The sequence below is a fragment of the Homalodisca vitripennis genome, chromosome 7 (assembly GCF_021130785.1).
Source record: "Homalodisca vitripennis isolate AUS2020 chromosome 7, UT_GWSS_2.1, whole genome shotgun sequence".
Lineage (NCBI taxonomy): Eukaryota > Metazoa > Arthropoda > Insecta > Hemiptera > Cicadellidae > Homalodisca > Homalodisca vitripennis.
Window position 1 is genome coordinate 134542842 of NC_060213.1, and position 288358 is coordinate 134831199.

The following is a 288358-nucleotide window of genomic DNA, read 5'->3' on the forward strand; positions in this document are numbered from 1 at the left end:
TTTAGAGGAACACCTGATGATGGAATTCTTCTTGCAAGTCAATCATGCAACAATAACGTATTTTCACCATGTTTTTCGTGGTTTCTTCTTGTTCAGGTTTTGGTATAAATTCCTGACATATTTATCTGACTATTTGTAAATAACTCATAGGTGTGTAATTTTAAATTTCAATTTGAATAACAAATGTTTAAATTTGTGAGTATTTTAAGACACTTGTTCAAATCCATGTCTAATTTATTCAAATAAACGGTGCAAAAAGGGGAAAAGTTCCCATTGAATTGCAGTAAACTATTTGTCCTGATGATTTTTCATTCACCAACACATGGCAAAATAATGTTATTTTAAATTTAACTTATTTGAATTGAATTAATTTAGTCCAATAATTTATTACTGTGAATTACATGTACCAACCTAGTTTTTATTTATAGATTTCCATCACCTTAATTACCTCAGAAAATGAAGATTTGACTTAAATTGACTCATAGTTGCTGGATATGTTCCTTTATTGAAATAAGAACTGTTTCACATATCTGTATAAACCGTTGCTCACTAAAAGCTCGAAATTATTGTACAGTATATTTAAATATTTATGTTACGAAATATACAGTAAATAGAAATAATCGAATATTAAAATTATATTTTTTAGATAACTATTCATACTAATAGTAGGGTTTATTACACATAATATATACCATATGTTTTTTTCTTTCTCTTCCTGCTTTTATAGGTCTTAAGTAATAAAATTGCAGTAAATGGCAGTAAAAGATCTAAGAGATTAAACTTGGAGTTACTTGAAGGTCAATAAAAAATTTGAATTAGTTTTGTAACAAATATATATATATATATATATATATATATTATTATTATATTATATATATTAATATATTATATATTATATATATAATAATATATATATATAATATAATATATAATTAAATATATATATATATATATTGAATTTTATATATAAAAAATATATATACTTTTTTGTTAGATTGTACATTCTAAGAAACAAAAATTCATTATTCCCAAATTTGCACGGTATTACATTGTTTTTAAAATAATATACCATAGAAATTTCATTTATGCAATTGTTAATATTTGTTTGTTTATGTTTTATTTAATTAAATTTTTATGTTTAGTTTGGAACTGTTGAATGCCATTCTTTATAGATTGTTAACTGAAATTAGTTAACAATATTTTGTTAATTATTAATGTTGTTTTGCATTACTTGGGTTCCCTTCATATGTTTCGACCAAGTTGAAATGATAGAGAAACTTCAGCTCTGTTGTAATTATAAAATATGGTTGTTTCGATTTCCATTTGAATTGTTAATTAAGGATATTTTGTCTTCATTACTATCAATTAAAGTGATCATTCATATAAAATACTCATTTATAGCTTTAAATTATAAAGGCAGCTAACATAAAAGATTTTAAATTATGTATTTTTGTTTTTTAAGTTAAAACAAGTTTCATTGTTAGGTGTGTGTAGAATGTCAAATTAGTTTTGTACGTTCTCGTGTTTTTGTTTTTGCATGTTTTATATTTTAATATTATTATTTGTTTTAAAGCGTTATACAAAAAATGTACTTTATCGCTGTTACTAAAAATATATTCTCAAATATGGCTGTGTAAATAGTTATATAAATTTAGTGTTTATGGTTCACACTCAAGCATTTGTGTGGTTTGTGAAATAAAGTATTTTTCCATAAAGATTGTTTTCTAATTTGTCATCCATATTGGTTTGTGATTTTCGAGAGCAGCCTGAACCAAAAATTAATAGTCCTATGACATTTTGAGATTGTGTTACCATACGCTGTTGACCACCAGCTGTTTTCGCTATCACGCAGGCACGGCCATTTACTGCTGTTTGATTTATACATTGTCTGCAAAACAAAATAACGAAAACATAGGTTTGTTTATGGCAACAGCTTATGTTGTTTTTTTATTGCAGTAGATGCGGAGACGGATCAGCAGTCTTCTAAACATGTAAAACTGGCAACAATGATGGGTGCAGGGGTAGAGGGGGGATTCAGATGCGTCAGCCACCCTCGGATTGTTTTCATGCAGGCTGTATGTTAATGTATTATTTCAAATTAGAAAAATCCATGTTTTGTGGTCTTTGAGAAAAGATTAGAAAGCAGACACCTCTGTAAATGTTTATGTGGGATCTGCCACATAATTTGTTTACTTATTTAGGATAAGATCATGCGGTTTGAAAAGTTTGTGGGAATGATGTGATTACCTAAGGTGGAGTGGTTCAGTGTGCTTTAGGTTTAAAAATAGCTGAACTAATAATGTGAATGACCAACAAAGTGGATGGACAAGCATTGTGACTGATTTAATTGTCTCTAAAGTCTAAAAGATAAAAGAAGACTGCCAATTCACAATAACAGAACTCTACTTAAGTTTTCCTCAAATAGTTACTTAGTTTCCTAAAATGTCAATTGTTACATAAAAGGTAGGTTACTACAAATGTTATGCATGATGGGTACTGAAAATCTTAACAGAAACCCATAAAAATCAAGGTAAGGCGGCTTCTTTGACTGTTTTGGACACTTACAAAAAAGATGGTGACTCGCTGCTGGATCGAATCATTACAGGAGACGAGACTTAGGGTAAAACACGTGAATTGCAAAACCAAATTACAGTCTATGCAGTAGGGGCACACATGACGACATGTAACTGCAGGAGGGTGTGATTACGTAGTTAAAGTCTCAAGCGGCTGAAGTTTATAACATTGAAATTTTGAAACTAATTCACCGCTATGATGTGTCTAAATTTGTATGGTGACTATTTTGAAAAATAGTATTTTAGTATCACTTTCAAGTGTATATAATAAAAGTTTTTCTTGTACTTTGTTTTTATCAAAATGAAATCTACTTTCTGGATAACCCTCGTAGTTACATTTTATCAAGTAGTTAAAAAACCGGCATGAAGATTAAAACTGTTTATCAAAGGTTTTCTTTACAAATAATACTTCATGAACTTGTTAAGTAAAGTTTTGTTCCAAGCAAATTTCAAAACAAAATTCCTGATTTAAAAACTTAACAAAAACATAACTGCATTAATTTATTTCGTTTTTAAAACTTAGATAGAAGATGAGTAAACTCCTACAGATGTGAGACTGTTTGTAACGGTTTATTATATATTACCGTTGTGATCCTGAATGGATTACCTTATTACAATTTCAGTTTGACATAGTCCCCATTAAGTTGGACTGGCAGTTCACTGTTGTGAACTTCACTGTTGTGAACTTCACTGTTGTGAACTTCACTGTTGTCACATCACATCTCCAGTGGACTTCAATTCACATCTTCCCTTCAACTCTGTTCGGATTAAGTTCAAACAATACCATGATAACTAACTGTGGCGCTAACGTTCGCTCGGCATGACACTTCATTAAGAGAAAGAGTAGTTGAAAGCTTGCAGATATCATGGAAGGAGACCAAACATGTGCATGTGGTGGTCGTGGTGCAGCCCTAGTGTCGGCCTTCAGAACTAAATGAACTAATGTCCCAGATCACAGTACACCTCGTCCGTATCAAAAATGTTCTCCTTTGTAACTAATGCTATCAAAGCCCAAATATGACCTTTTCTGTTATTCTAACAAACTACTATATGTAAAGGGTAGAAAAAGCAAGAAATGAAATGATTGAAATATTTATTATTACGAGTGACATTTAGACGACAACTTTACATAAACTATAACTTACAATACATAACCTTAATGCGAATACTGTTAAATACCTAGCCTACGAACACATTAAAAATAAGTATACGAATGTTCGTGCAAGATGGCCAATTTTAGGTGCCTCTTACCTACTATATATATATTTATACTGTACATAACCTACGGCTTGTATAAAATTTAGTAGGAACTTTGGTTGCGCGGAGAGAAAGTTAATTCTCTGTGTTTTTATATACACACACTACATACATACATTGATATAGGTAGTTTTATGTACACAACATTTAAACAAGTAGTGGCGTTGATCAATTTAACTAAATATATATTATTTACAAATAAACAGTTCTTAAAGAGAATAAACATATACTTGTAACAGTGACTATTGTAACAGATACTAACATTGGTAATAATTACTCTTTAACGTAACATCGTAGAAAATATCACCTGAAACTGAATACTAGAATGGAACAACTGTAAAAGAAGATTTGTTAAAGTGGTGTACCCAGAAATCACTTTTGGGGGTAGTTCTTGGGGATAAAGGCGGTACCAGGAATATGGTATATTATATCTCAAAAGTACAGAGGAGACACAAGTGCTAGGTACACCACTATTTTATTAGTATAGAGAAGTTAATAATAAATATTAATTGAAGGACCTGTTAGAAGTACAAGTAAGCGTAGAGATTAATGAAATAATTTAAACAATAAAATAATTTAACCATGTAATTAATAAATAAACTGAAACTATATACAACGACCTGTCTTTGGTTCCATAATAAATAAAATGTAAGTAAAGAAAACATATAAAAAGAACTACCTATAGTAATAACAAACAAAACATAACTTTTAACAGTAAAGGGAACAAAACCTTTCTAAATTTAAATAGTTTATTCCTATGGTATATGAAAACTTTTGGGAAACATACTATGATTACAATAACTGACATTTTACATTCATAAAGTAATTCTGCACACTGTTTTTGTTCTCTAGCTATATGTATTTTGTTCCCTTTGCCGTTCATTCATCAGCAACTTTATTGAATTTCTAAAAACTGTTCATCAAGAAAACATTTGCTAGCAATACTTTATTATCAGATAACCTATGTCAATTATGAAACAGAGGTTTATGTGGCTAAATACTGAGTAACACACATATTCACAGAGACAACCCAAGGTCGAGAGCGTGGCAGAGTTCGGAAAACAAACTGACTGTCCTACAGAATATCGTGTTTGCGACAAAGACACTGGGAGCAAAGTTTGACTTGCGTAATCACGGTCCTAGCGTATCACTCACACAGTAACTTACGCTATTTATAAAAAAATGTAGTCGATTATCACAAAATATTATATCACAAAGCTTCGAGGAGAAGTCTATAAGTATTTCTGAAATTTGCGCTTGTTGAGATTCTGGTTAAAGATTTCATGTGGATAGTTTTGTTGTGTTCTTCTACGGTGAGAAACTCAAAAGAAAAACATCGTTCTGTTGATAAACCAATTCCCAATACAGTTTTAAAACAAAACTGAGGTTATAAAACTTAAAAAAAACTTAATTAACTGACAAAAAAATAAAATAGTTATCAAAACAATAATAACTCTAACAACGTAATATACAAATGTACACTAAATGAATAATGACTTTAAAATCAAACAAGAACGTGAGACGAAATTCACTGAATTGTCACTGAACCGGAGACAAGAAGGGGATGCCGAGAACACCGTCTAGTCGAACTCCCAGAGGAAGGGGGACGCGGCGGTGTTGGTTGGTGGCTAAGTGGTCAGGTGATTGGCACCACCGAGGTGGGGAGGTGTGCACGACTTGGACATCATCCGGACAGTGTTTTTGAGTGCTTGGCGCTTGTTACAGAACCAGATGCGGATCACCTCCCGCTCGTAGCCCAACTGGTGCGCCAGCGTCGTTATCTCTGTCCCTGAGAACAACATCGTATTGGTTAGCATATTAATTTAGTTCTTTTAGAAAAATACACCCGATAAATAAATGTTTACAGGCGAGAGATTCCATGTGGTCCTTGGTTCGAAGATGCACATTAGCCTACTGGCCATGTGGTGTGGAGGGGGAAGTCTGTGGGCCAGCCCCCCACTGCCACTGCTCCCCTTCCTTGCCAGCCGTTGTTTCCCCCTCGCGCAACTAGGAGAATACATGGAATCTACATATAACGTAGCTATGGTTGAATTTTGAATTGAATTTTGAGTTTAGCTCCATTTCACCTTCCTTTTATTGCATTGTCTGGTATCTGATATTGTCTCAGACTTGACTCCTGGAATCTGGAGTCATGTTCGTCTGAAGGGATCCAAAGAAGGTCTTAGACAGTGTCAGATACCAGATGCTGCAATAAAAGGGTGAACTGGAGCTAAACTCAAAACTCAATTGAATCAACCCTTCCTACCATAGCTATGTTATGTGTAGATAATTTGTTTTTTCCATTGCGCTGAGAGATCGTGCATCACATCATAGTGCACTCACTTGTGTACCTGATGATTCTGAGACTACCACTTCACGTATTTATTGGTGTCTCTGATGTCGAAACGATTACATGTTTAGTTTTGAGCTTCTTCGTTGTCGACTTTCTTTGGATCCCTTCAGACGACATAACTCCAGATTCCAGGAGTCAAGTCTGAGACAATATCAGATACCAGATGCTGCAATAAAAGGAAGGTGAACTGGAGCTAAACTCTAAAAACTGAGTGATAAAATCATATTATAATCCACCTAGCTTGTTCTTTGGTATAGCTGTGAGAAATTCACAATAAGGACTTAACAACTAAAAATATTTGTACAAATATGAGAAAACAATTACTAGAGATGTTTTACCTGAGGGATGAGTGTTGCGCTCAAAATGAGCGTTGAGCAGTTCTAGGGCCTGGGGAGTGAATGAGGTTCTTCTTTTCCTTTTCTTGGAGGGTTCCACACCAATGAATTCTGTCAAGTGGTTCTGACCACTCTTGTACCTGTAAACCATTATAATGTTATAAATCGTTAAGATTAAGTTTTTTTTAACTATACAAGGGTTTTCCTGAATATAACCATATTTTTTGCGTTTTGAAATAGTGGAGATAATGGTGACATCTTTGCATACTTCAGCTTTAATTGGATTCTAGTTGTCGTGTTAGAATGTAGTACTAGTTATTAAAAAGAAAATGTTATTATTGAGAGCTTCCCCAACTGTGATTTACACACTTTTAAGGGTTTTAATGGCTAACTAATTTAAAGAAAAACATCTGCATGTAGTGTAGTCCGTCCCAATTTTGCACAAATTGTACTAAATAACTATTATTGAAAAATAAGTACTGAAATCATTTAAATGTTGCCACATATTCAGAATTTGCAAACAAAGTGTCTAATGGACTCTTCAGTTGTTAGCAAATACGTAGCCAGGAAATGTTTGGGGGATCCAGAGAATTGATATTTTCCCGTAGTGGACAGAGAGTAAGACCCCATTTTGTTCCTTAAAAAGTTCTTGACCCGTTTCTATGTTGAGAACGATCTTTCAGCAGTACATGTCAGTAATACTGAATTATTTAAATAATTATAATTGTCTACTAAAAAAGTAGTTGATAATTCGGGGGGGGGGGGGGGGAGTCTGGACCCTTTGGACCTCCTCTCTGGCTATGTCCATGGTTGTTAGTTTTTTGACTAGTTAAATGAGAATATCTGAGAGCATTGTCAAGGCTATGAGACATTTTTTTATTAAGTAGGCACAAAAAGGTTTGCTTTTTGTAAGTTGTGTATGTAATACTGTACTCCAAAATCATACCATGATGATTTTGAAAGCTAGAGATCGGGGTGGGAGCTGTCTTCTAGGACACTAGTGTAACCATCATGGGCATATATAAGGAGGGACTCCGAAGGCTCCAGGTCCCTTCCTCAAATTTTGAAGATACAAACATTAAAATTTCATCCAATAGTTTGTGTTAAACTGGAACAGAATTATGAGGTCTTAAAGCTCAAAAATTTCTTGGGGAAAGATTTCCAAGCCCGTAATTTTGGAGGGTTTTTATACTTCCTAAACTCACTTCCATGTTAGCATTCCCCAAAATAACTTTTTAGATACATCACTGTATTCAAACTAATATGTCTATAGTAAACCATGGTTTACCATTGCGAAAATACATATATTAATATTGGTAATCACATAGACATGTTCCTTTATATTAATACAATCAAATTTTGTCTTTTTTATAATCTAACATATTATGTTACTCTGACCATCTCTCATTGATTTTCTGTCATAAATTATTTTAGTTATAGCAAAATATAATACTGAATAAAAAGAATTATGCATGTGTAAAATTTAATGGAAATGAAACCTTATTATGAAAACAAATGTCATTTTCTATTCGATGATGGTGCAATTCTTGAGTACGTGAAGTACCTTTTATAAACGTTTTGTTCAATTAAAAAATATTTTATGGTATCATTAATTCTTTCCCTATTTTTTAACGTAACAATAAAGTAAGAAGTTTATCTTTTAATACAAACCTCCAATAATGCTATTACAAGAGAGGTATATAAACTTCAAACATTTAATTATAATTTACAAACAGGTAGGAACATAAAGACAAAATATGTCTGGTACCTGTATAATTTTGAAAGAACAGTTGGTGGATATTTTTAGTTAACTGTTCTTTGTTGATTTCATTAAGTCCGCTGTGGACTGTAGTAGGACTATGGGCATAAACAGCATTATAATGATGATTCAATAAAAGAGACTTGCTAAATACAAATTCGCACTGAAGGAATAGAACCACAATTCTAAAATGAAGATAAATTTAAAACTGAAGAACCGATTCCAATCCATGTATCCAAAACAACAAAGAAAACTGGGAATTACTTAAAAACAGGTCTTTCCCATTCAGTATAATGGTGGTGTGTGTAGTCCGTAAGTGAAAAAGTTGAGTGGAAATCTCCATCACCAAGGTCAATTGCTTGTACAGTGCCTATCATTGAGAACAATGGCTGATTGATCTGACGTAACTGGAAAGATTGTGGAGAAATCCCAAATATTTGGAACAATTTGACTATATGCTTTCCCACATTGAAAACAAGTGACCACCACTGTTGAGAAAATTGACTGGAATCCCTCTCTCATTCATTAAAAACAATTTGTTGTAGTCTTCATTAAGAACAATTTTGTATTTGCCATCACTGAATATAAGTGACTTTGTATTTCACAATAACGAAGATCAATGGTCGTCTAGTATCCATAACTGAGTGAACAAAAATTTGTTTTAAATTCCCTACTGTTAAAACACAACTGATTTCCCCCAAGAGAACTTGATCAGTTGTTTTCTGTGTAAAATGGTAGGCCTCATGGTATACTTCCAAGAAGCGCAAAAGGCTTTGAGGCTTAAGTGCATGGCAATAGGCTGCTCCCTAAAAGAATAAGGAATGATTTTTAAAAAGCTTCAATATCAAGTGTTAGAAAGGCAAGACCAGTTTTTGATGATACTCAATGGAGATTCTGTGAGCTAGTCATAGAAGTATGATGGAAATACTGAACAAATCGGTTCGAAAAGGCTTCTTTATTTAATCAACTGAAGTAATATGGATGGAAGAGTCGTCATGAAAGAGTGAAAGTGTACTTTCATAAGGCGAGAATTGTGAATTGTGAACTTCAAGCTGACAACTGTTTACCAAATTTAAAGTGATCTAGAACCTGATCTAATCCAAACCATGAAAAGGCTTGTTCAAAGAGTGGATTCAACGGGAGAAATAGGATGTTGTAGAAGGTTTGAGCAAGCTGCAGTTGCATGAGAACGTCAGCAAAAGTCTCGCATTAAAAACTGATAGATTTATTTTAAATAAAGAAATAATCTTCTGGTAAGACTTTGATGTAAGAAAACTTGTGGCTTTTAGATATAACCAAAACAGTTTTCTTAAGTGATGGACATGCCTTCTTCTTTTGTTCCATGAAATTGATGTGACAGGTGCAATTTAAATCATTCTATATGAAAATATATTGTTTCAGTTTAGATTCCTTTTGTCCTCCTCCCACTGGTACGTTTCAGAATACCAACTTAGCCTAGAACACTGAACACTGAGCGTATGAGCACTAGCTGGCTGACACAGGACATTTATATGTTTACTAGTAATTTTGGAAACTCACATATCAGGTAGGCCCCTAGGTGCGTCAGAATCTACAGGCATTGGCTGAGGGTACTGCGCTCTGAAACATTATGAAACCCTCGTCACCACCAAAACAAAGACTTGCCGACACCAACCTCCACCATTTGGGAAAACACAAGAAGGTCCTCTACGTTCTTTTAAGGAAGAGTACAGTTACGGTTATTTGTTAAAATAAAATGTATATTTCAACCCTAGTTGACTATTTTCCCTAAAAGAGTGTATTTGTGGGGTTGAAATCTGCAGTTGAAAGATTTTGGTTTAGTTTGTTCTCAGATCACTTAAATTTTGTATAATTTTCTGTAGCATAGGCTTGTAAATGGAGTCATAAAAGAAATGAAAAAAAGTTTAATGAGCAACCTCTAATAAATGTATTGTAATTTTCATGAAGCGCGTAAAAGTGGGGTAAATATTCCAAATGTCATGAAAACAGTGTTTAGAACTCAAATATCTGTTAGAGCAAAGCATATGCTTCAAAAACAAAAATATCTCATTGAGAAATGCTCATTTACAATAAAAGTATCACATTTTCGAATCTCTTTCTCTAAATGAAAAGTATTGTATTTTTCTCAAAAGGAGAACTATTGTTTCCTTCTTTAAAGAATTCTAAATTATATATTCTATTCTTCAGCTTTTTTTAAACAAATGTGTTTAAAAGTGTTTAATAATAAACAATACTTTGTATAGATCTACAGAATGTGTTTAATAAAACATTAACAAAATTTCATTACTGAAAGTTACTGTATTTTATTGACAATTTGTAACGTAAGTTTTAGATACGTTGAATTATTATCATTTCTAGCGTGTTAAAATATTTAGGTAGATTAGAAAATTCATTTTCTAATAAATAGTTTTTTCATCTTGATATTAAATAATTAAATGTCACTTTCATTTATCAATGTTTCAGACAAATGAAGTGAACAGTGTTATAGAATAATCCCAATAGGGTATTGTTAGAAATATGTTCAAAATTGTTAGTAACTTCTGTTTGATTGTAAATTATTCTATTGAAAAAGTTATGGCTTCAAATATGGGCAGCGAAAGAAATATTAATATATAACGATAAAAGAAAATCTCTCTACAGTACTGGGTCATACAAACTTTACATTCAGTAGCCTTATTAATTTACCCCATAATTAAATTACCTGTGCACATATGGTATATAAGGTATTATTAAGAGCACTAAGGAAGGATAAAAGTATTTTCCATCATAACTATGACGATTGTTTCAATATGAAAAATCCCTTTGCTAATTTTTTTTACAAAGTTTGTGTATGTGTGGTTTGAGTTTGTTTTCATTCATTAACAATCCTAAAAGGTTTATACTTTACACAGATACAATGTTATTATATTAAAAATAATCTTTATATTTTTCGTGATTGACATGTTCCCGATGTTGTAGTGTTTACGATGAACAAATTTCTACTCAGTTGTTCACTATAGTATTGCACCATCACCAACGAAAAAGCTACAAAAATTAAAATTCGCAGAAAAAACGTAATACATTTTAAAATGTCTAAGCTGCGACAGAAGATAGTTTGAAAAGCAAGTCAACTTTTACAAACAAAATTATTGACTAACATGCACTACATTTATTGGAATAAATTCTAAACTTTGGTTATTGTCAGTTGAAATACGAATGCTTTGTATTCTTGGTGGAATAAATAGCAGTAACTGACAGTATGTATGCTTGTAAAATGGACTTTCTATGCATTTAAGACTGTCAGCATAGCTAAATGATGTAAAATGCTATTCCTCGGATGGCAGATTTGGTTGCCTGACGTTGCAGATTCAATTCCTAATTCTGACATTGGGGTTTTCATGTTCTGATCATTTATGACAAGGTTTGTGGTAAAGTAAGTAGTAACAGTTCATGTAAGATGGTATACGGTCGTGCATCTGAAATTTTACTTTTAAAATAGAGCTATAAGTTAAGTTCTCAGAACATTAACTTAAGTTTTAGTGCTTCAAAGGTAACTGTTAAAAATACAATTGTCTGTTAATACTAATGGTTTAATTTTATGTACTATAGATTTTCCCATAGCAGTTTTTTTTATACTGAGTGTAATTGTAATGTGGGTCACAAGAATCCTTTATAAACATTAATTTTTACGTGAAATAAGGATTTATTGGGTACAAAAGTTGTAATTTTTATATGATATTCTGTCCACATGGTCACTATTACAGATTAAAATTTGAGTTTACCCACAATAATTTTCAATCTTTTTATTAATTTTTAGAGAGAAGTTTTGGAAGGAAGCATTTTTGCCATTGTGGTTAAACAGTGTTTTTAATTATGAAATTTAATTAAAACCATTTGGTACAGCAATATTTAGAAAACTTGTTTGTAGGTTAAAATGTCAGGGTAAACAAATTCAGACATTCATAAATTACAAATACAACTAATTTGGTAAAATACGGTCCACTTCTATAATCATAGCCAACCAATACTTATATGCAGTCTTACATATATGTATGCAAAAACCTACTTCTTTTACTAGGGTGGTTCCAAATCTAATACGTTCACCGATATTGGAATTTGATTTTTTATGGCACCACAATAATTTTTCGTATGGTATGTACTAGCAGAAAGTAAAAAATAACATTTTACTGCCACCAATACAAATTAAAAAAGTATATCCAAAAGCCAAAACAAACAAGACAAACCTTTCTTCAGCTTCTTTCATCCACCTCTCAAGAACAGGCTTAATTTTTTGTGCACTTTTGGGCGTGATGTCCAGCTTCTCAAACCTACAATTTTAAAGAAAGTAATTAGTGCTTCAAGTAAGAATAGATAAATAATTTTACTGTGATCTTGTTTTAAATATAAAATGGTCAGTATGTTTTACGTTCACCAATTGCAAAATATATTTACAATAACAGTTTAGAAAATGAGGAAATTAATACTCTTGAAGAATTAAATTGTACTAATGTAATAATTATGATTAAAATTGTATGTGGTAAAACCTGTAGTATTATCAAATAAAAAATATATTAATAACTTTTATTTACATTAAGGCAAGGTTTATGCCACAGTTAAATAAAATATTCACTAAAATCTGAATGAAATTAAAACAATAATTTTGCTTAGTATTATAATTTTTAATAAATAGCTAAGATTTTGACACTATATTTTTAAAAATTATATAAAATCATAAGACATATAAAAATTGAGAACTACTCATATAACGTTTTTTAAATATTATAACAACTAATAACAATTTTACTAATGGCAACAATACTAAAATAAAAACAGAATAATAGCAACAAGCCACAATGCCCTGGCTCACTAAACGAAGTAAAAAACAACGGAAAACAAGATCAATTAGTTTTTATAGTAATTGAATCAACGTTTCAAATATCAACTATACCTGGCTCAAATTGAGCTAAAAACATACATTGAATTGTTTAGCGCCAGAGCACTGTGCTTTGTCCTAAAACTTAACATAAAATAAGAATAACATAAAAAAGTAAAATAAAGCTTGGGTGAAACAGAGTGATGTATCGAAATATTGGCTTTTTTATTCACAGGAAAATTTGAATAGTATATTACACAGAAATCTCTACATCTGAAATATTCTAACAATCTACAGACAGATTCACTAGTAAATGACAATGTAATAAAAAAATAACAAACGTAAAAACGTTTATATGAGAGCTAACATGTGAATGAATTTCTTATAAATAAAAATTATAAAAATACATTAAACTGTGGCCAACAATGTTTTTCAAACAAAAGAGTACTTAACCGCATTCTATAAATGTCTGTGTTAGTTTTAATTATAACAGTAATTTATTAAAAATGTCCATTTTTCCAATTAGCTTGTTAGAAAACTAAACTAAAAATGAGTAGTAAATTGAAAACTATCCAATTTAGAGTATCATTCGTTGGTTAATGAACCATTATCTTGAAGTAACTCTATTTCCATTTCACCCAAGCCGAGAAATAAAGGTAAACGTAAAATAAAATAAGATTATTGAAGGTAACGTAATGTAAGGTTGCTAGACGTACATATAGTGTTGTTGGGAGGCAAGTTGGGCCGCGCAATACATCTGAGTGGCCAGGGCACTGGGAATAAAACCAACCGTTAATAGAGAAACACAATACGCACAATACATCTGCACACGAGTGACCGACACAAAACAAAACCCAATCGTCTGACTTTTCACAAAGCCGCTGAATAGACTCTTGTAATACAATTGGAAAAGGCAGTTGTTACAGGTGCTTGACGGTTACGAATGTTACCCAAGAAAATTAAATCACACTGCGGTAAAATAAAATATTGAAAACTGTAAGCGCTCTTTAATATTTCAGATATATTAAAAGACGTTTTGTTATTTAACACTAAACGAAGTTGTACTTCTAAGTGAGTGTTTCTTTTACACAAAAAAGTAATAAAACACAATATAGACAGTTTTGTTTTGTCTCAATCACTCTTTTATGATAATACAATTAAAAAGCTACATAAATTGTTAATACTATGATTATTTGTATATTCCAATGATTTGTTTTTTTGCTAGCAATCGTAGTTAACTTTTAAAAAACAATGATTCTACTAACGATTTATTAATTTCACAATTTTAAATAAAAATGTTTTGGATGGTAGTTTCTATATGTATAAAGTGTACTTTAGTTTTCCGACACAATTTAAAAAAAATACATCAAATTTTCAAATACACGTACGACTGTAGGAAACAACAAAAATTGATTTTTTTAGACTAAAAAAGTTGTCATTACAAACATTTTACATCAACGAAAACTAATTTAAATTTATTAGACACAGAAGTGACATGTTTATAAATCAAGATATCAACGCTTTGGTAGAAGTTAAAGCTGTTTAGTTCAAACAATTTTTACACTATGAATATTTTGAGTTATGTATGAGATTTCCACAAGGGTACCTGCAGATGGCACTCTGGCTGTAGGCAGGGCCCTCTGTGATGCTGAGAGCTTGTCCCACCTGCGTCTGGGTCAAGCCAAGGCTGAGTCGCCGCAGTTTGAAAGCCTTTGCAAACTCCTTTATCTCGTCCAGGTTGATACCATCCACCATGTTGCAGTTGCTCTGGCTGATTGTTGGTTGGTCTGAAACACCACGGAATGTTCAAAATTGAGAACGAGACTTATGACTCTTATTTGCTGCACGTAGCCCTCCGACTGCCATTCAATGAATATCCATTGTTCCTTAATATAGTAACACATAGCTTCGTGCCTTAAACAGAGTTTCTTTCCTTAAACGGAGTTTCGTCCCTTAAACGGAGTTTCGTTCCTTAAACGGGGTTTCGTTCCTTAAATGGAGTTCCATTCCTTAAACGGAGTTTTATAGCCACTGTTTTGGCCTGCAGGCACGTCCACTTACTTAATTTCATTTTTTATAATACATAAAGAATCTAGTATCGACGTGATTCATATACCATTGGAAAGATAAAGTTGCCTAACACAGCACTAACTTTTTTTATTGTTCTATGACAGCTGTGTAATTTCAAAATGACGTTGCTAGCAGAAAAAATAGTTTCACCCTTTTTTGTTTTTGTAAATGTTTTATAGTTTTATACAAAATATTACTATACCTATGTATGTACAAAACTATACAACATTTATGACCTTTAGGTTATTATAAAATTTTACAAAATCCCAAAACATTATTAGAATAACTGTTTTTATTTGGTAACTATCACTTTTTTAGAAATGTATTATAACAATTTTGGTTTCTACTGACTATAAAAAGTAAAATACTAAATTTTTCTTACAATATTTATTATTACAGTGTTCTATTGTTTATTGTAAATGAAATGGTACCAAATATAGTTATGTTACAATTTATAACAATTTATAAACATTTTTACAAATTTATGTGTTTTTTTATTTCAAAATCCACGCTTCTTGTACTATAAGTTTTTGCGCTAAAACTAATTTATCTACCCAAAGACTCATACAAAACTAAATATTTTCTGAAACTAGACTAAATTTGTGACCTTTAGGCTATCTTGGAATTTGAAGTTTATACATCTAACTATATTTTACAAGCACACTCCTCCCCCTTTTTTACATGCAAAAACAAAAAATTTCCCCACTCAAGATAAAAAACTCAAATAAAAATATTTAACCTATTTACTTATTGTATTACACTGTACATTGTGAACAAAATGATACCAAATACAGTTAGGTTTGCAGCAAAAAACCATTTTTTACAGATTTTAGAAAGAAAGCTTTGTAAGCTTGAAACTGGGGAAAACAAATTGGCGTTTAAGGAAAATACTAAGGGCAGTTGGAGGGTTAAAGCATTTAATGAGAGCTGGAGCTGTAACGATTTCGTAAATTTTTTGTTTATATCGTCCAAAAAATAAACAATTTGGAAAAATATTGTTTTCACTAACATTTAGTTATATTTAAAGAATTTTCCAATTGCTCCAAGAGTCTTCAATGGATGACTTGATAGGATAACAGGTTTTTGGATATTTCCCTTAGTTAATGTTACTTGAAAGATTTGTAAATTTTTAAACATTACCCCTTCAGCATTGTAAAATATTTAGATAGTATAATTGTACATAAATTAGTTAAAACTCAGTTGATTCCAAATTTCTCAGTTTGAAACCATAAATCAGAAAACTGGAAAATGTAATTAAATATATATCAATGTAATTTCAGAAATGTACATAGTATGAATAAAATCATTGAAAATGTATTGGTGGTTTATATACCTTAATTAAAAAAATAATTAATTTTAGTATTTTTATTTATTTATTCTTAAGCACAACTTTATGACAAAAGACTAAACCACATTAAAAATCAAATGAAAATAAATATTAAAAAAGGAAACAACAATTTTAAAATCTGGGATATACCTTACAAGAGAGAATAATTCATCATAAAATTATAAATTATATTATTAAGGAATATACATTCATTAAATTTTTCAAATGACAATTTGTGTTTGTTAAACTATACAATAGAAAAATAAATTTAAATACACACAATAAATAAAATTAAAGAATCAGTAATTTAAACGTATAGCAATAGTAATTACATTATGGAGTAAGATATTTTTCTTTTAATATTCTAAATATAACCATTTTTAAAGAATGTTTAAAAATGTCAAATTGAATATCCAATTTGAAGTGTAAAAAACTTGTTCAATTCATTACTTGTAAACGAATTACTGAATGTAAAAGAATCAAAAATAATTATGCACCAGTTCTTATTAACTCATTTTTAAACATTAAAAAACTCCTTGGTTGATTAATAAATTATAAATAAATCAAATAACTCATTAACAACGTAAATGATTGTTACAAACAAAATTGTTTACACTCTATCAAATTTTAAAAACCCAGAAGCAGATATAATTTTTTGTATATCCTGAATACGAATTTCCATAACTTTGGATGTACAGATGTACAGATGAGGTGCTGTATGAGCCCATGGAGAGAACAGTGGGAAGGAACGAGATATCACAAGTAGTTCCTGGAAGTGCGGAGGGTGAACGTAAAGAGTACGGCAGACGCATCCACCGCCACCACTTAATTAGTATAATACAATAGTGAACGAGCGAGAGCGGCAGGCGCGGGCGCAGGGCTTTGTTGACCAGCCTCTTGTCTCTATGGTGGTCCTAATTAGCCCTTTACATGGCCAGGCCAAGCCCACAGTTGTGGCTAGCCTCGATACTTCAAATAAATAGAACACACTTCACTCCTGCAGCGCGTATTATGCTCGGATGTCATTTAAAAATGTTGCATTGCTTGTGAAAGGCCATCCTCCTGACTCTGGAGGAGTATTATGTTTACTAATACATTTCGGGTGGTTATTCTATTTTGCTGCGCATTTCAAAGGACGTTGTGGCAGTTTATTACGAATTCGAACGTAACAGATCTTATACCTTGATTAAAGTTATTGATATATTTATATGTAAGGAAGAGCTTTAAATATAATCTGCTGTTAATATAGCAAAATTATTTTTTGTAGACACTTTACAAAAAGAATAATCATATTAAATTTATGATTATAGTAAAGAAATTTATTGGAAAACATATAGTTTACAGATGTAACGAGTAAACAGTTTGTAATGCTTGCTTACTTAAACCTTACTGTCCACTTTATTTCATATAAGCATAGAAAAAAACCAAAATACTGTACTATGTATAAAATAAATATTTTTAAAACTGAACCTAGACAAACTACACATATTTTGCTATTTCTGCATGATTTACAACTGAATTTTTGGCAATGTGCAAACGATAATTATTATATGAAACCTTTCACCCTACGTTATACATTATTGAACCACATCAGTTTTATCATTCAAGTAGATACTCGTTATCAAAATTTAAAAATCAGCAAACGCGTTCTTGTACATAAAACCTGTTTTCTAACATTTCAAGTTCTTGGGTAATTGGGTATTTATCCTTCACACATTGAGATTTTCAATCAAACCCATTAAGAAGGATGCTGCAACAATAAACGAGCAACGAATTTTACAGTAATTTTATGACTTATTACATACAACGGTAAGGTGTAAACGTGATTATTCAACCTAAACTAATCTTACAACAAATATTTCTTGGCCATATGCAAAGAGAATTATGTTAAAGTAATATAGTTTAGAAATAAAAACATAAACAGTGTGTGGTTAAGAATGTATGAAACTGTAATGATCTACTGCAGTTAAAAAAAAGGCAAACAGTCCATAAAAAAATTTGGTCTCACTAACTAAAAAAAATACAGAAACAGTTAATCATTTTGTCCAAATCTTCCAAAATAGCACACTACAAAGAGTTCATTTTAAAGCAGAACAAGACTTACTTGGTGAGTCGTCAAGGAGATCAAGACCAGGGCTGTGCTGCATGTTGTTGTTGTTGTGGGGGTAAGCGGTGGGGGGCGGGGGCTTGTTGGCGGAAGTGGTGGTGATCGTGAGATCAGAGTTGTTGGCAGCCAACCGGTTGATGGTGTTGAGGGGCGAGGATGAGGCAGAGGAGGAGGTCACTGCTCCGTTTGACATCATCCCGTTGCTGCCGACGTGAGGCGGTGACTTTTCTGCATTCTGGTCAAACAGAAAAATATCAACCTTACTTTCGGAATTGGAATTAATAATGAGATGCAATTTAAAACAAGTAAATATGTTAAACTTAATATGTTTTACTAAACAAATTATTTTTACAAAAATGTTGTTGGTTACTTCTACTTTTGAATAGAAAAGAAATAAAAAGTAAAAAGTAAAGAATGTCTTATTTTACCAGGCGAAGTTAGGGCTAAGAAGCCCTCTCTAACACTTAACCTGGGTTCAAGTAACAATTTCTTGAAAAGAAATGGTTTATTTACAAATAACATGACGAAGAACTAAATTATAAAAGCAAGGCTTCTTAACTACAAAATAAAAAAGAATTCAGGATTCACTAATTTTATGCACAATTTGAGGCAATGTTACATACATAATCAATTAATCAAATCTGGTACAACACAATAAAATGCATAATTATAAATTGTATTAGTGACTAATATATATATATATATATATATATATATATATATATATATATATATATATATATATTAAAATCCTAAAATAAAATAAATTACAAAACATAAAAACACATTTAAAAATAATGAGTGATAAAATAAATATAGTGGAATTTAGGAATTTATATACATATATATATATATATATATATATATATATATATATATATATATATATATATATATATATATATATATATATATATATATATATATGTGTGTGTGTGTGTGTAAATTCCACTATATTTACTTTATCACTCATTATTTTTAAATGTGTTTTTATGTTTTGTAATTTATTTTATTTTAAGATAAGAATAGCTAAATCTAGCATTATTAAATTTTAATAAGAATAAAATTATAACCTGTAACCGTACTTTTAGAATTTAATGTTTAATTTGTGCATATATATGTATACATACTGGATCACTGTTTGTGTGATTAATAGTGATTATTTATCAATGAATTATTAATTATGTTTATACATTTTTCCAGGATAAGGATATTTTCAGTTCTATTGAAGAGTCACCTGTTCATTGTAGATCTTATCTACTATAATGTAATTTTATTTACAGAAGACACTGATCTATCTACTACTAATGCTGCAGATAAGATGATGGCTTTAAACCAGCTCGATATTTCATTGTCCCTACATATATTAAATCATCCTGGGTGTGGGAAACACAATATAAAGCGAATAGAAAGAATTAACACTTACAGAAGAATACTGGTTGTGGTTGTGATGTTGGAGAGGAGATTTCTGACTGTGGTTACTTTGGTGGGTTGCACTGTGTTGTTGCTGTTGTTGCTGCTGCTGCTGTTGTTGTTGTTGCTGCTGCTGCTGCTGTTGTTGCTGCTGTTGGAGGGCATTGATCAACTGTTGTTGCTGTTGCTGGTGACCGTTGCTTAACAGCTGATGAGGTAGATGATTGTTCAGTCCTGGAGCTCCCATGTTTGGGCTTGTACATGGCACTGTAATTAGAATATTTCAAATTTTATGTAACAAATGGATTTTAAGTGATGAATTCTAATCCAAAACGAAACTTTATAATTAAATTTTGGATAAAAACAATTAAAAACGTATTTAGAATCCAAAGTTTTATATATTTTGTGGTGGTTTTCAATGTGTAAGTTTTTAAAACCTTAGTGACAATTTGTGATGGAACACAAACTTGAAATCTGGGCACCAGAGATTTTATTTAGCAGTGGCTTCATAACTACTTTGAACAATGTTGCCAACTGTTTGAAAGTAAACAAAAAAGAATATTAGTCCATATTGAAAAATCTGAGCCACTTTGTCTAACGTAGGAGTGCCTCAAGGATCTGTTCTTGGCCCAATATTTTATCTATGGACCAAACTAATGTATTATTCCAGTTGACTTAATTTCTCTAATGGCAATTTTTAAATAATGGTACATTTTCCTCATTGTATTTGTATCTCTCATACAAACCTTAAGACAAATCTTAAGTAATTCTACCATTCCTCTTCACTATCAAAGGTGAATCAAAAGCCTTCAAAAATCATGAATTGTTTAACATCTTCGTAATGATTACACAAGATTTGCTGAAAGGCAACAGGATATTATTAATTTTCAAGTATTACGTTTCAAAATCCAAAATCCATTACTATACTCTTGAACAACACTAATCGTAAAAGTTAACTAATGTTTATGAATTTCTTGAGGATGAAGTGAGGCTTACGGTGTTGAAATATGTTATTATTCAATTATGTAAATATTAATGAAGGGCATTCATTATTTATTGCGTAATACAAACTTCATTCAAATAACATCTCTGTAATTTTGTTTGTGGCGTAAATAGACGGAACTGGTTGGAGATCCTGATTCCCTAGCAAAATCTCTAGTCAACCTTGGTACTTTGAAACTCTAGAAAGTATTTATTAGGAATGACTCACATAGTTGCAAAACATTTTGCATGATTAAATGCATGGTTCTGTCTCCCTCGTCAATCCCCTTAGTTACACCACTGCACACATAGGTCTAATATTAAATATTTGGAACTATTGGGTGTTAACAAACCGATCTGTGTTTTAGTTTTTCCTTGGAGCAACATCAATGGAAAAATTCTGTTGGTAAATTTGGGAAAGGCTAAATATAAAAAATACAGGTTCTGACATTTTAATTTAATTCTGACATTTTAAAAATGATTTATTTTGTACATATCCATTCACACATTAAATTTGGTATCTCATTATATGGATCCACATCAATACAAAATTTAGATTCAATTTTAGTGATACAAAAAAGCAATTCGTGTTATTTTAAAACTTCAATGCAATGAAACTGTGAAGGATCACTTTCCTCAACTGTGTATCATGACGGTTTACAGTTCATATATATGAAACTATAATGTCAGTGATGAATTGTGCTTATAGCTTCGGCAAAAGTGGTGAAAACCACAGTTATAATACGAGAAATAGAAATAACATGGCAGTAGCTCAACATAACTTACATTTTTTCCATAAAAACCAATATACATAGGAGCTATACTTTTTAAGTTACTGCCAAGCAATACAAAATTAATAGAAAATGATAAATTATTTTAAAATAAACTTAAAAGCTACCTGCTATTGTATTTCTTTTCTGAATTTTATACAATTCACAATAGTTTTTACTATCGTTAAAATTATACTGTATTAGATTTAGTTAGATACTAATGTAAAGCATATTTAGTAAACTTAACCGTTTACTTTCTCAATCATGTGACAACATTCATGTAAACCATTTGTAACACTTTCTCAATCATGTGCCGCCATTCATGCACACCATGTGTAACACTTTCTCAATCATGTGACGCCATTCATGACATCACGTGTAACACTTTCTCAATCATGTGACGCCATTCATGTACACCATGTGTAACACTTTCTCAATCATGTGACGCCACTCATGTACACAATGTGTAACACTTTCTCAATCATGTGACGCCATTCATGCACACCACGTGTAACACTTTCTCAATCGTGTGACGCCATTCATGTACACAATGTGTAACACTTTCTCAATCATGTGACGCCATTCATGTACACAATGTGTAACACTTTCTCAATCATGTGACGCCATTCATGCACACCACGTGTAACACTTTCTCAATCATGTGACGCCATTCATGTACACAATGTGTAACACTTTCTCAATCATGTGACACCATTCATGTACATAATGTGTAACACTTTCTCAATCATGTGACGCCATTCATGTACACAATGTGTAACACTTTCTCAATCATATGACACCATTCATGTACACCATGTGTAACACTTTCTCAATCATGTGACGCCATTCATGTACACAATGTGTAACACTTTCTCAATCATGTGACGCCATTAATGCACACCATGTGTAACAACTGAATAAGGATTTTTCTGATTCTGAATTACTTTGAAACTCACCAAATCATCTTCTAATGGGGTAAAACCTGACACTGTGTAGTTCTAGTAATCATCTTACTCATCTACGGAAGTACCAACTCACCAGTGTTGTGGGTGGGGGCCAGCAGATGGTGGGGCTGTGCCATGGTCTGCAGATTGGCCAGAGTGGTAGTGATAACCTGGCCGTTACTCAGAGCCAAGTTCACCATCTGGTTGCTGGTCACATGGTTGACAGGGATGGTCAGTATCGTCTGGGTCGCTATGCCTGTATACACAAATACGCTACTGTTACCTAAGGCCAGGACCATATTCAGCTATGGCGGGCCCCGACATGTCCCGCCACCGTCTGTCGACTCAGTTTGGTGAGCTCCGGCACAGGCCCTGGTACAATTGTCAGAAAAAACTGGTCTGAGTACAAGCCTGCCTAAGGCAGTAACTTGGAGTCTCATTCTACATGTCTCATTTCAATTGGGTAGATTAAAACATTCAATAAAGTAAAAAGTTCTAACAAGTTTTTTACCATCCATGGTTGTTTTATATTATTCTTTGCTGACAGACATTTTTATATTTTAACTGAATACAATTAATTTTAATAAGTGTTGGATCATTTTAGATGGATGTTCAAATCACAAGAAACCTTAGACCCTTTACTCCCTTAGTGTTATGAATGTACTTCACTTGTTTATCAGTATCATTTGTACTTGTACAATGTTGCCCATTATTTCTTTTTCTGTATTTCTGTTTTAACTGTTTTTGTAATTTTCGTTATAGTTTATGTGTTGTTATACATTTTACCGTTATTTAGTTGTTAAGTAGTTATTAGGCATATACCATTTGATGCGAGTTATTCTGAAAAACAGTTATGTACTGAGAAACGCTAACGAAATAAAGGCATTTTTATTGATTTACATATTACTGCCAATTGGCACCATGAGATATTTTACAGTTATTAAAAAAAGTGCAAAGTTTTTTTCCACTATTTGGTCTCAATATCTGCACCCATCCTTACAATAGGGACTAGAAACCGAAACAGAAAGGTGATTAGAATTACAAACAAATTTAGTCACATAGACATAGAATTTAGGCATATCATAAAAAGGTGCATAAAATCTAAAATAAACAATTAAAAAAAATTACTATATGGATAAGGAATTATTAAACGTGTATCTGCATTTGGTGAATTCTGCCTTCAAGAGAATCCATTTAAATCTGTTTTCAGGGAAGCTCCTATAAAACTACTGATAATATATTTCAGTATTTAATTATGTACTTTGTTTTTTCACGTGTAATCGTAAGTATCCTGTTTTTAATTCTTTTCAGTTTTTCATTATACTATTTACAAAAAGGAAATTATGTCAATATTATATAAGAAATAATGCGTATTAAGGTTCTGTAAAAGTAAAAATTTTATGATTGGAGACATTTAAATTCGATATAGTCTATTTTATTTTGTTTGGTAAACTCAGTAAGCAGAAAACTGGATAAATATTCATGCCAGGCACCCATTGGATATATTAGCAAACATTATTTCTATGTTAAGTATTACTAATGGTAAGCAATTGAATATATATTACATGTTACTGTTTCTACTTATTTACTTCTTATAACTATGTAATCACTCTATTTACTTGTTAAGAAAAATCATTGGATCAATTAAATGGTAAATTCAAATAGTCCTATACTATAATTAATTATTAATTGAATGCTCTTTTACTGTAGATGAAATGTGTATACTATTAATTACACTATGTAGGGTTAAAATTGGGTACACAACGAGGTTAAATTGATTTTTATAGTGTCAAAAATCAAAACGATGATGTATCCACTTTTACTTATGAAAGCACTATACAAAAATTCAATTAGTCACCATGAGCACAACAAAGTTTAGATTTTCAACATAAAAAAAAATACAAACAAAACAAACTCTAAAAACTCATTTCATATTCAACAAATCTAGGGACTTTATTAAGCAGGGTTAGCAAATAAATTACAGCCACTGCAATCTAATATAATTTCGGATATTTTTAATTACATTTGGAAATTAGAATCATAACTCAAACAAAGCGAAGGGGAAAACAAAGTGCAAAACTTTCCGAAGGAGTCGGGGACATCTCGGAATTATAACACTCTTAGGGAAATGCTGTTTGTTCGTTTAGTTCGGGATGACGGCGTTTCAATTAATTAATAAAAGTACAATTAGAAAGTCAGAAGTGGAAGATGTTGAATTGTAAATGGCGGTGATTGGTAACAGTGTAGCTAGAAGTAGCGGGACTCACTATATATACATGAACACGGCGCTGTAATCTTATTAAATTTACATATTAATCAACGGATTTTAATTATATCCCCTCCCGTGTACTTGGAGCTGAGCTGGCGTCATCATTTACATTAATCCAATAATTGCATGGAGGTTTTCAGGCTAATTAGCAATTCCAATGAGCTCCACTCCGAGTGTAGGTCTTATTGCCGCTTGTTACATGTGCTGCAGGAGCGGAGAAGGGTTACGCCACCCTTTCACCCTCCCTTCGCACCCTCCCACAACCCCCCATCCCACCCCCGGCACACTTTTTGTAGCGTCAAGTCAGTCGGTTAATGTTCTTACAACGGATTGTCAACTCCTCGCTGGATCTGATTCGTCTCGTTCGGTAAGAACGGTTCTACGCGGACAAGAAGGAGTTCAACTTCCTCTGATAACTTGATCACGTGGCTGTTTACCGTTTGGAGCCTCCTCACTTGCAAACGTCTTAGTAAAAAATTGATTGGGGAATTAAGCGAGTAATGAGTTTGTGAATTAAACACTTTTCAGTACAATTTCCGGCACTAAAAGACCGTTGCACGTTCTGATTTAAAGTTTTTGGTCTTTAAAGTGATTTTTCCTACATATTAAAAAATGTAAAAAACACAAATAAAAATAATTTTAAAGCTCACAGAGCAATAATTCTCACATTTTTTGGTAATTGAAAAAAAGTTGGAGCATTTAAATAAAACTCATATACTTATACATAAAAATATTTACAGTAATCAGGAAACTTAAAAGGAAATGGTGTGATTTCTATAATAAGTTTGGCAAAGCATTTCATTCTATCTTTAACTTGTTTTCTGCCAACAAATATCATTTTAACTGAACAAAATTGCTCAGCAATAATAATTAAACTACTAAGAAATTAACCTTACTTAATGCCTAATAGAGGAAATAATTTAAAGATTTACGTTTTAGTAATTGAATAGTTGTATTTTATTTTAATATTAATAACATTAAAAGGTTAGAATTTTTAAGCAGACGCATCAGGATTAAGGTTTCTACGAGGTTTTTTGTATTTAATTTATTTTACCTAATCATGAGCTTTAAAATAATTATTTTTAAACTTTCATCTCAGTCTTTTTGAAATGTATGAGCCATTATTGGCTAATTGGCAGAGAAAGTGTGAGAGTTGGGCCAGGAGCAGATGAATTGGTAACACCTTGTTATCAGCTGTATCTACTGAACCAATCAGACTGATATATCATCAGATAAGGGTTCTAATCTAAATATTTATGTTTCTCTCCTACTTAAAAAAAGTGGAAGAGTTTCTTATTAGGCTGGAACTTAACTTCACCACCCTAAAGAGAAGTAGGACTTTTCCTATACTACACATTATCTTAAATTATTAAGGCAGATCTGTATTAATATTATAAGTAATGGAGTACACTAAATAACAGAACTGTTATGAACATTATGTCTTAGAGTTACAGTTTTTTGTTTTTATTGTTATTTTGTTATATATCTATATTTATGTTCCGCATGTGTTGATGTAGATCCTGCTCTGTTCACAAATAAACTCAAAAACTTAACTATAATATGTGTAAGTTACTATATAAAAGAAACTCTCAAATAATAATTTGATACAGCCTATAGAAAGACATACAAAATTGTTTAAATAAAAAAAATGCAGTTATGCTTACGCTTGTTAAGTTAAAATTACTCTCTTGATTAGATGTCTATAGAAAACAATGTAAAACAGAGTAATTTTCTAAACACAAATCTATAACAACCAGGTTAGTTATTTAAATTTATTCAACCAGTATGGAAATTAAAAATATAACTAAAGACATTGTGATTAGGGTTTTGTATAAATAAGTTTATCAATTTGTAGAACACGAAATTTCAAATTGTATTGGGCAGCAAATAAATTATATAGAGCTCTTATTTTAGTATCAAAAATAGCAACTAAAACCCTTTAAAAAGGTTTTAGTCTATTTTTTATACTAATATAAAGATAAACCTGTAATGTGGAGTTGATAACATGAGAGCTCTTATGATAAGTAAGGGCTTGAAAAAGTATTAAATTCTACCCAAAATGAATACAGATGAATCTGACTATCAACCTTTTCGGCACAAAAGACTTAGAAAACAAATACAAAAATTGATGGCAATAAGATTTAAGATTAATGTAAAAAAACCCATAACTATTGACCATTCGTGAAATTAAGTATTGGAAATTGTAGTAAAAATGTGTTTTTTGAGGAAATTGTCACATTTGGAGTCTGCATTGTGCATCAAAGCGGAATTGTAATGCTCTTGCAGATGCTCACCCTGAGATGTAGGGATGAGCAGTTGGGCTCCTTGGATACCCTGCACCAGCTGACCGGAGGCAAGGATAAACTGAGGCATTGCAGCTGGCTGAGGGGCTGCCAACAGTTGGGGGGGCTGTGGCGGACTGCTCACCATCCCCGCCATGGACAGAGGCCCTGGAAAGGTCATGGTAGTTATTAGTTTTTGCGCTAACTGTATTAATTTACGAGCGTACTGTACTGGTGGCAATCTTGATTTTTAACTCCATAAGAACAATGTTTAACCTCAAACACTGGGTTAGTTGTGGGAATATAGTAGATGTCTCATTTTAAAGATATGTTTAATATGATCAATACACTTTTCAGTTTTTTTAAAACATTAAAACATTTTTTCATGTTATCATTTAAACAATCAAAAGTATACACTTTATGAGAAAAACTTAAAAGCTTTTCGATGCGTATTAATTATATCTTTAAAAAGAGACATCTCTCATAATTGTATAACTAAAAAATAAGGGTGTAAAAGAGTTTTAAGTTATCATTTTTCATATGGTGTAAAACAAAAAGTCGTTTCACTAAAGTTAGCTCGTAATTAATTAGAGTTTATAAAGACAAACAAAGTTATCAAACTGGCAACTGAAGGGTGATATGATAAAGAAAGCAGATAAGAAAAAGGAATAAATTGCAAAAATCAGGCAAGACTTAAAAACTATCTATTCCATTTGTAATGTCATGGAACATAATATGTTAGAAACAGAGTCTATTTATTCCAAAGATCACAATGAGGCAAAGTGTGAACACGTTAGGGTAATTTCTATTTTTAAGATTGTAAACACTACAATGAGTGAGCTTTCAGACAAAGGATTGTTGATTATGCAGCTCTGTCACACCATTCTATCCAAAGGCCTGTGACAATGACACACGTCACGTTACGTCTAACGTCAGTAACTGGTCACAACGTTCTCGCCAACTCAACGCTTCTAAAGTAATTTTTTCTACTGTCGGCCATTTATGAGTTGGAAACAAGTAAAATTAACTGGGGATTATTTCACACCATGGATGTATATAAGGAGGTCTCAGGGTCTTTCTCAACACACCCCCCCCCCCGAAATTTTGAAAGACAATTTTAATTGCACCCAGTAGAAACAAACTTGTTTCAAGCTAGAAAACATTTACGTTCTTAAAGCTCAAAAATTTCCCTGGGAAAGATTTCTAGGTCCTTATCTTTGGAGAATATTTTATACTTTCAAAACCACCCAGTGAGCCCAGCTATCCTGAAATAGTTTTCTTTGTAGCTACTGGACCTTTAAAAGTTTGTAAAATAAAATGTACCCACATATGGTGGTGAGTGTTATAAAATTATGCAATAAGGAGTAGACTACGATTTAGAAATGTGTTGATGAAACTCTTCATAAATTACAATAATTATACTACAGGTTTATTACATATTCACTTTTGTCCTTGCTTATCTTTTACATCGTCACCAAAGTGTCTAATCATGGCGAGATTTTTGATACAAAATTTTAACAATAAAATAATAAAAAACAGATCCCAATCAGTCACAGCATCAGTCACTATCAGACAATGACAGTCTTACTGACAAGCAACATCAATCATATTACACCCAAACTGTACATTTTCAATCAGTATCATTTAAACAGTACAGGTACACTGAGTGATGGTGAAAAATCATCAGTAACAACATCAGTATCATTTAGCAAAATACTAAATGTAATAAACAAAATTGCAATATTCTCATGCAAACCTTTACTAAATGGCTGTTATTGCAGTTACATTATAAAAAATTGTAATTGTAAAAACTGATTGTTAGTGACCTTAAAAAAGATTCTTGATTTATTGAGTGCTAAATGAAGGACAAACTAAGGTTTTTTTGCACTCATACAAGTTTTTGCTCATATTTATGCAACTCATATTGCTTTGTTTGGTTACCAATGAAGCATTAATCACATTTTAACTATCCCACTGGAAACATTAAACATTAACCAATAAGGTTTGCCAGATTTTATGATTCTCAAGATATAAACTATTTCATGTTATTGTTGCCAACTATAGATCTAGATAATAATGTAGATTTTGTTTCATATTTTGAAAACAATACAATATAACAATGTTATAACTCTTCATTTGGAATTAACAATATGTATATGTTAACTTATACGTAACAAAATGCAAGTTTACGTTTATACTTAAATTGAATTTTAATCATAGCATAATCATCAGACCCTTGTTGATGATGTTGCTGGTAACAAAAACAATATCTATAATCATTACCAAACAAGACTCAAAGGCTGAAAAATAATTAGAAAAATGTATAATTAAAAACTGCTGAATTTATAAATAATTATTTTAGAAATGCTGTACACAAAATTGGTTTAGTGTAAATTGCATTATGCTCTGAATTGCTTTTAAATTAAATATGACATTTCCAAAGTGTTGTAGTTCATTTGAGTGAAAAATCAGATAAAAACAGCAAATTAAATATTTTATCTATTATCGTTTGACAAAAAATCACCGATTTTAATTAATTGCAACAAAGATAAAATCTGAACATTTTTCCAAAGCGGAAGAACAAAGTATTTTGTTTGTATCGTGTATAATTAAACAAAACACAATTCATTTTGTCAATGAAAAAAGGCTTGTTTAAGTGTTAAAACATGATTAGCCGCTTTTTTTATCACCATTTGTATAATTTTACAAAACCAGCTTCCCTTCTGAAGATATTTGTTTATTACATCCAGTAATTATTGCAATTAATGCGACCGCTGCTTTGAAGAGGACATCAAAGTAAAAATAATAGAAGTGGGGGCTGTTGGAAAAACTGTTTGTCATTGAGCCCTAAAAATAACCGTTCCAGAATATAATAACAAACCATAATAATATTAAACAGAAAATTGTCTTGGTTCAGAAACAACAATAACAAAAAATGCTTTAACCTAGATACTAGTAACTGCAATTTGGCTGACATTTTAGAAAGTTAAATGAAGCTATTAATTTATTCTTGATTTAAGCATTTTCTAACAATAAAATAGAAACAGAAATCTACTTGTATCTATTCAACTACTTATTCTTTAACTACTTCTTTACTTTATTCCACCCTCCGCCCCATGAATATCGTAAAAGAACATATTGTGAGTTTGTGGAAATTATAAAATCAGCTTTTAGTGAATTAGGATTATATAGGTAAAATAAGGGATATTCTAAAAAAAAGCACTTGCTTACAGATGTAATACATAAGTATCAGTCATAACAAACACAACAGAACAAATTTATCATTTGATATAAATATAAGTAACCGGATACCTTTTTAATTTTTGTAAATTATAATTTATGTATACTTTTCTCAAAAAAAGGACTAAAATATTAAAAAAAAAAAAAACTGAACAAATAGTCTTAATCAAATTTTTATTATTTACAACCAATTAGATTATGACATAATGTAATATCTGAGTAGCTTTAGAAACATTATTTCAATACTGCTATTAAAATAATAAACTTTAATATTAGGTTAAATGCAAAAATTAAAACTGTGATAAAAATCATACAGATTTGGTTAGAAACTATTCATTTTGATTAAAATTGGCACCTCAATCTAACATAAAATTATATTCAAGAGCCTCTTTACACCTCAACGTTTATTGGCTGAGCATTAGTGAAGCCTGTCACTCGAAGGGCTGGAAATGTTTATTTCTGTCTGCCTCTCTGTCTATCTATCTTTCGGTCCACACGATACCTGGAAACCCTATAGACTTGAAATTTTAGTGAGATTTAATTTCTATATAAACAGCATCGCGTTCCATATTGGTGAATGTCACTTCATGGAATTTTGCTAAGCTTATGCAGATATTTTTACATTTATCTTACGGACAACTATGACGGCCATGATGGTCGTATAGGTGACATAATAACTCATATACCCTAATGATTGAAATTCAGTTTGCAACAACGAAGCCTGTTAAGCGATACATGGTATGGCATTCTCCACCTTGTTAAATTTAATATTAACAAAATACTATTAAGCCCAGATTATTATATACGTGTTACATTAAATTTAAATAATCTTATGTACAATTTCGAAATGATCTGAACAAATAATAAAATGAAGGAAAAGACAAAGCATATTAAGATAAGGTAGAAGAAACAAAGTGACAAAGTGATATCAGAATTTTAAAGGTATACAAATAAAAAGATAAAAACATATGAGTCACTACTGTACCTAAACTGTATAAAATAACATCAAGATGGAAAATGAAAACTCAAGAAAGTATTTTGCAGCGATTCAGCTGGCTGTCAGCAAGGACTTAATTGGCACATTAAGAAGTAATTATTATAAATACCTGACTACTTTGTCGGAGTTGCACAATCGGTGTACTCATAACAACATGTAAAACCCAGAGTGGAATAAGTCGACCTTGGGATCTAGTGTTCATGGAAACCTCTGCCAATCATTTAACAGGACTATTACTGTGGTAATTAATTATGCTAAGCTGACATCATGGCCGACTGCTTTCCGTTCAGTAAAAATGTGAAGAAAATAAAAAGCAAAATGTTTGGATTAATTTTATAAAACAAATGACCGAACTTGATTAGTGAAACATTGCAATACCATCTTGCAAAATACACGGTTGAGTTGTTTTTCAACTCAGTTTTTGCTACTTAGTTCATGTGCCCATGGTTTTTGGAAAAATGTTGAAGTTATCATGAGGCACTTTAGGTTTAGGCCCTACTTTATTGGAAAAATTACATCCCCTACAAAATTATGTTAAGATTGTGATAATATGTAAATAAATGAATCATAACATGTTTCTACACTATCTACCCAGCATTATATTATAAATCGTATGAAAATATGTCACAACTTTATTTCTTCAATTAATAGACATTTTTTGCCTTTTCCAGACTACAGAAATGTGAACATTGTCTAGGTTGGAAATTTATAGTAACCACGGTTTTATTTAGTAATTTAACAAAGTTACAATGTCATTTTTAAAGAATTTTTATACAGATGAGGTTTATAACACCTTCAAGCAATTACAGGTTTGCGAAAAGCAACAGTTATTCAATAAAACTCATACTAAAAACCTAGTTTTACAGATCACAAAAACAAAAAAATCATATAGAATAAATAATATTTGGAATGAATAATTTTTAAAAATTAAAAGAATATGAACTGATTTTTTGATGGTGTTAGTCTGAAATGCAAAATATCTTCATAGTTTGAAAGTAACAATGGTCTGTAATAAGGTTTCAATTGCATTTTATCCAATATTAAAATTTAATTGTGCATTTTTAAGGATATCTATATGCAGTTTGTGTCACATTACTGAATATTTAATGAACTATAAAAATTAATTGTAATCAAAATATTTTATGCAATTTATATATAACTATATGTTAATAGACAAAACACGTTTTTTAGATAATCACTACAAAAAGTTATTCAGAAAAAGAAAAGTCTGCATTTTACTGATATCTCTTTCTACTAATTTCACTAACAAACTAAATTTGATATTTAATAAATGAGATTTATTAGTTTGATCAAAGGAGATATTTCTGTATACATTAAAACACAAGTATAAATAAAAATTTCCCTATAACCTCCCTTTTTACTTAAAAGCTCCCAAAAACAGTTTTTTTTCTGAAAATAAAATGTTTACTTTTATACCACTAAATAAAATGAAACTTGTTTAAATCTTTTTAATTTACCAAAAATCTTTACAGACAGTACATCTGAAATCAGTGAAGAGTTTTGTTGGTTGAAAACCATTTGTACGATACTTTCATAATAAAGAGAAATTAACATAAAAATGTGACAAACTAGTGTTCACTTAAAAACTCCAAACAAGAACACCTTTTCCATGGAAGTTCAACATGGGATTTACATCCTTTTCTGTAAAACCACTCATTCATTTACTATCTCAAACAATCGAATAAGATTAATTGCGGATTTCGAGGGAGAAACCGACCTATAGTGACTACCGTAATCGAGTGGTTACAAAAGTTGAAACTTCGCTGGATGTGACGCAGTGTCAACACCCATCTCAGCCGGGCGACGACGGAAAATTAAACAATATCGGAGCACAAAAGTGACAGACAGCCACCAAAGGAGAAGAGCCCGGGGGAGGGGTGGCGAGGGGAGGGGGAGAAGAGGTGACATGTGATAGAATGACAGTGACGTGTTGTCCTGTGACAAGGACCTCAGGACAACAGGACACGACAGGACAGGACATAATCAGCTGCCCTTTATTCACCTGATAATCAACCCATCACAAACCACCGTGCGGAGATGACAAACTCATCATACAACAGGTGTTAAATTCTTTTATCGTAACTTTTCCAATGGCAGTTAAGTGACATTTTGACAAGTTAGTTATCGTTTAGCACTTTAAAAAATTAAAAGTACAGTAGGAACATAGATAGAAAGCTGAGTTCTAATTGCTCCAAAGTTTATTGAACGTTTCCACTGAATAGTATTTTATACTTCAGTATTTGAAACTAAAATGTTTTAAAAACTAAAATATTTTAATAGAAACCGCTTCAGAAAGATGTATATTATACTGTACCTAAGGATAATAATTTGAAAATAATTACAAATGTGCTTAACACTAGTTTATAAAACTAAATTAAACTACAGCTTTTAGATTATAAAACCGTTTTAATTGTTTAATGTATTTTTACCCTAATTTGATCTTACTATAGAATTTAAATTTTGTGATCCTTAATCTTTTCAATTAGCTAGGGATTCTTTCAACCTTGCAAGAAAGATTCCATTATATTCCTTTTCAAGACTGATAATGATAAAAGTAGAACAAACTCGACATACTAGTATATGATTTTAGTTTTTGATGTAATGTAAATTGTGTGGATGTTGAGCTTAGCTCTAGTTCACTAACTGTTTAGTACAGACTCTCAAATCTGATGCTGTCACAGACTTGACTCCTGGAAGAGCGAACTTGAGGCTGCACTAAACGAAATGTGAACTGGAGCTAAACTCAACATTCACATTGAATCCCACCATAATAGCTACACTATGTAATGAAAGTTGTTGGCATTCACTTCTTGTAAATTATTTTTATACCAAAATGTATGATTTGTTCCATAGGCTTGTGATAGACGGTTTAGAAGAATTTAAATACGCATTGTTTGGATTGAATTGAACCTGATTGAAATCATCTCTAATTGTTCTTGGTGCTTCTTTTAATAAGGTTATAGATAAAAACTCTACCTGTGCACTTCACACTCAGTTGGTTAAGCTATGCTCGTACTTGGATGGGCTAACTAACTCTTTCATGGGTTACACTACGGTTCCCTCTAAAGCAATTCCAGTGGTACCAACCTGTGGCATTGATGCTAAGGTTGAGAGGTGTGTTAATGAGCTGAGAGGCAGCCATAGGTGGCACAGCAGGCTGTGATGTTGGCAAACCTGCTAAGTTCTGCAAGTTGTGCAGGTTTACCATCCCAGACACTGTAACAGCCAGAGGTATTCTCGTTCAATGTAGCTGACATGACTACGAAGCTTTATAATATTTAAAGATGTTTCAGTCAGAATCTAGCAGGAAATGAAGTTATTCAAGAACTAAACGTAAGAATTGTCAAAAAAGGTATGCTTTATGAAGTCTACTAGAAAAGACCACTAGACTCACATGATCCGTTGAGATGCAGAGGTTTGGTCTCTGGATGAGGCAAAGGCAGGTTGTTGTTGTTGGTGCTGTGCTGGGGACTGCTGTTGTCCTGACTGTTGTCGTGTTGTATCCTGTTGTTGGTCATCATGTTCTCATTCATGGGCACTCCCATGGCTTGGTTGCCTGGGGATGGCACACTACTTGAACAGGAGTCCTCTTCACTCTCCTGCAAACATAACGTAAATTTAGACTTGGTATAATGCCATTTTATGGATTTATGATGAAACAATATGATAAATGTAGTGACATTTCAAAATTACCAATACACATGTAGTTCTTCCTTTCCAATTACTATAGTTTTCAGTTTGGAAGGTTTACATTTTTTTACGTGCCCGGGTTTACATTACTCCATCCTTTACATTCTAGAGAATAGATTTTAAATTCTTTCCACAGTATCTGTGTATAAAACTCGGTTGTTCCATCGTTCTTTCGGGTCGTGTCTTAAACATAGTGGTGCACTCAATTACGCAACTGATGAGACAATGAGAACACGCCTTCTAGATCTACATCTAGAATACACTGGAATCTAGATTACACTGGACTTCTGCTGGTCAAAACAGCCAGAGCTCTTTAGTAGCCTATGCGTCTCTGGGTCGAAACGTTGAAACACAAAACAACTACAAAGTCATCGTGTTGTAGGTTTTGTAGGTGTCGTGGCAAGTTCAAAGTAGTGTTGCCAAACTACTCTACTATCTCGTTCTTGCCGGATCTCTTTAGACGGACGAGGACTCCAGATTCCAGGAGCCAAGTCTCTGACAGTGTCAGATCACGAGATACTGCACTATGCGGAAAGTCAAATGGAACGCCGGAATTCCGATCTGAGTTAAGATTCAGTGCAGGTTGAAATCCTGTCTGTGACCGCAGTACTTTTAATCAGTACAGTCGACCTTTTACCGTATCAACTTATCCTCCATCAGTGTTTCATGAGGACGATAAAATAAGGCTTAAAAGAAGATTGGAGTCTCTCTTGTCAAATAGATGTACACATCTCTAGATAGTATACGAAGAAGTAGATGAAGACAGAGGACCGGATGCTGAAATTTAATGTTTTTGACCCGTTTTAAAACTTCATTGAGTACAGAAACTCTCTATTATTCCTTGAGCTAGAAAACTAAAGATGTGCCATCTGACAAGTTTGCCACTGAAATGTCTAGAGCTGTCGATACCTTTTGGCTCAGGGACCGGAATCAATGGGAGGGCTGAGTTGGGCCAAGTTTGCGAGACCCGAACTGGTAAGATTCTGTAGAAGAGAAGAAGAGGGAGGTGATGGCGGCGCGGGGGGGGGCGAGATCCGGCGGAAGACAAACGGCAGACGGCTTAAGTCCGGATTATCCCGTATGTACCCTGACAAGATTACGGGCTCACACTTGTACACGGCCAAATTGAATAGACTCGATGGATTGTGTTTAAATGCATGTCTATTAACTCTTGCACCGACAAACCTTATTTATATGTAAATGAACCCCATCCCCGATATTACCGACCCTCCCCCGTGTCTTCCAGCACAGCTCAATAAAGCAATTATACCGACAATGTTCGCTGATTGGATACCTTCGCCGGAAGTCGATTGGAAACCTTTCTTTTCCGCCACGTTATATGTCTGCGGCCTCCGTCGCGTCGTCTGGTAGATTCTTATCGGTCGTGCCATCGCCCGTAGTCTTTTCGCGCACATTTCTCTTTGTCTCAAGCTAAACATGTTGAGCCTGGACTGGATCCAAATACGGGGAATGTCAAAAGTGTATCTTTAGAGAACTTGAAATATCACAACACCACTCCTGGCAAACTACAACCCCTGAGATAATACGATAAAAAAGACACAGACTGCACAGATAAGATAAGCAGCTGATAATGAGAGATAACTCTGCCCACCTGCCAGTAGTTGTTAACTGTCTTTATGCCTTAACCGGTCTTTCTATAACTCGAGTGGTGAAGAGATCAAATCGGCCACAATGGTAAAGTAATGGACGCCACTAGTGCTTACTTCGCCAGTAATTGCATACTTGTAAGGGCGCGTGGAAGTAAATGCTATTTCAAAATATTGCACACAAATAATACGGATTGTGAAAAATAGTGAATACATGTTGTACGTCGAGTTTGGAAATAGTTCATACCGAGAATAACAGGTTAGAAATTGTACAGCTTGAATTTAGTACGAGTAAACCTAGCGTAAAAATAAAACACTTTGGAAGGTTACTATTTACGTCACATTACATTTTTACAGTAATATCGTGCAATAAGTTAGACCAAAATGAGATATACAGTAGTAATAAAACATATAAGGAAGTAATATAAACATGAAATGTAACCTAATCAGTTTTAAAGTTGTGAGTGTTTTTTAATAGCCTATTAATAAATAAACATAAACGGACAGGTATGTTTCAACTGAATGCTTTAGAGTATATTTATCTACCTATCGTCTATCATTTTACCTAGTGTATTTTAACCAATTTAAAATATTCCGAAATTTTGTATGTATTTTGTATACTTTAGACTTTAGAAGAATGATTACTAAGTGTAGGAATAGTTTTGAGCTGTTGACTTTAAAGAAATTAATAGATTATTTAACTAATATAACGCATTAATTTATTTCCAAAACTAGTTCAACAAATTCTAGTTTTGAAAGATGTACTTGTTTATCTATATACGTGCTTGAAATATATACTTAGAATAACTATTTTTGTGATTTAAGAAAAACATTGCCAAAATGTCTACGTTATCTCGTTTAATCACTGTCACTTAAAAAAAATATTATTCCTGACTTAAGGGGCACCATGTATATTTATAAAAAATTCTGACATATTAGCTATTTTTAAACTATTACAGCTGATTAAATTTGAATAAAAATTATACGATTTACGCATATTTCCGTAAAAGAAGCGAAATCGCGTTTTAAAACCCATACGTGACGTGGCATATCCCATCTCTCCCCTGTTTATTTGAGGAGTAAAACTGAAGTGAATAATCGATTGTCGATCTGTACGTGTGCGTGTGTGCGCACAGGCAAGAAAATAAACAAGATGGCCGCATTTTTAATTAATACCCGCGCTCAGGCAGAGGACGCTTTTTGTGACGTCGCATTTATTAACTTAGATCCGTCGATGACGATCAAACAGCTCTGATTAATTTCTCTCCATCTCTGCTGTCCGACTGTCCGTCCGTGTGTGTGCTGGGCAAGATTACCCCGTCTCTGATAAGAAAAATCAAATTGGATTTCTGAATTGATGAGTCGCCCCTGACACCTTTCCGCGATAAGGTCGTTTTGAATAATAGTAATTAAAAGGGGTTTCAATGTCTTTTTCCACCCCGAAGCGGACGCTCTTTATGTGCGTTTTACTGCGAAAACTGTTTTACGTTGCTACTCAATCAGAGTGATAGGCTAAAATCTCCGTTATCCGAATTTAAAACAAGTGGAATATAAAAAAATTCTTACGCTTAGAACCGATTCGGTTGATCCGGATATTCGGTTAATCGGAGTTCGGTTAATCGAGACTGAAAATAGTAACTTCACTAAGGTAAACTAGCAACGATTCCATAAATTCTAGAAAATGAACAAATCTTCAGACCTAAACAGGTTTTTTGTGATCGGTGTTATTCGGAAAAACTAAAATTCGGTTAATCCGGAATAATATGAAAACCAAGCTTTAAACGTTTGCAATTCCGTAATACTGCAGTGGAAGCAAGTTTTTTTTTCAACAAGTGGAATATAAAAAAAAATCGTACGCTTACAATCGATTCGGTTGACCCTGATATACGGTTAATCGGGGTTCGGTTAATCGAGATTAAAAATAGTAACCTCACTAAGGTAAAGTCTCAACGCTTCCAAAACGTCTAGAAAATAAACAAATTTTTATAAAATTCTTATAATTGGAGTACAATCTTCTAAGACAACACTATAATAAAGTAATTTAACGTATTTAATTTGTTTTTTCTTCTAGGCAAGCTATCGTTTGTATAACAGATTTCCTATCAATAATTAGCAATCCAGAATAATAAAATCGAGAACAAATTAATAAACTTTATAGGACAGTGTTGAAGGGTAAAAACAAGACTGACGTAAAACTTTCTGTTTTAATTACCGTGTATAAATTTAATAATTTTTATCAATCACGTCATAAAGCGTAACAATAAGAACACTGAAACCACGAGGCATGCTGTAGCAGAGGGCGTTTTTCATTATTTAAGTTCGTTTATTCGAAACGAGCGGTCAGCTGGAAAACGAAAAGGCAACACAAAAGTAATGCACAGTAATAGAATATGTCACGGGTGGAGAGAACCGAAAGGGGTATGTTGAAGAGGAGGAGAAATAGGAAGTATCAGAGACAAATAAATATTGTCACGGTAAACGCATACAGGAGTGGGAAGGGTGATGTAATGGCACGGAGGGGAGGTACTTCCGTAGCAATTGGACCATGGCGGTATGATTCCAGAGAGCGGTTCCAGGAGCACATAAACGAGTCCTGCATTTCAATGGCGACGCTGATAAAAAGGAAAAAGCAGGCTAATAAAAGCGCCGTGAGAGCGTGGAAACTATCCGCAGCGCACGGGGACGATGTTATTGTATCCAAACAAAGTGAAGGGGCGACCACGGCCGATCCGCATACCTGTTCGTTCTGTTTTCCCAATTGACAAAAGAGCGAAATTAGTGTTCGTTTCTTGTGTGACAATAAACAAACATTCGGCGACCGGCGTCCGTCAAAGAAACTCAATTAAAATAAAAATTGGGAAGCGTAATCAAAGCACAAAAGCACAAACAACGGCGAATCAGCGGTGGCTGTGGCCCTGGGAATAAAAATATTTATCTGAGCGGCCGCTGTAAAAAACAATGGCAGCCATTCGGCAAACAGACCGATGCGATGGGTTCATTAGTAGATTACGGCGGGCAAGATAGGGGTGGAACGGCACGGCGGCCAAGATAAAAACTGCGCCGATAATGTGCCTTCCATCCCCGCGAAGCAATAACCGCCCGGCACCTGTGTGCTGCGGACATCCGCCATCCGCTCGCAGGCGCAACTAACCATAATGTGGCGGCCCAACGATGCGTCGCGACGCGAAATTAAAGTCACATGCACGCTGTCCCTACTTCTGTGTATTCAGTGGTCCAAAGTTGCTGAAAATACATTTTTTTAAATTTCGGTCAATATATGCTTTTCTTTTGTAAATCATTTATAAACGTCTTAATAAATAATACACCAATATGTACACAAACCACGTAACTTCCTCAAAAGGTTGTACATGTGTATTATTCTTACAACTAAAAGTTCGTTCATACTTCTCATAGAAAGCACAGTTACAATTTTACGTAGGTAGGTATTATTTTCTTTACAAGAGACAATTTACTCTCTAATAATTTTTAATTTCTTACACGTGTTCTTCGTCAGGTGTCATCTTGGATGACGGTGGCATCTCGGATGTTGAAAGACTTTTTGTAAAAATTAGAAATTATTAGAGAATTGTGTGTGTTTTTCAAAGAAAATAATTTTTCCAATAATAATAACTCCTCCTTCAATGGAGTTAGCTATTGCTTAATTAAGTACACCAGGTACTTTGTAGTATCCGGATGACGTCAAATACTGTACGTGTTTGTGCCGCGTCCGGAATCTGCGCGGACGCGGTGGAGACAACCGGATGGCGATGCTGCTATCAGCGTAGTGTACCCGGCCTACTCCTCTCGTTCTAATTTTGGCCGGACGGGAACACGGTCTAATGAATGACTTCTACTACTGTACGTGTATTGTGCCGAGTCCGGAATCTGCGCGGACGCGGCGGGGACAACCGGACGGCGATGCTGCTATCAGCGTAGTGTACCCGGCCTACTCCTCTTGTTCTAATTTTGGCCGGACGGGAACACGGTCTAATGAATGACCTCAACTATTGTAATTAACGCTAATAACTTTTTAATAGAGAAACCCCCGCCGCTCCTAATGAGCGACATAATTAAAAACTAAATTGGATATACGTAATTAGCTGCTGCCGAAGCCTCAAAAAATCCGATAAAGCGTTAACGACCGGCTCCGTTCTGCGTTGGGCCGTTTTACGCCTTCGAACTTGTCTTACAAGCGATCCGTTTATTTTGTTGCTCGCGATGTTCGGAATTTATTTTATCCACCATCAAGAAAACCTGCAAGACTGTTTCTGACCGCAGGTGCTCCATCGTAAATTAAGTCTTCTAGATGGAGGATGATGGTCAGTTGAGTACTGTTAACGAACGAGTCATAAAATACAAGATGGAAATGAGCAGGACCACAATAAAATAGCTCCGTCTTCGTCGACCGTTTTAATAACGATAATAACCCAAAAAGGTCAGGAAGATGTTAAACACACAACTTGACGTTGTTGTGTCAAAAAGATTAGAATTTCCACCTTGATGTAGTCAAACATATTGAGTACAAAGCCCCTCACAAAATAATGTTATCTTGCCCTAATTAGAAATGTGAGTGCTTAGTTGTTTTTTCCGTACATTGAGTTGAAAATATGCAGCAGACATTTTTTGAAGTGGGAAAATAAGAGTTGATAGTTACAGTTGCGATTTAAAAAGCCTGTGTGAGAGGAGCTTTGCTAAATATACCACGAACTTCAAGATCAAGAACGCACGGATATGGGATGATTACAAGCAGCTCCTATCTTGGAAGCTCATCATCTTCCATCTAACCAAGATTACAAGCCTTGTGAGAGGAAATTTGCTAAATATACCACGAACTTCACGATGAAGAACGCCCAGATGTGGGATGATTACAAGCAGCTCCTATCCTTGGAAGTTTCATCATCTTCCATCTAACCAAGATTACAAGCCTTGTGAGAGGAGTTTTGCTAAATATACCACGAACTTCAAGATGAAGAACGCCCAGATGTGGGATGGATTACAAGCAGCTCCAATCCTGGAAGTTTATCATCTTCCATCTAATCAAGATTACAAGTCTGTGTGAGATGATTACAAGCAGCTCCTAGCCTGGAAGCTCACCATCTTCCATCTAATCACGATTACAAGCCTGTGTGAGAGGAGCTTTCATAACTATACAATGAACTTCACTATCAAGAACGCCCGGATATGGGATGATTACAAGCAGCTCCTATCCTGGAAGCTCATCATCTTCCATCTAATCAAGATTACAAGCCTGTGTAAGAGGAGCTTTGCTTACTATTCCACGAACTTCACGATCAAAAACGCCCAGATTCCACGCCAAGTCATATGATTATTATCCTCAACACTTTACTTCTGAGAAAGAAAGACTTGTTTTTGCAAACACTCAGGAACAGAAGAAACAGTGAGTCACTACACGTTTTCGCGAAGGACATCACCTCTGCCGCTCCTGTACATTCTGGCGGGTGGCCTAGATGTTGCCATCAGAGGATGATTCACCACACCAGACCTATCTTTGTAATGGCAGACGAAACACTGAAAGCCGCTTGTATGTGATCAGAAATACGGTAATTATTAATAGAAGAAAACTGTGTTTGTGATATCTCGTACAATTAGGTTATACCTTAACACATTTTAAACATCTTTTCCTTGTTTGAAGTTTGTTTTTGACGATGGAAGGATTGTGAAGGAAACAGGGTTTCTCCGGAAATTTGCTATCGTTCAGTGATACAACAAATCAGTAACACTACGTTTCGAGATCTACAATCTGATCTGTTCTTCAGGTCAATAACTAACCTAACACATAATTACAAACTAGGCAAAAATAAACAAATCATACCAGAGCGTTGTGACAGGCGTAAGTCAGATATCACAACCACCATGTTGTGTGTCAACTTCACTAACTCTAAAAAATGCACTTACTAAAAAACTAAACACAACACTAATTAAATCATAATGTAGTTTGTAATTATTTGTTAGGTTAGTTGTTTATCTGAAGAAGAGATCAGATTGCAGATCTCGAAACGTAGTGTTAGTGATATTTTGTGTGACTGCACGATGGCAAATATTCAGAAAATTCCTGTTTCCTTAAACGTCTTGACAAAACGTTGACTAAAGTTAACAGAAATAACCATTGATGGTTACAATTTGTAAATGCATTCTATTTGACCTATTTTCCAAACCTGTAGGAGATATAAATGTTTTAACGAACAAGCGAAAACAAACAAGCGCGGAGCCTCGTCTGGGACGGAGAAGCGAAGTGGGGCAGTAGTTCGCCAGACAACCGCATGGGGCGCTGCTGCCTGTCGTGTCGCGGACAAATAACAGCTGATTTATAACTTGCGCCTTATTAACACATGATAACGCCGTCAGAGTGGGCGAGGGCGACCCGGCGCGACCGCCTGGACTATGCCTCTGGCACCGAACCGAGTCTGCGCATTAATGGACCGCGCTAATTTACTGCGCACCTATCCCCCTCCCCCACCCACACTTCCACTATCATCTGGAAATCCACTTTTTAAGTAATTATCGTGTAATTCTCCCCTCAATTACTTGATTATGTGATTCCCCTGCTTTATGAATTTTAATGGGATTCGATACTTTATGAGCGTGAATTCCAGTGGCTCCTGTAGCCTTCAAACATCTATTAGACTGAAAATAAAAATACATCGCTATATTTTTTTAATAAAAAATGAGAATGTATAAAATATTTGATTTATTTTTGTATTAGACGTTTTTATTTATTCCTAAACATTAAGAGTAAAATAGGGTAACGTGAAATATTTTAATTTTAATTTGTTGTAACAAAAAGCTTTAGTGAATCAATAAACTTAGGAAACCTCTTTCATAAATTGATTTACAATATTATGTACTATTATCTGAAATATATTTGGGAGGGAGGAGGGGTATATACGAATACCAATCACGATAATACAGTTTGAACGAATAAAATGTTTTATGGCTCGATTTAAAAATTATTTACTTGTAGGAATATAGCAATTTACTAATTTGTGTTGTTTCCAATGGCGTGAAAAATATTTTTTTAAATGATTGAACTTCTTAGCAGTTTTCAAGAATAAAGTAACAAATGTAAAAATAAGTTAAGAAATATGTTTAATGCAAAAAAATAAAAAACTTCAATTGGATAAAAATATAAGTATTTTGTGTCAGTTTACTCAGAAAAAATAAAAATAGGCTTGATAAATTTTGAAAATTTTAAAATTTTTTATGTTCCTGTTATCTTGACAAATCAAGAAAGGAATGAGCGATTTTTTCATTTTATTTGGTATAAAAAACGATTTCGTACAGCGTTCAATAGATCCGAGTCTCTCAAAACTAATATCGTAATTAATCTGCGATTTAAAAAATGTTCTGATTGGTAATCAGACACTCATACTTACAATCGTGTGGTTTTCAATGATTATCTAATAATCAGATATAAGCTGGTTGTAGACCTCAACACGACCTCAACTCCTCCGTACTCTCAGCTGGAAACCTCCAGTTTTAATTACTGTTAAAACTTTGAATATTTGTAAACAAAATAATATCATTTAACATGAATGTTTATAAAAATAATTTCTCCATGGCGTAAACATGTACACTAAGAGAGCCCCCAAAAACCAGTTCACTTGAAAACCTCACTTGCCATAATTTTAATACTACTTATTTGAGTAAGTGTATAGTATTGGATTTTTTCGGACATTTGCCATCGTTCAGCGACATAAAAAGTCAGTACCACTACGTTTCGAGATCTGAAATCTGATTTCTTCATCAGGTAAATAACTAACCTAACACATAATTACGAACTAGGTTAAGATAAACAAATCATACCAGAGCGTTGTTACACACATGTCAGGAATCCAATCCACCATGTCGTGTGTCAACTTCACTAACTCTAAAACACGCACTTAATAAAACACTAAGCAAACACTAATCATTAAAACTGAACTACAGAATACAGGTCACAATAGGTCTGCATTCGCCGACCAACCAACTACAACTTGTGTGTTTTAGAGTTAGTGAAGTCGACATACAACATGGGGTTGTAATTCTTGACATAGGCGTGTCACAATGATTTCGTATGGTTTATTTTATCCTACGTGTTAGGTTAATTATTTGCCTGAAGAAGAGATCAGATTGCAGATCTCGAAACGTAGTGTTGCTGGTATTTTGAATCACTAAACGATGGCAAATGTCCGGAAAAATCCCGTTCCCTTCACAATCCTTCCATCGTCAAAAACAAATTTCAACCAAAGAATTATATAAAATTTCCAATTATGTTTGGTTAGAATAAGATTCAATTTTTTATTTCAACTATTTCGGTTTGCATTTGCCTTCTTTAACGTAACAATAAGCTGGCCTTAATTGTACCTTGAAACCCGATGCTAGATCGGGTGATCGCCTCCTACTGGCTGACTGACTTGGCGTGACGTATGATCGTTTTAGAACCGCATCTGCTAGACGTTCCTCCAATGTCGTCCACATTATGACCTCAAAAAAGTGCGGAAACCTTTGTCCCCTTTGTAAAATCCGTTAAGAGTGTGCGTTATCGGTATTGTGCTCGATATGCCAGTCCGGGAGCGGTCTCATTTTCTCTCATCGAGCTGTATGGGTATTTCGAAACCTCCTTGTTCCTTTTTAGATGTTTACACCCGTTAGGTCGGAGTTGTTCTACAGATTGAATCCTTTCAATCACGTACCTCGCACCCCCTCTCCCAATGCCAGTGACTTGTGTGAGGTGATAGCAGTGTCACCAACTGCCCTACCCATGGATTCCGAGTCAACCACATGGGCGCCGACGGAGGATAAGGTAAAAAAGGTCGTAATTATTAAAGTAACAATAAACTTCCAATTAAACTAAAGAAAAGATACTTTATTTTACCAGGCGAAGTTAGGACTAAGAAGCCCTTTCTAACACTTAACCTGGGGAACAACGGCTAAAAGGTGACTTCCAAAACCACCAATGGCCGGGCAGGCGGGCTGCTTGCAAGGACAGGATCGCTCAGCGGTCACTCATCCAAGCAGCAGCCACGCTCGACGTTGCTTGATCTGGTTATCTTAACGTTTTACCCGCTACACTGCGCCATTGGATTGCACCAACCAGCCGGCCTGACCAGACGCGAGAACGACGTTGTGAATTAGTATTGCTCCTTATAAAATCTCTCTGTTAACTGTTAATATGCTGCTCAACCATATCAATGTGAGTTTAAAATATCGTACACCACATGTTTCAGTAAGTATGTAAGAGTAATGGCACTATTACATACTTTGATTATTAGAACAGCGAATGCCCTAGTGGACTTTTATACGACCTATTATTATTACTATACTTATTTTTTCAAAAGGCAATAAATGCCTAATTCTGTTACACCTTGTGCGACGTATAGGAACAAAATATCATAAAACCAGTTGCCCTTCAAATATATAAGTATTTGAGTAAGTAAGTATGTTGAGATAAAATAAAGTTATGCGCTACTATGGAATGAAGGAACCGTATATTATGCGACGACGGTACAGTACAGGCGCAGTTATCACAGTGTTGTGTGTCCAATATTATATTTATCGATAACTACTGCAGAAGTCTCTTTGTTGAGTCATCAGAAATTTATTGTCGTACGTTAGTCAGACCTGACAATTGAGTCATTATTCGACTTAGGAGTATGTCTGTATTGGTAGGCTATAGTTCATTTTCTGTGTTGTTTGTTCGGCTGAAATAATACAGTGGTGTAGCAAAAGTAACTACTGCTATTGATGTTGTCATTGTACAAAGAAACAACAAATGCTGCTTTCAGCCTATAGTCAAATCTAGGAATCGTGTATAAACGCAGGTGTCTCAGCAAAACACCTTAGATCGTATTAGTTACACAGAAGATAAATCATCCATACGACTGTGGTGTGCTGAGGTCCAGGGGATTATTTCAGTTAGTTCTGAAGTCCACCGATAGGGCTGCGCCACGCATCTTTGATTGTTACCGTTCAAATAATTGCTAGTTGACTTTTCACTCCACAGATGGCAGTCCTAGCGCTCACTATTGCTGTGCCTCAATTTATAGCATTGGATGAGTTATCTTTTGTGTAACTAATACAATTAAAAACAATACATAATACTGATCCTCATGGCCGAAAACAACAATGAAATCATTTAAAAAACACTATAAATTTTGATTTTGCACAGTATGTAAATAAAAATATATTCAAGTAAGGTAGACTACTATTTTTATAAATAGAAAACTAGATCGCACTTTTCGCAATTCCCAATTAGTTTGTCTCGCTTAAATGTGATAACTCAATAATTTCCCCTAATTAAGGACTTTCAAAATGTCAAGATGTCATCCATAGAGTACATAACCTTAATTTCAAACATACACAGTACCTTCTCTCACTCTGTGTCAAAAACCACGTGATAATTCAAGACGATAATTAGTTATAGAAGGAGATGATGATTGATACTGTAACTTTACACAAAATAATTTATTTTGTCAATATGGCTGCATTACACTATGCCGTTCAACTTGTAAAGGCACATGAACCTCACTCGCTGTACCCTGATAACGATGGATGCATCAAAAGATGACTTATAAGATGATCTTATAAAGTAAAAACTTTTGAAAATACTATTCAAATACGATGCATGGCTCAAGGAATGCTACTATGCCTTGGCACATGAACCTCACACTCGAAAATATTACACTGATGCATCATACGATGTCACTTTACCTTGGCACATAAACGTCTAATTCGAATATACTGCCCTGATACGATGGATGCATCACACGATACCACTTGAAAATATTACGACACGATTTACTTTGGCACAAGACCCTCTCACGCAAAAATATCACCCTGATAACGATAGATGCATCAAACGTTCCCTATGGAAGTACGAATATCATACGATGCCAATATCTAGGCACGTGAACGTTTATCGCGAAAATACTACCCGTTTACGATGAACGCGTCACACGATACAAGTTAACCTCACAATGCGAATGGCCGCACACGAAGTGGCGCAGAATCGCCCGGACTGAGAGTCCACCGAGGATGTAGTGCTAATTATAGAAATCTCGACACACTAACAGTCGGTGCTCCCAATTAAAATACTTGATTAATATGTAAATGTAACAAGACTAGATAGGGCCAGCCACCTCTCCGCCCATGCGATGTGCGTCACCTACTGGTAAGATGGTAATACGGGTAATCGTAGTGGTTTTAAGGCCTCCTCACTACTGAATTCTCGGACATACCCTGTCACATTTACATATCACATAGATGCATTATCATTCAACTACAAACATGCTGATGGACATCAAATTCAGTTGTGCAAATAGACGAGATGTTGTATCTGAGGGTGAAATGATTAAGTGAAAACAGCTTGGGAATCCAGTTTCTCAGTAATATTGTAAGAATCTAAGTGTACAATGTCACTTTGTGTTAATTGCCGTATAATACAATTAAATTTCGTATTAGTTGTTTTATTCACGTAGATAGAACAATAACGGGTTAACCCTTTACTTAGCATGCATCCATTTAGATACATCATTCTGACTTTGCCTACTCTGAGCAATATCACACTCACTACAAAGTAAAGTAAAGTAAATACGTCTTATTTTACTATGCGAAGTTAGGGCTCTTAAGTTACCCCTCTCTAACACTTAGCTTGGGGAACAACGGCTTAAAGGTGACTTCCGAACCACCACCAATAGCCAAAAGTAGCAGCCACGTGATTTAACCAGAAGAATATAGCATATACCGATTCTGGATCGTTCTTTGAGAGCAAGCTAGTGATTTTACTCCACAAAAACACTTCAAACACTTTCACGCCCTTATTTTTAATCGTAGATTAGAATTATGGAAGATGCGCCATTTTAAACACATCTTTCATACGTGTCCAAACGCTTTTTAGTTTTATTTGATGTTTTAATTTGCCAATCAGAAAAATATAAAACTTTTTCCAGTTCAAAAGTTGAATAATCATTTCCATAATTCAACTACAAAAATAAAAGCTGTAAAGTCTTTTTGAGTTTAACATTGTTTTTACTGGAGTGAATCGCAAGCTAATTTCACTATACCCGGCACTTAATACAGTACTGTACGGAAGGACTAATCAAGGTACCCACATAAAATTGTATCTGTGTTGGGGATAAATGTTAATAAAAGCAAACCTTACATTGTTTAATACATTACCGACAACTCCAAGACTGCACTAAATTAAAAGTAAAGATATATTATTTTACCAGGCGAAGTTAGGGCTGAGAAGCCCTCTCTAACACTTAACCTGGGGATCAACGCTTAAAGGTGACTTCCGAACCACCAACAATGGCCGGGCAGGCGGGCTGCTTGCAAGGACAGGATCGCTCAGCGGTCACTTATCAAAGCAGCAGCCGCGTTCGACGTTGCTTGATCCGGTTATCTTGCGATAAACGTTGTACCCACTACACTACGCCATTAGATACTCAGATTAGATAATTATGAACGTATTTGTTTTGCAAATCTAACGAAGATTGAATAGTTTAAAAAAAAAACAGTCAAAATTTTAATAAACAATAATTTCACCTGAAACAAAGTGAAATTCATATGTAGCTTTCGCCAATAATGATGCTAGGGTCTTCGAAAAGTCACCGAGTGAAATCTTGCAATCGGCGCGGCGCGGGGACAGTCTCAGGTCTGCTCTCTCGGAGGTCTGGCCGTTCACAAATTAAAACCTCCCTTGTCGAATTCCATTAAATGAACAGCACAATTTCCAAATTAGTATGCTCGCGGCGCGGCGGCCCATATTTATCGATACGGGATTAAATTTAACGTTTAATTACCGCTAATGAATAAACTTAACGGTCGATTATCGTGAAAGAAGCATTTTCGATTAGCCTCCGTGCATTAGCATTCATCCACGCACCTATTCGCCATAATTGGCCCATTTGGTTTATTGCATTTATTCCGACGATTCGTCACATTTTAATTTAGATTTAGTTTTGTCATTTGTGCGAGTACTCGGCAGTGTTCACTCTCGGTTTTCTAAATGTAATTAGGTTTACTTTATCTATACAGCATTCGGTAATTATGACGGTGTGTGATATCTCATTTAGATTAATTGCAGATCACTACAAAGCGCGGTTTCAACGATGTTGATTTCTTCGATTATGGTAATAATCGAGACTATGCTTTTTGAAAACACGACTAGACCTGAAGTAGAGCCCTTGTTCCTTCCAATAGATTCTTAATAAAGATTTGCCGAAGGTTAAAGTAACGAATAATAGTGGTGCTGACCAATATTTTTTGTCAATGCCTCGTAAAATGCACTAAAAAAACGAAAATCAGTTTGATCAAAATGGTTTCAAAATTTGACAAATGCTGAGAAATATAAAATTCTTAAGGCAAATATAGATAGAACGCACAAACATTAAATATTCGTCAGCAATGGTGAAATTTTACATAATTTTAAGACCTCAAGAGCCAGCTGTATTGATGGCCTTCTTGTTTTTTTGCCTCATAAGAAACTCATGCACATTTTATGACCATTTTTAGTCGTTCGATTATGGGGTATATCTCATTGTAAGGATAACCTCATAGGATTTCAAACGCCTTTTTTTAGTTTCTTCGATATTTTTATTGGCTATTCAGAAATAAATCTCAAATTGTTTGGATATTCTTAAAGCACTAACTTTACAAGACAACTAGGCATGCCATATATAGCCAAAGACTGGATCTCCACGGTTTGGATTCAATATAACAATTTGCTTACCATGGGTTTGTCACATCTAGGAGTAAAATTCGATGATACTGTGACACTGACTGCTCATACTGAAGAATTGTGTAAGAAACTAAGTAGAACACTTTTTCACAATAAGAAGAACAAAAGCTATTAGAACCAACAAAACCGCCAAGATTGCCTATCATGCCATGTTTGAAAGCCACCTTAGACATAGAATCCTTTTGTGGGAACCACATCAGTCATAAATCTTGAACGTGTTCTAATTCTGCAAAAACTGGCTCTGAGAATTATGGCTGGTTTAAAACCCCGGAAAAGTTGCCAAACAACTTTTAAAGAATGAAAGATACTGACAGTAATAAGTTTATAAATTCAAGAAACTATCCTAAATACGGTAGGAAGACACTTACAGCGTAATGGAGATATGCACCACTACAACACCAGGCATGGCAACAACGTCACTTTACCAAATCACTCCAGGACCTTTTGTGATAAGAAACCTTCGTACATGGGGGCTAAATGTTACAACAGACTTCCTGATGAAATCAAGAGTGTGGAGGCTAGAATTTTAAGAATAAACTGCATCATTGACTGTCTGAGACATTTTTATAATTTAAATGAATTTTTCAATCGGAGTGATATTTTTGACAGTGTAACTTTCTTTACTACTAAAAGTTGTTATTGTACTGTATTGTGATATATTGTAAACTTTTGACACCACTTCAATTCTTGATGATTTTGAATTATAGTTAAGCTCTCTCTCTTTGAAACTACGCTTGTTTCAGTCATCCTTCGTGTACAAAAACCTTTTGCCCATACCGGGATTCGAACCCGGCCCCCCTGGGTGACAGACTGTAACGCTAACCACTCAGCTACTAGGGACGAGTGACTGGAGCGCTTATTTTGCTGGATAGCCGACGCGAGGAAGTTTACACGGTAAATAGTTTTCCTCCGAAGCCGAGTTGTCAAAATGCTCCTTCCTTTCAGCCAGCGGAGGAGGGTGGCTGCTGGAACATTAACCCCGAAGCGAGCTGTGCACACCGCACCACATGTAACCCGGTAACTCTCATTGGACTTGCTAATAGCCAAACCTTGGCGCAATTATTGGATTAATGGAAATGACGTAGCGGGCTTGTAATTAAAATGCCTTGATTAATATGGTAATGTAATAAGATTACACCTACTTACACCTCCGCCGCCTGACGAGGTGATTAGGGGAGACGCCGGAGCGCCCCGCTCTCACTCCTCTGCGTGATTGATGTAGTCTTGATGGTTTGTTGACGGCTCATATTCTTTCTAGGTTTCATGAATCATTCCGTCCTCGTTGGCAACCACTATTTACCGAGGCGCAGTACAAGGTCATGTCACTGTTGTGTTTTGATGGAATACATTTTCAAATTGCGTTCAGTGATGAAATTGCGTTTATGATCACTTTTGTTCCTTTGAAAATTTAAAAAAAATGATGTCGTAGCACTTGTATTAGGTAAATGTAGAAGCAAACCGATTCTTGTATACCGTTCTTGAAAAGCAATAGATAATTTCAGACGTTGTTCTATAGGAACTTCTCATATTTTCTGGTGTAAACGAAATAAAATTTTGGATATTTTGAGGACTATTTGAATCAAGAGTGTAACTAAATTATTGTGATTGAGTTCACTGTTCACTGACCTCTTGGATGACATTGATATTCTTGAATATGTGTAGTTTATGGTTGTTTAGCAAAGACACGAATCATAGCAAAAAACTGAATCACCACGGTTTGGTCTCTGTGTTGTGTAATCAGGGACCAAAAAGTGTTAAGAAAAATTAACAAACTACGCCTCATCGTCATGCTTAGTTCGTATTTGCTTCGAAATACGTAATTTATTGATTTGTCTGCATCAAAGTAGTCAATTATGCATTATACCACGAGAATCAAATAATTATGTGCAAAAGTAAACAACACAGATATAATTGAACTCCAATCCGTAATTAGAGTCCAAGTTACCTCCAAAGAGCTACCTCCAAAGATAAGAACATACTACAAGCTCCAAAATTTGAGCTGAGACTAAAAAAAGAGTAAGGAATAACGACAATGCCCTACATTTTATGTCTTTTAGAACTTTTAAGTAGACCAGCTCATTTAAAAACAATGGAAATGACAACGTTGCATGCGATCCTACTCCAAGGCGTGTCTCTATAAACAGTGTAATTTTCTGTCTGCCGTCGCTATTTATATAGACATTCATCCTTATTTCATAACAGGAAGGTTACTTGAACTCGAGTGCCAGTTATTATCTCTGTTTTTATCTTTTGGATATTGAGCCGGATGGTTCTAGTTTACAAATGAAAAAGTTATCGAAGCCGGATTCTTGGAGCTACAAAAACTTATGGAACCCACTCTTGATAATGCCAAAAGTATCGAATTCGCGTTCTTGGAAATACACAACTAAAGAGTAAGCGGTATTGATTTAAAAAAACCATTGAATCCACTGTTTTGCTAATACCACAACTATCGAATTCCCGTCCTTGGAAATACACAATTATAAAGTATGCGTTTTTAGAAATACAAAGACCCTATCGAATTCACTCTTTTGCTAATTCCACAACTATTAAATTCGCGTTCTTGGAAACTATCAAATCCTCGTTCTTGGAAGTACACAATCATAGAGTACGCGGTTTTGTAAATACAAAACCCCTATCAAATTCATTCTCTTGGGAATGCCAAAAATATCGAATTCGCGTTCTTGGAAACTATCAAATCCTCGTTCTTGGAAGTACACAATCATAGAGTACGCGGTTTTGTAAATACAAAACCCCTATCAAATTCATTCTCTTGGGAATGCCAAAAATATCGAATTCGCGTTCTTGGAAACTATCAAATCCTCGTTCTTGGAAGTACACAATCATAGAGTACGCGGTTTTGTAAATACAAAACTCCTATCAAATTCATTCTCTTGGGAATGCCAGAAATATCGAATTCGCGTTCTTGGAAACTACCATATCCTCGTTTTTGGAAATACAGAACACATATCGAATTCAGTCTTTTGGAAATCCTAAAACAATAGAATTTCCGTTCTTGGAAATACACGACTATATAGTACGCGTTTTGAGAAATATACAGCATATATCAAATTCACTCTTTTGGGAATGCCAAAACTATCGTATTTTCGTTCTTGGAAACTATTAAAAACGCGTTCTTGGATAAACAAGAAATCTATAGAATCCATGTTCTTGAAATGCAATAAATACCGAGTCAACGCCCTTGGAAATGTAAAACCTATCAAATACCAGGAGAACAATGGACTCTGCAAACAAGTCGAAGATGTGAGAAGACTCGATATAAAATAGCGCGAGCAATTAAGCGAGTTGGAAAGTCAGTTTCGTGGCCAAATAGCCGCTAGGTTCACGCGCTTGACTTCTACCTGGCTGCTGTCCAGAACTCATGTTTTAGCTGTTGAACAAGTCAGCAACAAGGTTGCGATCTACCAGACCAACTTGTAAACGATGACGGATCGTCTGAGATTCCTGCACGAGCACTGTGGCGTTCTTGGGAATTTGTCAAGGGTAATTCCTCATTGCTGCTACCAAGATTTTGCTACTGTACTTAACTCAATAGCCGATAAACATTATAAATGAAACATACAGGCACAAATGTCTTTCAGCGGGTTGGCTTTTAAACAGCAGAAATGGCTAAACATTATTTTGTAAAAAGGAGAAGCCGATCCCCTTTTGTTCCTTATGGATCTGCTCGTCCTCATGGGCCACTGGCCTGTGCGAGGATCTTAACAAACAGAATAAAGGGTGAATCGATACAGTAAAAGATCGTTGGTAATGATAAAAAGTGCAAAGGTCCCAGACAGGATTTGAACCTGCGCTATCTCTAACTCAGATTCAAAGTCAACATCTTGGACCGCTCGGCCATTGGCACTCCCAAACAAACAATTTCAATATTGGCCAATTTGGAATAGTTTTACTCTAAATGAAGGTAATAATTTGAGGTAATTCATCTTTCATAAACAGTAGTAACTTGCGATGGACCTAATCAATTGGACGTCTGAAAGGAACCAGTCAAAATCATAAAAGGTTTTTAAAACCTCAAATGGGTTTATTTAGGACGCTAAGATCTACATATTGCTGTTCCAAAAGTAAATGTTTCCCAACTTACTTTTCCTTTTCTAGTTCTTCCTTTTCTGGTGTCGGTTCTTGGCTCTTTGAAACCCCGTCATTTATTTTATTTGAACCCAAAACTCACAACTAGTTATTTTGTATGGTCTTGTCAAACGTGTTACTCACAGTAAAAATTACTTTAATTAGTGTTGAAAAACGTTGTATTGCACAAGTTTCTCAAATTTTCAATTCATTACTGTCCGTATGTCACAATGAATCAGAGTAAAATTTTAAACATATTACCTTTCAAGAGGGGGGGGAGGAGGGGGGCACGTAAATTCTGCTTGTTACAGTAAATTAAAAAATCTAACAGTACACATGTAAATACACATAGCGTACACATGTAAAATGACGTAAACATAATGTAGACTCAATCGTGTCAGGACAGAAGTAGATGTACAAGAATTTAACTTTATATTTGTAATTTCATATTGTCAAAATTGATGTCAAAGTTTTTTGTTGTCAGAGAGAAGAGTGAAGAACAACTAAACGAATCGACTCTTATGTTTGATTCCTCAGTGTCTTCTACCACATCCACATACCGGAAAGCACTTGAGAGGTATGTACGTATCTGTAAGTGACCAGTCGTTGGGGGGGGGGTGGGGGGCGCCTCTGTGCTAATTGATTTCTAAATTGATACTTTTGAAACGCACCATAACTAATGTACGGGCTGGGCAGGGCACCGGCATCTCGGCTGCGCGCGATGCCAAAAACGTTTTGCAACCTTCCAAGGCCTACCGCTTTTACAATATTAATCAGCGTCATTATGGTTTCATTTAAATATCCGCCGTGACGTGCTAATGTATACTTAACACTTGGGGTTACGCAAGGCGGCGGTCACCTGGCCAGCTCGCCCGTAATAGGCGGAGCGAGAAATTCATTTGGAAATTACAGGCATGAATCATTCCTGCTTGCTTTTCCGTAATGGACTAAAATCGATCTCCGCGCGGCTCTACGATAGCGTTTCTTTCCATGACGTAATTTTATTGTGAAGTAGAAACAACTAGAAACTAATTGCGCTATTAAATATTGTGATATATTTTGATAACGAGTTGTACATTAATTAACATCTCTTGACAAGACGAAGCAGTTGAATATTATTTGATATTTCAATTTTGAATGATTCATATCATATTATTTTCAAGAGGTGATTAAGACTCTACCTCTTAGAGAGAGCCTTCTGCACTCTACTTTTGGTTCAGTAATACAAAAATCTAAAATTGTTCACTTAATTTGTAATAGTTTTATAATCTTTATTATACTGTATTATTTTATTGATACGACTTGCAACCACAAATGTAATGTTCATATGGTATCAATAAATTTGGAAGAGCAACATTTTTGGGTCCACTGAAAAACGTTTTGTGTGCAGATACAAGAAAGTTTTGCTTCAAAAAGAACTTAGTAGCTAACACGATTAACCATTAAGAGCTACAATTAGACGTAAGAGCCAAACTGTATTGTATACGCACACCATCTACTTTTTCGTAATCGAAGGACAATTTCCCAAACGATGGGAATCGTTCTTCGCCCATGATGGTTTTGGTGTGTATCAAATGTGGGAGTATAAAAAAAGTAGGCTACAATAAGTGTTTGTAGCTTAACATGCTTAACCGTCCAACACGTAAATAAAAGTAAATGAGCTTCAGCTAATATATTCCGACTGACTTAGCTAAGAATGGCTACTTTGAGTTTTGGTATCTCGTTAGCCGACAGTGAAATAGCTTATTATTTGTACTTTAATGAAGCTTATCCATCAAATCTGAGATAAGTCTCACATAGGTTCGAAAGAAGGATGCCACCAAAAATAATACGTACGTTAAGGGAGCCAAGGGTCAAAAGCCCCTGACTTAAAAATGACATTTCTCGAGACAAAAAAATATAAAGTTTATATTGGTTATAGTCTTTCTTATCGAAAAAGGAGAATTATTTTATATCTCCCATATGCGTAATGTAAAACTCACATCCTTATATTTAATAGTTTTTTTAGACCTAATACCTAGATGATCCTAAATTAACCTTCGAAAATGATGCAAGTTTTCCTTTTTTCCAGTTATCTTGAGGGATGTTACTAAAAGTATAAACATTTACTCAATGCAAAATCAACTGCTCTAACTTAATTAATATCTTCATTTAATATTTCATTCAGGGGGAAAATCCCCTCCCTCCCCTAGAATTTCTAATTAATTATACGGAAACAAGAAAAAAGATACTTGCAAATTCTCTTTTCTGAATTTTGGTTTCATAATTCCCCAAATGCTTTTATAAAAATTACATCTTAAAATCCAAAGAGTAATTCTATACGGGAAGTATACAATTGTGCATTTTTATATAAGGTAAGTCTGCGCTACTGTGTTATTGCCCAATCCCAGTTCAGTACCTCCGAAGGTTAGTTACCTCAGACGGAGATTCTCCAAACTAGTGTAGAGCCACAATTATCTCGCTGATGAGTCTAATCTCTTCTGTTAATCCTCCGTAATGGCGGCATTGTTATAATAACAATAATTGTCCAATTAAGGTAATCAATTAATTAGAGCAATGATTAAACAGCTGTGCTCCCATGACTGCCGAATAAACAAGTAAGACGCGGCGAGGACTCAAGAACGCGTCAAATATTCTGGGTTTTTACTTAATTCGTGGAAAATTTACTCGCCTTTGATCTGAAGGCAAATGTTCTTGTTGTTTCTTTAGACATTGCGTATCCTTTTGCTAGAGAGGCTTTGTAGGGTCTAGTAGTCCTCCGTTGATTTCAAACGTGGAAGTCGACTATAATTAACTATTAAGAGGGTCAGTATTTAAGGCACCGTATATTTTCCAATTGCCTCCTTTTTCTATTTATGATGGTTGCTCTTTAATGTTATAGGTTGCGAAAAATGATAGAATTTAGTCGATCAAGAAATGTTTGCTCAGAGTTGTTGTGGGGATAACCCAAAAAAATTGTATGGGCCTTCACATCCCTTTTGTTGCCTGAGCGTTAGTGAAGCCTATTACTGGAAAGACTGTAAATATTTCATTTATGTCAGTCTGTCTATATCTCAATTTGTTCTTGAGCTAGGCAGCGGTAAACAGAGACGCAGGGAACAGAAGAATTTTGCCTTGGAACCCTTAAAATGTACATTTCATCTCTATAACTCAATTCAGCCTAGATACCACCCCGAGGTATAGGCTTTGTTAAAGCTCAGCCAAATCCCGTAGAGGAACATGCACAAACATCGAACACTAATATTGTAAATTATATAAAACAACCCATGCAAAGGAAGTTTGAAGTACCCGTAGAATGTAACGAAAGTCTAACCAATGACCCACACATGCCTAAATATCGCACGTTTAACTATGATAACTATCAATGTTATGTAGTTGTATACGTCTGTTTACAAAATTACTCTATGGTTTCTGTTGCCACCACGGTTACCTCCAAGACCAATTAAAACATATTCGCCAACGCTCAGCCAAATACTGTGGAGTGACATGCACCATCATTGAACTCGATGTTCCCTCATATTCAAATGAAGCTTCATGTACAATTTAGAATCTATAGGCCAGTCCGTTCTCGAAATATCGTGCGGACAGACAGACATAAATGAACTTTTTCTAGCAAAAATTCCGTGTAAACAAGTTAGAACGTAGCTGCCTAAAAGAACGTGTGAAGATTTCCACAATTTCTGGTAAAGTCTTACGGACAATACTCTTCACCATGCAGAAGTACTGAGTGTTTAGTGAGTTAATCAAACAATCGAGTCTAGAGTCCAGTATCTAAATTTTGTAATTGAAAAACTAAATTATGTAAACGTAAAATCTAAATTACTTTATGTTTTAAATTACATATCTGAAATGTAATTGATCATTTAGTCTTTAAATATATTTTCGTTTTGATTAATGCCCTAAAAAATTGCAGCAGCTGCTGAAATTGTAGAGGAGTTATATGTATTTGCAAGTGCCATTGAAAGGATAACAGGATTTCGGACATTTGCCAATGTTATAGGTTATAAAAGGTATATCGTAACGTTTCGAAGATTGGAATCTATCCTCTTCGTCAGGTAAGGGAGCTATTAATATATACCTATAACACAACACTTCGAGGATTGGAATCTATCCAGTTTGTTAGGTGGACAAGGTATTAATACTTACCTATTAATAGTATGTATTAATACCTCCCCCACCTGACGAATAGGAAAGATTCCGGTCTTCAAAACGTTACGATATACCTTTTATAACCTATAACGTTGGCAAATGTCCGAAATCCTGTTATCCTTTCAAATCTTTCATCGTCAATAACACACTTTGAACAAAAAAGTGACATAGCCTACGCTACCGTAGTGTGTTGATCGCTTACAAATATCCAGAGATAGGTGGAGCATTAAGGAGAACTTCCGGAGGCAGAAACATTTATCCGCAACCAGTAACTGCTAGCTAAAGTCTGTGCTAGCTAGGTAAACTCTATACTTGTCAGCACGTAATGAGTGTGCAGTCCTCGAGTAAGAGGCTTCGCTAACGCTCAGCCGATAAGGTGGTATATCGAGAATAAAATGAGCAACAGGCTTGAAATTTTCATTTAATTTAATTTCAAAAAGGTTTTATTTCACAATATTAAAAAAAATTACAACATTGATACAAAACAAAAACACCAAACAATATAAAACCATTGATCAAGAAATATTTACGAAATAAAAATAACTAAATAATAATATAATCTTCAAATAAACTAAATGTAAACTTGACAATAAAAAAGAACTACAACAAAAACAAAACTCAATAATTATGAAATAAAATGGAACATCCAATTGGCAAAAGCCCGATGAAGGATGCAAATCATACTAAACTAAATAATAAAAGAAAACTCAAAGAAGGATCGAACCGCTACATAAATAATATATTAATCCATACAAAATCTATAAAACAAGTCATGGATTTAAAATTAAAAAAGATTATTAGGAATAACGATAAAAGGTAATAAAAACGAACTAAAATATTCATATTGTTCATTATTTTATTCAACAATTCTCATAAAGCACTCACAATTATCCAACAAAAATAGAAACATTTTTAAACTTTTAAAAAGCGATTTAATGGTGCTAAATGATCTACTTTAACGGAAATAAGATTAAACGATTTTTTAGAGCATTAAAATTTTAAAAAAATGTTTGAAAACAGTTAGATTAGGCTTTGGATTTTGCATTGGGTTGGATTTTGCAAGAAACTGTTCCACGACACGTGGTCTGCGCATTCTTACTTTCTTTTAAAGAAGAATTTAATATTAGCCTTTTCAAGAAATAAATTCGCATACAAGTAGAGTAAGAGGTTATAATAGTAACAGTCACATATTGTGTATTGTTAGCGGACGAAACGATGTAACACAAAACAAATTAGGTTTTGTTGCTAATGTTGTGGCAGCAGTGTGCGGTTAGCGTCAAGTAGGGGCGAGGTTGGCACGCATGTTCCTATATTGAGTATTACGATTTAAACAGAGATACAAATATTTCGGAGTAATTTTGTGTAACACGTGATCATTTAAATTGTGTTCACCTAACGAAATATGGCAATTTGAAAATTGTAATTATCAATAATACATTATTAATTAAGAAAGATTATTGCGTTGATGATTTCATTTCAGAACGTCCAGTTATTGTTTAAAACTCAAATTATGAACCATTCTAACAAAAAAATGTACATTAGTAAAGAAGATGAGAATAAACCAATTCCATGGAAACGATAGTTATCATTTAACTACAAACGATACACTGTTGTAATATAGCTGACATGCTATAACAATAACCATTCTGCTTTGTAGGATATTCTAGGATATATAAATACTTTCCAACCACGTTTCTGCTTTTCAATAATGCAATAACTTATCAATAACAATTGAAGGAATATGCAATACGTATAAATAACACATTTCTATAAGTACCTTGCTGATATGCACGTATATTGCTCACTGATATATCTGTCACTGGAAAGATAAAAATAATAATTAGTTGTACATGGTTTGGTTACAAGTGTTTGGTAAACCTGGTAACATTTATTTTTCATTTTCAATGATACGAATGATACAAAGCTATTAAAGAAATTTTAATAGTTTTCTCACGACTATATGTCTGTATTTAATTCATAGATATATAAAGTGTGAGTTAAAGGTACGGATACAATCTGCTTAGTTCTTGATGGATAAAGACGGAGGATTGGAACTCTGGACTTTTTCTAGGAAATAGAAGTGAACTTTTTAGTCACTTTTACAACTTTGCCCATTTCCCCAAAATGGTATTTTGGAGGGACGGCTCAAACATTTTAAATGTAAAGACTCATTAAGTGACATTTTATTTGAAAGGTCTTGACAAAAGAAGAAAAACAATGGAAACTAGAGCTTTCTATCTCAACCCATTACAAAATTGCACCTTGTGTTGTGTCCAAACACAGGGATTTGGATCTTAACAGTCTTGACATTTTTTCAAAGCCGCTTTTCACTGGAGGGATTAATATGGATGTTACGTGGCGTAAGGACTCAATTTTAGTCTCAACATATCCCTGAATTTGACCCCTAAGTAGCTGGATTATAGAACTCGCCTCAGATTAGTCATTTAACCTTAGGGAGTCATTCATTAACAGCACAGTTAGGTTTGGGATTCGAACTAGTCAGACATTGGTCTGAAGGATGAATCCTGAATTTCCTTCCCAATTCCAGATTGTATGGTTGCATCTATAGCTACCGAGAACAACAAGGAACGCAACCAAGCTATGGAGAATGCACTATGGACAGGCATAATCGCAGCAAATCCACAAATAACCACTTTCCCTTTCTGTAACCAAGGTTAAAAAGGAAACAAGTCGGGAAGTTATACAAATGGTTATTTGTACCTGGCAGGCATCTACTGTTTGAATTTCATATCAAATTTAACGACACTAATTTTCTTAATTAGAGCAATGGCAGCGCAGGCAATTATACAATACGTAAGACGGAATAATTAGCTTAATTAATTAATTGGTGGGTTGAACAGTGGCGTGTTACATCTTTACGACCATATTCTTTGACACTGTTGATTTCCAAACAGGAAAAGCCTCAGAGGCTTAATTCTGGTACTTGTTCATGTTAAAAATCTATAATGTAACCTGATGTCACGTCTTAACATTGTGACTTACGCAAAGTTGTTCTGGCATTTAACTTGGATCTAGTTGATTTGGGCTGGAAGAATAATTTTGTTTGCTTTAGCTGAAAAATATTGATACCCGAAGTAGAATGATTGATTCGTTGTAGGGGCAAAATATAGGAAGCGTAAGCATTATTTTCCAATGCGACATCCAAAACAGTCTTAGCTAAGTGTGGGGTTGCCGGGAACTTGGAAATAAACGTTGACTGCCCATGGAGAAAAATGATATTTCTTGTTCCGATAGGCAAAACATTTATCTTGCAACCTTATGCATATTTACTCTTATTGATAACAAATGTTTAGTACAGTAAACTGAACTTGTACTTAATTCACATTGTTTTTTCCAATGTGGTAAAAACTCTTTTGTAAAGGATGTCCTGATAATTTGAAATACAGTCTTACTTCAAGAAAGATAGGGCATTCCCTTAACCCACATCCATACAACGATGACATACAAGCAGTTTATTTAGTTAAGATTAAATAGAATAACAGAAAACCTCTGCACTATAAGCTGCCAGTACATATTTTAATTAAAAACATTAACCTCCAAATTAACCTATTTTGACAATCGCCTCTAAGAATTTACGTTACTTCTTTACTTCCACAATAATTGTCAAAACCAATAACTTACTCATTGGGGAATGTTACCAAATATACTTTAAAACATTAGCAAACATTGTAACACCATTGGTGGTTTGGATTAAAACCGAAGAAAAATAATACTTGGAATAAAGTAATAAAATGAAAGATAAATACACTAATATAATCATTTTAAAGATAAATTGTGTTAAATATGTTTTACGCAAGAGCAAAACCGAACCATATGAAAATTCGATAGCGTCACTGATAAACTAATACCTAGCTTTTCGGCACGTTACTTATTTTAAGACGAAATAGAAAGTAGTTCACCTTTGGTTTCATTTCTTATTTAGTAAATAAATAAAATTTTATTTAGAGTACTTAGTTATATAGTTGTAGTTAGTTATTTTCTTTTAGTTTCATCGATTACTTTGGTGAAAACCTTATCTTATCTTAACACCGAAAATTCCCATTTCAAAAACATAAATTCACGACGGGGGATTTTTTTTATCAACACAAGTTATTTAAACTCTAATATTTGATAAATGTACTTAGCAGTTGGTATGATGGTGAAAAAGGTGACATATTTCGATGTTCTTTACAATTTATTTCTAGTTTTCCCTTTACTAATCACTGAAAAGAATGAAGGAGTTGTTAAGTATAATAACAATCTAAAACAAGGAAAGGTATGAATCACAAAAAAGTTAACCTCAAACTTTAAACAATACAGTATTTAAAAACTGTACATTATTCTCACTATAATACAGGCGAAGTACAACAAACACACGGCGAAGACTTGGTGTCTGCTTTGAGGTTATGTCCAGCATCAAACATAACCTCAAAATAAACGAATATAATGGGCGCGGCATTTCGACCACATGCTAAAGTGACAAGATCAAGAAGGCGCTGCGTCTCCTGTCAGCTGATTTATGCACACATTGAGAAATGGGTGGGGGGAGGGGTGCAAGCTGAGAAGCCCAACGACACACTGTTCCAGTTTTAACTGATTTTAATTCCTCGTACATCTGCCCCGCCACATTTTCTTTGTTTAATTATCTCATTAGCCGCTTTAATGTTGATAAACGAGGCTTCATAATTCAACACACGCACGCTGGAAGCCTCGTTTAATGGCAATAATTTTAACAAAATAAGGGCAGATAGAGTTATTAAACTTGTATATTACACTCTGCCATCGTTTTTTGCATTATAAAGGGTTTTTATTGTATGGTGTTTCAAATCACAATTGCAAACCTTATACGCCAATCTACTATATTCGTATTTAAGTATGTACTTTATAAGAATTAAATTTATGCTACCATAAAATTAAATATATAGGTATCGTATGCTCAGGTGATAAAAAACGATGAATTTATAAGGTCATATAATGAGTTATAAAATTTAATAGGGGAAGTGAACTTGGCTGTCTTGATAAAAATTATTATTATTAGTTGCAGTACTTCGTTTCATATAAAATAACAATTTTATAATTTCTACGTTATCTCACTGAATTTAATTATTTCTTTTACTAGTTTGCTACCTTAATCCCCAAAAAAATATACTTAACGATTAATTAATAAGTCAAGTGAATCATAATTTAAGCTGAAAATGAGTTTGTAAAAGGATAATTTATTAAAAACAACTACAACACAAAATTAACAAAAATAAAACTATCATTGTTTTTATTTTGTACCATGTATTAAGTGTTTTATTTCAGTTGTAACACTTTTGGAGGCTTAATTACTAATATAAAGCATAAAAATACAATACTAAAAATATTTCAACGAATATTTCTTGTGTCTGAGAAAAGGAAATTGAACGTGAAGGACATCACTACTTAAAATAATATAATACTGAATATTATACACACTTTTCATATATGTCTCACGTATATTGTGTTCACGTATAGTCTGATTTTAAAACATTTATAAATATGCTTTATGGCATTTCAGTTTACAATTCATAAGAAAATAAGATGCTTAGTTAAAAATAGCCTAATTATTATTCTAAATATACAAGAGAAAAACGCATACAAAGTTTCAAGCTTTAAAATCTAAATCTTTGACTGCATATGTTTTGTATGTATGTAGGCTTTTAGATCACTTGCACATAACATTTAAAATTTCCTCATTTATTAAGAAATACTTAGTGGGAAAACAAACACATTTAAGTTTCAAAATTTAAATTTTCGTGGATAATTTTTTTAAAATTGATTAGTAAGTCAGGAAATGTACAGAATTCTAAATAAATGTGATACGTGGTTAAAGCCAAAGGTGTCTAAAAAATCTCGCGGAATTAAAATTTGAACTTTACCACGGTGAAGTTCTTGATTCCCGTTCAACCTAGCCCAGAGTTTTAATCAGACTCTATACACGTTACGTAGTGGGCGATAACATGAATGTGTTCGACAGAGGGAGAGATGGGTGGGTGCTCTGTAATGCGTTAATCTTAGGCAGTCGACATGACATAAGTCAACCTCTATGCCCACAGAGACCTCCGATATTGTGACTTACGCACGCACACCCTCACTTGCAAGTTTATTCTTGCAAGTACCACATGTTCGTGCAATCATACTGTCATGGCGCTGTTTGTGTCATCTGGCTTCGTGGCGACACGACAAGCGGAGTCGTCTCTCTTGGCAAATCGTCGTTCAGATTAACGACTCGACCATTGTTCCTTCCTCTAAACGACCTTTGGGATAAACGGCTAAACAGCTGGAAACCGCTAAGAGGTTTGCCATGCACTGACCAAACAACGGATTATTACGTTTGCGACCATCCGTCATCTGCAGAAGAGAAATGGATGCTATTTACATGATAAACCTTACATTGGCGGTCGCTGTGTACAACTTGTTTCCAGCACTCTTTAATTACATTTTGGAATCGGCACACGAAGAAAAGTTCTACCCAAAATGTTTCTATGTTAGGAAGGGTTGATTCAATTTGAATGTTGAATATTGCTCCAGTTCACCCTCCTTTTATTCAAACGCTGTCTCAGACCTGACTCCTGGAATCTGGAGTCGTTCGTCTGAAGAGATCCAAAGAGAGTCGGCGACGAGCTCACAACAAACCTTAGCATGGTTTCGACAACAGATGCGCCTATAAATAGGCAGTGTCATTGTCTCATCAGGTACACAATTGAGGCATGAGGAGCTTCTACAACAGACTGTAAAACGTCAAGTGACAATGCTTAGTTTGTAGCCGATTTGGTCGTCCAGATTTGGGGCGGTATTTTACGCTGCCTGTTTCCTGGAAAAGTTGGATTGTTTTTTAACTCCTGATTAGATACAGGGTTTTGATTGGGATCTAATCCGGTCTCCGTAACCTCGCATCATCAGGATCATAATAGCTCTTGTTCACTTAAACACTCCATTTCAACATAAAGTATCACAAAAACACGTCTTAACTTTGTGAATTCCAACCAGAAACTGAACACGATACTGGACTTCCTCAAAACTGATAAGATAAGATAGGCTTGCCCTGCAGCAGGTAATAACTGTAAAACAGGTTTGAGACTGTAAGGAAAGTGGTTGTCTATTGGAGTTATTTATCTTCTGAATGTGGATGTTCATATTTTGCCTCAATTAATTTTGAGATACCGGGTTGAGATAGAAAGCTCTAGTTTCCACTGTTCTTCCTTTATCAAGACCTTTCAAATGGTCAATTAACAGGTCTGTACATTAAAATATTTTGAGCCCCCCCCCCAAAGCTCATTTTGGGAATTGGGCAAAGTTGTAATAAGTTCACTTCTATTTCCTAGAAAGGTGTTCCGAGTTCCATTCCTCCATCTTTATCCATAACAACTAAACCGAGTGTATCCATACTTTTAACTCACACTGAATGTATAGTTCATAATATCATACCAAATAAGTTCCCATAATTAATAGACTATGGATAGTTAGTAATTTACTATTTGTAATATTGTTTCGTTGCTTGATAAATATTTATAAAATTACAATAGAACATTTACTACAAATTGTGAAATAATAATTATTCGCATTCAGATTCTGGTGAGCAAATCAACGTGTAGTGAAAAGGACCTTGACTTTTAGCCCATAAGAACAATGTTAAACTTCAAAACCTTTAAGCCATTATTTTTGGTCGTTATGGTCTTATTTACAAGATATGATCCACGCGATGTTTTATTTATTTGATAGAGAGTTTTTAAACAACGAAGCGAAATATTTACGGTTAAAGTTTGACATTTTTATATGCATAACTAATAACAGTATCGAAATATTACAAAAATTGTTTGGATGTATATTAAGTATGTCTTTAAAATGAGACACCTCCCATACGTCTACTTCAAAATAATAGAGTAACAAGTTCTTGTGGAACTAAAATCAAGATGGCCGCTAGCACAGTTAGAACCGATAAACATTAAACTAATCGGGAAAGAAGTACGGTGAGACAAACTAATTTAGTTTGATCTCTGTTCCAAAGCAAAACTCGCCTTTCACAAATTTCTGAACACCTAAACAAATGTTTACTTAAACGTTTAGACAAGCTGGGCCTGATATATAAAATATAAAATTAAAACAAACTTTTAATTCACACACGGTAAATCGTGGCTATCAGGAAACAGAATGTTGTAATTTCGCAGGAATCTCCTCAAATTGTTATCCAACAATTAATCTGCGTAACAAACTTATAACAATACAAGTTAAAGCTGTAGTCTAATGTAACACGAGGGCGTGTAGTGTATTGTAGCAGCGATGTTAATCTTATAACGTCAGCACATCTGGCTTAAATCTTCCTCATCATGCCTTTTTACAACGTGCGCTCGGATTATCGAATTATAATGTCCGTTTTTAATTAAAACTAAGATTTAACTGCAGGGTTTCCACAATATTAAACTCTAATATGTTATCCGAATCCCCGTTCGGGCTGCATTCTTATGAATTTGCCGTTTGGTTGAATTGTAATTTTCATTTTTTTTTTTTTTTTTTTTTTTTTTTTTTTGTAAAGGAGAGGCCGATCCCCTTTTAAGCCTTATTCTGTCCGCCCTCATGGGCCACCGGCCTGTGCGAGGATCTTATCAAACAGAATAAGGGGGAGAGTCGATACAGTACAAGGCCGATAGTACTGATAAAAAGTGCAATGGTCACAGACAGGATTTGAACCTGCGTTATCTCTAACTCAGACCCAAGTCCAACGACTTAGACCGCTCGGCCATCGGCACTCCCTGAATTATTTCGTGATTAAGTCATGAGTAGATTTCATAGAAATCCAATTGAAATTACTCTCATGACCGAATGTCCACTTTTCACCTCCAGAATCCAAAACCACCGTAAGCCAAAAAGTACGTTTTTATGTATACACAGGGCGTTCCGTTAGAGGGTGTGTTGTGGTAGTATATTCTGACCCAGATGCAGTACTTACCTATCTCTATTAATAAACCATGCATTCTCTTGTTAATTGTCTTGTATTTTTAATATTTAGGTTGTTAAAGTATTTTGAATTTTATTATTGTTATTTAAGTTTTTTGAAACCCCTAGTTTCATTGCTAATCGTTAAGTATTATTGTAAATTATTATCTATTTAAATTAATTTTCAATATATATTGTTGACAATATGTCGATAGAATCTTGCACTTTAGGTAATATTCTTTTGACTAGCACATATATATTGTTAAATTTACTAATTGTGTTGCTTTCTTTATAGTTTACTTTCTTTTATCAAATCCTTATTATTGTTATTATTTAATCTATCTAAGCATGCTTCTTTGTTATTTAAGTTATGATTTTCTAAGTATTAGTGTTCAATTGAACAACTTATTACTTGTTAAGTACAATATTATTACTAAGTTTGTCTAATGCAATGGCTTTGCCATTGAGTCTTAAATTAATAAATAGAGGTCGACAAAACTTCAAAAAAATGGGTAGTAAACACAAAAAGGGTATTAATACATTGTCTGTCTTAAAATTTAAAGATATCGGTTGTCCAATAGTTTGGAAAAAGAATGGTTATATTTCAGTTAATGAACCATCGTACAGAATGACTAAAAAGTATTTTTTTAAATCAGGTCATTCACAACAATATTTATTCTTACGTAGCATTTAATAACTCGTAAGGTTTCAAGATAACGGCTGTACACAGCTTTTTTAGATACAAATAAAGTACAGTAAAGGATGTCTTATTTTACCAGGCGAAGTTAGGGCTAAGAAATCCTCTCTAACACTTGACCTGGGAACCAATGGCTTAAAGGTGACTTCCGAACCACCAACAACGGCTGGGCAGGCGGACTGCTACGATACACATACATATTGATAATATTGAATCAATACTCGAAAATATGTTTACAATTATAATTTCGCATCGATTCCACCATACGGAGTCCACGTTTTCAGAAACAACTTAATGAACTCCTAGAGATCTTTTAAGATTTCAAGGATATAACGCTTCCATTATATTAACGCATATGAAACATTGAAGTCGTTATAAGTTACACGTTGTACCAATTAATCTTTCAAACTAATAATAAATCTTCGGTTTTATATTTTGAGGTGACAGCGATTTCTTACGATTGTGCGTAAGGACATATTTTTTTGGAGTAGAAGTTCACGAAGAATTCCTCATACCTGGGATAGTATTTCCACGACAGTTAAAAAAAATAAATGACCGATTCTCAACCTTTTCCAGAGGGTAGTCTGCTTCGTTATTATTTCCGATGTTTGAAAAGTCGTACCGCCTATTTGTACAACTTTCAGTCACAAACAGAAATATTTGCTTCGAAAAACATCGCTGCGTTGTTTCTAATATTACCTCGCCCCGACCTCGTAGCTTTCAGCGAGACGTAAAAATTCAGCTTATTTTAAAGCTCTGCCTCGCTTTCCCTGCGGTGCCCCGCGATCGCCATTCGGACAGATGGGCTGGTTAACGGGATGCAAATTCGAGCACCGTATGGTCTCTCATCAATTGTGGGGGGGGGGGGTAGGTGGGGGAGGCAATCTTCTCTTTAATTATAAAAATCCCCGACCCCTACCACACTTGCATGTGGCTGCCTCATTTTTAATGGCAAAAGCAAAACTAATTATGATAATTCCATCTAGACATCGCTTAGTATTATAAAGTAGGTCCCCTCCCCCCCCCTCGCCGGGCGCTGACTCATTATATCTACCCTCTCACTCGCACATCTAATCAACGGTTTTACCCCCTTCCCCCACCACCCACCACCCTACAGCCGCCCTCTCGCCCTCTCTGTCCAGTCCAATCTACACCTAAATGTTTTCCTTTTATCGAGTAGGTCTTGATACACCATTGCCAACTGCCCTAAACAAATTTCCCCTCGCCCTCGACATTGTTGCCAATTCTACCCCACTTTACACGCCGTGCCCTCGTTTGACACTGCCACTCCAGTTTTCGCACCGTCGTTTATTTCTTTCCCGTCTTGTTCGGGAACCTTCCTTTCTCCTGAGTGTTTATAGGCGATCTGTTTTGCGACTGCGAGTTGATAAGGATCAATCGAGTTATGTTTCAAGATGGAATCGATTTAAAACGTTTACTGGTTCATTAATTTGTGAACGTGTTTTTAGTTATTAAAGAATATAATATATCATCCTAACTATTTTGTAGAGCATGGGCTTTAATTGTAAATATTTAGGCCCAAAATGCCACACCATGTTATACCTGTAATTTCTTCAAAATATAAAATCAAGACGCTGGCGAAAACGGAAGTAAATATAACTCTGTATTCGTAAATAATCAACCCACCAACTTTACGAGGTCCACCAATTGTGATGTGGGGGAGAAATTGAAAATTTCCACTTGCACCAGAATCAGTCTTCACTTCAGTCTAAATCTACATATTGTGTGTTTAACAAAAACCTGTGCCTAACATTTGTTAACACTGTTTTACAGAAAATTCAAAACAGCACTCACTTCTTCTTGTTCGTTCTGAGATTATAAAAAAATCTGAGATTGATCAAACAGGACTGATGGTAAGTACTGAGGAAATATTACTGATTGTGGCTGACATGTAGACTGTAATTATGCTGAGATTCTAGGATCTGGTCAGAAGAAGTTTGTCTAAACCCAGTGGGACTAAAAAATTTAATTTTCATTTTTACTAAAACTAAATAAAAGATATGGGTCGATAGTTTTACAAAATGTATTATCTCCTTCGAAATGAACGTTGGTTTCAAACATATCCAGAGTTCATCAAAGAGAGCACATGACAGGAAAAGATTTATTACAGACCAAGACCGCTTGAAGATCCATATGGAGATATTATTAATTACCGTTGTACTATTCTCGAAGACGTATTTTGACCGGAATGGGAAGAAATGGACAATATTTATACTAATATGGTGATGGACGAAAACATCAAATACCGTAAAGTTTAATGCTATTTGTGCAAAAACTTGTATGAATAACAAAGGAGTATGAAATAAATAAAAACACCGACTACATAAACGTAACAACAAACTTCCGGTACTTACGTAACAGACTGGGGTCAGCTCCAGACAGTGCTTCTCGGGCTCGGGGACCTAAAAAAAAACAAAAATTAATTTGAAACAAACCCGAAATCCATTATTTGTACTATTCAAGATGCAAATATCAAGTTCTTAAACATATAACCAATGGTAAAACTGATACCACCATTTGAGCACTAAAACAGATTAAGAACAAACACCCAAAATAAATACCAGTAAGAACAGAATTTTGTGTGTATGTCTTTTAATCAAAAGTAAGGAAGTTGTAGACATCATTGTTAGAAAATATTTTTACTCTCTGTTCGTATTGAAAGATTGTATAGTTGGAAAGTGAAGAAACAGATTTTGTTAAACCCTGATGGATATACGAGGTTTAATCTGTCAATAAATTCATTACAGTTTTTATCATATCTAATGCAAGGCCAGATACAACTTAAAGGTAAAAGTCTATTATAATATTTGTTTTTCAATATCATTACAAGAGCTACACTCTTATAAAAATGTGAAATGTTCAACTTCTTCTAAAAATTTGGGTTAAGAGTACAAAAAACTAAAACTATAGTAAAAAGCCTGAGTAGTTTGGTTATGTTTTCAGATGAAATCTTTTAAGCCTACAAATTTAAAGTGTACAAGATAACATTAAATTTTACTCAACATTTATTAAAAATCATACAAAACCAAGAAACACTTATGACACTAATTAGTATTTTATTATAAAATTATTAGAAAACGATATATACATGAAACCATTAAATTTGTTCTATTCTTTAGCATATCTGATAGATTACACAATATCGCTTTATTTAAATAGAAACTTAATGTTTTAGTACATTATACCAATAGAAAATAACAGAAATTCTACTTTAAAATTTTAAAAATAATTTACTTTAAAATTTAGATTATGTTGATGTCCATACAGGTATTTAAACCTAGATTTATTTTTAAATAAATATTTTTTAATTACTTGTAATCTTTTTGGTGATGCAAGCTTACCCTAACTCATTCAACGTTTTTCCGTATGCTTAATCCCAAAAGCTTGTTTTCTTTTTTTAAATTATCTTGCGGTAGTTTTTTTACAAGTCTTCCAGTTTTTACCCCGTCAAAATAAGCTAACACAATTATTTCTTAGAGATATTCACTTCGACCTAACTGCACGGAGTTATAGACAACATAGACACAAGCTTAGTATGACCTCACAAGCCTAGGAAGTTTACAAGACTATATCCTTAATAATTTTATTTCAATCCCACCGTTTAATTGCTTACAACTCTAGAACGTACTCAAACAAATTATAAACTTACTATTCGTTTTAAAAATGTTGAACAAAAATAAAGACAATGTGAGGAAACACAACTAGGAGCAGGAAGGAGGGAAAGTCTAGAGTAAGACAGAGGGTGGTGTGGAGTGTCTTTGATCAGCGGCGATCGTAATTGATTTGCAGGAGATCCACAGACACGCACTGCCCGCCTTGTACTGAGTCTTGTATTAAGTGTGGAATGAGGAGGGGAGAGACAGTAGAGTGTATACTGGTAGCAGGAAGGAGAGACAGTCCAGAGTAAGACATAGGGTGGTGTGGAGTGTCTTTGATCAGCGGCGATCGTAATTGATTCGAAGGAGATCCACAGACACGCACTGCCCGCCTTGTACTGAGTCTTGTATTAAGTGTGGAATGAGGGAGGGGAGAGACAGTAGAGTGTATACTGGTAGCAGGAAGGAGAGACAGTCCAGAGTAAGACATAGGGTGGTGTGGAGTGTCTTTGATCAGCGGCGATCGTAATTGATTCGAAGGAGATCCACAGACACGCACTGCCCGCCTTGTACTGAGTCTTGTATTAAGTGTGGAATGAGGGAGGGGAGAGACAGTAGAGTGTATACTGGTAGCAGGAAGGAGAGACAGTCCAGAGTAAGACATAGGGTGGTGTGGAGTGTCTTTGATCAGCGGCGATCGTAATTGATTTGCAGGAGATCCACAGACACGCACTGCCCGCCTTGTACTGAGTCTTGTATTAAGTGTGGAATGAGGGAGGGGAGAGACAGTAGAGTGTATACTGGTAGCAGGAAGGAGAGACAGTCCAGAGTAAGACATAGGGTGGTGTGGAGTGTCTTTGATCAGCGGCGATCGTAATTGATTTGCAGGAGATCCACAGACACGCACTGCCCGCCTTGTACTGAGTCTTGTATTAAGTGTGGAATGAGGAGGGGAGAGACAGTAGAGTGTATACTGGTAGCAGGAAGGAGAGACAGTCCAGAGTAAGACATAGGGTGGTGTGGAGTGTCTTTGATCAGCGGCGATCGTAATTGATTCGAAGGAGATCCACAGACACGCACTCCCCGCCTGGTACTGAGTCTTGTATTAAGTGTGGATTGAGGGAGGGGAGAGACAGTAGAGTGTATAGTGGTAGCAGGAAGGAGAGAAAGTCTAGAGTAAGACAGAGGGTGGTGTGGAGTGTCTTTGATCAGCGGCTATCGTAATTGATTTGCAGGAGATCCACGCACTACCGTTCTTGAACTTAATTGACCTCGATGTGATATTGTGGGATGGACAAATGTATTGATGCTACACACAATTAAGTAAAAGTTTTGTTAAAAAAATAGTTTTGATATGAATATATTGCCCTTATTAAAACGTATTTTTTCTCGAAAATGAACCTAGTTTTATAAGTGTTTAAAATGAACTTTCAAGATATTGTACTTTAAGCGCAGTGTAACGGGTACAACGGTTATCGCAAGATAACCGGATAAAGCAACGTCAAGCGTGGCTGCTGCTTGGATGAGTGACCGCTGAGTGACCGCTGAGCGATCCTGTCCTTGCAAGCAGCCCGCCTGCCCGGCCGTTGGTGGTGGTTCTGAAGTCACCTTTAAGCCGTTGGTCCCCAGGTTAAGTGTTAGAGAGAACTTATTGGCCCCAACTTCACCTGGTAAAATAAAGTATCTTTTCTTTACTTTAATTGGAGGTTTATTGTTACTTTAATAATTACGACTGAGGGGGTTGTCTTTCATTTGGCAGTGCAAAGATTTCATGAATGCATGGCTCTAAAAAATTCTTCGTGATCCCGCAGAAATACCCCACAGTTGACACCATGTGCCCCAGAGACTCGCAAACGACCGCTCGGCGCATTTTAGCACACACGGCCCAAAAATGACGGCCGGCTATTCACATGTGCGCGACATTTAAACCCGACCGGCGGACAAAACCCGGTAGTGAGCCAACAGGCAAAAAATCAATTTCCGAAGCGGAAACGAATCTTTGTCGTATCAGTGACAGTAACAAATAATTGATAAAGCGCGGAATCAAAGCACAGCTGAAAATGACAAGTGCAGGTTTGTGATTCGCATTCAAGTTAAAACAATAGCGTTCAGATGTAATGAAAAAATCCGCTCGGCGCGGCGTAGAGAGCCCGATGCCTCTGTCCAATCACGGAAATCTCATTTATTCCCTCCGATTGATCCGTAACAATGGCCAGGACTTCGCAATCCGGATTAAAATCCGCATTGCCAAACAAAAAAACATACATTTCCCTATTATATTTCGTGATTTTTTCCCCTCCGCTTCCTCGTAAAAAACTGGCGGAGCGGGCCGCCCCCGCCGCCACCCCTCCGCCCCACCCCCGACCGACATATCGGAGAAACAATGCGAAATGAATTATTCAACGTGGAGTGTTCGATTTTTAAATCGCGTTCGGGGGTTTTATACAAAAATAATTAATTATTCGAGGGCTCTCCGGTCGTACACTCGATGGCCGAGCATGCTCGGAACAAAAGACTGGTCTACTGTGTGCGCATTTATAATTAAAGTTAGGCCGGCAAGGGTTGCCTAATGAAGGGGAGGGGGAGGGGGCGGCTAATCAGATTGGGCGCATATGACGTAGGAAAATTAAAGCGTGCGTGCGTGAGCCGATGCGTTTTTACGCGTCGATCAGGAATATAATTATTGCTGCTTAATAGGGCCCGTAATTAAAGTCGTAATTATTTTCCTAGTAGTTTTCCGAAGTTGATCGCGCACAATTCCCCAACGAGGGGAGAATTTACATGATAATGAAGGCGCGTCCGTCTGTCCGACCATCCGTCTGTTGACCTCTATACGGACTTTATGAGGTAAATTAAATTTATTTATGTAAATCGGAACCGTCAATGTTTTTTTTATTTGTTATTACCTAAACACATCACATAGAAAATAAGTTCCTTTCCAATAAAAAAATAATTAAACAAGCATTTGTATTTGTCGTAGTAAATACAATTTAAAAATTTCAATGCCCATACGAGAACAATAATAATTTATAAAAAATAATTAATTTTGTACTTTTTATAAGTTGTAAACATAGGATAGTACAAATTTTATGGATTAACGTTTTACATCCGTTTAATAATATGTACCATATAAACTAGAGACATATGATACGGCGCCTAGGCGTAACACAGTCGTAACATTACTAACGCCTAAATTAAAACGAGGTTTACTTGCAGCATGCGAAGGCGTTAAATTATGCCCTGACACCGCCATATTTATCAACATTATGCTCCTAATGAAGTAATTAAAGAAAGAAAATCTGCCGGCGCAGGCGGTGCAGATGTACGGCGAATTAAAATCAGCTGGCGCTGTCGCCAAGCTTCTCGACTTGCTCCCAGAGTGCGTGTAAATCAGCTGACTGCCATCGCCTCCTTGATTTTGTCGTCGCGGACGTCTGATCACAGCGGCGATATGTATAAACGTGTCTGTTTTTTTTTCGTTCCGGTGTTGTTTATTTTAATTAACCTTCTCTGCCCGTTAGTATATTGTTATATGATGAGTGAATTGAAGTTAATAATTTAGAATGGAATATAAAATAATTGTACTATCGCCAAGGAATAAACTAATTGTAAATAAATTAAAAAATAAAATGAAGTCAGGAATGACCGTTACTAGCTTGATCCAGCGTGTCGTTTTAAATAAATATCGTATTAAACTCGTAATTTTACCCATTGTTGGACTTTTAAAGGCTACTGTGCTACTGCTAAATAAGTTGCAAATGTAGTGGATTACAGCTGTTATGTGACCTTGACGATATATCGGTCTTAAGGTCCGGTAAACGATAAAACGTTAAACAATTTGTACCCTAAGATGTAAATTGGCGATAGCGCCTTAAGTTCCCTTTACAATTGAAACTACGTATTTAGTATGAAAAATACTGTACCGGTAACTAAATTATACTATATGTGCGTTAGTAGAGACAGAGTATTCGCAGGATTAATTTAATTTTCAAATATTTATACCATTCGCTAATGAATCATAACCATTAATAAAAATGGATATAATGGATGGGAGTGCCGATGGCAGAGCGGTCCAAGACGAGAAACTTTGGGTCTGAGTGAGAGATATCGCAGTTTCAAGTCCTGTTTGTGACCTTTTTTATCAGTACATCGATCTTGTACTGTATCGACTCTCTCCCTTATCCTGTTTGATAAGATCCTCGCACAGGCCAGTGGCCCATGAGGACGAGCAGGATAAGGATTAAAAGAGGATCGGCCTCTCCGTAAAAAAATCATTACCGTAAATTTAACACGAATTGCATCGCGTTTTTTCAGTACCTTTTCCTTATCCATATTTCTTGATGTTTTATCTTTTAAAGAGTTTAATCAGAGATTCCTCAAAACCTAATTTGCCCCCAAGGTCACGCATAAATTGTAACTCCGTTCGCCATGTTTCTAACAGTGGCACAAAACACCCTTGTAAAAATCCAACAACGCGCACAATTACGAGTCCAATGCGAGAAATATTGAAACCGACACGCGGGATGGCGGTTTAAAAACGGGCGGTGTCGACTCGGCGGCGGGGTAAGCGCCCCCATATCATCAACACAGGTAATTAACGGGATCATGGCAAAAAATATCGGCGCCTGATAGAGAACAGGTATCAACAATAACGGCCTCTGACGGCGCGCTCACAAGTAATCGTCCAGAGTGCTGATAACGGACCATTGTACAGATCTCAATGCTCGTAAAAAACGGACACCGGGAATCGGCCTGTTTACGCTGGAACCGGCCCAGTAAAAACCTGCCTTTGCTCCGGGATTTGGCGATCGGAGCTCTGTTAATGGGCGAGTGCTGAAAAATGACCACCATAACGTGAACAGAGATTTTTGAAATGATCCGATCACGCGAAGCGACCGGACAAAAGTACAACAGATCGTTTTAAGTAGCGTTCACAGAGTAGATCGTTCGCAATTTTAATTTTTTAGAATAGTTGTTACGCAGGCAGCTTGTGTTTGCGATTGCTTCCTTTAAACGGCAAAATATTTTATTTTTCATATTAGAAAGTACAATTACGGAGAGTCCAACTGCTGTATATACACAATTACCCAACACAAAATAGTTCTGTCCAATTTGTCTCACATAGCTTTTTCTATTTCCAACCTCAGAATTGGTCTAGTCTTCTCCTAGCTTCTAGCATGAAAATTTAAGTCCAAAACACGTCATCACTTTTAATTCTGTGAAATTTCTTTCACTGTAAGAAAGTTTCATAGGTACAAAACTTCAGGACTCCTAAAGTGTTTGAAATTCGTGCCTAAATGACGTTGTTCCAAATATAAACAGAATCAGAACCAGAAAATGTTTATTTATTTGTAATCACACGTTACAATAAGAGTAAAGAGCCGCATGGGAAGAATCCTGTGCGTGATTCTGAGTTCTATTAAAACATTGAGCTCTTCCTACGTAATACATAAGGAAACAAAGAAAAAAATCATAGCACTGAAAAATAAAATAAATTTAGAAATATACGTACAATATTGGTTTATATAAATAAGTATATACTAGTACTGCTACAGAATAGTTGTAACCACAATTAACTACATCAACTGCCGTAATTGATAGCACTACAGAAATACTCACAAAAAATACACATTTTTACGTTTTAACAGCCTTTAAAAAATGTTGGAAAATATTTTCGGTCTTTACAATTTTTTCACACATCGTGGCTAAACTATGCTTTGCATTAGTATTGGACTTGTTGAAACCACTCGTACACGAATTATCGATCATTGCAGTTCGATTACAGCAGTTCACCTCGAACTCGCCAGCAAAGCCGCGGTGAACGATCCGCGGGTGAAAGTCGCTGATAAAAGGCGACCAATAAATTCGAACAAACTTCGGAATCAAAAAGGACAACTCGGCTGCGGGAACAAAGGGCGTTTCTACGCGGCACCCTTTCGGAAATAGGCTATAATTAAGAAGCGGAGGGAATAGTCTCCCTAGCGCCCACATTAAGGGTAGTATTGTTCTTATTGTGCGGTAATGAGACCCCCCACCCCCCACGGGGCCCACAATGCATTTCATTATGTGATGACGTCAGAGGGGCGGGGGAGGGGAGGGGGTGAATAGGTCCTTCAGTGTTCCCGGCCTTACGAAGCATTGTGTTCACTGCCGAGATCCAATAACCCGTAGTTAATATTCGAGGACACTCCTGGAAATTAGGAAAACTTCCATGATTTTACACCCGTACGGGCTCATTTTATTGGAATACGTTATTCGTCGAGGGTCTCGCATTTAATTTGTTTCCGCGACGGAAATACTTGTAATTTATTTGGAATTACCGGTAATTAATGTGCGTCAGGTATTCCGTCTGGCGAATGGAAACCCACACCCGAGCTCGTGATGTGATTTCAACTCTTCTCGGCTGATTGCAATGCGGAGAATTTTATTTTGAGTTATTTTACAATATATATGGAAGATTAACACGGCAAATATAAGTTATAAAGGCAAATGGCCATACACAATACTGGGGATTTGGAAAGTAACAGATAACATACAGTGTTCTTAAGCAATTAAAAGTACTTGGCCTTAAATTTAATAGGCTTAGAAGAAAAAAACTACGAGTGTTATTTTATTTTGTCGTATAACTACAACGATTAAATAATTACGAAACATATTCCTTTCATGAGTTGCATAAAAATGCAATGTAAAATTTGTATAGTTTTGAGTGTAGGAAGACATATACAAAGCACTAAATAATTAAAAGAATTCAATCTAATGAAGTTTTTGAAGATAAGCTATCTCTTTTAAGCCTTATTCTGTCCGCCCCCCTGGGCCACTGGCCTGTGCGAGAATCTTATCATACAGAATAAGGGAGAGAGTCGATACAGTACAAGGTCGATGGTACTGATAGAAAGTCCTAAGGTCACAGACAGGATTTAAACCTGCGCTATCTCCAACTCAGATCCAAAGTCCGACATCTTAGGGTAAGAATTAAATTGGTTGATGTTTTATAGTATGCCGGACCTTAAGACCGATTTATCTTTAAGGTCACATAACAGTTCTTAATAAAATAAGTATGTAATAATATACATGTCGTATCGTCTTCTGTGTATTTTAATCCATAAGTAAACACATGTTCGATAGTTTCGCGTCGTGGTTTATCTACGTATTCGTACTCTCAGACCGCTCGGCCATCGGCCGATATCGTCTTCAATTCAGGAGACGTTAATCTATCCTATATTACTACTCAAAGTAGTGTTTTTCTAAATTCTAAATAGGGCGTAACTGTCTTACTTTTACCCATGAAGAGCGTGTGTACTCATCATAATAAAAACAATAGCTTAACTTTCTTCACGGACTCAGTAGTAAATTGAATGATACTGCACTGTTAATGTGGAACAAAAGTGTATCAATGTCATCTTGATTTGGTGACAGGCTTAATTTAAAACGAAAAACCATGATGGGTTTGTAGATAACAAGTATATCTGGAATGATTTTTAATGTAGAACCAAACATTAAATAAGTATAAGCATGTTTTATTGCATATTAACAACTACATGTTATCACAACAGTTAAAGTGAACGGAAGGCTAAGATTTTCCATCCCTTTACTGCATCAAAATCTTATTCATACAACTGTCACATTCATCCCAATTCTCATTCATTCAGAATCTTTCCCACTTTTGTTCCAGTGTCAGTTAGGCAATCATGCGGCCTCCTAAACTCATGAACTCGTCTAAACTGTAGAATGGTTCTGAAATCGAAGCGGTTATCAGACGAGTTTTAAATGCCTTAGGCATTACAGCATATTTTATAGGATTTGGCAGTTGGTTGACAAAATGAACTCCTGCCTGAGAAGTCTGTACAACGTTCTCTGTACAACTGTAAAGTTAGTCTTTGAACAAATATTGTAATTGTGGCAAAACAGAATTGTAACAAGTGTGTGTATTGTGGGCGGAAAGTAACACTGTCCCTCTCCAACAAATTGCCCTTCCTTATGAGTCAACAGAGTGTCTTTCCTCCTTAGGACGAGAATAAATAAAAAAGTACATATCAAATATACAGTTTTTGCGCAGCTAAAAATATAATTTATTTGACCAATAAATAACTCAGAATTGTTAGTCTTGGAATATACCTGCGCTCATTAAAAATATTCAGACTTTCTGTGACAGAAAACGTTTAGAAATGTAAATCTCTATATATTTAAAATCTAAGTTTAATTAAACTTAAATTAGGTAATTTCTACATATAATTACTCATATACTGACAAAAATTTCAAATTAATATAACAGTACCAGTTCAAGAAGTTGGAAAGAACTATTTACTTAATTAAACAATCTTAGTTTGTAAACAACCCTAAGTTCACTAACTGATTTCAATCACACTCACAGAAAATGTAATCAACTTCTGTTTGCTAATTACCAATTAACGACCTGCAGTATGTATGTTTATTCTATGTAAGCATAAAACGAACTAATTTATACATATTAGGAGTTTCCATTATAATTTATGCTAAAGTTTTGAATTTTGGGGGGTTTCAAATTTACTCAAATATCTGATACTGTTATCAGAAAACTCTCCACTGTTATCTGGTGTCTCTACAGAAACACCTCTTAAAACAACTTTCTATAATGTACTGCGTTTATTAAACCTTGAGTTAAGGAGCAATGTCAACCCCCAAAACATCGTTTTTTTTTAAGGAGAAGCCGATCCCCTTTAAGCCTTATTCTGCCCGTCCTCATGGACCACTGGCCTGTGCGAGAATCTTATCAAACAGAAACCTTAACCTATGGGGGGGGGGGGTCTTTAAGACCTTATTATTTATTGATCGTAGAATCATATAGATACAGGCAAGGTAGAGACAACTACCGAACTGGGAGACACAGAACGGCGGTTTTAGAACACCTCTCCTCGTAAGCAGGTGTTAATTTCATTAGCAGACTACGAAGTTTAATAAAAAATTCCCTAACGCCCAAGGCATTCAAAACGCGCCTTAAACACCTTTTGGCGTCACAAGCATTTCAAAATGCAAGGGAGTTTTGGCATTCGACTGGGAGATCACCTAATTAGACGACTGATTTCGCTGTTTAAAGTGTTTTTTTTTTTTTTTTTTTTTTTTTTTTTTTATAAAAAGGAGAGGCCTTATTCTGTCCGTCCTCATGGGCCACTGGCCTGTGTGAGGATATTATCGAACAGAATAAGGGGGTAGTCGATACAGTACGAGGTTTATTGTACTGAACAACCAACCATCATCACATTGATGTGATTTTGTGTGTCTTTCATTGTGTTTGGGTTACATTGGCGAAGAATGAAAAACTGGGGCGTGACTGTAAAACTGTATGTGTGAATGAGGATTTTGACCAACACAACATCAAAGTTTGTGTTTTTTTGTTGTTTGTTATTTTTTGATTTTGAATGCAAGAAATTGTAGATCAAAATCAATGACGTTTGCTACACAACGTACAATAAAATTGATTTGATTTTAAAGGAAAAAGGATTTTCCGGACATTTTCAATCGTGTAGTGATACAAAAAAACAGTAAAACTATCTTGGGCCAAAACAGTTTAATGCTCTAACAGACTACACAAAAACTAGTGAAACCCTTTCAATATTTAAGAAAAGACTAAATAATTATTATCTCATGAACAGAGTATGTTATACCTTGGACTTTTCAATAGACATGTTAAGTGATTTTTTTTGGGATCTGATTAAATTTGAAAAGCCATGTATAAATAATATTATATGTCATGTAGTTTGTATAAATTATATACGTACATGACAATGTACCATGCGTTGTATGGTTAACGAAAATTAAAAAGAATTGATTTGATTTCAAGATCTGCAATCTGATCTCTTTTTCAGGTGATTTGATTGGATTAGATTAAGCTTTTTAGTGCATACTTTTTGAATATTCAAGCAAAAATGTTAGGATTATATCTGAATAATCAATACAGATATCTAAAAAAACTGATAATCGATTGGATGGGTATTAATTGTATTTTTAAATGAGACATCTTGCATATGTGTGCTACTAAAAGTTCGACAAATAAAGCTAAATTCAAGATAGCTGCCAGTTCATAGATTTTCGAAACGAAAAATAACTCCCCTAAATGTACGATAATTCACTCAAAGTAATGCCTTATAATGGCTAGTTGATGCTTGATATTTGAATACCGGTTAACGCGGGTGTCTCATTATAAGGTTTCTGAACTTAGTGACTGTTAAAAAAAATAATAAAAAACAACGTTTTAGACAGCTTCAAAAACATGCGTCCCGTGATGGTTACGGACAATCCTAATAGTTCATATTCAACGAATTAAAAAAAAAAAACACTGTTGCGTTATTAAGTGAAATACATTAACAAAGGCAGACCTATTGTTGATCGTCCACTGACGGTTTGAGCAATGATGGAGTGTAAGGGGTAAGGGTGGTGGTGGGGGGGGTGCAAACCCCAGAGACAGTCTAATGCGCGGGGAATCTAATAAATCAAACTTAATATTCGCCGGTAACCTGTCAAAAAAAAGCAGAAAAACATGGGGACGTCCATCGCGCAATTTATTTGATTGACCGGGCGGGCCCGGCCCTTAATTAAATAACATCGATTTTTAAATTGGACTTTGTAAAAATTCCTAGTTTTACATAATTGAGGTGACAGCGGTGGCCGTTATTTTTCGCTTTTTTCAATCAATCTGCCGCGACGTGCATTATTAATGGAGCTAATGCGAGCGGTAATGTATGCGGCTATTAAATATTAATGGGTAAACAACAGCGGCATAAAGGCTTTTCGGTACAGTAGGGCACCATGGTGCGAGAAGGGCGTCCGTAGGTCAAAGGCCACAAGATGAAGGAGGTGCGTTTGCCGTCTTGAGGAAATTGATGAGAAGGCTGTAATAAAAAGGTGATGTCCTATTCAAATTTTTAGGATTCATAATGTTAAGTGTATGCACTCTGTAATAGGCTGGTATAATGTTAATAGAGAGAGTAAAAGTATACATTGTTATAATTCCAAGAAGAATTATGTGGATTTAAAAAAGAAAATTTTAGGTGATTTCATAAACGGTTGTATATGAACATGATATGTGTTTAAAGTATGCATGTTACTTATAGCTTCCAGAAGTGATTTTTGTTTTCTAAACGATATATTACTTAAGTAAATACAATTTTTAATTACATGTAATTTAAGAAAATTATTTTTTTATTAAAACACATCAATAGTACATCAAGTTAACGGTTTAATTACACAGTAGGTTTAACAAAGTTGCAGAATCAATTCTTAAGATTGTTGGTGATACTTTACATGGGCAATACTACTATAATAGACGATCCTAAACGTTCTTAGGGGGAGAGGGAACGGTTCAAGAATGACTGCAAATTTGTATTGACTTCACCAGGAATCGAACCCGGGACCTTTAGGTTAGAAAGCCGCAACTTAACCCCTTGAATACGGTGAAGGTCAGGAGTAGTACTTGAACCTACCAGAACCTAGGGTGATAAGCGACTCTTTTTCAACAGTTCGGATTAAAGTCTGTACATTAACACTGTAAAAATACTCCTTATGAACTATTTCCGTTAATTCCATCCCGATTTTCAATATTGTAGTGACTGGAGAAATGAGCAGCAAGCGGTGGATCTAAGACGGTTAAAACAGACATACCGTAGGCAAACGATTGTACTGTACTTGCCGTGAACTCCCGCAGAGTGAAATGTTCCAGAGGTCTTAGATAACAAGCGTCTACCATGCAAGGTGTAGGAACAATGCATAAAGCACGTGATAACGACACCAAGCTAGGCTGAGCGGTGATCGCCTTGCATGCCTCATGGGGCAGACTGTGAGGTCTGTTATTGAGTGATCGCCAGCCTGGTGTGTGCGTGCGTGCGTGAGTGCGTAATTACTACTGTACGTACTAACAGCTGTTCGCCCGGTGCCATTGTTGTTCTTGGATGCAACGTTGCCGAGTCTCGCTTCGGGACAGGCGTTCCGCAAAATCTGTTGCTTGGAATTGAGACAAGCGTTTCATGCGTTCATGCAATAGCGAGTTTTTGGATTGTGTGGATTGACCTAAGAGCGAGAAAGGCCCCAGCAATTTCGTAATTTATGCACGGTTTTGCAAGCGAACAACGTTTTTCACCTTTCATGGAGTTCAGTAAAGGGTACGCCCAATTTTGACAAAAATGTTCCAATTTTACAAACTATTTGCACCTTCAGCGTCTTGGATTTTAATGATTGGTCGAAGAGTGAGAAATCTCTACAACAATCTATTTATTGTTCGTCGGTTTAACAACCATTATCAACTATAATAAAATTGATTTTTTGATTGGTCTAAGAGCGAAGAATATCCCAACAATTTCGTGGTTTATGCACGGGTTTGCTAGCGAAAAACTTGTTTAATCTTTCAAGGAGCTCAGTAAAGGGTTCGCCCAATTTTGGCAAAAATACTCCAGTTTTACAGACTATTTACGCCTTCAGCGTCTTGGAATTTTAATGATTGGTCGAAGAGTGAGAAATCTACAAAAATATATTTATTGTTCGTTAGTATAATAACCATTGTGAACTATAGTAAAATTGCAACATTGTTCGCGAATAAGGTTTTTGATCTTTGAAGGAGACAGGAGGCTCTCAATTTTTGGGAAAATCACCTCACTTTCAGTTTCCAAGTGACTATGAGCAGGAAATATAGCAGAAATCCCTTTATTAATTTGCTTGCAAACAAGTTACTTTTTATCCTTCAGGGATCTGGAGAAAAAGCAACAAGGAAAATTCGGTTTCACAAATTATTGCAACTGAAGGGATGTTAAACATTTTATGGCTGAGCAAAGAATGAAACTCTGTTTCTGCCTTTGGTATGTTAAAGATTATCTAATCCAACCCAAAAATGTGAAAATGCTTAAGCCACGGATGGTTTCATAAATAATGTTCAAATTCCACGAAGAACCAGAGCTTTGGAATAAGAAGTATTATAAAATACTCTGATACGATTATAATTTTAATAATCATTTCAGTATTGAATCTACTTCTATATGCCATGCATTGTCTGATCAAAAAGTGAAATATAGACGAAGATATTGATTTGCCACGAATAAACTAGCATTGGTTTCTTCCTTGATTGCAGATCAGGTCGGAAATACCTGAAGCAGTTGCGAAGTAGTTCAGTGCTTGGCCCGCGGATATAATGATAGTTGCACAATATCATAAATAGAATATCACAATATCATGAATAATTTGGACTTGTATTATTACTCGATCACAATTCCTTTTCTACTTATAAATATACCATTTCGAATATCATAGACATCTGTATAAATAAATTCTAATCGATTTAAATCTGCTGCTATCAGAATAATATTATAATTACAGATGAAACTTGATTCAGACGGTAGTGAAGTACTTTCAGTAACGTTACTAAGTAAACGAAGAGAAGGGCATACAATAGTATAAGACATTTTTGTCTAACCATGTCAATTAGCCATCTCCCTTTCATGGGTAATAGCCAAAAAAGCATTAGAATGATGTATCCTCTCCAATGCAATACAAGACTGTGGGTTTAGGACCCATGCAAAACACAAGGCGTGGTCAAGACTTCCTACTAAACCCTCCTAGAACAGCTGTAAGATTTTATAAAAGACTAACAACTGATTCTGGAAAGAAACTATTTCATTCGAGGGTGAATAAAAAAAATCAATATAGCAACAAGAAAATGAAGACATCAATGAAAAATTGGCTCTTGCAAAGAACCACCTAGACAATCCAAGAAGTTACTTGTGGAAAGAACTCAGTCAAGACCAACATCACCTTTGTAAACTTTCATTAATTGACGCTATCTGTAATTTTGAATACCCCCTTCTGAAACCCCAAATAAAATTATGGAGACCACTGCAATCCAATATTTACCTACTTGGACATTTTCTTCGTGATTTTCCTACTTAGCTTTGCAAAATTTGATTTCACAATAGACCATTCTACTACGTATCTAAGGAAGTCTAATGGTCCATCCATAAAACAAATATTGCGAGCTGAGACAAGATTTTGGATGTAAATATTGGAGCTCAGTTCCAGTTCATCTTCGTCTTAGGCTTCGACTGAACTGTTCGTCTCTACAACACTATAGTGTACTGAATTCTACACCAGATGAGACAATGAGTATACCTATTCAGATAGATTACACTATATTTTCTAGTATGATTGTCTTTGATGTCGAAGCGATTGAAGAGTTCAATTTGGATCTATTCAGACGAACATGGCTCCAGATTCCAGGAGTCAAGTCTGCAACAGCGTCCAGATTCCAGAGGCTGCACTAAGAGGAAGATGAACTGGAGCGTCAATTATGACGGTACTCCAAGCTGTGAATCCTTTGGGGTTGTCTCGAAATGGGTTCGCGCTGAACATGAGAGAATGTGGAGGTTGCATCTGGGTATGAGAATTGAGCATAATGGTACTACAGTCGCCTTCCCCCAGGGTGGCATCCGACCTTCTCTCACTAAGTAGATTGATGTCTTCTCGGGTTATAGGTCTGATTACGGGACATGGTCACCTGAGGAAGCATCTTTACACAGTCGGGATCCTTCGAGAGGGTTCACTCTTTAGAATCTGTGATGAGCAGGATGAAACTGCCAAACACTTGCTCATTGATTGTCCTGCAATAGCAAGGGAGCGGTATGCCATCTTTGGTAGTTTGGACAAGGGTGGCGAATTTCCGCAGGAGGACCTGATAGGTTGTTTTCAGCGGTTTCTGGAACTACTGAAATCATAGACTGGTAGGCCTCATGGTGTGCTTCCGGGGTGCGCAAAAGGCCCTTGAGGCTTAAGTGCTTGGCAATAGGCCACCCCATAGAAGAAGAAGAAGGTTAACTGCATTACGTGAAGATTTTGGATCTTCTGGTATCCAGGAACTTTAGTAACCCCAATGTTCCTGCCTTCCCAGGACCAGAGCAATCCATATTCTTATGAGCTGGATGATTTCAATCCAACAATAGTGAATTGCCAACTAAACCGTTATGGTCTCCTAGAGCCATCGGGTGAGTCCAATCTCTAACCTCTATTTGTTGAACCGAGACATCAGCCCGACCTATTTGTCCCTTCCTACCACGTAAGGCACAGCAGCGAATCGGTAATGCTAATCTGCCGGTTTGCGTCACTCACAGCTAATAGATGTCCGCCTCAAATGAGAGTCATTTCCGGTTACGCAAAGCGTAATTTACTCTGTGTAGGAATGGAGTCGGCCGCGGAGTACGAGGATCTGGGGACATCCCGCTCATCACTTGCTTGTTGACGTCGTCGCTTCTAAGATTAACAGAATAAATAATTAAGATTAAAGCGTTTCAAGATTGAATCTAAGAACTTTCAGTAATCATCCATAAATTTTCTCCCACTCCTACCAAATCATCCATTTTAACCTCCTTAGGATTATGGGAGATATTTTATTTTAAATGCATAAGTAATATGCATCCAAAACGTTTTTGTTTTGTTTTTATTTTAACGGGCAAAATTTATTTTATTGATCTTCCTACGATGCAGAAGACATAAATGTTTGACATTTTTCATGTATAATACTACTAAGGGATTTTCATAATTTTGTTGGGGATTTTTGGTATCTTGATTTATTATTTTACATGCATTTTTTATATAAACCCAAAGCTACTACACTCTAAATGTGCCGTTTGTAGATATTTTTTAGAAATATATACAGGTTTGCGTTGAATTCAACTATCAGTGCAAACTCTAGGAAAGTTACCTATAGGTTTTTAATATTTTTCATCCCCATACGATTTGTTAAAAGGCTTATCCCTTCCTCACCCCGTACAGACTACAATCTAATACCTACTATCTAAAACCCGATGGTAGCACCAACTATGTAATTAATTAACATACCCCATGGTAAACTTAACTTCCAAATAATTTTAGCTCCTGAATTTTGAACGGGAAAAAGACACATACACTAAATCAGTTCGAAAAATTTAGAGATATCACACCAACAGACTCGTTTATCTCGTTCACCTAAATTAGTAGCTTCATTTACGCTCAGCCCATAAATATAAGCTATCCAGAAGGTGTTAACAGTAAATAATAATAAAGATAAAACGTAATTAAATAAAACTCTTTCGTGTGTTCTTTCGACCAATTATAACCAGCATAACAATATTGTGTCGAGAAAAAAAACTTGATAGAATACAATTAATTAAATTTAGCATTGGAGATAAATGTTAGCGTACGTAGAGAGGCTCGGGAAATGCGTTCAATTCATAAATTAAGGCTTTGGGGAAAAAAGTCGACGGCAAAAACTAAGACGCGATTCAGCGTCCAAAGGTCGGATTGCGAGCACAAAATAAAACTGTACAGTCGAATGCAATTAGTCGATGACGCCATCGTCTACTTATTGATATTAATTTCCATCGTTGCTCAACGGTTTTTAGATAATGAACGCTAAGTGAAGCAATAATTACTCGCTCTCATTAGAGCTGGCCGTTATCAGTAATCAGTCAACACTGTTGATAACAGCCGGCAACAGACTGTCTGCCCGAGCTGTGCCGGAGTTGCCCGAACTCCCCCGAAGCCAGGAAGCGCGTGAGTCATGTATGCGATGTTTGTAATTAATTATGTATTTCATTGTTTGTTGTTCCCTATCATTTTCCTCATTGAGTGTTACATAAGTTGTACAATGTTCAATGTCAAACAGCGTGCCGGCATATTGATGATTCATTCCAAGTTGTATAGAATGGGGCTTGAATAAAAATGGCATCTTCATAACTTATGAAGTTTGTATTAGACATTTTTTCAAGAGTGTTTCACAATTCGCCTGAATTCTTACCAATTTCCCACTCATTATTACGTGTCCCTTTGTGCGGGAAGTGTCAGAGTTATCACAGAAATGATATGCAGGGACATTTCTTATTATTTGAGCTGCAGGGAATACACCCCTTATAACCTTCAAAAAAGAGCTGTATTTTTAACCACGAAGATATTCTTTTTGACTTAAATTCCAAACCACTGTGTTATAAACATGTAAATCTATTCAAAAACTATAAGAGGGAAATATATCTGGACTTTACTATAATCAAAGTATTTCAAAATATTAACTTTCGTTACGGATATTTCGATGCGGTATATTTATATATTTGGATTATTCTGTAAATAATATATTTTTAATTACCACTTGCCTAAAGGCGTGGTCTTTTTCATAGGAAATGTCTTTGTTACATAATTAATTGAAATAGGGGTTTAAAATACAATATTTACAAGTATTTATTTGGTGAATAATGTCCTTTTTGGTATGGGTGACAACCAATTTTGATCATTTCAATGTGACAAGTTTTCTAGACTCATGAGTAAAATACTATTATATGATCTGCTTGTGAACTAATCTGGATCATTATTTAGAATATTTACTTGTGTAGCTTGAACTGTAGTTTAGCCTTTAAGCACTTTTTGAACAGAAGCTCAGTCTATTGGAATAGACGTCAAGGTGGTACTTTCCTTATTATAACTCGGCATGTGCAAACAATTAATGTCCCAAAACACGCCCCAACTTGTTGAAACAGTTCAAAAATTGAACTTAAAAATATCTCGAATTTTATTGGCCAACTTGGTACGCTATTTCGTTTCAATATGGCGGCTGTTCAGCAACTCGGTTATTTGTGGGTCTAGAGAAAAAATTAAATCTTTACAACATGTCCTTAATTGTTTGCTATCGGGTGATATCGAGTCACGTGACTGACAATTAGTCGTCGGCTGTCAGCCTGGGTACCCAGTTGCACTTGTGGCTGACTCTAAACGACTGACTTCTCTCGCAACTGCCTTCTGAGAAAGGCAAGCAGTGTCTAGAGAGGCTGGCAGTGACAGTACAGTATGGGGATGTGATGGAAGGACGATTATAAACGACTGACATCTCGCCACTGCCTTCTAAGAAAGGCAAGCAGTGTCTAGAGAGGCTGGCAGTGGCAGTACAGTATGGGGATGTGATGGAAGGACGACTTAAAACGACTGATCTCTCGCCACTGCCTTCTGAGACAGACAAGCAGTGTCTAGAGAGGCTGGCAGTGGCAGTACAGTATGGGGCTGTGATGGAAGGACGACTTAAAACGACTGATGTCTCGCCACTGCCTTCTGAGACAGACAAGCAGTGTCTAGAGAGGCTGGCAGTGGCAGTACAGTATGGGGATGTGATGGAAGGACGACTTAAAACGACTGATCTCTCGCCACTGCCTTCTGAGACAGACAAGCAGTGTCTAGAGAGGCTGGCAGTGGCAGTACGGTATGGGGATGTGATGGAAGGACGACTTAAAACGACTGATCTCTCGCCACTGCCTTCTGAGACAGACAAGCAGTGTCTAGAGAGGCTGGCAGTGGCAGTACGGTATGGGGATGTGATGGAAGGACGACTTAAAACGACTGATCTCTCGCCACTGCCTTCTGAGACAGACAAGCAGTGTCTAGAGAGGCTGGCAGTGGCAGTACGGTATGGGGATGTGATGGAAGGACGACTTAAAACGACTGATCTCTCGCCACTGCCTTCTGAGACAGACAAGCAGTGTCTAGAGAGGCTGGCAGTGGCAGTAAGGTAAGGGACTGTGATAAACGGAGATAACGCGTTCCCTTGACCTTGACCTTGACCCCGTTGCGCCCTATTGTGATACTTAGACTACGCAATGTAAATAGACAGTTAAAATAGTTTTTATACATCGATTTATAACTCTCTAAAGGTTGTATTTAAATAATAAAATCGTGTTTTACTGTGTTTGTTTGTTTATTTATTATTTCCACATCTGTCTCTGATAAATATCCAATTATCCGGTATACTCGATAATCCGGCATGCCTCAAGACCTCAACATGCCGGATTAACGGAGGTCAACTGTACATGCATAGGAACATTTGAATCCTCCATCACAGACAAATTCGCCTTATATAAAATAGTGGACAATAAGGTATTTTCTCGATAATCTGAAGACAAAACCGGATTAAGCAACGTCGAGCGTGGCTGCTGCTTGGATGGGTGACCGCTGAGCGATCATGTCCTTGCAAGCAGCCCGCCTGCCCGGCCGTTGGTGGTGGTTCGGAAGTCACCTTTAAGCCGTTGGTCCCCGAGTTAAGTGTTAGAGAGGGCTTCTTAGCCCTAACTTCGCCTGGTAAAATAAAGCCAAATTAATTTACAAGTTTTAACGCAACCGGATGAAAATGGCTATATACTGTGTAGTCGAGGATTTATGTAATGTCCAGATTGTATGTGTTGTAAAATTTACCACATCTACACATACTGCTTACACCTAAGTTAAAGCTAAGGCGACGAATTCGTAAGTTGTATTATTGAGTTACCTCTTGTTATTAGCCCGTAAACCACGATAAACAGTGAGAAAAAGTGTTAAAAATTAAAAATGTGACCTTCATAAAAGGGAAATTCTGTCTTTCACAATTATTTTTACTTAACGGTGTATCAAGTTGATTAAATCTGATTTTCCAAAAATCGTTAGTCTGATATTGAATAACACGACTGTCCGATTTATGTTTTCCACATTCCCGCAATTCTCACTCTACCTTAAGGATTATTTAATATCTCAGCCCTATTATTGATATCTAGCCTAGTCATAAACAGGCAATTAGTGATTACAGTGATTAATTTTATAATGGTAATGCATTAAAGATAAGTAAGACACTGTAAATTTTTATAAGTGGAGTGGAACAATTATGGTAAACAATACTTATGTTGTAAGGCAATTATCATGATAATAAACCTAAAACCTAATATTACAGTAATAACGACTAGTTAAATGAGAATTATAAAGGCTTTAATTAGTTCCAGTATAATTCTTAATACTTTTCCTGTTTGTCAAAAATATTGTGTAATTCATTAACTCCTGATACCTAGTGTTACAAAATCTTTTACTAATTTTTTATAATTTCCAATTGTGTTACTAAAATTCAAATTTCTTCTTTGTGTAATTTATTTACTATTTTCTGTTTCTGAAAGAGTGTACATTCAGTTAAAATGTACTGGTTGCTGTAATGCAAGAAATTATTGATTGTTTCAGCACGTCGAAAAATCAAAACGTAATAATTGTACTGCTTTACCAATTCAATATTAAAAAAACAAAAAATATCACATAGTAAGTGTTCAAACAATGTATTTAAAATTGTCTATTGTACACGAGTTAAACTATAATTATAGGCTACTAGCTTAGTTTTAAAACAGTATGACTGGCGTAACCGAAAACAACCTAACACCAATAAAAAAGTTTTGTATTTCCAGAATACAATTATGTTTTTATAATATAATCTGAAAAATTTCTTATACATTATCAAGTGCATCTTGAAAATACAATAGTCAAACCGCATTGCCTCCCAAATACCTAATGGAGTCAGGGACGTAACTAGTAATTAATTTACCGTGCAAAGGGGCAAGATTATGCCGATGGCCGAGTGGTCTAAGATATCGGACTTTGGGTCTGAGTTAGAGATAACGCAGGTTCAAATCTTGTCTGTGGCCATATCGCTTTTTATCAGTACCATCTACTCTCACTCGCATTCTGTTTGATAATATCCTCGCACAGGCCAGTGGCCCATGAGGACGAGCACAATAAGGGTTAAAAGGATTTAGGACTCTTCTTGAATGAAATAGAAGCCATTTGGTGCATATTTTGTGCTGTAAGAGAGCGTGCAAAATCGCTTGGGTTGGGTGGAGTCCGTATTACTCAAGAGCAACGGCCTTTTGAATAGATTATAAAGGTTCTATTTAGTGTCGATATTCAACATACTGTGCATGCATACGTGAAAATGTAGTGCACTTCCTTCCTATACAAAAATGGAATATACAAATCTACCATGCAAACCCCAAATTGATCACGAATGTAAACTTGTTTACACCAATAACAACGCGCTAAAAGCTTGCTACCTAACTAGAAAATATTTACTATTTACAGCAAGAAACTAAAGGGGTGGGGGGAAGCTCTTCACTAGAGCTGCTAGTTAAAAATGCAGTTCACTTGTTAAACGAGGCCAGCTGTTTCTCGCTCAGGACCTTCAAAGTCTCAGCTCAAGTTTTTGTTACTTCTCATATAGTTGTTTAATAATTGTTTATTAAAGCACTGAAATCTGTCAAGAATAAGTGTATTAACTCTCATTCGAATTCAAATATATTTTCCTTCCATTGAAGAACGTATTTAACACGAGTACGCGAGAAGTAATTTTGAAAATAATGTTTGAAAATATTTTTTTACTGAATGCTGATAATTAGAAGTAGACCCTGTTCTAAAATTCAACCTTGGTTTTTGATTTGGTATTTCAAGTTCCGTGACTATATTTTGGGGTAAATAATTTACGAGATCCATCGGCTCTTCGAGCATTGTCTCGAAACAACTGCATACAGCGTGGACTTCAGTAGTGACAGAGTACAATGGACGAACGACCTCCAAATTCCGCGGGCAAAGTTAGAATTTTCCGGCCGGAAGTCGTTAAACAGTGATGACTCCTGCATTATTGAATCACGCTTGTCCAGTGAGTGGACTGCGCGACCTCGTGCGGGCACCACATTAGTGAGGTCGGACATCACATTAGTGAGGTTGGACATCACATTAGCGAGGATGGACATATCAATAGCGAGGTCCTGCGACACCGGCACGACCGACTTAGAGCTAAAGAAACCTTTACAGGAAGAAAAGCATTACAACTCACAAAGCATAACAGCTTTCATTTAATTTTTATTCACTGCTAAACATAACAGTTTAAGGGAATAACGATACTGCATTAGAAGAAGTAACAAGCAATATTAAGGTGGTGCAATTAATTTGTGGTTGGGATAACATTTTTTGTGTTAAGTTCATATAACTTTTAGACAACTTCCCTAAAAAAAATGTTATCGCTCCACGAACAGTTACATCCTTTTAAATTAGGAACTGGTACGAAATGTGAAATGTTTGTAGTATTTAGATGAATTAATTAAACTTCAGTGTGTGATAATTTTATTCATTTATTAATTAAGTATATTCGATTTTTTTATCTGAAAACAACTAAAAAATAACGTGTTTTAATATTTTTATGCAAAACTTAAATTTGGTATAAATAAAAAAAATGTCACTTCCTACAGTCATTTGCCATGTACACAATGTTACTCCATGTAAAAAAAATAGTTAGTCCTTATCTTGAATAGTGTTTTAACGCCTGAATGTAAGATGTCCCTAGATCATGCTTCACATTCGTACTGCTCCACATTTCGTAATCAAAATGCTTTTATTATTTTCCTGCCTTCAAAAATATTTCTTATTAGGGCCATGATCAAAACTTTCTTTAAATTCGAAATATTGAAACAAAAAATCAATTACCATATTAATAAATTCTTGAATGAATCCGAAAATAAAATTTAATTTGGCATTATAATTTTTAACGTAATTGTAATTTAAGGGATTCATGGTAAAATCAAAATCAAAAACGCATAGTTTTTCTAATTTTTCATTTTTTCGTGGCTCTGGTTTCTGTCCTTTTAAAGTATATTATTTTCTTTGGTCTGAAACTTTTGTTGTTGTCAATTATTATTATAGATGTTTTTGTACAATATGTTTTGTTATTGTAGATTGTCTGATTTAATTATTGTTGTTTATTTTTGAAGCGTTATTGTTTTATATTATTTAATCTTCTGCGATGTACTCAATCCTATTGATATGTTTAGATTAAGATTTTGAGTTTTTGACTTGATTGTTTTGATTGCTACAAATACCACCTATGTACATAGTCTATTGTGGATATTTATGGCCATACTGACCATTCGATAAGTATTTTCCTTATGTAAAAGTGACAAAATTATATAATAAATAAAAAGAATTGGAGCCACCAAATAATAATTGATGAAAAAGATTTGCCTGGAAGTGATAAAGCAGGAGGAGAGCGGAGGAAGATCAGTGTGTGATGAGAACGAGATTAGATAAGAGATAAGATAAGGTCCGAGGTGTGATACATAATGAGCTGTCAGTGATGCCTGCTTTAATAACTTATTCATGGCCTCCTCCACTTCCTCCATCTCATTATCAGCCTCTCAATATCTGGATCTAGCAACAGATATGTTTGGGCAACAATAGGCAGATCAGATCTGTTATCTCTTCTAATCCCATACAACAAAGAAAGTTCAGACATAATTTATGTGTGAGGAGTCACCAGCTTTGTTTGTTTATAAATTATATACTTTATTTACACTGTTCAAAGTGTAACATTTTAATACTGTATAAATTTAAGCTGTGTGCAATATCAAAACGAAAGTTTTGTAAAGCACAGCTTTACACTTGCTTTCTACGACTGGAAACGCAGTTGTCACAGGGAACCCGAAAGGTTGTCTTTCAACTTTAACACAAATGGCAAAAAACCTAGATATAGGTAAAGAAACAATTGTAACAAAGCGTACTACAACGACCCCAATCACAAATCAATGTAGCATGTGAGAATTATTTTAATGGATTATTTAGAAGGCTTAGTAGATACAGATACAAACATTCTATAGTTCGTTCCACGTTTTTCCTTTCCACCAGGAATAGGGTGTATTCCTTTAAGCTAGCTCCAACATTCAGGGGGGAGTAATAGGTATAAGAAAACCACGTTAGCTTGGTTGCGATAAAATACGCGCAAAGCCACCAACCAAGAAGCTGCTAAAACAAGATGATGTCGATATAAGATCAATTTGGGTTTGCAGTTAGTCAATTTATTTAAATAACTGAATTAAAAATTTAAATATTTTTATTGACATTAACTTTTTAATAAGATACAAATTTATTGGCTGAGCGTTATCGAAGCCTATCACCCGAGGGGCTGTAATAATGTCATTTATATCTGTCTACCTGTCTGTCCGAATAATATCTTGTGTACCTACTGTAGAACTTGTTTTAAGCTTAATTAGGATCGAGTTCGATGATGGTGCGTCACTCTATGGCATTTTGGCTGAGCGGTAGCTAACATTTTTACATCGGTCTTACGGGCACCAACGAGAAAATGGGAGAATAAATAAATTTGTACAAAACGAACATATATGCATAGTATTTTAACATAGGAAATATCAGAATCAAATGAGCTAGAGACTTGAAACGTTGCATGAAAACCTCAGCGTAACCTGATACGCGATGAGGCTTACTCCTACTTTGTTAAGCGTAGTGATCTAGAAACAAGTAGATATTTATAAACATTTATCTACAAAGCTATTTTATTAGCGTAGCGCTTACGAAATTTCTTGCGAAGTCACGTGTATTTATAAACGAATTATATTTCTATCATAGCTTCGGCAATGGACAAGTCTCACGATTCAACAGTTGTACCAACCCAAGAAAACGAATCACAAGTGAACCTTCGGAACAAGCTGGGCAACAGAACAACAACGTTTCCTGGGCGGTGGGCGGCCAGCTATAACCGCAATAATACAAAAGTACGGCAGTGATTAAGGTAATTATAATAATAGTCAATAAAGATAATAAGACAAAGCAGTCGTACCAACCTCTAGCCGGCTGCGGCACTAAAACTAAATAGTCGTCCATAAAGCAGCACAAGTAGTCATAATTGATGGAAGGCTCGCTCGAGGTCATTATCATAATTAGCCTCATTATCGTTAATTACTGTCATTATTCCTGCGTCTACTTCTGTAATTGCCCCAATCTGGCGTTCAGAAACATTTGTTACAGTGATTACGATTGTTACTCTTTACTTCGAGTTGCTGTTTTGTTACGGGAAAAACTCTTCCCCTGCTGGGAACTGGCGATAAAGAGCTTCTAAAGTCACCTTTCACTGTTCAATGTAAACCGTCCCATCGTATGAGTGAGTGTTTAGTACATTATGAGGCAATTACGTTTTAGCATTATATAATTGAATGGAGTTATTACAAAGAATACATGGAGGATAATTCTAGAAACGGTTTCTAAGTTGAGAAATTTACACGAGATGTACCTTCAAAGTACCTTAAAAATGTAATAATTTTATTTAATACTCATTCAAAACTACGCGACTATTTTATACGCGTTGTACTACAAGGTTGCCCACGAAATTTCAAGTTCATTTTATTTTCGAGATATTCTACGGACAGTTAAACAGACAGACAATCTTACATAAAACAAGAACAATTTTATTCATCTTGTTATTCTCCCATTGCCATCATGAGTACCCATAAGACCAATGTATAAATATTCGCTAACGCTCAGCCAAACCCTATCGAGTGATATTCACCATCATCGAACCTTATGTTGCCTTTATACAATTATTGAAGGTTAATGCAAATTTTGAACTCTGTAGGTTAGTTTGTTTTTGAGATATCGTACGGACAAACAGACAAACATAATTTTTCCCTCGAGTGATAGGCTTCACTAACGCTCATCCAATGAGGGGATACAGTGTAATTTTCACTCTCTCATTTGTGTTTTACACTTTTATGTTCATATGAGCAATGATAGTCAAATTGTTCTTTATCGCTGAACAACTAAGTTGTTGGTGGCGAGGATTTATTGAAGTCTCCGTTAATAATAACAATAATAATGTAAATAATTATATAATTAAAATTATGTTTTACACTATAACTCTGCTGAAGTAAAGATAATTTAAAGCAACTTTGGGAATTAATACTGAACCAGTGCAAACAGATAACATTTTTCAATCGATTTTGAAAGTACTCAATCACAATGAGAACGATATTTTACCAAAATCGTAAAAAAAGCAAAATAACACTACTTTGTAACAGTAAAAATGTTAAAACTTTTATTTATAATGGACGTTGAAAATAAATTATTAATACAAACTTGTAATGTTATACATTGTATACTATTTTCGAAATCAAAATTATATAAAAAGATTTAATAAATAAGAGTGAAGTATGCGTACAATAACCATGCTAGTAAAGATCTGATGACTAAAAAAGCAAAAACATACCACATTGGAATTTGGGGAGTGGAAAAGTTCCCAGACATTTACCTGCAACAAAACATGATACCGTAAGTGGAATTCTATTCAAAAAAGTTGTAATTGCAAAAGAATAGAATGTAAACGTGCATAAACTATTTCTATTACAATGTAAAAGAGGCTGGTTGAGATTAAATGTTAACAGATCTCACAGATCCCAATGCGCCTCACAGGGCGCGTGCGGGAAAAGTAGTTGAGAGTATCATGTTTACAAGTTTTCAAACATTTTGCAGTCCAACAGCAGTCCATTTCTGTCTACCACCACCATTAATTTTCAACCCAATAGAAAAAAAAGGAAAATTCAATTTCACCAACATAACAATATTTTCAGCTTAATAATTAAAAAAAAACAAAAAAAACAAAAATGGTGAGCACAAAAGTGACAACAATAAAAAAAATTAAGAACTATATGTTTTCCAAATAATAACAATTCTAGAACTATGTCCTAGGAAGGTCTATAACGGTAAATTAACTATGAAAAATACCAATAAAAGTAAAAGTAATAGTAACATTAATATAATAATAATAAGTTTATTATTTTATCCATTTTGAAGCAGAAAAGGCCTTTAACAATAAAATGAACCATAAATAAATAACAATTTAATTAATTAATAAAATATGAAGTGGAAAAGGCCTGTAAAAATAAATAAACTATGAAGAATTATCAATAAAATAATATAACTAAAGCAATGTAACAAATATACATTATAAATTAAAAACAGTACAAATAAAAATGTTAAACTAAAACAATGACATGGTAGATGTCACGTTGATATCGTTAGGTTCGGTACACGTTGAGAGTGCCGTCAAAATATTGCCCGGAGAATGTAATGAGAATGGTAAATTTGGCTTAATTCATCCTCAGTTAACTTGTGGAACCATCCTGTGGGGTTCCTGTACGAAAAAGTAGCTCAAGATGCTGTTTAGACACCAAAAAGCGGTTAGGACCATCGGCAGACAGAAATTTAGAGTTTTTTAAAATACTTTCAGGGAGGCAAACCTGCTTGTACATCACAGAAACAATAATTTTCTGTAATTTTAAATGCTCAACCACACAAGCCTGTGATGTGCATGGCTACACCAGGAGAACAATTTGTACAAGGCAAACGTAGTAGGATCAGAGTAGCGGAAAACTTGCCTTCGAAATGGGTGTCACGTTTCTAAACTACCTCCCTGAAAGCATTAAAAATGAAAATAATGAAAAACATTTTAAGATTCACCTTAGGAACTTCGTGATCCGGGAATGTTTTTACTCCGCGGACGAGTTCGTGGATCACCAGTCACGTGATTAGCTGCAGCCTTGCCCCTGGCTCATTATTTAATTTTGTTGACTTTTACAATGGAACTAATTATGTTTTTACAAGTGCCATTGTCTCATTAAAGTTTGACGGTACAAATTTGTTTGGTTTTTGAGTTGGCTGTGCAATGTGCATTGTGCAATTTACTTGTGGCAATAAATAATTTACTATTATTACTTTCATTTAAAATGCGGATTGTTCAAGTAGGAAAATAAACGCGTCAGTTTTAGCGCTGGAATTTCATATAATTATGCAAGTCGACGACAGTTGCAGCCTTGGACGTGCAATAAAACGCAACAAGATGCAAAGAATGTGGAATTTTCCTGGCGCAACAATGTCACATCTTGTGTAGACTGTAGTCTACATGCGGTCACTACTGCATTGTAGATTGTAGATCAACGCCGTCGTCGCCGACCTTATATATGATTAATAGGATTTAGATCAAATATTGAGTATCATAAAATGTAAATCAAAAGATAATTAGCTGAAAAGTACAACAGTTTAATGTTGCCCGTTGCATGTATTCTTAAGATAAGAATAAAAGTTGCACTTAGAATACATAATTATTTAGTTTAGCGAATGTTGGGAGTGCCGATAGCAGAGTGGTCTAAGACGTTGGAATTTGGGTCTGAGTTAGAGATAGCGCAGGTCAGATCCTGTCTGTGGCCGTTGCACTTTTTATCAGTACCATCGACCTTGTACTGTACTGACTCTCCCCCTTGTTCTGTTTGATAAGATCCTCGCACAGACCAGTGGCCCATGAGGACGGACAGAATAGGGATTAAAAGGGGATCGGCCTCTCCTTTTTTTATTATTGAATTTTTTTAAACCTCCCACTATTTAGTTCACCTTCTGCTCAGTACAGCGTCTAAAATCTGACACTGTCACAGACTTGACTCCTGGAGTACACCACCAGAAGAAGAGACCCAGAAACATCGTCGACGAAGACGTTCAAGACGGACTTAGCATCATTACGACCCCAAGAATACGAGATCGCTATCTGTCTGGTATTCCAACAGCTACACCGTGTGTAATCTTGAAGATTTCACTCGCTACACTGAAATGGAGCTTAAACTCAACATTCGCATTTCATCAACCCTTGCCATCATAGCTACATGTGTATCTAATTTTTTTATTTGATTAGCACTGTGCATTTTTCATCATGCATCGTGTTCCCGCAATCTTTCGCAAACTACAGCCTTACTGCTACGCTATGGCGAAGGGCAATGCCAGTACTTTCTTACACCCTTTCTTTTTCAAAAGTTATTGGTTTCACTCGTTTCTACAACTTATAATTTGCTGCCAGGAAAAAACAAGGTCGAAAATATGCTATTTCGGGCAAACCGTGGCGCGGCGAAGTAACAGGGCGTGTTGCCGACTTCTACACTCTTGTACTGTTTATTTTAAAGTAATTATATTATGTAGCTGTCATTAAGTATACGATGATCTCTGCTTTGGGAATTCGTCATGCTCATTTCTGATAAATGAGTAATATTTTATCGAAGCAAATCCCTTGTTTAAATTAATCCAAACTAAAATATATTATTTTAGTGAACCAATATTAATGTATTGCTTTGAAGCGTATTATATTTGTTCAGGTATTACCAAAATAAACTACAATTAATTTACGTATTGAGTTACCTCCAAGAGCTTTAAAATTCTACAGTCCAGCATGTTTTTCTTTTAGGGATAGCTGGAGAAATATGGATAAAAGCATTTTTCAAATTTGGCCCCAAGACGCTTCTAAGGCCATCCATTAAATTATTACTACAGATTAAAAAAGTTAATATAGCTGTAGTAGATTAATAGGTTCAATACTGTACTCCAATGTTTTATCATTCACCCTTATCCAAACTTCATTGGGGTCAGTATAACGTTATTGTTCATTCAACATGATTTTCTGACAATGAAATGATACAAAATTAAAAATACGAAAAAATAGAAGGTGGAGGGAGCATTTGTTATGGTTGCGCAAAAATGCTCCTATTTCAACCCTAACCCCTGATCGATCGACAATTTTGATTCTAATTCCCATCCACACAGATCCAGCGTGTCTAATACGGCTTCAGATTTAGCCACAACCCTCCCAGGCTGCAGGAGAGCGAAGCGAGCGAGCCAGACGAGTGGGAGTGACTCATCGATGACGTCAGAGCATTAACATAATCACTCAGTCGGAGCATAAAACTTAATTAGATGCATTTTACGATCGTTGTGAAACGAGCCGGCTGTGTATGGTCGGGCGCGCTCACTGTGGACTGAGGACGTAACGTTGGCCTAATAACCGACTGCGAGCGCTGTATGAGGACTCTTGTGGGGACGCTGCGTGATTGTGGGGAATTCTGGGCCTCTCGGGCAGAGTGTAACGTTGTTTGGATTAAAACTAAACTGCGATAATTAGTATCAACATTTTCTCATTAGCCCGTTTATTTGTTTGAGAGTCTACATGTAGATGGATATATCCAAGTTAAACCTCTTAGGTAAATCAACACCTTTAAGACCTTATACGGTCGTAGAATACAAAATATGCCTAATTTTAAAGATACTATTATTACGTATCCTAACACACATGGTTTGGGGTTTTGTGTAAAAAGAACCCTTTGAATGAGAATATTTTTGTAATTCTTTACTGCAATCGCCATTCTTAATATTATTCTTAAATTCACAACTATACTACTTCATAATTATACTCAATTAACAACATTTCACAAGTAGTTGTTAATACTAAAATAATCTTAAGAGTCAACAACGAATTCCACTATCGAGTAAAAGCTGTAATTTTAAATAGTTACTGCCGACCGCCTTGAGGTCGGCCAGGATTTTATAAAAAAACATAGCACCTTGTTATATGATTGAGGCATAACGAAACCTCAATCTTGAGGACGGCGGACGAAGTTGGGTAATATGTCGGGTAAAGCGTTCATGGACCTGTTCTCTTGTGGAAATGTCAACCTTTTCAATATTTAAAAAACATAGAACTAAAAATACAAAATATTTTTGAACAATCAATAAAATTAACGATCAAAAAAGTTTTGTACATATTAATTCTATCCTATAAATGAGACGTCCCCTAGGTAAGTGTAATCTCATAAAAGTAAGGTCGTATAAGTTACTGAGTTTAACACTGCTCTTATAAAAGTAAAATCAAGATGGCACAGTATAGCCGGTGGTAAAAACAATGTTTGTTATCAATTTGTGTTTGTAATTATTTCCAACAATGCCGACTACATTCTGGAGAAATAACAAAATTTGTTTAGTTTCCTAAATTTTCATTTTCGTTGATATTTTGACAATTTTTATACAGAACCTATCTTTTATTAACCTACCCGTGTATTCATCACTTGGATTCACCTCATACAAGTAATTTGGGGGTTTAAATGTTCATTACTATAAAGTATACCACTCAAATTTTTATTGGTATTTTGCGAATTTAAAACTTAGATTAAAAAAGTATTTGAAAATGCCTGAAACCAATTAAACTAAAATGAGACTAAAATAACGTTTGTCTAATATTCGATTCGAGTGGACCATGAACATGTCAGACCATTGTGAATAAACAAGAGAACACCGATGTAGTCACATGTCTAGAGTTTGCGGCGATCAACACAAAAGCGCTTCAACAGACAACCTTGTCTTTGTTAGGTGACCAGCCGGTCTCGGACTTTACGCTCATTATGCGCAGTAACGAAGGGTTGACGGAGTTATGTACCAATCAGAGGGCAGTTAGAGACCATAATCCAAACTGTAACTAAGTCTCCTGCCGACCCGGCGCGGCTGTGATAATGGCAAGAAACTGAAACTGACGCGGGCATGAGTTGGTGATTAAATGTGTCGGGGCAAATTTGACACTGAAGCAAGCGCAAATATAATAAAAGTAACACATACTCGAATACAAAATATCTCATTTTTTCTTTCTAATCCATAATATGGATAACTGTCACAAAATAACTGCTAAAGAGGTAAAGAAATAAACACAACGTAAAGTTAAAAAGGCACAGAACACAGTATTTATTGTAAGCCTATAAAGAGTTTATCTTTTATATATTATTACTATATATAAATTACTATTATTTATTTTATGTCGCGATCGATTTTAAGTGTATCAAGTTGTAAATATGAACAAATTTCGATTCAATTTTTAATAATATTTATTTGTCAATGGCGTAGTGTAGCGGATACAACGGTTATCTTGCGATAACTGGATCAAGCAACGTCGAGCGTGGCTGCTGCTTGGGTGACCGCTGAGCGATGCTGTCCTTGCAAGCAGCCCGCCTGCCCGGCCATTGGTGGTGGTTCGGAAGTAACCTTTAAGCCGTCGCGGCGTCGGTCCCGAGGTTAATTATTAGAGAGGGCTTCTTAGCCCTAACTTCGCCTGGTAAAATAAGACTACTTTACTTCTAATTCATATTTTAAATTTTCAATACCTCCATTTAAACAACAAAAATTTGACTGTGTTCTTATACAGACTTTTGGCTCCTGCACTACTTAAGCACCTTTCATTTGCTATATTTTGAACGGGCAGAATAATTTTGCCAAGTCCAAATTACTAATTAATTTTCCGCGACAATTCTACTTATTTATTACCACATTCCGTATATGTTATAGAATTAACTTTTCTACTGATGTTTTAAGGTTGTGTTTTCTTGAAGTTCTTTTCATTTTTGCGAAAATACACCTTCTCTGTAGGAAATATAACTATCATGAGCTTCACTGTGGAAGGTCTTATGTTGTCTTCTTCAACAGTTCATGCTCTGAACTTCACATCCAATTAAAAGAAAACACCTATAAATAGTCTATAATTTGAATGAAATATATATTTTAGGCTAAGTAAAAATTGTCATCCAAAATATTTTTCAAACGAATTTTTACACATTTTTACGACATTCTCACCTGCGACACCTGCCAAAAGGAAGCCAGTGACGTAGTTCCATTGTCGGCCGCGTAGATCGAGCCAAGAGCCACGGAACCTCCTCTAATTAGTCTCCTCATTACCTAATTACTCTAATCACCTTTCCTTGCATTGCCTTAATTACGCTAATTACTTGCCAGGAATTAATTCCGAGATGATCGCGGGGCTGTGCGAGCAGCAGTGGCGTGGCGGGCCCCCAACTATATTATAAATACGAGCCCAAGTATAATTGACAGTTTACCATGTGCGTGGCAGCGCCCCATATGTTATGTTGTAATTTGGCGGGAGAAAATACACTTACTCACGTCTAGTCGATGTAAGAAGGTGTACTCGCAAATCGCCTTCAAGGGGGGATTTCAGGGATAAATTGAAATGGAAGATCCGGGTGTAAGGCGATTGAGGAACCAACTCTTAAGAGACCAGCATGTGGTTCGCTTGTCATTATATTTGGTGACTAGTCAGCACCATGAACCTCTTTTTTCTGTTAAGTTCCTTATCAGTTCCTTCCTTGCAGCTGTTCTATGGGGTCTAGCACTGTTATAGAACGGTACAGGATAGGTCTAAGTCGGAAACTGACCAATCTTAAAGTTACCGGAAATGCTTCGAATAACTGAATGTCAGTCATTATGATAATTGAATCAACGTAATTATTCGGAAGTTTCATTACTTAATTACAATGATTACTTCAATCGACCTGCGTGTAAAAATAATAATTTTTAGAAAAACTATAACAGTGAAAAAACAAAATAAATATAATATTGCAATCACAATATTGTCCACTATTCCAATATAATGTTGGTTGAATTACAAAAAAATAAACCTATGTAATTATTTCAATACATATGAAAAAGTAATGTTTCGGTCTATTAATTTACATTTCGTTGAATCGTTTTTAAAACAGAAGTACTATCAATACATCTCTGGTAGTGCCGATGGCCTAGCGGTCTAAGACCTCAGACTTTGAATTTGAGTTAGAGATAGGGGTAAAAATACTGGGTAAATGTTCTTACAAAGGTTTTTCTTGGCCGTCACGTTTTTAAGAACTGTTATAACCGTCATATGTATTTTGGCGATGGGCGAGTGGTCTCAGACGTCGGACTTTGGGTCTGAGTTAGAGATAGCGCAGGTTCAAATCCTGTCTGTGACCGTTGCACTTTATATCAGTACATCGACCTTGTACTGTATCGACCCTCCCCCTTATTCTGTTTGATAAGATCCTCGCACAGGCCAGTGGTCCAGGAGGACAGGCAGAATAAGGTTAAATGAGGATCGAAATCTTCTTTTGTAAAAAAGTATAATAAAATAAAAATCGTTGCATCACATCTTATATGGATCACGAGTTTTGAATAGAACCCCGAAAATGCCGAATCTATTCCCTAATAAAAGGAACGATAGAAAATCTACATATTACATAACTTATACCAATAAAAAATAAATGTTGCTGTGTTACATAATAAAATTTCATATGATTGTACTCAGTTTGTTTATGCAGTTTTTTCATCTGCGACTTTCTCGTTGCCTTAATGATTACCAGTTATATTTTTGTTAAATGTAAATATTTTATTTTTACTTTAAATTTTAACCCTTTAATCCCAAAAGCAATAGAGGTCTACCTTGGACCAAGAAGAACCTATGTGCCAAATTCTAAGTCTCTATGATATTTCTATGAAGAGTTATCGATTGGAGGACAGACATACGGATAGTTTTAAAAAGGACCTGTCGAGTCCTTAAAAGTAACATCTGTAACCTTACTCGTCATTTTAGGTAATACGGCAGATACCTTTCAACCATAATAATGTTGCCTGAAGGATTAATTAATAATAGACCATTATTTAGTCAAGTAATAAAACCAATAAAAAGACAGCTAGAGGAGGTCACAGACGGCCAGAAGCAAGCGTGTCAGTAGTTTGTGACGAATGGTATAATTGCTTCTCCTAATGTCCTTAATTAATAATTCCTGCATTTAGACGCTTCCTGTTAATGAGCTTAATTGAAAATGCGTTCCTAATTAATTTAGAACTTCGCTAGCACAATTGGTCATTAAAAAGACTGTCCGGCTCTTAAATAAAATGATGTAATTTCAATAAAGTGCATGTTGTTATATTTAAACAGCTCCAGTTTTTGTCCATATCTTGTTGATGCACTCCCTTCATAAACTATTATGTTCCATCGAAATTTATGAAAGGGGAGGCTTCAAATAACACTGAATATTAATTAGTAGTATCGTCCTCCTACTACAAGATCATTGGTAGCCAATGGGAGGCCAAAAAGCAATTTTGGAAAGTAAAGTAGCAAATTAATTTTTTGAACAAAAGAGTTTTAGTTACTTAAAATACCTTCGTGAAGACTGGAAAATGGAAAAATTTGTTAAAATATTATAGAAATAAGTGTAGACATTTAAATTAGTATTTAGGAGGTATTTTCTAATAAGACCCTGAAAGAAACAGTCGAAGGTGAGATGGTACTAAAAGGAATGGTGTATTATTGTCACAAAATTTTACATTTTATTAATCAATATTTTACAAACACACCGTCATTTATTTAAGTCACACATAAAATAAGTCATGAAAACTATAACAAATGACATTCTCATATTTAGCAGTTTTTTCTAATAGCCAGATAACAAAATTATCCAAAACCTTAAATGCCAATTATTCCTCAAAGATTGATCAAATGTCTTTTTTAATTCTGGAAAGCCAGAGGGTTGTGATTCAGATATATTAAACCCCACACAACTGGAAACCGATTACACCACCTTAAAGATAGACTTACACTAAAACAAAATTAAAAAATTTGGCGGACTTATCTCAAAATATGTGCAGGGATGATTATTTTTTAATTCATTCCAACGTTTGCAGTTGACCTAGTTATTTGCGACATACTTCAATCACAAATTATGAGTCAACAATTAATTTACAATATTATTCTATGATATGAGGTATTATCATTGGGTTCCTTGGTTTAAAACCTCTTCCACAAATGTTCCAACCCAGATCTGGCCTAGCTTATTTACTACAACTTTCCATCACCGGTGAGGAAACATTCACTGCAATCGACCGCCGATAAAATAACCGAGCAACTCCACTGACACGACGAGAAAATGTGAGATAATCAATTAATTGAACGCCCGAGTGAACGGGGCGCGTAGGCTCGTACAGAAGAGTAGACGAGCCGGACTCGATCTTGTCCGGCAATTTACGATAATTAATAGTAAAACCCCGAGTAATCAGCAATAAACGGGACAAAGTGCCTCCTTACTTCGAGGAATGGCCGACCTGCTCACAATACGACAGCGTTCTCTGACTTACGTTATATCACCGTGACACACACAACACGGGCCCAATCATCATTATTTATATAGAGCATGGTCCCGTTGCTTTAGTACCTTTACGTCATAACCGGCGTAGATTTATTGTCCAGCCCTGAGGACCAAAATTGTTCCATGAAATTCGCGCATGGTGCAGGAATGGAACTTGAAATTCCTTGCATATCATGGAAAGACAGTTACTTTATAGGGTGTGGCCGTTAAGGTAACACGACCATACTCGTTGTAATGGAGGTGAAATAGATTTTTTTAAATACGTTGTTTCTAGTTTTTTCAGAATCTGTTTTTGTAAATTACCAACACCACATTGGTTTTCATACAGTTTAAGTGTTGCTGCCATTGATATCTGTTTGTATCTTAATATTAATTCTCCTTTGTTTTAGTAAATTTAGTAACATGAACCGTTCAATTTATTTAACTCTAATGCCAGCAAAACAAGTTTTCAATGCCTACGGTGTGAGTTGCTTATTTGGCTCAAGGTATATTATGTCACAGTACTACACACTACATTACAATATATCCTCTATTTGTAGGTAGGGCACGGGAATTTACTTAAGCAGCTTTTCCAACGAGATTCCACTACAAAATTCCCATTTAGGGTGTGACGGAAACTGATATCGTCGTGAAAGGTTGTGGTGGGAATGAAATAAAAATGTAACTATCGTGGAAATCAGAAATATCAATTGTCTCTTCTAAAACTCACATTCTCTTTACTTCAAAAAATACTCATAGTTTTTGCATTATTATCCAACACAATTTTTGATCTAAGTTGCATCAATTTCAAGAAACAGATCAACAATAACAATTCCAGACGTATTGGTTTCATTTCATTGTGTTATTTAGCTACCAAATTTCTAAAACGGGCAGGGTTTGGGAAGTATTATAGAAGTAAGAAAACGGATGACGAGGATGACGTTGGTATCTTATACTGTTTCAGCATAAACGGTCCTTTCATTTATCATGCTACAGGCCCTAAACGTGGTATGGTTGCATCGGAAGTCCCTAATCGTTCAGTTTCAATGTGGGACTCAAATTCACAAGATCCCGAGCCAGAAAGGTGATAATCTTAAGAGTAGAGTCAAAACTTTTGAGAAACTTATCACTGAAATGATTTCATCCGAATTTTGGCCACGTGTGTATGTTAAAAGTGCTATGTGACAAATATCACAATGCATCCAAACAGAAGTCTTCACTGTAATAAATAAATGTTTAGGTTAGGAAAGAATCAGTCGTACATTGGTCTGCAAATACTATTCTGGATAAAATCCCTGTATATACCCCTATCCTGTAGCCTGAAACGCCTCGTTTTAAATGAGCCGTGCCGTAATTATCATACTTTTTCACCACGCCAATAATGTAAAACTGTCAATTACCCTCCCTACAGCACGAGAAGGGAGGAGTAACGAACAGCTGGTTCTCTGCGGTGTGGCGTGGAGAGACGCCTTGCAATCGCCCTGGAAATAATTTGGAAACGCAATTATAGTAATTAAAATAATGTGAGGAAAAGTTAACTAGATAATCGTGCTTGGTAATTGAAGCGGAGCACAAGCACGACTGTCACGTGACCTAGTGTTATTGAAACATTTAGACAGTTTTAGTGCTTTATTTCCAGGGATAGTCTTTTAAAAGTGATGCAACAAATTTTTCCACGATGGAAAATAAGATGAGGTCTTAGTCCTAAAAGGATCTTTGTGCTGTTTCCGGAGTGATAGGATGTTTAGTGTGGGTACAATTGGGGATAGGGGGCGTCCCCTGTCGAAATCCCAAGAGGAGGTATCTAACTGAAAAGAAAGGAAGGCTAGCTCTGGTCCAGCCTTTCCAGTCAAAGCGGGCAGGGGAAGTCCTATCTTTAATCCTCAAAAGACTGTATCACATAGCTCATCCTCTAAAGTACACTAGATCTATCGACCAGCTCTTTGTACCCCATTGTCTAGAAATTTTCATTTTCCGCTCCCGGTCATCCATTGGGGTTGCCCAGATTTGAGTGACACGCCGATTTTTGCTGTATGCAGCGTAGTCCTACTGGCAGGTATAAACCGCCAGAAGTGAACCTAAATATTTTTAAAATTTAAAACATCTACCCAAACTTACCGTTTCAATTGGATTTGATTAGTTAACGAAACCATTTTAGATTATATCAAGGATGGTTTATCAGGTGTTTACAACTGAATGTATGGTCTAGAGATTACGATCGGTTGTGATCAGCCTCCGAACTTGATACTATCATGCTATTATGAGTTACTATGATGTTACTTTGAGAGACCGAAAAAATTGGGGTTTCTACTGAAAATATTCGCTAATTTGTTAATAATGAGATGTTCAAGTGAAAGATCTTCAGCATATTTTCTCTCCGCCCACTCGAGAGCTCATTTATTGACATTTTTGAAAGTTTATGAAAAGTACTTTTTTTGCATTTTCGACGGTTCAATGATTATTTATCGACATGTGTCAATATCTCTGCCTACTAAAACCTTGTAGAGCTAACCCGTAGAATGTACACTCCCAGAAATGCAATGATACAATAACAGCTGATTGTTCACCATTCCATCTCTGGAGTGTAATCAGCAAGAATGACATTTTATTGCCCTCAATACGCAGTTACTGAGTGATATACCATAAATCATCCCCCACTTACCCGGCGGGTCCGTGGGCAGACGGGTGGGACGGCCGTTCCTCACAGCTAAGACCGCGTTTATTGCTAATTACTTGCCGTTTTGCTATTAATTATCATAAATTACCTCCACAATTCGGACTGCGTCTCGCCCACACCCTCTGGCCAGATATATTTTTGGGTCACCAGTTGATGGGCATGGGGTTGATTGGTTCCGGCGATTACGCTTTAATTAATCACTCACTTTGTTAAATTAAAAACGGTGATGGTATTTAATTACCGACATAATTTAAAACTCGCCTCAACAAGGTTGACCTACAGTCACTATATAGTCCACACTCATTCATGGTCAAGCATGCGCACTACAAAACACCTTTGGCATGTTCTATGTACAAATTTCCAAAACTTCATTTCTAAAAAAAACCAAAATCACATTGCTGGACTCTCATTGTTACACTAACTTTCAATTAATAATTAAATACCATTAAGGGAAGCAATTAGTCAAGGGTTCATCGCTGCAAATGGAATACCTCAGGGTTTCAGTGCGAGCCCACTTTTGTTTCTTAGTCTCCAATGTTATCTATCTATTTCATTGTGAATAGCCAAGCCAAAAAAGAATTAATTTCTAAATAATCTAGTTGCGTTTAAAAGGTGTTTTTAATTATATCATTAACAAAATATTAAACGGAATGGAAATGATTGGATGAAATCATTCCAAAAACAAAACGATTATAAGACAACATTTGGTATTGGCAAATTAGCAATTGCTTCCAGGTAAAAAATAAGATAGGATAAAAAGACTATGGTAAATATTACCCGTAGTGTCCAAAAACATGAAAACTGTGTTTTTATTGCGTCGTTTAACGATTTATGACATTAATATTACCTTTCATATTTCACGTGGTGACTTAGAAATAAAGTTTGAGATATTTTGGCCTCACAAAAAATTATTATATTCAGTTAAACAATAATTTTAACGCACAACTGTCAATAATACATATCTGCTCATGCAGGTGAATTGAATGGGGAAACCATATTTCAAGATTTTAACTGTGTTGACGATGTTGCAACTGGAATACTGAGATTGACCGCGTGAACATTAAAATTAAGTTTCTGCTATTATTGGTTTAGTGTTAACTTCAAAATTAACACACTGGGTGCAATTAACATTTAAAAACGAAGCATGTTAACCTATTTTATAACGTTATTGTAGACATCCAATCTAAGTGGACAATCTCATAAAATAATCATTACTAAGAAGTAGTCGCCCAGAAGTGCGACATTATAAAATGGCGCATTACTTATTCATGGGTTTCAAGTTGAAAAATGGAAAATTCAGCCATAAATAAAGACTAACGGATTAATTCTTACTATGCTAGAAGATAATTGCAGCCCCTTCAATGATTATGAGCAAGTGCAATAAATTATGCTGGAAGGAAAATGTGGTCACAGCTGATCTTATATGGTAATGTGATTAGATTTAAGATGGCGGCCGTGGATCGTTGTAAGTCCGGATTAAAAATTGATTGGGGTTGCATATTCAATTGGAAACAAGAGTCATTAACGACAAGTCTCTGATTATCATAGTAATTATTAATTAAAGAACATTAGGGGAAGCAATTACTACAGGGAGAGTTCATCGTTGCAAGTGGGCTGTCCCTGGGCTTCAGTCTGGGTCCACTTTTGTTTCTTATTGTCCTATGTACGGTTTGATTGCAGACAGCAAGTGAATGCATAAACGGCCTTTATAAATCGTCGTTTGATTGCGCTCTGACTACATTAGCGGTTTTATAATTTTCTTTTGAAAATGATTTACAATTACAACTATAGGTTATGGGCCGCATAACAGAAAAACCTATGCCTTTCCTGTACTGAGGTTTAGAAGTTTTCCATTATCTTGTGCATTATCCCATTGAAGATCTTTGAATTTCTTGCGTCTTTTGACAATAATAAGCATACTATAATTTTAATTCTTCAAAGTCAGTAATATTTTAAAGAACCATAGCTTTAAAATACGTTTTATCTCCTTAAATATTCAATGTAACCTATACAATATTATTATATTACTTCGATGAAATTGTAATTATAGGTTTTGGTGAATCAGACAAGGAGAAGCATCTGATCCACGGTGCACTGGACGCAATTTTCGTGTGTTTGTAGGGACACAATCCCAATCCCCGATTCAATTCAATTATCAACCACCAAAGAAGGTCGAATAACCCTCCAGCTGGCACCCCATTTTTCTCCCAAGTCACCCCAAATAACACCACCGCTATCTCGCAAACAAAGTCCCCGTGCGGACTTGGACGATTTCTTAACAGCTCGAGAAAAACGGAAAGACAAATGTTTATTTACAAATAAAACTAAGCATCAACTTTAAATTTATTATAAGTAAATAACCTTGTTTCCACACTATAAATTGACATTATAATTATTTCCTTCGCAGAAAGATCCAACGTTTGATTTTGGTAAAGATTTATTTAATTTAAAAACAGTTTTCAAAATGATTTCTTTGACGTATACCATCTGTTTGTCAAGGAAAAGACGGTTCCACCAAAATATTAAACGTGTATTTTGTATTAATAACTTTTCAGGTTAGTAATGATAATGATAATGATTTGATATTTTTTATGAAGAGTTCTGCCATATGGAGAACATTTAAGATGAGAAAACACATAGAAAAAGAATTAAATTAACTAATAAAAATATATACATAAATAATGTATGCACATACCTGTAATTTTGCAATTAAAACATCAATTTTATACCTTCAACAGTAGTGTTTAGTCACCATATTTTCACTCGGTAGACAATAAACAACTACAGACCAATATCGTTCATGCCGAATATTTAGAAATAAACTAAAACCATTGTATTCTATCGATAAAACAGATGCAGCCGGTCTCACCTACTTGGCCACATTATAGGAGTGCTGGGGGCCGTTTGATCTTGTACTTGTAACCGACCTTTACGCCGCGATTACATTTTGTCAAGCGGTAATACGATAAATATCCCCAGCACCGGGGCCTCCGTAATCACTATAATCAGTCGTGATTACATGAGCCGGTCGGCTGTAAATCGTACAGACATCTGGACAGACAGGCTCGCTCTGCTTGGAGAGTAGACGGTGCTTGGCGATCTATTATTGAACTACCACTATAGTATTAGCAAATAGGGATTGCGGCTGAGGTTCGAGTAGGAGCCTCGTACACACGCATCCCCAGGCTCACGAGTTGGAGTTCTAGCCTGAGTGTTTGTGGCCGTGAAACTACCTGGGTCCAGTCGCACTCCCTGTTTGCTAGTACTATAGTCACCGTTGTGAGTGTGAGCAAGCATCGCCCTCCTCTTGAAAGTCTGCTGGAACTGATCACCCCGTTACGTGCACCACTGTTTTTGTGAACTTCTTCGTTGGTATGATTCTTTTTGGAACCAGTTCAGAAGTTCTTCGAAGAGTTAGTTCAATTTGATCAATGTACTCTTCTTTTGCAGTAGTTACAAAGTACTGTATTCTTCTTTACCCAGGGCTTGCTGATTGCCTCAAAATTTCAAAGGTTTCCAAGAATTAGCAAACAACGACGGTGAATGTAGATTATCAGATGGGCAAATTTTAACGAATCAAAAACTAATTAAAAGTAGGCAAACATTTAAAAACCTATTTTCCATTTTCAATTGATGAGTTCAGATATTTACCTTGATAAAAATCTGGCTCTGATTGAAATGTTTGATGTATAAATTTGACTTTTTGTCGTGAATTGATTCTCATCTCAAGGGAGTAGGTCTTGAGTTCCTGGGCGTTTATACATTTATTGGTTCCAGTTCCTTGCAGCTACATTACGGAATTTAGTAGAGGAATAGAACATCTACAAGATTCGGATGAGCTGGAAGGGTCCGTAATTATTACACCAAATATAATTAGCTGGATTAAAACGTAAGTATTGTGGGTAGCCGCAGTATCTTTATTAACAGTTTCTTCTCTTTTTCTTCACTTTTGTGTGTTTTTTTATTATGTTATTATATCGTTGGAAATTCAAAAGAAAAACAAGCTTTAAAAATGTGAAAACCGCAACATCAAGCACACATTTGTAAAGAAGGTAACATAACTTTTTAGACATTTGCCACAGTTCAATAAATAAAGAATAAAGAAACACACTAGAAATCAATTTCAACACCTATAATCTGGTATTTTTATCAGTTGGATAATTCACCTAAAACATTACTACTATCCCGGTTAAAATAAATCATTCATATCAAAGCATAAGAGGGTTATTACAATTTCCGTACGACTTCGTGTTGGTTAAGCCAAATTCATTAAAATGTTTTCGCATTTTTTACCAAAATAAAAATTCTCCCACTGTGTCTGAAGCACATATTTAGAAACACACAAATAAACTTTAACTAATTCAGATTTAAAATTTGAATTAGATTAATAACTCTGAGTTTCCAGCAATAAAATTGAGGTTCAAAACGAGATGATGAACCTACTTAAAAACGGAAGTCATAATTTAAATAACCCCGCTCATTAACTCCCCCACCCCCCTCCCTCGACGGGGGTAAGTTATTGGACGGCAGGTAACTCTATTAGGGGATGAATAACTCGAGCCGCCTGGCGGCCAGTTATGCCGGGGGTTCGGACGAGAGCTGAGTAAGATTTACCCCAAGGTTGACTTAGGCTGTGTGTATTGCAAGGCAAACACAGACACATATCATAGCGTCCTCCCGCTCGCTCTCCCACCGATCACTAGAGAAATGCTGGGTCACCAAACAGCTGTGATTCTGGACGAACCTGACCCCGCATTAACACCAATCAGCCAACAGGCTTCTGTTGATCGTTTTTTCCTTCTTTACGACTGCGTTGGGCCGATCGTAATCCTCTGTCTACAGACCTACACAGCGGTTATCGTGAACGTATCGTTATATTTCCCGACCAACGATTGTTGAAATTGAGAAGGGAAAAGTAGTATATTCTGTCATTAGATAACCAAGGAATTTATTTAAAAAAAGTTTTGCAAATTCGCAAATGTAATAATTAAGCTTTGTTTATGTTATTATGTATTAACTATTTCCAATTACATAGAATTGCAAAAATCAATTCATATTAGTAAATAACTAAACAAAAAGATTTTTAAAGAAACTTTTACATTTGTATTAATTGTACCATTTAAAACACCCCCAAGTTTATTCTGGCGTGGCTATTTTATAATATTCCCCATATTGAAACAAAATTATTTTATTATATATGTAAATTAAGCCCTTGCGGGGTGAAAAGCCATAGAAAATCACAACTAAATCGCTAAATGGAACTCTATATTTCCTGTTGCTAAGAAAACATATAGCAGAAGGTCCTTTTTTCGTAACATTATGTAGGTATTCATTACTCTTCAAAGTATAAATGCTATAGTGAAGCGCCCCAAAATAGTCCGATGACATTTGATGCGGTGTTGTCATATCGCTGCTGTGTTTCCTGAGATTAAGAGGTTAGGTTAAGTTAGAATTAGGTTAGGTTGGGCTAGGTTGAGGTTAGATTAGGTTAGGGTTACGACTAAGTTAGGTTGGGACAGGTTAGGTTATAATAGGTTGGGATTAGGTTAGGTTGGGATTAGGTTAGGTTAGGTTAGGGTTAGGGTTGGTGGATCAGTAATTTTTCATGCACGAAAACTGGTACCAGTGTTGGGCACGAGATATAGGGAAGGATTGAGACAAATCAGCTACCTCGCTCGGACTACTTTGGTGCGAGGTACAATAGCTGCCTTTTGGCAAGTACTAACTGATGAAAACACTCTAAAACAGCTATGTGTAGTTTAACTTAAGTCCCCTACTTTGAAAGATAAAAGGCCATTTTAAATCTTCTCATTCTCCTACTATTCATCTGTTTTTTGTGGAAAGAGTTGTGTAGAGGGTTCAGACCTTTGGAATGCCACGAAATGGTTTACAAGGACATCTTTATACTGCCACGCCTTATGCATCTTTCGTAGGACTTGTGAAGTGGATGAAGATGCAGCACCATTGAACTCTTGTTAACTCGTTTAACTGGTAGCGACCGGTAGTATGCGGAGTTTCGGTTGTCGTCGCCCATCCGTAAATTCCTTTTATTTACCAAATTTACCCTACCACGGAATATAAAACGCATTAATTTTGGACAACGATTGACATTTTACGTATGGAGGACAATATAAAAAAAAATATAAAATGTTTAACAATCAATTGATATAATCGATAATATTACTTATTGACAAAGCGTTATCAAAGTCTATCCCTGATATTTGGAACAATGTATCTTCTGTATGTATGCATATATGTCATCCACACGATATCTCGAGTAATAATGGAGCTAGTCTTGAAATGTTCCATGAAGCCTCATTAGTACACGGGTACATTAAGGTGCATGAGCCTTCATGATATTTGGCTGAGCGTTAGCTATCCATATATCTCGAGAACGAAGTCTACTATAGATTTTAAGTATTGCTAGATGATGTAAATAGAATGACGTGTTCTTTGAACATTAAGTAACATTCTGGAATTTATTCTGGATGGCGTATTTATGAAAGTGTGTATTATAGTGACTACCTTTGACAAAAATCACGGTAGACTACTTTGGCCATCTCAACATTTCATGAGGGCTGTACTTTTAGGATTTTAAGTGGTAGTTTGATTATAAAAAACTTATACGGGATAAAAGGATGAAACCCAGAACTTCGCGAATTACCTAGTAACAATTGGGATTATTTGTAAAGTTTTCTAACTGTGTTGCTCAACTAGAGGATGACAAGAATGGCTTTTGTATGAAAATAAAACGGATCTAACGTGCTGTTGAATCGTTACGTTTTTATCGGCAGGCCAGCTGTGTGGAGTACAGGGGGATGAATCAAGTGGTCCTGGGGTGGGGTGAGGGAAAAGGCGGGGGCGGGAGTGATGGAGGGGAAAGGGGTAAGATTTATCCGAGGGGATTGATCTAGGTTGTGAACAGAACATACAAACAGACACACGCCATTATCGTACCCCTCTCCAGCCCCCTATTCCGACCCCCCCCCGGCCACGTGTCTTCGGTTTGCACTGACCCACTGAAAGTACAACCCTTGCTGACCACGGCGGAACCCTAAAAAATATATTGTAAGTTGTCAATCATTCGTTTGGATTTTCACATCACCCAATAACAATTACAGGCAAAGTGAACAAAGTAGAACAAAATCATTATGAATACAATTACGTTTTAACAGAGTTACATTTCTATGAACAAAAAAAGTAAACCCAACAAAAGCAAAAGACTTCGTAATCTATGAACTGGCTTTTTAACACTAAAGGTGCGTATGTTTTTCTTGCACTCACGAGGTTTCTTGTTCAAAGTTCCTAAACCCGTGAAAGATGGGTCCGTAGTCCCGTCAGAATGGACTAAAAATGCCTTATGCGATATATTGGCGTGGTGCAAAAAACAAATTGCTTATATCGTTACAGAAATCTCAAGAAGACTTTAAATAGCTATTATTATCGTTGTTATGATCAAAATTTAAGATAATAATCATTGATTTCAAGAAATACATAAACCAGAATAAAAATTACAAAAAAATAGACGATCATACAGATCAAGTGCACAGGCAATAAAATAAAAAAAATAGGAAATAAAATAAATTGATATTTTGTTGCACATGAAAAAGTAAAAAATAAAAATGCGCAATCAAGCAAAGCTGGTAACTGGTAATAAATCTTGCGCAACTAGAGTTAGATCTGTCCGGGCGTCGTTAGGAACAAAAGCGGTCCCAGAACTGAGCCTCGAGGCAGACCATTCCATGATAAACGCTTATCTAGTGCTAATGTCCCATTAATTAATAATTACTATGATAATCACATGGGCTCGTTAATGAGTCTTGTCTCCAATTGAATATGCAGCCCCAATCAATTTTTAATCCGGGACAGACAATGATCGAATGGTGGCGGCCATCTTAAATCTAATCACATTAGCATATAAGATAAGCTCTGATCACAATATTTCTGCTGATAATTTATTGCACTTGTTCCGTAATCACGGCCCCTAGATCCGCTCCGCTGGTAATCGATTCTCACTGCAATCGATTCTCGTTGCGATCGATTAACGATGCGCGCGTAATCATCGATATCAGCTCCAACAGTTCAACACAACACGGTGCCTGTGTCTATTGTATTGTTTGTAATACAGAGTTGGTATTCTTGATCAGAAGATACACTCTGTATTTACGGTCTTGTTTATTTTAACACAGCCTTATAAGACTACAAATTACACACGATCTTGGTATTAACAATTCACAAGGAAAAGATTGTTATGGATAAAAAAATCATTCTTTTTAGATCCGAAAAAGAACATATGTAACAGTTTACACTATTGTGGTCAAGAAGTCAAGTCCTAATTACAAAATTCTTGTTAATACGATATTACCTGATATTTTACGATTTGAGTTCAGTTTCCAATGAGTTGAATTAGTGAAGTAATAAACAGTCATGATTTCGGACATTTGCGTTTCGGTATTAATTCGAATTATCAGGGTTAACTGACAATAAAGTTTTGTACATATTTTTGAAAGTTTGCAAATTATTAGAACCTTTATTATTTGGGTTTTATACGTAAACAAAGGCACTTCCTACAGTGTCAAGAAAAGTGTTGCAGCAAATCAATCCCACAAGCATTTAACGATTAGGTTTTACAATTTTAACAAGTCTACGCCCACCAAGCCTGTATTTCTCTTTGACACAGAGTTTACGAGAGTGAATGGTCGCACCAGGTCTTTGGACATGTGTGTGTTAAGCAGGCCCAAAGACTATTTTGTAAGGCATATAGATGTCACGACAGTGAAAATTCCGAATTTTCGAATTGTGAGCAATTAAATATTTACAAATTCTTAAGCGGCCTACGAATTTTAATTTTCTAAATTTCCTTAGCGCTTCTGGTTATCAAAAACTAAATGGCGACTAGTCAAGATGTTGACATCACTATGAGAAAATTTTGTCGTTTTCGGTACAAACCAAGGTTCTTTGTTCGAAGGTTATTTTTAACGGTGGAAGGATTGTGAAGGAAACAGGAATTTTCCGGACATTGCCATCGTTCAGTGAAACAAGAAATCAGTAACACTACATTTCGAGATCTGCAATTTGATCTCTTCTTCAGGTCATATATCGCCTAAGACACTTTTGCTCCGTGTGGTGAACAACGGTTTTCATCATACGGGAAACAAAACTAAAATATGCTATGTGCTATGTGTTTTGCAGTTACTTCTACTGAAACAATAACAAGGTTAGCGTTGAGGTTAGCGCAATGAAAAAACTTGATCACGAGTCTAAACAGCTGTTAATTATTTTCTATGATGTCTAAATGGCAAACTCAAACAAACTAATTTCTATAACACCCTGGACAAAGCGAGAGGACACATTGTACCCGGCCACTATGACCGGAAGTGGCGAGGGTTACCAGCTGTTTTATTAGTTTCACACCATATGCAACCGGAACTGTCTAATTGTTATTTAATTACCTCTCTACTATTATTTTGAGTAATTACCCGACATTCCGGGCGTGGAAAGGTGTCGACTGTCTTTGCCTTGTTCGTAAATAACGCGTACGCTGTTATACAATGTGTGATTTCTTCCTTTCAGTTTTAATCGGGGACGTTATTTCCGCAACTCATCTATGTAACACGTTATAATTTAGATAGTGTAGGAGTGTAGGGACAATTTTCTTTGTTAAGTACACAGCCTTTACTGTGAAATCGATGTAGGAATTTACTTTAAGAAAGAAAGCAATCGCCAGCTGCTGGAGTCAAAAATATAATCTTTTCTGGTCACATTTTTCGTCATACACAACAATTATATCAAGTTCAGACCACACAACAGAGACGTTTAGCCAAAAAATCAATTTTTATGGAGTTGGATAAATCTGGTTTGCCTTCAGCTTGGTTTCCAGTGAACCAAGCTAAAAATTATTGTTTTAGATTTTTAACCCTTTTGATACCCTTTAATTTCGACCTCTTTCAAAATTATTTTGGCTGAAGTTCGATTTATTTCTTGAGGGACATTACTCTACCCGCTTTCACGAAAAAGATTTGTGTCTGGACATTGCTGATTGACCCTCGGCTTCGTGACTGAAAAGCCTCATTTCATAGAGATGGTATACGGTATAGATAAAATACTTAGAAATAAAACACAATAAAAATATAAAATAAAGTAATGTGGCCTAAAACTAGAACTAAAACCTTAAGATTTAAATATGCAATTAAGAGGATAAAAAAAGAAATAATGAACTAAACTACACTTCTTACTATTTGTCGCTATATGATTTACTTCCTCTATGTAAGTTCCTCTTTTTGCCCTTATTCCAATAAGGAAACCTTTACCTGAGAAATACTGTGTACACAATACGAAAGCATCAGTGAAGGCAGCAGTAAATGTTCTCAATGTTAAATCAAATTTAACAGATTTTGCTTTTCACATAAATAAAAGAGTGAAGATCAGTAACATTTTACCAGCTTCATTATATATTATTTGAAACGTGAATGCTTTTTTAAAGTTGAACACTGTTGTTGTTTTATATAACTACTTTTTAGTTTTGTATACAATATCAAGAAATTTTAATCAGACCAGTAAGTAGTTTTCGGTTATTTTATAATTGCAATGTTCATTCTGCCTGTAACCGGTAGAGTCTTCTCTTTTCAGTTTTTTTGAACGACCGTCTGTGTTAAAATGGATTGAGGAGTGCGAAAAGCATTCAAAAACGGTCACAAATACGTTATATAGCTAATAATAATTAAAATAATAAAATCATGTTATACAGCATCATAGAAAGTTGCTAACACTAAGTAACCTATAAGTTAAATAAACAACGTGGTAGCATGTATCGAAAAATATATGACAGGTAGTAACGATTTGATATTTTACTAATCAGAATCTGTATCACCAAAATGAGCAATGGTTACATTTAAGTTCCTTGCTGATTCTTTGAGCACCGTGATTCTGATACGGGACACTGCTACAAGGAAGCTGCCGCCTGCGTCTCGTAAAGACGTTTTATGTTCATACTAAATTAGAACATTCTAGTTCCACCTGTTCTTGATGTACGACTGTCGTGGGAATAGGCTAGGATATCACTGTGTGGACCATCTGGGTTGGTGACTTTAGTTGCGTTTTGGTAGAAAGCGAAAAACGTAAATATATATAAAATTGGTTTTCCTCACAATCTGACTACCAATTGAAATTCATTCTAAAAACTCGATCCGGGCTGAACTAAAAAATCTTGGGCGGCGTTAAATAATTAAGAACCAGAAGAATGAGAACCACAGTCATTTAAGATCGGGAAATCCGGAAACCTTGGACGAGGGAGGATTAGACCCCGTGACCTCCGGAAGGTTGGCCGCAGGGAACTGACCAACAGGGTGGCGACGGTGGGGTGGTGAGGGGCGGGCGGAGAACCGGGGGTGGCATGGGAGCGAGAGAGAGCGCAGATGTGTTTTGGTTATTGAAGGGGATGGAGCGTGTTATTCTTGCCTTACCGGCTTTTATTTAGCTTCCTTACCTTTAAACGGCCCGGTGAAAATAAAACAAATAATTCACGTTATTTTAGAGGCGTTGAAATAACACCATTTGAATTGTACAGTACAATTTCTTCTACCTACACACATTTTATTCAATTTCAAAGTAAAGTTACGATGTACGGATATAACAGTCTAGTCAGATATAAATGTATTGTTACGAACTAGATTTTAAATAATATGTTATTCAGATTTTTTCGAAGTTGGAAAATAATGAATAAGCAGTTGTTTTAAGTGATGGAGAAATAAATATAAAGCAGGGAATGGATATTTAATAATTTCAAACTATAAAATATTTATAAGAAACTAGCTGTTTCCCGCGGCTTCGCAAGCTTTTCGTAAGTTTTGCCCGCGTATGAGCATTTCTGGTTGAAGTAAATTATATTTCCAACCCCGATGTAGATTTTACCTTGATGTCACGATCAAGAAAATATGTCAAAAATGTATTGTACATGCATAATGTATTTTATTACAAAGTGGTCTACCACTCAACCTTTAAGTTCAACCAAAAATTTAGTTTAGACAATTATACATCATAACTTAGCGCCTTCAAATAGTGTTTCACTGTTTAATATACGTATCTATCTCGTAATTGCAGGTTATAATGTGCAGGCGCTTTGAAAACTTTTCTTCATTTTATTCGTTTATATTCACGACATAAGCGAATAATTCAGATAATAACTATCCTATCTTCTAAGTTAGACTAAATTACGGATACATGTGAAATTTGATTGAAATTGGTTCAGTCGTTTTGGAGTTTATTGGCAACATACATCGTGACTCAAGATTTTTATATATATAAGATAGAATTTAAACACTTAATAATAATTTAATTACTCCTAAATTAAGGCCGCAATAATTGTGTAGAAAAGTCTAGTAAGGCCAGATGACATTCCGGACAAAATTAGTGAAAATTGGTTTTGTAATTGACGATCGATCTTAATTGGAAACGATAATTAGAAGGTTCAGTTAATCTTAGAGCTAAAAATGTAACAGGGCACACTAAAGGAGTTGCTATGTATTAGCATCATTTTCGCGAAGAGCCATTGAAATTGACGAATAGGCACTTGAAAGGATTGAGATTTTTTGCCAAATTAATATTTACAATGGTGGAGCCTCTCGGTTACATTTTCTTCAAGGTAGTGGGACCCCGTGCCCCTCCCCTCCCCCTCCCCACCGGAGGTAGAGCGCCGGTAGCTCACGCTGAATAGCATCAAATTGCATGAAATTCTTGATAATTAAAGGGGCACTAATGATTAGGCAGCGAGAGGGCGGGGGGGCAGCGGTGGCCGGCCAGAGACTGATGGTGCCCGAACAAGTCATTACCCGCCCTCCTCACCCTGCCCGCCGCTCCACAACTTCCTACCCCTATTGATCCCACAATGCAACACTCACACCAATGCATTGTTCTGCGAGGAATAGCCATTGGCTGGCTAGACCTTTACTTCATTAGCGGACCACTCTCCCCATTAAGTTTCACTCTGTCTTTACGCTCGCCGGACCTCTCGCTCCAGCCTCCTGTCCGCTCTGACCGTTACATCCTGCAACGTGTTGTGCCTCCTCGGGATATCTTTGCTTTTAAGCAATGGTTTGTCTTAAACATAAAACAGTACGGCAAGAATACGTAAATGAGCCACTTCCCTGATCGATTTTGCACTCTGAACCCCCCCCCCTCCTCCCAATAGATATTATGCGAAGTAACACAAAACCATACCGAACACTTTGTATACTATTATAGATTTGTAGATAATTACAAAACCGAAAACAACTTTTAATTGAAATACATAAAATCTGTTAAGACCGTCCTGGAAAATTAGGAGAGATTCCCAATAATAGCCTAATTTTTTATGAAATGGTTTCATTGACGTCCGAAAAGGTTTTCACACCAAATCCAAACACTACTCGTTATTTCGAGTCTGCACCCCCATTTGGTACTATTTAACTAAAATACCTTGAACTTCGATGATAGGTAGGCTTGCGTATAACACGCTTCTTAAAAGTAAAAAAAATGCAAATTTTTGCAAACTACTTAGCGAAAAATCAACGCAAAAGGATGTAAAAGTAGGAAAAAATATATTGCAGAGTTGGTAAAATCCAGTTTGATAGTTTTTACCAACTTATTTCTACAATGTTTGATTTATCCTATGGAAATTTTAAACTTATATATCTGACGTGGCTACAGTTGACTTATAATATGTGGCTACAGTTCCTTTGACTCAGACAATATCCATACATTTAATCCGTGACGAAGTTTTTTTTTAAACAGTTGTATAAGAATTGAAACTGATCGTTTTAAAATCAGAGGAGATGAAGATGTGCCTTGGGCGATATTTTGCCACAGTGGCCAGCAGACCGCGCGGGAACCCCACACAACCCCAAATCCCCAGATAGCGACCCCAGGTCTGGTCTGGTATGATCTGCAATTAAAAATAGGGAGCGGTAATAGGGTCCTGGTGGTGAAGTGGGGAGGGGAAAAGAGTTCAATTTTTAACTGAAAAAATAATTTACCACACGGAACGTGTTATCTGGAGGAAATATACAAATATAAGTGACAGAAATCCTGTATCAATTGTAATAAAATCACTGTCACAAAAGGACATTGACTTTAGTCAGAGATATTCTTAAAATCCTGTAAATATGTGAAGATGTGGAGAGAAATTACAGTTGAATCACACGGGCGTTTTTTTTCTGGAGGAAAAATCCAAACAAAACTGCCAGAAATCCTGTACCAATGTTGGGTTACACACAAGGACATTTACTTTAGTCTAAAATATTCTTAAAATCTTGGTAAACTGTGCAAAAATACGCTCAAAAAATTACAGTATAGACAAAGGTTATATTTCAATCACAATTTCAAGAAGGGAACCAAATTATAAAATTATTTTTTTTTGATAAAAAACAGAAGGATAAGAAAACTCACATCTCAAATTAAAAATTGTACAGTAATAACAGTACAGTAAAGTATAACACTCTAAAACTGAAGATTAAGTATTAACACTCGCATTTTCTTCTACTAAACATGTTGTGACATTTGTAATACTGTAGTGCAATACACAAAAATTACAAATTAACTGCATATATTACGTGTAATACTCGTGAATCGTTGCAATTCATGGTGCAAACTATTATAAAGACTACAGTTAAAGTCTGCAACTGCAAACACTAGCTAACGCTGGGGGAAGATGTAATATTCTTCAATATTTAACCTAACAATCGGCCGGCAAATAGAACGAAATGTGATAAGTGTAAGAGGAAGTTTAATTGTAAGGGTCACTTCAACTCCCCCTCCCCCTCCATCCCTTCCACTTCTCTCACCCCAGTTTCGCCACCCTCACAACGAAGTTTGTCCGGCCACCTCCCGTTAGCCTGTGTTGCCTATAGCCTGTATTGGGCGCAGTTCTGGTTCAATCAAACGAAAAGGATACTTCTCCTGTTCTCCTGTTCATCTTACAGACTTGTGTCCAGTTTCACACAAATAGTAGGTGTTATTCGACCTACAGGCCTTCAACCAGTCACCTACTGAAGCATTCATTGTTTATAGACTGTACTGTGCAATATAGCTTGTACTGGGCTCAATAAACAATAGAAGAGCGTAGTTCTATTGTTCTCCCGTTCATCTTATAGACTCGTGTCCAGTTTCACACAAATAGTAGGTGTTATTCGACCTACAGGCCTTCAACCAGTCACCTACTGAAGCATTCATTGTTTATAGACTGTACTGTGCAATATAGCTTGTACTGGGCTCAATAAACAATAGAAGAGCGTAGTTCTATTGTTCTCCCGTTCATCTTATAGACTCGTGTCCAGTTTCACACAAATAGTAGGTGTTATTCGACCTACAGGCCTTCAACCAGTCACCTACTGAAGTATTCATTGTTTATAAATTGTGCTGTACAATATAGCTTGTATTGGGCGCAATAAACAATAGAAGAGCGTAGTTCAATTGTTCTCCAGTTCATCTTATAGACTCGTGTCCAGTTTCACACAAATAGTAGGTGTTATTCGACCTACAGGCCTTCAACCAGTCACCTACTGAAGTATTCATTGTTTATAAATTGTGCTGTACAATATAGCTTGTATTGGGCTCAATAAACAATAGAAGAGCGTAGTTCTATTGTTCTCCCGTTCATCTTATAGACTCGTGTCCAGTTTCACACAAATAGTAGGTGTTATTCGACCTACAGGCCTTCAACCAGTCACCTACTGAAGTATTCATTGTTTATAAACTGTACTGTGCAATATAGCTTGTAATGGGCTCAATAAACAATAGAAGAGCGTAGTTCTATTGTTCTCCCGTTCATCTTATAGACTCGTGTCCAGTTTCACACAAATAGTAGGTGTTTATTCGACCTACAGGCCTTCAACCAGTCACCTACTGAAGTATTCATTGTTTATAAATTGTGCTGTACAATATAGCTTGTATTGGGCGCAATAAACAATAGAAGAGCGTAGTTCTATTGTTCTCCCAGTTCATCTTATGGACTCGTATCCAGTTTTACACAAATAGTAAGTTATTTGATCTCCAGGCCTTCAACCAGTCAACTACTAAAGCATTCATTGTTTATAGACTGTACTGTGCAATATAGCTTGTACTGGGCGCAATAAACAATAGAAGAGCGTAGTTCTATTGTTCTGCCGTTCATCTTATTGACTCGGTCGTATACGTGTTATACGACCATTAGGTCTTCAGCTTACTGAAGAACTGATTATTTATAAACTGTGATTGTATTGGGCGTAATAAACAATCGAAATCGTTAATTTTACAGATTTGTGTTCAAATTCTACAAAACTTGTACAACTAGTCTTTCATCTCGTCGTCTTGTGCAGAATTCACTATCATTATGCAAATTGTCCAAACCAATAAAGCATTTATTGACCGGGGGTGGTCACTGTATAGAAGGTACCTGTGAACCCAAAGGTGGCTTTAATAGCTCTACTTTACTTCAAGAAAATAGAAACCATAATGGGTTTGGAATTAGTTAATTTATTTTCTGTCAGTCTATGTTTTTATCTGATATTTAATGATCATCAAATAGTTTCAAAGATTTTGTCAAGTGGAATTATTGACAACATAAAATCTGGAATTAATGTCTTGGAATGTTCCAGGAAGTGGAATTTTAGAGATTAGACAAATATATTTTTTTGATAGGATCAAACGGTGGAGACCATTTGAGCTTCGTGTTCATGTTGGCTGTAAAATACATTACGTTTATGATATTTAAGGATAATTTGGAATAGGAGAACCAGACAACGGGCTCATCTGAAAAACCCATTAGCTGATATACAGGGTGAGTTTTTAAGTCCCTTCCCCCCTATTTATTTTTTAAAAAACCGTATAAGTTAGCAGGTTTAAACTCCGTACATATTCGTTAGACCTAAATATCTTGTTTTTCATGGGTTCATTGACTCTCCACCTCCAATGGGGGACGGTCCACGAGGAGTAAGCCGAGATTCTTAAATGTAAGCATAGGTTTGATATGCACATCAAATTAAAGGTCTCTGTAAGTAGAATACAATGCCGCAAACCGGACCTCAAAAGGTTCATCCTAATAAAAAATTACAGGGGTGTTAAAATGTACAAAATAGTAATGTTGCTATTCTCTGCGTTTTATCGCGCAACTTTTTAAAAGTTCATTTCAAAACAATTTTTCTATTGCTGTTTATTCTTTAAAAGAAACTTTATTTTGTTTTGTTTAATGATTTTAAGGGATTACTGGAAGTCCGAGATCTAGGAGTTAACTAAAGGGTTTAATAAGAAGTCGATCATGTGTTGTGTCGCCTTGTAAGTATTTTATTTAAAGAATTGTTGTCTTACAAAGGTTTTAGACCCATTTATTTTTATTTCAACAGCGATTTCCGGTTCTAATATTGTACGATTCCGATACTAGTAGGTTGTTACTTACCCTTTTATTGTAGTAGATGCTCAAACTGATTGCCTGTTACTTCCTGACAGTAGTATAGTCTGTTAACAAATTCACTCCTTACACGGGTTAGGATTTCTGGTGTTACCTTCCTGCAGGCCTCAGTAATTCTGTTCCGAAGATCTTCCACACATGCGACTGGTGTACAATAAATCACAGACTTCACGTTGTCCCCCACAAAAAAAATCCAGTGGGTTCAAGTCAGGGGACCGTGCCGGCCATTCTATTGCCCCCGCGTCGTCCTATCCACTTCTCACGAAAATGTACATTAAAGGTAACTACGAACATTAACATCGTAGTGTGGAGGAGCACCGTCCTGCTGGTACCTTACTTCTTCTCGATTAAACTCCCCACCATTAGTGCGAATAGTATTTTCTATTAATGGATGAATATTATTTTGGAGCATATGTAAATAAACGTTCTCCATTTAAATTTCCGTCAATAAACAGTGGTCCAATCACGTGGTTACCAAAGAGACCTGACCAAACATTTACTTTCTGGGGGATACTGGGTATGATGTTCTCTGTGAACATGGGGATTAGAGTTATCCCAGTATCGGCAGTTGTGTCTATTCACTAAACCATTTTACGTAAAATGTACTCTCATCACTAAAGCAGATATTATTTACGGTTGTTAGATTTGCTATAATTAGTCTATCCATAGTTTCACAGAACTGCAATCTTCTGTCCGGGTCATCTTCATTTAATGCGTGATGTAGCATAATTTTGTAGGGATGAAATTTGTGCTTCTTCAGGGTAGTTATTGCTTTGCGTTGTGATACCCCGATATTGCCTGCTATTTGTCTCGAAGAGGTTTGAGGATTTTCCACAACTGTACAAAGAACCTCAAAATCAACTTCTTCTGACAAAGGAGGACGGCTTGAACGTTTTGCATCAGTAACGCAGCTACCAGTCTCTCTAAATTTTGTTATTAACTGCCTTAAATAGTTCTGCTAACAGGTCTTTCTGGATGGTTTTCATTAAATCGTCTCATTTTTTCGTGGTAATTATTCCCAGAAGCGCCAAACATAAACACCATAGAACCGGAATCGCTGTTGAAATAAAAATAAATGGGTCTAAAACCTTTGTAAGACAACAATTCTTTAAATAAAAATACTTACAAGGCGACACAGCACATGATCGACTTCTTATTAAACCCTTTAGTTAACTCCTAGATCTCGGACTTCCAGTGATCCCTTAAAATCATTAAACACAACAAAATAAAGTTTCTTTTAAAGAATAAACAGCAATAGAAAAAATTGTTTTGAAATGAACTTTTAAAAAGTTGCGCGATAAAACGCAGAGAATAGCACATTACTATTTTGTACATTTTAACACCCTGTAATTTTCATTAGGAATGAACCTTTTGAGGTCCGGTTTGCGACATTGTATTCTACTTACAGAGACCTTTAATTTGATGTGCATATCAACCTATGCTTACATTTAAGAATCTCGGCTTACTCCTCGTGGACCGTCCCCCATTGGAGGTGGAGAGTCAATGAACCCATGAAAAACAAGAATATTTAGGTCTAACGAATATTTATTTACGGAGTTTAAACCTCCTAACTTATACGGTTTAAAAAAAAGATAGGGGGGAAGGGACTTAAAACTCACCCTGTATAAAAAACAATTAGGAATTTCAGTGGTCTGTGGCACGCTACTACTAAAATCTTAAAATTTGTGCCCAATATGATTGGGCATATGATAAAATGATTGCTACTGTCCGAGCGATGATTTACAAATGTCAAACGGTATAAGCGAATCTAAAACTTTGAAACAGGTTCCAGATGAGTAACAAAAAAGTAGTGTTTCGGAGGCCCACTGTCAATTATGCACTGTGTGAGAAACAATCTAGAAAAAAAAATGCGATCGACAGAAGAATTAAAGGGGTCAATCATCCACGCCATAATTCTGGAGGAGATGGAAATGGAAGGGTAGCCAAAGGGTTACGTACTGAATGGGAAATGTTTAAACTTCAAACTTAGATAGCGCTCAGACTAATTTGAGCATCAGCTGACGAAACAAAATTACCAGAAAGTCACCTTATCAGTTTCCTAATCTCGCTGGCTGACACCGACATAACTACCATACAAGTAACGGATGGTTGGTTAATTGTGACAAAATAAAATATTTAATTTTTGAAAAATTCACGATTAGATATATTTGTCTCTTACTTCCAAGGGCGCAGTGTAGCGGGTACAACGGTTATCGCGAGATAACCGTATCGAGCAACGTCGAACGTGGCTGCTGCTTGGATGGGTGAGGACTGCTGAGCAATCCTGTCCTTGCAAGCAGCCAGCCTGCCCGGCCATTGGTGGTGGTTCGAAAGTCACCTTTAAGCCGTTGGTCCCCAGGTTAAGTGTTAGAGGGCTTTTTATCCCTAAGTTCGCCTGCTAAAATAAGACATCTTTACTTTACATCGACCCCTACCAAAGTTAGCGGGACTGTCAATAAAATCTTTCTTAGAGGAAATTTTTATAAAAAAAAATAGGTTATCAGGTTCTACTCGGACTATAGGTGGACTGTTAGGGCAGGACAATGTACCAACGCACTGTTATTATGGTAATATCGGGGCGAAATCTTAAATGAAGACGTTTACGACAGGAGCGTCGTAGACGCAGCAGGCCGCCGGCGCGGGGGCGCTATTTACGACCCGATACGACGGTCAACGGGAGCTCACTGGGTGCAGGTAATTTACCTTATATGCTAATGTCATTAGCTGGACCGATCGAACCCGGGAATTATGCGCCGATTATTAAAAACAGCCGGCCGGTATTCAATTTGTAAGCGCGCGGCCCCTTATTGTTTATTGTGTTGTCCAATCTATTCGGTGTGCTCGCGGGCTAGCGCCTGATGAAGTCCGTTGTACTGTAATCGAAACGTTGTGGATACAAGGATGATTTGTGGCCGTATTGGACCTCTCTACCGTGATCGGCCCGGGGGCATCCGAAGGAGATAAAAATCTTTTAAAAGGTTGTTTGTTTCTGTCCTACTCGCGTGTAATAATTCTGGTCGGTAACAAACGGTCGTATTTTCCTATTGATGACAAACCACGTGAGGGTCCGAAACACTTTACGGCCGACACGCTGTATATCACATCTCGTCAGGAGATTAAAATTTATACGAAAGTGTTACGCCATAAAACTGTGTTACAATCACTATAACGTCAGTAGTAAATTGATCATTATGTGAAAATGGCAACTGAAAGAGTTCCTAATTGTTGCGGTGTATACAGTGAAACAACTGTTAAGTATGAATGGTATAATTATGTCTTGTTCATTGTAGTAGCAGAAATGCCAAAAGAGTGAGGTAACACATATGGTTAGCTGATCGGTGGCCTGTATTGTTCCTAAAATATTTAAAATGCTGTTCATAACTTGTATAAATGGTGAACCCTTGAGTTGTGGAGACCGCCGATTCAGAATGGGGTGTGGAAGAACCTTTATACTGATTAGGGGAGGGAGACAATATCAAGCAGTACTGCTCCTCTTTCAAAATACCTCACGACTATTTTTTTCTTTATACTTTGAGCAGGGTTTGTAGTTTCGGAGTCATCATTCTCACGAGAGAATCTCAAAAACATTGCCCATTAGTTTCAGTTTGTGACTGTATATTTATGTGTCTATAAGCGTTGTTCACACTTATACTTTGGGCAGTGTTTTTAGTTTTAAAGTCATCATTCTCGTGACAGAATATCTAAAACATTGCCCGAACTACAAAGTTACTCTTTAAAAGACTAATACTAAAATGTTTTAATGTCTTGGATAAGTCTGGCATCATAATTAACAACTAAAAATATTTTATAACATTCTAATTCGGCTATCGTACAGTATTAGTCAAAACGGATCTAATTTTACCAAAATGATGAATAGTTTATATTTAATTCCGTTTTCTGTTTTATTCTACTTTTGCAAGCTTCAACGTGGATGCCTTTCAGAGTCAAATCTGTTGAAAAATATCGTAGAACAAAATTAAAATGTTTGAATGTTTATATACATTTGCAACACGTCTTCTCACTCAGTTTCTATTGCTATCTTAGATATATTCCTAAATAAAGCAAACACAATTTTTCTTGTAGACTTTGTATTACTTCAAAACACATCTAAATACATTTGCAATACAAGTTTTCTCACTCAGTGTCCATAGTTGTCATAGATGAGTCCATAAATGATAGAAACTTTACTTCTAGACATTGTAACCATTTACAGGAATTCTTAAAGCGATTACAACAAACATCTTCTCCCTTAGTTTCTTCACCTATATTGATATATTCCTAAACGAACGAAACCACCTTACTTCAATGTTTGCTATCCTTCACGACATGTCTCAACACGTTAGCGATAAGTATTCTTCATCCTGCACCTGCCACGTTCCTTGAGGGATGAAAGTTATCTGAACTTGTACGGTTCAGCGTGCTTGGACAATACTTTATCCAGAAAATGGCAACGTCTATAAAATTTTGGCATCTTTGATGAAATGGCCACATCGTTTGCAGCAACGCCGTACCGGAGGATCTACCGATCCCTCGGGACCGTAGGGTAATCAGGCCTACAGGACAAAGCAGGTGGGTGGACGTACGCGTCCGGAAGCCCTTCTAATCATTGAACACCTAACGAGGGCCAAATGATAAACTCGGATCCATCAAGGGCTGATGACACGGCAACGGCAACGGCAGCGGGCGAGGCTCGAGTGAAGAGAAGAGCGTCAAGCACATCCCGACAACAATTACGGCGCTAGTATAGGGCATCAATTAGTGTTTAATTATATAGCCGTTAATTAATTAATGGTAAGTTCATCAGAGACTTAATGAGTCGGGCCGGCCAAGTAATTAGAGTCGCTTACAATGTTCTGTGCTCTGCTCAGCTCGCTTTAATTTGATCGTTTCGACTGTCATTACCCCGCCGACATTTAGCTCTTGATCGATACCTTGGTACAGCTTCGACTCCGGCTCGGGCTTCAGCTTTGTTATGTTCGCTAGCGTGATAACGTGATCAACGCATGATCAATTTGCTTGTTACAAAAAGGGGAGCAAATTCAAAACAATCGGGTGCTCTAGGTACGGTTCCGGCTAATGTTTAGTACTCTTCGAGTTTTTGTACCGTAATTATAAGAAAATACTAGCAGTTACCCGCAGCTTTGCATCCAATTTCGCATACGAGCACTACTGGTTCGAGTGAATTATATTCCAACGCCAATGTTGAGTTTGCTTATTTCCACGATCAAAAAGATCTGTGAAAAATTGTATAATTATGGTCATTGTAATTTACTGTGATTTTAGTATCTTTTTGTTCCATTGTTGGTTTTGCCTTATTCACATACACCGGGCTGAGATGCCTACTTCTGTCAACGACAACTAAGATGGGTTTTATAACAGCTTTTAAATTTAAAGCAAAAGTTATATAATAACTTTATCTTCAATGTCTGCATTAAAGTACTGAACAAGCAATGCAAACGTAATATTAGCTAAAATGTATAGTTGAATATATATTTTTTCTAAAATTTTATTTTGTAATTTAGATATTTTCTTACTCTGTGTTCAACAGCGGTTGCAGATAAGGTTGAAGTTTAGCATCATGCTTACTGTATTGTTTTCACACTATAAATGGAAACCAATTGACAATGCTGGTCAATCATATAGTTGTGCTATCATAAAATAATGTTTACATAAAAAAGTTAGTTTCCCGATCAAGAAAATATATATGCATACACAGATCTGAGAAGCCTACTTCTAACAAAAGACAACTAAGATGGGTTTTATAATTGTCTTTAAATAATTAGTAAAATTTTGTAACTTTGTCTTTTATATATAATACTTAATATTTGCTAAAAATATGCAGTTAAGTATATTTTTACTAAAACTTTTAATTTTATCATCCGGATATTTCAAACTCTGTGCTTATACAGCAGTTGCAAAAAAGGTAAAACGGTTGTTACTATTAAAATTACCCTATGCGTTCATACTATAAATCTAAAATAACTGATAATAATAGTTAAATAAATTAAAAATATGGTTTTGCTGTCATAACACAATGTTTACAAAGAACAGTTGATTGGGTGTAACAGAATCTTTAGATTATTATGCCACAACGTTAGATACCAAAATGGGATTTTCGCTACTTTAGGGACCAGTGGGCGTAGCCCGAAGGGATTTTCAACATAAGAATAGGCTATACTCATACCAGGGACCATAAGAGTGTCACTGTAAAGTTACAGTACAATCGGTTCAATAGTTTACGCGTAATCAAAAAAACAAAGAAAGGCACTTTCGCAACAAAGGCATTTATAATATTGTTAAGATCTGGATAGAGTGTTTAGAACCAACTATTGAGAATTCACAATGTGGGGAAAATGTGCACAATATACCACTGTAACATTTACCGACCACTTAACGTTTGTCTATTTTTTCGATACTGACACTATTTACAAAATTTTTATCATGTCTGCTATAGAATACCAAGGGTAGTTACGTCTTGCTAACATATGATATCGAAAAATCCTTTGAGAGGGTCACTTTTTAATGCACAGTGGTTGGATATACATGCACAAAAATGTTAACTAACCATCTGAAAACTACTTTTTATCACCACGCAAACGTGTATGAATTAGTTGAATATCAACAAATTATAAATATATCCATTAATGATGTTTTATACAGAGTGCATGTATCAAGTAAAAATTGTGGAAATGCTTCAAAGGAGGAATGTTTTCTGAAATTTATTGCTCCATTTTAACTATCTGGCTTGTGGATAAATTACTATTACCTGTTAAAATTACGTAAGGGCTTACATTGTGTATATCTATACGATTATAATTCAATATTATACAGAGTTGGAAATTAGCCACTGATAGTACAAGGAAATAGATTGTACCACACTAATTATGGCGCGTAATGAAGGTTATGTGGGACAAAACATTCTTGAAAATTAGTACGTACAGGTGAATAAAGTGCTCGTACACTAAGTGGATTTTAAAAATAATTTTGCACGACGAAACGTCAATTTTGGCCAGTAAAAACGGCCAATTCAACAGATTCACTAGTTACAAATTCGAAGACAACGATATGTAAAGAAAGCACTGCTTCGTTGTTTAAACTTTGTATATCTGGTTTGTTTTTTAAATTGTAGTACAGTATATGATTGTTGGTTGACACTTTTTACAATTTCAGAGTCATTCTCTTTAAGATAAATAATAATATGTTTTATCACTCCATTTTGAGCAATTTTAATTTTGAAAATAAGAAAAATGGCTAATGATAGGAATGTGATTTTTAAACATTGTGAGATGAATTACGACTTTTTGTGGAGTGATTTTTGTTATATACCCTAGTACAACTAATGAAATGTCATTTTTAATTAAATTACATTAAGAATATTACACTTCATCTTTCATAAAAATACTTTTAAAATTTCATACCCCAATATTTATCCGTTTTCCGTATGCAGGATTACAAGATTATTACCATGAACTCCAAATGGCTACGATTCCATGAAATAAAACAATATTTAAAAGGTTTTTTTTTCAGGAAATGCGAATTATAAAGTTGTGGTAAATATATTTTAACTTTTTAACTATTTCAAACTAACACAGATTGTACCACCTTGAAGTTGGGGGAGTTCCGAAATTATCATTGAGCACATTATTTATGAAAAGGTCATAATCTTAGAAACTTCAAATTACATGGAAAATATGGAAGAAATTACTATTTAATATCTCAAGTGTCCACCATTTAAAAGAACTTGATGAGTAATAAAGATCGATTTTGGAAGAAGCTTGTTCTCAAGACTGAACCCTGCGGTAGTCCACACCGCCGTGGCGACACCTCGCGACTCGGCGACCCGATCCTCTTCTTTTCCGATCCCATCAGACCCGGACCTCAGCGCCCAGTTCGACTCTCAAATGAGCGCGTTATTGGTCATAAAAATCAATCGCGGCCGGGGTTTACGAGTTACCACAAATTTTTCTCAAGTGGTCCAATTAGGATGGAGCGTTGCCGTGGCCGGCCCGCCCCCTGCCGCACGGGACTATAAATCCAACACCTCGCCTGTTAATTGTGGTTTATTACGGATCCTCGGTGTATTTATCGCGGCGATAATTACCGGTAATTTATGAAAGAATGTTCCACAACGACTAATGACGGGCAACATGAGCCGGGCGGTCACCGTTGAGCTGCAGCAACTAACCGGACCGCTCTGCGCATGCGCAACCAGCCAGTCGGGGTTATGCGAACTGCTGTTGCAACAAATGTTCCGACAGTCTGACAGTCCTTATACATGTACGAAAATGTCAGAATATGGTTTCAACTTGATGAAATCGCTTTATTGAATCATCAATCCTGTCGTTAAACCCAGATTTTGTACAATAAAGAACCAGGAGACATGCCCAAGTATTTGAATAAGATAAAAAATTAATATTGCATATTTCATACCAGCTTACATATAAGTTGTAGTTTCTGCAGCACCATACTGTAGAACAATGGGATTCCTGTAGTGGCTTATTAAAAATGTCTACCTTTACACGTTCGTCCATTTCAATAAACAACAATGAAAGATAAAACTAAGCAGAACTTATTTGCTATAGCTACTCCAATCACCATCATCGTCACTGTTTTTAAATTAATGCTTTTACATAACTTAAACCTCGGAACCCCCGAGGCCGTGGTTGGGTGGCATTACAAACCTCTCCTCGTTTCATTTCCCCATTTCCTAATGTATGTTTATTGCAGAAATAATAATTACTGCTTTGTAACTATGAAATACGAGTCAGCAGAGGTGTCTACGTAAAAAATGTAAAGTTTCTCTTAAAGTCCGTAACAAAATGCCAATGGCGCAGTGAAGCGGGTACGGCGGTTATCGCAAGATACCGAATCAAGCAACGCAACGTCGAGCGTGGCTGCTGCTTTTATGGGTAACCGCTGAGCGATCCTGTCCTTGCAAGCAGCCCGCCTGCCCGGCCGTTGGTAGTGGTTCAGAAGTCACCTTTAGGCCGTTGATCCCCGGGCTACGTGTTAGAGAGGGCTTCTTAGCCCTTATTGCTGTACGAGTAGTTGATGTTTAAAATTTTAAACTTTTGACCAATCCGTTCACATACTTTTTACAACTGCACGCAAAACATGGTTATTATGAGACCGGTTCTCGTGACGAAAATTGATTCTCTGCAAGATTGGAGTTGGATTGACAATCAATAATGGGAAGGCTGAGAGTAATGTATAAGGTGTAAATTCGTCTTGGGCCATTCAATCACCACACACAGACCGAACCGACTGTCAAGGGCAGGGGGCGTGAAATCAGCCCTTTGCTGGACTGAGGGCGGTCTGGCTCGGACAAACAGTGATCTTCTCCCTCGCCTCTCACAGGGTTTCAGCAGTACTTTAGGAGTGCTTAGGAGAAAATAATAAGACGTTTTTGTTAAGACTACCAGTATAACCATAGCTTAACAGTTTTAATAAGCAGTACAAAATTAATTTAAAATTAATATTATTTCTCTACTATTTTCTCATTGCCATCATAGTTACTTAAGACCAATTTAAAATTAGCTAACGCTCAGCCAAATCCATAGTGACACGCACCATCACTGACCTCAATGTTCTTTATATAGAAATGAAGGTGCATGCAAAATTTCTAGTATGTAGGTCAATTCGTTATCATATTATATGATTTTCCGGACAGACTGAAAACCTGAAATAAAGTGGATGTGAATTGCATTCGTGACACAATTGTTCACAATTGACAATGTTTTATAAAATTAAATATTTTGACCTTAGTATGTAACAGTGCAATAACTGGATTGCCCATAATAGTTTTCTTTTCGGAAATGCAAATTTCAATTATATAACTGAATGGCCCCATATTTTGAGACTGATCTAGATATGACAAGATACGCTTATTTATTCTTTAAGGTAATTTTCAATGACTTATTCATTGTAAGAAACAGTCGTCATGAGACTACATAGAGCACACACACTCATTCTACACAAAATTGAACTTATATTCACTATATAATTGATTGATGTCCTGTCCCTTAAACATCCATTGGTAATGCATTATGAAATGAAAATATCACTCAAAATTCAGCTGAGAGGAGTTTCGTACATACATAAAATCAGGATTTACTGCAAAAATTCAGAGATTTCTAGTAACTGGCAAAACAGAAAGGTTCACGGAGACAACTCTATATAGGGAACACGATGATGAGATCTTAACCTCCACTTGTTGCAACGAAGGGGTTCAAAAAATTGTTTGGATTTTGATAAAAATGTTAAGTAAATTTCTGACCCACGGGTGTAAAAGAGCGGAAGCGTAGGGCATATCACAGTGTTTGTAGAGTACGAAACTACCACTACGTTAAAGGGTTCAGTCCACGGCGCTACCACCCTACCCGCCTGTGTGCCAGTGTTTCACTAATTGAATCGACCCAAGACGATATTTACACCTTACACACGTTGTAGCTGTAACTGTACACCATCTCGGCAACCTCTGTAGACCTCTATCGACTCTGCTTCTTCTCTTCTGGCTATCTCCGTTGTAACTTTGTCAACTGAATTGTCACGTGACACGAGAAACAACTAATTTTATTAGTTGTTGATGATACATTTTGTTAATGTAGATTTGTTGAAAACAAGGAAATTTATTATGGTGTTTACTACAGACCACTTAAAATTAATTTTCAGAACCATGGCTATACGTTAATGAACTAATACACTTTAAAATTAAAAATCTGTTTACAGTCAATAACGAGTTTTGGAAAGTTATTGAGAACACTGTATCTCATATTAATTGAAAATAAATAACTAAGTTATAGAACCGAAGTGCAACTCCCACATCATGTAAATCTGATGTTATCTACGATTCCAGGTATAAAGAAATACTACGAATTAATTTTAAGAAATATAGTACATCCCAGCTCAACCTTGGGTGGTTAAGGAGTATTTGTTTTCCAAATTGGATTTTCGCAGTTGTAAATATTGCCAGGACCAGAACTCTCGTCTTTCGGATTCCACGTAAAAATTGTAGGAGCCTCTCCATTGTTTTTCTTTTCAAATGAGACGCCGATCCTCCGATAAGCCTTATTTGCCTGTCCTCATGGGCCACTGGCGTGTGCGAGGATCTTATCAAACAGAATAGAGGGAGAGTCGATACAGAACAAGGTCGATGATACTGACAAAAGTGCTACGGTCACAGACAGGATTTGAGCCTACGCACAGATCCAAAGCGCAGCGCTTTAGACCACTCGACTATCGGCACTCCCAGTATTTTAGCTTTGCATCAAGACCTTCATTGAAACAATATGAAAATTTAGAAAACTTCTTAGGCGTGCCGTGAAATTAAAGCTCGGTTAAAGAACCACGTAAAACATTGTCCGGTAAATGTACACTTGGATCAACAAAAATCCTACATTTAAATAACAACGGCCTATAATTAATTGCCAAAGCTTGACTGCTGAAGATTACTACTATATGGCCACACCACAGTAAGGCCAACGTTGGAGGGTCAGCGGGAGCAATTTCACGGGCACTGCCTTCCCCCCCTCCCCCCGCCAGCCAACTTGCTTTTTACTTATTGTTAATTGAACACGGTCCGATACAAGTGGTATCTAAACACCTTCTGGCTTGTTTGACCCTTATCCTCCATTGCCGCCGAGTCTTTTACACAACAATCATCTTATTATAAGTCGACGAATAAAGGAAAGGATAATAGGATGTCGGAATTTGCATAGTTATAAGTTACAAAAAATATATCAGTACGCTTCGAGGGTTAAGATCTACCTTCTTCTTTAGGTTTCATAACACCATGAGCGCGGCAATGGATTGGCACTGACAATTTACGTTTTCATCAATAGCATGAAGTCCAAATTGGAAAAACTGGAGAGCAGTCTCTAGACTGCCATCCTTTAGTTTTAGTTCCTGATCAACGAAATTGAACACGATTTTTCGTGCACGTTCCTGTAATCGTGTACTTTACGAATAAAATACTGAAAATTTCATAATATTATTATTATGGGCAACTTTATTGAAAAAGAAAAGTCAAGGTATTTCAAGGCAATTTATAGAAGTTATAGTGGAAATTAAAAGAGCACGTGTACATTAACAGAAAAGGTAAAGAACTGGAACAGCAGCAACTAATGAAGTATGACAGTTGTTGTAAGAAAACAATGACAAAATGGAGAATTATTAAAACAAACACACTGTTGGATTAGACGCTTGTCTCTGTGTTGTGAGACACACGGAGGAAGTAAAGCGTGCTCCAGAAAAGAAAAGGCGGATGAATGAATCGTAGATGAATGTCGTGATGTCGATGTCCAGTTGGCAAAACAGTCGATGTTGATGAAACAAAGGATCAGTACGTTAATAGATTCCGTGGAACAATCCAGGAGACTTACTGAACCGGAAATCGTAAAACTCGAAATAGAAATTTGTTACACAGGGTACAATAAAATATCCGCGAAGTCACCAAGGCTGACACTGACCCAAAGTCAATCAGATTGTATAACTCTTGGATTGGAAGGATAAACTCATGAGGGATTGACATACTTCCGAAAGCTTCTTTAGTTATGAAATAAATCCTGTCACAGATAACTCTTTGAAACCTATCCGAGCGGATGAGGCTCCAGCATTGTTATCCTGTTTTACAAATCCATTATGATGGTTTACGTTTCTAACGATCTTTTAACGACCGTAAATTATGAGGCTGTTGATTGTTTCATGATAGTGTTCCAGTTTTCCTGCAGCCGAAGCTGACCGTAATTGAGTTTACTTTGAACCATTGCAATTACGAAATCGTTGGTCAATGCCAGAAAATCGATAGTCCTATAACTGACATATGTACGTAAAAATTCACAAGTTTTGAAACATCAAGAATTAAAGTCGGACTCTTAAAAAGATCAACGTTTGTGCATCGTCATTTCGAAATCATTGGGCAAATTGAGCAAATCGATAGTCCTCCGATTGACATCTGTACGTCAAATTGCACCAGTTCTTCACCCATTTCAAGAATTATAGTCCGACTTCTTAAAAGATCGAAGTTCGCGAACGGAGTTGGATACAAATCGAAGTTGATTGGCCGGCGGCGACCAGTCATCGCCAGCCGGGAAGAACTTCTATCGTCGTACAAGCTCTATCTGTTTACATAGGAAACTTATCAATTAGTGGACCAGCTAGTGTTTACTGTATTCTCGTTTCTGATACCATATGCGTTTTCAGAACCTTATTTCTTTTTCAACTTGACACAGACTGAATCACAGAATCTATTTGTTCCCCATTAATCGTTTTATGAAACTGTGTCACTAAAAGGATTTTGTGCAAAATATAAAAAGGGAACTGATTTCTGATGTTTGGATATTTTTTTTCGGTTCGGGTTCCTGATTTAACATTGTTAACTTTCACCAGGAACACGTCTATGTATACAAAAGATTATTTCCCTTTGTTCATGTTACACCTTCTCGCGTTAAAGAGAGCATGAGCTGGACGAGTTAATCTGCAATAGTGCTTTTGCTTTTAAATAGAAACCTGTAATAATAATGACATTGACAATAATTTCTCAGTTCCATGGGCAGGCAGGCTATAATAAACTCTCTGGAAGTGTGTGTGCATCACATAACATGATAAAACGTTTCCAAAACGGCTTAAGTGCTGAATATAGATACGATTTTTTCGTGAAGGTGAGAGGGTTTTCGGTCACTTGCCATAGTTCAGTCATACCTAAGAAATGAGAAGACTATGTTTTGGATATGCATTCTGACCTCTTCCTAAAAATCCATATTTTAGACGGAGTGTTCAATGTGGAGCATTTAACCGTTGGAAATTAACCATAAATCGGTTTTTCAATATAAACAGACCTATTTACCGTATAATTCATAGATTTTGAGAAACATTTTGAGCCTTTCCTCGTCTATACATGTTAGGGGCTGTCAAATTGTGTAGTGAGAGTAGTGAAATATTTGGTGAGATACAATCCACGCTGCCATCGCCGGTCGGAGAGGGTGGTCTGTTTGAGGGTCAGTGTGGGCTAATTTCACGGCCACTGCCCGTCGCGCCCCCGGCCACCCCTTCCACGCCCGGCAACTTGCTTTTTACTTATTGTTAATTGAACTGGCCAGCCGAGGTATCGGAAACTACTGCGATGTTACCTCCTCCACGGCCTCCTGCAGCTGCGGGGTGTTCAGTTCCTGTTATTGTGCCACTGTCCACTTCTACAGTCTAGAGATAATTATATCCATGGAAGACTCGTCTCTAGGGGTGGTTTCGAGGTAATCCAGGATTATTTCCCCCAAATTCGCGCATTTCTACTATTACAATGGAACAAAATCCAAATTTTAAAGGACGTTCTCCACTTTGATATCAAAATCATACTTTACGAATACAAAAACCCTTTTTAGTGACCTTAAGGTGACACAATATTATGTTGGTTATAAACCTTTTAAGATGGTAAAATCTATTTTGGGTTTGTAAAATATTTGTTTGTGTTAAATTATTTAAGCTAACTTCACTAGGTACAAAAAAATATGAAAAGTATTTCCTACTCTAGCTCTTTATGAAATTACCAGCACTTCATGTAAGAAAATTAGACAATACGTTAATCGGTCCAAAATAACAACGGCTGAAAATAAAAATGTTTAATTTTTACAATATGTACACAAGTTGTAACTTCAGGGAGTGACATGTTTTTTACAAATAATTTATGACGTAACGAAGTCATATTTTAAAAGGTTAATGTAGATAATTTAAGAAATCGACACGTATTTAAATATTTTGTCTTGCCAAAATCAATACGGTTTACAAATAAAAACAACATGTCAACCCCTGACAATACAACTCACGTATATCCTGTCAAAGTTACACATTGTTATCTTCAGTCGTTTTTATTTGGGGCTGATTATAAAATTGTCTCATTTTCACAATTTAAAGGCCTGTAAATTACTCGACTGAGAGAACATTTCTACTTTTCTATCCATTGAGAATTGATATTTAAGGGCTGTGAATTTAAAATAAAACGTATTATACATGAAAGGAATATCATCATGTTCTAATGGCCATAAAATTTCTGAACGCTTCATTGTAATGTTGTAACCCATTAACGCCTAAATCTTGTGGTTTTGTTGAAATCTAAATATGATATACATCTACAACTGTACTTAAGTCTCCTTGTATCAGATGTATATGTGATTTCAAAAAAAGTTGTCTACCAGTCTTTGAAATACTTTGGCATGCCAAAGGTGAACATAAGGTCAAAAACAGGAAAATGGGGTTTGAATGCGACGTGATCAGGGGTGTCCTCTAGTAAAGTTTAATATAATTACTTCTCAACTTCAATAAAACTTGTCTAGTTTTGCTTTAAAGTTAAGAGACTAATGAAGTACATCTTGCAAAGCACTTCTCCCTTTCGATATTGGTGTTCACTAGTTTAAGAATCAATTTTAACAATCTTAAGAAACAAATTAGATTGTTACTGACTGCTGTTTAATACTTAGATAACTTGACTAAACATATTTTTATCTGTAATAATCTCTGCAACTGATGCTCTATAATTGTAGAAATGTGAAGGAAACAGGATTTTCCGGACATTTGCCATCGTTAAGTGAAAGAAAAATCAGTAACTACGTTTCGAGATCTGCAATCTGATCTCTTCTTCAGGTGAATAACTAACCTAACACATAATTATAAACTAGGTTAAAATAAACAAATCATACCAGATCTTTGTGACACGCCTATGTCAGGAATCACAACCACGTGTAGAAATGTGGTTAAACGAAAAATTCTCGAAATTGCAGTTTTTAAACACATTCCACAAACAGCTGTCTCTTTGAAAGTGAAAATGGTCAATTAATTATCTAAGAGATTTCCGAAAAGCAGGTGAGTGCAAAATTAGGAATTTATTTTCAACTTCTGTAACCCTTATGCACAAAAGTTTGCTGAAAAAGGCTAGTACATCGCTATTTTTTGTAGAGTTTCTTCTATACTAATGGCATTTAGAGCGATTGTAACAAGTTTTTCGAGGGAAAACGGTGATAAAGCAGTTCCGAAACTTTGAAAAGATCAGCTTGATACATCGTGCAAACAGAACCACGAAGTACGGGGAGGAAACCGAGCGATCCCTGAGTCCTGTAGGGATTGCAAGGATCGATGCCCAAGTATCAAAACTTAATCGCATCACTTATACTTAGTCAGTAAGCTACTTAGAGTCAACGGGCAATTGTAACTTGGCGTCTGCTCGTAATTCCGAGCGGTGTAACCTGACCACCGAGAAAAATCTTTCTCAGAATTTTTGTCGCATAACCTCATCAGGGTTTATGTAACAATTCACAGAAATTATTACTAATGGGCTCAATATCGTGTATAACAAAAATTCAGTATTGGCAAGAATATTAAAATAATATGTAATAAAAATACAATTTTCATAATGCAGACTTTGGTTGATATCAGCTACTTGCTCTGCTTTGTCAATAATTTGTTATAACCAATCAGCTGATAGTAAGTTTGGATTGAGAATGGCTGTCTGAGCATGAATATTATACTAATCGGCTGCCTTAAACCAAACTATCACAAAATTAATATTGGGACTTTGGAATTCCGGGGGGCAGAGCCAGTCAGGTGTATTTCAAATCCAAAGATTTTTTTTAGATAACCAAAATAGTCCAACAAAAACAAGATATTCTTTCATTTACCAAACACAAGTTTGGCTCTACCGATGCTGTTTTATGTCACTATCTTAGTGTATAATCTCAAAACAACTAATTACAATATTCGTGAATTTAGGAGCTATGACATTATATGCTGTGAGATTAGGTGGTATAGAACGGTTTTAAACTTTATTTCACACATAATTGTTGCGTATTAGTTCAAACCAAGTTTTGGTGGGTGAGAGGTAGGCTAACGCTGCTTTTCTTCCAAGAGGCTCATAAGTTGGCAATTTTGGCAATCTCTGTTAGATTTAGGCGGTATGAGATTATATTCAACGAGATTAGATGCTATAGGTCGGTTTCAAGCTTTATTTTACACATAATTGTTTCGTATTGGTTCAAACCAAGTTTTGGTGGGTGAGAGGTAGATGAACGCTGCTTTTCTTCTAAGAGCCTCATAATTTGGTAATCTGGCAATTTTTGGCAATCGCTGGTGGATTTAAACGGTATGAGATTATACTCTATGAGATTAGGTGGTATAGGACGGTTTCAAACTTCATTTCACAAATAATTGTTGTGTATTGGTTTGAACCAAGCTTTGGTAGGTGAGGGCTAAACTAACGCTGCTTCCCTTCAAAGAGGCTCATTATTTGGCAATCTTGCAATTTTGGCAATCGCTGTTGGGTTTAGACGGTATGAGATTATGTTCTATGAGATTAGGTGGTATAGGACGGTTTCAAACTTTCACATATAATTGTTGCGTATTGGTTCAAACCGATCTTTGACTAAGGCTGCTTCCTTTCTAAGACACTCGTAATCGGTTAACGTTGGAACGAATAAGGTGGAAGTAAAAAGAAGTATTATATACTTTGAAATTATATTCACGATTTTCCCCCTAGCATACCAACATGCGCACGTGGAATCGGTTAAGTAATTTGGAAAACTGATTATCTGACGTTAGATAAGGCAATCAAGGTATGCATGCAATAATAAAGAGTTCTTTTATGTCTCACCGTCGATAATTACTCGTAGTAAGTCTAATAACCTACTTTGTTTCAAGTGGAGATATGATAAGAGGAATTAGTATTTAACTGTGGCACTTTTTAGATTCCGGCAAATTCGTATCTCGTAATAGTAAGCGTTGAGATTGTGGATGGCTAATTGAACTGTGTGAAGCACTTGACAATTTTCTGTTGGTACTTAAGAACTGTAGTATATGGCTATATCAATGACGTTTAAGATTCCGATGAAATACAAAGTTATTGCATTGACATTAATGGATTCCGTATAACCGAAAATTAATCGATGTTCCATAAGAACATCGATTTGGGAATTCAGCACAAATTATATATCAAAACCTAAAAGTTCTAGCACAAATTATCTAATTTTGAAACGCAGAGTACTTATCCGGAAGTTGATACTTGCTTAAATTGCAATCTGTCAGAACTTATCTCAATCCTTTCGAATCACAAATCAAATTGTAAAAGAAACAAATATGATGCTAGTCGGCAGCAGCCTAAGCCTAAGAACTGAGAGAATAATAGTTAGTACAAAGCAAAGTTTATATGTTGCAAAAAACATACATGTGCTGTTTTCAATTAACAGGCTGAATGTTTTCACCATGACTACATAAAAACGATTGGCATTATAGACTGCGTTAGTCATGCTGATTTCTTTCTTGATTACTAATCTTACTTAAGAATTTATACCTATTCGTTCCGCTATGTCTTTTCCACAGTGTCACTTCTTACGTTTTTTGCACGCACACACCTTATAGATGTCATAAACGGCTTGTAAAATAGTTTTATTCGTCTCCTGTGGTCTTTAAAGGGGAGAAAATTGGTTCAATAATTTGTAAAACAATGCATTGCATAGCGTTGCAATATTCGTTATATATAACTCCACATTATAGGGTTATCTGTAAATTGGTATAAAGAAAAGTCAACTAGATCCTTTAAAAAAATGTTTTTATTGCCATACAGGTGTTTCGGTCCACATGTGTATATTTACTTGTTTATTATTTATTTAGAGTTAATGTACACTGATCTGGTTGAATACCGAAACACGTGTACGGCAATAAAAACATTTAAAACAAGGGTTCTAGTTCACTTTTTATTATACTAATATATAATAAGTATATATATATATATATATATATATATATATATAGATATATATATATATATATATATATATATATATATATATATAATGCTCTTTTTTTAAGGAGAAACCGATCCCGCCTTATTCTGCCCGTCCTCATGGGCCACTGGCATGTGCGAGGATCTTATAAAACGGAATATGGGGGAGAGTCGATACAGTACAGGGTAGATGGTACTGATAAAAAGTGCAACGGTCACAGACAGGATTCGAACCTACGCTATCTCTAACTCAGACTCACAGTCCAATGTCTTAGACCGCTAGTCCATTGGCACTCCCACGTATAGAAGCTAAAATCGGGAATATTAGACTCATAAGTAAAGCCTCTTTTCAAAAACTACCCGACCACAGGATGCAGACTCATTCGAAATTTCATTCTTCTACACAGGAATTGCAACGTTTCATTAAATCAATCAAAACAACTCACCTCAGACTTCAGATTGATAGGCTCGTGGACGGACGGCTCATGTTCTCTCTTGACGTGAGGGTGAGGGTGCGGAAGGGGATGAGGTGGCGGGGGAGCGGTGGCTGTGGCCAACATCACGGAGTCCTCACCGGCCGCCATCTCACACAGCCATCCCTCTGGAACACGAGCGGGGTTAGGCACAGGGACCCACGGACACAACAACAACAGATGGGCTAAGTGAGTACATACCTGTAACCGTTACTTCTGATACCGTTACTCGGCGATACTCGTTACAAATACTAGATACTTGAAATCAGTACATCCGTACATGTAACGCTTAAAATACTCAGTATTTTCATTCTCTTTCCTTTCAAAAAGGTTTTATTTCACAGTATTTACAAAATTTAAAAGATATTTATACAAACCAAACACATCAAACGATATAAAACCATCGATCATAAAATATTTACAGACTTAAAAATAATTAAATAAAAATATATCCTTCAAACAAACTAAATGTAAACTTAACAATATAAAAAAAATTTACTACAAAAACAAAACTCAATAATTGTGAAATAATATGGAACATCCAATAGGCAAGAGCCCGATGAAGGATGCACATCAGATGAAACTAACATGGTAATACAAAACTCAAAGAAGGGTTGAAAAGAAGGGTTGAACCGCTACATAAACAATATATTAATAAGAAATCCATTCAAAATCTATGAAACGAGTCATGGACGGAAATATAAAAAGATTAATTGGAATTAACTATAAAATGTTTAAAAACGAACTAAAATATACATATTATCATTATTTCATTGTACACTTCTCAGAAAGCACTCGCAATTATCCAACGATAATTTAACGGAAATAAGATTAAGCAATCTTGGAGGATTAAAAGTAAAAAATATGTTTGAAAACAGTTAGATTAGGCTTTGAAATCGGAACAAGCAAACTTCTGAAATTATATCTAATGTTACGTGTGAGGGCCGGGTTGGAGCTTCTCATGAAAAATAGTTTCAATACATTATACATTTCTGCTTCTTTGAATAAGGTCTAATAAACTGTTACACTGTGTGTCCTTTAATTTTAATTTTCTTAGTGTATTTTTGGTACATTAAGACAGTTTTGTATTATGAAAAAATTAAATGAGCTCTCATTTGAAGTAAAAACATAAAATTTTAATCACAGTTTATATAATTAAAAACTTTTAACTCAATGTATTATATTATAAATTGTTGAGTTACTTTAAAAAAAATATTTATTACTCATTAACTAATTCAAGAATATTACCCTGACACCGGGGTTGGTAAGTGATTTACATTTTGAAGTTGAAATATTTTCCAGTAGAAATGTTACGATCGCGGTATTTATTTTGTATTTGTCAGCCTCAGATTATTATTTCAGTATTCGGCATCAGTGAGAATATGAGTACTTCAGGACTAGGAAAGTAATCAGTAAGAGAAAATATCTGTATCTTATATGAGTACTATCTGTCATCAGTATTTTTGGTTCTCAGTAACCGTTACAGATACTGGAGAAAAGTAACCGTTACACAGTACTGGTTACTGAAATACCGTCTCACCTATAGACACAACTGTTGCCACACAACGCTTGGTGATAACATGAAGTTTGAAGTGTCTGAAGAAATCACTGAAAGTTAAGTTAACCTTGAAAGGAGATTACATTAATTATAGGGTATACTACAATCTATTTCCTCAATTAAATGCCGACGAAATTAGATGCTCCCTGTACAGATAATGTAGTTTAGCGTTATACTGTCGAAGTTAAAGGGCTGTTGCGAAATAAAGAGTTCTTCCGTAAGCAAATAGCAATAAAAAACGCTAATAGCTTTTTTAGGCTATTGTAAAAATTCTGTTTCGGTAAGTTTGTACTGTGTTACGCAAATAAAAAGAGTTTTTCTGACAACTGCCTCTCGTTTTCCAACTATAACGTTTCAGCAAGTTTGCCGCTCAATAGTTTATTTTTCTCAACATTAAGTTTTGGTTTGCTATTCCTAAACGTGAGAATTTTAAGTTAAGTGCACTACCTTCATATCTTTGAAAAACAGCTCATAAAAGGATAAAAGACTGAAAAAATACACTAAGGTTGAGTTGCAACAGAGATAATGCTTGTTTCTCACCGCAATTAAAGACCCTAAACGAATCGAATTAACACTTCCGTTCAAATATTTTATTTTCGAACCTGATTCAGGAACTGGTGCTCGTCCAAAGACACAGGTTTTCCAAAGGCTGCCAAATGATCAGCCTATACATATTGAAATTAACGCTTCCGCTCAAATATTTATTTTTGGACCTGATTTAGGAACTGTTGCGCATCTAAAGACAAAGGTTTTCCAAAGGCTGCCGAATAATCAGTGTATAAAAATCAAAATAACGCTTCCATTTAAATATTTTATATTTTGAACTAATACTCATTGGAACTGGTGCTCATCCAAAGACAAAGGTTTTCCAAAGACTGTTGAATGATTAGCCTATACAAATCGAAATTAACGCATCCATTCAAATATTTTATTTTATGACCTGGTTCAGGAACTGGTGCTTGTCCAAAGACAAAAGTTTTCCAACGGCTACCGAATAATCAGTCTATAAAAATCTAAATAACCCTTCCGTTTAAATATTTTATTTTTGAACCAAATTCAGGAACTGGTGCTCATCCAAAGACACAGGTTTTCTAAAGACTGTTGTATGATTAGCTTATACAAATCGAAATTTACGCATCCGCTCAAATATTTTATTTCTGACCTGATTCAGGAACTGGTGCTCGTCCAAAGACAAAGGTTTTCCAAAGGCTGCCGAATGATTAGCGAAAAGCAAGGACGAGTGGGAGTGAGGGGGAGGGGGTAATTGAGGCACTTGAGAGCGATAAACAGGACATGATTGTTGAGGGCATTTGAGTTGAATAGGGGCATCCGGCGAGGACCAAAATACTGCCCATATTATCATAAACATCCAGAAGTTACATTCAGACCCAAATGTGTCTCAAGACGGCCTTAGGGGGAGTTACAGGTGTAGGAGGATGAGTCAATCTTCAATAATGTTGTTCAACAATTTCGACGCAATTTGGAATTTTCCAGAACAGAATTGCAACTCAACAAGTTAATATGCCGGCCTGTTAGATTAAGTTAGTTCGGCCTCCTAATTAGCACTAATTAACTTCGATATCTAATTAGCGACGCGCATGAATTGATTAACAAGATTTCCTCCGTCTCTACTTATTATTCAGTGATAACTTAACTTAAAGTAACTAGCATGTATTAATTTTATTATATCAACGCAAGGCTAGGTTGCCGATAAGTGCCTAGGAACCACCAAGTGTACAGCGTGGTCAAAATATCCAGGACGATAACATTCCTGGAAATCTCATCAACAATGAAAAGCCCTGTCGAGATAGTTTTCTAATAATGTTTCTAAAACAATAATATCACATCGTGCCATATTTACTTACTGCCAATATGATTATTATGATACAAGGGGCTGAATGTTATTATAAATATAACTATACAATTTTTAACTATAGATTTTTTACACATTAAACTTCAATTCCAAAACCGATAGTACGAAAATAACGAACGGAAATAGACTATAATGTTTCGATTAGTGTAGCAACGATTTGCGTTGTATTTTTAAGCACACAAATTGGTTTTTCTTGGAATCGATGGAAATATTTCCTCAAGACTTAAATCAATCTAATTTCGGTGGAGGCAATAATGGGAGTGCATCTAAAGGGTTGAACATATGAAATGGTATTTTTCCTCACGTCATATTTTTCTTAACTTTTAAACCATCACGTTTATAAACGTCAAATCACCAGTAAGTATATATATATATATATAGAAATGTTCCCTAATTTAGAAATTTATTGATTTATTGTTTGCCGCGCTTGTTTTTGAGGATATAGATATGGAAGGTACGTTACCAAAAGGGTTAAAAACTGAAACGATAATTTTTCTTACATTATATTTTTCCAAGCTTGAGATACTTAAAGCCAACAGACATAGGCAATAGTCAGTATAATATGTTTGTTATATGTATATATAAATATATAAAGACCCTTTCAGAGGGCGGCCTTTGGCCCCTATACCTAGGTAACTGAGGTCGCTTTAACTATGGCTTATGTGTAAAACGGTCGGTTTTAAGTAACTCAAGCTTGGAAAAAAATAAAATAAAATTGTTGTTTCGGATTTTAACCCTTTTGATACCGTACCTTCCATATCGATATCAACAAAAACAAGTGCGGCTGACAATCGATTTCAAGAAAGACCAAATTGTGTACACGGTGTGCGTCTAGACTATATAATGAAACAGTTGTTTTAGACAACACTTCTTAACAGTGAACAATTAATTTTATCCCACAGACACGAACACAACCGATCGGATTATGGGAGAGTAAGCGCGGAAATTTAAATGTCATAAAGGGCCGGTATTACCGTTGGGACCGATAAAAACCGAATTTGCATAGAGTTAAACAGCTTCAAATCAAATCAAATCAAATCAAATTCTTTTATTGCAAGGGACAACATGTATTGAGTTGCATAGCAAACGTCAATATTGTATGAGTCTATTCTAAAATTTTAAACATTCATACCACATTACCTCATTCAAACATACAGTTTTACAATCCCGCATCTTTCATTCCTGGCCAATGAAACCCACTTCAAACATTGGAGTCAGTCATTCCAATTGTGTGGTCTCCCCAGTCGAATTCAAAAAAACTCATCTGCATTATAAAATGCATGCGACACCAAAAGGCGTTTGAGACGAGCTTTGAACGCCTTGGGCGTTGGGGTAGTTTTTATAGAGTTGGGCAGTCTGTTGAGGAAATTAAACACCTGCTTGCGAAGGCAAGCGTTCACAAACTACCGTTCTGTGTCTTCCCGTACGGTAGTTTTCTCTGCCTCGTGTCTCATACATGTGTATGTCCCGGCCTCTGGTTAAGGCACATTTGTACATACAAAAACATGGTTGTTTCTAAAATGTAGAGACACGGCAACGTCAACAGCTGCAATTTCTTGAAAACCGGCCTCTGCACGACTCTCTGTAATTGATTTTTGCGATGATTCGAATCGATTTTTTTTTGAAGTCTGAAAACTCTCTGGAAGAGAGTGTTTGCACACGCTCCCCACAGAAAACCAGACCGTAGGACAAATGGGGATAAATCAAGCCGTAATACGCCGTTATCAGTACCTGACTCGGGCAGTATTTTGCTAAAGACCTCAGAACGAAAATTCCTGAGGAAATTTTGGCACAAACGTGGTCAATATGATCATTCCAGGTCAACCCTCTATCAAGGTGTATTCCCAGGAATTTTGAAGAGCAGACTTCGTCCAGTGTGGAGTCCCCCAAGAAAACTACGGGTTCACCAAGGTTTTCCACCACACGCAAAGAAAAATTCAAAACATTTGATTTTGATGAGTTTGCTGTGAGATTGAGGCTGTTGAAGTGTTGGACACAGTTGTTGATGTCAACAAAAGCCTGTTGTTCCAAACTTCACTGGATTTCCCACTGAAACAGAGAGTCGTATCATCAGCATACTGCACTAGTTTTCCATGCCGAAGTGATGATCCTATGTCGTTGACATAGAGCAGGAAAAGCACAGGACTGAGTATGGATCCCTGTGGGACACCATAATTTCAGTTTTATTGGCCTGGACAGTTGATTTGAAATTTGGACAACTTGGGATCTGTGGCTTAGGAATGAGCTAAGCCATTCAAGGGGCACGCCTCGAATGCCATGAGACTCAAGTTTGTCTAGCAGTGTGTTATGGTCAACGCAGTCGAATGCTTTGGACAGGTCAAGAAACACACTCATTGTGTGTTTCCGATTTCTATCCCCTCCACAATCATATCAACAAGACTAACAACTGCGTCAGTTGTCGATTTGCCCTTTCTGAACCCAAATTGTTCATCAGAGAGCTGATTGTATTTGTCCAAAAAAGAAAGCATTCTTATGAGAAAAAGTTTTTCAAATATTTTGCTCAATACTGGCAAAATTGAGACAGGCCTATAATTATTGATAGATAGCGGATCGTCTTTCTTAAATATTGGGACAACTTTAGCGACTTTCAGGAGGGAGGGGAAAACTCCACTTTGGAATGAAGAATTTATCAGTTGGGTTAATGGCCTCACTAAGTGCTTGAAGACACTTTTAATGAGCCATGTTGACATCAGATTTAAATCGTTTGATTTTTTGGCTGGGAGCTGCTGAATAATTCGTTTAAGCTCATCCTCAACAACAGGCGCCAACACCATGGAGTGTGTGGGGCTCTGTCTTCGCGAGGGGCGTACTTGAGGTTCAGATGGTCGAGGACTCAGCCCACCAGCAACGGTTGCGAAAAAACCCGTTAAACTGGTTAGCAATCTCAGTTGCATCTTCCTCAAGTTTGTCCCCAATTTTAATTTTGATTTGCTTGTGAACTTGTGATTTATTGTTAATGATGCTCCAAGTTGTTTTTGAAATGTTTTTGGAAGAGAGAATTGATTTGGAGACATCATAATGCTTTTGCAGCTTGGATCACTTTTCTGTAAATGCTTTTATATTTCCTAAAAAAAATTTTGAAGTTATCATTTGAAGTATTTTTATAAATTTCCGAGAAAAACTTTAATTTTTCTCTAGAAACCAAAATGCCTTTAGTGATCCAATGTTTGTTGTTTGATTTTTTTTCGCAAACACTAATTTTTCTGGTAGGGCAGCAGATGTTAAAATGAAAATTTAGAGTGTCGTTAAACGTTTTGAATTGCTGCTCTACAGGATCAGATGAATTTAGAAAATTCCATGTCTCTTTAGACAGGGAAGTGTTGAGGTGAGCGATGTTTTCTGGCCTTACGTCTCTTACTGTTTGTGTACTTTTGGGCTCCCTTTCTAATTTTTATTCCACTTATTATGACCTCTTGGCCATAGTGGTCGGAAATCGCTGTGTTTACCACAGACACTGCGACACTTGAGTGATTGGAGATGACGTTGTCGATAGCCGATTTAGTTGTAGCCGTAACTCTCGTCGGAGTGTTGACAAGCAACTCAAGGTTGAATGACCTCAATAAATCGACTAGTCGAATGGTGGACTGATGAATTTTGTCCAACGCGTCAATGTTAAAAATCCCCCATTACGACGAATTTCTGACGTTGGTTAGTCAGTTTCGTAAGTAATTGTTCGAATTTTGAAAAGAAAGTGTCCTTACATCCGCTGGGAGACCTGTAAATTCCGATCACTAACAATTTAGATTTGTTTGTTTGCAAATTGATTCCTACTGCTTCAAAGTCTTTTTCGGCTAAATCTTGGATCGGAAAGGGGGAGAACATGAAATTTTGTTTCAGAAAAATTGCAACGCCCCCTCCTTTGGAGTGAGGTCGACAAAACGCGCAAGCCAATTTGTAATTTGGAATTTTGTAATGTGCGAGATTTTCCTCGTTAAACCAGTTTTCAGTTATCACAAGGAGATCAGTTTTTTTTGATCCTCGCACATGAGTTGGATTTCTTCCAATTTGTTGGTTGCTGATTGTGCATTTTGGTGAAGCAGTCTTATTTCAATTTCTGGGTGATTATTTGAGATTTTCCGATTTTGTTTGTTTTTGTTTGTCAATTTGGTCCTATGAGTTGAAGCGGGGTCCCTAAAAAAACAGATTCAACGTGTGATGTTGATGGTCTATATTGTCCTTCAGGCACTGTAGCAAGAGGAGCCATTCTCACCACATCCGCGTAGCTATCGAGCTGGAAAACCGGTGACCCGGGGCGGAGGTGAGCTGACCAGCGGAGGCGGCGGTGGTGGGGTCTCTGCTGGGGTGGCCTGGGAAGAGTGTTGGAGCTGGGAGCCGGTTGAGTAGGGGGCACTCCAGGCTGTAGCCCTATCCCTGCACGTGCCGAGAGGACTCGCCAGATGGTCCAGAATAAGCTCGGCCAGTAGACACTTGCCCTCAGGCCCAAGGTGCATTCCATGCCCAGTGAACCACCGCCTACTGATGGAGTTGAAGTTGAGTAGATGTAGACGTTTGTGTCTGACACACAACTCTTCCATATAGTTGTTCACCAGGCGGGTTTGTTGGTTCACTGGGTGGCGGGCAGGTAGGTCGTGTCTATGGGGGACAGTAGCCAGTAACACACTGGCCGGGCCTGTGCGGGTTGAGGATGTGCTGCTCGAGGTCTCTAAAGATGGTCTGAGACTCTCCGGCTGCGATGTCGTTGGTACCGGCAAGTATGACGCAGCAGCTCCTCGATGGCGGTGGAGATGCAGATGTAACAGCACCCAGCTTGGCCCCAGGCTTGCAGACACCCGTCACTGAAGTCCTCAGATCCACTCGTTGTTGGAGAAGAGCTGCTAGACCACGCGCGTGGCTGTCACCCTCGATCACCACCGAGCTGAAATCCAAGGTTTTTCGTGACCCCATGTTGTCTGATTGCAATTGGCTAGTTTTCACTCTATTGCTATTTTTCTGTCTTGCATGTTGTTTCTTCTTTGCTTTGTTAATATTTCTACTATTGGATTTTATATTCTTGTTGACTTCTTGTTTTTCTATTTTCTTGTTTATAGTTTTTGATCGCGAAGGGATTGTATTTTTTTCTTCAGGAAGTAAATGATAAACGATTTTGCAGTTTTATGTGCAGTTTCCTGTTTTTCTGGATTGTCCATTCGCCATCGCCTTCTTTGAAGCATTCACAGGTTTTCTTTTCAGCTCTTAGTGCAGCAACTTCCGCTTCAAGAAACTTCGATGGTCGTTCTAAGGCTAGCCAGCAAGTTCCGATTTTCAGCGCATCGACTGTCCAAAGACAGCCGATTGATTCGCACTGAACTGCCTGATCTCTTGTTAGTGGCATTGCCTTGACCTGCGACAAACACCCGGTCAGTGAATTGAAGCAACCGTGTATCCGACTCTATTGAGTGGTTTAAAAATTTTCTTCCGGTCCTCCTTCAGTAACTCAAGCTTAGAAGCGAGAGTGTCAGTTTTTGGCGCCCCGCCCCCGGCAAAAACTTATATTTTGCCGCTCGGTATTTAACATTAGCGCCGCTCATAATTGGAGGGTTTTGTGTTCTGTGTGTGTTTTTGCCGTGGAGCCTTTGTCACACAGGAACACTTAGAGAGTGTGTCTTTGCCGTGTGATATAATAAAGACACGTATTCAATCGTCACGAAATTAAGTTTCCCGTGTTTATTTAATTCCGATAATCTGTTTGCCCTACAAACTTTGTCTGCTCGCGTTTTTAAGACTCTTTATTAAGTAGATTTCGTATTAAAAATCAGCTATTACAACTGTCCTATTAAGGCAAGTTCAAGAATGGCTTAATTTTATTGTGACCGTATCAGATGAAGCTACAAAACTTCACACAAGATACACGACGAGTAAATTTAACATTTTTAGCGTAAGTATATATCGATATGCACATCATTTTAAAGGGCTAGTCAAGCAAAGAAGTATGCCGTAAACCGCACTCCAAAAGCTTTAACCGTTACGAAATGGTGGCGGTAGATTGGTAATGGTGACCAATAGAGAAATAACCCCTAAAAAAAGAATTGATCGTCAATTTTGGTGGTGGTCAAATTAACCGTACCAAAAGGGTTAAAGTATGAAATTGTGCTTTTAAAGATCTTATCTTCTCAGATTGACACACTAAAACCAACTTTCAAACTCGTAAATAAAATTCAAACTAATGTCATATAATCATATACAGCAGATTCTTAAATTGGCGACACCATGTCTCTTTGATCTAATTATCCAATTTAATGTTTTTATTATTTATAAATCTGGTGGTTAGGTTTAACTGTGTAAAGCCAATGGCGTATTGTAGTGGGTACAACGGTTATTGCAAGATAACCGAATCAAGCAACGTCGAGCGTGGCTGCTGCTTGGATGGGTGACTGCTGAGCGACCCTGTCCTTGCAAGCAGCCCGCCTGCCCGGCCATTGGTGGTGGTTCGGAAGTCACCATTAAGCCGTTGGTCCCCAGGTTAAGTGTTAGAGAGGGCTTCTTAGCCCTAACTTCGCCTGGTAAAATAATACATCTTTTACTTTATCATCATACTTTACTTTTACTCTTTGAGGCAAGGAAAAATATAATCTCAGGAAAATATCATTTTATATTTTTTACACCCGCCAATTTCGATATCCACCGAAAGTGGCGTGGCTGCCGATGTAATCGGTTTATTGTTCGAACCAGATGGTGAGGATTGTTTGATGCTGAGACTACTCAAGATCCTCAGAATGAATCCGCGGTGAAAGTGTTGCCTATATATGTTATAGTCAGACCGTTATTGTAGAGTAGTTTAACCTTCCAGAGACATAATAATAAATACAATATTGAGTGCACAAAGAAACAGCACTGGTAGAAAGTACTACAGGAATGTCACCTTTAACACACATAATCCTAAGTAGCATGGAAGATATTTAATACCAATTTATTGACAAAAAAGAATTGTAATCCATCCGTGGCGTAGTTACTTGTTTAATACTATACTTGCTCGTTACAATAAAGAGTCAGCAATTGCTGGAACCCAAGCTAAATTTTATCACCCCGGCGTATCAAATTTCGTTATGGACCACAAGATAATTCATGTCTGAAGTGTCAAGGAGATGAAAATTTAAGGCTTTGGTTACATTGTTAGGTTCTTGAAGCGACAGGAAAACAAATGTTTGGAAACCTACCGAAGCCTATTATTCGGAAGGGTGGAAAAATGTCATTTGGGTCTGTCTTTCTGAACAAACGTACTTGTAGTTCAGCACTAAGCATCATTTATATAAATCCACCATCGAGTGATATAAAGAGTGGCTCACGTTTCTCCATTAGATTTAGCGAGCATTTACCGTAGGCCTAATGGGTAACAATAATTTCAATGAGAAAATCGGAGAATAAATAAATTTGTAATGAAACTGAGTACAATCTTATGGGAGTTTAAAATGCAACAGAGGAACCTGTGTAGTCTGACTATCTTCACGATATCACATGTAGGCTTTAAATTTTATGAGACTTTATTTCAACGTAGACCAGAATGAATTATATGATGATGCGTGTTCACCCATCACATTAGGTTGAGCGTCACTGAAGCCTATCACTCACTACGCTGGCACAATTTCTCTTTTGTCTACCGAGGGATATACGCATTTCTTTCCCGTATGGTTGTCTGTAAGCATGTGCTGGACATGTCAAGAATAAAATTAGTTACACACTTGAAACATTTAATTCAACGATACCTGTTATGCGACACGTGTAGTTAGCTGTGTTGTGAAAAGGTGCACAGCGAAAAAAGCGCACAACGATAAAAGCGCACAGTTAACCAGCCCCTATATTCTTAGAAATAAGGAATGTTACGCACACAGAGCGCTCGAGTGATTCGAGCTTGATATATACTATATAGCCTACTCCTTACTTTGTAGCAGCTAGTTAAATACACTTTTCGAACATAACTCTGAAATCTAAAATTTTAATGTACCTAATTACGGATCAAAGAAGAAAAAAAGCGATAAGATTATTTTGAGAGCAATCTATGTTTATAAGAACGAAACACAGCCCGTAAATGTAGGCTTTAGAGGTTTTCAATATCCCGAAGTCAAATAAATGGATTTCAATTATCGTCATTGCATCTAATCCAGAATTAGCATATTTTAAAATAGTTTATCGTTTTGGGAAACTATACGTTTTACTGGCATCGGAACCAAAATAGGTTGGCAATAACACCAAAATTTCAAACTTATACATTCAAAACTTACCCTTGGAGCCTACTGTACAGGATGTAAAACAATTCAAATGAAATGACTTTACTTATTTAATGATTTTACTAAAATAGTTTATCGTTTTGGGAAATTATACACTTTACTGACATCGGAACCAAAATGGGTTGGCTATAACACCAACATTTCAAACCTATACATTCCAAACTTACCCTTGGAGCCTACTGTACAGGATGTAAAACAATTCAAATGAAATTATTTTATTTATTTAATGGTTTTACTAAAATAGTTTATCGTTTTGGGAAACTATACGTTTTACTGGCATCGGAACCAAAATGGGTTGGCAATAACACCAAAATTTCAAACTTATACATTCCAAACTTACCCTTGGAGCCTACTGTACAGGATGTAAAACAATTCAAATGAAATGACTTTACTTATTTAATGATTTTACTAAAATAGTTTATCGTTTTGGGAAATTATACGCTTTACTGACATCGGAACCAAAATGGACTTACCCTTGGAGCCTACTGTACAGGATGTAAAACAATTCAAATGAAATTATTTTATTTATTTAATGGTTTTACTAAAATAGTTTATCGTTTTGGGAAACTATACGTTTTACTGGCATCGGAACCAAAATGGGTTGGCTATAACACCAACATTTCAATCTTATACATTCCAAACTTACCCTTGGAGCCTACTGTACAGGATGTAAAACAATTCAAATGAAATGATTTTACTTATTTAATGATTTTACTAAAATAGTTTATCGTTTTGGGAAATTATACGCTTTACTGGCATCGGAACCAAAATGGGTTGGCTATAACACCAACATTTCAAAATTATACATTCCAAACTTAACCTTGGTGCCTACTGTACAGGATGTAAAAACAATTCTAAGTAACATTAAAATGCTTAATGAACTTAACAGTACTACGATTATCGCAGCACAATCGTGAACGGTTCGCTGGCTGCTCTGGTTTTTAGGTATTTAGAATATCACCTCGCCTGCAGATCAATACGCGGGTTCGAGGTAATTAGAAAGCGGTAATGAACCGAAGCGGTCTCACGCAATACGGCAATCATATGATAATGAGTCGTTACGTGACTGCGAAAAACAGCTGTTATTTAAAACCGCGATCTATCTGCGCGCTGTAACAGCGCGGGACGGAAGCGCTGTAACATGTCCAAGTGGGGCTCTGAGAATTGATTTAGTTCTATGGACGGTATGGATTATGTTTTAGTATTACGGATATGGACGAGTTGGACGGTACTTCTCAAAACTGTGCAGATAACCCATCTTTCACCAAAGTCCAGATAACCCATATCTCACCAAAGTCCAGATAACTAATATCTCATTAAATTCGTGATAATCAATCTCTCACAAAAGTCCATATAACCAAGTTCTCATCGAAGTCCAGATAACCAAGCTATCATCACAGTCCAGATAACCCATATCTCACCGAAGTCCAGATAACCCATATCTCACCAAAGTCCAGGTAACTAATATCTCATTAAATTCGTGATAATCAATCTCTCACAAAAGTCCATATAACCAAGTTCTCATCGAAGTCCAGATAACCAAGCTATCATCAAAGTCCAGATAACCCATATCTCACCAAAGTCCAGATTACTAATATCTCATTAAATTCGTGATAATCAATCTCTCACAAAAGTCCATATAACCAAGTTCTCATTGAAGTCCAGATAACCAAGCTATCATCACAGTCCAGATAACCCATATCTCACCGAAGTCCAGATAACCCATATCTCACCAAAGTCCAGATAACTAATATCTCATTAAATTCGTGATAATCAATCTCTCACAAAAGTCCATATAACCAAGTTCTCATCGAAGTCCAGATAACCAAGCTCTCATCAAAGTTCAGATAACCCATATCTCACCGAATACTGAAATGTTTACAGTATAACTTACGATATTGCATTATGGATACGGATAACATGGACAATGAAAACGAAACTATCGAGGCAGTTACACCAGGACAGTCTAGATAATACATTTGTCATCGTCTAATGTTGTACAGCACTGTAATTTTTACAGAATAACAATTTACTAACCGCCACATCACGTGTCACGTAACAGGCTTTACTAAGGTTGCATGCTATATTTCAAGTCTTTAGCCATCATATGCATAAAGACTAGTGTCTAGACAGTTCAGGATTAAAATCCACAATTTATTTCATAACAAACTGGACTTTTGGCTTCCTTCCAAGGTTATTTTAATTATTCACATATTAAACAGTTGGATTAAGTGTCTTATACATGATTTATGAACTCCAATATTGGCAGATAATTAGCCTAATTAACGTTACAACAATTGTAAGACCAGACAAGGACATTCGTGTAAATTAGGTGCACGAATTGTATGCTGTAATGTAATCAATTTGTTGTTTTAAAATGCTGGCCATGAAGTTATGTGGGAATTCTAGACGTACAGAGTGGATTATTCCAGGAGTATCATGAGTATTGGGCAGCAATTAAGTACTAAATCAGTATTAGTACTAATTAAGGTTAATAACCAATTGGAAAACACCTCAGAAAATTATAACTAACTAGTAGTGAAGGAAACAGGACCTTTTCCGGACATTTGCCATCGTTCAGTGAAACAAAAAATCAGTAACACTACGTTTCGAGATCTGCAATCCGATCTCTTCTTCAGGTAAATAACTAACATAATACATAATAACTAGTAGTACAAAAAAGTGGAGGATTTGTAATAGTTTGCTCATGTTGTAGTTAGGAACATTTATTATAAGCACAAGCATTGTAAATGGAAACAACTAATAGCATACTAAAGTTGACATATGTCAACATTGATATACAACATAACAATTGATGTACTCAGACCTTTTAAATCGAATTGGACAGCAGCCGAAACAACCAGTATCGACTCGAATAACCGACAAACAAAGGTATCAACTGTCACCGTACACCGAACCCGGTGGGGCACAGGCGGTGCGGGGTCCACTAGAGTCAAAAGCGCTCCGAACACAAAACCGAACATTTTTGACAGTTTATAAAAGCGCGCGTTTCTCATAAAAAGATAAAAACTATGGACACAACAAACTAGAGTTCAATTATTACGGGTGATCCGATCTGTTTGAAATGGGACCCGGTCGCTGGCCCGCAACGCGGCCCGCTCAACAATAGGAAACTGTTATAATAAATAAAGCAGGCAGCAACACGAGACCGGGCGCGCGGCGCCGATAAGTGAAAAATACTTGTGAGCGGGGCGAGGGAAATTAATGAAAATATTTTCACAAGACTGAAGCACCCGCCACCCGGACACAATTATTGTTTAATTAAATAAACAACAGCGGTGATTAGAGGGCCAGATTATTTTTTAATCGAACCCGACGAAAATAAGCGCGCCAACTGCGGTCCCGCTATATTTCTAATACGTTCGCTAATTTGTTACAATATATGGTACACATTTTTAATGGTTGAGTGACCTGTATTCAATCATTGTTTAAAGTGAATGCATAATTTCATTGTTCACTCGGTAAGTTATCGTGTAAAATGTTATTGTTGAATGTATTTTTTTAAGGAGTGGCAGGTCCCCCTTTAAGCCTTATTCTGTCCGTCCTCATGGGCCACCGGCCTGTGCGAGGATCTTATCAAACAGAATAAGACAGAGAGTCGATACAGTACAAGGTCGATGGTACTGATGAAAAATGCTACCCAACTCAGATCCAAAATTTAACGTTTTAAACAGCTCGGCCAATGGCACTCCCATCCATTATATTCATTTATACCTATCCATCTATGTATATTAATGGTTAATTTTTTAAGGAGAGGCCGATTGCCTTTTAAGCCTTATTCTGCCCGTCCTCATGGGCCACTGGCCTGTGCGAGGATCTTATCAAACAGTGGGAGAGACGACACAGTATAAGGTCGATGCTACTGATAAAAAGTGCTTCGGTCACAGATAGTATTCGAGCCTGCGCTATCTCTAACTCAGACCTACAGTTTATCGTCTTAGACCACTCAGCCATCGGCACTCCCATCCATTATATCCATTTATATCCATCCATCCATTTATATTAATGGTTATTATTCATTAGCGAATGGTATAAGTATTTGAAAATTAAATGAATTCTGCGAATACTCTGTCTCTACTAACGCACATATAGTATAATTTAGTTACAGTATTTTTATTTTAAAATGCGTAGTTTCAATATTGTAAAGTCAAACAACTTACGATCACATACAAATTATAACATTTCTATTACGCGTAATCATTTAAGCCCTGCTCACGTGTTGCTCTGACTTTTTTTTGAAACCCTATGCTAGTTTATTACCTTTTTCTAGCCCACTAGTATTGCCATAAGCTACGAAAAGTCAAATTTTTAATGTTCATCCATCTGATTTTCAGTGTTCCCAAATTTGTTACGTTCAAAGTCTCCAAACATTTCTCACAAACAAATTGCGAAAAACGTACGCATCCTACAAAAACGCTAGATTTGGGTTGGTTCAAGAGTGTGATAGCTTGCAAAACACTGAGAAGGAAAGAGCACGAATAAATCTCCATTTTAATAGGATCCTCGCATTATACAAAATTCAAAATACGAATTAGTTCATAAGTCATAACTATGACCTCCCTCCCCCCCCCTAAGGGACCTTTCAGTGCAACCTATATACGTATATTATTGCTAACCTTCGTAAAAATTGTAACAACATACATTTTTTGCATGTGTACGATTGCATACACAAGTGGACACGCGCAAATAAGCAAATAAAAATAGATTTGTTGAATTAAATTTCAGATTTGTAGATTTTTAGTTTGGTTAGGTTCGTCTTTAGTCTAAATTTACGTAGTTTTATTTATAACTACACGTCAATGGGGGAAAAATACATGAATAAAACTCGTCAAATGTTGTTGGATCTTCTCAACTAAGATTTCTGGAATACACAATGCCTTCTCGTATTAAATTCATAACAATAGTTTAAATACTGCAATCTTCGAATACCACAGGAATAATAAATAGAAGTGACTGTATACGAGAATGCGAGAATGTAGAAGTTTACAAAGAAAGATTCAAGTGCATTCATGTCAAATACTATAATCTTATGTGTCAATATTTTAACAAAGTCAAATTTCCAAAACAATCTTGAATATAAATATACGGACAAATATAATTCAGGGGACTTTTGAAACACGGAAATGGTGTATTTATGTCCACTAAATGTAGTATAAATAATTATAGCCTACTCTTAACAGTCCATGAACAGAATCAGGGATAGAGTTTTAGCGTGTTGTTATTGTACGGATTCATTGGATATTTACTTCATCCTGTGTTTACTGACTGTAACTATGATTTTATATTTGACTCAAGATGTTTTAAATCTGTTTATTTTCAAATGTTTTAGATATTAAAAGAATTTTGAAATTTGTTAGGTTTAAGTTTAGTTTTAGTAAAATATTGTTGCATGTCAAATATATATATGTATATATATATATATATATATATATATAAATATATATATACATATATATATATATATATTTATGTCAAATATATATATGTATATATATATATATATATATATAAATATATATATACATATATATATATATATATATATTTGTACCATTGACTTTGTCATACACAATTATATGTCAGTACGACAATAAGGGGTTTGTAGCCTCGGACTTGTTATCTATGGTAAAGGAGTGCCTATGAACAGCAAGATCCTCACCACAAATGTCCACATACTCCTAATATTTCCCTTATTCTCTGGTAATTTTTCCCTTATTCCCTTAATTGCTGGTAATTTACCAACAATTAAATACGTTAGTAATAGTTAACAAAATTTAAACCAATGAAAGCACTTGAGAAGTCTCGGAAATTAAAGGCATTCACAGTTGTCCTTGTATGAAAAAGGATCATCAATCGGAGTATGACGGGGGGGGGGGGGGTTAAATCGTAACGAAACGATGAAGTGAAAGGGAGTGGAACTTGCAGATCCGCCTTACAGCAGAAAACACACGGGGTTTAAGTGACAAAGCCGTGAAAAGCGTCGGAATAAAACCCAAGAGGGAGGCGAGGGGGGGGAGGAAGTTGCCGTTGGAACACCGAGCGCAGTGACACACATAGAGGCGGCCTTGACATTGAAAACCTTTAGAAACTTTCTTCCATTGACGTCGTGGCGCCCTACTCGGGGTTAAAAATATCTCCGCCGTGGCGCGGCGCGCAAAAAGTGATATCGTAAAAGGGGTGGCGGGCAGGGGGGCGGGCGGGGGCCGTAGTAAGGGGAGAAAAGTCGGCCGGTGAGGGGGCGCATGCGCTTCCCGACCTAGGCCAAGGTGTTCTCGGGGAAAAACCCTCCGTCTTGTCCTTACCGCTCTGTCACAGCCAGTGTACATCGCACCACACCGCTCGCCCACCGGGATCGGGAAAGTCCCCTCCGTTTTTGGAACTCACAATATTTCTCGCGAAATGTAAGCGAGGTTTGCACAGTCGTTAGCAACCCAAGACGTTGTCACAATCCGTAAAGTCTTATTCACCCTAACTAATATTTCTGAACCTTGTTCGTGTCTTTTCGTTTGACTTAAGTTAAGGGTAAGAAAGAACCATGTGATTCTACCTCTCTCTACTTTACGAAATAATGAGTAAAGATTAACTGAAGTTTAAGTCCCTAAGTATAATAGATTTTTAAGTAAAGTTTTGTATATATACTGTATGCAGAAACTTAATAAGCAGAGGCTTCTTACAACAATAAAAGAAAAAGACTTCCTTGAATTCTTTATACTTCGATGAATGTAGTTCTCAAAAAGGTATAGATAAGATAAAAAAGGAAAGGATAAAAATATGTAGGCTAAGGATAAAATAAAAAAGATAAGGATAAAAATATATAAGGATAAGATAAAAAAGGTAAAGATAAATATATGTAAACAAGCAAAGAATAAAAGTCATATTTTATTTTTTGCTAATATACATATTTTTATCCTTTTTGAGAACGATATTCGTCAAAATATTAAAGGACTATAGGAAATATTTTCTACATATATACACCAACACACACTGTTAGTACACAAGAAAACTAGTAGATTTAAATAATGAAATAATAAAATTGTGCTTAACTGACACGAAAATCAATACACTCAGATTGAGCGGACGCTTTTGCACATGTTACATAACAAATTGTAAGAATGTAAGTTCATGGTTATGTTTTAAATCAACGACTATCATTTGCCGCTTATTGGAAATATTATCGACAATACACAAAGATAACGAAGGTAAGAATAACAGGTGCGTTATTTGGTCCAAGACGCGATCACAACAGCAATTTCATTGTATATTGTTATAAAACATTTATTACTTTTACATTTATTACACGACATTTGGACTATCAGTTAACAAGTGTAAATAGCGATAATGGACCTGTCAACAAGGATAAAGGAAAAAGAGATAAGAAACAGAATGGAAAATCACTAGTGAAGTTGATACGAGAAGTTATCAAACCACGGTAACATCTTAACTTCTCAGGACAGATATGTATGTGAATTCATTCTGTGAGATAGCACGCTTCCTAATAGGAAATAATAGCCTTCCACAGCGTCTAGGCGCGACGCCAGAGGATAACATAATCTATCCTAGTTACTATCTAACAGAGGTGATAATGATTGAAAACATACCACCAAGTACACAGTATTCTCAATAATTGATTATGACCCGTTACGTCATTCTTATCAGTACTAATTGTTCTTCATGACTCACGGGCTGAATATACTGTTTAGTTGTTCGGAAATGCTCTGGGATACCTTTGGAAAAAGGCCTTCCAAGAAGATCTGTCTGTCAATATGAGCTAAATATGGAGGATAAATCGTAAATGTAGAAAACTGCTGATAGAAAAGTAATTTGAAATAAAGTTCAAAATAACGTCCGTTAACAATGTTTTTACGAGTTGAGTAGACACATATAATTACAGAGGTGCATATTAACGAGAAAAATCGTATGTACACAGAATTTGAAATTTTTATAATTTAGAATTCCTGACGAGACAAAAACTCTAAGAAGGAAAAATTAATTTTGCACTTAATCGAGACTCTTATGTCTCTTGTACTGAATACCGGCCTTGCATGAAGTTATAATATAATACAATTGTATATCTAAACACATAACTTTCATCAACCCATAGTAAGTTTCAATTCAAGAGATTGGTCCTCGCTAATCCCATGCTAGCTTTTATCCATCCATGGCTTGACGGAAAACTCAGCCGTTTACGGGAAAATGTCCTTCCTTAATCCGACTTGATGTAATTCCAATCAATGGAATTACATTATTTAAGGACCTAAAAATTAAAACAATATATTTTACAACAATATTTCTAAACTTCTTAAATTATTTTTGGGAAACGATGTGGACACAAGCATTAATATAAAGGTTCTTGAAGAAGTGAAGGAAAGGCATGTATACAATGTACTATCAAAAATGTAAGTAAATATTGATTTAGAGTTGGAATATGATGGATTTGTACATTAAATATTTGTTTTAAAGGAGAGCCCGATCCCCTGTAAGTCTCATCCTTACAAAGGCCACTGGCCTGTGCGAGGATCTTATCAATTAGGGGGAGAGTCGATACAGTACAAGGCTGAGAGTACTGATAAAAAGTGCTACGGTCACAGACAGGGTTTGAACCTGCGCTATCTCTAACTCAGATCCAATGTCCGACGTCTTAGAGCGCTCAGCCATTGGCAATCGAAAAATATGACGATTATAACATATCTTAAAACGTGACGGCTAAGGTAAAAACTTTATACGGACATTTCCCCAGGTTTTTTACAATCCGAAGAAAAGGGTGTTTCTTCAGTGGCACTTCCAGACAATGCGGTAAAGTATTCGGCGTTGCCAGCGACGTAACCAGAATGCTGTTCAGAGTCTCTGGATCAACTTGAGGGAATCCTGCCGATTTCATCACTTTGTCGAAAAGCCGTTGACGACATGCAGCTCTCCACTGGATACCGCTTCTTCACGTGCAAATCGATCACAAAGTAAGTACTAATCATCCAGAATGTTTATTTAATCAACAAATTATTCCGCCCGAAGCGCCAATCTTGTGAAAATATTGTCATTTATCCTCTCTTTGCCCCGCCATTGACGTTTGATACTTTAATTTTCCGCCCACATTTATTTTCCCGTCTCATTTATCAAGTGTTACATCGGGAAAAAAAACTTTCGCGGAAACTCATTTGCTAATTGTGATCGAACGCTTTCATCTACTGAGGCGCTGTCGATTTTTGTGTTCCACTGTTTGTTGATTTTCCTCTGCTCGCCGTTCATTATCGGCATTTTTAATTTCGCAACCCCCCCCCCACCACGCCGCTCGCCCCGGAGCTTTAGATGTTTTCCGTTTGATTATGACGCGAACGCCCTGATTGATCGGGCACCTGCGGAATCGCTAATTTATGGATGTTTTTGTCGAGTTCTCTGTTTTAGGGTAATCTCGTTATTTTGATTTTCACTCCACGTGTTCGTCAAAGTTAACTCATTTACTTTTTGGAAATTTCATTTTCTCGATCTGTTCGTTCGCAGACACTAGCTGTGGTACGCCGACTGTAAAGGGAACATGGATATTCACACAATCTAACTACCATGTGTAGCAGAGACAGAGTTATAAGTATTCAAAATATAATAGTCCATCATCAATCTAGCTCAGTCAGAATAAATAGGTGGGTTTTTAACAATTAATGATAGGGTGTCCTAGAGAACTCTACCATATTTCCAGTTGTTATTCCTGGACCAAAGGCAAACCAACATTCATTTTAAAGTTTTTTAAACTTAAAAATAGCGCCATTGTGTTTTTTCAGTAATCTATTTTAATTTAACAACGGTTAGTTGAAGTGAGTTGAAATTTGGTATATAACTTTTAACCTAAACGTCTAATTACAACAAAAGATTTATTTAAATTTAGATTTGTCTTTTGTACAGAAATAATACCTGAAAATATTTGTAGAGAGTTCTGGGACACCCTGTATGATTAATTTATTCTCATGTAAATTACATGAATTCAAAATCACGAAAACAAGTAGAGAAACAAAAATGTTTGTATAACAAATTGTTTAGTACATTTGATAAGCATTTCAGAACACTTTTTGTTTTTTCTCTAAGTTCATAAATAAGTGATTTATGAAGTTTAAACAGCCACAATATTGAAACAAATTGGTGTACCAGAGTGGTCAACGAATTTAGCCGAGAGATTTACAATATAAATTTATGTTCCACTTTTCAAATATTTTGGCAAAATATTTGGGATATTTATCGTTTCCAGAAGCCGCGTTATATAGCATGGATATGAAATTTTGAAATGTATGTTTGACGCTAAGTTTGTATACATTATCTTCCTAAAACGTATTTGACAGAATATCCATTAATTTTGTTTATACAAACTGACTACAATGGGACGGCCAAATGTCTTTATATCGCTTAACACTTTAAATTATAATAAAATAGTTGCTTTTTGCTATTAGATAAATCATATGAAATCATTCATAATAATGGTAATAAGACTGCAAGGCAATAATTGACGTGGACGAAAAATGACGAAGAGCTGTTCGTTGCAGGGGTTTCGTGGAAACCTGTATTACGTCATATATACAATCCGATTCCAGTCCTGCAGAAACAGGAAAATCTTTAGACAGTGATTTATCATCAGTTACGGATTTATATATCAAGGATATAAGTGTGGTTGGACTAGTAAACGAGTTATTAACTCAAATCTATATACCTCCTCTCTTCTTTATAATTATGTAACCAGAAAACTGGTATTTAAAATAATGTTAGGATGTGGAGTTTCAATAGATTTACACAAAACACTAAAAAGTTAATCTTTACGTCATTATGCACTATGGAAATCTCTTAACAATCAGAATGTCAGTATTTACAATGTCCTGTTATATCGATTCTGAACAACACCATTTAGATAACATGATATCCAATGTCGTGACCCTACAATATTATAAATGTGAAAGTGCCTTTGTTTGTTTGTCACGCGTAAACTATTCAACCGATTGTACTGAAATTTTACACGGGCATTCTACGGTACCTGGGATAAATAAAGGGCTGTTTTTATTCCGAAAATATCTCCGGGCTACGCCCCACTGGTCTCTGAAGTAGCTAAAAATCCCATCTTGGTTTCTAAAGTTGTAAAATATAATTGAGAGAGCCTGGTAAATGTAATCAACTGTTTTGTGTAATCATTGTTTTATGACAGCATAATCACGTTTTTTAATTAATTTTATCGATACTATATTTTCAATTTGTTTACATTTATAGTGTGAAAGCATAGATTAAGTTGAAAATATCACTGAGGACAGAGTAAGAAAATATCCAGATAATAAAATCAATAGTTTCAGTAAATATACTTTAATCTGTACATTTTTAGCAAATATTAAGTATTAGAAATAAAAGACAAATTTTACTATCTAATTTTTACTATAAATATAAGGACTGTTATTGCCGTACAGGTCCAAATCTTACGAAGTTGCATGCGAATCAGGGGAAACTGCTAGTAATCCCATAATTGTTTAAAAGAATGTATGGGTTGACGTCTGATAGCTAAACGAAAAGTAAAATATTTTAATTTTAAATTAAAATTTTATACAATGTTGTTAACACTTAGGGACTGATAAGAAGACTGGACCTAACAGCAGATGATCAATCAGGCTGATGTTATTTCAAAAAATAATACTGATGGACTAATGCGTTGAAATATTATTGTTCACTTCTGTATTTCGTCAAGTTTTTTTCATCCCACATAATTCAAGATCACTTTTGAAAGACTGAAACTCGTTTTCAATGTAGTTCTAGCCCTTTTCGCACGTATACACCATAATGTAAAAGGGTAAGGCCGATGAGAATGGATCTTACAAGTATAATGTTCACGAAATACCTTTTGGTTGGGTAAATTTTTAAAATGTAACGCTTAATTCCTGTATAAGATAAGTCCCTTTAAAGAAGAAGAACTTTAAAATTTATTTTGATTGTTCAACCGGAAATTATTGGCATTGTAAGTGGGAATTTAGGGCAAATTAGCGACTTTTTAGAGTGAGTTATAACTTCAGACAACGGTATAATTTTAATGATTTAATAATGAAAAGTAATTTTAATTAAATGAAACTAAAGGGAATTGGTTAAAAAAACAATTTTGTTTAAGACACTATTGTATGTGATTATTATTTTTATGAGTTTTTTATTGTGTGTATGAGTCATATTTCACATGCGATAGTATGAAGCAAACAATCGTAATGACTCGTGAATTCGATACATACTATCGATTGTTTACCGGTAACCTAACTGTCGCCAAATATTAGTCTCTTTATCACGCATTACCTAAAAGTCAACACAGAAACAAAGACAACCGAACTATAAAAATCGTAATGGTTCGTGATTTCGATACATACTATCGATTGTTAAGCGGTACAAGCTAAACCGAGCTGTCGCTAATATTAGCCTCATTATAACGCATTTCCTAAAAGGCAACACAGAAACAAAGACACCCCAAGGCTACCAATTATGCATTATAACATTATACCATTTTCAGCCAACAAGCTAATCAAGAAAACAAATAAACATACGCAATTAACACGTCATAGGTAAATACCGACGATATTAATAATAAACCTTCCGGTCAGATGTGATTACATCACTATCTGCTAATAATAATTATTCAAATACTGACAGTGCAGGGTTTATCAGCTATTGACTAGTTGCTATCGACCAATAACCTTTCTACTCATTTCTAAAAAATGTTTAACGAATCTATAACATAAAGTGCAACGAACATTGGAACATTCCTAACACTTATTATTACTATTTAAAACATTATGAAGATGATAATATGTTTTATATAATAATCCTATACACAGGAACAGCAACAAATGTTTTCTTTTTTACAAAATATATAAACGTTTATCAATTTACTTTTAGAAATCCAATATGTTTACTATTTTTTTAATAGGCTACAATTAATTTTAGTTAGTAGGCTGAATGAGAAAAACATTGTATGAATATATAATCATAAAATTTTAAAGACTTTATCATGAGGGATTAACAGTTTAGTTAATTTATTAAAAATTAACGCATGCTTCAAATGTTTCTACTGCCAAAACACGTTTCCGCAAATAAAAACCTTGTTTGAAGGGTAATATGATTCACGTTTTTCACTTTTATACAAATCAGTACATACATTAATTTAAATCAATAACTTACTGTACAATAAACTTGCTCAAAACATTGTTACTAAATTTCATTAAAACCCGTATTCAAGTTCATGATGTAGAAAATGTAAAATAGAAAAGAAAATAATAGATAGAAATAATAAATACAGATGAAATGAACTAAATACTTCTCCCAGATTTAGTTGTACTAAATTTATAAATGTTTAGTCCAAGTGGAAATTTCGCTTTTTAATATAAATTATTACCAATATATATAATATATAATAATAATAATATATATATAGTATATATAATAATAATATATATAATATATAATAATATATATATATAATATATATATATATATATATATATAATAATAATTGGCAGGAAAAAGAAAAAAAGCTTCTTAATATCACTTAATATTTCGGATCTTTAGTTTTCAAAAAACATAGGAATATTGTATTAAGTTTTGAAAAATATATTTTCTAATTATTTATTTAACCTAAGACAGTAAATTTTGGTATACATCGATATAATAGATTATAAATGTAGCAAACACATTAGTAACACTGAGATAGCATAATAAATAATGATAAACGGTTGTGACTTTTATTACTTCGTAGGACACACCCATTTCTAATTTATTTGTTCGAAATTTTATTGACTGTTACTGATAAAGAATAGGTGAATATTGTGGTTAGCCTCAAGGAGCTTCACTCGAACCGCGCATCAACGATATTGGATCCTCCCCAGAGTATTTTTTTTCGGCCGATTCTCCCTTGTGATGGGACGATCCAAAATGATTAATAACACCGCCCTACTACGGCGGTAATGATATGTAATCGGGAGCCAATTTGGCAGCGATAAATTAGCGACTAATTAGGATTATACAAAACCCTAGTTTTCCGGGTCTACGCTGAGAATCGGTCTAATAAGCTGGCGTCGTTCTTGTGCCTCGTTACGTCATCGTTATCTCACGTCGGAGTATCTATGACTGAAGAAAACGAGAATACCCGTCGACAAACGATGCAAGCGTAGCTAAGTCTATCGTTACAGTTTTACCCTTTTGAAATGCAAATGTAGGTTTAATGGAAGGTGAAAAGTAATATACACGATATAGTATCGATTTGTGGAGTGCGATTAATCGATTGTTAGGGTGAGATTCGTTATTTATAAGTATATTCTTCGATGGATAGAGTAAGATTATTGATTGGTGGGGTGAGTGAGGTCCGTCGTTTATTAGGATTTCATCGGTTGTTCGGTCGATATTCTCAATTGTTAGGAAGAGATGTTTCGATTGTCAGTTGTTAGCATGAGATTTTGCGATGACTGGTGTGAAATTCATATTTTGTTGGGGTGAGATTATTGAAATGTTAGGGTGATATTTATCGGTTGTTAGCGTTTCCTTGATTGTTAGAGTTAAATTATTCAATTGTAAGAAGAGATTTGTCAACTGTTAAGATGAAATTTTTCGTTTATTGGAGTGAAATTCATAGTTTGATAGTTACGGTGAGATTGTTCAACCGTTAGGATGACGTTTTTTCGACTGTTGAGATTGAGTGAGATTCGGCCATCGTTATGATGATATTTTTCAATGTTTAGGGTGATATATATCGATTGTTAGCGTTTCCTTTATTGATAGAGTGAGATTAATCGATTGTAAGGAGAGATTTGTCAATTGTTAGGATTAGATTTTCCAATGACTAGGGCGAGGTGCTTCAATTTTTATTGGTGAGCTTTATAGATTTCAATGGTGAGATAAGAGTACATTGTTTCACAATAAAATCGAACGACGTTAAGGATAACTTCAAAATTAGCAAGTAACTAAAATAAAAACACAAACCAGCAAAGGCTGCTATCAAGTCTGGCAGATACAATATAAATTCAATGAAAAAAACAGCTTACCATAATATCATGTAAGCACATGCTCCATGTCGTCCACACCGATTAAGCCTCTTTTCCTTTTACGAACGTGTACCACATGTTAAAATGACGATAATGTTCTTAAAATTTAACTAATTTTTAACCTTTGATCGATTTGGCTGGTAACCAAAAAGAATAGAACATAACCTCAAAATACTGACTAATACAATAACGTTTTAATTAAAAAAACAAAACAGCTGACCCAAATTAAATATTACTCCTGCACCTACAGTTAGCACCCCAGAAACGTAGTTCTAGATACGGCCCTGTTACCATTGCCCACAAGAAGAACGCCTCGTTACAAAAGAGCGAGCAATTCGAGTCGAGCACGCCGCGTACAACGCGTTACGGCCGGCCGGGAGACAAAATCATGACGACGCGATTAGAAACGGCAATAACAGCGCACAGAGAGCACACTTAACATAACGTGGCGATAACGGGACGGTAAAACGGGGCATAAATACAAGGATAATTAGAGTTGGACATAAAACAATGAGAGTTCAATAACGCGTTATCGCGGACTGGGCGCGACGAAACGGGAGTAATGGCGGTGAAGGAGACGTGGCATCACAGACGTCTAATGAAGGATTCTATATTTAATGGGCGATTCCGGCCCATTAGTTTAATGGCAGTTTTATCTCTCATTAAATGCTAATGAATTATCGGTAACTGAAATGTTACGTCTGGGGCTCGGCAGGCTAAGGACTGAACATCTGGGTCCGGCCGTAGTCGGCTGATTCGGCCTATTGTTGTATAATCACGTCATTGTTGTCAGTTTTGTTGCGGTGTGGCCGAGCCTTTGCAATTTTCAGTTTTGTTATGCAATGGGGTTAACAGTGGGGAAAATCTGGTAGGGTTAACAAAATAAGTAGAGCCAGCGTGGTACAAATTTTCTATTTGACGTAGTCTACTTACCACACTATGGGATACTTTTGGAAAATGTTGTTTAGACCTAATTTTGATTCTAATTGAATTTATTCGAAATCAAAACTGTTTAACCCTCTTATTACCAACTTCCGTTTTTCCAAAAGTTGAAAACTTGCAGCGTTCATTTTTTTCCGAACTTTCGCAAAACTTCATAAACTGTATTAAAAGTCTTGTTGACAGTTATTTAAACTGAAAATCGTGATTAAATTGAACACTTTACGCATAGATTATTCTTGTATAGTAATAATATTCTATGGGTAACTGTTAATTGCCCAAGTTTGAATCGTTAGTATTTTGATCTCCGTATTTCTCTTTTGTGCATAGACACACCAACAAAATGTTGTTTATATATGTATCGCTAGGATGTTTATTAGATCAGAAATGTATTATATGCCAATCAATGAATTATATTTTTGAGCTACCATTTCCACAAACCACCAAATTTATATCTTTTTGGAAAAATAAAATATTTTCTGTGTACCATGCGCTTTATAATAAAAAAATATAGAACGAAAGAGTAAAGTAGACATTATTTTGGGACTTTTAAATGAGATCCTCATTATTGTCCGCACACTCGCATTAAATAAATACTTACAAATAAATGTTTTATATTATGTTTGACTGTTAGTTAGTTATTTGGGAGTGCCGATGGCCGATGGGTCTGAGTTAGAGATAGCGCAGGTTCAAATCCTGTCTGTGACTGATACACTATTTATCAGTACCTTCAACCTTGTACTGTATCGACTCTCCCTGTATTCTGTTTGATAAGATCCTCGCACAGGCCAGTGGTTCATGAGGACGGGCAAAATAAGGCTTAAAAGGGGATCGGCGTCTCCTTTAGAAACATAATTATTGAAGAGATAGCGAAGAACTGTACTTTCATGTTACACAGTTTTCATTTACCGATTGTACAAATAGTTGCAGAAATTGTTGGGTGCTGTTTGTTGAAGCCTTTTCCATTGATAAACAAAAGATTATTACAGCAGTATTCAGATATAGCATATTTATAAAGATAACAAATCGGATAAAATAGATGTGTGATTATCTCCATTTTATTTTTGGTTTAATTGATTAATTATGTACCAACTGCCAAGTACTTTCAGTTGTAAAACACGGCAATGAGAAATTTTGCGCAATGAGAAATATGAGCTGAATGCTCTTTTCACGACGTTTCCATAAAATAGTCAGATTTAAATTGCAAAAATATTTAAAAATATAAATTGTTTATCTTATTTTACTTTGTTAAAAAGTTAAAACTGCGGACAACTACCTAAACACCCAGAAAACCCTTTTAATTTTAGTTTAAAACATTTAATGTATGTTCAATCAGAACTCCCTGGAATTCATGAGGTTTCTGGTGTTCTAGCGTTGCCTAAGATGGACTGTTCATCAGACCCGATATCCATACCATATATACTCTACAAATAAGACTAAATAGTCTATATTAGTCTATATTTACTTTTACAGGGTAAAGCCCAAATTTTTTATTTCAAAATACAGTTATAAATCAAACATAAATATCTGACGGTCCGTTAAAAATATCGATTGAGACATACTGTTCCTTAGGTTTCCACAATTATCTTCTTAGTTAGATTTTTTTTTTAAAGTGTTTTAAGAAGGAGTCGTCTCCAAAGGTGCGCCAGGTACCTGAGTACTCGTCCAAAAATATGTACAACAAAGACGGTTGGATAAAAACTTAAAAACAACGGTTAGGAGAACTATCTAAAAAATTGATTCCGAGCAGTAATAAATAAACCTATGGATGCTCTTGGATGTAGCGTACTTTTTATATTTATATAGAATTTACTATGGAGGAATTGTAACTTGGAAAAAATTACAGTTTACCAATTTTTACTGATTTATAACTTGACCTCTGAGGCCTTTACATGTGCCGCCCACGTTCCTGATGGAAGCCTCTAGTTTCCGGGAAATAGAGAAGGCTATGTATTTCCTCAAATTATCATCGCTGATTTCAGGGGGTGACGTCCAAACAGGTTACCTTTCACATTCTATAAATACGAGGGTAATACATAATACCCTCGTAATAAAAGGGTATAGTTAGAAAGTGGACAGCAAGTGTATCAGAACAATCTATTACTATTATTAATTAATTAAATAAATTTAGTTTTCAAATGTTATTAGTTAAACTCACTACTTTCTTGAATTATAAATTACCTAATGTTGAATACTCCGTTATGATTAAAGCAAAATTTGAATGGATATAGTCCTCCCTTATAATTAATTTTATTCACTAAATTAACAAGCCAAAAAAAATCATTCGGTTATCAAGACTTACGATAAAATGATCTTATCGTAAAAACATCGATGAAATGAAAGATTCAACGCATAAAAAAATTAAAAAATTACTCAGACTGTGAATTACTGACTATAGTTTACATTTATCATTTTATTGTTACTACATTAACAAAATATCTAATACAGTAAATCAATTCTTGATAAGTATAAAAATTATATTTGTTACACAACTAAAACACTATTTCTCACTGCGGCTGTCCATCTCTTTTCACGGATATATTTCTTTAAAATTTTGCATATTTCAAAGGTTCTAAAAGCTGTAAAACTAAAAAAAAAAAAACACTATTCTCTTACCAAACATATCTTTTTATATAACATTTATATTAACTAATTTACAGAAAAGCGTTAAAAAAATCAAAAGCCCTCATATATTACAAAGTTTATACATATGTTAATTAATAATAACTATTAATTTACCATCCTAATTCACTGTAATTTATATTTTTTTACAATTTTACACACCATTATCAAAGAAAATTTAAACATGCGATGTGTATGATAGTAATGACAGTAAAGGAACGTTATAATTATTTTCTAAATTACTTTAAATTAACTCGCATGAATTTGTTTCAAGTCTATTACGTAAAGATAAACGGGTGACGTCCTTATGTAACGAATTATGACTATTTCTCACAAAACACAATATAGAAACAACAAATAGTATACATGATGACAATTTTATTAATTTAAAAACCATTCCTACGTCAATAGCGAAATCACTTAAGTACTAAATGTGCTTGTAAAACAAAGTGCATACAGATTACGTAAGTACGACGTCATAAACAGTTGTTTAAATTGAAAATTAAACTATAATTAAAGTAATTTTTAACTCATATAACGCGATAGTAACTGTATATTATAGAAGATATCCTCATTAAACAATCTTATCCAACGGTTTATAACTATCAACAATTATATTTTGACCTTCTGTACTATTTACATTGTAAACAACATTTATAATTGCTAAGCAGATAATTTATCATTTCTGTACTGCTTGCAAAATCTCGTCTAATATTCAAATAAAGTAAATAATATGCTTGATAAACAGTAATAGGTGCAAGATATCCACAGAATCTGGAACAACTAATTTAGGAAATATATATTTTAATTGCAATTACAACTGCATATCTGTATTATTGCCTATATTATTTAAATAGACAATATGTAATGTTATAAATATTTGACAAACCTGCAAGTATAAATTCAATTGTTGAAGGGTGGTCACTGGCCTATTGCAGAAAAGCTCCCTGTGACCTAAAGGCACATCTGTCCTGCAGCCATTGGGACTATTCCCCAGAAACTGCCTGAAGACAAGATTAACTTTCATTTGACCTGTCAGCGGGGTATCTGCAGAAATGCTATTTCCTATCCACTTCGATCTGAACGCGTTTAAGTATAACATAAAGTGACATAACCAGATCTGTGCTTCAGATAATATCTCGGCGGAATTCATCACAAAACAAGATTTCCATACATAGTTATTTTGAGAAACTCTGCAATAGTCTTGAACACACTTCGGAGTAACTGGAATACTGTTTTTGGATTTAACTGCGTTTTTGAATTTATTACAGCAAATGTTACAGGGTGTATAAAAATCAGGACCCGTTTATATTTTTCTAAACTTTAAATAAGAAGATATCGTTTGGGTAGTGTTGCAATGTGGAGAATTTGATGATTTTGAACATTTTTGGGTCCCCCAAAAATGCGGGATTTTGAGGACAGCTCAAATATTTCAAATGCAAACCCTTCTCAAGTGACCCTTCATTTTGAAGAGCATACATAAACTTAAAGAATGGTAAAAACCATAGATCGCTACTTTTTTCCGATTGATTGAAGCCACTATAATGTTAGTATATTTAAAAAAAAAAAAAAAAAAAAAAAAAAAAAAAAAAAAAAAAAACAGATCTGTTATTTAATCATGATATATACCTAACATACAAATGACAATTATAAGTTTCTTTAAAGTAGCACGAAGTTTAAATTCGAATATGAAACGTATATTTACAAAGTTCTGAAAAAAAAATGCAGTTATGTTATATTTTTAGCATCTCTTTTTCTTTCAAATTGGGCGTTTCATTTAAAGCGTTCTAAGAAGGTAGCTACTATTGCAAATTGAAACAGTTTAATATTCGTAATAAATGTTCTATCCGTATTTTCCTCTTAGACGCAACCTATTATTTTAAAAATAATAAAAACTAAACTAAGAGTTTCAAAAAGTCCGCGTCCAATGTACAATTTAAAAATAAACTTTTGGACTCGATTTCAAAATGTCTCTTAGTGTCTATTAATGCCCGAAAATTTAATAGCATTTGTTCTAGGATGTAAGGATCACATAACTGGTAAAGCATTCGATAATATATTTTAAGTAAGCCGTAAAATGGCCGAATGTATAAGTTCAAAGTTTTTTTCCACATTTCTCTTTATACAATTTCGTTGAATAATTACACTCGCTTCAACGCTAAAAGGTGAAAGTCGAATTATAAAGCATTACGTAATATTTTTTTAAATGTAAATAAAAAATTATATAAGCATCTAATTATGAATATGAGAATTGTAGTTTAATCTGTAAAGTACAAATCTAACAGTTGTAGCGTAAAATAAAGATTTTTCAATAAAATTTCAAACTGTAAGAGGTGATATGGAACTAAGTATATTCTATTTTTCATGTTATTATTTTCATATCTACTTTCGTATTTTTATTTTTACTCAAATACGGGGTTTACCTATTCATATCATGGGTTTATTTAACCAATATAGCGTAACAATTTTTAACTTACAACACAAATTATCAAAATACTTTCTGCACATTTCAAAATATTTTTCACAACATTTTTGCCACTTAAAAAATTAGAATAAACGAATCTTTGTAATTGTTTAACACTCTCAATTAATTTTCCTCGGCGGTTTTTGGTTGCTAAAAACGTGAAAACTTTTGATACAAATTATCTTTCACAAATCCCCAAACATATTTGCCTAAGATGCCAACTCATATGATCTTGGGGTCCAATTAATAAATTGTACGTATCCCGGTCCACTAGTTCAGTATATTGGTGAGAAATACCCTAACTATTATACTTTAATGTGGAGGATATTGTTGAAGACACTACAAATAATTACGTGTAACTCAGGAAAAATAACCTTTTCATACCGTAGTTTCTCAGAAATATTATTAAATTTAAATTATTCTACAGTAAACTAAAGTATTAGGGGCACCTGTGTAATAAATAACAAGTATTTAGATTGCATTAAGACGTAACCGGGCAGTGAAAAGGACAAATACAGTCTACATTAAAAATTGCGGTGATTATACAATGTTATATATCCTTAAAACACTAAAAAAGGTTAAATATTTTTATCGTAGATCCATTAATCCTAGCTAAAGCAAAACAAAATGTATACCGACATTTGTAATAATTTGAAAACACGATTTTTAGTGTTAATTAAGCTGTTTATCTAGTCCACCAGCAACGTTTATTCTGCTTTCAAAAGCGGTCACAGCGACCACTTACAATAATTAACGCATCGCTCGCTTCCGATTCATTAATCCACCACGACAATGGCATTAAATAGCTGTATCATTAATCTACTAAAGTAGTAGGAAGTGATATAAACAGCTGATTCACTGCTAGGGGAACACATGGCGTGATTGATCGCTGGGCAGCCTGGGCCCAGTGGAGGAGTGGAGCGCAGCGAACGAGCGGGGCTAAGACGAGAGGAACGCCGCTGCGCTTGGAGGGGAATGTGCAACGTCAAGATTAGAGAAGAGCGTCACGACGGATCGGCACATGGAAGGGAACTTGTAATGTAAAGACAAGAGAGGAACGCTGTGTTGCTTGGAGGGGAATATGCAACGTCAAGATTAGAGAGGAGCGTCACAACGGATCGGCGAATTGAGGGGTACTTGTGACGCAAAGACTAGAGAGGAACGCTGTTTTCCTTGGAGGGGAATATGCAACGTCAAGATTAGAGAAGAGCGTCACAACGGATCGGCGAATTGAGGGGAACTTGTGACGCAAAGACTAGAGAGGAACGCTGATTTCCTTGTAGGGGAATATGCAACGTCAAGATTAGAGAGGAGCGTCACGACGGATCGGCGAATTGAGGGGAACTTGTGACGCAAAGACTAGAGAGGAACGCTGTTTTGCTTGGACGGGAATGTGCAACGTCAAGATTAGAGGAAAACATCGGGCAGCTGTGCGGCGCTTGGCAAGGAACGCCGCCACCCGACACGATGCTTGAAAAGGGATGCCGCCACCCGATGCGATAATTGGCAAGGAACGCCGCCACCCGACACTATGCTTGGCAAGAGCTTCGCCACCCGACACGATGCTTGAAAAGGGATGCCGCCACCCAACGCGATGCTTGGCAAGGAACGCCGCCTCCTGACGCAATGATTGGCAAGGAACGCCAACATCCGACAAGATGTTTGGCAAGGAACGCCTCCACCCGACACGATACTTGGCAAGTAACGCCGCCACCCGACAAGATGCTTGGCAAGGAACGTCACCAACCGACACGATACTTGGCAAGAACGCCGCCAACCGACAAGATGCTTGGCAAGGAACGCCACCAACCGACACGATACTTGGCAAGAACGCCGCCACCCGACGCGATGCTTGGCAATAAACGCCGCGATGCTTGTCGAGAACGCCGGAGCGACACTACGCGCCTCACCTCTGCTAATTCAACGTTAAGCAACTAATTTTCCAACTAACAAGGTTTGATTAAAGATTACACCTACGAGCTCTTGAGTTAATATCCGTGCCGCGGCTGTAAATCTAAATTATTAAACAGAAATATTTAATGCGATATTAGAAACTTTGGACATTGTTTATTTTATACAAGTATTTCTGCATAAATTTAGTACTTAATCACCATTTTGCTACTTGCTTTAAAATGTAAAGTTAGTAGTATAAACTATATGCCGGAAGAAAAAAAGGATATTAGTATATTAAGCATATAAAGATGTTAATAAAACACAAGAGTAAATTATTTCAAGGTTTAAGCTCAAAATTATAACAATAACTAATTGTTATGATTTGTTATAAAAAAATAATTGTTAAGTTTTAAATCCTGATTTTTTTGGTATCTCTTTAAAGCTAGCAAATATTTAACTATTCTGGAAACATGAGCGAAATTAATGTTTCCTTGTATACTCTAGATTTTAAGGGGACAGTTTTTAATAATCACTTCATGAAAATCAAAACATTGTTATAAATGAAATACTCTATGAAGAAATGTTTAATGGAAGATAATAAAGAAAGCAAAGAACTTTCTAGTGGCCTAGATGTTTAACTAACAAACGGAGACTAAGTTACAAAATTAAAAGTTTTTTTAACTAAAGATACTTTTGAAAATGTATTGATTTATATGTAGGTTTCACCAAAACTACAATAAAGTTTCAAAATATTACTTAGTTTATCGACTGTTTGTATATAAAAGACGAGAAATGACTAAAATAAAATAGATTTAGATTTAAAAAAAGTACTCTAGTAAAGCTAGTCATAACACCATAATAAATACATTTTCCAAAAATGCCCCTAAATAAAACCTCATTACTAAAAATTAAAATTATAGTTATACTATTTGCATTACGTGAAATCCTAATAAATAGTTTAACTAAATTGTAATGATTAGGAGTTAATTTAATGTGTAAAACGATAAGTATTTGTAGATGATTTCTTTAAGGTTCCATGTGTGTTAATTCGTATTTTATCATATCATAACCAAGCGTAATCAAAACATTGTTTTTTTTTTAAGTTACACAAGAAAAAAAAATACTATGTGTAACATCTTTGGAGGAACTTCTTCCGGCAGTAATAAGATAAAAAATGATGCATTTCAAGACGGCGGCTATATTTAAATTCACTATAATCAAATACGAATTATTTATAAAATTGTAATAATAATATAGCATTTATCGCATTGATAAAACATGTGCATTGGTTGAATTATGAAGGCCCACCATCAAATAAAATAAAATATATAAACACATTGGATTAACAATAACGTAGTTGAATTAGATTAGTCCAAGATTTCTGTAACGCCAATTTTCCATTTTTCTCTACGACGCTACATACATTTAAATATCAGACGCGTTTGTAAATTTTGAAGATTAAGCTGTGTTTAAAACAGGTTAAAAAGATTCCAAAACCTTTCCCCCAACATTGCTATAATTATAATCAGGATTTAACGGCGTGTTATTACATATTCTACCGAACGTTCCTTCGAACTTTGCGAAACAAGGAGAAAAATTTTGGAACGCGTGCCTAACGTAAAGCTTTGTAATCCAGCTATTGAGGGGCCAACCGTTTGAGAAGTTTGGGTGATAAGGTTTAACTACCGTGTTTTATAGCTAGCTGTGTTTTTAGAGGACCGCGTGCTGTACTAGGTGGAATTGGATACGACTCTTCAATAAGGTTTATCAGATTTCTCGAGAGAATACTATGTGGTCCTCAGCGAGCGTGTAATTTAAGGACCCCGCCAGGTCCTTAAAAATCGTGTTGTCCACCTAGATAGGAAAATACCTAGATGGCAATGGAAAATAATCTTGATTTGAATGTCCAGAGACAGAGTACATAGGGTCTTCTTGGTCCAATGGAAGAACTCTACTGGTTTTTGGGGTCAACAGATCAAAGGTTGCAATGGTCCAGGGAAAAAGTTGTCAGCCCGTTAAAGACTTTCATTTCAATCTGAGTTATTCAATAGAATTAGATCACAACCCCATAGGTTTAGAGTCTTATTCTACTTGATCAACTTATTGGAAAGAGAAGAGAAAGATGCTGAACCCTGGGGTACTCCCTTTTTAGTTGACTCTACTTCCAAAAGTTGGAAAGATGGTCGGTCTACATAAACATTTACAGCCCCTGCAGCTTTATTGGTAATTTTATTCCACCCACTGCGGTTCGTAGTGGGAAAGTCCTCATCGTAATTCCTCTATGCAGTGGACATGGTAGGCCTAAAACCTCTATGCTTTGTCACTACCAAATCCTGTGCCAAATTATCGTTGACTACAGGAGGATTATGTGATAGGTTGGTGATATTCCCAAGGGTAGCTGTGAATTTAATAACCGGTATCTCGATGGTATAGGTAAGGATATGTCCACATGCCATATGAGTGATAATGTTCTTCGAGTTTACAGTACAATTCTTCAGTGTCAAACAACAGCTTAGTGTCATCAGCATCAGATAAGCGATCAGCATCAGAGTGATGATGCGAAACAACATCATTCTGTTAGATGCGACCATCGTGGAATCAATGCAACTTTGCACTGCGTGAGCGACTATCTCTTACTTCGCAACCAACTCAGCACTGGATACCCAAATGCATCTTCTTCTTCATATCTCTTCGTGCATATTCTTGTCGGAATAAGTGCTCGAACTAACAGTAACCCCTAACTAGAATCCAATGATGCAATTGGATGAGTGGCATTCGAATTCTTTTGCAGTCAAAAACCTAGCTCACCTAGTAAGGGTATTCTGCACTCAATCTTGACCCTCCGCAAGGAGACATTGATGTAGTGGCAATTGACGAAGATATGGAACCTTGAAAGGATTGATCAAACTAGGGATGGTAAAGCCAGAGCGAGAACCCCTTGGCCACTGCAAGCATGAGAGTTTGGACAAAATCCATCAGAACATTCTTTGATAGGTGGAAAATTGCAGACAGAGGAATAAGAGCACATTTTTCTGGGATTTCAAAAAGCCTTCGTTGCTCCACCTTCTCAGTTCAGAATATACCTTGAAGACTATTCCAAGGTAACACGACTTCTCGGAAGAATACGTTAAGGGGGGAAATGGGATCATCTTCTCCCAAGATGGTTGTGGGAGCTGTAACTTCAATCACCTTAACATTCCTGGCCAGAACAAGCGATAAAACACTGCACGATTGACAGGTAGAAGGTCGGCTGTGTCGCGAACAACTTGCTAACTTGGTCCAGAGTTGCTTAAACTATAAAATGAGAGGATGGCAAAAGCCATAGAATTGATCTGCTTCAAAATGTTCGTCCCTTTTTTCCTATCGGAAATTAATTATTCTTTCCAAGACCAGTTGACTCTCGTAACAATAAAAATCCATTAAGGACGCACACCCATTCACCACGTTACACAAAAAAGGTTCTGTGCAGTTAAAGTAATGTAAAATAAAGATGTCTTATTTTAACAGGCGAAGTTATGGCTACGAAGCCTTCTCTAACACTTGGGGACAAACGGCTTAAAGGTGACTTCCGAACCACCACCAATGGCCGGGCAGGCGGGCTGCTTGCAAGGACAGGATCGCTCAGCGGTCACCCATCCAAGCAGCAGGCACGCTAGACAGCTCTTCATTAAATTATATTTACCGCTGGTATACAAAAATTACAACTGGCATTGATAAACAAACATTACTACTACAATTAATACAATAACTTCCTCTGGGATTTATATAAAACACTAAAAGTCATGTGATTGTAAAGTACCACCTTGATAAATTCTGTGTGATCCCTTTACTTTGTTATAATTGTAATACATAACTTTCCACCACAGCAATTATCTGATATACTTTAACCGGTGTAGCCTGATAGCTTAATTACGAAGTTAAGTAATCCACTAGTACATTGTTACTAATAGGAAGTTGAGTCAGAATCAGTTAAGAACTACGTCAGTTATCGAAATCATAAGGTCGCTCTGTACTTTACATTTATTTTATACATTAGTGTTTGAATTGAATACGGTTTTTGGATTTCAGGTATCGGTTGGGATTGGTGTAAAACTAAAGGTAAATTCCAGTATGAACCATATTTTTTTTAATGGACTAAAGAAAAAGTACCTAAGTCAAGTTTTTCGTTGACCGTGCTTGTTTAGATTCCGCTGTATCACCCAAAAGTTTTTGCAAAAGTTTAAATTACTTTAAAATTTTATTTCTAATTAAGTAAAGATCAAATGGTTATGACGAAAAACTTCGAAAAAAAAATACAAATTAGTTGTTTATTTATCATTATCGGTATCCGATAATATTGAAACAGAGTATTAGCATTTCAATGTATTACCCGGCGGCAACGGGTTCGAATCCCGGTTCCGACATGGCATTTTTGAATATAGCAAATTAAAATTTGAGTCTTGCCTAAATCCTTTTCCAACCGAGAATTCCGTACTCAACCAAAATTATTACTACCCTAAGTACACCTAATATTTAGATAATTATATGTAATAATATTAACACTTAATGCTATTCATATATAATTATATAATAAATATATGTTTTTTTATGTTAAACAATTAAGAGAAATTATTTTTGCCTCTTTCCGAAAAAAAAAAGGACGGATGGTAAACCGAATTTGCAAGCAATTATTTGCCACAATCATAGTGTATTTTCCGAAGTGCAACCTTGCTTAGAGAATTCCATTACATTTTTTATACAAAACCGTATCGAATACTTAAAACAATGGTTAAAGCGGTAGACTACCCAAACTTTTATTAAAACCTGCTGGCAAACTACGTTTATTTATTCACTATAACGCAACAACTATGATTTTCACTATAAAATTTATTTTATTGACCCATAAAGAGCTTTATCAAACAGCGCACACTTCACAGTATCTGATATACTACGTATCAGCATTAGGAATGTTTGTGCTACACGAAGAATAATACTGTAACTAATTATACACCACCTTCGTATCAAAGCGCTCACTGAGTACTAATCTCCCTTCGAAGATTGCGTCCGTTAGTATTTTAAATTGTATCTAAGACTGTGTAAAATGGTTAATTTATAATTCCACTGAATTTCAACATTTCCTTTGCTTAATAATTTAATTATTGTGTGATATTCAACTGAAAAGTCATGCTTCTATTCTCTTCATATCCAAATGGATTTACTTTAAATATAAATAATTTTCTGTAGACTTAAAATCGTAGTGATTAAATATGTTGCATGGCTTATCAGTTAGATAACCAATAACGATGCCAATCAACGGTACTTGACTATCCTTTTGTTAATTTACTTTGATGTTTGGTTTCTCAGAATATGTAAGGAGCTCTCATTTATTTGTGCTTTGATACCTTCTGATCTCCTCAAAGCGAATGGTCGTGGACTTTTCTTCGTTACTGATGTTCTACTGACATACTGATCATAGATCTATCATTGTTATACACTTTTACGTATATATTCCAGTATATTATTTTTTACTCTATGGGAATCAATGGATATAGGCCTTCTTGCATAGATAAATTTCTTCCTATGCCTTAAAGAAATGTTTACGATTCTAATTTCGAGAATCGTTGTTTAATTATGTAGAGCCTAATTCAATGCAAAACTAATAAAATAATTATTTAAATAATTTTATATTGGTCTATTAGCAAAAATATCAGAAAGTCCTAATATGATCACCTTTTAATTTCCTTTCGGAAATGATGTAATTTTGAACACTAAAAATGCATTTTTTCAGATTTGTTTTACACCAATTAAAATTAAACCTCTTTCCGTTATGGGATAGATCTTAATGCTCTTGAAATGTTTTCACTGTTATGCTGTTTTTTAAAGTATGACATACAGTTGAAAATCGAAATAGGTAAATGTTTAACTTTTTTCTTACACGGGAAAGTCAATATCGCTACAGTAAAATCGGCTATTGATAATTCACGTATCAAAAACAATCATGTCAGCAAAGTGGCGGTGCGCTGCTTTTACACTGGTTGAGATAAGACAATCTGGACAATGTTTACAAGATTAACAAGATATAAACACTAAAAAAAATAATCCTGAATTTCTTAGAACCTAAACCTTATCTTGATCAACGTGTATTTTACGCGATACAATAATTGACAAGGTAAATGAACAAAATAGTTAAACAATCTCTTCCACACTACAATATTCATATAATCTTTTGTGTTGAATACAATATAAACCATGTAAAACATAATATGTGAATTGTTTTATATCACCATTAAATATTTAAAACTTGTTTCTTTTTTACAACATAAATTATTTTGGATTCCAAAAATTATTCATGCATCAAATTATACTTTTGTTCTGTTTCCATTCCAAAGTTTTGTAAACATAAAATTACATACATTGTTTCCAACAAATTAGAGTAAAACTGCATATGAGAAGATATAAATAACAGTGCATTATTATGATAACAGATATTTATATTTGTAAAGTGCAAAAATTAAAGTTTAGCTGAATTGTTAGTTAGGAATCAGTTGTTAATTTTAGATACTTTTGAATATAATTATTTAAGTCGTGTGGCAACTAAGAAGAAGACTTACGCTTAACTCGAACTTTCAATTGAGTGAATTGTAATTTATTGATAAACGAGTTAATTTTAAAACACAAGTTGAGTAAACGAACAGATCTAACTGTTTTTTTATCCGTGTTTCTGTAATCTTTAATTATGAAACAATTACAATTTTTCGATTTGTTTTAAAACTATGGGTTAAAGTAGACAATTTTAAATTTAATTGAATGAGATTTGAGGTTTTACAGACATTATAAAAAGCGTAATATTTTTCTTCGTACACAGGCTGCATTCGGTATCAAACAATAATGTGAAAAAGCGAACAAGGACCATTAGCAATGCCGTATCGCGTTTTCACCTACCGGTGCTGAAAAAGCATTAACGCGAACTTTATTATTTAGAAAAGCAGCAGTTCGAACAGAAACCGGCGAAGGAAACAATGCTCATTAATAACACGCTATTACAATTTTCTCATGCAGCATGCGAGAACTTAATCAACTAGAATTACTGTAATTATCCCCAGATAGCAAGAAACGCATTACAGTGTTCGTTATGACCTCCGCGTAATTTTTCCTTCTTACTTGTACATTATTTTAATGATTTCCAGGTAATTCCGTTGCGTCATCAATTTAATCAACTTTGACTCGAGTTGTAAACAGCGAAAACAATCTGATACTTTGTCTTCCAAGCTGACCACAGCAACTGGAATTACAAAACAAGTTTGAAATCCGCCTTGTGTACATTTTACTTTGTAATTTTTACCACTTATCCTCCGCTTAATGGCCGCATATAAGTGTACAATTCAATTTACAGGATTGTACATTTTACATTAACGTGCGTGTCTCCAAACAGTTTTCTTCTTGAAAGCGATTGAAATAATGAGATTAAACTATAATATATAATTACAAAATGTATATTTAAGTACCTGGAAACTGTTCTTTGCATGAGTGATAGGTTTTTTTGTTTTAAAAACTGTCATTTATTTTTATACGCGTTTTCATAAAATTTAAAAAAAAAAACGAATAGAACGACTGGATTAGTACTTTGATTCCAGTAACTAGACTTAATTTGTAAGTACCATCCTTTATGTTAATCTATTAATACAATAATACATTGAGTCAGTTATAGAGTTAAAATGAAACTAATAATGTAAGAGCATAATGTTTATCCAGTAAAAGGAAAAACAGTAATTAGCCAAAAACATGTGCTTACACTTAGAATGTTGTCTTTCGGTTGAATGTGGGAAATGCCGTTTAAAAACTATTTCTTTAAAAAGAAGTGGAAAAACTTTCATCTTACTCTTTGTGCATTGAGTACATTTAAATATAGACTACACAGAGGAATCTTTTTTAATTATTAGAGTAAATTTTATAACTTCAAAATAAGCGGGCATTCAAATGTTGAGTGAATCTCTCTATCTTGTAACCATTTTTAAATACTAGCTATACATTCCTTGAAATACTGATTCGGTGCTAGCAAAAGTCATTTCAATGGTTTCATACAATAGCTAACAAAATGTCGACCCGATCGGGAAGCAGACCGAGATTCCTAATTACACTCAATTTCTCCAGCAATCCGAGACTAATTACAAAAACCGAGCGAGAAAAGTTGAAATGTAAATAAGCGGGATTCATTGGCCAGGAAACGTCATTCAAGTACAAATTATTGTGACAGGTACATAGTGGAGCAAGCCCGGATTAGCATATTAAATGATTCAAAACTTATAATCGAGCGAGCGCTCAATCCCGGCCAGCTCTCCGATATTAGATTACGTAAATTGAAAACGATATTACGAAAGGTCGAGTAGAACAGGGCTGGTAAACACGCTAATGGAAAATAATGAGTTCTGCCTACTTGAAAGTTGGCAGACTTTCAATTCAGTTTTAGAGCTATAAACGATTACGTAAACCTCGGCTCGTTCCGATTGTTGAATCAGCTGGCGTGAATCAATTAGTTCCATTTCGGGCGATCAGCTGTTTATGAGCGAGAAGAAGAAGAAGAAGACGGAGGGAGAAGGAATGTAAGAGGAAGGAATACGTTTTACCTCCGCGCCGCGTCCACAGACAACGCGATCTTATCAGTTCAAACAAACTCGTTCTTTAGCGGCGCGCCCCGACCTCATCGCTTGGATTAACCGTGATGCTTTATTTCGTAATGGTGAAAAATTTGAAATAAAATAAAGTAAAACTGAAACGATAAAGTCTATTCCCCACAACAAATACTAGTTAGGAACATATCTGCGATAAAAACAAATGGATCTGTACTTACATTTGCAGTTTATAATTTTAATGATTAAAATGTGCAGTTATCAAGAACTTTAAGACTGTACATCAATGTTAATTAATTCAAAACGTTGAGTAATGTTGTGAAACATTTTTTAAGTTTAGTGTGGTAACTTAATCAGACTTCTAAATTGCTCTACAACTAAACTTGACAATAAAAAACGAATCGGCAACTTAAACCTACTACAGTTATGGTAAACTATTCAAAAAAATCCATAAAATATTATTTTTAACTAAAAAAACATGTTTATCACAACTACGACGCACCACCACGCCACGCACTATCTTTCTTTATCACCACACCAAGAGCGAGCGCAGCGGCAACTTCGAACTCCACTGACACAATTCTGCAACTGCAAGTGATGTAAACTATCGTACTTCACTTACAAGTAAATAAATACTCACAGTTTTAGCGGCAGCTAGAGCCAAAGGGACGAGCAATTGTGAGCGGAGAGCTGGCAAAAAGTTATCAAAGACGCACAGTTTTTAGGTTAGAAACGGAGTTTTGGCGCGAAGTGCAGCGAGGAGGTCCTGGGCATGTGGAGGTGTTGCTGGAGTGCAAGGCCGGTCTCTAACTGCAGATAAACCACCGGAGGGGGTCAAACTGTGTACAACTATCAGTCACAATCGAGTCTGCACGGCGACGAGCGAAGGCGGAATCAAACAGTGAACTAAACACCGTTCAAGACAACAACATCGTGTCGGCCCGACCGTCGGGTGAGATCGGCTCACTTCGGCAGGGCTCGGGCGGACAGACGAAAAGACCAAGCGCGAGATCTATCTACAACGAGACGAACCAACTCCCCCTCCCGCCCCCTCCCACCGTTTCTAATGACTATAATGAATGCTTTGATGAATATCCCCCCTCTGTTCCCCTTTCCTACGCATGAGCACAGGACATAATTAGATTCCCAGTGTCCAGTACCACCCCTAGCACTTATTCCCCTCCCACCTTTCCCCTTCCACCGCCATCTAATTTACCCCCTCGCACGTTAAAACCACTTATTTCGTCTCTTTTACTTTATCAATCGAATTAATACTTACATTATTACAATTTCTGTTGCGCCCTTTATTTCATCAGCGGTTTTTTCCTACCTTGTTACTTTTTTCAACTCCCCGACCGGGAACCAATCACATGTACTGAAATAAATTACCTTTAAACAAATAAAAATGTGGAAAAGTTGTAATAAAACGTCCGATTGCAAATTTTGACTCTTCTCTATTGATTCTTACTTGTTAGTGAGTCTGTATAGGGAGACCGTAATATTGCTGTGGTAGGAACATCTAGAAGCTCTCGTGGCTTTGGCTTAGTAAAGCAAAGTTTTAAAAATAATGATTAAGTTACACATCATACTACAGCCCGTTAGTTTACTCAAACTCTATAAGACATTAAAATAGTGTTCTGGAGTCTGGATTATAGAAATTAGTTTATACACTGCTCAAGGATACGTTTGGGAAAACAATGTACTTCCTTTATCAGGATTATACGATTTTACAAAATAAGTAAAACAATAAAAAGATTCAAACATTAAATGAGAAACCAGCAAAGGTTTAGGGTAGGGTACGTTAAGCGGACCCGGTTTTTTATATTGAAGAATGTAATCATCGGTACCTAATATTCGCATCTCAAATCCTAGACTATCAACCGATATAAAAGTATCTATAGTCCTCAATAACATTCATATGTTTCAAATTAAAATATGAATTCAATATTTACAGTGACGAAACAAATTATTATAACCAAAATTAGGAAAACTAAAGACGACCAAATTTGCTCCTCTCACAGTTACGGTTGTTTTTTCCCCACAAATTTCACATAATGGGATTTTCGGTACGAGTCCAACATGTTGAAGCAATGTGTCTTATCATCTTTCAAAGCAATGTTGTGTAGTTGTCTAAAATTGACTGCCATTTTTAATAATCAAATGTTACTTATGTAAAATTTACCTTGCGTGTATTATTTGAAGGTATTTACAGCTGTTGATATAGATTATTTAGGTTAATTGTTTAAAATAATTAATCAGTATCGATTGATTATATCGATGGTTATGATTAAGTAATATCGTTTGCCAATTTCGATATAAAAAACCGGGTCCGCTTATCGTACCCTACCCAGGGTTTATTTGGCCAGAATGATAATCCTTTCATTAGAATACTTGAAAATTAATTATTGTTTCTACGAGCCACATGGAAACTCCATAAGTACTCATCGTTGGAAAAACTAAAGTAGAAACTAATTGAGCATTGCGTATATATATTGTGTATATGCAACAGAAATAAAGTAACTAATAATAAATTATTAATTACTGTATTTAAAGACAAATGTTTGAGAGTGTATTTGAAAATCATGTTTGAGAAATCAAACGACAGAGAAGACACTCTGATGACGAGTAAAGATATCTAATGTTCTTCGATATGTATAACATACATTCCCCCTTCCCTGATTGCTAAAGAAATGTAAAAAAAAAAAATATGAACAAGTGTATAATATTAGTGGTAAATGTATTTAGTGGTATTTACAAAACGAACGCAGTCACAGAAAAAGTACACTTTGAAAGTTAAACAAAATGTTATTGATATTTACCCTGAATAAACAGTATGAAACCTTTTGTACTGAATTTTTTTTATTTAATAAAGTGTTTTTTTTTTGGGGGGGGGGGTTTATAGGAAACCACAGGTTGCCAATTCCTCTAAACAATGACGCTATGTATACCAGCCAAAAATTCCCCCTTCATCTCCCCCCTCTCGCATTATCAACCCGACGAAATACCCATACAATTCCTCTTTTTTCCCGTCACCGATTATCTTCAGAAAACGGGAAAATTGCAATTCATCTTTAATTTATCAAACAGTAAAACGGTTTACAATATTTCAGCCCAGATTTAGTATATCTTTCGACTTTTCCCTAAAACATGTTTACATCTTACACTTTTTTAACTTTTTATACGATTTTTTAGACTAATCATATAAAGTCAAATTGGTAATTATTATTAATAACTATTTTTCTTTTAGGAAATTACGTAACAAAAGTTGAGTTCAACTCTAGTCTAGAAATTTACGGGAACCTGGTACAGTGACGTAGATTCGGTACATATGTAATGTTTTTAATTAATTGTGCTACAATATTTTTCCACAATGTCTATAGATTTTTTGGAAAATCGTGAAACTTACATCACTGTAAACTTAACAACTAACTGTATTACTCACAAACACAATTTACGAACCATTCTGGACAAGACGGAAAACTGGCATTTTGAAACGTAGGTAAGTCTTGACAAAAACCAGGAAGAAGCTTAAAATTGAATTTTTTTATTCCAAAAAGATGTTTAGAAACAAAGTGTGATTTATGGGAAAGGTATCGAAACGAAATTTTTTAATCATTGCGGAAAGTGTTATAGTAATGAAATAGATAATAAATTTCTTTGAGCTCTCCAAATAAAAATTAGGATTTTTATTGCTTACGAGTAAATTACGAGAATATAAAACCTTTTTTAACCGTGATTAATATTAGAAATATCAGTTGGATAGAGTGGGCTAACAGAGTATAAAAGTTTATCCTTGGTCCTTTGTGTCCTTGAAATTCGTATCCAAACTGGTTTGCGATTATTTTGCCTCAAGTGAGAAACATATCGTATCTTTAACGAGTATATTTAATTTTTATACAACCCCAAAAAAGTCACTCGTGGTTAAATTCGTGTCTCTGGGAATTGTCGTTTGAGAAGTCTCAAACAATGATTTTGTAGTGAGTGGGTGCCCCGTTCTTTTGAAATAATTTGATTTTTATTTCCTAGAAAATTAAAAACTTTCCTGAAAATGATAAAGTATGTTCAACGCAAATATTTTAATCCTATATTCTAAGGTATTTACATTTCCAGAATCTATTATAAATATGTCTTAATAGTTTCAGAAAACTAATTGATCTTTATTTATGATTATTTCTGAGACAGACTCGTCTTGAAATGATGATGTCATCAACGATAATCTTGGATGATTCATCGTAGGTCAATTAGGAATCTGCCTATTACAATCACGATCATAACAGAATTCACTGAAAATTTTTTTTTCTCTTTGCCGCTCATTATATAAAAAAAACATTTTTCTCAATTAAAAATATCCATATGTGTGTGTGTGTGTATCGATGGTGGAGGTGGAGGTGTAGAATAACATAAAAGCTTGTTTTTTCATTTATGACAAGGTTTCTCTAGTAATCCTCCATTGGTTAAGATTAAGTTTTCATATGCGAGACTTCCTAGTCAAATATCAGAAGTTTTTCAACGCTTTGTAAAATATTTATGGCGGTAAGAAGAGTTTTATGTGAGTTTTCAACGCTTACTTATAAGTCCCAAAAATTTTCAATTTTGTTTGTTTATTTCCTGGCTTCCGCATTGATTCCTTTGATAGCGTAGCTTTTGATACCTTAAAATGGTGCCCTAAACAACCATTGGTAACAATACAAGACCACAATGTAAGTACTCCACAATATTTCGGACTCCACTTAACCTGTTGGTTGGAATTTACAATAAAAAAACTAGACGTGGTCGCTGATTAACTCATTGACTCACTGATACTGAGAATTCATTATACATTACAGATTTGAGTTTCGACTGACTCGTGCATTTTTAGTGCTTATAAAAAATGTTAAAACGTATTACATTACTCTATTTCGATTTAAATGTTATGAGTTAAGTACATAAAATTCCTCTAAGGACTTGGAGAACTCTTCGAACTGCTGTAAAAACGTGTAAGTACCTGGACGATGTATTCAAGAATTCTTTTTAAGGAAAGTCCGATCTCCTTTTTTATTCTTATTCTACCAGTCCTCTTGGGCCACTGGGCTGTGCGAGGATCTTATCAGACAGACCAAGGGAGATTTATATAATACAAACTTATTTTAAAGTAACCACTAAAATACGAGTAAATTAGACAAATAACAGGAAATCAACCAAAACTAAGTCCATTTTAATCATCAAACTGCATCAAAAGGTGTAAAAACTCTTAATGCAAAGCCTATATATTTATTGAAACCTTTTTATGTTTCCAAACATACATAACAGAAATTTGTCACAATAGTCACGCAAGTAATCACAAGAAATGCTTGAGTTAGGGTTTCAGGTTACCAATTTTGTAGAACAATTTTCAAGGACAAAAACTAAAGTATCTTTCAAACATTAAAATATGTAAATTCTGAAAATATTGAAGTAATGACTAATAATTTTGGATTTTGTGAAGTCGAATTATGTGTAGTCAAAAATACTTCATAAACACTCTTATGGTGTATTGCCCTAAAAATGTTTTCATTGTATATTCCCATGTTAATTGATTTTTGAATATACTAAATGCATTATCTAACCCCCTGATGACAAATACTCTCTAAATTTCTGAAATATGTAACGAAAAAGAATATTTAAAAGCATAGTCGTACATGGTAGTCTGCCATGATATCATTTTAGCATATTTTAACCTTTGTAAGTCCAAATTCAGTACACTGTAGTACCTATGACGATTTTAATACCAACGTAATGAATCTCTAACATGAGTTACAACATAACACCAATATTTTGCTAATAAATTGGTTGTGTGGGAGCGACCCGTTCTTAATAAGTTTGATAGTAAGGTCTTGACTGTTTATTAAATTCTTATTATGGAGGACCATTAAATATGGGGTGTAACATTTTTGTTACTGATAAGAAAGTTTCGCATAACATAAAAGACCAAATATAAAGGCGCGCCTTGCAGTATTTTTTATTGAAACGAAGATTAATTCAAAGTAAATATTAAGGAATTAAAACTATTTTCCAGCATTTTCTTACGGATTAAATAATATTCTATATATTTACTCATAATCTACCTGTTCCGATTTGCAACTTTATCCCTCATATCCATAATACTATACTTACTACTTACTCTATGAACATTATAAAAAGTAACATTACAAAACAAACTCTACTCCAAAGTATGGCACTACAAGGATAGCGATCAAGAACGTAGCTAGGAAAATATTTGGGGGGTCCAGACAACTGATATTTTCCCGAAGTGGACAGAGAGTAAGGCCCCACTTTGTTCCTTAAAAAGTTTCTTTGTTGAGAACGATCTTTTATGTCAGTATTTTACATGTCAGTAAATTTAATTATTTAAATAATAAAAATTTTAATTGAAAAATTTGGAGATCCGGACCCCTTGGACCCCCTCACTGGCTACGTCCTTGATGGCGATGTTTGCTGTTTGCCAAAGGACATAGGACCGAACAGTCAGGGAGGCAACAGAACAAAAACAAGAGGAGACACACAGCTGTTCCAATATCTTGGGTTAGAGTAAACACAACTTATATTGTTAAGGTTTGATTATGTATCAGTATCAATGCATCAGTCTATGAGAAGATATTGCATCCAGTGCTAATATAGGTTGCCATTTGAAACGACAGCTTGGATCTAGTGACAAACAACGGAAACAGTGATTATAAATGTAACACACAACAATAATACATGGACGTATATAAAGGTGGGCTCCAACACCTTCCCCGAAATTTTGAAAGACAGATATTACAATTTTCAACAGTAGTTTTTTTGAGCTAGAACACACTTATGAGGTCTCAAAACTCATAATATCCCGGAGGGAGATTCCTGAGTTCTTATTTTGGGGGAGTATTTTATACTTCCTAAACTACCCAGTGTGAGACACCCCCACCGAAATAGTTTTATATGTATGTCATTGACCATTGTTGTATTTGTTGCATTGTTGTAAGTCTGGAAATAATAATAAATAGTCATTTCAAATTTAATTCACAAAAATGAGTGATTAGTATTAGATGAAAATGGATGAAATGGAGGTCTTAACAAACGATTTAGTATAATAGAGCTATTTATGCTTACCGAAAAAATACTGCCTCAATAACCACATGGGTACGAAGTCTATTCTTAGTAAAGTCATCACTATCAACATAGCCAACCAAAGTTTGGTTACGGCATATCGATTAGTTTAAACAATGCGGTCTTTTAATTAAAAAAAAACAACAACAACAACACATACATACGGACAGGCAGTGAATGAAAATAGTTAAACCATTACTGGTAAATAGTTTTTAGCCCTTTCGTCAATGGAACAATATCCTAATTTCTGTAGCGAGAGTTTTGGAACACCCTGTATATGTGAATGTTGAGTCAAGGTCCAATTCACATTCCTCTTAGTGTAGCATCTGACGCTGTCACAGACTTGACTCCTGAAATATGGAATCATGTTCGTCTGAAGAGATCCAACAAAAATCAGCGACGAAGAAGCTCAAAATGAATTTCATCCTTCGACATCAGAGACACCTATAAATGGGTGAAGAGGTATTCTCATTGTCTCATCAGGTGCACAATTGTGCACTACGATCTGATGGACACGATCTCTAACCCGGTGGAGCAACCGTGTTTTGTACAAATAACCTACACTTCTCACCATAGCTACTTTGCCCTGCATGGAAGTTAGGTTATGGTTAAATTATGGATAGATAGATAAACCGATGTTCCTTTTTGGATAGATTGGCAGCTGGTCTTAAAAACATTAAGGGACTCACTTCTAGGGGCTCCTGTATGAACTGCTCTAATTTGCTCAAGGTGACCTTGAGAGTTGTAAGAGTTTAAGAGGTCAAACCGACCTTTTTTTTACTCCAGCGCAATCACTCTTTTTCACGTGGATTTTGGTGATATTGATTCCTTTCATTGGTCTTTACAACGACGTATAACCAATCTTCTGATTACAATATGAAAAAAAGGTCAACTAGTGCACCTCACTTTATACATTTTTTCTAATATATTATCCTAGTGTTTAATGAAACTGATAGGAATGATGTAATACTTTTAAATACATTGTAATGTGTAATATTTGCGTTTGCTCGTAAAGAAAAACGATTTAAAGTAGATTATGTTATATGTAAAAGACCTCTACTCCATAAGGGAAGCGATGACCGCACGCTGCAAAATGTTGGACTTAGAGTTACAAATAGCGCAAGTCATTCTATCGAATTTGAATAAAAAAGAAAAAAAAGAAAAAAAGAAGAAAAAAGTGGAATATAAATAACATTAATATTACGTGTACACTCATTTCAAACTTGCAACGTTTTATAGAAAACATCCCTAACAACCCCTAAGTGCAGTAAACAATTGTGAAGGTGAAAGTGTGCAACAAACACAAGTGTTATAGTGGAGACCAAGTTAGCTGACTCCAGCGGTCACCCTTAACCCCTCTATCGCCCCATCGCCCGTCGCCAGTCGCCCTTCCCTCACTAATCACCCGGTTTTGATTAGACCGAAAATCAATGTCGGATCCACCGAGCACTGTGCAACTGCTTCTGTTCATTTCACTTAGATTCCCCTTATGTGTTCCCCATTTCTATGGACTGAATAGAGTGTGGAGATACTCACTGGAGCGGCACTCGACCGTTCCTATGATGTTCCATGTATCCGGAGTATTGCAGTTGAAACAAAAACTGTTAGAGTATGTATTTTGAGTATGAGTAATACAAGAACATCGGGTTTAAAGCTTACGGGCGGCACAGTGCCTAGACATAAGCTGAGGAAAGTTGTCAGCTTGTGTAAATTTTGGGAGCGAATAAATTATATATCAACACTACTCTGGTTACACTATACAATTTTATATATTAATACTACTCTGGTTATAGAATACAATGTTATATATCAACACTACTCTGGTTACACTATACAATGTTATATATTAATACTACTCTTGTTATATTGTACAATGTTATATATCAACACTACTCTGGTTACACTATACAATGTTATATATCAACACTACTCTGGTTACACTATACAATGTTATATATTAATACTACTCTTGTTATAGTGTACAATGTGTTATATCAACACTACTCTGGTTACACTATACAATGTTATATATTAATACTACACTTGTTATATTGTACAATGTTATATATCAACACTAATTTGGTTATAGTATACAATGTTATTTATGAACACTACTCTGGTTACAGTATACTAACATTATTAACACAAACATATTAATACTACTACTCTGGTTATAGTATACAATGTTATATATCAACACTACTCATGTTCTAGTATACTATGTTACATATCAGCACTACTCTGGTTATAAATACAACATTATATATCAACATTACTCTGGTTACAGTATACAATGTTATATATCAATATTACTCTGGTTGTAGTATGTAATATTATATATCAACACTACTCTGGTTACGGTATATAATTCTATACATCAACACTACTCTGGTTATAGTATACAATTTTATATATCAATACTACTCTGGTTATAAGTATACAATGTTAAGGCAACGGTTTCGCATTTTATCAAAATAATATACTAATAAGATATTATTAAAGTTTGTTTTTTAAGAAGGTGTTAATTAAATGAAATAATAAAAAAATTATTTGAGGTCACTAAGAATTTAATCATAAATGTATTTTATCTCATCGCATTCAATTCATAAATTTGATATTTTTTGGCATGAGAAAGTTCCCACCTAGGTCGAAACCGAAGTAACGTTAGCTGAAAGGTTAAATAGTACAAATAATAAGAAACAATTTGTAAAAAAATACTGCAAATGAAAACGTTTAAAAAATAAGATAATCGATTTTAATTTTGATTAAATGTTGAAGTAAAATCGATCCATTTACCAAGATGTAACATAGTAGTACGTGCCATTTGAAGCTCTTAAAGTTTAATTTAAGTAAAGCTTCTTTATTAGCTTAATTTATTTCGTTCTGGACCATGAAACTGTTACCGAACCGAATCATTTCGTGCAATTGTTGTAGTAGTATTAACTTTGTACATTACACACCCTTTCAGTATGATTTGTAAATTTGTGTAAAAAATTTTTCAGAAAACATTTTTATGGCATAGAGGTATGTTTAAATGAACGATTATACAAACGTTTTGACGCATGCGTTTTTTCCTGTACGTTATTAAAAACAATATGGACTTGTCAAAGGTAAATCTATAGCCGAGATATTGCATGTTTTCTCAGTAAAGTAGTGCGGGTTTGGATTGCTGCTGGAGAGCGGTTGTTGTTGCACTGCACCTATCATGTTTTGCTTGAATAGCTTAGTGCTATGGAGCTCTCCGTTGACCTTGAATATTATTTGGCTGGACGAAATCAACGCGTTCTTTTATCTAGACGTAGAGTTATCAATCAGATTGGGCTCAAATCTGCTATGGAGTCCCTTCGGGATCAGTACTTGGCACGGTCTTAGTTAATGTTTACATTATTATGTATGTGTGATGGAGCTCTCCGTTGACCTTGAATATTATTTGGCTGGACGAAATCTACACGTTCTTTTATCTCGACGTAGAGTTATCAATCAGATTGGGCTCAAATCTGCTATAGAGTCCCTTCGGGATCAGTACTTGGCACGGTCTTAGTCAATGTTTACATTTTTGGCTGAGCGTTAGCAAATCTTATCACTGGAGGGGTTGGGAAAATTCATTCTGTCTGTCTGTCCTGAGAAATCTGCTATGGAGTCCCTCCGGGATCAGTACTTGGCACGGTCTTAGTCAATGTTTACATTTTTGGCTAAGCGTTAGCAAAGCTTATCACTCGAAGGGTTGGGAAAATTCATTCTGTCTGTCTGTCTTGAGATCGAACTGACCCATAGAAATGAAATGTTGCATGAAACTTTATTTTTAAATAAGCAACATCGAGTTGAGCGAGTAGCTGGGAGTTTACATTGATGTTATGGGCAGCCACGATGGCAAAGGGAAAATCACAGAATAATTAAATCTGTAAACATACAGAATATTGACATGTGATATAAAAACACATTTAGCTTAGAGAAATGAGCAATATACTTGACATTTGGTATGTTATGTGACACGTGGTGTAGTATACTCCTCCTACTTAGTCTTGAGAAGGAATATTTATCCTTGATTTTTTGAGGTAACTTATTTACGGTACGTTTTGATTTCAATCTCTACAGTTATGAATATTTTTAATGATTTTCCTATTGGACATAAATTATTTATATATGATTCATTGGGTCACTCACCTTTCCTGGCTTTTTTAAATACCCCCCCCCCCCCACTAGTAAAATATGTCCTGTTGCACTTAGTGTCAGTTGTAGAGATCAAAACTTTAGCCGATTTATTTCGAATTTAGTATAGATCTTCCTTTCTGAATTATTTGAGCTGAGCTCATAAATATGCGAAACCTGATTAAAAGCGTATGTTTTGAGAATTTGTATAAACAAAAGGAATCTTGTCACAGCAAAATTTTCCAGAATCTTCTGTAAAAGGGGTAAAAAAACTACCAGGAAGAAGTATGACTGAATTAAGTTTTCATTATTCTAGAGCAAAAGCACACATCATTTAAAATATTTGTTTCAGTTATTAAAACGATAAATTTTGTTAGGACTAAATAAATCACTTGGTTAGTATCGATTTATTTGTTTATTAAAAAGATATTTCGGTAAAACTTTATTTTGAAACATTCAATTAAAACAATATCAGGGGAAACGTCTTTGTCAAAAAGTCAACAGACTTTTTTGTAGGTTTATTTTCATTTTTTATATCAGGTTTATTCCAATAATTCAAAAACTACTTTTGCGTATAAAATTTGAATCCTGAAATATTGGCACGGTTGCCATAATCGGTTACGAAAAGCGCAATCTGTTGTATAAATTAGGTTTAGTTTTGAATTATGAGAATTATGTAAGAATGTTGTATTTCTCTACAAGTAGAACCAAAACCTATGAATATTGTCTTACTAAACATGTTGTCTTTGCGTACATTTTGTAATATTTGAAACTTAACACTCTTTGGTGATAGATAAAAAAAGCGTTTTTACTCAAACCCTAAGATTAAGTGGCTATGAAAATTGGAGTATCGTTATATTGAATATGGATCTATAAATGAATAAAATGTGTTATAAATGACATAACAATGGTCACCTTTTGTACCACTCATGGCTAACAGCGTAGGGAGATTCCCACCCACTTTCTACTTTGACTCACTTTGGTTCTTTTTCTATTTGTGATATTTACAGATTTGACATGGACAGTCTTATGCCTCATTGGGCAGATGCAGTGGCGTAACTAGAACTTGGCTCTCGGGGGGGGGGGGGAGATAAATCTTATTGTAAACACATCACATCGGGAGATTTGGAAGTAAATATAAATGCAAATAAATTAAATAGCAAAAGAAAATATTTTACTATGAATTTCAAAAGAATTGAGTCGCTGTTATACACATATATTTTTAATGTTATGGCCTTGGGGAGGGGGTTCTAGCCCCCTTATCCCCCCTTTAGTTACGCTACTGGAATGAACATCCTAAAGTTTACTGTTTAGAGCTCTAAGAAGAAAGCTTAATATAAACTCTATTATTTAAATTGCAACTACTAGTAGTCTTAAAACTCAAAGCAAATTTTGCGTTTAATAGGAGCACGACCCAATTAAATTAGAAAAATATAATAATAAACTAGAATTTACTCCCTTCAACCTCCCACCCTCCTATTACTTTACTACACAACGCTTTAATGGGATTACTGACAATTTATGATATACTAGGGTACACCCCTGCTCACTCTCAGCTTGTACTCGCTTGTCTTCTGTTCTGTTGCGGTGCAATCAACTTTTGTTGGAAAAAATGTTTATGTTTAAGTCGCAGTCCTTCAAGACAACTTCACTGAAGGCAACAAATTTGAGGAAAAACGTTTTTGTACACTCCCCAAGAAATTAAAAGATTAAAATGTAGGAAATCTTACTACCATAAAATTGTTTAAGTAAAACCGGATGAAGATACAAATGTCAAATTTGCCCATCATGAGTTACAGGTTATGCTAGTATCGTGGGTTTTAATGTTTTATGACGTAAAGAAATAATATTTTAAATGAAAAATATTTATCTATTTATTTACGGAAAACTCCATTACATAAAGGGTACAACATTGCAGGCATTGAACGAGAATGGTACAACTTTAGTGTTAGGAAAAACATTTAAACGTATACTAACTAAAAAATTACAACATAGCTAATATGATAACAAAACCAATAATAATAATAATAACAGTTAATAAAAACAGCAACAGATAATATAATAAATAAATATAAAATAATACAGCAATAAAAATAGTAACAAACAAAAATAACTAATAAATATGGTAGATAATATAATAATATAGAACAGTGCAGTAATAAACAACTCGATGTTGGCCGTCAAAAGATAAATAATACAATAATAATGGTGACAACATCTTTAAGAAATAAGGCAACTTAATAAATATGACAAAATAACTATGATAAATAATACAATAAAAAACTAACAACAGGAATGCACATTAATCGATACTTGACCAGCAACTGGTATTAATCAATTGATGGATAATTCAAGTCTATAATGTCAACAATCGATAATAGATAAGATAACAAAAGTTAGACAGCAGCGTTCATGGATCTCAATCTGAGGCATCACCATATCCCAAACCTGCCCACAGCTCAAGGAGGATGGAACATACCAAGCCTCTTAAAACTGTCGTGGCTGAAGTACCTAACAATTTCTATTTGATGTGAAACCTCTTTACCCAGCCGTATATGTTTAGGGATAGCTGGGTGAAATTAGTAGTTCGTCGGATGGGGACAGTTGGCAAATAACGCTTGGGACCGCTTCCTAGAAGGGATTCTTATCTCCAGCAACGAAAGTATTGCGGGCAGTCGATATCTCCAGATAGCAGCTTGTATAGGAGGCATAGCTCCACAATCTCACGGTGCGATCTCATTGGAGAAAGTCCAACCCGAGACTTTGTATTGGACCTACAAAGCGCTTCCCAGGTATTGATAGCCCACCCTTAGAACAATCAAAAGTATACATCTTCGGTGCACAGATTCGAGTTTTTTACTGTCAGATTCATAGAAGGGTGACCAACCAGAAGAACAGTACTCTTGCTTCTGACGTACGAAACAATACACCAAGGTTTTGATTGAAAAGGAGCTCTAGACAGTCTTTATAAGAATTCAAGGACTTTTTTGGCACCGGATTTCAAGAATATGACATATTGTAAAATCAAAAATTTCTTAAGGAAATGTAATAAACACAAAAGTATGCCTTTTTCTTTCATCTATAAAATGGATACGGTAAAATCTTCATATCTTTATACTCAACAGTTTTCTTTGGCCTTAATTAATTATAAGACACTTCCCATTCTGCCGAGGACCAACATGCGTTGTCTAAGTTCACAAAACTGATTTTTCTGAAATCGGTAGAGAAATATTTCCTAATAAAGAAATCGATTGTCACACTCGCACTAGATTTGGTGGAGATCAAAATGGGAGAACGGATAAAAACTGGAAATGATAATTTTTCGTCAGATCATAGCTTGAAACACTTAAAACAAACCGTAAAAATGTAAATAAGTGTTAAATCAGTACTTAGCAAATCATTTACAGACACTAAAAGAAGCAACTTTCAGTCTCCTAATCGAGTAGTCTGATGGTCAAATTTAAAGTTATCGAGGTAGAAAAAATATAACCTGAAAAACCTTATTGTTCCATTATTTCTTTAGATACCCTTCAATATCAACCTCGACTAAAATTACCAATACATTTCTTTCTTGGAAAACATTTCCCTATCGATCAAAAAAATCGAGATTGTGTGCATTTACGGTATAAATTGGCTCTTGGACTTTAGACTAATACAACTTCTCTTGGATGATGAGTTATTTTTTCTGTTGTTCTTTCTTCGAAAAATGTGCCTTAAAGTTGCTATCACAAAAATATGGCTCAAATTTAAACATAAAATTGTTGGTTAAAAACTCATCATGGTTCAAGAATTCACAAAACGAAATTTTCAGACCAATTAAATGAAACTTATCAAACTTTCAGCGAGTAGGGAATACTCAAGTGCATGGGATCTGGAAACAATAACTTGGCTGGCCCACTGTTAGATCAATGTGGCCTGTGCGGTACGGGTTATGCTCCTATCTGGATGATGATTAGTGGCCTGGAATCAATGAGTCCGTAGCTGTAGCTGTGTGGCCATTAGTACTCAGATAATCCTCGGGGGCTGTGGCCGCCTCATTCGTAAGCCTCGTTCACTGCCGGTAAGTTGGACAAACACGTGTGGGAGTGAGAGGGAAGACAGGAGTACTTAGGCACAACGTTGTGGGTCGATCGTTTGTGAGGATTGACCGGGAATTTGTTGGTCGTGGGGGGGGGGGGTGAATGTTTTTCAGGAACGTCGAGAACATTAAATTTTGTTGTCGCGTTTTGATCATGGAGGTAATAGGATTTGTTGAACATTTCCATTGTTCAGTATTCAACAAGAAATCAATAACACGACGTTTCGAGATCTACTATCTGATGTCCTCCTCAGGTGGACATATATATATATATATATATATATATATATATATATATATATATACAATCTAGGTTAAAATAAACAACCTAAACATGTTCAAAACATTATGTTCAAACGTTGACAGGAGTTGGAATAGTATTTCTAATGCGTAACATGGTTTAAATTCATCACTTGTATAATAAGTAGTAAAAATTAGATAGTAATTTATTTTTGCAATTAACATTACACAACTGATCATCCACTATATATTTAATGTTATCTAAAAGTGAATTGTAAACTAATATTTCCTCCTCTTTGGCGAACCTCAGCTGAATATGTTTACAAACAGCTGTTTAGTGTCAGTTCAGTATGGATTATGAAACGTAAATTTCACAATTTTTTCCGTAATTTAAAATATTCCAAATTTGGTACATTTTCCCAATTTTTTCCAATTTTCCTTCCCCGGACTTCAAGGTATGTTAAAAAAAAGACATTGGCTTTATTGGTCCAGCCGTTCTAAAAATTAGCACATAGCTGCACATTTAACGATTTATTTTTATTTATAATATATATGTTTTGTTAGTCCTCCTTCGTAGACTAGTGGTTACAGTCTCGGCTCTCTAACCGAGAGATCACGGGTTCGAATCCCGGGAGCTCCAAAAAATGTAATAATAACAAAAACCAGTGCACATCGAAGCCGGCATAGCTGACGCTGAGGCTTAAATGAGATAATATATATATCAGTTGTTAAAATCTCAGCTTGTTTACAAATCTATTTATTCTGCTATTTTCCCGTTGCCATCGTGGTTACCCATAAAACCAATGTACAAATATTTGCCAACGCTCAATCTAATACCGTTTCTATAATAGTCTATAATAGTTTCTAATATATAAATAATACTTCATGCAACATTTGTAGTCTGTAGATCAGAGCGTTTTCTAGAAGAAACAGAAATATAGACATCAGTAATTAAATGTTTTCCCGCACCCACATGTAGACTTCGCTAACGCCCAACCAAGAATAAGTATGCAAGTTTACAGAATTGTCTCTACAAAATGTTCTCTAAATGTAATGTAGGCATTTTTTAATTTTGTTTAAAGTGAAATGTTCCTGTAGTTGTTTCAGAGGTTTCTTACACACACTTTCTAGTCTTACGGTTAAACAATATAATAATTGGAAAGTAGGTGTTAATAAATATGGTACTTTGGGATTATACCGACCACACCAGTATGAAGAACACAAAAATAGAAATTTATAGAAACAAACATGATAGAACGAAAAAACAACTCTTCAATTACAAAATTACAAACTTACAAGCATTTCCAGGTATTGTGATCGGTATTGTTGTCGCTGTTATCTTATCTTTCTCGAGAATCCTGATTACGGCAGGCCGCGCGGCATCACGTGATTTGCACGGTACATCATTGCCTTTCCATTACAATTCAATTTATATTTCTGATTAGCCCCTCTAGAATTTGATATTTTACTGATAGGTACTATCTCGAGGGATGTTTTTCTTTCGTCGACATCAGCGCGGGGCAGCACCGAAGGTGCTGTCGAAGCCCGCGCTGATGGCCGGAGGCACTCGCATTTTGGGTGGCGGAATGTGATCAAGAATAAAAACAAGTTTTGAGTGTTTTTTTAATAAAAAGTTTAGTTTGGTAAATGTTTGTTTTTGTTGAATTTTTGTGTTTGGAGAAATGTAGAGGTAAAACACGGAAGTACAACAAAGCGATGCACCAGCTGAACGGGCGGCGAGACTCTGCAATCACGTTATCTACTAGACGCTCGACTTTGACCTCTGTCTGAGGATGGGGAGGTGTTTGCGATAAGACAATTCCTGTTTTATATTGACGAAATATTGTTCTACGCTAATCTAGTAATCAGTAGAAACGAAATGTGAAATAACGATTCATGTCTGGGTGTGGTCGGTATAATCCCAAAGTACCATAAATATTACTAATGATTTTAGGTATTTGGCTTATTTTACTATATTAATAAATTTGGGCAGAACGCGAAACTGAATAGTGATACTAACGGTTAAACACCACATTTTAGGATTTACATTAATTGTGAAAGAAAATTAACATAAATCAATAACAAATTAATTATTTAAATCCCCCAGGTGGGTTCACTTCTGGCTGGTTTTTACCTTCCAGTTAAACCCACACTGGGCACAGCAAAAATGGATGTGTCACTTTAATCTGGGCAACCCTATGGATGTCCAGGAGCGGCACATGTCGAGATTCTGGGGTGGATGCAAGGATAGTTCGATAGGTCTAGTCTACTGCGGAAGATTACTGTTGGAATTGGGGAGGTTCGTTCCTTAAAAGTCAAAGGTTCTTACTAGCCTAGACATAGGGCGTGTCACTCCCTGCCTGCTTTAACTGGAGAGGCTGGATCAGAGCTGGCTTCTACTTCTTCTGAGTGGAAATGACTTGGGATTAGTGTCCTAAATTCTTCCTCATAGATTTAGACAAGAGGCGGCCCCTATCCCCAACCTTACCCATCCAGAATATCCTGTCACTCCGGAAGAAGCACAAAGGTCCTTATAGGACTAGGTGTAATTTCTAAGCTTCTTGTTCTATGAGAGAAAATTAAATATTTAAGAGGAAAATAAGTAGTTTTGCGATAACAATTTTGTCAAATGTTTTATTTGCTGAGAAAGAATATTTGTTATTTATTTATGTGGGGCCACATACAGTTACAATGTAATAGTTGGACTATTTTTCAAACTTAAAAATATAGGTAAAAGTTAAATTATACACTTATATAAATACTATAAGGTGTACAGAACAATACCATAAATCTTAAAAATAATGTTGGACGGTATAAAATGCTCGATTTATGAGATGGCGCTTCAGGAAACTTGAATGTTTGTAAGGAATTTACCTGTTTAAGACTGTTAGGAAGCTGGTTGTACAGTTTTAATACAGCAAAAACTGGTGCAATATGAAAGGCGAACCCGATACTTTCAAACTCCTTGAAATTCATCTTGCACCAGACCGAGATCTCGTATAGAGCGCTAAACAAAATTGTACAATCTAAAAAGAATAAAGGTATTGTGAGTAAGATAAACTGTTATGTTAGTATAACAACCATTTTTAATCGTTATTTAAGCATACAACGCGCTCTATGGATGGAAGATTTATGATGATATCTAAAACAGTACAAACCTTTCTTCAAAATCAATTTGAAGTTAATTGGGATTAATTAAAAAAAAAACTCTCTTCCTTTCCTAAAGAAATATTTTGTAGAAACATAAATGGAAAACGCTGTATTATTGATATCTTTATCCAATCGGACTTGTTTACAAGATTATCTCCATTCCCGAGCGAGTGCCACAATCTCTTATCGGTTTTTGTTAAGTTAAGATAAGAAATAAAGCAGTTATGTTATTATCTACCCCAAGTAGTAAATCTAACCTAAAACGCTCAATGATTAAACCCGATAATATATATATACCAAACAGAGAGATATGCTTGGTCTGATTTAGGTATAGTCTGGTCACTCAACAAAATCCCACAAAGATAATCGATTCCCAGTTTGTATGTTTGGATTTGAAATGAAGAAGATTTGTGTTTACCAAACTGTGCATACATACCCTAAGTGAAAAATAAAAGAGCACGTACTATAAGTAAGTAGTTTCTATTGTTTTCAAAATAAATTACTGTTTTCAGTTTCAAACTGTTTTCAGTTACCTGTAAATAAATTCTTGTTGTCTTTTCTTGAAGGTTTGAAAATATTTTTATTTTTATTTTAGGTGTACACAAGTAGGCATGCGGTAGTTACTAATATACAGAATGTTACCGAACTCTCTCCCACCTTTTCAGGTAATATTTCTGGACCAAAGACAAACCAAAATGTAATATTCAAACTTTCAAAACCATAATAATTACCCAATTGTCCAACATTTTGTTTTTTTCACATAGCACTTTTTTAACATGAAACGACTTGTTGTAATAAGTTGAAATTTTGTATGTAGTTTCATAACATAGAACGTAATTAAAGAAAAATATTAAATTTTCACAAGCTAAATTTGATTGTTTAGTGCCTAATTCAAAATTTTGCAGAGTATTTTCACATCAATTTCTTTTATGAATTGGTCAGGATGTTATGATTACAGGCCAGCAATGTAAAGTTTTGTTCAGATGATTATACCAGCTAAAATTAAATCAGCTGATTGCTGTGAATCACTAGCAGTGCTGTCACATAAAAAACTGATATTTTTTACTCCCCAGGGTTTTAAAAATGAATTTTCTCTGTAACAAACCATTTTTCTAAACTTGATATTGTTGGGTTTGTAATTAAATTGTGTCATAATAACTTAAACTTTTTTATCATGAAGTTTTAGTTTGATTTAGTATACAAACTCAGTCAATTTAAGATACTGTATTTATGTGTAAAGAATTTAAGAAGCCACAAATTTGAAAATTGAATCCAAAATAATAGTTTTTTCTGTAATTAGGTCCTTAAAAGTACATACTCATTAAAACAAGCCGTTCTCAAATTAAAAATTGTTAAGTAACAAAATAATCTCGGGTGATTACTGAAATTTAGAGTATGATATTTTGGTTTATCTTTGATCCAGGAATAATACCTAAAAAATGGTTGATTTAGAGTTTGGGAACATTTAATAAGTCTAGTAAAAATTACAATTTTAATTTTCTACACGTGCAAAACAAAGAAACAAAAAATCGGCCAAAATTAAAAGCAAACATTATTGAATAATAAATTCTGTGACGATATGCCATTAATTAAATCTTGAATTGTAGCTATCGCATGGAAACCGTTGGTTCAGAGGAAACGCATAAATAAATCATGACCATTCATTTAGCGGGGGGATTTTAAAAGCACAACAAAACAAAATTAATTAGATAAAACGTTACGAGATGAAATATTAAAAAAGTGAAGCTCAAATTATGGTGATTATGAAAACAGCTGTCGCAGTCCTGGGTATTAAACTTGTATAATAAGCTCACAAGATTACGTTCATTGTTGGTTAAAATAATTACTTGTGGAAATCTCCAACGGTGTTACGCCACTCGTGGGTTCACCTTTGTTAATAAATAACCTTCTCGTGTGCAAGTTTTTGTAACAAGATAGTAAAAATGTTATAATAAGTTTACAGAATTATATTAATCGATGGTTTTACTTGTGGAAATCTCCAACGGTGTTACACCACTCGTGGGTTCACCTTCGTTAATAAATAACCTTCTCGTGTGCAAGTTTTTGTAACAAGATAGTAAAAATGTTATAATAAGTTTACAGAATTATATTAATCGATGGTTTTACTTGTGGAAATCTCCAACGGTGTTACACAGCTCGTGGGTTCACCTTCGTTAATAAATAACCTTCTCGTGTGCAAGTTTTTGTAACAAGATAGTAAAAATGTTATAATAAGTTTACAGAATTATATTAATCGATGGTTTTACTTGTGGAAATCTTCAACGGTGTTACACAGCTCGTGGGTTCACCTTCGTTAATAAATAACCTTCTCGTGTGCAAGTTTTTGTAACAAGATAGTAAAAATGTTAGTATAAGTTTACAGAATTATATTAATCGATGGTTTTACTTGTGGAAATCTCCGACGGTGTTACACAGCTCGTGGGTTCACCTTCGTTAATAAATAACCTTCTCGTGTGCAAGTTTTTGTAACAAGATAGTAAAAATGTTATAATAAGTTTACAGAATTATATTAATCGATGGTTTTACTTGTGGAAATCTCCAACGGTGTTACACCACTCGTGGGTTCACCTTTGTTAATAAATACCCTTCTCGTGTGCAAGTTTTTTTTACAAGATAGTAAAAGTGTTATAATAAGCTCACAAAATTATATTAATTTTTGGTTTTACTTGTGGAAATCTCCAACGGTGTTACGCCGCTCGTGGGTTCACCTTCGTTAATAAATAACCTTCTCGTGTGCAAGTTTTTGTAACAAGATAGTAAAAATGTTATAATAAGCTCACAAAATTATATTAATTTTTGGTTTTACTTGTGGAAATCTCCAACGGTGTTACGCCGCTCGTGGGTTCACCTTCGTTAATAAATAACCTTCTCGTGTGCAAGTTTTTGTAACAAGATAGTAACAGTTTTGTAATAAGGTGCTTAGAAATGGTTCCTAGTTTTTCAGTGTGAACCTTGTGATTCCATAGTGAAGAAGTAATTACATATTACTATCGCACCGAGTGTCTAAATAAGTTATCACGCTTTGAATTATTATATAAATTTGAAATGTTCATTTCTGCTTGAAGACATTTATAAGAGCTGGTGCAGAGAAACACCTTAGAGTTGTAATTTATATGAACAGTGTTAAACTTCAAATTATTTTACCAGGGACGTATTAAGCATACAATATTGGTGGTTACCTATATAGAATATAGGAGTCCGTTACCACTTCCCCTAAAACTGAATGAATGAATTTAATAATTAAAAATAAATGCCTAAAAGAACGATTTAGCGCACTTTGGAGTATAAAGTTTGCTTTTTTTAGAAACAAAAACTAAAAAATAAATTGTAAAAAATATTTGTGGAGGAGTAATGACCCCAATAACTCCCCTCTAAATCTGCCACTGACTTTTGTACCTTACTTACGGTTGTTGAACTATGGGAGAGGTCTAACTTAAAAAAGGAGATAATGAATATGCAACCAAACGCTTTTGCGTTTATGTTTTAAAGAGTATAAACTTGGAGTATCTAACCGAAGAAATACAAACAAGTTTAAGTTTTTTTCTAAACTAGCTGGTAAGGGAGATCGGTCTAAAATTACACACTGAGGTAAAATGACATACTAAACTGTTTCTCAGCATGAGGGAAAACTACGACTAAATAAAGAGAAGTTTCTTGTTTGGCAGTTGGCAGTTGGTACAAGGTCGCTTCCAGTGAACTCTACCGGATGCCAGTGTAAATTCAGTCTTGACAGAGATTGTTCTAGAAGCCCCTGTGTGTCCTCAGTTGAAAGATTTTTCTGCCGTTAGAAAAAAACATATGTTATTATTACAAGGTAAGCAGTATCGTTATATTATCGTAATTTTTCTATTCCTTGTACTCCTAGACCTACAGTTTGTAGGCCAGAAAACTTTAAAACAATTTTGAGAAAAATAAAATTCTTGTTTTCACTATTGAACCATTTAGGGTAAAATGACATACAACGCTCTGGGCTAAAATAGTATGTCATTTTACCCTGACCGTAACTGCTGTTTTATTCATCAGTATAAGAAATAACATGTACGTTTCTCTTTGAAACATTTACTAGTTAAATTTAAATATTTTTTTTACTTTTGACAATAAAATAAAGTACTCTTGTATATTTGCCAAAAATTAATTTTTTATTTTATTTAATTTCAACTAAATAATCAGAAATTGTTTATATTTTATCAATTTCTATTAACTGCTATAAATGAAAATTTGAATTATAAAATACATAACTGAAAAATGAACAACATGGAAGTTATTTAGGAGTTTACTGGATTAGGCCTAGCCATGATAATGTTTTAAATAGAAAAATACACAAGAAGAACTGACAGACAGTCTGGGAGTGAGGAATCCATGCTCAACGCCATTAAGGCAATTAAAGAAAAATCTTTGGGATGGTTAAAAGCCGCCAACACGTTTGAAGTCCCACAGACAGCACTTGGGAGAAGAGTAGGAGGTTGTGAGAATAAATTATTTAAAGGATGCCAAAAAAGACTGGCTATTTCAACCAACTTTTGATGTAGCTACTAAAAAGGGCTTGATTGAGCACATGTTCTTAGAATCGAGAGGTTTTGAACTCACTTCTACTGAAGTGCGCAAACATGCTTAATAACTTCCCCAAGGAATGGAGTTAGCAATAGGTTTTAATTGTGGAAAAGAGTCTGCAGGCTGGGACTGTGTTGCAGGGTTCCGTTAAAGAAATTTTGCTTCTTTAAGAAAACCTGAAGGAACAAGTTTTCCCGGGCATCAGAGTTTAAAGAGAAAAGAGTCACGGAGTTTTTCAAAATGTATGAAAGTGTTTTTTCTTCAAAGAAAGTTTTGCCCAACAGAAACTATAATCTCGATGAATCAGCCTTATCCAGAAGTTCCAAATGTTGGGACAATCACTTGCGTGGAACGAGAATCACATATTTCTGTTGCCTGTGCTATAAGTGCCACTAGCCATTACATTCCACTCGTCCTTGTTTTTGCTAGAAAAATGTTAAACATGAATTGATAGGTGATGCTCCAACAGTTCTATTGGACTTGTTCATAAAAAGGGATGGATGACTGGAGGTCTGTTTGTTAAAGTTCTTGAAAAAGTTTTAAAACATACGAAGTCTTCCATGAATAATACAATGTTTTACTTGTAGAAGGTCACAGCAGACACAAAGGTGCAGGTGTTCTTGAATACGCCAATCAAAATGGAATTATTAAGGCTCCTTGCTTCATATTGCACAAGGATTGGATGTAACCATCTTTGGACCTTTAAGCATATTGTAATCAGAAAATTCGCGTGTTTGAAGAATCACCCCGAAAGAGTCGATCCACATACCAGATATACTCTATATTATGGAAAAGCTATCACAGTTGTAAAAACTGAGAAAGGTTTCTTGCATACAGGTCTGTACTGTAGGGGAAAATGAAAACCCCTATTGAAAATTCCCCTGGACCTTCTACAACTACAGGAAAAGGAAGCCCAACAGTTGGTGACATCTCACCATTACTTGAAAGCTCCAAATCCAGCAGAAGAACGTCAGAAAAAGGAACATGAAGCTGCTTGTACCAATTTACCTATTGTCAAAGAGCATAGAGATAAAAAAAGGTCTTCAAGGGGTATTTGAAGAGCAGCATTTTGATACCAATAAGGAACATGATGCAGCTTGCATATATATTGTAATGAATATGCTCGAGGTACAAAGCTAGGGAAATTCCTTTACAATGTATGAGATGCAACATTTGAGCTCATTTGGCCAAATGAGCCGCCAACACGTTTGAAGTCCCACAGACAGCACTTGGGAGAAGAGTAGGAGGTTGTGAGAATAAATTATTTAAAGGATGCCAAAAAAGACTGGCTATTCCAACCAACTTTTGATGTAGCTACTAAAAAGGTCTTGATTGAGCACATGCTCTTAGAATCGAGAGGTTTTGAACTCACTTCTACTGAAGTGCGCAAACATGCTTAATAACTTCCCCAAGGAATGGAGTTAGCAATAGGTTTAATTGTGGAAAAGAGTCTGCAGGCTGGGACTGTGTTGCAGGGTTCCGTTAAAGAAATTTTGCTTCTTTAAGAAAACCTGAAGGAACAAGTTTTCCCGGGCATCAGAGTTTAAAGAGAAAAGAGTCACGGAGTTTTTCAAAATGTATGAAAGTGTTTTTTCTTCAAAGAAAGTTTTGCCCAACAGAAACTATAATCTCGATGAATCAGCCTTATCCAGAAGTTCCAAATGTTGGGACAATCACTTGCGTGGAACGAGAATCACATATTTCTGTTGCCTGTGCTATGAGTGCCACTAGCCATTACATTCCACTCGTCCTTGTTTTTGCTAGAAAAATGTTAAACATGAATTGATAGGTGATGCTCCAACAGTTCTATTGGACTTGTTCATAAAAAGGGATGGATGACTGGAGGTCTGTTTGTTAAAGTTCTTGAAATAGTTTTAAAACATACGAAGTCTTCCATGAATAATACAATGTTTTACTTGTAGAAGGTCACAGCAGACACAAAGGTGCAGGTGTTCTTGAATACGCCAATCAAAATGGAATTATTAAGGCTCCTTGCTTCATATTGCACAAGGATTGGATGTAACCATCTTTGGACCTTTAAGCATATTGTAATCAGAAAATTCGCGTGTTTGAAGAATCACCCCGAAAGAGTCGATCCACATACCAGATATACTCTATATTATGGAAAAGCTATCACAGTTGTAAAAACTGAGAAAGGTCTCTTGCATACAGGTCTGTACTGTAGGGGAAAATGAAAACCCCTATTGAAAATTCCCCTGGACCTTCTACAACTACAGGAAAAGGAAGCCCAACAGTTGGTGACATCTCACCATTACTTGAAAGCTCCAAATCCAGCAGAAGAACGTCAGAAAAAGGAACATGAAGCTGCTTGTACCAATTTACCTATTGCCAAAGAGCATAGAGATAAAAAAGGTCTTCAAGGGGTATTTGAAGAGCAGCATTTTGATACCAATAAGGAACATGATGCAGCTTGCATATATTGTAATGAATATGCTCGAGGTACAAAGCTAGGGAAATTCCTTTACAATGTATGAGATGCAACATTTGAGCTCATTTGGGTTGTATAGGATTGGAGAAAAGAGCCATGTATTTATTTATGTACTTTGATCATAGTTCTTTTAAATTGATCCATATAAAAAATGTGTTTTTTGGTATGAACTTGTTAAACATAATGTATGTACTTAATAAAATTCAAATATGAAGTTATTACATCAACAATAATAGTATGTGTGTGTTGTATATGTATAAAATGACATAATTGCAAACCTTTATAAAAAGTGATCAAAAACCCAATTTACGAAATATTTTTTTAATGAGACTCTTAACATATTGGAGAATAGTTTCAGAATTATTTGATAGTTTAAAAATCGTTCTCAAAACTCTTAAATAAAAAACGTTACAGTTGAAGTTCAAAATGGTATGTCTTTTAAGACTGTTCTCCCCTACCTGCGAATTCGCATGTAATTTTCAAAATCGAAGTCCTTATACTACTTATTAATGCTTATTTATGTTTACTACTTATAATGATGTTTAAAAGGTTTTACGTAATAGAAGTCTTGTTGATTTTCACAGAGGGTTTGGGGAGAATGTATCATGGAGGGATGTTATTGTTCATTTCATCTTTCTGTTGTATAATTAGATTAATACAATTTTACTGTTTTTTACCTTTTTTACTGTTTCACTTTGTTACTGTTCATTTTTCCTTTAAGCCACTGTTGAAATGCCATATAACAGTGTCAAGGAATCCGTATACCATCGAATTGTCTCATATACCTTATGGAAAACATGTACAGTTTTGCTCATTAAAGTTGGTTTTTAAGAGGGTTTAAATAGTGTTTACAATGCATTAATTGTTTTCAATTCGTGACTCACGCAATTTGGAGTAAATTTTATATATTAAATTTGTATTTGGTTTCTGCATTACACTAATTTTAATAATATTTTATACAATTTAAATGTAATGGATATTTCCACCACTTCGTCAAATTTCAGTTGAATTTGTCATCAGACGTTTATTGTCAGTTAAATTTGGATTATGAAACATAAATATTACAATATTTTCCTTGTTCAAAAAATATTCCAGGTATCTTTACAAATATACCTCTTTACATTAAATCTTCCTCGGATTTTAAGGAATATTTTACTTTTTGTATATGAATACTTTAACTTTTTTGTAAGACAACTATATGAAACTATATATAAAAGCGTTTGGATGCGTACCCAATATAATGTCATAAAACGAGACACCTCTCATACTTCTACTATTGAAAATAATGTCGTAAAAGCGATTGAAGTTTACCATTGTTACACATGTCGTAGGTATAATGGGCCGAATTTAATATTTACTTTACTTTAGGTAAAACAACTAAAAATGGTCATCAGTAACGAAATGAAGTTTAAGCGTATTAAATAACAATATTTGATAGTTATGATAGGCAGTGTTAAATTGAGATTGTTCTTAAATTGCCTAGCTGGAATAGAAGGCACCCGGACTAGGTCAGATTTTTCACCAAGCAACATGACTACAATCGTAAAATTTCAGTATGTAACAAATTACAATTATACCCAATTTTATAGGTTATGTGAAAATTAATAATTTGTATTTGTTTAATTAATAAATTTCTATACATAATACTTGTAGTTCCGATCGCAATGCCTGAGAGAATGAAGCTTTTTCTGGCGTCTAGAAGATAAATGTTTGGCTATTCGAAATCGCAACAAAAACATTTTTAGTAGAGGAAAGAATTAATTGCTTTACATTTAGATCACCTGCTCCTGATCCACAATGCAACAAAACTTAATAGAAATAGGAAACTCGTAACCTTGGCTATACAACATTGTTTTTTACAAAACATAGGCTTCACTCACGCTTAGCCAAGTAGATATAAGCCGGTTTCAACTATTTTAAAATGTTTAAAAATGTTTAACTTGAGAACAGAATGAAGGGCTGTACCTAAATTTGAGCAAGTATTAAAAACACTTCTTGTATCTTGTATAAAATTTATCTTAGTATAAAGTTAAACACTGACACGAAATATATCATTTGATGTTTGAAGTTTTTTACTATCTGGAAGGAAAAAACAGATAAAATATTTAAAAATATATTTGGGACCATATCTTTGGAGACACTTGTTGTAATATTAGGTTTTATCTAGGAAGTCAACAATTTTCAGGATCAGTTGTAAAATTAGCGGTTTCCTAAACCTAAAGTAAAAAACTATTAAGATATATCGACATAACACTGGTTTCTCTGAAAGACCTATTAATAGTTACCATCTATATTATAATTTTTGTTTCATTGTTGAAACTTTGGTGAGTCTAGGCTAAGAATCAGAAATCTTCTAGATATTAACTTTTATGATATTCTTGATTCTGTACATTACAAAGTTTAGTGTTATAACAATAATTGTCAGTAATGTAAAGTTGAAGTTATAATATTCTCTGGCCAGCTGATAGGGTGGTTTTGAACATTTTAAACAAAAAGCTGAAGAGCCAAAAACCAAAAGACACACTTGATGTTATTTGGATGTCAAACCAATAATGCTTAAACAATTGTTGAAAAATACCAAACTTGACAATGAAATTCAATATTACCATAGTTGACTGAATAAAAAATAAGAAATTATTTAATACGAATTAAAAACAAAATACACTCTTTTCTTGATTTCAATGTAGCCTGTAAGATCCAAATTTGTTACTTTGCATCAAGTTGTATGAATTCAACACACCTTTTCAGCTTTTAAGTTCCTTACTTATAATCCATTCTTCTAATAATTGTTCCAATATCTCAAATTCGTTTTAAGGAGTAAATTTGCAACCAATGATGATCAACAGTTTCTGACAGGATAACAGGATTTCGGAAATTCTCCATAGTTATATGTTACAAAATGTATATAGCAACGTTTCGTGGATTGAAATCCTCTTCCTCAAGTGGGAAGGTAATTAACAAATAAAAGTTAACCATTATTAACACATAAAGGTAATATTTATGTATCAATTACCTCCCCACCTGATGAAGACGGTAGATTTCAATTCTTGAAACGTTGACTTATTCATTTTTAACATATAACCATGGCAAATGTCCCAAATACTATTATCCTTTCATACCTTCCCTCATTAACAAACTTTAAACAGAGTTTCTGAAAGTTTTGATGAATTTGTTTCTGCCTACTAAAACAAATAACTCCTTTAATTATATAAAAACAAATTAACTGATAGGAAAAGATAGTATTTTTATACGATAAGGGTGCTATATATTTCTCACTTTGCAGCTTGCACAATTTACTTTGCAACATGTTAGAACTCGTCTTCTTAATGATCTAATGTCTTAATTTATGAGCCAAATAGTGTAGTTGTTTGGCTTACATGGCCGGCTCATGCATGGGTCAAAAAATGTTTCGGTTTCACACCAGTTGACCGAACACAGATCCCCACAACGAAGCCGAAATATTATGTGAATTAAATTTCATCCTCCGGGATAAGCCTCACTGGTATTTATAAAACAGTGAAAATCCTATCTTGGTCTCTAAAGTTGCGAAATATTAATTGAAAGAGACTGTTAAATGTAATCAACTTTTCTGCGTAAACATTGTTTTGTGACAGCACAACCGTATGTTTAATTAATTTAAACACTATTTTTACTATAAGGACCAAGGAATTACTATAAGTTTAGATTACAGTGATTAGGTAAGTACTTACTACCTCAGAATTTGAGTCCGAATACTCAAGTACTTTGAAGCAGTCGGCAAGAATTATTCTAGTTGAAAGTCAGCTGGACTGTTGTTTTGAACTAACGTACCAATTCCAGCTGTAAATATATATATATATATATATATATATATATATATATATACACATATATATATATACACACAATTTATTACAAATCTAAAACACTACAATTATATTTCAGTTTATATAGAAACAAATAAAGAACATAAATAAGGGTCAATGTTAATGTAGTTTTAACTGAAAGTTCTTAGCAAATATTTAATATTATATATAAAAAAAACAAAGTTACGTACTATCTGACTTTTACTATAAATTTAATGCCTGTTATGAAACCTAAGTAAGTTGTCATATAGCATAAGTAGGCTTCTCAGAGCTGTGTATGTAATGTATATTCTTAATCGGGAAAAGAGCAAAATCAAGTATGGAATGAAGGTGCTAAGGAAAGATTAAATTACAATGGTCATAAATATACGCATTTCAACATATTTTCTTGATCGTGGCAAGAAGGCAAGCCAACACTGGCGTTGGAAACAATTCACTCGAATCAGCAGTGCTCATACACTTGCGAAGCCTACGAAATTGCGTGCGAAGCCGCGGGTAACTGCTAGAAATAAAATTTTTACGCGATACGAACAGGACAATTTGGATGCTAGAAATAAAGCTTTCAGTTCCACCTAACTTGTTCTGAAAATTATTTATACTAAGACAAGCAGAATGTTGTCAAATCTCCAGACATATTTATTAATTTTAAAATATTAATAATGCTGTTCTATTATTTATAAACATTTTAAAAATATGAATAGTTTTCAGTGTCAGTACATTATATTTTCCTACCTTTTAAAGTAACCTCAACGTTTCAAATCCAGTGCGATGCGCAGCTGAATAATAGAATGCGCAGGTAGTAAGATAAGCTCATGCGCATGCGCGGTACAGGTCGTAATGTCCCGTCCCTACAGTCTCAGCTGTTAGCCAATTTGAATCAGCTGTTCTAAAAACGTTCTAGTTTATTTCTTCAAGCACTACAGACGTTACAGCTGTAATTGTCGCAAAAGGAGAAATCAAACTACTTGTGTAATGTCTCCTCAAAGAAATAGTGTTATGATTTTCAATGGTGAGTTTGAGGCTCTTTTTGAGCTTGATGGGTTTAAAGGATTGATAAGTTCACGATATACCACTTTAACACAGCTCCTTCACCGTACGCCCATTTCTTGTTTCTTTATTGAACTGTACTTTTGCAATCGCGCACTGAAAGGTTTTAATGGTATTGTTTTTTAATGAGAGGACAAAGAGAAGAACGTGCAATGAAAACACTCATAGCGCGTATCTAATTGGCTGAGCGTTAGCGAAGCCTATTATTCAAGAGGCTGGAAAGATCTCTATCTCTCTGTCTTGCACGTCTGCATGATATTTCGAAAAAAAACATACCTATATTTTGATTGAAGCTTCTGAGTTTGATGATACTGCATGTCACTCCATGGGATTTGGCTGAGCGTTAGCGAATATCTTTACATTGTTCTTAGGATAACTATGATGACAATGAAAAACTATCAGAATGTAAGATTTGTAAACAAACTGGGTACAAACAAATGAGATCTTAAAGTGTGACTTATCTATGAAGTAAAAAGAAAAAGAGTGAAAAATAAATTTTTAAAGTCGGTGCCTTCAGAGTGTTGTGGTACACTTCCTACCCCACTGGAACTATAATTTTAACACTTTGTTGTGAAACATAACTTAATGATGAAAAACGTGAACGTTTCATGTGGCAAGATATCCCAGGAGACATTAATCTGTAGACTTTAAAATTTGGATGTATTTCATTTCTACATAACAAGAATGAGTTCTATGGTGGTGCATGTCCGATCATGGAAATTAGCTGATCGTTAATGTAGACTTTCACTCAGTAGGCTTATACGACTTCTCTTTTGCCAGCTGGAACAATGTAAAATGTCTTTCCCGTGTAATCAAGGACATCTCGAGATTTAACTCAGCTACATAAATTACTTGAAAATTAGCATACAACCTCAGCGAATCCTGTTCAGCACGCGTCGTGCAGCGTACTCTTACCTAATTGTTACAGGATTAGAAACTCAAATAATGACCGGGAGGAAACAATTTTGTCGTTCTCTAACTCAATTTCATCGAATAAAGCAGTTTTATTTAAAGGAAAGGCCTATTCCTTTTTCGTCTTATTCTGCCCGGTCCTCGCACAGGCCAGTGGCCCATGAGCCACTGGCCTGTGCGAGGATCTTATCAAACAGGATAAGAGGGAGAGTCGATTCAGTACAAGGTCGATGGTACTGATAAAAAGTGTAACGGTCACAGACAGCATGTGAACCCGCACTTAGACCTAGTGCCCGAATCCTTAGACTACCCGGCAACTAGTGGTTATATCACTCATTAGTATTGTTATGTTGTATTAATAAATCAAGCCTAAGTAAATATGAATATTTGTCTTATAAATTGGACCGTTGCAAAGGTTATCACAGAAATATAAATCGAAAATTAAATACTATACTTCATTGTTTAAAATAAATCTATTGAACAACTCGAGATTTCCAGCTTCAACATTTTGACATTGAAATGGTTAATTACTATGTCAAATCAAGTAATGTGAGTAACTAATTCTGTATCGATAAACCAGAGTCGTTTAAAATGTATCGAAAATATTTAAATCGGAATAAAATTAATCAAGTGTGATATTAAATTTCGCAATTTACGTTAAACGCGATTTCTGTGGAAATACCAACAAAAATCAGGCCGCGGAAGGAGTCATTGATAAAGTAAATTAAATTTGAATTGAAAATAAAATAATATTGCTAATTAAAGTATTAGTGGGGCAGATTCATTACGGCCAGTAACATTAGGATGATGAGGTCACCAGATGATTAAAATAATTAGTTTTGCCCCCGCACAATCCTCGGGTGAACGGCTGTTTTAAACATCGCCATTTAGAGGAACTTTCAATTACCACTTTGATGCCACAGTGCTGATATGTAAACCTATAAGGCTGTCAATAAACCGTGCAAGTTGTAGAACTAACCGATTGCCACGTGGAAAGTTGTTTAGATCGATTAGAGGAATTATCAATTACCACTTTGCTGGTCAATACATCGTGCTGGTTGTACAACTCACCGATCGTCATGTGGAAAGATGTTTAGATCGATTAGAGAAACTTTAAAATACCACTTTGAGCCCACTGTGCTGATATGTCTTTATAAGGTCGTCAATACATCGTGCTGGTTTTACAACTCACCGATCGTCATGTGGAAAAATGTTTAGATCGATTAGAGGAATTTTCAGTTACCACTTTGATGCCACTGTGCAGATATGTCTGTATAAGGCCTAGAGGAACTTTAAATTACCACTATGATGACACTGTGCTGATATGTCTGTATAAGGCCTAGAGGAACTATCAATTAACACTTTGATGCCACTGTGCAGATATGTCTGTACAATTTTCGGATTTTTTCGGACTGATGATGAAAACTTCCAGTCCACGTAGCTCCTGAACCATTAGAGCTATAGAAAACCTCTAAAAAGCAAATATGCCTTATTTTGTAGAGTAGAATCTAAAAAAAACATAAAATACAGGGTGTTCCATAAAAGATTTTAAAGTTGGCCGTCATATTGGAAAAAATGATGAAGACTTCCAGTCCACGTAGCTCCTGAACCATTAGAGATATTGAAAATCTCTCAAAAGCAAAAATGTATTATTTTGTAGAGTAGAATCTAAAAAAAACATAAAATACAGGGTGTTCCATGAAAGATTTTAAAGTTGACCGCCATATTGGAAAATGGCGGCCACCTTCAAAAGATTTGAAAGTGTATCCCTGAGTGAAACTTAAAATTGAGCAAGTTCCAAATTTAAAGTGTGGTGCTAAGTCGTGTAATAAAAAAAGTTAGCTATTGTATCACTTTAAAAAACTCACCCTATATATATATTGGTCCCCTATAAACATATACATAGGTCTCGGAACCTACTTTGGTCAAAAAGCAGTTACTTATTGCCTTTTTTAAGTACTTCCGGTCTAAGATATTTCCAGAGAATATATATATATTCCCAAGTCAAAATAATGTAACAGATTACAAACACAAATAGAAGAACCAACAGACATGCAATTTTAAAAACATTAATATACATTTATATACGTTATAATCTATTCCATATACCTTGTATAAACCTATGTATTTTAATACATAATTCAAATAACAGTTATTAAAAACAATGTTCTTACCTTCATATAAAATGACATTATTTAATAAGAATATTTTCTCAAATATAAAAATAATTACGAGAAATGGCACTTTAAAAACAACGTAAAGTAATTTTTATACTTTAAGATCCACGAAAACTAAAGATTACAACTGAAAAAGTTCCATACTAAGTTTTCTGTTTCCATAATTTAAAAAAATTAAGGAAGAAATACGATTTTAGGTCTTTCTAGTAATAACATGTTGATGGAAATCCTTTCAAAATTTCAACGTTCATTCAGCGCTCAATTTAGTACGGTAGGCGTTATTCAAGCTGGTATACGCGGGGTTAAAATAAGAAAACATTTGTAAATGCGTAGTCCTATTAATATGCCTCGAAACGTAAAAAACGTCCATACAATTATTTAGAAATAGATATCGTTGAATATTAAATCAATGCATTCCGAAATCGGAGCTTCGTGCGGTTGAAAATAATCGTCATTTAATCATCTAATGAGCTCTGATGCGTTTTGATGTTATTGCGAAAATAATTTAATTAAGTCCAATATGACATTACAATAGTTATTAAGCCTTAACTCTGATGAATTATCAGCGGTTTATTCAGCAGACAAAATCACTTATTTTACTTTTAATCAAGAATATATCAAAATGAAAATTGAAGCCCGTGGCCTACGTGTTATATTTGTGATATCAATTGTTCATTGTGATTATACTCTCTGCCGTGTTAAAAGTGTTCCAGTGCGCGTCTCTCGAAACCTTTAAAATAAAAAGTACCAGTGTGATGTACACTAATTAAGTCGTAAAGTCAATAATAAAATAACACATTAAACTATTAAAACTGAAATCATTCCTTTACATGAATTTTACATTAATAAGAAATTTACGTTCTACTGATTACGATATGTCAAATTTAAAATGTCTCATATCACATTAATGACTGAAATAATAATTACTCAAATGATTAATAAATATAAAGGAAATTCTGGTCCTTTACAAGTTCTTAGCTTTGGAATTTCAGGAATAGGAAGTTTCGATATTTAGAAATATTCAGAAGTCAAAAAACCTATTAATAGTACGAATTTATAATTTGTCAAGCGCTTCTTGGGGCACGCGTGCCAACATAAATATTCATTTACAGATATAGTATTTTCAGAGTGTATTCTATTTAAAAAACGAGCATTTGAAATAATGATTGACTATGCATAATATGCGAATAGATTGTAGGCTACATGCTACATACAACTGTTTGTTGGTTAACAAATAATTAGTACATGGCAACTAATAATTGAACAAGAAATATAATATACGTAAAAGCTCAAAATATAACTAAAAATAACTATAAAATAAAATCAGCATAGTTCTTAATTATCTTTCAATATGAAATTAAACAAAGCTGTTTGGAAAACCTGTTCAAATTTACGATTTGCCATAAGTTGCCAAGATAGAAGTAATACATTTAAACTTATTGAAAACAAAGTGAAATAAATTTACCTTAAACAAGAATTATAAAAACAATCTAGAGTATATAAAATTAACTCTAGTGACTGTGAAATACAATATTGTACAAATAGCAGAATTTTTAATAAAAGGATTAAAGAACATTTGCAAGCCTTTAAAATAAATAACATGTCTACAATAAAATCAAATTTTGCTAAACATTAGAAACGGACTATAACTACACAAATATTATAAAGAACATGAAAATTTTAGCTATCGATAGGAAAGGAGAAAAACAAAATAAGAGTTCCTAGATAGGTTTTCTACCTGTATACCCATTTAAGTATAACAAACCTCCTCATAATATTATATTCTCAATATTATATTATATTAAAAATATTAAAAATTTCTAAAAAACCAATTTTTGAAAAAATTAAATACAGAATACTAATTAAAATTACAACTGTTTCATATAAATTTACCATCTATTTAAATGGTCTATATATGTATAATTAGCTGTATAGGATTTATATTAGCTGTTATTAGTAATTATATTATTAGCTATATAGGAATGCCGAAACGCGTGAGACAAGTACATGTTAAAAAGGGTTTTAGTTGATTATTATACTAACTAAACATATAAATCAATCAAGAAGGTATAAACCATGTCCTGACTATGTAACTGATACTGTTTGCATGTATGCACATTATGCGGGTAGTATATTGAGGGCAAGTAGTAAGTCTTTCGAGCATAGACTACTTGAAACCAATTTATTTTTGAAGAAATATTTTAGTTATTATTATTTACTCTCACAAATCTTTAAAGGCATTAATATTGCAGATTGACACTCCTTAAATAAAATAATAAAAATTAATTAAATAACAACTACTTATACACCACAAATAGCAGTTATCTCAATATTCTTGACTTTTTCAAGGCTTTTGTATGTGATGAGAAAAAAATAATAACTTTGATGGAAAGTCAACATAAAATGTGTTCTAATTTTAATGAAATTTTAAAAACTATATGTGGTAAAACTAAAGATTAAATGGAAACAATTATGTGTGATAACAAGACCAACAAATCTACGTCATATTAATTATTGGTTCGCTGCGCTCAATGACAAATTTGTCATCTTTTTTATTAGTACCTTTTTTACTTGAATTCTTTAATACTTAAAGGTTTTAAATATTACAATGGCAATCTTTTTTCTAGACCAGCAAGCAGGACGTCTAGGGTTTTTGTGATTTATTTAATGCAATGATCTATTTATTTCTTCAATAAAAGAAAGTATATTTTTATTAATTTAAAAAATACCATACCAGTTATACTCGGGGATTTTGTCAAATATTTCACAAGAACACGTGTTTTGTATGATTATTTGAATGGAATTTTTCTACTAGTTGGATAACCTAACTTTGTAGTTTAAAATACTAATATTGAGTTTAGTTCCAATTCACTTCCTACTTAGTGAATCGTCTAGAATCCAACGCTGTCGCAGACTTGACTCCTGAAATCTGGAGTCATGTTCGTCTGAAGAGATCCAAAAAGTCAGCGACGAAGAAGCTCAAAACGAACTCATTACGTCGTTTCGACATCACAGACACCTAGACTACAAAATATAAAAATATAATGTACTCTAGTTGAAGAAGGATGTTATGTGTTAAAACTCGGTTGCTCCACTGGGCTTAGAGATCGTGCCAGAAACATAACTGTACACCTGATGAGACAATGCGAAGTAATTGAACGGATCTCGCGAATTTAGTGCAGGCAGGCGGACAGGCCTGGACTTGACGTGGCGCATGGGCTCCTGGTAGATCAGGGCATAACAGCTGATTCGTATGTCCGCACATAATGAAAGAAGTATGTAAATTGTGCCTTTCTGGTGTTTCCTGATCTTTTCCTCATCTCCTTTATTCTTCTTCCTTGAGTATTTCCCTTTATTAATTTCAAGTTAAGATCTGTTCAGTTGCAATACGTATATCTTTGAGTATTCAGGCATGAATCCCTGATTCTCAAACTCGTTATCTTCTACCATAAGTAGTTTCCTCCCTTTTGACTTTAGATTTTCAGGATTCTTAAACATGTTCATTTATAAACTGTAAGCCACATTACATTGAATGAAATTAAATATTTCTCTCCGTAAAATTATGAATTTCTAAATTAGTCTATTCTTGGTTTCATATTTGAAGTGATTTTAAAATGTTAAGAATTTTACACGCTTTTGTAAGAATTAAATTTACATAATATATACTAAGGAATTTTGAAGAAGAGAATTGGTTAATTATATTTGTATTTAAAATTTAGAACTTTGGAAGACATGCTTCATTATTTTTCATGTTATAAAGTCCTGAACTGCGGATTGACTAACAACAAGTCAAAAATCATATTTATTCTATGTGTTTTGTGCTGTGTTAACAGTTTGACGAAAATGCGATGTTATTGTTATTAGACATGTACAGTATCATGTTAACTTTTGGAAGCAGTAACTTTTTTAGTTTTCTTAGCAAGTAACATTTGTGGAAAGGTAACTTTTATTTACATTTATTATTTACTAAGGAACATTTTATTTTCCCACTAGTTTTTTATTCACATAGTAATAATGTTAATTTTCAAGTAAAAGCTCTTAAATGTAGTGTATATAAACTTTTTGAGAGCTTATATAAAACTTTAAAGAAAACGTTTTGTTTTTCAATTTTTGACAAACTGAAAATCCCTGTTAGTATTTAATTGGGTTTTAATTTATATTAGTACGACTGATTTGGCATACGTTCTTCACTCGTACTATTACGGGAAGAATAGGTGTTTAATTTTTAGTTCTATAATTGAATAAGCGTTTTTATTTCACTACTTTGAATGAGCAATGAATAAACGGTGGATGAAATTAAAATTATTTTATATTAACTTTTTGAGAGCTTATATTGAACTTTAAAGAAAACATTTTGATTTTCAATTATTTTATGAAAGCAGAAAATCCTCGTTATTACTTAATTCGGTTTTAAGTTAGATTAACAGTACAATTGGTAACTTGGCACATGTTCACTCGTACTGTTAAGGGAAGAATAAGCATTTAATTGATTTTACTTCTATAATTGAATAAACGTTTTTATTTCACTAGTTTGAACTAAGCATTAAATAAATTAAAATTATTTTATATAAAATGTATGAGAAATAAAACTTATTTAATTTATAAGCAAAATGTGAAGTTTTATATTATTCTATGCATTAAAAATTGACATCTAAGTTACTATGAAACCAAATAACACCGGTGTTCACAATGATAACGAACTGAGAAAATGTGAACCACGTCCGTCTACAAGGGACTAGCAATCGAAGCAAATAAATAATCAAATGCCGTAATCGAAAAGGAATTAATGTGTGACAGGTAATTTTGTCGTATTGATCAATCAGCTGTCTTTGTGCCTGTAATTATCCCATGATTGCGTGGCCGGGGGTTGAGGACCTTTCCCCACAGACGGGGCGAGTTTCCACTTTTCTCTGTAGAACTTCATCCAATTTAAAAAAAATAGCTGAAATATTAATTACTCAGTTTTTATTTATTGCGAAAGTTCTCATTCGGATTCCTCAACGATTTATTTGTTGTCAAATTTAAGTTAGCACAACGTTTGGAATACTATTTCTAAGAACGTTCTATTACGTTTTTTTTTTTTTTCAATTTTATAACCTGATCAAAAATTAACTTTAACAATTTGCAACAAATAATAAATAAGTTTTTAATAAAAGAAGAAGCAGATCCTCTTTTCAACCTTATCCTGCTCGTCCACAAAGGCCACTGGCCTGTGCGAGGATCTTATCAATTAGGGGGAGAGTCGATACGGTACAAGGTTGATAGTACTGATAAAAATACTGCAGAACCTGAACCTGCAATATCAGTTGAAAAGTTAGACTGCCTAAATCATATGACTACCAGTTCTCCAAATTAGGCTATAACATCAAATTTAATTAATAATTTTAAAACGTGAATTCATCAATTCGGCAGCGCTGGTCAAAGATGAATAGTTTGAAGGTATCCTGGTATTTATTTAAGTAACAACAATCATAATCAAATTATAAAGGCACACACGTAAAGAGCTGATAAGTTAACAATGTCTGTTTCGTTTTGGTAGAGTCAATTAATGTTGATTTATTGATAAACAAATAAAATTATAAAAGTAACTTAAAGGTCAAACTTCCGATTTCATTTAACAAGTTTAAATGAATTTAATGACGGTAAAATTTTAGAATTTCTTCACAATACATTTTGTTGCAGTTATGCTTTAAGAGAAAAATAGAATCCTAAATAAGGGGTGATTTTAGTCTTAAGAGTGTTAAGAACTAAAATACTGATTAGGAACTATCATGTGTGGTATGTTATATACATATAAACAGTTGTTGTGAATATTGAGTTTAGCTCCTTTGTGTCTGTGTTTATTTTGTATAATTAATGTGTTTTGATTTGATTTGATTTATTTATTTAGCTATAAGTTATAAAATTATAAGGAAAGCAAGGAATATGAATCTAGACGTGACGTAGCTGTGGTGGAGAGGACTGCTCCATTGTGAATATAATTACAGTGAAATTTTAGAATTTATTCGTAATATATTTCGTTACAATATTCAACTCTAAGAGAAAAATAGGACCCTAAATAAGGGGTGGCTTTTAGTCGTAAGGGTGTTAAGAACTAAAATACTTATTATGAACTAGCAAATATTGCACTGAGATGCAATACATGTGTATTAATACACATATACAGGGTGAGTCAGAAATATGGTAAAATATTTTTAAGACGTGATTCTAGAGCTAAAAATAAGAAAAAAATGTTATATAAAGGTAGGTCCGGAAACGCTCCATTACTGAGTAATGGCTGGCGAAAGATTTTGCTTTGTTTTCAGTTTACCTGGTGAAAATTAAGTGATTCTGAAAGGTTTTTGTTCTTACTTTTTAACTCAAATAAGATGTATGTATAAAGAAAATCACCTGAAAAATCAAATAAAACCACTCTAGAGGTTTTTAGTGTGAACAGTTTTTGAGAAAAAAGTATGAAATTTGCCAAAAATCTAATAACAAAAAATACCGTCTTAAATGTTTGATGTCGAATAACATTGTTAAATGACCAATAAACAAATTTTTTTCATAAGACAGATTGTAGAGAATTTAATTCTGAAAACAACCATAATAAACAAAGTTAACTAAATGTGTAAAAAAGTTATGATATTGACTCCTCACGTGTCACACTACACAGCAAACGTTTTGCTGTTTTTATAATAAGGAATGAGTATCTGATTGGTAACAGCTGGTAATAATTAATTATTTAAACAACAACTGTTTAAAACATTTTTTTATAATAAATAATTAGCTAGGCATTTATTATTAGATGACATATGTCACCTAATTGTTGAACAAAAACAACAAACTGTAAAGATACTATGTGCTTGTGTTAAGTATTTTAACTAGTTATTTCCATCCATTTTATTAGTGATGTCGTGTTGTGTGTTTCATTTATTAAAAATGGAAGGTAATATTCATGTGTATTCAAACTCTGATTTTAGCAGACATGCATTTTAATGTATGGTTTGGAACGCTGCTATAGTACTTCAGCAAGACGTCTAGCAAAAGAACTTTCCTAACCGCAGGTGTCAAAGCGCTAGATTTTTGCCACTATTCATCAACGCCTATCTGAAACAGGTTCTTTGAAGTCTTCGGAGCATAGTAATGCAGGCATCGCCAGATCATGTAGGACTGTTGGAATTAGAAGAGTTGGTTCTTAATAAAATTTATGATTATCATGAAAAGAGCACTAGAGAATTGTTCACTACAGTTCAATGTCAGCCAATCTAGTATTCGGAGAATACTACACGAGTACCAGTTACACCCATACCACTTCCAGTATGTCCAAGCAACTCCATGTTTTAGCAACTCTTTTGCCGCAAGACTACGCTCCCCATGTTGTTTTTGTCGATGGCTTCTGTTAAAATGTGCTGATCCAAACTTTTTGAATACAATTTTGTTTACCAATGAGGCTCACTTTACAAGAACAGCTATCATTAACTTCCATAACAACCACATTTGGGAAGACAGAAATCCTCATGCTATCAAACCTAATCGCCCGCAACATCAGTTTTCAGTAAATGTTTGGGATGGAATCTTAGCAGATCATTTTCTCGTATTCGTGCTTCCTCCCAGGCTTAATGGCGTGGTGTACTTGAACTTTTTAAGAGACGAGCTACCTAACCTGCTTGATGATGTACCTCTGCATATGCGCCAAAACATGTGGTTTATGCATGACGGGGCACCTACGCACTACTCTCTGGCTGTTCGTGGACACCTAAATGAGAGTTTCACGAATCAATCGATAGGCCGAGGTGGACCAGTTTCATGGCCAGCAAGATCACCGGACTTAAATCCTTTGGACTTTTTACCTTTGGGGACATTTAAAAACATTAGTTTACTCTTCCCCAATAGATACCACTGAAGAACTCCGATTAAACATTTATAACGGAATAGAAAACCATTAAGCAGACACCTGGAGTTTTTGAATGGGTCCGAAAACTTGATGAGAAGACGCCTGAACGCGTACATTTTGAACAGTGGAGGTCATTTAGAGCATCCTTTTTAATCTTCCGGTGAGAACTAAAAGCAATTGTAGATGTTTATTGTATTTAGAAATAAAATTTTGAATTAAAAATGTTTATTTTTCACCAGCTGTTACCAATCAGATACTCATTTCCTTATTATAAACAGCAAACGTTTGCTGTGTAGTGTGATACGTGAGGAGTCAATATCATAACCTTTTTTACACATTTAGTTAACTTTTTTATTATGGTTGTTTTCAGAATTAAATTCTCTACAATCTGTACTATGAAAAAATTTTGTTTATTGGTCATTTAACAATGTTATTCGACATCAAACATTTAAGACGGTATTTTTGTTATTAGATTTTTTGGCAAATTTCATACTTTTTCTCAAAAACTGTTCACACTACAACCTCTAGAGTGGTTTTATTTGATTTTTCAGTGATTTTCTTTATACATCCATCTTATTTGAGTTAAAAAGTAAGAACAAAACCTTTCAGAATCACTTAATTCACCAGGTAACTGAAAACAAAGCAAAATCTTTCGCAGCCATTACTCAGTAATGGAGCGTTTTCCGGACCTACCTTTATATAAAATTTTTTTCTTATTTTTTAGCTCTAGAATCGCGTCTTAAAATGTTTTTACCATATTTCTGACTCACCCTGTATATGTATATAATTAAATATAACATTATATATATATATATATATATATATATATATATATATATATATAATTTCAATAAACATTGAATCACAAAAAGTACTTGCTCCGCCGGGACTCGAACCCGGATCTCTCACTTGTCGGGTGAATGTGCTACCATTACACAATAAAACATTATTGTTGTGAATGCTGAGTTTAGATCCAGTTCACCTTCCTCTTAGTGCAGCGTCTGAACTCTGACGCTGTCACAGACGACTCCTGGAATCTGGAGTCATGTTCGTCTGAAGAGATACCATCACTCTCTATTCAGATGAACCCAGATATAGATTTCAGACGCTTCTCTTAGAGGAAGTACTGGAACTAAACTCAAAAACTCATATATTGAAATGTCGACAATAGTGAAATTTTTACTGTTTTTCAATAAATGTGATGATTATAGTAGATAACTATACTGATGAAAACGTTTGAAAATGAACTCTGGCTAAGCGACAAAGTGGACACCCGGCTCGTGGTACACCTTGGGTAATAATTTCTGCTTGAATGTGAGTTTTGAAATATCGACTCATTTGACACGAGTGGACACCGAGGCCGGGGGAACTGTCAGGTTTATGTTCGGACACTTGAGATCCCAATAAATACGCTTCATGAGCTGTTATTTGTTTCGTTACCGCGAAAATTCCACTCTTGCATCATTTTTACATTTTACCTCCCACTTTCTATAGGACGAAATTGTCACAAAGGGCTGCAAAAAAAGTCAAAATTGTATTTTCAGTAGAAATATCTTGGTACCAACCACCCCAATGAAAACATTCTTCTGTATGAAATAGTTTGAACAACGTATGCATATTTGTAAAATATTTATATTTTAACTCTTTGAACTTCATACAGAATTTTCTAAATTTTTGTTCCTAGAAAAAGTTCTCCATTAATCTACGCATGCAAAGACATTAAATACATGTTTATAATTTATATGATTTGTGGAAAGGTATGTACATTGCCACAATAGACTTCAAATGGTGACAATGTAAATGGAAATATATGAAAGCAAACGATTCAGAATTCAGAACTCACGTTCAAGAGTATTCGAAAACTTTGTGCAAACTGTCCTACATATATTTTTTTTTTTAAGATATAACTTTGAGAATTTTTTAAAATTAATTACATTTAATGCCAGAACTAAAAAAAGTACCTACGATAAAATCAAATTTGTACATTAAACAAAATTACTTACAAATCATAAATAATTAATTTTTGTTTCATATTTGACTACAAACTGAAATACGTGAAACTCCCGATAATACATTGAAATTACATAATTCAGTTAACAAAAGTAACATGCAAATCACTTTTGTATCGTAATACATTTTGAACGCAAATAATTATAGGCATTAAAGTATAAGTAAACAGCAAAATGCTTAACATTGATATATCGTAAAAAATGAATGCTCCATAATGAATAACTACACAGATTCTGAATAATTGTATGTCGTTGCTATGGAAAGTTTCATTATCAGTTTCATTATCAAGAATCATTAAGGATGTCTTCAAACAAAATCAATGAAAATCAAAATAAATGGCAACGATTCAAAATGTTGACCTCTCAAAAACATTCAAGAGAATTCTATCAATTTTGTGCTACCTTTGCCTAAGTATTCTTTGCCTTTATTTTTTCAGTAATAATTTTGTAAAAATAACTCAAATATACTCATATTTAAACCGATAATTTAAAACAATAAATATCTACTGTTAAAAGATAATTATTTTCATTTTATATTGATATAAACTGAAGTTGCGAAAGCTCCCGATTATGGACTAGACAAGTAAATCACTCTTAGAACAATACATTTTGAATAGAAATAATTTTCAGCATTACAATCTAAGCGACAACTAAAATTCTTGACATTAGAATATTGTAAAAATAAAAAAGTGAGGCTCCAAACATGTACATTGTGTAGACCGTGTCAACTCGGGTGATCATATGTGATCACTCATAATACCGACAACACACCGGTGTTCATTAGGTCGTGAATGTGCGTGTGTGTGTGCTCGCGCACGGCGACGCACTACATATGAAAAATTTGTAAAACCAATCCACCCCAGATAATTAGCCATAAAGCCATTGTCTGGAAACTCAGCTGGTGCGGAACAAGCGCTAAAAACAAAATATGTCGTGTTTTTTTCCAGGGACAATAAAACTAATCAGGACATGTTGCCTTATTACAACAACAGCTGTTGCGTCGAATATTCCAATAAGCATTGTTTGATCGGACCAGAAATTTTAACTTTGCAATAAATTATTCAAAATAAATTATAGAAAAATTATTACCTTTGAAGTATTTCATTAAATTTGGGATTATTTTTCCTACTAGTAGATTCACCTTGTAAGAAGACTGATACAGTACACCATTGCAGTCGGACTACTCAAAAGTCAGGTATTTTGAAGATTTGAGATATAAAAATATTTCACGTTATCTAAGCGCGTATTGTATCATTGTCAAGCATAATATCCTGGTAAGTCTGCTATTTTTAGACCCATTATGTCCGAATCTGATTTACTTGAAGCTGGTATATACGGAAGAATTATAATATTCTAGCAAATTCAGAGTATGGAATGTTTTGTTTCAATATGTTATGTCTGGGTCCAGTATACCTGTATCTGACTCTGGTATAACCCCGGATTAAGTTTCCGGATGCGGCATATTTGAATTTGGTATGTCTGTGTCTAGTATATCCGACTCTGGTATATCCCCGGATTAAGTATTCCGGATCCAGCATGTTCTTAATTTGGTGCGTCTGGCTGCAGTATATCCGACTCTGGTATAACCAGGGATTAGGTTTTCCTGACCCAGTATTTCTTAATTTGGTACGTCTGGGTCTAGTATATCCGTCTCTAGTATAACCCAGGAATAAGTTTCCGGATGCAGCATATTTGAATTTGGTATGTCTGTGTCTAGTATATCCGTCTCTGGTATAACCCCGGAATAAGTTTCCGGATGCAGCATATTTGAATTTGGTATGTCTGGGTTTAGTATATCCGTCTCTGGTATAACCCCGGAATAAGTTTCCGGATGCAGCATATTTGAATTTGGTATGTCTGTGTCTAGTATATCCGTCTCTGGTATAACCCCGGATTGTTTCCGAAACCAGCATGTTTCAATTTGGTACGTCTGAGTTTAATGTATCCGACTCTGGTATATCCCCGGATTAAGTATTCCGGATCCAGTATGTTCTTAATTTGGTGTGTCTGGGTCCAGTATATACGACTCTGGTATAACCAGGCATTAGGTTTTCCTGACCCAGTATTTTATAATTTGGTACGTCAGGGTCCAGTATATCCTCGTATTAAGTTTTTCGGATCCAGCATGTTTGAATTTAGTATGTCTGGGTCCGGTATACCCACATATACCATGACTACACCTCGCATGTCAATGTACAGTATATCTGTGTCTGGAAGGTTCTGATATGGTATAATCAGGTATGATATATCTAGACCTAGAATATCCGAGTCTGGTATGGCCGGACCTGGTATGTTCGGGTATGGTATTTCTGAGACCATATTCCTAGTATACATGGTATGTCTACATATCTGGTATATTGAGGTCAGGGATTATCTTGGTCCGGATTATGTGGTATGTCCGCGTCAGGTAGGTCCAGCTCTGGTTTTTTTTATGTTCGGTAACTTTGTTTCTAGCACGTCTGGGTTTGGTTATTTCAACCGGGGTAGTCCTGGTTGTTAAACGTATAATCTGGAACCGCAATGTTTCATTAGTTGCGTATTAGCGAAGACTATCACTCCAGAGGCTGATAGGAAACATTTTAATTCCCTATTATGTGGGATCATGATGGCCACAAGAAAATAGCAGAATAAACTGAGTACAATCAAATGAGATATTAACACGTGGAAGTTTTATTCATAAAGTGATCAGAAATAATTCTTCCGGCTCTGTCAGGAAAAAGTAAGTAGATCACAAATGAAATATTATTAATTTATTCTCATGGGATTTACATGTACTTAATATCCCGATAATCGTTCAAGATACAAACAAGTATTACTTACAAAAAGTTTAGAAATTGTAATAAGTAGTATTGAACAGTTTTCGTTTTTTCTCTTGGTTAGTAAATAAATGACGGAGTTCCGAATTTCACAAAAAAGTTTACTGGCTACCGTAATGGATAGTAATGACGAACCAATCTGCCCAACGGACTGAGTCAAGGTATATAAAAGTTTTGGCGGGAGTAGTTTTGGCCTTTTGGGGTCATGTTATTTTAAGTTATGAAGTGATTTCCCTTAAGTGCTACCATAAGGGCATTTGCATGATAGATTTTTGCGTAGAATTTAAAATTATACATACAACCTCGGCAATTCCTGTTTCACACCATGTGGTTATGACCTTGCTTTATAAATGGTCGATATAAATACCACATTTCTTCTCCATGTCAGGTATTTTACGAATCACTTACCAGTTGATCCGCTAATCTCCAAGAAGCTTTCTCCTGAAGAAACAGAATTCAGGGAGTCAAAATGACAGGTAGTGTAGATGCTGTTTCCATTCTGTCTATGATATGTAAATAAATCAGGGGACGGTACGGTACAGGTTTTAAGGTAAATGAATGATTGTAAGGGGCGAGTGAATGAAGTCAATACTAATTAAAATCAACAGTTTCTTAGAAAAGTAGTAGGCTTATAACCATTGACAGCCAAGCACCAGTCTGGAAAGTGTGGTTGCAGTTTTATGTAAAGCACGATGCTGGATTTCTGGAAAACCTTTGGAACACAACTTCCAATGCCAAGTCCTCTCTTCACTACTAACGGATGCCATGTACCCGTTTTCCGTGCTTTCTATGAAATAAATATATATCGAGTGGTACAGTAAAATACACCTAGCTACTACCAGAGAAATTTGTCCATCAGGTAACCACTCTAAAAGGGTATAATTCTTAATAATAATTTTCTATATTCAGACCCAACCTTTACGGAAAATCGAGGAGTAATTTAAATCCATAAAAATAATCCGGTGGATTAAGCACTACTAAACCGTATAAGAGCACTTGCAAATTCTCATCATAAAAAACGACTTGAGGAATATGGATACTCGTAAAATTATAAAAATATACTTTATTTAAATCTTATGGCAAGCAAGAACGATTCGCGACACTAGTTTTTAATTAAACTCAATAAGGAAAATTGTAAATTTATATTCACGCGTCCTTAATTTCACATTTGATACACATTTTAATTTCGTAGTGAAATTAAGAATAGCGTTCGCGATGTAAAATGAACATTTTGTTATAAATGTCACACGATGAAATCTGTCACTATTCACGGGAATAGGAAAATGCAAGAAAAATAATAAAATATCTCTTTGTAAGTAATTCAATTTATAGGATAATTAAATTTAAAGCATAATTTGCAATTCCATTTCACATCGAAGCGGCTCTCGCAAAAAACACAATTTCATAATTAATTTAGAAGTCATCATAAAATCTTTAGTCTACTCTCATAAAACGCTAAGATTCGCAAATCATGACTATAAACCAACCAATGAGCTACTCGTATCAGTGCCGAAGCCACGCTTGACAAGTTACGACAGGATATATACTAAAGACTGAAAAATTATTAAACTGATAATAGAGTGATTTATTTTAAAACATTTAATTATATATTATTAATTGGGAGTCCCGATGGCCGAGTGGTCTAGACATTGGACTTTGGGTCTGAGTTTGATAGCGCAGATTCAAATCCTGTCTGTGACCGTAGCACTTTTTATCAGTACCATCGACCTTGTACTGTATCGACTCTCCCCCTTATTCTGTTTGATAAGATCCTCGCACAGGCCAGTGACCCATGAGGACGGGCAGAACGAGGCTTAAAAGGATTTTGGCCTCTCCTTTACAAACAATTAATCTTATTGACATCTGAAGCAATTTAAATTGTTATAAATGTGTATGGACATATACATAAATAACTAGAATCTATTTTTTTATTCACTACACATTGCATGGCTGTTTCTTGAATGAGAGAACTGAACCCAAAACTCCAGAGAAATACATTATTTTAAAGAGTGCACGAATATAATAAATCTTTTTGACAAGAATGGAGGATTGGAATCAATGAAAATCGAAATTAAAAGTAGAATTTCGGCAAGAGAAACAAAAAACTAATTTGTGATATAAATAGGTTTGCAATCTTTAGAAATATATTTCCAAACCGTAACGTTTTGTAGTTTTATAAAGTTAATATTGTATTTGATATTGTGTCCTGCAGTGTTATTTTTTATTGTTTCTACTTAAATCTCATTTAAGCCTCAGCGTCAACTATGCCGGCTTCGAAGTGCACTGGTTTTTATTTTTAAAGTACAAAGTATATGATTGGACCTCCCCGGGATTTGAACCCGTGATCTCTCGGTTAGAGAGCCGAGACTATAACCATTAGTCTACAAAGGACCCTGCTGTGTTTGTTACTACTGTTAACAACACAATAACAATGAAAAGATTTGTTACTATCGATTACAGCTGATTTTATTACCAAATTTAATGAGATTTAAGATTTTATTCTATTAATTTGGTGCCTCCTCTTTCGACGGCCAATAATAATGTTCAAATGCCAATATTCCCCGTTTACTTAGAAACTTTCCAACTTTTACATATCGGTTTGTAACTTACCAAAAATGATCAAGGAGTGAAAAGTACGATTATTTTATATAAGTACGGTAAGCTATACTTGCCTCCCTCTATGACCTCGAGTAAGTATATTATGTATGTCTCGCTCCCAATCTAAATACAGAGTCAGCGCTGTGCTCATTAACCATCTGACTTTTATCCAGACGACATAACCTAGGCGAGGATATGTTTTGTTCGCCGGCGGATGAAATGCAATCCGTCATTATATTCGTATGTTGCAACAAAAGTTCTCTCGGCTGCACTAATAATTAGTAATAATAAGGGGGAAATCACGCGAACAAAAAAGAGGAAAAATCCGGTCGCAGTGTTAGTTTTGCAGCTGTATCGCATTTCCATTGTTGTTCCCGCGCAGCCGGGTATAATAATGGGATCACTCATAATACAGCTTTTTACTGTACAAGCTGTTCATTTGTCTGCGTGCATTTGTTTTTTGTGTCGCCGCGCCGAACATTGCTAAAAGTGATGAAACCAATACACGGCGTTATTTGCGCCAGCCGCTGCTTCCAGGCGAGGCGAAACTTTTACGCGAATTTTCTGAGAGTTTTTATGGCGGTTCCGTTTTGTTATAAACAAACTAGCAGTTGCCCGCGGCTTTGCACGCAATTTCCTGTTGAAAGACAGTGAACTATATTCACGTATTTTTTCTACCACATTCTAAACATGCCTGAGATAATTGATAGTTGAGGCTCCTTCGTGAGCCTCTTGAAGGAGCCTCCTTCGGGGCGCATTAGGAAGAAGGTATGTACCAAATTTCCTGCCTCTATCTTTCGTGGTTTTTGCTAGGTGTTGAAAAGTGATTCAGTACAATTGATTTATATGGATGAATCTCGATAGACTAGTTAGGTTATAAAGAATCAAATTCGGTCTGTTAAAATTACTTTTCTGTCTAAGATATTTACAGTATTATTGTGTAGATTGCCTTGTGCTCCGATCAAGAAAATGTATCAACGACAACCAATTTCGATCATAAAGCGTCTTCTTTCGGCTCTTTTCATTTACCTACTAACCAAATTCGATTACCTTGTGTGCAAACATTCACGACTTTTTACAATGAGGTGGTTTTTATAACAGCATTTAATAGTATTTTCATTGCATTAGATAGTTTTTTGATAATTGGTGCACTCTAAATTTAAAATTAGGCAATGTCTTTTTGTATGCAACCTGCATTACACTAATTATCAAGCACTTTACAATAATAATTATCTAAATTTTAAATATTAACTTAATGATTCTGCCTCTTTGATGAAATTCAGCTGAAAGGATTAACAGCTGTTAACTATCAGCTCACGTGTCGTAGCACAGTCTGCCGGATCGAAGGTAAAACATTATTAGTTATTTATCTGAAGTAAAGATCAGATTGCAAATCTCGAAAAGTAGTGTTACTGATTTTTTGTACCACTGAAAGATGATGGCAAATTTCAGGATAATCCTGTTTCCTTCTCAATCCTTCCATCTTCAAAATCAAACTTAAATCAAGGATCGACTTCTCTCCTTGTCAACGTAACGTCTATATGTGCTATTCGACTATTCCAGGACTGTAATGATCTGTTTAGTTTGAGGATATTACATGAACCATCTACGAAATATGTGGAACGACTATTCAGGACCAATGTGATCGCCTTCAGAACCGAATCCGCGATTCTGTAAACCGCAAGCGTGACTTGGGCGTGTGTGTGTCAAATTGCATGCAATAATAAATAAATTGACATTTAAAATAAGACATCCTCTACTTTATTTATTTTACTATTACTAATTGAAAAGTCTTTGGTCTAATTTCCATAATTGATAGAAAAATTATTAATGTCAAAAGTTTTTACTGAGAAAACACTAAAGCATATGTAACGTTTGAAACATTGTAATCTCCGGTAACTGTCACGTTGTTTTGAGAACTGTCACACGAGACGCTAAGAATGTTCACGTTCACGAATTCTTTCTTATTTTAATAAGAGTTTAAGGACGTCAGTGTTTTCGTATTCACTCCGCGTTCAAAACCTTGACAGCTTGAATATTCTATTAAAAGTGTCTAATGTATAAATGGGGCAACGTAACAAAAAAATTGATTTTTTCTAAAAAAAAAATTTTTTATTTTATTTTTTAGTTTTCTAAAATGTTTGGAAACAATAATCAATTATTGGTTTTGCATTATCATTGCCAAAATTGTGTGTGTTTTTTAAAAATAAAATCTATTAGCGTGTAGAGCTGATTTTTTCTCCTCCAGGCGGCCATTATAAGTGACAAGCTTTATATCATATATATATATATATATATATATATTCATAATATATCATATATAACTATTCATTACTAATGTATTTTATTGCTGTATTCAGTATATTAGAATGTCATAGTTTCAGAACTTACTAAGATCCCAGCTTTTTTATGTGTGGTAATCTATATAAATATATAAAAGAAAGTCGTGTTAGTTACACTATTTATAACTCAAGAACGGCTGAACCGATTTGGCTGAAAGTTGGTAGGAAGGTAGCTAAGAACTGGGAGAAGGACATAGGATACTTTTTATCCCGTTCCCGAATTCAGGATTCTGCCCCACTGGACTCTAAAAGTTTATGGAAATACCCGTAAGAAATGCATTGCAGCAAACATATGTTATTAGGTGAAAGAGCCTGTTCAAATTTAATCAGCTGTTCTTTGTAAACTTATATAATGCAACAAAACGAAATATATGTTTATATAATTTAATTACCATTTAAATTTCTTTACATTTATAGTTTGAAAGCATAGAGTAAGCTTAAGAGAAACAGCAAATTTTGTTTCAACTGTTTCTGCAATCACTGTTAAGCATAGGCTTTACTATCCAGATTATACAATTCAAATTTAACGTAAAAATTCATTTTTAACTGCAATATTTATCTAATATAAACCATGCTCGTGCTTGATCAGAAGAGCAATGCAGATATCAAATTTACTATCTTACGTTGGCTACAAATATAAAGAGTGTTATAAAACCAACCTTAGTTGTTTTTTTTTTGACACAACTATGGTTCTCAGAACTTCGTGCGTACATATTCTCTTGATCGAGACAACAAAGCAAGCTCAATCATGGCGTCGGAGATATAACTAATTCGACCCAGAAGTGATACACTCGCAAAGCCTAAAATAAAAACCATACGCAATTTCGCTTAACATCTGAAGCTCATAATCATTAGACTGTAAATAATATGTACCTAAAATGTGCCTATTTTCGATTCAAAATTACATTGAGCGCCATCATTTATTACATCGTATGTGCGCTAATGAATTTCCGACTTTTTTGACTCATGTCCACGCTGGGCTAATATAGTTCAAATTGTATACAAAAATCATAAAATTTTGGAGAGAAAAAATTCCAGTTATTTCACAGGTGCATATTGACACTGTTTTAAAATTTAAATCTTAAAAAGATAATGAACTTGGAGTATCTTTCAGTGACTATCATTTATCTCAGAAGGGTAATAACGACGTTCAAGAGAAATATGCCTCCTATGTCCCAATTTTTCTTGTAGGAAATCGCGTGCGAAGTCGTGGGTAACTGGGTATCTGGTTGTAATTGGTATTTTATTGAAAATCAAGAGTTTTTCGTTATAAAATACTACAAAATTTATTGACGAACTAGCTGTTACCCACGGCTAATCGCGCATAATTGCTTTTACTAAGTAATATAAGGACTTCGGTTCTAAAGATTGCGTGCGAAGCCGTGGGGTAAACAGCTAGCTCAGTCACCAGTATATCAGCTGTTAGTTCCAGTTACTGTACTCTAACCTCACTTTGTGAATGAGATGTGTTTGTTGTGTTTTGTTGAACAATTTAGTGATTTAGACTATTAGTTTTGATTTATTCATGAAGCAATCAATTTAAAAATCAATATTCTAGAAACAAAATTAGTAAGAAAAACTTGAAGTATAAAAAAATACCGTCAGCAAGTTAAATTGAAAAAGATGGGTACTTTGGGATTATACCGACCACACCCAAACATGAATCGTTATTTGACATTTTGCTTCTACTATTACTAGATTAGCGTAGAACAATATTTCGTCAATATAAAACAGGAATTGTCTTATCGCAAACCCCTCCCCATCCTCAGACAGAGGTCAAAGTCGAGCGGTCTAGTAGATAACGTGATTGCAGAGTCCTCGCCGCCCGTTCAGCTGGTTCGTCGCTTTGTTGTACTTCCGTGTTTTACCTCTACATTTCTCCAAACACAAAAATTCAACAAAAACAAACATTACCAAACTAAAACTAAACCCTTTATTGAAAAAACACTCAAAACTTGTTTTTATTCTTGATCACATTCCGCCACCCAAAATTCGAGTGCCTCCGCCATCAGCGCGGGGCAGCACCGCGCTGATGTCAAGGAAAGAAAAACATCCCTCGAGATAGTAACTATGAGTAAAATATCAAATTCTAGAGGGGCTGATCAGAAATATAAATTGAATTGTAATGGAAAGGCAATTATGTACAGTGCAAATCATGTGATGCCGCGCGGCCTGCCGTAATCGGGATTCTCGAGAAAGATAAGATAACAACGACAAAAATACCGATCACAATACCCTGGAAATGCTTGCAAGTTTGTAATTTTGCAATTAAAGAGTTGTTTTTTCGTTCTATCATGTCTATTTCTATAAATTTATATTTTTTGTGTTCTTCATACTGGTGTGGTCGGTATAATCCCAAAGTACCCAAAGATGAAAAAAGGAAGAAAATAAATTAAAAAAAAGAAGGTGTTACCTATGGGGCTGGACTCTTTTAAGTGTAAAATATGTTTATACTAAACACAAAAACAATGATTATGTAAATAGTTTTACTTTTCATATATAATATACACATGAAGTTTTTTGCCTTTTCCCGTAAGTTTTGTTTTTCTGTGTTTTCCAACACGTTTTACAACGTAACTTCTTTATTCATTGACCTAGAGACTTATTTTGTACATATGATCTTCAATATATTATGCACAAAGTGTAGTATGGGATCAAGTATATTTTAAATTATACTCCTAATATAATGTTTTTCCATTTATAGAAAATTATAATTTTTTGAAAAAAATTAAAATAAAGTGTTAAAATAAAATACAGTTGAACGTTTATTGAACACTTATGAGACAGATAAAGATTAATTGTGACAATTTCGTGTATAGAGACTTATTCAAGATATCTGATGTGTCACAATCTGTGTAAACCTTTTTGGGAGAGAACTGTAAGGGATCACTTGAAACTTCTTCTTCAGTTTAAAGTGACTTACTCTGTACTTGAGCTGTATAGTGCTTACAAACTGAATAGTTAATTTTTAAAAGTATTCCAAAGTGTTTTGGTGAAGAAGATCAAAATCCCCAAATCAAAAATTGAGAGATTCAATTTTTCAAACCTTTAATTTGTGTGTCAAACAGGAAGCGAGTTATGGAAGGGACACTAGTACAAACCAATTTTATTTAGTTATCACACGTAAGAAATTACCTGTCCCTATGCAGCCACCGCAGCTCTGCTTGTACCAGCAATTATCAGCTAGACAAATTTTACGAGGCTTTCATATAATTAAAATTGTTTTATAGAAATAGTTACAATATTTGATACGTATAATAGTATAAAGACTAACTATTAACTATTTTTATTACATCAAATTAATATAAACTGATCTAACTCTGTGATTAAGCCTGACATTCTATTCCCCTCCTAGAAATTCCATTCATGGTAGTAATGGAGGGACCCAAATTATATTTTCAAAATGGCTTGAGAATATTTTCCGATTTTTTACACAATTTAAAGACCCCTGGTAGCGGATTACAAGAAAAATATTTAACTCGACGTTGAAACAAAAAAGTGACTTTTTACTTTTTAATGCTTGACTATTATTATTAATAGAATTAAGTCTGATCACTTGAAACACAGGGTAAATTTCTATCCTAAGTGGACTTCATAATAGACATATTATCTGCATTTAACTATCCAGAAGACATATAAAACTATCCAACAGATAAGATTGGTATAAGGGACTATGGTTGGCATTGATAAATTTGTTGGTAGTGAGTGTGGGAGGAAAAAAGCAAGTGCCGTAGGAAATCGGCTGGCGGCTTTTAAACCTCGAGAGCCCTTTCATCTCAGTCACAAAAGGAAAATTAACTTGTTAAAAGTGAGAATAAACGAGACAAAGAGAATATAAGAGGCAACCCCGCGGCTTCGACCTTGTTACTGCAGAGATAGGCCGGACAGGCCGCTGGGTTCGCTGCTCAAGAGGGTCCTTAGTAAAATTCTTGAACAAGCTCTCAAGAAAGGATACTAAATTACCATTGGGTGAGCGTTAGCAAAGCCTGTCACTCGAGGGGTAGGAAAAATTCATTTCTGTTCGTGTGAATTAAACATAGGCATGAAAAGTTACTATATGACTTTTTTAGGAGAAGCCGACTTCTAAAACCTATTATTCGGCCTTCCCTCATGGATATCTGGAGTACATTATGGAACAGAAGAAAAGGAGCGTCAGTATAATTTAGTGTCAACAAGTTTGACTTGTACATGTATTGAGCGATTTGAACATCTTAGCAGATAATTTGGGCAACTTTATCTTGTGTTTAAATACATATAACTTATTGGCTGAGCTTTAGCGAAGCCTATCACTCGAGGAGCTAGAAAATTCACTTTGTACGTCTGAAATCTGGCATACAGGCTTGAAATCGTGCATGAATCTTGATTTCTGTATGAGGAACACAGAGTTCGATGATGGTGCATGTCACTCCATGGGATTTGCCTGAATGTTAGTGAATATTTTTGAATGGTCTTATGGATGACCATTAGGAAAACGAGAAAATAACAGAAATTTAGAATAATCCAATAAATAAAATTTGAAACAAGCTGAGTACAATAAAATTTGATTTTAGCAGGTTATATACATCTTAACTACCCACTACATAAAACAAAATTTTATGGTGACTTGTCTTATTACTTAAACATTCATATAGAATCCAACTTAATAAACAAAAATTTGTATATATCATATTACAAGATATCTCGAGAAAATTACCATCCATCTAGAGACGTCATTTTGAACGAAAATTTCTACATAAACAAAGATTATTTCTATGATATTGCATGGTTGAATGTCTAACCAATTTGGCTGAGCGTCATTGAAGCCTATCACTCAGTAGACTGACATAATTGCTCTTTGGTTTTCGGGAGGGGGGGGGGTTGTAAATTTTGTTATTCATTTGGTTGTCTGTCGTTTGGTCAATAATGAAATGAGCAATAGACTTGAAATTTAGCATTGGACCTCTTCGAAGTATGTCACGTGACGTATGGTGTGGCGTACCCCATCTGTTAGTATTTCTGGTAGAAGTTGTAACTTTTCTTGACAATAAGTATGGTTGTAAGTTATAATATGGCATAAGTATGTACAATACTCTGATTTACACCACTCAATGGTGATCAAGTAAAAATGATGTCACCAGTTCGGCCGTGCCTCTGAGCCATTGCTGCTCTAAATTAATTTATTAATTAGGAGATTCTTAGTTAGTTACCGCTGATTGGTACAGTGACACAAAATAATAAAGAAATAGCTTGTGCCTATTGTCATTAGATTCGTAATAAATCTAATAACAATTTTATTTTTGTAATTCTTTAAAAATTGCTGTTTTTATGTTATTCAAAGTAAAACATTTTTATAGCAGCCATTTTAAAAGTATTAATGATAATATTTTTATTAAACTGGTCTTGTGGTTATATTTGATCGAAATTTTATAGGATATAATTATTTAGTTTTTAATATATAATTTTTTATAAAAATACATCTTAGTTGCCAAGCACAGGAGACCCATGTTCATATGGTGACATAGGGTTTTCTTGACCTGAGAAATCATATGATATACCTTTTTTAAAGAGTTACGGGACACTCTTTGTAAGATTTTCCGGAGTTAAACTGTTATTGGCTGAGCGTTAGCGAAGCCTATCACTCGAGGGTCTCGAAACATGTCATTTATCTCTGTTTATTTGTCTGTCCCACGATATATCGCGACCTACATACTTGAAATTTTGCATGAGGCTTCATTCCTCTACAAACACTGAGTTCCATAATGGTAAATGCCACGCCACGAGATTTGGCTGAGCGTTAGTGTACATATTTCCCTCCTTTAAATATTCGTATCGTATTTTAAGATGTAATATTGCAACACATGTAACCTAGTGAAATGACTTCTTTGTTTGAAGTTTGTTTTTGACGATGGAAGAATTGTGAAGGATTCAGGATTTTTTCAGAGTCGTAGGTGGTTGGTCGACGAATGCAGACCTATTGTGACCTGTATTCTGTAGTTTGGTTTTAAAAATTAGTGTTCAGTTTAGTTTTTTTTGTTAAATGCATGTTTTAGAGTTAGTGAAGTTGACACACAACATGGTGGTTGTGATTCCTGACTTACGCGTGTCGCAAAGCTCTGGTATGATTTGTTTATTTTAACCTAGTTTGTAATTATTTGTTAATTTAGTTATTCGCCTGAAGAAGAGATCAGATTACAGATCTCGAAACGTAGTGTTACTGATTGTTTGTATCACTGAACGAAGGCAAATGTCCGGAAAAATCCTGTTTCCTTCATATTATTAGCAATGTAGCATAAAGCTGTATCGTCCTATCAACCTATTCAGCATGTGGTCTTTATTGACAAAATCCATTTATATGACAAAACGGATTTATACAAATGTTTGATGAATCTTTTGTTACGTGTGTCTGTAGAATCCCGGAACTTTAGAATTGCTGTAATTTTCATAAGTCTGCGCACACAGTAAACACATTATCGTGATAGAGTGATTCACGGCCGCGGTCACCTAGAGGCGAGCCGTTCTGATGCATAACGATGCCTGATGCACCACGATGCCTGATGCACCACGATGCCTGATGCAGTGACCGCGCCGCGCGCGCGCTAATCATTGCTAATATTGCAGTTGACCAACATAATGGCTTTGCTCAGCGGAGATTGCTCAACTGTTAGTAATTTCCTGCTTAATGTTACCACTGAAATGTAGTTACTGTCAGTCAGGCAGCGTTTAGTAGGTGTAAACTCACCGCTTGCAAGAATTTCACGATGCGGCGAATGGATTGGTTCGGTTGGAATAATATTTGTTCTAAATAGTTATGAAAATTACTATTTAGAAATCATTCGTACATGTATTCATATATTGTTCTTATGTGGAAAAATATTTAGTTATGTTTTTATGGATGATCTATCACGGCGTCCCTCAGAGATCAATACTTGGCCCAGTGCTGTTTATGGTTTTTATAAATGCTCTTGAAACATCAATCCAAGTCGGAAAAAATATTAAATACGCACGAAAATATGTTTCAAATAACTATGAATGATTACACTGCAAATTATTTATCTAAATAAGGCATCATACAAACAATTTTGGAAACGAAAATACACACATTTTCCACTTCTTTTCGAAGTCAGAGATGTTCGACTAGCTGTAATGGAAGATACTACTCCCTCAGAGTAAGTACAATCTACTCGATTTCTAGTGACTTGACTTAATATTACACTAAACTTGAAATATCACGTTGAGCATGTACAGTGTGTATAAAAAGTACTTTATAACGTAATGTACATGTTATAACTCATTCGTACATGTATTCATATATTGTTCTTATGTGGAAAAATATTTAGTTATGTTTGTATGGATAATCTATCACGGCGTCCCTCAGGGATCAATACTTGGCCCAGTGCTGTTTATGGTTTATATAAATGTTCTTAGAACATCAATCCAAGTCGGAAAAATAATCCAATAAGCACGGAAATCTGTATCAAATAAACAATAAATGGTTACACTAGAAATGAAAAAAATTAATTATTTAAATACGTCATCACACAAACAATTTTTAAAACGAAATATAAACATTTCCCTTTCATTTTCGAAGTCCATTTTCGAGGTTCGATTCGCTGTTATGGAAGATATTACTTAGAGGAAGTAGAATCTACTTTCGATTTCTAGTAATGTGGCTTAATAATAGACTAAACTTGAAGGATCGTGTTGAACATGTACAGTATGTATAAAGATTACTTTAGGTTTTTATCACAGAGGAATAGAACTTGTAGCCTATTACTCTTCAGATGGCATTCTTCAGTTTAAGGATGGCTTATTGGGAAATTATCATATATCGCCACCTAACATACGGCACAAGCCTTTAGGGCGGATGTTTTTTAGATAGATTTATAGAGTTTTAAAAATTTATTGTAAACCACCAACATTAAAACTGAGTCGTGCCGATTTGATTTCAGCAAGCTTGGTTTAATGAATTTACTCTGCTTCTATGTTTTCTGTTACGGGTATTGTATACTTCCTAAACCACAAAGAGGGTCAGCTCCCTGAAACAATCTTTTATACGCGCCACTGACATCCATAGCTATAGAACTAGAAAGAGGGAATGTGTATAGAACAACAGTATAGGACAGGTATTTAATCAACTTCCCTCACAAGCTGGTGCCAGACAAACCAATGATCTCCCTGAAGGCATTTAAAAATCAAGACAATCAAAAGCAATTCAATGCACGATTAGTAAGTTTGGAGTGTTTTACTCTATGGAAGAGTTTACGTTGCCCCGCTGGTACCACAAACCATCGTTTTAATGTAACTGATACTTTAAGGTAATGAATGAGTGGAAAACGTGGACGTAATTTACTGTGTGGTTGGGACAGGTAAGAATGAGCTTTTTAGCTTTCTACTAGTCTTAAAAACCAATTTTACTTCATGAAACGAAATAATGTTTAAATTTATGTTGTTTTAGAGTTTGATTATATCGATTATTGGACATAAGGTATGGTGTGGATGTCTTTCTGAATTCCGCTCCTAGACCAACTTATTACAGTAGTAATATAGTTATTATTGCGGATTATTCATACTGCATTAAACCTTTGATTATTTTCATTTTACTTCAAGCAATACTGTCCTATGTGAGATTCAGAAGAGCTTTTTCAAGAAGTTCTTATTCTCGATTAATTAACTGGTAGCCGTCAGCTAAACACTTCTTTGTTTCTTTATTGTTGAATCCAAGACTTCTTAACTTTTGCAGAGATGTGCTGCAGCCGGTGGGCACGACATTGTAAAGTCTTGTTTCCTTGGAAGAGACACTTTGCAGTAATTAAAGTAAGCCAACAAGTCTTGTCTTCTACTCTTTCGGTGCTTAACCTAAAAAGAACAATTACCATCCTAACAAGGTGGTACTTAGTCTATAAGAGTTCTAAAAGGGTTTTATTTGTGTACTTCTAAAGTTGTTTTGTCTTTGCCTCAAGCAGTTGGAGTTCCTTTTCTTGGGGAGTAGAAGTGAACTAGGCCTCGTTTCGCTACGTTAAGGACAGTTCTTTGTCAGAAACAGGGATAGTGTTTAAGGATAGAATCTCTTAAGTGACACATTACTAAGCTCATCGTTATTTGAGGACTTTTATTTAGTGTAATACGTTTCGGAATGAAAGGGTAGCGGCTGTCTCACAACAACGACCACTCAGTAATATAATTTCCAAGTAAGGTGAGTAAGGATAAAAATAGGAAAGGAATAACTGGGTGGTGGCAGTATGACAGAAGTGGCCCAGTAATATAATTTCCAAGTAAGGTGAGTAAGGATAAAAATAGGAAAGGAATAACTGGGTGGTGGCTGTATGACAGAAGTGGCCCAGTAATATAATTTCCAAGTAAGGTGAGTAAGGATAAAAATAGGAAAGGAATAACTGGGTGGTGGCTGTATGACAGAAGTGGCCCAGTAATATAATTTCCAAGTAAGGTGAGTAAGGATAAAAATAGGAAAGGAATAACTGGGTGGTGGCTGTATGACAGAAGTGGCCCAGTAATATAATTTCCAAGTAAGGTGAGTAAGGATAAAAATAGGAAAGGAATAACTGGGTGGTGGCTGTATGACAGAAGTGGCCCAGTAATATAATTTCCAAGTAAGGTGAGTAAGGATAAAAATAGGAAAGGAATAACTGGGTGGTGGCTGTATGACAGAAGTGGCCCAGTAATATAATTTCCAAGTAAGGTGAGTAAGGATAAAAATAGGAAAGGAATAACTGGGTGGTGGCTGTATGACAGAAGTGGCCCAGTAATATAATTTCCAAGTAAGGTGAGTAAGGATAAAAATAGGAAAGGAATAACTGGGTGGTGGCTGTATGACAGAAGTGGCCCAGTAATATAATTTCCAAGTAAGGTGAGTAAGGATAAAAATAGGAAAGGAATAACTGGGTGGTGGCTGTATGACAGAAGTGGCCCAGAGTAAGTAATATAATTTCCAAGTAAGGTGAGTAAGGATAAAAATAGGAAAGGAATAACTGGGTGGTGGCTGTATGACAGAAGTGGCCCAGTAATATAATTTCAAACTGAGGTAAGCAAGAATAAAAATAATAAAGAAATGACTTTGTGGCGGTTGTCTTACAAACATGACCCAGCAATAAAATTTCCAATAACATAACTAAGGAAAGAATTCGCAAAAGAATGAAAGAGATTTCACTGACCCAAATAACACTGATCCAGCAACATAACCGCAAATAAATTAAGGATAGAAATAGTAAAATAGTGAGAGATGTTGCTTTCCCATGACAATGGTTGGTACTTACAGTTGGTCCAAGGGATAGACAGCCTGGTACCTACCACTGGACCAACTGAATGTAAGTGGTATTATTAACGCAGTGATGTGAACCATGGAGATCAATTTTATTTAACAGACATAAAAATGTCTCTGCTATTTTATTTTGTACAATACGGACAGGACTTGTAGGCTTCTTGGTCCTTGTTCTAAAGTTGCAAAAACTGACAAAGAAAACCGGTTACAGTGAAAACTTAAACATTTGGTTTGGTTCCAACCATAATCAGTAATTGAGCATCTTTTATGAACCACAGCTTAATTATTTCAAGACCGTGTATTTAGTTCATTATCACAAAGTGTTCAGACCTCTTTGCTCTAGTCATTATGACTAGAGTTAGATTGTACGTCTGATATATTTTCAACTTCTTCCTAGGTCGTAGGGTTTCGAAGCGCTTACATACTTTAAAATTACTCTTAGTTATAAAATCCTGGAATAATAACCAGTATTGTGTGGAAAATGATATCTCATATGTATCTGTAAAATGTTTATAAATTATAATTTAAATATTAAATTTACTTTCATGCTTTTTTAGAAATATTACTACCCTTCATGGTGTTACGTAGAGCTCAGGTACTTCAAAAATTGCCGTAGTTCTTCGAGTGATTGCTTGGAAAACATTGAAATCTAGAGAAATATGTTTTGCCGTTGTCCTCTTTTTTCTTTATTATCAACTGCAACTCTATTTTTGTTTGAAGTTTATTTTTCACAATGGAAGGATTGTGAAGAAAACTGAATTTTTTCCGGACATTCGTCCATCGGTAAGAGATACAAAAAAATCATTAACACTGTGTTTCAAGATCTGCAATCCAGTCTCTTTTTCAAGTAAATAACTAACCTAACACATAATTATAAACTAGGTTAAAATAAACAAATCATACCACAGCGTTATGACACGCTTAAGTCAGAAATCACAACCTATTTCTTATATCGCTTAATGATGGCAAATATCCGGAAGAAATCCTGTAACTCTATAATGATATAATTTTAATTTGCTCACATGATGTGAAATGTTGTAATAGACCGTTTTTACTGTAGCGTTAAATAAACTCAAGAACATTTTAAAACTTAGCGTTGATGCAAAAATGTTATTCGCTTAGCAATTTGAATTGAAATGACTGACAGCACTTTCGGATATGCTAAAATTAACCACAGCAAATGTACTACCTTGTCAACACTATATGGACAAATCATTGTGATAAAAGCAAAACCGATCGGCATGAAGTTGTGACAACCTGGTCGGTATTTTGTCACAGGAGGATTGGAGATGACTGCCGAAGCGCTACCGATCAGTGAGACCGCAGCGAACTGCTGATGTGACGGAAATTGTACTCAGCACTGACAATCTCCGCTGCTCGCCACCAGGCCTGACCGCTGCTGCAGCGCCGAGCTATGTGCTGATGTGCGGAGAGCGGGGGCACCAGCAATAGCTACAAACATTCAGCCATGATTTACACTAAGATCTTTGTAATTGACTAACTTCAATAATTATTTGTTTTTTAAGCTTAGATTCGCTAAAACATCGATAGCTGATTCAAAATTTCAATCCCAAAGTTTATTTTCCAAATAAAAATTTTTTAAATTATTTTTTAACTTTTTTTTTAATTTAATTCAAAACTAACACGATTTACAGGAACAAAATATACAAAAATAATTAAAAATTATAATATTAATTATAAATAATTAATAAATTGTATTAATTTATTTATTAGTAATAATTGTTATTTTATAAGTCTCTAAGACCTCCTTCTTGGATTCTTTCCGGTTACCGAATCAATCCAAGATAACAATTTCTGAAATTTTCAAATTAAAAATTCATTATTTTTATAAAATCATTGAATACATTGCAGTTTACGTGTAACTATATTTAACTCTTTAGCGTTGGTAATCGAAGGGAAAAAATTCTTTTCAGTTCCAAGATGGAGGAAGAACTATGCCGGTATTTGTTATCTTATTAAAACGCGACTGAATTTTCTTACTAAAAACCAAATTTAACACAATATCGCATGCTTTAGCTAGCGCATTTAATATACATTTTAAAACTTTTTAATACAATTTTGAAAGGTCTCTTAGGAGTAAAGGGTAATCTCCAACGTTCAGGGTCGTCACGTTCTCCGCAACACCTCAGTTGTAATAATTATACAATAATAGTTTCCAAAATGCTTTCAATACATGTATCCTCTGGTAACAAGAGGGTCAAAATAACGTACTAAAACAGAACTATTTTTACAATAATTGTAATATGAACTGATGCATGTTATAAATTCAGTTCACATCGAAATACATGTACAAACGTATCGGTGTGAGTAAATATTGGGAATTAGTTAAAACGTTTTCCCAAACGTGTAAGTCCGAACTCGTCCAAGCTATGTATAAGTACTGATTTTGTACCAAGTTAAATCTGGATATTTTACAAAATTACGGCAGTCGTAATGTTTACAAGCTCGCGTTATATTTGATGCTTAGCTAGAAAACATCAGTGGATGTGGATCTCTATAAAATAATTTAGTATAATATGTACTGTTCGAAAGGATAACAGGATTTCGGATATTTGCATCATTATATGTTACAAAAAAACACAGCGTTTTGAGGATTGGAACCTGTCCTCTTCGTCAGGGGGGAGGTATTATTACATACATCAATAAAAAAGAAGAAAATAAGGGAAAGAAAAGCGTTCAAACATACCCGAACAACATTTCGAGGATGAAAATCTATCTTCTTTGTCAAGTGGGGGAGGTATTAATACATACAAGAATAAAGAACAGAAAGAAGAAAATAAGGGAAAGAAAAGAGTTCAAACATACCCGAACAACATTTCGAGTATTGGAATCTATCCTCTTCGTCAGGTGAGGGAGGTATCAATACATACCATACATACAAGAATAAAGAAGAGAAAGAAGAAAAGAAGGGAAAGAAAAGGGCTCAAACATATCCGAAAGCTGTTTGGAGCCCAATCCAGGCGTTGTCACTGCATATAATGCAAGTGGAGTACCAGTTTCCCACTTTCGCTTGTGCTGGTATGATGTGTGATTGTGGTTCTCGTACTCGTGACTTGTGCACGGGACTTGCATTCTGTGCAGTAACAACGCCTGGACTAGACTCCAAACAGCTTTTGGGTATTTTTGAACCCTTTTCTTTCCCTTCTTTTCTTCTTTCTGTTCATTATTCTTGTATGCATTACCTCCCCCACCTGACGAAGAGGATAGATTTTCATACTCGAAACGTTGTTTTATACCTTTTGTAACATATCACAATGGCAAATGATCGAAATCCTGTTATCCTTGAAAATCTTCCATCGTCGATAACAAACTGTAATGAAAGAAACTGTTAGTTGGTTGTACAACTCAAATTGAAACCTTCCACTAATATTTATTTTTCCAAATTCTGTTTTAAGCCAACTGTCTGAATATCAATTTGTAGCTAGGCCAAACATTAAGTTAGGCCTTCAACTAACCGTCATGACCACAGATTTCTCATCAAAGCGTGTAAGTCTTGCAAAGGACAACAGCGTAAAACAGCGTACAATGGTTTGAACTTTGTAAGCGGTTACGAGCACAGTCATAAATGTGTCATGCAGAAATTATTTGCCCTACCTGCTGACCTAGTACTACTGGCTGAGTACCTACTAAAGCTGACAATTACTTACTTGAAGTTGTGTCTGAGATAAGGGGTCTTACTTTTGGGCAATTGAATCTTAAAAATCCAAGAATCCATGGAATAATCAAATGTAAGTTTTATTTGGACCTCAGATGACCGAAATGCATATTTTTATTTAAAACAGAATGTAACCCTACCAATTATTTAAATTTTTCACTACTGCTTTCCATGTTAACTAAGTATATCATCAGTTCCAGCTGAGACATGACCATGTTTTCAGCCGTTACTCTTTACAGACAAGTCATAGCCAAAATCTTACAACGGGTTACCCAGTGAGAAATTAAATCAGTTCCTCTGTTCAAATTACATATATTATTATATCTACTACTTTTACCACTTCGTTTCCTGATATGATATCAGACATATGATATTAATGGTTATTTGGTTTTACACTAATATATCGTTGCTTTGAGTAATTTTGTCTTGTTGTTTTGTCAATTCAATTGATTAAATTAAGTTTATGTACTTATTAATACTATTACCATCACGTAAAACTGCACGATGATGAATTTACATGTACTTCAAAATAACACGGACGCCTGGATCTGAAAGTGATATCCGTGCTTAACAATTGTCAAAAATAAAGTTAGGTTTTCGCACGGGAACAAGTTACGATTTTTAATGAGAGATCAGTCGCTAGAGTAGAAGCTTGTCTGTGATCAAATACTGTTATTAAATGTACCCATATATTGACATTGGCATACGTTTTTGGGTCAAGCGTGTTGGTCAAGTGGTTCTTGCCGCAAGGGGTTCAAGCACCCGACACAAAAGCGGCTCTTAAAAGTGGGGTCGAAGGCGCTCTGCCCTCGATATTCTACATCATTCTCTGAGCTCTTGTTGAGTTTATTGAAAATTACGAATGAAAAAATGGAACATTCATGTGTCAAAGACTATTCAGTAAGATTTTGAGTTAAAAATACATTAAGTTGAAATTCGCACTTTTAACATCCAATGAGTGAAGGACATAACGTTTGACCTCGAAAAATGTGAAAAATTACTATAGCCCGACAGTTGGAATCATTGTGGCACTCCGTAAAACGAAGTTTTTAGAATATTATCATTGTAGATTTGTCATATTTTGTTCAAACCCTGAGTGACTCTTAATATACATTATTAATTGCTGTTAGAACCTAAAATATAAATTTTACTAAATTAAATTTGTAATATAAAACACATGGCACTCTAAACAGATTTCATTGATAGAATTTTAGTCACATTTTTTTAAGCCATGATGTTTAAAGAAAAAAACTATACTGTGAATTAATATTCATAAAACATACAATTTCCTTTTATTAAATCACTTGGAATTTAAATAGTTTTAACGTTTCATTCCAAGAAACAGGGCTTAAAATATTGTGATGTCACTAGAATTCTTATTAAGTATCAGCCAGGAATATGTGTAAGGTATAAATCAAAGTGAACGTTTTAAAACAAGTTTCCGCAATAAATGAAACTCTAATTTTATTAATTTTTAGTTATATTAATTTTACTCTTGGATTTTGAATTTGAGACACTATGGCTAAAAGCTTATTTACATTACTTATAAATTTTAAAATTGTAACGCAAATTTTAAAACGCAAAAGTATTTACAGTTTTAAAAATTCCAATCTGCATAAGCTCAGAACTCCAACTTAGAAGGATATAGTAGGAAAAAACCGATCAAACCATTGATACACACAATACTTGGAAGTGTCATTGCAGGTATACTTATCAGGTCTTCAGCTAGGTAGCTTAGGTGTGGTGTTCTACAGGGGTCTATATTGGGCCCTCTCTTTTTCTTCATATAAAAATGGTTTGCATATTAATACTCAAGAATGTAAAACTTGTATGTATGCTAATGACGCCAATTTTCTTTCTATTGATACAAACTTCATTGATTTACAATTACTAGTTAATAATACTTTATAAATACCTTAAAACTGGTTTTCAGTAAATAACTTTTTATTAAATGATGACAAAACCAAATAAGGCCGTGTACATGGATTTTATCATGGGCAAAACGCACTGAGCCACTGCGTGTGATTTATCTCTTAAGACGTCTTGTGAGTTGAGTTCCTAAACATTACATTGTTACTGTTTACCATGGATTATTTGAGTCAATAAATAGCTATGGATGATTTTCTGGGGCAATTCCAGCAACCTTAAAGATATCCTTTGATACAGAAGAATGCTGCTCGAATAATGACAAAGTCTCACTACCGGCTAGTCGTAAACCACTTTATTAATTAAGGCATTTTAAATGTTTTTCGCCTCTATAGATTTTATTTATTGTTATGTATTGATTCACATTTTGCCATTGTTGTACTCTATTATAATACGAATTCGCCAAAATATTTATATGAAAACTTTCAGTTTTTGGCGGGGTGTGGCGGAAGAAAATCTCAGTCTGGTGCACTAAGTCTCAGAATTCCGAGACACAGAGCCACAACCTATAACCGATCCTACACCGTCACTGCCTGACGATTATGGGACTCCTTAATCTGTCTGACCAGATTCCGCCAAACAAATTGAGAGCCGGGAACGGTTTGTGGCGGAGCTGAGACGAACATACCTGGACCAGATGATCGTGGCGGGCGGCGGGGCTACTCTTGGGAGAGTGAATGAAATGTTGCATTAGTAAGTTTTGTTGAGTTAAGCTCCAACTAAGCTGAGTAGTAAGCCTTATTTTGTACTATTAAGGTTAACTCTGTTTAAGAGTTTAAATGTAAGAAAGGAAATTCGCCTCAATACAGAAGTGTTTCTATTCTTTTCTATACTCATAAGAATATTTTATCATATAATGTATGGAAAGAAATCCATGAAAAATCTACAAGACATGGTTACATAGAAGGCTGGCTTCATCTTTCTATGATATAAATTAATTTTTAAACATACCAAATTCAGAAATAAACGTTTTGTAAGTCTGTTAAATAAGTACCATTTATCTATTTATTTATTAAGTAGTTTATTTAAATTTTAAGAGGAGTTTACATTGATTTATAAATGTTTTTATTTCAAAATTGTGAGTAGCCAAATCGGTTTTACATAGCATAAACAATGTTTCATATTATCAATTTACAGTAGCCTAGTCCTACCTAAGCAGTATGAACATTATCTTTGACAATTCTTTGTTTGAAGTTTATTTTTAACGATGGAAGGACTGTGAAGGAATTGGGATTTTTCCGGACAAGAAAACTCTTCTCCTTCTTCAGGTAAATTTTACCTGAAGAAGAGATCAGATTGCAGATCACGAAATGTAGTGTTACTGATTTTTTGTTTTACTGAACGATGGCAAATGTCCGTAAAATCCTGTTTCCTTCACCTTTGACAAGCTTTGAGTTGTAACACAAAATGCATAAAGACAAAAAAGATTTTGATTTGATTTGAAAAGGTTGTAAACACAGTTTTGGACATTACCAGTCCTTATTTCCGTTCTCCCTCTTGCATTGGTAAAATCTAACTATGATTACTCTTTACGCATAATTTTTTAAATTTTATCGGTAACTCAAGTCGAAGTGAATGCTTAAGAGTAGAATAGTGAAGCGGTCAGAAAAGAAGAGTATCCCATCTGTGAAAGTATCGGGAAATGTCGTTACTTTAAGTTGGCAATACTGACAATCATTACCAGTGAATTTACAATTGACATCTGAAAGTTTCTAATTTCTGCTCCCCTCACAGTCACTGTACGTTAGGCATTAGCAATTCTATTTACCTTAATTGGACCCATCGGATGATTAAAAATGTGAAAAAACTCATTTGGCAGCTTTGCGCCCGCCAGTTAATGAAACCTGGTCGTTTGTCCGCTGTCCTGCGCAACTTATGTTTAATTTATTCACCGTGTTTAGTGATAATATTATAAAACCCGCGCCCCCCGCCCGCCCAGTCCGGGCGATAAAAAAGGCCATAATTCCGGTGCGGCAAAATGTCAATTTTAATATTGTCCGTCCACCCTTCGTGTTGCGATGTTTAATGTGATGTAAAAAACCGGACATTATGGATGAAGGTGCACGTGTACAAAGTGTACTCTTGAGAGCCAATACTTCGAATTGGCAGGACATCATTTGTGTCCGTATTGTGTCCATATAATGTTCACAATTAAATTAAATTGATACTATTTAATGGGAGTGCTGATGGCCAATTTAGACTTTGGGTCTGAGTTAGAGATAGCGCAAGTTCAAGTCCTATCTGTGACCGTTGCACTTTTTATCAGTACCATCGACCTTGTACTGTATCGACTCTCCCTTATTCTGTTTGATAAGATCCTCGCACAGGCCAGTGGCCCATGAGGACAGGCAGAATAATGCTTAAAAGGGGACCGGCTTCTCCTTAAAAAAACCATGCTTATTGCGGACTGGAACAATTTCTAACACCGCAAATTGCCGTCTAGAGATGGGCAGTATACAACGTATTAGTGTCGGTAACATAGTTATTCAGTGTAACCTATTACTTTAGTTATGGAAAGTTCTGGTAACGCTTTTCTGGTATTACGTTTCTGAGAAACTAATAACGTGGTGAGGTGAGTTGGCTTGTGCGGAAGGTGCAGGGAATAAATATAACATTGAAATAAATAATAATAAATAAATAAAATATATTTAATAGAGACGTAGACTCGTTTCTGGAAAAATGAAAATATACCCTATTTTACATACCTCATAGTTTATTTAAAATTAGCCTACTAATAACCGCATTGTATTGTGCAGTGAAGATTTTAAATAACCAGTTTATAATTTTATATATTTTAAAGTAGTCTACCAGTCTAAAACTACATTGTTACTAGCAGTTAAATGTTCATATAATATGTCTAAATAGCCCCACACATGTAGATTTATCTGACTCAGTTTTACTTTCAACTTAATAACGTCAGTTCAGTAACAGCTTGAAGCTAATACCGAGCGTGGGAATAGGTTCCTGGAACGTAATACCAAATAACCACGTTATTTTGGTAATAGGTTATTGACAAATAACGGTATTTCCCATCTATTCGTAGTGCTGTTTATCTCGTACTGTTTCGGCTACAAAGCCAATATGGCCGTTTACTTGGAGCTGTTTGAAGGTGAGTCATCGCGCAATACAATAGCTCACCGTGGGGGGGGGGGATGAACAGGACCTGTACAAAATAATCGATCGCCTAATACCTTTGATAATGATTTTGACTAACAATAAAACTTATGTTGGAACTTTGAAATCCATAGTAATTATATATATATGTGTGTGTATATATATATGCGTGCGTGTGTGCGTGTGTGCGCGCGCGTGCGTGTGTGTGTGTGTGTGTGTGTGTGTGTGTGTGCGTGTGTGTGTGTGTGTGTGTGTGTGTGTGTGTGTGTGTGTGTGTGTGTGTGTGTGTGTGTGTGTGTGTGTGTGTGTGTGTGTGTGTGTGTGTGTGTGTGTGTGTGTGTGTGTGTGTGTGTGTGTGTGTGTGTGTGTGTGTGTGTGTGTGTGTGTGTGTGTGTGTGTTTTATAATTAAAACTTTATAACAATTTTAATTTACATGGGACTCAACAAATGATAATTCAGTTTTGTTCAAAGCGCTACACATTTTACTGTCACGCAGCAACTAGGAAAGTGAGGTTAGTTTTCACTATTTCTTGCGCTTCTTTGTACTTTCAATAACCGAGTACAAAATGTACTCGTACTGATTTATAAGTACTTACAGAGTGCTCCTAAAATGGTACAGTTACATGTTCCAGTTATTGTTACTGCTAAACGATTCTGAGTACTTTGTTCCAATAGACGGCGGCATCGTATCCAAAGTAACGATCTGTATCGTATAAGTACAGGGTGACCAGACGTCTGGCTTTAGGAGGACATGTCCTTCTTCCTAATGTTGTCCTCCTGTCCTCCCGGCTATTAAAAATCATTTAAAATTTCCGGGTTTTTTACGCTTAAATGTTCATGCGAAAATTATTGCAGCGCACACGTAATGCCATGGCATGTGAACTGCTGTTAGATTCAGTTGTATGTTGAGTGTTGTCTATTATAGTGTCACTGACTCACTGTTGTTTCTACCCCCTCAGCTGCACTGGCGCTATTACCCCTTGATTTTCTATTTATGTATTATAATAGATAGGTCAATTTTGTTTTAATACATTATATATTTTTCTGCTATAATGATAATTTCTTATATGTTTCTGTCAGTATAGATTACGAGTAATGTAATAAATCGATGCAATTAATTAATTCAAAATTAATTATTACACAAAATTTATTTTTAACATTCTAAAAAGTTTGGTTAAGACCAGTTATAATCTTTAAATAAAAAGTTCTAACAAAAATTAATTTAACTTTTGCCACTTACAAAATAAAATTCTAAAATAATAGTTGTATCCATTAATAAACACTTTAATAATATGAGTTCCTGTTATTTTTCGATTTATATGTCAATGCAAATCCAATTTGGGGGTTTTTATTTGTATTACAAGAATAACGGTACTAATTTATTACGTGTGTTTTTTAATAATGTATAAATAAATGATTTCCCTAAAGTTTATAACAATATTTAATAGTTGTTGCTCCTTCTTGCAGTAATGTCCTTTTTCATCCCCAAAAGTTCTCCATTTTGGAATTTGCGTCTGGTCACTCTGTATAAGTACCTCTAACAGTAACCAGTACCGGGTACTTTCGGTTTGCGGTAACGTGTACTCTTGGCGCAGACGAGTACCCTATACGAAGTATATTTTGCAGTAATCCTGATGTGATCAGATGTCACAGTAGTGAGTACGTTCCCAAGCTTCTAGCAGTCCTGTAGGCCTACTGTGTTAGTTTGTTGCCATTCGCTGTCACTATGAGACAACATTGCTCTGGATAGTCTGCAGATTTGCGCGTTAAAACGAGCAGTTGCTGGTTACGGTAATTAACAAAACCTTCTCAATTTAATATGTGTTAAAAATTGTATGTTCCAAATAATGGTTTACAAAATTAAACGCTCAATCTAGTGACTAAGAGCTCTATTAGCATGACAAAAGCAGAATTTTGCGGTCAAGAATAGTTAAGGTGTCAATTTAATAACTACCTTATTTTAATTTTATTCTAAAATTACATACTTAATTACAGTACACTTTTATCGATGTTGTATAAACATTTAATATTAACTCTTTGGCTGTTCGCATATTAAAATATTCGCATACCCAAAACTCTTCCGCTCAGAATGACCTTTTCGCAGGAAATTTCCTAAAAATTTGCAACTTAAAAAATGTATGACATTTCCTTGAAAATTGTTGTTTTCCCTTAGCCCTTAAATTATCAATGAGTAAAAAGTACTTCATGCCGATATAATAAAGAAAATGTTAAAAATTAAAAGCGAAAAAAGTACAAAAGTTTTTGTTATAATTTATTTATTAGGTAAGGGTTAAATAATTGTTTTTACGTATCAGTAATAGATAATATTATCACTAATTATAATTATAAATAGACCCTGAACATTTTTAAGTAATTTGGATACAATATGGTGAATTTATAAAAAAAACAAATAAATAGTAACTTGCCTGCATCTGAGGCAGTTTCTTATCAATCAAGAAAAATCAAGAATCAAGAATAATTTATTAATCATCAATAATAATAAATAAATCATGATTATCATGATTGATAATTTGTCAATCATGTATAATATCACTTTGTCGGTAAAAAATCTAAACAATCACTCTTAAGTGTCATAACACCTCACTTTAGAATGAGGCAATAAATTTATAAATATAAAATTTTCATGCTATTTATAAATATGTACAGTTTTTCTTACTCGTTCTCTCATTACTCGTTTCTTACTGCCAAACATGCTTAAAAAGGCATTCAGCAATGGTTGGAGGACCAAATTTAAACTCATTTTAACGGCTGGTAGAATAATATACAAATGAAATACATAACCATCCTAAACTTGACTAAAAGTGAAATTGCAAGGCTAATACATTGAAAACAATACTCAGTAATATGTGTACATTTAAAGTATGCTAACAGTATGAATACAGATTGCAGAGACCTCCCTCCTGCGCCAGCAGACCGAACAGCTGATAGATAAGCTGAAGTGGGGCGGGGAGGGGAGGTCGCTGACCTAGATAAATTGAGGAACAACAATACAAACCAATAAAAACTTATGTCGTTAAAAAGTCTTCAGTGCGTTCTTGTTCTTCGGTCTCTCTGTGTGTGTGAGTGTGTGTGTGTGTGTGTTTGTTACAGTATTTATATTTGTATTGTGTTTATTGTTATCTATATGGCATGTAGTTGTGTTGGTGAGAGTGAATACAATTTGATGTAATTGGAATACTGTATCAAGGTACGCTACTATTTATAACTTAACCTAGAAACTAACTTAATCGAATTTGCTAGGATACAATAACGCAGGTTTACTCTTCAGCATTTAACGCATAATGGAAAATAAACTTGCTCTACTTGGCTCATAAACCAATCCTTAACATATTTACTAAGCACTTGTACATTACTAACAATCCTTAACTTAGGAAGTATCGTATTAAAAAACTTAGGACCTAGGTAACAAAATGTTTTTGTAAAATAAGTAACATTGGGTTTTGGGACAGGGTAATGATCTGAGTTTCGTAATTTCTGTCTATAACCTACAATTGTATAATATTGTTCCTAATTAAAAACAATATTCGTATAACCTTGGAAATAAACACACTTCTAAGAGGAAGTATATGAAGTCGCTGGAAAAGGGGTAAAGAAGGGTGATCATAGGGCGTTTTACAACGAATTCGAATACAATTATTTTATATAGTTAATAAAAGATTTAGATTTGTTAGATATGTTCCTACACAACTAGTTATGCCGCAATTAAGCCTGCTGAACGAGGAAAAAATGTATCATTTTAAAAATAACAAGTTTCTTTCCCGGCATTCCTATCACTAGACGACATGTGCAACTCTAATAGACTTTTCGACTCGTCTTCCATGACTAAAGGTATGGAATCAACAACGAACGGTGTAAAGGGAAAACTGTAGATCTCATTAATTCGTCTCACTCTCGAATACAACAGTGTGGTGTAGGCCATGATCAGTACATTGATCGACTTTAAATATAAATATAGAAATAGAAACATTTTTTATTTCCAAAAACATATACACATAGATATTAGATTTATTTACATTTGATAAATAAAAAATTACCCTTTTACTATACTTACTAAGTGGCGATAAAATAAAACAATTTAATTTTAAGTACAGTAGTTGGATAAATATTATTTATATAATTTAAGTAAACTATTTATTACATATTAACATATATTCTAAAATGAAAATTAGCCTACATGGGCAAGCAGCCTGTGCGTAGGCTAGAGTCGTACTAAATGTTATCTAGATGTCAAAAAAAGTGTTACTGTTACGTGTCGGTGTGTTTTAAGGCATAAAATATAGAAATGTAGTTGTGTGATGAAGGAGATAAGAGATAATACTGTCATATTAGACAAAACCATCGGTAGAATTAAGACCACATACACAAGACCGTGATATGACGAGCGCCAAGGGATGAGGAGGGGTCAAGGTCAGGTTGGTCCCCAGTCTGAGTGAATCTCGGATCCTTGGACTCCTTATATAAAGCATATATAATGATGCTTGACTAATTATTATTATCGGCACCGAACTCGGACATATTACGCTACTGTCCCCCTCCTCCCCCGGTGAATGTCTTGGCTACCTTATATGCGCCCATATACCTAGGCTTCTTAGAACTGAAATGCCTCCCTCAGCTATAACTTATTCGATAATGGATTGGATCATAAAGAATCATTTTTTATTTGCACATGCCTTTAAATAAATATTACCAACGTACATTCAATCATTGGTAAGGATATTCTTGCATTAATTGTATTGTTTTTTTTGGCTATATTATAAAAATTCTGTCCTAATGCGAATGTTGAGTTTAGCTCCATTTCACGTTACTTTTAGTGCAGCATCTGGAATCTGACACTGTGACAAACTTGCCTCCTGTAACCTGCAGTTCACGTCCATCCAACTGATGGGATAAACACTGTTGGCAATGAAGATGTTCAAAATGAACTGTTTACATCGTTCGACATCAGAGACACCTAGACTAGAAAAGAGGTGCCTAGAAAAGAGGTGCCAAGTAAAGAGGTACTCTCATTGTCTCATCAGGAGCAAAATTGAATTTTTGTATTTCTTCAGACGGACGTGAACTCTAGATCCCAGGAGTTAAGTCTGTGATAGTGTTAGCCTGTCGTCCTTTGTATTTGTTTTTTATGTATTTGTTTTTTATTCATTAATAATGTTCTTTAATATCACCAATTATCTTGACAATACCTCATTATTGTCAAGATGCATGGTAAGGTACTCCTTCAACTATTTATTCCATTTGGTTTTTACAATGTTGCCTGCAACATGTAGTGAAAACAATTAACGATCCTCTTAGTTCTGTGTTAAAGCTTTAACTAAGATATCATTAAAGAGAGTGCACGTTCTTGGGTCACTCTCCAAGGTCAAAACGGTCGTGAAAATGCTCGCTTCGGCCTTAGAATAAAAGTAATCCGGCATAATTAAAATAAGCGGCATTTGCCTTATCCAAGAGCACAATTTATGGCCGGTATTGCCGGCAAGACTGCAATAAAATGGACTCGTCCTGAGCAACTGAGAGTATTTTATGTGCAGCAACTAAGTAATGTTTATAGCCATGGAGGTACCTGCGCGCTAGGTGGGTGAGGTGTATTTTAGATCTGTCGATGGTGAAGTGGGCGGGTCCACCAAGACAAATACTCGACATGATGTGGACGTGGTAAGAATAGCAGAAGCACGTGGGTGACTTCATCAATCGGAAAGGTTTCCTAGTAGTTCTTGAATCGTGCAGGGAAGAATTGTGTTCTTGTAACAATATCAAAAGTTTTAACTAATGTAGCTGGGATCATCCCTCGTCAAGATGTGTTCACGTGGTCATCCACCTATTGACAGGGTGGATCTTGAGAACTGTGTTCGCAGGGTGGGCTAGAATGCGATGGGACACTGGAATCAGGATAACAAAAGCACGTGTTCGACTTCATCGACCGAAAAGGTTTCCAAGTAGTTCTTGAATCGTCCAGGGAAGAATTGTATATTTGAAACTTAATCTCAGAAACGTCAAAGAATATGACGCTGTGATCACCTCTCGACAAGATGTGATCACGAAATCATCCACCTACTGACAGGGTGAATCTGCAGGACTGTGCGAGGGTTAGGATGTTGTAGCCTACTGGGATCAGGATAGCAGAAGTATGTGGTCGACTTCAACAACCGTAAAGATTTCCAAGTAGTTCTTGAATCGTGAAGGGAAGAATGGTGTATATGATACTTAATCTTAGAAGCGTTAGTTAATAGTAGGGATAACCTGAACTACTGATTCAAAATAAATGTAAAACTGTAATACCGGTTATTGTAATATCATATCATTCCAAGCCTAAAAGTTTGGCTTTAATATGTAATAAAAAATAATCTCAATTAATAATTGTAATACTAGTGTTATCGTAAAAACTAATATTCTATACTCATACGAAGTTTAAATAATATATCTTAGATATAAATGCATTAAACATCGGTTTATTTGCCACAATCCAGCCTTGCAATGATGTCTCTTATTTAATTTAATGGAACTTATCAAGAAAATTCGATCTTAGCTATAAATAAAGCTATACCTCATTCACCTATTATCTACCCCTTATTCCTCTCATACTCCGTATACTCGATATAGCCAAGTATTTTAAATCGACAATGAACAAATTAAATATATCTGTTTATTTTTCTGTGGATGGACAAATTTTATTAAATATGATCTTCATGGGGTATATTATTTTGAAGAGAATTTATTGCAGGTTCAAAATTTAATTCAATTTTTATAAAATTCCGTGTGTTATGTAATACAGTTTTGTTATGTTTTGATCGGCCATTTTGAAACATTAAAATATTTTTGGAAACATACGTCACCAAAATGTATTTGACTGCTATAGCTTAAATGAAAGAGACTTAAGTTATCAATCTGGATTTTTAGAGACTTTTTTGTTTTCATACTCGTATATTGATTGTGGCTTCAGGGTATGAAGTTTTCTTTTAAAAGTTTCTTATTTTTATCACCAAAGAGAATCATTTGTTTTTTATAAAAATAAAACTTATAAAAATCAGTGTATTGACCAAACATGTCAGAGCCATACAGAATGTTTCACATGTACCGTTAAACAAACATATCCTTATCTTTAGCCCATTATTATGTGATTCTACTTCGACATAGCCTCAATTACTAGTGAAGTGCTTACAATTGGCTTGAATAGCCTTAACATTCCGACACTGGTTACGGCGAGAGATTCTAGTACGTTTGGGAGATGTAGTCTGAGCATGTCACACGAGAATTGATAATTTGCATTGGTTACAATCAAAACCATATATATGTGGTTCGGAATCCAGTTTAAACACTTATACAAAGTAAAACTACTACCTTGACCGCGAACAATTCCTATAATGTCCAGGTTCGCTATAAATAAGAAACACGAAATCTAAAACACGCATGTGCGTTATTTGCAAGATAAACTTTAATTTTTTTTTAATAAAAAGGAGAAGCCAATCTCCTTTTTGCCTTATTCTGCCCGTCCTCATGGGCCACTGGCCTGTGCGAAGATCTTACCAAACAGAATAAGTGGGAGAGTCGATACAGTACAAGGTCGATGGTACTGATAAAAAGTGCAACGGTGTGACAGGATTCGAACCTGCGCTATCTCTAACTCAAAGTCCAGCGTCTTAGACCACTCGGCCATCGGCACTCCCAGAACATTATTGATGTCCTGTATTCTTCTAAATGTAACAATTTAAATAGTACACTTGTGATTGGAATTTTATAATTAAATCTACTAATACCCTATTTACTACTCAGTAGCTTTGATGATTTAATGCAGGTTACAATGCAGTAATTCTACTATTTGCTCATTTAAAATTAACTGTATTAAAAATGCAGTTGAAAATTGATTGAATTAAATGCTATCCATGTCCAAAACGTAAACTAAAATTTAAGTACGACATAGTTAGTATAAGTAAAGAAATTTAAATAGAGGTAAAAATAATATCAAAGAAGTCTCTTCATATATTATTTATTTTAATACGAATTACAATGTGAGTAATGTAATAATTAGGCACATTTAGCAATACAACATTACACTATTTAAAATAGATAATACTTATAAATTCATTATGGTTTTAAATATCTTTATTCTAAATATTCAAAACTATGTTTACAATCTACTGCATAAAATATTGATAAGTAACGTGTGTGTTTTATTTTATAATTTGTAAAAAGAATTTCGAGCTAAAATGTTTTTAAGATAAAAATTATTTAACATCTTTAAACACCAGACAGGGTCTTTTTAAAATCCTGTCGTTGCTAACTGCACGTTTGTTTGCCAGTACGATAACTATTGACATAACGGCCCTAGAAACGTCTTGCATAGTTTTCTCTTACTCTAAGGAAGAAACCTATTCATCTATAGGGCAAATGGTCAAAGGACAATCCGTCTCCTTGTGTAGTAATTCGTGATAGAAACGTCCTACAGATGAACCATGATATATTGATTCCTCTTACTGTAACAACTCTATCTTTTCGGAGTCAAAAGTTAAAAGGAAGGTTTCTTTATGGTTTTAAAAGGTTACTTTTAAAAAATGAATCTTGGAACTTTTTAAATAACTTTCAAAACGTCAATGACATGTATCGGGCATTTAGTAATGCTTTCAATTACTATCTAGATGTTGCGTGTCCTTTTAAAAAAACAAAAATCAATACCAAACCTCAGAAAATTTCATGGTTGACCAAGGGCATTCTCATATCTCGAGAAAAACTAAAATTCTTTCACAAAATCTTTATTGAATCTGAAAATGAACGTTTTAAACAATTTTTTAGAACATACCGGAGGATCTACAAGAAAGTCATACGAGCGGCTAAAGCCTATGACATCAATAGAGCCTTGGGTGAATGTAAAAATTTTTCAAGGACAGCTTGGAAAATTATTAATGATTCTTCTCGAGATACGAGTAAGGACAAGGGTTCCAGATCATTTGTGATCAAAGTTGATGACACAATTGTTGAAGATCAATTACTAGTGGCAAATGAATTCAATAAATATTTTTCTTCTGTTGCCTCAATGAATCCGTCATTCACGGAAACTCAATCTTGTGGAAGGCGTGTTCCGGAGCCGGTTGCGTCCATGGCTCTGCCTCCTGTGTGTGGGGATGAGATAGCACGTGTCATACAGGGACTGAATTCGAAGAAAACAGGTGACGCAAATGGGATGTCAGTTTGGTTACTTAAACGGTGCCTCAGGCACTTATTAGGACCACTCACAAAACTGATAAATTCCTCATTCGAATCTGGAACTTTTCCTTCTCTTTTGAAGACAGCCAAAGTCATTCCAATTTTCAAGAAGGACGATCCTTACATTCCAAGCAATTATCGGCCCATATCAATTCTTCCGGTGTTCAGCAAAATTTTTGAAAAAATTTTCTATGAAAGACTTGAAAGCTTTCTAGAAAACAAGCGGATTCTGAATCCAGAGCAATTTGGATTCAGAAAAAACAAATCCACAATTGACGCTGTGAACAACCTTTTGGAAAATGTTGTCGATGGATTGGAACGGCGAGAACATGTGCTTAGCATATTTCTTGACCTGTCCAAGGCATTTGACTGTGTGCATCATGAGACACTGCTGCACCAGTTGGAGAAATGTGGCGTTCGGGGACTCCCGCAGCTGTGGCTTGCTTCTTACCTAAAGGAGCGGGATCAGAGCGTGGAGATTTCGAACGTCACATCTAACAAAATCAAAATGCCTCATGGTGTCCCTCAGGGATCTATCCTTGGGCCTCTTTTATTCCTGATTTATGTCAGTAGATTGAACTCGGTGATCCAACATGGGAAACTAGTTCAATATGCTGATGACACGACTCTCTGTTTTAAAAGCAAAACACTGCAAGAACTGGAAATCACAACGTTTGTTGAAGTGAATTCATGTATTCAATTCTTTTCTGAAATGAACTTGAAAACAAATCAAACCAAATCAAATTTTGTACATTTCTGCATTCGGCAGAATACACGTTCGGATGGGCCAGCTGTATTTGTAGATAATGTCCTTTTAGAGGAAACATACTCTACAAAGTTTCTGGGAATGTTCCTTGACAGAGGGCTGACCTGGGACGACCACATCGACCACATATGTGCTAGAGTTTCCGCAGGTATATATGCCTTGCGCAACCTAGCAAAGTTATGTTCCCCCAAAGTTTTAAAAATGGCCTACTATGGCCTCATCCATCCACACTTTGCGTATGGAGTAAGACTTTGGGGAGGCTGTGCCAAAAATAGATTGGAACGAGTATTCAGACTTCAAAAAAAGGCTGTCAGAATCATACAAAAGTTGAGTTTCAGAGAGTCGTGTAGGGAATCTTTTAGGGAGCTTGGATTTATGACTTTGCCCTGCCTCTACATTTTTGAGGTGATTACGTACTGCAGATCAAGGTGTACTCTGATTCGTGGCAGGGACGTTCACCAATATGAAACAAGAGGCAGGGACAACTATCGAACTCAGCATCACAGACTGGCGCTGTCGCAACATCTACCTCAAGAAGTTGGTGTCAAACTGATCAATAGGCTCCCTGAAAGTATAAAGAATTCCAACAATCAAAATCAATTTAAAACTCGTCTAAGACGCCTACTGGTGTCTAGAGCGTTTTACTCTGTCGATGAATTCATGATGAGCCGCTGGGATTTATGAGAGCATAGGATCTGAGGTCAGTGAGAATGTGTTTGAGAGAATGTATGAAGATGTAAGTTTGACTGTGTGTGTGAATGTATAAGGGGTTGCTTATAACTATAATTATAAGGGGTTTCTTGACGATTGCGATGCAATGTTGAATTGTAAAGAAAATGCAATAAAAGATGATTTGATTTGATTTGATTTGATTCTTTGTTTATAAGCCTTTCTATGCGACACCTCATAATTAAAACGTTCTCAACATACATAGGCTTATCTTGGTCCATGAAAGATCTCTATTTGTTTTAGGGTCAAAAGGTAAAAGGACGGTCTGTTGGTTTATAAGTATGCCTATACGACATATCTAAATAATCTTGTCGTAATGACAATATGGGATGTGACATTTGTGACACTTATGTCACAGTTAATTTTTACAACTATTATTAGTAATAAAGAATTTAATGTAATAACATTAAAGTAATTATATTCTTATAATGATAACATAGAAATACAAAAATTAAAATTAAAAATAAGTATAGATTGAACTGAAATACACATTATCAAAGGACACTACAGAAGAAATATAAATTGAACCGATACACCGCAGTATCAAAGGACACTAGAGAAAAAATAAATTGAACAGATACAACACATTATAAAAGGATACGACAGAATAAATATAAATTAAACCGATACATGCAGTATCAAAGGACACTAGAGAATAACATATAAATTGAACCGATACAACGCAGTATCAAAGGACACTACAGAATAAATATAAATTGAACCGATACAACTCAGTATCGAAATAAAAACAGAATAAATATAAATTGAACCGATATAATGCAGTATCGAAGGACACTACAGAATAAATATAAATTGAACCGATACAACGCAGTATCGAAGGAAAAGACAGAATAAATATAAATTGAACCGATACAACGCAGTAAGGACGGAAAAGACAGAATAAATATGAATTGAACCGATATAACGCAGTATCGAAGGAAAAGACAGAATAAATATAAATTGAACCGATACAACGCAGTATCGAAGGACAAGACAGAATAAATATAAATTGAACCGGTACAACGCAGTATCGAAGGACATGGCGGAATAAATATAAATTGAACCGATACAACGCAGTATCGAAGGACATGACAGAATAAATATAAATTAAACCGATACAACGCAGTATATAAGAACACGACAGAATAAATATAAATTGAACCGATACAACACAGTATCGACGGACAAGACAGAATAAATATAAATTGAACCGATAGAACTCATTATCGAAGGACACGACAGAATAAATATAAATTGAACCGAAAAAACGCACTATCGAAGGGCACTACAGAATAAATATAAATTGAACCGATACAACGCAGTATCGAAGGACACGACAGAAGAAATATACATTGAACCGATACAACGCAGTATCGAAGGACACGGCGGAATAAATATAAATTGAACCGATACAACGCAGTATCGAAGGACACGGCGGAATAAATATAAATTGAACCGATACAACGCAGTATCGAAGGACATGGCAGAATAAATATAAATTGAACCGATACAACGCAGTATCGAAGGACACGACAGAATGTTACGCAAAGTATAGTCTATCGCTGAGACGGACATGTATTTGGATAATTTTCCCTTGTAAATTTGAACCCACAAGTCAATAGAGGACTAAGAGGAATGCATGAACCAGTTTACGATTTTCTATCGAGTTATTTTCCTATGATTTTGTGTCTCTTGTATCAATTTTCCTTGACCAACATTAGTTTTACCCTACAATAATAATTTAAAGAATATGCTAGTTTTTAATTTATTATAAATAATTTTAAAATGTTTTAAAGTAATAGTTTTATTTAAGTTAACAATACGCCATAGTTTTAATGTGGGTTGTAATGTTATTTTGTTTTATGTTAACTTATTTAAATTAGTTAAATAGCAAGCCTAACAAAATACTTCATTTAGTAATTTTGTGGACAATATTAAGAACTGAAATTTAAAACTAATCAAATAAAATTAAGTATCAAATAAATTTGCAGATAAATCAAATACAATTAAGAAATCAAAATATTCCAATTAATATATTTCAAGCTCTTAATTTAGCTGTGATTATTATTTGAATTATTATTAAATATAAAAAGTAAAATACAAAGGTACAACACATCACCATTTCACAGACGTTGTATAGAGATGAGCACCTCCCGAACAAAACACAGATAACATTTTCACAATCCACCATTATGTGATTCCGCTGTAATTGGGATCAGTGATTGGTAACCCTGTGAAAAAAACAAAAGACACCTGATTTAGGATTATTTGATTCTAATGGCACATGTTTTGATCATGTATTTGTGTTCCCCGATTACCAGATTGGCCTCGTTTGTTTTTTGTCCGTGTTTAGTAAATTTCCAATCAGAATTCAGCTGTTTGCGAGAGATTACCGTAGTATGATCATCATAACATAACATTGTTGACACTTGAAAAATGTTCGCAATTTACCGTTGTTTGGCCGTTTAGTGTCATCATTATTTGTGTTCCAAGAGTTCGAGGATGAGTTAGAGTGTGGTCTCATTTGTGGTGAAAATTTATGATGTTGTCTAAGAATATTCAAAAATAAATTTTTGCCAAATATCCTAGACAGATTTTAAAATTATAAATCCTATAGACAATTGTGTATTTACAAATTATCCTTAAAATAAAAAAGTGGGAAAAGATTAATTTTTTATATAGCAAAATCCATAGTAAAGTCCATCCTATTTTTTAGTTGAAATTTTTCCCAAACTAATAACTCTTCCAAGTAGCCGAATTCTGGGAATTAATAATTTGTCTCAGTCATGATACTTTGGTCTGTACACGTATACTTAGGCTCAGACACATGCTATGGTTAAAACCAGCTCTAGTTTGGCTGATACTAACATACTTTGGCTGATATAGGTATACTTGATTCAGACAAGTAAATATTTTGGGTCAGACAGTGTGTAGTGTAGATCTGACAAGTATACTTTGGCTTTTGTCAGTTTCAAGTTATTGTTTAAAAAGTATTAATGATCCGCAGAGAGCAATGTGTAATACCTGGCTCATATAAAGCTTTACCTACCATTGTTAATTAATTTCACTCAATTTGAAATAGTATTATTTTATCACAACGTTCTTTTCTGTACCTATGTATTTGAGTCAAAATCCTAGAAAAATACACGCAATGAGCTACGTAAATACTAATTATATAAAATATAATATATTAACTAACTCTTTTAACTATGATTAATTTAAGGAGTTAATTATTAAAACTCTATTTTAATTAACTACTCTCAAAATATACTTATAGAAGTAAAGAAATCTTAATAATATTTCAAGTTATTCTATGAGCTTGTTTTCAAAATTAACCATTTAATAATAGAAATGTTTACGATTGTTCAGCAAAGCAATCATTTTAGCAGGATATCGGATTGTAAAAAGAAGCATGGATTCAGAATTTTAATACAAAAACATAACTGCCGTATTTATTTATGTTAAATTCATTATATATAACATATTATTCTATTTTATAACACTTAAGAGGTTGTTGAAATAATGGTGGATTAAATATAGTTTCAATATTTACTATTCAATATAGATAGGATTGTTCATAATTCACTATAGTTGGTGAGGGTCGGTGAGTTAGTCTTGAATAAATGGTGCATTAATAATTAGTTAGTCTTTTAGATAATAAGTTTTAATAAACGATTTCTTGTTGAAATGAGCTTAAGTTAAAGAGCTGTAAATCTGGAAACTGTTTTTGCCGTAATTCTCAAAATTTAAATAAGAAAAAAATATGTGAAAATACATAGAAAACAAAAAAAGATTGGAATTATAAAAATAAAATTGAAATAAATACGATCCAAACTCGGTTTTGTGAATTGTTGATATTTAGAAAAGTAATAACAAAAATATTATGCTTGGAAACATTTAGCTATTGATTTGATACAGTTTCTCATTATAAAGAAAGTAACATTTACTATAGGTTTATTTCGTATTTATAACAATTTTAAAATAGTTTGTAAGAAAGTTTACATGGTAAAAAAATTTAACTTTCTACCACTTAGTGAATTACAATAATATAAATATTCTTAATTTACAAAATAGTACGAAATGTTGGTGACTGAATGTCTTTTCACATCATGTCACCAAACCGCTTAAGCGTAGAAGATTATTGTAATTCAGCACGTACGCATTTATGTATTTAATCTGATTTATTTATCTAGTTTTATTAGCGATGTAAACGCGTCTCATGAGCATTATTCCCTTCCATTTGTTTGTTTAAACAAAGAGAGGCCGATACTCTTTTAAGCCTTATTCAGTCCGTCCTTATGGGCCACTGGTCTGTGCGAGGATCTTGTCAAAGAGAATAAGAGGGAGAGTTGATGCAGTAAAAGGTCGATGGTACTGATAAAAGGTGCAACGGTCACAGACAGGATTTGACCCTGCGTTATCTCTAACTCAGGCCCAAAGTCCAACGTCTTAGACCGCTGGGCAATCAGCACTCCCATTGTGTTTTGGATATCTAGCTTTCACTTAGGATGAACAGAAATATATAGAATAAATAACACGGAGGGAAAGCTATATTTTCTCTCAATTAAATGCTTAGTCCCAATAGAGTGCCGAGAGTGTCAAGTTCATAAATTTTCAATCATTCAATTGTCATTTTCAATTTTTTCCTTTAAAATTGTTGTAATTGTTTTAGATTGTATAATGACAATGAAATATGCGTTTCAAATGTGTATCAAAACTAACTAGGAGGCTGTTTTAAGTACTTCTAGGAGTGACATTAATCGTATAAAAATTGTACAGCCTACATAAGTCAGAAAGTATGTTGCCCCTCTTCAAGGATAATGAAGAGACTCTGGGTGACACGTAAACGTGACAATTACATCATGTTATGAACAGTAGCTATTTCAAGTTCACAGTTTTCACGATAGGGCTTGAAAGTTCACACCACTTTGTGTAATAACTTTGTTCATGAATCACGGCTGAAAGAGCCGAAGACACAATACTATCACTCATCTTTGGATGAGATCATCCAAAGAGAATACGGGTGCGTGTGGTATGCACAAGGGGAGGAGCACGGGGGTGTCGTCGGTGTGGGTGGGTGGGAGTGCAGTGGTGGGAGGGGGTACGGTGAGGGGGCAGAAAGGTTTCGTTCCGTAAACAAAAGCTTGAGGGTTTTCCTACATGTACTTGACCACCTCTTCACCACATGAGGTCATGTTCTTCATATATTACGTCGATGAATTATTAAAGGTAACCGCTTTTAAATAAAATGGTAGCGTAACACTTTCTGTAATAGTTTTGTTATTGGCGGTGAAATATTTGAAAGCAGAACAGGATTTAGTAGATTCTAGAACAAGGAAACACGACATTTCGAGAACTGGTGTTCGCTCTCTTCTTCAGGTGTTAATAACACCGTAAAACTTTAAGCTGTGCTAAGCACGTAAAATTAAGCAATCGAAAGACGAAAAAGGCAGAGAAAGCTCCACTGTGGTGAAGGGGTGACTGGGCAGGAAGAAGGCCTACAGGAGGACAAGAACTTCGGACACAGATGACACTTATCGGAAAAACTCTTATAACAGTAGACATGTATATACTACCCATTTTTAGATTCTTGTAATAAATTTACCGTAAACTTTTTTATGTCACATAAGAATATTTTTGTTTCAACTTTACTAAAACGTGCGGCAAGATTTTAGACAGTGTAAATAAATTAAATACCATTAAATAAATCAATAAAGAGAGATGTTTTGTTTACATAGCTAAAACGAGAGTAATAAATATATGTTCTTTCAAAACGAGGTTGTAATCAGGTTGTCTCAGAGCTCTCGACTAATATTTCCAGGTATGCTATTTATTCCTGGAACAAAGAAAACCACAATAAAATATTCAAGAACTTAATAACTATCATAAAAGCAACCATTTTGATTTTTCACTTAGCAATTTTGCATCAGAAAAGACTTGTGGTAATAATTTGAAAGTTTGTATGTAGTTCGTCATAAGGCGTGATTAAAGAAAAAATATTAATTTGTAAATGAGTCATTTCCCTAATTGTTATGTACCGTTTTACTGGCACATGAGAGGTCAGCTTTGAAATTTAAACTTTTGTGAAGGTTCAAAAAATAAAAGAAAATCTTCTGAAATAAATAAGGTCTAAACTAAAATAAAACTTCTTCTTGAAAATAATTACTGGTTTTAAAATTAAAATAAAAACTTCTTGATAACTTTAAATTCAAACTTGTAATATATTCGTCACTCCAAAAATGTACAAAGTTCTTTCAGCTTGTCTTTTATTCAATTTTCAAAATTCAAAACTTTCACACTCTAATCTGATCTGGCAATTCTTCACTTTAATTTTTCTTCAAAATTCAGTTTTATTTTGTTACTAATTTTCTTTACTTTACTTTAACTATTACTTCTTTTCAGTGTTAGAAAATTAAAATTCTTCAGTGTTAGAGATTTAAAAATTCTTCAGTGTTAGAGAATTAAAAATATTGCTGAAAGCATCCGCAGGTTCGATGACGATTAGCACAAAATTTAACTCTAAGCACTTTCAAAGTCTACTCTTTAAAATAACTTCCGATCAACTGAGACGGGATCAACTGGGGTCTACCTCACCCCACCTCTCAATTTCGATATCAAACACTGCCATCTGCGATGCGCGCCTCGCTGATAGCAGCCTCTTTTGTACAGTCCAGTCCTTATCATTCTTCTGGACCTACTCCTTCCACCGGTAATCCAGTTACCCCAGAATTATTATTTAATACAATCGGTACATTATCAACCGATTTTCTTGTATTTGGTATCGGATTTTGAACTACAATGTTTAAGTAAAACAAAATAATTCTACCTGTTTTGTCCTTTATCGGTTTAAAGATATTCGCATTTAAATTTTTTAAGAAGCCGCAGTTTTGAATTTGAAATTAAGGTTGCAAAGTATTAAAAATGTTTTCTGTAGTTAGGTTTTATGATTATAAAACTATATATAACATTTCAATTAAAGTATCAAACATTATATTCTTTTAATAGATCAATGCGGAGTTACTTATGGTTTTGACAAGTTTAAATAGTACGAATCAATAATAAAAGAGGCCTACACCTAATTTATCTTGGCGAACACTTTCATTTCCTTTTTGCCATTATCTTGCTTCTAACTGAACGATCACCATTTACTATTGGCCTAGGGTAAGTTATTTATGGTTTAGTGCAGATCTTTTGTGACTTGTTTTCTTTAGTTCAGTTTTATTAATTGTTGTTTTGTTTTTATGATGTGCGTGTTTAAAAAAAAATGTGTATAGAGTTGACATACAACGTGGTTGTTGTAACTCCTGACTTGCATGTCACAACGTTCTGGTACGATGTGTCTAGTTTAACCTATATTGTGGTTATGCGTTTGATTAGTCTTCCACCTCAGAGTAGATCAGATTGCAGATCTCGAATATTAGTGTTACTGTATTATATGTCATACTGTATAATATGATATAATAATAATTAATTACTTTTCATAACATCCAAAAACTTCATCATACAGATTGTCTATCAGACGATATTTATTTTAGTTTCCTTAACAGTACATACCACTACTAGCTGCTTAGCGGTCTAATATGATACCATTAAACTCTCTTTTGTTGACCATCAAACAGTTCCTAGAATACGCTGCTCCATATTGTTTGAAGTCTTTATTTATGGCTTCTTGAACCCCCTTTGTCAGTCTCCCAACGGACAGTAAAGCAGCAGCGACAATGCTTTTTACCAGTTTTCCTTAAAACAATTTTTGTATTGAGCGATACACAAATCGTATTTTTCTCAGTACTATTGGCTTACTTTTGAGTCTTTTGAAAGTAAATGTTTCAAAACGGCGATTTTGTTTCTGACATCAAAATTTCCAACATTTAAATTAAATAATGTATTCATCAATTTTATTCAATTGGTGTTGATTAAGTAATAATTTATTAAATTCAATCTTTTACTATGTAATACCTGTGTAATATGGTTAACATAAGTGTACTATAAATAACTAAATTCAATTTCAGTATGATTTTGATTAGTATACATTACTCTTATGGTTTGTGCCATGTACATACAACCAATTAAAGTATTTTTTACCATTGCGCTTAACACATATAAACATTTACTTCGTTTAAATATAATGATTATTCATATAAGAAGGTTTAGGTTTATGGTTAAAATTAAAATGACTGAAAGGAGAAATAGACTAGCAGATTTCAACCACAAAGCTCTACACTCTGAATGAATTTTTAATCAGTTCAGAGATTTAATGTACACAAAGTGAATAAGAAATTAAAAATTAAACTTTTTGTAATGATAGTGCAAAATGTACCTTTTTCATTTTTCGGGCAAATATTTGCAACTATTTTATATCAATCTACAAGACCTTTCAGCTCAACTATTTAAAAAAATTTGGGGAAGGGCTGTTGTTGCGATTAATTAAACCTATCTCTTGAAAATAAATACATTTATTGCATTAAATGTTAAGTTTAATAGAGGAATTAATTGGCGGAGCTTTAGTGCAGACTATCACTTAAGAGACTGGAAACCCCATTTCTGTAAGTCTGTCCATCCGAACGATATTTCGAGAACGAACCGACTTATAGAATTGAAAGTCTGCAAGAATCTACATTTCTGAATAAGGAACATGGAGTTTGATGATAGTGCATGACACTACATGATATTTGGCCGAGCGTTAGCGAAAATTTAACACCTTATGGATAACCATGATGGCAATAAAAAAATCGCAGAATAAATAAATTTTTAATCTATCTAAATACAATCATGACTCGTGAAATTTTAACATACAACTGCTGCCATATTTACACAATGGTAATCGTCATACTATGTATAGTGATATCTAAAGAGATTTTAAAAGTCTGATACAATTATTCTGAACGGATGAATTTTTCAGATATATTCTTGCAATGACTTCAAGAGAGCCATAAAACAAAACTTTACAGAGTTTACATCTCTAAGCGCTGAATGATAAGTGAGGATTTGTACTATTCAGAAATGAACTATTTCCCGCCCCTTAAAAGAAGGCTTCGCTGACGCTCAGCCAACAGTAAGAAAAGGTGAACTCAGAATGAAAAGTAGTCACAATTGTTTTCCTTTATATTAATTTTATGCTAAACAAAAGTTGTGTTCAGTGAAATACATTTGTACTAAATCAGAATTAATACTCAGATATGATACGTCAGGTCAATATCAGTATTAGTATCAGTATTACGTACACATGAGGCAGCGTAATTACGATCGGTGCTGAATAAAAAATTACAACTCCGGTCGCAAAAAATGACATGAATGACACTAATGTTGGATGGAAAAGTGCGCTTTTTGCGGAGCGGCTAATTTATTTATGTGGACATTAATGCAAAAATACACCAGTCAGCATTGTAAAAAGCTGTGTGTATACGGATAGTACAGAACCATTGCAGGGACACATTATTTGAACTGTTAAGTGCTAAATAAAATTAACACACAGATGTGTAATTAGCAAGTAGGATAAAATCGTAGGGTGATAACTGATAATTGTATTGTGACAGTGTTAGCCAAGAAGCTTGATGCAAAGGAATTGGTTAAAATATTATTTATTTGCTAAACAAGAACTCCGTCTTTTTAAGTGCTGGATGGTAACAAAACTTTCACTCTTTAATCTTTTAAACGCCGGTTTCCCTCATTTCCTCTATTGTTTCTGAGCCTCCTAAAATGTATAATCATTTTCTTATATCGACAACTGTTTACACATAAGTTTACGATCGAGTGTTTCATAAAGACTGGGTCTGAGGGACTGCTTCTGGGTTCTCAAAAATGTGTATCTTAATCATTGGAATTGATTGCAGTAAAAGATACAAAGTTGTCCAATGTGGATGAAATTTGGAATTATTGTACAATTATGTGTTTTTTTTTTTTTGCTGCAATAGATCATCCAATAAGAAGAGCTCCTCCTAAAAATCACTTTAAATGAATCTATATTTATGTAGACATTCATATATATATAAGGTAGACTAAATGCCTCGTCTCGAAACCCATTCTCAATTTTCTCTTAGCTCCCTGGAGTCTATATCTACACAACTAGTTGTGGAATTTTAGGTTGCAATTCATCTATATAAAGAGATTTAAATCATTATCTCACAATCCATGATGCAGTCTCTCTTAATTCACAGGAATCCACATCTACATTAACGAATATGAATTCAAACCTCTATTACCCCCCAGGAATATACATTTAAATAACTGAATATAGAATTCAATAGTTCACATACCTTGAACTTATCGAAGAGCCCTAATCATTGTGTCCTACCCCATCATCCAGTGTCTATTAGGTCTCAGAAATCTACATCTATATTACTGAATATAGAATTCATAGTTCACATACCTTGAATTTATCGAAGAGACCTAATCATTGTGCCCTACACCATCATCCAGTGTCTATTAGGTCTCGGAAATCTACATCTACATCACTGGATATAGAATTCACGTACTTTTATTTTATCCAATAGATCTAATTCATTGTCTCACAACCCATCACCCAGTGTTTTTTATCTCTCAGGAATCTACATCTCGATCACTGAATATAGAATTCAAGGTTCACCCAATTTGAATTTATCGAATAGATCAAAATCTCTCATAGCCCATCATCTAGTGTCTATTAGCTCCCAGGAGTCTATATCTAGATCACTGAATATAGAATTTTAAGATTCACGTACCTTTAGTTTATCCATAGATCTAAATCATTGTCTCACAATCCATCATAGAGTATCTATTTGCTCCCAGGAATCTACATCTAGGTGAATGAATATAGAATTCAATATTCACGTACCTTTAGTTTATCCATAGATCTAAATGATTGTCTCACAATCCATCATAGAGTATCTATTTGCTCTCATGAATATACATCTAGATCACTGAATATAGAATTCAAGATTCACGTACCTTTAGTTTATCCATAGATCTAAATCATTGTCTCACAATTCATCATAGAGTATCTATTTGCTCCCATGAATATACATCTAGGTGAATGAATATAGAATTCAAGATTCACATTCCTTGAATTTATCCAAGAAATCTAAATCATTGTATCACACTAATCGTTCAGTGTTGTTCGGAGTTCTTAGCTCCCAAACATTTGTATTTTCATCACGGAATCGTAGGTTTACCCCACTATTTGTTTTTTTTCTCCTGAACACGCCGTCTTCAAATCCACCGTGTATAAACAATGTATTTTTCGTCTACTTCACCATAGTTGATAAATCAACTAGATAATGGCCTATATTGATGAGCGTACGTGTAAAACACAGGATAAAGGATGGTTTTGCACACTTTTGCAGCGCAGAGCTGCGCCACATTTTTACATTAATGGGGTCCATAAATAAATTAGCAAGTGTGCCACAAAAGTACACATTTCCCGATCGCCATTACTGTCACTCCGCCAGGTTGTGTTTTATTATGCACCGCTTGGCCAAGGGTTGCATTCACATTTTTATCCCTCCCAGATTTTAACTGCTATTTATTTATTTATCAGCTGGACGTTTTTATAGCAACATTACATGCCGATAGCGGATTCACTGAAGGTAGTAGGTGTGTTTTATCCCTAGCCTTGAAATTATTATTGATCAAATGTTTTAATAAATTGAAGATAATCTGCTATATTATTACACATAAAGTAAAGTAAAGCAAGGTAAAGATATATTATTTTACCAGGCGAAGTTACGGCTAAGAAGCTTGTCCAACACTTAACCTGGGGACCAACGGCTTAAAGGTGACTTCCGAACCATCACCAATGGCCGGGCTGGCGGGCTGCTTGCAAGGACAGGATCGCTCAGCGGTCCCATCCAAGCAGCAGCCACGCTTGACGTTGCTTTATCCGGTTATCTTGTGATAACCGTTGTACCCGCTACACTGCGCCATTGGCAAGTAGCTATGGTGGGGAAAGTTGATTCAGTGTGAATGTTGATTTTAGCTCCAGTTCACCTTCCTCCAAAGTGCAGCGTCTGGATACTGAGCTGTTACAGAGTTGACTCCTGGAATCTGTAGTCATCTGAAGAGATCTCTGGACAGCGTCAGAGGCTGCACTAAGAGGAAGGTGAACTGGAGCTAAACAATACTTCATGTTACTAGAGTGAACTCATAAAGAGGTTTGATACGTTTTCAGGGTGTTTTAAGTAATATTCAATATTGGCCAATAAAATAACGCTTTTAAGCTGGAATACGATATTTACGTTCAGTTTACTCTCAAAAGCATTATTGCCGAGAGCAGGGGTCGTAATTCAGAATTTACTCTAGCAATAAGTCCGATATAAACAACTATGAGATGAATTAAAAATAAAACATTCATCTTCTGCCCCAGTCAGTAAAATTATTAACTTAAAACCTCTCAGCGCTTCGATAGCTGGAGCGTGAGCTGGATAAACACGGTGACACAATTAACAGCTGTTTTCCAAATGTGAATATGTCCATTGTTTAAGTGAAGTTGTCTTCCAGTGTAATTGCTTTGAATAGCACTTGACACATTTCATTACGTGACGCTACGCTTCACGCTCGGACTTGCCTCTGGGCTTAAGTGAATTTTTACTTCGTTTACATTGTGCGTGAAAATAATATTTTACAGTTTGCTCCCACTCCAAACTTAAACTGGGACCTTTCAGAGAAGAAATTAAAAGGATTACAGTTGGGGTTTTAGCTCTTGGTTACGCATAAAGGTTGTTTGTAAAACTTTAGAATATTTTTCATAAATGTAGTCTCCCGTGGTTATTACCCTGGCAATATTAAATTATATATTTCTTACTTAAAAATCCTTAAAATTCTTAGGTTTATGCAGCAGATATCCTGATTATCATCTACTTTTATTTCCGGAAAACATTTATTAAAATATTCTATTTTCGTCACACTTTCTACAAATTTTAAACCAATTCTATCGTAATTGGCTGAAACTTAACCAGTCACTGATTATTATTTCCAATGTGTCAGCTATTAATATGGCTTCTTTATTGCAGGCTGCTAGGTTTTCTATAATCTGATGCTGTGTTCTTTATTAGAGTTATTTTCCTTCAAATCTTTCACTTCTCTTCTTGTGTTTCTTGTAGTATATAATATTTTCAATTACTTTTGTTTTTCCAAATTTTATTATAAAAACCTCAATTATTTTGTATATTGATACCCATATATTTTGTAAGGTAGCAAAGAAGCCATATTGCTTAATTTTGTTCAAATTGGTTATTTTTTTAGTGGTTAGTTTAACCTTCAACTAAAGACTATAAAGTTAAATTAGATTATAATCACTATTCATTTGCACAGATGGATGTGTATTATTGGTAATTTTCGCTCAAAATCCGTTTACTAATAATGGTTTTCCATAGCGACCCTTAATTAACCCTAAATTTTAACTTAATTAGCAAGTTTTCGACGCTTTGGAACCATACCTATAACGGGTACTATGCTAATTAATTTACATTTAGTTTAAGTTACACAATTACATTCCAGCGTGACTATTTGTTTCATATTGCACAGTGTTGCCTCGCTTTTACCACGGGTGCGAAAGAGAGTGATTTTCATATTTTGGCCCCAAATTTATTTAATATGTTGTACTCTAGTGTAACAGATGAGCATGTATCTAGGGACACTTACTAGACAAATATTTGACAAGTCTGGCGATTTTATATAGTTTTGCTTTATAACTAAGAATACTTAAATACTAATTTGTGTTACCGTTATGTATTATTTTATTTCATTTTTGACCTGAGTTGTTTCGTAAACCGGTATATTGGCTGAAAGCTGCACCAAAATAGAGGACTTTATTTATTTATATTGGCTACCGACTTGACGTATACAGTATTGATAAATTTATTAATTCTCATAAAATGTAAAACTTAAAATATCATACTAAATAATACACAAACAATTTTTATACGCGCAAATAAAGATTGAATTCTTCTTTTTACGTAGAGCCCAATCACCACCTTATAAGCCATAGTCAGCGCGTCCTCGTAGGCCACTAGCCTGTGCGAGGATCTTATCAAGCAGAATAAGGGAGAGAGTCGATACAGTACAAGGTCGATAGTACTGATAAAAAGTGATAGTGTCACAGACACCCTGCGTTATCTCCAACTCAGATCCAAAGTTCAACGTCATTTTTAGTGATAAAAATTGCTTTAAGTGGTAGAGTACCCTCTGTTATCTGCCCTTAAAACCTATTTATAGACCAGGAGTTTGAACACAAATTCTACAAAGAAAGAGTAGCGAGGTTTCTTATAAGTGAAAACATTCATATTATTTCAGTTTCTAGGGGTTCTACAACATACCCATATTAACTGTGTTTTGAAAAGAAATATGGCTACAATTTCGTTTACAAAAGTCGGTTAATGTCTCACGAATCTCAATCAAACTCATCAAATGTCATTTCGGATACTTTGACAGTTTCTTAACCAAACCAGTACAGTCATTCAGAACAGATAATAAATCAGAAATAGATAGGTTAGTATTTATTCACTTGGAAATAATATTTCCCAAATTATATAAAAATTGGTGTACAATGTTTACCTTGAATTTAGTTTAAACTTTAGTCGTTTTGGACAAGAGTTAATATCTGTAAAGAAGTGGGCGAATTGTTGCTTCTTTTTTATAAGGTATTCTTAATAAAAATAACATAGATCTTGCAGTGTATTGACTCTTTCCCTTATTCTGTCTGATGTGATCAAGTTCTGTTTCTGTTTGGAATTACGTATTAAGTAATTAAATGTAAGAAAGAGCCATGTGGTAGGGCCTTTGTACATATTTAAAAATAATGACGGTATTTATTCGTTCATTAAAAATCGCCAACAAGCTAGACCATAAAACCCAGAAAGAGGCTTAAAAGGGAATCGGCCTCCCTTTGTTTTAGATATAAAAAAAAACATTTAACCATGCCTTTATGTAATCAACAGATAACTTTCCTGCATTTATGCACTATTGGTAATTCACACTGGATCCGTAAAGATTAAAAACGCACTCATAGGCATCACCATATCGGGAAATTGGTAACCAAAAACAGCCGAACTGAATTTACTAGTGGTGTCATACATACGGTCAACTGTAACACTAAAATTAACCGTGATATAGTGCTACAAAAGTTATGGCAAATAGTTTTCTGTACTTTAAAAACAGTTTTCTTAAAATTATTACAAATCTTACCATCTTTTTAAATGTGAGTACTATTAAACCATTTATTAACTGGGTTAAATTGGATTTTCTATTGTCAACTCATATACCACACCCAGAATTAATTTAAGATAGAATGAATTTTGAGCAGCTTTTACGTTTTAACTAAATTTATTTAAAATGTTTATTTAATTAAAATTGTTTTCAAGTAATTGCAGTTAAGGTTTTAAACATTTGTATGGATCGAAATGTCTGAACAACATAGCCTACATTTTAGAAACCAAATAAATGTTAATTAGCGAAAGAGACTCCAAGAAGATATTAAAATTAACGTAAATTAATTCCAAGAATATTATAAAATGGCAAACTTTTAATGTGATTTGGCTACCAGTAATTGAAGTGGAATATTTTTTCTCATTAAGACAGGATTGAAGCCGGCAATGATTTAACCCTGTCCTGGTCCTTCGTTTCTAATTACTTAAATACTAGAACTTACATGATGTTATTTAAGAAAAGGATATTTCTGTAAGTATACAAATAGTGACTTGTTGATAAATTTTTACAGGTTAGCTAACGTAATTATTTTATTCTAAAGGGGTTTTAGATATGATTTATTAAAAACTATATTCATTTATTTCAACAGTCAGTGCCATTTATACCTTTTACAATTTTCTTCTTAAATGACTTACATGTAACATGTAACTGCAACATGCCTTAACCTAATCCAATCTAACACTACATCATCCTACAAGCATCCTTGTCTGCAGCACAGCAAGAGAGAACATTAATTTAATTTAATTATATTTTTAACAAACTATGGTAAGGAAGCTGCTCATTAATGAACTAAACTTAGCATATACAATAATGACTTACCATATCAATCTAAAACACAGCCTCAAAGTGAAGCATTCAAAGAAATAGCTACCGTAAATTTCTGAATCAACAACACGATCAACAACAACAACAACAACAACCAAATATAAATAAACAATTATACAGAATACAGTAGATTAATACGTATAAGATTACATGTGCAAACATAGTTCCATCATAAACATCAATAACACTGGTAAAAAAAAAACAGCCGAAAAAACACCAATACATCCACCAGATGACGACAAAGTAACAACAGTATATCAAGTATATGCAGAGTCACATGCAATTCTTTACCAAATAGTAAACTCGAAGTTCAATTCCAGAATCAAACCCCACAATCAGCAGATGTTTTATTCTCCAGCCTCCTCCTGAAGGAATCCGTCGACTGCCCAAAGAAGTTGACTTGTGTCAGTGTTGCCAGCTCTGAGTATTCATAGTCGTAAGCTGTAGAATACTGTCGTCTAGCAAAGCCTTCCTGTGATCTGGTTGATCTAGTGGCTTTTTATATTGTATTGTATGTACAATGCGTACTGTTAGTTTGTTTTTGACGTAATAAGATATTTAGGGTTGTAATACAAAAAAAAAAAAAAAATACATTTGGTAGATCTAATAAAATGTTTAACTCCAAAAATAATCTTGAAATAAATTATATTCAATTTTTTAGAGAAGCGTTTTTGTACACAAATCTAATGATTCTCGGTAAGCAAGAATCAATCATTTTGTATATATTACTTAGAAAAAAAGATCGTGTACAGTTAATTCCGAGTAAGAGGGAAAATATAATTTTTAAACAAATATATTGAAATTTTGACTACACAAGACACGTGTTTATTAAAGATTGTTCGGTTACAAAAAGTAACCTTTAAATAAATTATTTTATGTTTTTCAGAAAAGCAAACGATGCTTTTGTACAAATTTAATATTTCTCGGCACACGAGAATCAATCACTCTGCATATTACTTAGAAAATAAAATATTTTGTACAGTTAATTCCCAATGGGAAGATAAATATATAAATTTTAAACAAATATATCGCATTTTTGACTAGACAAGACACATGTTTATTCCAATCGCTGACGATTGTTCGGTTACAAAAAGTAGGACTAACCTTTAAATAAATTATTTTAAGTTTTTCAAAAAAGCAAACAGTGTTTTTGGAAAAATTATATATTTCTCGGCAAGCAACAATCAATCACCCTGTGTATTACTTAAAAAACAAAATATTTTGTACAGTTAATTCCCAAAAGGACGATAAATATAAATAATGTTTAA

The 288358-nt window shown here is 34.8% G+C and overlaps 1 protein-coding gene across 4 annotated transcripts; it reads right to left on the minus strand.

Moving 5' to 3' along the window:
- Positions 1-3649: 3649 nt before the first annotated feature.
- On the minus strand, positions 3650-190987 carry LOC124366361 (POU domain, class 6, transcription factor 2-like). 4 transcript variants are annotated; one of them, XM_046822860.1, is made up of 15 exons: positions 190685-190985; positions 146773-146927; positions 70854-70901; positions 34945-35149; positions 34638-34766; positions 27305-27460; positions 22836-22997; positions 20060-20313; positions 18631-18868; positions 14736-14916; positions 13846-13902; positions 12501-12584; positions 9817-9876; positions 6522-6658; positions 3650-5619 (listed from the first exon to the last, which is right to left on the minus strand). In XM_046822860.1, exons 2-15 carry the CDS (start codon positions 146908-146910, stop codon positions 5459-5461), a joined length of 2010 nt encoding a protein of 669 aa, XP_046678816.1. In that variant the 5' UTR covers positions 146911-146927; positions 190685-190985; the 3' UTR covers positions 3650-5458. The 4 variants fall into 4 exon arrangements, with proteins under 4 accessions (XP_046678816.1, XP_046678817.1, XP_046678818.1 ...); XM_046822861.1 differs by lacking the exon at positions 13846-13902 and having other exon boundaries at positions 190685-190986; XM_046822862.1 differs by lacking the exon at positions 9817-9876 and having other exon boundaries at positions 190685-190986.
- Positions 190988-288358: the final 97371 nt, after the last annotated feature.

Bases quoted from the DNA above. Each gene is read 5' to 3' on its own strand.
- LOC124366361 (XM_046822860.1), bottom strand. From the start codon at position 146,910: ATGGCGGCCGGTGAGGACTCCGTGATGTTGGCCACAGCCACCGCTCCC. The intron at 70,902-146,772 runs GTGAGTTGTTTT...GTTTTTTTTTAG, and splicing joins CTATCAATCTGAAGTCTGAG to GTCCCCGAGCCCGAGAAGCA. The intron at 9,877-12,500 runs GTTTGTCTTGTT...ATAATGTTTCAG, and splicing joins ATGAAAGAAGCTGAAGAAAG to AGCGCAGTACCCTCAGCCAA.